Below are 281598 nucleotides of genomic sequence, written 5' to 3'. Positions count from 1 at the left end.
GAGGCCCAGGGGTCTCAGTATCGTCACCACCCACTGAGAACCCGGCGGCGCCCACCCAAGGGCATGTACCTGAGCCCCGAGGGCCTCACTGCAGTGTCGGGAAGCCCAGACCTTGCCAACCTCACCCTTCGAGGCCTTGACTCCCAGCTCATCTCCCTCAAGCGCCAGGTGGGGGCCTGAGAAAAGAAGGGGCCATGCAGACGGAGCAGTTGGCAACTGGGAATTATGACTTAGGGCAGCTGAGGTGTAAGGGAGAGGTGCAGGTGCCAAGCCTGCCTCTGCCCCTGCCCTGCCTTCTGGGTAACTTGGCAGTCTTTTCTGGGCCTTTAAAAAAACTGGTCTGTGAAAAGGAGTGAAGCACAGCACCTCCCCTACTGAGTGGTTGTGGAGGCGGAATGAGCTAGGTGGTGGGTAGCAAAGAGCTTTGCTGGAAAGTGGCACTGGTGTCTGCAGAAGTAGAGCCCAGGTGAGGGCTGGGATTGACAGCCTCCCTGGCATGAAGTTTGATATTCCTTCATTTCCTGGCCTTCCAGGTGCAAAGCATGAAGCAGACCAATAGCAGCCTCCGGCAAGCCCTGGAGGGCGGCATTGATCCCCTCCGTCCCCCTGAGGTGAGGCTGCTCTTCTTGTTGGGCTGCAGGAAGGGGTTCTCTCTGGAGGCAGAGCAGAAAGGGGCATTCTGCTTGGAGAGCAGGGCCTCTGTTTATGTTTTCGAGTGTAAGGGGTATATTCCTTGCTCTCCAGGCCAACACCAAGTTCAACTCCCGCTGGACTACAGACGAACAGCTTCTGGCTGTACAAGGTGGGTTAGGCTATGAGGAGAACAGAGGGCCCCAGGAATCTCCCCCCTCCAAGGAGCTGGGCAGAGAGGCAGGCTCAGGAAGCTGCTGGTTCTGTGGTGTTCACACTGTGCTGCCCTCTGACTCTTGCAGCTATCCGTAGGTATGGCAAAGACTTCGGGGCTATTGCAGAGGTGATTGGGAACAAGACTCTGACCCAGGTGAAGACCTTCTTTGTGAGTTACCGGCGCCGCTTCAATCTGGAGGAGGTGCTGCAGGAATGGGAGGCTGAGCAGGATGGGACCCCTGGAGCCCCGGTCCCCATGGAGGAGGCCAGGAGAGGGGCTCCCTTGCCAGCCCCTGCCCTAGAGGAAGATGATGAGGTGAGAGGGGGAGAGAGGAACCCTTTAGAGAGGAGAGGAACTGCTCACATCCCTGGGCTGGGCTGGGGGCATGGCGGAGCCTGGTTTCTCACTCTTCTTTTTTCCTCTCAGGTCCAGATTACATCCGTCTCAACATCTGTGCCCCGATCCGTGCCCCCTGCGCCACCCCCCCCTCCACCCCCCACATCGCTATCCCAGCCACCCCCACTGCTGAGGCCACCTTTGCCCACAGCTCCTACCCTGCTCCGCCAGCCACCCCCATTACAGCAGGGCCGCTTCCTCCAGCCCCGGCTGGCCCCCAACCAGCCCCCACCACCTCTTATCCGCCCTGCCCTGGCTGCCTCCCGCCACAGTGCCCGCCCTGGCCCTCAGCCCCCACCCACCTTGATTGGAGCCCCCCTGGAGCCTCCAGCACCCTCACTCTGAGTCCTGAGGCCCTCCACCAACCAGAGGCTCCAGAATATCTTTGCTGGATGTGTTTGGATACCTCTGGCTTCACTGAGGACAGAAGGGACTAGAGCTCTTGCCAGGTCTTTCAAAGACCCTGAGCTGCTGACCATCTTGGGCAGAAGACTGACACAGCTCTGACCTGTTTCTGGCAGCTGAGCCCATCCCTTCCACCACCCCAGCCCTGGCTGGGATTCAGGGCCTTCTGAGCTGGCCTGAGGGCACTCTCTTCCTGGATGGGACTGGAATGGCTGCGTCCTAGTCTGCTGTGCTGGGGTTTGGCCTTTTGGCCCTACCCTTTGTGTAGAGAGGGTCATGATCGTAGCTTGGGGGGTGGGGGAGAGGACATTTTGGCCTGTTGGCTGTTCTTCCTCTTTCCCTTCTTTTAGCAATAAGTCTGGGGTGAGGTAGGGAGGGGGCTGTAAGGGGGAGGGGGGCAGAGAGGTCCCCTGGGGCCTGACAGCAGCCAAGGCTTAAGGGGAAGCTCTCCTGTCTTCTGGCCATGTGGGAAGTGCCAAGAAGCTCTGAGGGTGCCCACTATGCTCCCCGCCCAAAAGCTTAGAGAAAGGAACATATGCAGACATGGGTTTATTTTTCAATGTTTTTAAAAAATAAATAAAACCTTCCAAGCTCACTCAGTCCTCTTTCCCTTTTGGTGTAAGGACCCTGGGCTTTGCTTTCTGACAGCCATGAGGGTGGGAGGGCGTGCCGCCGGCCCCAGACAGGAATCCATTCTGCAAGGAAGGCGGCTGGGCTACATCTTGCCCACAGGGACTGGGTCCCTGCCCAGCTGCGAGAAGAAAGAGGAGGAGGTAGCTCAGATTCCAAACATTCTCTTTATTACGTGTTTGATCCAGAGGAGAAACTAAGTGCAGGAGTGGGGACTGGGTGGGGAGGGGCCACCTTGCCTGGGAGCCCCCTGGCCACCACCACCCCCTTTGGGAGCCAAGCCATGCCCTCCCAGCCCCTCGGAGCACCAGGGCTGTTCCATAGGGCAGGAGGGAGGGAGGGGGAAAGGAGGGGGAGCCCTTGGTTGGAGCTGAGCCCCGAAGTTGGGCTTGGGGGCAGGAGGACTGAGGTTGGCAAGGCCCCTTCCTGGGACCCAAGGGCTTTACTTGCCATGGAGCCTGGCCTGGGAGTGGGGGTGATGAGTAGGGGTGGAGTCATCATAAATCAAAAAAATAAAATAAAATAATAAAATAAAAAATAAAACCCATCACAAAAAAATGTACAACTTAGGTGAGGGTAGGGGCAGCCTCTGTGCAGGACCCCTTCCCCCAATTTCTCAAGAACAGAAACAGCAGAGAAATAAATTAAGGGATGCAGCGGCCGCCACCAGCCAAGCGCCCATAACCAGCCACTCCCACACTGGCCATGGAGGTTAGCAAGTTGGGAGTCACTTGGCCTATCTGTCCCCCCACCCAGTGGAGGGCAGAGGCTCCCGGCCCTGCTGCCCTATCCAGCCTCCTGCCAGGTGGCCTAGGAAGCTCTGGGCAGTGTCTCCTGAGAGGAGGGGCGACAGTGTCAGGAAAAAAAAGGCAAGGCCCAGAGATGAGTGGTGAGGGAAGTCACTGCTATGGAACTAGCTGGTGCCCAGATTAATGCCAATGACGGGAGCAGTGGGGAGGGAAGAGGAACGGGAGCGGGGCTGTGCTTTCAGACAAAAGGCTCTCCCAGAATGGAGAATGCCCAGCGTCCCTGTTTGAAGACTAGCAGCCCAGGCGGCCCCCTGGGAGCCCAGGGGCCCATCTGCCCTGCAGTCCCCTCCCCTCTCAGCCCTAGGGTCAGCCCCGCCTTCTATCAGGGAGGGGGTGGACAAGATGGCACAGACTTTTGAGGGAGGGGGGGACAAAAGTCCCCACAGCAGCTTGTGGAAGGAAATGCCCAGCTCTGGGGAAGGGGGGCAGAGGATACAGTATGGAGGGAGGCCAGAGCCCCGCGCCTCGCTGCCAGCCCACCCACCTCAGGGCTGTGCAGCACCCCCACCCCAGCCCCTAGCCCCCCAGGCTCCAGCCTAGGGGCCTGAGGTCAGGGGAAGGCCACCTCTGGTGGTTTGCTTGGAGGGGAAGGGGGGGAGGAGAGGGGAGAAGCCCAAAGTGGGCCTGGCGGAGGGCCTGACAGGGAACTCCACCACTCTTGCCTGAGAGTGTTCCAGCCCTGAGCCACCCTCCCGGGAAACCCCACAGATCCAGTCTCGACTGTCCCAATGGGGCAGGGAGGAAAGGTGGCCGCTGGGATTTTTTTTTTCTTTTTTCTTTTTGGTAATAAAAAATTTCTTGGTTTAGGCGAAATACTCTGTGCAACCGCAGTACCGAGGGGGAGCCCTGCCCCCCTACCCCTCCTCCCTTCCTTTACCTCCTGTGGGAGAGAGGGGGAAGGGGAATATCTGGGCAGGGGTAAACGTGGGGGGCAAGAACCATCTCCCATCCCCACAAACATGGAAGAAAAAACTGAGCAGGGCGGGGAGGGAGAAGTGCCAGCAGGGGGAGACACGCCAATCTGTCTCTGCAGTCTCGCCCAGGTGGGCTGGAGTGGTGGCCCAGCAGCTAAGTCCAGCGGGCCACCTCCGTCACCCCCCACTCCTGGCAGCCTGTTAAAGCTTCAGCTCATTGGCTATTTTGGAGGCAATGTTTTTGAAGGCCATCGAGGTGCCTGATATCCGCTTAAACCGCACCCCGTTGAGAGACAGCCGTGGCAGTTTGCACACCTCCATCTCCCACTGCACGAAGTTCTCGTGGCCCGGCGTGCCGTGCATGCACAGCAGCATGTACTTCTCGTGCAGCTCGTTCTGGCAGCTGTTTGCGTCCAGCACCTTGCGGATCTCCCGCATCATCTCATTGGGCTCCATGGAGCTCGTGGTCTTCATGCTCCACGTGAAGCGAAGTGAGCGTGGCTTGGCCTCCCGGAACTCCTCCTTTTCTTTATCATTGCCTCCGCCGCCCACCACGTGAGGTCTGCGGAGAGGGCAGAGGCGGCGTCAGCGGGGGCTGAGGCATCCCACCCAATGGGGCAGCCACCCTGGCACACAGACCCTGAGACCAGACAGGAGAGCAGAGGGCGGGCAAGAGGAATGGGCAGTCCTGCTCCTCCTTGGGCCCTGGTGGGGCAGGGGTAACAGTTCCGTGCTTTCCTTTGAAGAGGGGAGGGTCAGGGAAGAAAGGGGAGCTTGTGCTCAATAGCTCTGAGCGGTTCAGACTGGACAGAGGAAGCGCTGAAGCAGACAGGTGACCAGGGCTCCTCCTTTCAGAATACACTAGGATCTGAGAAGGGCCCACACCTGAGCTGGGGTGTGGAGATTCTCTGAGGAAAAGGGAGGCCTCAAGAGGGTGGCAACAGGGTTGGCAGAAGGAGAGGAGCAGGAGGTGCATAGCAAGCCCGGTGGCCCGGGGCAGGGCCGGTGCTGGCTCCAGCCCTCTCACCTGAGCGTCTCCACTCGTTCTTTGCATTCAGGTTCATTCAGGTTCCTCAAAAAACAGAGCGAGGGAGAGTTTAGTGCTGGGACCTCTCGCTCCTTCCACCGCCGCAGACCCAGGTGAGGGCAGTCCAGGGAGGTGCCACCGGACCCAAGCCCAAAGGCCACTTTCCCATCACCTGGCAGGCCAACATGGCTCTGTGGCACCTCTTACTGGCAGTGCCACTGTCCCTTTCCAACAGGGAGCCCTGTCCCTCCCCACACGCCCAGAGATGTGTGCTGGGGAGGAGCCTCTGCTCCCAGGTAGGGGAGGGTGTGGAAGTGCAGGCGCACATATGGAGCAGTCAGCACGAGGCAAGGTCGCCAACGGCCAGGGCTCCTGCTGTACTGGGTCTTCTGTGCACTGTACAGGTCCCAGAACCGTAGTCCTCTTGGAGGGAAGGGGCTGGGGGTAAACAGAGGCCTCTCTCAGGAGGCTCAAAGGGTCAAGCTCTGGAACTGCTTTCGTATGCCTGGGGATGGGTGCAGAGGAGAAGGCCCCAGACAAGCCCACCTCCCCCATTCTTTGATAGCTCCCCTGCCTGCCAGGCTGCCAGGCCAACCAATTATACAGAAGAGAGGGTGAAGGGCAGGGCAGACACCTTGGGGGTGGAGGGTGGGGTGGAAGGGAAGAGGTTCTGGCCCCGCTGAGCGGCTTCTCCAGCTCCTGGCTGGAAAACGGGTGCCCGGAGCTGGGAAATTGGGGATTGCAGAGGGCAGGGGTGTGAGGAGAGAGAGATAGAGAGCAGCAGCAGCACATGTAAAAGGAACACAAAGACATCACAGACACACAAATGCAGACAAGCGCACTGCGAGCTGGGAGCCTGGGCTGCATAAGGGAAGGAACCTGGCTGCTCTCTCCAGCCCCACCTGGCTCTTGCCCTGTGGGTGGAGGCACCCTGCAGGGCAGGCCCCCACTGGGGCCCCATGAGTCAACAGCCAGCCATGCAGTGAAGAGCTGGGTGGGGTTCGGTAGGTGGAAGGGGGAAAGCCTGAAGACCCTGTCTTGGCTGTTTTTCTGTCAGCTGGGACACAAAAGTGCCTGTCAGGTGTCCCAGCACAGGGCCTGGGCTGATAACCTTGGGAAACCAGGGCTCTCAACCTGGCCCACGGTCTTCAGCTTGGTGTTTGGCACACCCTGGCCTCCAGAGAGAATGAGGAGAGGACCAAGTGTGGTAGCAGAGCCAGGATCCTGCACAGGAAGGGAGAAGCCTGAGGGGAGCTCTCCCATTGTTTTGCCAGGGCCCTAGAACATCCCAGCTCCTGGCTCTTTGGAAGCCACAGGCCAGATCTGGAAAAAACAGCCCAGAGGGGAGGTAGCTTGGTTCATCCAGATACTGCTGGAGGCAGATATGCTGGGGTGGGGGGTGGGCCTAGTTCTGCAAGAGCTGCCAGAAGGGGGTGCTGTGCCCCACTCGTGAGGCAAAGGCTCCTTGGGCCTGGAGGCAGCAGACTGAAGCCCTGGGACCCCAGTGTCCCTGTAGTATCTCTGAAGTCCTGCCATCCCATAGGATAGGGGCAAGAGTTCACAGAGCCCTGAAGTTTCAGGGACTACAGAAGGGGAAGCCAGGAGACCCAGAGTGAGATACCATCCCAGATGCACTTTTGACCTCGGCAGGGAGAACCTCTTCAGAGCGCATGCACAGACAGGGGAAAGGGCCAGAAAAGAAACCCAATGTTTGTGACCAAAGACCAAGACCCAGAGGTGAGGGGTTGGGGGGAGGGGAGGAGGGGGAGAAGACAATCTTAAAGGGAGAATTCCCTGAGAAGATCCCCCTTGTCTGGGGACAGGCCCATCATCTTCAACGCCATTTGCCCTGAGTGGGCAAATGTGGCCTCATGTGACTGCTCAGTCAGAGCAGTCTTCATCCCTTTAAGATGGCAGAGAGGGCCACACAGACGTGGTTAGCAGATGGAGGAGGGAGCAAGAGCGAGAAAAGGGGGGTTAGTGACAGAGACAGGACACAGGACACAGACACACACACACACAGCGGGCTCAACGCCTACCTTCTGGCAAACCTGAAAGACAGATTTCTAAAAAAACAAACAAAAAAAGACAAAATAAAAAAAGAAATAAAAAAAAACAACACAAAAACCAACAAGACGGTATGTGGATAAGCAGGTAGGGAGTGGGCTTTACAGGTTCAAGGGTCACCCTGTTTGTGGAAGAGCCGCTCAGCGAGACTAGAGTCCCAGGCGTGGGATCTGCTCCCGCCCACCCTGCAGCCCTGCATCAGCATTCCAGGGCTGGAAAGGGGCAAGGCTTTTGTCTACTCCAGCTGAGCGGGCTGAAGTGCAGGAGGAAGGGCAGGCACGCCTGCTGTCTCCAAGCCTCCTGCGGCTTCCTGAGCACTACTAAGGTGGGAGAGGAAGGGGTGGAATAGAGACAGAGTATCCAGATTGCTGGATGCACCTCAAGAATCAAAACTGTCCCTTTAGGGTGGTGGGTAGCCAGGTATGAGAAACCTCATGAAAAGAATCCCCAACCTGATTCCCACACAAGAAATCAGTGCATTAGGCTGCAAGGGAGGCCGCCGCCCTGGGCCCCCCATCAGCTGTTGCATTTATGGCCTTCATCCTGGCAAGCCTGGGCTGAAGAACATGGCTGTGGCACAGGGGAGTGGCTGCAGCCAGACTTAACCAACTGGGTTGGGGGAAAGGAGGTCAGAGAGGGCAAGACAAAAGACCAGGAAAAACTCTCCTTGCTGGCCCAGCCTGGCTCAGGCCTCATGACTTTGCAGCTGCGTCACCAAATATAAGTTTCCATGGGAACCCAGGAGAAGAGGGGGCTTTTATTTTAGCATCTGAGTTCACACTCTCCTAGAGAGGAGGCGGCATCAGCATCGGCCATCTGCTTGGGCCAGAGAATGAAGGGTGTGTATAAGGAGTTGGGGAGACCTAAGAGGGACTAGAAGGGTCTGGGCACCTCAGCTGTTGACAAAGATCCAATTTCTTAGGCTTCCAGAAGCCTCTTCTAACCCCAGGACCCAAGCCCAGTTCCAGGTATCCCCATCCCCACTCCCAGGTGGGTAGGAAGGCCTGGTCTCACACTCTGTCACCCTAATACCCCCACTTACCTTCGTACAAACTTGGAGGTGAATTTGCTGAAAATGCTCCCCGAGGCCCCCCGCCGTCCCTGGCTGTTACCAGAGGGAGAGGCTGGGGTTACACCGTAGGGCAAATTCTGCTGGTCCCGCACCTGCCGGAGCTGCCCAGCATGAAAGGTGCTTCGACTGGATACACCCCGAGGGAAATTAGTTCGGTCTGGGGCTCCACCACTGCTGCTGATGTTGTGGGCGGAGGGGGAGGCGACAGGGACACGCTGGGGGGCTGTGCTGTGGGAAAAGAGGTGGGGGTGGGGAAAATGCATCAGGAAATGAGAAAGCCATCACCACCAAGCACCTGGAGCCCTGGGGTGGGAACAGGGAAGGAAGATGCTAGGGCAGAGGCAGCCATCACAAAGGACACAGAAGGAAGGGTGTGACCACTGAGGACACTGGTAAGGAGGACATCTGGGTGAGGCAGAAGGAGATGGTTTGGGGGAGGGAGGGAGGCAAGGAGGGATACGTGTGTGGAGAGCAGTACAGGCTGGAGAGAAGTGGCTCCTTGGGAGCTAGGCAGACTGGAACCTCAAGGGGACAATGTTGACCAACCCTTAAGGATTGAGTCCCTGTGATGCTGACTGTCCCTGGGGTCCTAAGGAAGTCCAGGAAGGCTCAGAACAAAAAGGCTTCCTTCTGGAGCCTCAGGACGGCTTCTGGCATATCTGTTCTGAGGGAAGAACTGGAGGAAAAGAGGGGCATTAAGCTGTTTTTTGTTCCTTCCACTTCCTGGCTGCAGGGGACAAAGCCATTTCTTGTGGCTAAGATGACAAGAACAGAGCAGGGCCCAGGTGGGAAGAAATTGTTGGGGGCAGGGGGTGGGACAGGTGGAGGGCAGCAGGTGCACCAGCTGCCCCAGCACACTTGCCTGGGCCGCGGCACCTCACAGTTACTGTCCGTGGGGGGCAGCCCAGTGGCCTTGTTGGGGTGCACGGAGGCCGACATGGATTTCTGGTGCTGGCGGGGTCGGGCCGCAGAGACTGCGGCAGAAGCAGAAGCCGTGGAGGCCCGGGACCCTGGCATGGTTAGGCTAGGAGACAAAAGCAGCGGAGAGGCCTGGGTTAGGGGGGGTGGGGGCAGGAGGCTAGGGTTAGGAAGCAAGGGCAGGGTGGGAAGGGCCAGAGCTGGGAGCTCGGCAGGATGCAGGTCAGCCCTAGGGAGGAGCAGGAGCAGCAGCAGCAGCAGGAGCAGCAGTAGTAGCAGCAGCAGCAGCAGCAGCAGCGGGGACACCAGTCAGAGCTGAGGAAGGCCGAGCTGGGGAGTGGAGGACAGGGTGAGGAAGGCGAGGTAGGCCAGAGCCTGGGGGAGGAAACCAAAAGTGCAGGAAAGCCAACAGGAGGCAACTGCCTCCAGGCTGCACTGGTCTCCTAGGAATTCTAAGAACAAGGATGTTTCCTTGCCAGAAAGAGCAGAGTGTTGCTAAGGGGACTTTTCTTTAAGCTCAGAAGAGGCAGAGCCAGGAACACAATACAATAAGAGATGCTAATGGTCAAGGATCTTGGAGCTCTGCTATCATGGGCACAGCTAGTTACCCTCAGTGTGCAGACCCCTCAGGTGGGCATCTCAGTTCTGCCTTGCCCAGGAATTGAGGGGTGCCAGAATGATGCCTCAGTACTGACGCCTAGAGGAGCACGGTTGCCATGCCCTGGATGCAGTCAAGAAGCGAGAAGGCAGCCACGATGACCAGGGATTCACACGTGGTACAATGCAAGGAGCGGTGGTAGGAGCAAGGGGAAAGGAGATAGAGTGGGGTGGGGTGGGGTGGGGTGGGGGAGTGGAGGGCAGGGAGGAGGTCTAGTGTGTGGAAAGCTGGACTGGACAGCGCCAGGACAGAACTCCAGGGAGCAGGGAGGGGAAGTGGAGCTGCTGAGAGATGTCACTGCCATGAGAAGTGGCTCCTGGGGAGCATGGCAGGCAGGGCCCAGGCCTGCTCACCTGTCTTTGCCATTTTGGATGGAGGCCTGGCCAAGGCTGGCCCTCTCCAAAAGTGGGGAATTCCTGCTTCGATTTGTGCTGGTGGAGAGGACGCTGTTCTGTGGGGAACAGAGAAGAAGGTTGTGTCACAGAAAACCAGAATTTTACCGGCAGGTCACAGTACCTGCTTTCCCTCCACCAAGAGCAGGCACGGGTAGGGAAAAAATGGTTTTGCTTTTACTTTAGGGGCTGCGCTTTCTACAGTCTGCAAAAGTGGTCCCAGAGGAAAGGTCAGGTAGGCAGCCAAAGGGAGTGGGTCTGGACTAAGAGCTGCCTGGAGAGGACAGGCAGGAGGGGGGATGGGGAGGAGGAAGGAGGGGACAAGTGGCTCACCGTGGAGGGGGTGGGGGTGGTCTTCTTCCTCTCTAGGCCAGGCAAGGGGCTGGCAGGCACTTTGGCTGTGCTGCTGGCCTTCCGCCCTGACTCCCGATCCTCTTCAGGCCGCTTATTTTCTGCGTTGTTACTCTGAGTCTTCTTAGAGTAGGAATTTGAGGTGGGAATGGCAGGACCAGCTGCTGGGCCAGAGTGACAGTGGGAATGGGTAAGGAGGGGGACCCATGGAGTGCCCACCCTACGTGCGGTGCTGTCCAGTCTCACCAGCACCACTTCACAGAGGCTGAGGGAAGGGAACTGCCCAAGACCATGCTTCTAATAAGTGGCTGAATGGGGAGTAAAACTCAGCTGTGTCATCTAAAACCCCCAGAACTTGTGACTTCTCAGCAGAGGGGTGAGTTCCCACCTGCAACTCCCAAAAGCACTCACCCTGGTCGCTGAAGCGCCGCTGCTTGGGGTTGGCTGAGACGCTGCGCTGTACCTTGTGGGAGGGGGAAGGAGCACTACTATTGGTCATATCAGCTGAAGGCCGGGGCTTCAAGGTGATGGCATCGCCCTCCAGCTACAAGAACAGAAAAGGGAGGGCAGAAGTTAGGCAGAGATCCACAAATCTGTTCCAGGGCTCCTATGACCAGGCCCTGCAAGACCAATGTGCAACTGAACACTTGTGGAAACATGTACCTGACACAGATCCTGAGAGACACAGACAGAAACACCACCTCCCACAAAGACCCCCACCCTCAGAGAGGGATGCACACGCCACAGGAACACAGATCCAGACACAGAGACCTCTTGCATACCTCCTGGGCAGGCTAAGGTGAGAACCAAGAGAGGGAGCCAACCACCAGGGGAAGAGCAGGATGGAGAGGCCATGAGTGTACGTGGGGACACAGATGGAGATCAAGGTGCCCATCCACAGACACCCATAGACTCAGAATAAGACATGATGACCCAGATGGACAGAACATTACTCATGAAGCCTCCAAATACACAGATGAGAGACTGGACATACATGCACACAGTTACACATACCCAGACACAAGTACCAGCCAGAAGCAACACACAGACTTGAGACTCTTATAAGAAAAACACAGGGACCCATGCACCCAGAGACCCAGAGATGCACACTTCTAAAAACAGAGAGACAAACATGGAAATATTTCCAGATAAACACAGAACTGACCCAGACAGACTGACTTAGACCCAGTCTAACCAACACAGACCGAGCCAGATCTACTCACCCATATGGAAACCCAGACCCAGGACCAGACCCCACCAGCTTCCCTATTCATTCACTGATGAAGATCAGTGAAAGCAAAGACCAGAGGACCTTGGCCACCAGAGCTCAGGCTTAAAATTCATCAGCAGAAACAGCACACCTACTCAGAGATGAGCTTCTGCCCTCAATGGGGTATAGAAGCATGGGGGTGCCACTGCCAGCAGGGCTGGCCAGACTGGGGAATGGAGCAGGGGCACACACCTCGGAGCTCTTGTAGCCGAGAAGCAGATAGGTGGCCATCACCTCGTTGTACCTCTGGCCCACCAGTGAGTCCTGGATCTCTTCTCGTGTGTAACCCATGGACACCATCAATTCTGCACGGGAGGGACATATAGTTAAGGCTGGTCTGGAATCCTAAGCAGGCTCAACCTCACAGCCCAGCTCAGCCTCACCTGTCCGCCGGGGGTCCTTGTAGTCAGGAAGTGGCTCCACATAAGGCTTTAATTCATCATCTTCGTGACCCACATTCATCCATCGATCTTTCATGATTTGCTGGGGAGCAAAGTGAAGGGGAAGGGCAGAGAGGAAGGAGACTCAGAGTGAAGGTTTCCTTGGGAACCCGGGACCTTCTGGCCAGCTGGGCTCTCAACTGCTCACCTCTAAAGTGCCTCTTTTGCTGGGATTGAGAATGAGAAATTTCTTAAGCAGGTTTTCACAGTCCGTGGACATGTAGAATGGAATACGGTATTTTCCCCTCAGTACCCGCTCCCGCAGTTCCTGCAGGAAGGAAACTGAAATCACTCCAAAGCCAAGGTTAAGAAACCCAATATCCAGGCTCCTGAGAAACCTAATACAGTAGGAGGCAGAGAGCTAGGGACATGGCCCCTTCCCAGAGAGGCGGTGAAGTCAAATATCCTGAGTCCTCTGGTCTGACCAGCCTAAGGCCTGCAGTCCTGAGTGCCTTGGGGGGATGAATGGACACAGAGCTGATCCCATCCCTCGAAAAGAGAAATGAAGTTATTACACTGGATGCAGAAGACCTTTAACTGTTACTTTTTGCAAGCCCTTCTCTGAAGCTCTGGTGTGGGAGAAATGTAGAGAGGTGGCAAAGGTGAGAGGTCAAGGGTAAGACCAGAGGCTGAGGGAGGAAATGAGAAGTAATAAAAATAATCTCAGCCTGCGCTTCACTCCACCTTGAGGTTCTGTCCATCAAAAGGCAGAGATCCGCTGACAAGTGTGTACAGGATGACTCCCAGGCTCCACACATCCACCTCGGGTCCATCATACTTTTTGCCCTGGAAGAGCTCTGGGGCAGCATAAGGGGGACTGCCACAGAAAGTATCCAACTTGTTCCCAAAGGTGAACTCGTTGCTGAAGCCAAAGTCTGCAATCTTGATGTTCATATCAGCATCCAAGAGCAGGTTTTCTGCCTGGGAGGTAAGACGGAAAATGTCAGGGAACCAAGTAGACCACACGAAGGCACTGGACAGGAAGGAGCTGAGGGGAATGGAAAAACAAACAGGAAGTCATCTCCAGTCTTAGGACTTTTTCCACCAACTCCAGGGCAGCCCTTCAATCAGTGTGAACAGGCTGGGCTGGAGGAGGGCAGCGCAGGCCACTCCTCACACAGGCAGCCATGTGAGAGCTAGGATCTGAAGGCTCAGAGACGCTCTGAGCTGCAAAACCTTCTGTGCCAGGCCCAGGTTAATCACGGTCATGTCTGTGAGGACTTGGCCAGGAGACCCATAGGCAGTCTCACATTCTAACATCTCAGTGTGCACATACGTCTGCAAGCAGCTGTGCCGCAGGCGTGAGAACAGTCAGCGTTCTTCCCGCAGTCAGCCGCCAGGCTGTCTGAAGGACCAGCAAAGGCTGGAGTGCTCCTTCCGCCTGGCAGCACTATAAGGTGATGGCCCAGGGGGGAAATGGCTGAGAGCCTCTGCCCGCTGGCTGGATCAGGATCCTAAGCCCAGTCGTAAGGCCTACATTAGAAGCAACCCCAGGGGCTTCCTTATTTCCAAAGTATTAAAGGCCGGTGCTTCCTTGAATGCTCAGACCTGATGGTTATGTCATGGTGAATGGAGGGGCACAATGAACCATCGGGCCCCGACTCAAAGGTGCAAGAGGGAGAGCATGCCTACCTTTAAGTCTCTATGAACAATAAACTTCTGGTGGCAGTACTGCACAGCAGACACTATCTGAAAGGAAGGAAGAAGCGTTAGCCCAGAGCTGCAGAGTAGGCCATAGGGGCCAGCAGAGCCGGGACCCTAGGACCTCATGCCAAGCTGTCACATAGATAACAAAGCCCAAAGGACCCTTCAAAGGCCACTTACAGACAGGAAGCCCCTCCCTGTATGCCAGACCTCAAAAGGCCAAGGTCGGACCCATACTCCAGGGAAGGAGTCACACCCACCTGGCGGAATTTGGCTCGAGCCTCTTTTTCTTTCATCCTGCCATGAGCCACTAGGTAATCAAACACCTCTCCTATAAGAGACAGGCACAGGCCTAGGTCAGAGCTGGTTGGGGCTGGGGCAGTGGGTGCACAGCAGGAAGAGGCAGGTCCATACCTACCTCCACTGGCGTACTCCATGACAAGGTAGAGAGTTTTTTCAGTCTCAATCACTTCAAATAATTTAACTACAAGAGAAAAAGCCAAGCCATATGTCAAAAAAGTAGGAGGGGCCACACATAGAGGCCCAACATGTACAGGGGCATTCTAGGGATGAAAGGTCCCCCTTTCGCACCCCCCTTCCCGAGGACAAGTTCCTCTCAGAGCAGCCACACTCAGGGCAGCCCCACGTGCCCAGGCAGAGCTGCATTTTGAGCTGGGCTTCCCCAGAGGCGCCCTTGAAGACGGCGGCCTCAGAAGGCGAGGGCCTGGGGGAGAAGGATCCATGCTGGGAAAGGGGCCCTGATGTAGGAGAAAAGGGCGGAATGACAACTGGTTCTCACCTATGTTGGGATGATTCAAAACCTTCATTATTCTTACTTCCCGGAATAGCTGAAAAATAAGATAACGGGGGTCATGCTTGCTCAACTTGCTTTCCTCAGGTCCCCTCCAAAAGAGTCACTGCTAGGATTCTTTTTCCAAAAAAGAAAATGGGCAAGGAACAGAAACAGGGCAGCTGCCTGCATCATCCACATCCACGCCCGCCTCTGAGGGCTGAGAAGTCAGGAGGAGGGAGAGCAGGAGGGTCAGCGGGAGGGAAGCTGGGCTCCTGCTGCCTGTACCCTGAAGCTCAGCACCCGGGTAAGCCAGGCTCACCCTCTGCTGCAGTCTACCCAAATCCTGCCCCCGCACGGCAGACAGATTTTGGTTGGGTGCCTCTGAAGGAAGGATTGTGAACCCATGTTCAGAATATTCAGAACTAAAGTTCAGTGACAGAGAATCCAGCTTGGTCTGTGTGAGGGGTGGGGGAGTGCTGAAGGGGGACCCTGTCACCTGATTTACAGAAGTCAGAGGGCTCTGCACTAGTGGGCAGGCCTTCCTCTCCTGGGCCCCTGGGATGGGGACAGAAGTCACTCCTATATATAGCTGATGCCAATTTTAATCAAATCCACCTCCACACACTCACGCTCTCTTTGTGAAACAAAATCAGGGACTCCGAACCATACATTTCCATAAAGGTGACAGGAATGAACTCCATCCCCTCTGCGGAGGCCAGAGAACGGGAGGTGGGGTTTTTGTAACTTCCAGGCCTCACTACTTGCACAAAGAGCAAAACTAGTTTTCTTGGGGTGGAGGGTGGGTGAGGTCTGGAGTATAGTTTATGAAATGAAGTGAACATTTTTTTCTTTAATGAAATCCCAGCAATTTCATGAGCTGGAAAAGAGAAGCCGAGACAGGCTTTCCATTCTTCAGGAACCTGATTCTGACCTTGGCTCCCTTTCTTTCTTTTTTTTGTTAATCTTCACCCGAGGATATTTTTCCCATTGATTTTTTTAGAAAGAGTGGAAGGGAGGAAGGGGGGTTGGAGAGAAACATCGATGTGAGACACATTGATTGGTTGCCTCCTGCAAGCACCCTGACTGGGGCTGGGGAGCAAACCCAAGACCCTTTGGTCCGCAGGCTGACGCTCTAACCACTGAGTCAAACTGGCCAGGCTTCTCTCGTTTTCTCCCCCTTGGTAGTCGTCTTGAATGAAGCAAAAAAAATCCTGGACCCCACCTCAGGGGCACTGATGGGAAGCAGCACTGAAATGGGGCCCCGAGACAGCTGCCAGGGTTCTTTCCCGGAGGGTGTCCACATGACCTGGAAGGGCGTTCTCTTGGGAAAGTGTGGATGGAGTTTTCTGGGCTTGTCTAGAACCCTGAGGGGGCTCTATTCTTCAATGTCTGTCCTTTAGGGATCATTGCTGGGATAAAATTTAGACAGTCATTTGGCCAGAATCAGATTGGCTTTGGTAACAGAGGGTGTTAAAAGACAAATGGCTACATCTGTCTGGTACTGGTGCCTTCCAGCCAGTCAGGAAGAGGCAGGGAGGAAAAAGGAGGTGGGCCTGGCATCGGCGGTTGAGCATCGACTTAGGATCCAGGAGATCGCAGTTCGATTCCCTGGGCACACGCCCAGGTTGTGCGCTCAATCACCAGTCGGGGTATGCAGGAGGCAGCTGATCAATGCCTCTCTCATCATTGATGTTTCTATCTCTCTCTCTCCCTCTCCCTTCCTCTCTCTGAAATCAATAAAGATATATTTTAAAATAGGGGGGAGGGGTGGAAAATCAGATGGCCTAGCTGACTCTGGCAATCATAGTGATGGCAGGCTGGACTGCTCCAAAGACCAAGTGGCCCACACCAAGCTGGCTTTTACTGTGTAGGGTCTGAGCCAACATGTCAAGAGTAGCCCCCTTTCCCTTTCTTCTGAAAAGCTCCAAGCAGGGAAGCCCTACTGATGACAGCAATGTTTCCTTTGAACCAAGAACCTTGAGGGGATCCCACGGGTAACAAAAAATAGAAAACACTTCGGTTTTGGCTGTCAGCATGTCAGGGCACCTCAACCCACACACTCTCAATTCCGAGAGCGTCTCTCTCAATAACAGCCCCCAATTCCTCGTCCCAAGCTTCCCAGTGTCACTGTGCACACAATGTGCTCATGAAAAAAAAAATTCAATCTGCCATGAGATGAAAAGTACTAGGTTAATTCAGGTCAGAAACTGGAACTAGGGTCAGCTGGAGTATGAGGACACAAAGGAAATATGACTTGACCTGAGTAAGGGTAGCTTTCTGGGAGCCAAATGGGAGAGTTCCTCCTCCTACCTGCCAGGGCCCAGGATGGAAGGAGAGGACACAGAGGTTCCAGTCCTACAACTGGTTACTAGCAAGCTGTCCCCCTTCAGCAAACGAAAGTCTCCTTTTCTGGCCCCTACCTACTTTTCATAGTTTCATGAGCAAGGAGGTATGTGTTCCCACCTGGAGGGTTTCCCCAGCCAGCTAAGTGAGACCTTAGTTTCCCACTGTAAGTCAAGAAGGGCAGGAGAAGTCCAACCTCATCACACTAAGACTACATGCACATGGCCCTGTGACTTTTAGCCAAGAGGAGCCTAGAGGTGAGAAGAAAAACTGGGAGTGCCTGTACTTAGTCTGCACTCACTGTCACAGGTGTGAAACAAGTTTAGCTTCTAAAACCCGTCTTCAATACCCATTCTCTAAAACACAGCTGGCACAGAACCCAGTGGCTGGTTCCTGTCTCCCCTTCTCCCTGTGCTTCCAGAGTGACCCACCTTCCATCATTCCGGATCTTGGAATGTGTTTCTAGTAATGGCTACAAACATGTGTTTTTGCATAGGGCTGGCCAAAAGCCAAAAGATAACAAGGTGCAGAAGTAGGTCAGATAGGTAGGCCAAGTGGCTGGGAAGGGCCAGAAAGCGTTCTACAGAGCCAGTGCCTGTGGCCAAGAAGCCCAATCAGGAGGAGCCAACACAGATGATCCAGCAAAAGCACTACAGGTAGCAAAACCATGGAGAGGGATAGTGGGGACAGTGAAATGACCAGAGAGTTTAAACTAGGGATTTAAGAGAAGACTCAAATGGGGTCAGTAGGTCACTGACCCCTTAAGAGAGGGTTTGAAAAGGAGATGCTGTCTGCTTACTTTCTGGAGGCTGGAGGAGTTCAGTTGAGTCTTGTCAATGATCTTCACAGCTACCTGAACATGAGACAGAAAGCCCAAGATTACCCCTTTGACCAAGCTAAACCCAGGACTCAAATCTACCTCCTCCCTTCTATTCTACCTCCTTTTTGTCCCATCCCTCTAGGCACTCCCATTTGTTCAGATCACATTTCCATCTGGTAAACAAGAGATTGGCTGTGGTAGCAGTCCCACCACTACCTACAGGGCTCCTAACAGTTGGGAGGTGCTACCATGTTCCCCACCCCAGCGCTTACCTCTTTCCCAGTCAGGATGTGCCGAGCCAACTTCACCTTGGCAAAGTTACCCTTGCCAATAGTCTTGAGGAGTCGATAATTGCCAATATGGGGCTGCTCGTCAGCAGAGGTGGCTGAGTTGCGGCCCCGCAGCATGTTGGACTTACTGCTGGGTTTGGAGTCGAGGTGTCCCAAGGTGGGCTGCAGGGAAGAAACATGTGCATCTGTAAGTATGCTGCCCTTCTAGTTCCCCACATTCGTCCTCTTGCCTGTTCACACCGTGGGAAGGCTGCATCTCAAAGGCAGGAGCAACACCATCAGAATGACTTTGACGCACTCACTGCCACCCAACACTTTACATTTACCTTTACTATTTCTCACTTGGCATTGATCTGTTGTCTATCCCAGTGGAATGGAAGTTTGAGAAGACTCATTTACTCACTGTTACATCCCAGCAACTAAGCAGATTGTGTTATGGCAGCTGCTCAATGAATTCTTGTGCAATGAATGAACTGAATGACAGGGTCTGAGCAAGGCAATAGTCTGCCCTTCTTAGACACCCCACCGCTCAAATAAGGGTGTGAGGAAGCAGAAATAACGACAATGGCACTGAACAGGTATATAAACATAACACAAAAAGGGTATGGTCCAGGTGAAAACATACGAAGATTTGTACATTCCTCAAAGGGCTAACTAAACACAGAATTACTGCAACCCAGCAATTCCACTCCTAAGTACATACCCAAGAGAAATGGAAATGTACGTCCACACATGTATATGCATGTTCATTCAAAATATCCCATATTCATATAATAGCCAGAAAGTGGAAATGACACAAATGTCCATCAACTGGACAACAGATAAACTGTGGAATATCCACATAGTGCCCTATTTGTTGGCAATTAAACATGATGCTAAGTGAATGCAGCCGGTCACAAAGGCCCACATATTGTATGATTCCATTCTTATGAAATGTCCAGAATAGGCAAATTCATAGAGACAGATAAGAGATTCGTGGAGGTCTAAGGAGGGCGGAGAAGGGTGAGGAGATTGTGGTGATAGATACACAGCTCTGTGAATTTATTAAAAGACATTTATTTGTACATTTTCAATGTGTGAACTGTATGGTATGTGAATTATATTTTGGTATAACTGTTAAAAAGTCTGGTCTGAGTCTTGTCCAGAGCCCTGATTTATCTCTCAAAGAACACCTGACGCCATCACTCCAGCACACTGGGACAGAGCTACTGCCAGAGCCTCATCTCAGAAACATCCACAGCTGCCTTGGAAAATTCAAGGAGACTATTTGGAGGGGAGCAGGGTGACCAGAGGAGTGTGAGTCAAAGTTCTTCCTTTCACAGCCCCTTCCGGCTGTAAGTGAACCAAGTCCACAAAAACCACAGAAGAAAAGAATGACTTGGTAGCACCCAGGAACTGTCCAGGGTTCCTGAGCTTCCCCAACCAGATGCTTTTTGGGCAGAAAAACACCACCACAAAGTAAGTATCTGCCACTGACGTTTCCCCTTCTTCATTGTGTCGGTGGAGGGCCTTTCTTTCTCTCTGCTTAGTAGCTGCTGGCTGGTTTGGGGTGAGCTGCTTGACTGAGATCCCAGAAGCACATGGGGTTGAACCTTCAAGGAGAAAAGATCTCATGTGTACAATAGATTCTGAAAGGAGAGGGTCCTGACATCTCAGCAAAGTCCCTTTCAACCTCCTTGGCCTCTCAGGGAGAGTTCTCTCTTCTGCACGTGGAAGTCCCCAAAGCCTTTGCTGTCTGTACACTCCAGCCTATAGAGCTCTCTTGCCCTCTGGTGTCCAGATAGCCCATAGCTCACCTAAGCCTGTTTGGTCCTCAAACAGCATTTGCTAGACCTGTAGATTTTCAATTATTTGCTTTTTCCCCTATAAAAGGAACTCTAGGGTTCATTCCCCTTGGAGAGAAGAACATTTCTAGGCCCCACTAGTACTTGCTCTGTCTACCAAAGGGCACTATGAGTCACATCCATCAGGGTCCTGAAGGTCTACTTCTCATTCTCAGCTCCATCTCCCTGCAGGTGCTGCTAGATGCCTACCAGGGCCCTTCCTTCTGTCCCAACTCCCAAGAAAGGAAGATGGGTGGAAAAGTTTCCTTGGTAACCTCTAAATCACCTCTGGAGTTTCTTGTCACTCCCACCTTTCCTGAGGATATGATTTGGCAGTTTTGAAGCCCTCAAAATTTGGAATAGGGATTTAGCATCTACCTGAGGATTTGGGCCATCTGCCCCTCCGAAGCCAAATATTAAGAAAGCCTATTGCCTGTCATGCACTCTGCTCTGCCCATGGTGTTTCTGACCCCAGGGGCTGGTCTGTGTGGCATAGGACAGCATTCCCTGCCAGGCTCAGCTGCATGCTGGACTTCAAGGAATGACCACAAGAGGGGTTTAAGAGTAGGTGCCAGAGACAAACTGCCAGGTTTCAAATCCTAAATCTGCGATTTACTCAGCACGTTAGCTTTATTATTATCAACACCGTCCTTAAGAGGGAGAAGAGATTATTACAAAGGGGGAAGGAGACCATCCAAAAGATGAAGATGTGGGGTGATCCCACATATCTGTGCCAGGAGATGGTCTAGTGGACGTCGAAGAGCTTTGTTCAATACAGCTCACCACCTGCCACCTACTACATTGCTTCCTTATCTATAAAGTGGCAATAAACTATTCCCTACTTCACAGGGGGCAGGTGAGAGAATACATATAAAATGCTTTACACAACAATCAGTAAAGAGCAACTATTACTGCTATTATTTTTAGTTCCCAAATACTACTGCCTGAAAAGCCAGAAGTCTTCTTGTCAACAAGACTTCGCATCCAAGTTGAGTCCTCCAGAGCCAGCTGCAGCCCAGATGGAGACTGACAAGAGATGCTATGGCCCTCCCGCTGGAGAGAGGTCCAGACTGAGAGTTGGCCGCCCTCCCCTCCGGCTCCTGTTGCTGGCCTACATCAGCACTCCTACACTTCACAGGAGGGGACTGGACAGGGCAGCTGGGAAGGACTGGTTCCAAGCTGGGTATCCAGGATAGTAAAAGAGTGAAGATTCTGCTTGTCTAGGACCCAGAGAAGCAGAGCGCAATAGCGTGCTTGTTGATCCCCTGCCCCAAAAGTCACCCATCCCTTTCAAGACTGAACCACCCAACTCTCAGGACTCAAAGTGTGTAGCTCATCTCTTATCCCCTTGGCCTCTTCTAAGTTGTAGTATGTTTCCCACAGCAGGGATGTGGAACAGGGTGAGGAGAGTCCGCAGGGAGAAAGTACAGAAATGAGAAAAGTCTCAGTAGAAAACGTTTCTTGGACACAGGCCCCACATGAGGAGGCTTCGGAAGGCCCAAGAGGAGGTAAGAGAGTCCCTTCCATGATTCTGACTAGGCCCATTCAGCCTGGACCCGGATCTTACCAACAGGGCAGAGGGCTGAGGACTAGCTGCCCTTGCAGGCGAACTAAACAGGATCTGGCCAAAGCCACACTCTCCCTTCTACCTCTAGCCTCCTTGCTTACATTAGTTTAAGACATGGGCCACCAGACAGTCCTAAAGCTTTGGCTGACACAACACCCCAGACAGGCCCCAATGTCTGAGGCAACCGTCTGTTGCAAGCAGACCCCATGGCTCTCAGGCAGCCTTCAGAAAGAGCACAGGGGTCGTCCTTCAGGGCAGTGCTTAGAACCAAACAGCAGACCACACAGGTCACTAAGCGGGCCTAGTTCAGAAGTAGGGCCCAAACAGCTTCGGGGTCCTCGATAAAGAGAACACAGGACGTGGGGATAAAAGGAAAGAGCCTTCCATCCAGTGGGCCCTTCAACCCGGAATCTCAGAACTTGGCCTAGGCGCCTGCCAGGCTTGCCCGGAAGACAGCCTCCACCCCGAGAGGCCCGGCGCTGACTCAGGTAAGCAGGGGCCCTTCCCTAATGCTGGAGGCACCTACTGCCAGCTCTCCCAAGAAAAGCTCCGCTTTGGGGCTCTGCAGTCGAGTATCCTGAGGCCTCCCCACGGCTGGGAAGGGGCCAAACTGGGAGGGGTGACAAGCAGGCACTCCCTGGCTGGGGCAGGGGCAGAGTAAGCCCCAGCATTGTGGAGTGGAGGGAGAAAAGTGCCCCTTGGGCACCAGCCCTGGGCGATCGCCCCAGATCCCCGTCTCCTCTCACTGTAGTACCAGAGAGCCCTCCCTGGGCCTCTGCCTATCACCACCCCCTTCCTCTCACTCTGTTGAGTCTGCTGACTCGATCTAAGGGAGGCTCTTCTGTTGGTGGCTGCTCTTCCTTTCCTGGTCAATGCCTCTTCACCCTTCCCATGAATTTTACTAGCCTGTGCTAGTGCCTGTCTCCGTTCACCAATTCTTTAAAGATCTTGTGTTTGGGTGTGAGGGGAAAAGGAGGAAAGGGCAATCCCAGAGCAAAAAAAGAGGAAAACATACCCGGCTGGAGAAAGGGACAAGGACTACCAGCAACTTCCATTCAGCAGAGCCACAGCAGAACCTGTCAGGCAGCGAGGGCAAAGTACAGAGGCCGGGAAGAACCAGGCCCAGGGCGGGGGCTGCGGCTCCAGCAGCCACCCTTACTCAGCCATAGCAGGCGACACCTTCCACCACCTCCTCAGTGAAAAGTAGCGAAGCAGCCAGGCCCAGCGGCTCCTGCCTGGGAACCTGGACTGTGTCGCAACCGAAACCACCACTAGCAGAGAGAGACGGGGCTTGGCAAGGAGAGCAACGAGGACAAAGCCCGCGGCTGCTTGCGGGCCAGGCCCTGGTAGCCAGGAAATGCATGCAGTTCAGGACACTACACCAGGAGCAAGGTGGGAGGAAAGGGGCAGGAGGGGAACAGGAAGGGAGGGAGTCTGAGAGAGAAAGAGGCGGGTTTAGACCAACTTCCTTCTCCCTTCCCCTCCCCCTCCCCGGAAGTGGGCTGCCCCACCCTCCCCAAGGTGCTTTGCTGGGTAACAGCTGGGAGAGGGCGAGGAGGAGACTCTCACCAGCCAGGGCTGTCATAAAGTCCTTATCTCACCTGCAGCAGGTGGGACCTGAGAAAGGGCTAAAATCAGCAGCAGGGAGAAGGTTATGAATCAGACATGCTGACCTGGAGAGGGGCAAAACCAGCAAACCATCCAACAAGAACAAGAGTGGGGGACAGGCAGGCAGGAACTAGCCATCCAACAGTGGCAGATGGACCCACTACTCCACAAAAAGCAGTGTTTAACCTCAGAAAAATACATACCCAACTCATACACAAAATATTTTAGACATAATTTCAGGGAGTCTGGAGATCCAGTGAAGCCCCTTAGAGGTCTATGGGTTCTAGATTAAGAACCTTTGCCACTGATAGTGAGATGTTTAATCCTAAATTTTACCCAAAGGCTGGAGAACAAATGAAATGTCCCCCCAAGTCCCCTCCATCCCTGATTCTGGGAGTCTATCCCTAGGTTCCCAACCACCTCCAGTATCCATCACCCCCTACTTCCTCACAACAATGCTGCTCTCTTTATAAGCTCTGAAGGCCTAGGGGCAACAGGGGCAGCCATTCCTCACACTTTCCTCTTGCAAAGCTCCTGCTCACCTTATCTGTGCTCTGTGTTCTGGTCCTTTCTCCTAGTTCCCTGATATACTTCCCATTCATTCCACTACTCTAGGTTAGGATCTTTCTCATGAAGCAACTCTTTAAAGATCCCATGCTGATAGGCCATAATCTTCTCTAAGGAAGGGCAAAGCCTCCTCTGTGCACCCCCCCCCAGCACCTGAGCACAGACACCTGGAGATCATACAACTTCAATGTTTGCCTTACATATGAGATTAGGCATTTCTGATACCACTGATGGCCAGCATGTACTGCCTGTGTTCTCCACACCAGAGGCCAATGGGGTAGGTAGGACCCTCATTTTACAGATGAGAAACTGAAGCACAGAAATGAAGAGACGTGCCCAAGGTCCCACAGCCTCCCATGCCAAGCTGGGAACAGAGCCCAGGGCTTTTGTGGTCACGTAAGTACTCTGCTGACCCTTTACCAAAAGAAGGTAAGTCCCTGGCTCTTCCTCTAGACTAGAAGACGGGTAAAGATATGAAGAGGCAGGAAAGGTGCCTGGGACCACAGGAATGCCAATGTCCGGTTAAGGTCAGTAGTGGACAGCTGTTTGAAAGGCCTACCCAGGTGGTCCCATAGCAACCCTTCCTCTTATTCCTTCCCAAAGTGGGCCTTGATCTCAGTGGAAGAGTTCTGGGTTTATTCTGGACCCTGGGCTCAGGCTGGCCTGGGACCACCTGCCCCTCTACTCAGAAGCCAGAGCAGGACCAAAGGACTTTATTTTTCTAAGGCTTTGAGAAGTGTGACTGAAAGATTGTTTCCTCAATCCTATTTGTGGGAGGCAGTAAGGGGTTTTCTATACTGAGGAAGTACCAAGCACTGACCTCAAAGAGAGGCTGAGAAAGATGGGGTAGGACTGAGCTGCAAGTCACATGGCCCTGGCAAGCCAGTAGTTCTTTAACCCTTCCTCCTCTACCGCATCCAAGAGCTTTCTTTGCATCTTTTGATCCTGAGTTACTGTCATTCTCAACTGCCAAGAGGCAATAAACCAGTGGAGAATTCTGAGTAGGAGAGACCTTATAAAGCTGTGGTAAGCACTGACCAGTGGAGAGGCTGGATGCAACCCCCACACCCCTAAAATTAACTGTGATGGCTCCACCTGGATGCCTCCCTGACAAAGGAGACAAGCAGAGCCTGAAACTGAAGCACAGAGTGAAAAGCAAGGGCAGGGTCTTTGCCCTTTAGCTCTCTGGGCTGCAAGCCTCATCCCAAGGCAGGGTGACAAGCACTGCAGCCTGGGCCATGAGGGGAGCAGACTGCCAGCCTCAAAGCAGCCACGGCTGAAGCCAGGGCCTGCCTGGGAAGACCAGCAGGCAAGAGCTGACCTGGCATGAGATCAGAACTGAGCCACCTCCAGCTCACTCCCCTTAGTTCATGAAGCCACAATACAATGAGCAGCCCTCAACCTCCTGTCGTCAGAGTCACTTGAAATGCTGGGCTCCTTTTTAAACATGGTAGACCCTATGGAGCAACCAGGGCTTCAGAGGCTTTTAGCACTTCACCCCTGAGAATTTGCTCACTGCGGTCTGGTGTCTATCTCATTCCCCAGCTATTGTTGTCGACTTAGCAAACCTTTGTTGAGTGCCTACCTCTGGAGCCAGCCGTTTTGCAAAGTTCAGAGAGATCTGGTTCTGGCCTTCTAGAAACTCAGCGGAGGGGAACTGTACATGAGACTCACTATAGTGTCTCTGCTCGCTGTACTAGGGGTGGAAGGGCTCTGGAGCAGATGGACATCAGTGGGAGTTCTGCCTTTGCTCCTTACTAGCTGACTTAGCAAGATTACTTCTCTAAGTCTCAGTTTCCTCACCTGGGACATGAGGACATTAGCTGAACACACTTCACAGGATTAGCGTGACTATGACATGAGGAAATCCACGCAGTGTTGACTTGACCACAGTGCGTGGCGCAAGGTAAAGTCTCGACAATGTTGCCTATGATTTCACTTTCAGGTAGGAATCTTTTTTCTCATCTCAAGGGGTTCTCTGAGCCCTAAGAAGAGCTATAATCTCTAAGATCTTGACAACAAGGATCAGAGTAGCAAAGCTGGCATTCCTTCTAGAATCAAGAAGTCATAATTCTACTATGGCTGGGCTATCACATAAAAAAGACCCTTTCCTAACATGAAACCACTCCTGCCAAGGGAAGCAGGTGAGCGAGTGAGAAGCTGGCCCCGCCTCTGCCCTGAGTACCCAGAGGACCAAGTGTGCCTGTTCTTCCCTCCTCCCGTTCCTTAACTCCTTCCTCCCAGCAAAGGCCCAAGGAACAGCTGGCAAACCCGTACCACATGGTGCCAAGGACTGAGGGAAGCTCACACTGCCAGCCTCACACTCCATTCAGCTCCTCCCGTACCAGTGGGTTACTGTAACCATGGAGACCAACAAGTTCCTCCATATCACAGGAGAGCCAGCCTGCTAGCAGCCCAGGGCTCTGGGGGAGGCAGAAGGCAGCCTGCAGCAGAAAGGTTTGGCTCATTTTACAGAGGATTGTTGGGAGCTAATGGAGACTAACCAGTGCAGCTGAGGTTCCTGGGCCTCCCTCTAACTTCCTTTTCTGTGAAAATAATTTGTTTTTAGCATACTGTCTGGTGGTATCTGGTGTGGTAGTGAAGGGCGTCCTTTGGAGTTAAACAGACCTGCAGGGGGACCCCAGCTCCACCACTCTGGGGCAGTGTAGAAAAGGGATCAGAACTGTGAGATGAAGAGCTACAACAGATACATGCTAAAAGCAAAGCACCAGCTATCATGTGATGCCTTCTTTTCAATGGTCCAGGTAAACAAACCCTCTCATCCCTTTTGTTCAAAGAATCACCCAGACACCTTCTTAGTTGAGAGTGATCTCTCCCTGTTCTGGACTCTCACACCCTCCTATCTGCACCCATTCGTTGCTTCTGACTTTGTGTTTCCATGAGCTCTGAGCGATCAGAGACAGTGGCTCGCTCACTCTTAGTGCCTAACAGTGCCTGCGCCTAGCTGGTCCATGTTAATATACTTACAGAATCAAAGAGGTACAACTTTTTGGTCCTTAAAGTCACCCTACCCCTGTATCCAACCAGGAGATAAGACAAGAGTAGAGGAAGGAACATCAAAACCTCCTGCCACAAGACCCCTTTCCCTCTTTCAAGATATTTGTTGCCCTCTGAAGTTGGTTGGTTATTGTCTGCCCGTCCCACTGTCTTATTCATGGCCCATAATAATGCCTAAGCACACAGCAGAAGTATTCAATAAGGTACTGAACAAAAAAATGTGTTCAAGTGAACAAGTGAGGAAATGTGTTAGGGCGTCACTGGTATACTCTGCAGACAACTTCCAAGGGGCAGTGGCTGCGAGATCCCCTCTCCCATGGACAGATGACATCTATGGAGCATTAGTTCCACTAGCAAGTTTTCTCAGGTGGGAATAAAACCTTGGTGTTCTCTCCTGACACAAAGCTCAAGGCAAAGGTGGTGACCAAGGTAAACTAGAGACAGATTCAGATACAGGCACAACCCAGGACAAGCACGCCCCCCTCTACACACATCGTCATTTCTGCCCCCTCAATCAAGCCCAAGCACTCCTTTCATCACAGAGGGGGAACACTCTCCTCCAAACTTCCAGCTGCCCAACCACCAGGCTCTCCCACTTCAGACAGTTTTCTCTGCTTCTCTAATTCAATTCTTTCACTGCTTTGCTATCAAAACCGCTGTGTCTTGCTGTGACAAGGCAATGCTGCTGGAAGCCATTCTAAGAGGTACTGATTTGGGAAAGCAACAGTGACTTACAGACATGTAGGAAACATTTATTTACTGTTTGTCACATTGAGAGCTCTGCTTTAATATTTCTTCCTTGAATCAATGTACTGATCATAAGGCCCTAGATCTAGGGGCAAAAAATGTCACCCATACACACCTGCCTCCTGTCATGCTGCATAAATCAGCAATCCCCCCCGACCCCTCCCCCAAACTGCCTCCTGGTACAGAAAAGCAAAGGAACTAAAAACAGCAGTTGGGGAGCTCAGTTGACTCACCCAGCATAATCATCTCCTCCCAGAATCTCCCATCTTCTCCTAGGGTTTTTGCCAACACAAAATAAAAAAGAAGCACGACATCTTAAAAAACCACACACAAAAACCACACACACACACACAACCAAAAAATACCTCTCAGCGTTTATGCAACAGTCTTTCTACCTGGGTGCAGATTTAACCCTTTGTCTCTGCCCTTTCCAATGTGGTTTCCTAAACCATCTTCATGCTGAGCTGCAGAGCAGACCCAGCTCTGCACTGGGACAAGGGCCTTTGGGGTTCTACCCAGTCAGCTCCACACACCGGGAGGTGCTGAATAAGGCAGGTGCCTCTTTCTACTGCATCTTCCTCTGGAAGTGGAAAAAATATTGCTGTTCCACTCCTCCAGTTTCAAAGAGGGAGTTGAAGGAGGAGGAAATGTCAGAAAAAACACTGGGACAAAGTTTGCTGCCCCAGAAGTCACCATGGCCAAAGGTCAGAGCTCAAGCAGAAGAAAAGACACTACCTAAGGCCATCACTGCCACTCTCCCCTCAGAACTGTTCCCTCCTAGCTGGACTGCAATGTGGCTGCTCCATTTAAGTGACCATTAAAAATCCAACTGGGCTGCTCCTGGTCATGGGCAGTGCTATCTTCCTCCCCCAGCAGATCGTTAAAAAACCGAGTAGGTGAGGGCACCTCTTTGAGTGCTACCTGACGATGGGTCAAATCAGCCAAAACTGAGAGGTCAGTCTCACCTGTCCCTCGGAAGTCACAGGAGATGTGTGCAGCTCTTTGGCAACCTTTTTGGGTAGGAAGTGGTGTGTGTTTCTTTTGGTCATTGTCATTTGCATATAGGACAACTTTTGTGATAGTTGGTGCTATGACTACAAAGTAATGAGGACACTTCCACAAGCACATGCAAATCTTTTGCAGTGTATAAGAAATCTCCAACTCACCAACAATTCTGCTCCAAGAAGGAGCTATTTATCCACAGAAACATGTTACAAATGGAGGTGGTGTTCTCAGGTCAGCCCATGAGGGCCCGCCATTGTATCTGAGGTAGTATGTTAACCATAGTCCAGAACAGGGGAAAGAATTCAGTGTTTCCACATGGAACCTAGGAACATATTTTTGTTCTGCAAGCAGCGTGGGCAGCAGAAACGGGGGTTCCCTAACCTTCAACCTGGGATGAGGGCTTGAAACAAGAGGACTTGAGGTGAGAGAGGGTTACTTCAGAGTATTTGGGGTGGCTGAGTAGGACAAAAGGTCTAAGGAGATACAAACCCCGGCGGAGATGAGGAATGAAGCAAGAAAAGGAACCGTGAGTGGGTACTGCCTCACAGCAGAAAAGGGCTAAGAAAGGCCAGGCAGAACTTCCAGCTAGAGAGAGAACAAAAGGGAGCCTGGGGCAGTCCCCTGGGTATCAGAGCAAATCCTCTTTAGAACAGTCTTCCCTGCTTGGCAACTGAAGCCCTGAAGCCGGGGAAAGGCCTCATACCCACCTCACGGGGTCTGTCGCTGCCACTGCAGTCTCGACCCTGGGCCGAGGGCAGAGACTGCCAGATCCTGTTACGAAGTGGCCATGACAAGGGCAGGTGCCTTGGCTAGCTTGCCAGATAAATGGAGGAGGGCTCATTGGTCAGAAGTTAGGTGGGGAAGATTGAAAAGCACAAGCTTCCCAGTAAGACTGAGTACATGTCGGCTTCTGGCTTTAGGCCTAGGCTGCCCTGAAGCCATACACTGTTCATTTTCTGGTGGCAATGACAGTTCTACTCCAGGGTGCCCTAGTTGTCTGTGCACTTGGCCTAGGAGTAGAATATGGTAAATGAGATGACGACCATTTTCCATTACAAGTGTCTTCTTAAAAAGCACTTTTTATAGTTAATGCATCTTTGCAGATAGTGTCCTAGGAAGAGAGTCTCTAAGAGAAGGGAGTGGTCCATAAAAGGCCAGCTTAGCCAAAGCAGCAGGGAGACATGGGTTGGAGGTTTGAGCATTCTGACCTCTGTGATACGAAGCTGGGAGCAGGGCTCTTTGGTACAAATCCAGCTCATGTGCTGGTGGAAGCCCTCAGGAACTAGGACCACAAATTAACAGGTGGGGTTGGGGAGGAAGCAGGCGACTTTGGGGCATTGTTAGATGTACTACTGCAGACAAGAGAGTGCTGGTTATTTTGAAGGACGCAAGCAGCCAAGTCTGCAGCTCTTCACCTCCAAGGGCAGGGAAGAAAGGGTGGCTACAAAAGGAATACAGATCCTCCCAACAAATCCTGAAGGGCAGCTCTACTTGCCAGTAGGCATGGTGGCTTAAATAAAGACCTGGAGAGAAAAAGACCACCCAGGATACCTCCGGTAAGAAGAATCTAGCTGGGCAGCAGGAAGCCACTGCTACACATTCTGTTGTTCTGTCTAGTCCGTACAACCACCAAGGACAAAGACCCCATAGGCATAAAGGGGTCTCTATCAAGAGAAAACAAGATTTTATAAAGTCAGAAATTACTGTATCTCCAACACCATCCAAAACACTTAGAACAATGCCTAGCATATATACTAAATGCCCACAATATGCTATTATTATAATAATTCCATATGCTTCCCTAACTTACTCTGTAGGTTGCCAGTGGAGGATTAAAGAAATGGCTTTGGGCTTTAACTTATTTACCCAACGATCACCGCAAACGCTCTATCTATAAAAAGAGATGGATCTTTTCTAACTGGCCTAGAAGAGCTCTAGAGTAAAAGGCCAAGCTCTGACGACCTATTCTCATGGCTCATACTTGAACCTGGGTTTCTTGCAGAACCAGAAAAGTATCCAGCAGCTCAAATGTTTTATCCCCTTCATAAAAGTCCACTCTATTCTCCCCTGATAAAAAGCACTTTAAACATACATATCCCTCCCTAGGAAAATCCAGAGTATACAAGACGGCTCTTGATATATACAATGCTGGCAATTGTGCCAAGATTTTCTAGGTACACAAACCTGGAAACTTTGCAAATCAATAGTCACAATGGGAAATGTGACTAGCATTTAAGAAACACACACACACACACACACACACAGAGTGTGGCTAGAGTCCCCAATTGCTATGCACTAAAGAGGGCTGCCTCTTCAGTTGTGAGATGAGGAGAACCTGGGCGAGGCGGGGGGGCGGCGGGACGGGACTGAGCTGTACTTCCAGCTCCAGAGTGTCTCTGGCTGGAGACTCAGCAGCCTTCAGTGGCGGCCAGGCTCCCACCACCAGCTGTCCTTCATACAGCACAAGATCACCATTTGGGAAGATGGGATTTTTGGTATTGGGTTTTGTATCCCATGAACTGGCATGCATCTGTCTCAGGGGCAGTTTCCTGAAACAGCTGCCATGTCCCAGACCCCTACAGACAGGATGTCAGAGACAGGAGAAAGATAAATGAGATGCCAGAAGTAGAAATGCAGGGATAAAAGGCAACAAGGAATGAAACTGTCTTCTCACTCCTGTCAATGGCAGCTGACTTTTCCTACCTGGTCCTCACTAAGGATCACATTCACTCGCATTTACCTTCCATGGCAGACCCAGGCTTCCTCCTGGAGTCTCCATTTGACCCTGACAGCTCTACCAAATCAAGTGACTATGGTATCCAAAGTTGATGTTGGTTACCCTAGAAGAGATAACCAAGGTCATGTGAGCTGGCTTGACACATTCTGCTGTACTTGTTTATAGGCAAGAAGATTAAAACAACCTGTCAGAGAGAAGGGGGCAAACCCTGTACACAGGGCAAGCACTGGGAACACGGCACAGAGGCCTCCCGCCAAGAAATCTTTTGCTCAAATATAAAGCAGAAATCTCTCACCAAACACCAAACCAGCTAACTATGCCAAATGCCACTTATGATCCAGTGACCTTGGAGCACTGTTCAATTTTTCCAATGTTCTCTGTAAGAAAGGTTTGGGTTTGTTAGGGGGTGGGGAGAATACAGGGATGAGCAACACAGGACCCCACAAAGAGCCCCAAATTAAATTAATATCCAAGCAAAGCCTCCCTGGCCCACAAAGAAATGTGGTGGAGAGCTTAAAAAAAGGGAGTTTTCAAGGGTACATTTGGAATAAAGTAAGCACTCAGTTCCCAGATGCCTAAATGTCCAGCCACAAGTCCAACTAACAAAACAACTTCCTACGACCATTCCTTGCCCTACTCAAAGTCAGAACTGGGAGGCAAATTAGGTACAGTTCCAGGGCAGAGGGGCTCAGGCGGCACGGAATCCACAAAGCAGGTCAGAGTGTCCTCTCTAACCAGAGGGTCAACCATATAATGACAGCACTAGCCACAAGACACAGGAAGAGGGGGAAGGTAGTCAGCACCTGAGTTGTGGCTCCAGGCAGTCTAGGCTCTCCACAGCAATGCTGCAGATGCTGGCCCCTGGTTCTGCAAAATTAGGTTCTTTCTCCCCTGCAAAATCGTTTCTCACAGCCCCTAAGTAGCCAATCCTCCACTCTCAGCAAGAGGATGTTTCCATGTGGGTGTTCCCAAGGCTGGCTGAAGAGGTCAGCAGAAGAGGGTGAGGGTGGTGTCCCTTCTCTAGCCAGCCAGAGAGGGGACATGATGTATCTGCTGGCCACTTGTGCTCCCCTCTCCAACATCTCCTTTCTAGCAATGGAACAGCTGCCACTTTCCTAACCTTCCTAAGAAAACTGAAGGTAGTAAATCCAGCTTAGGAACTAAAGCAACTAGCTTAGGAAAAAAATGGATATTGTGTTGCAGGAGATTCCAAGAATAAACTCCCCCACCACGCACCAAGCTCTTCTGAAAAGCAGGGGTATTTAGAAGCGCTTTCCATTTCTCCAAGCCTTAGAGAACAAGGTGGCCTTAGACAGACACACACACACCTGGCTGGGTCACCATCTCCTCCAAAGAGCCCTGGTCTCCCTACCACCAGAATAAGCCCACACCCGCCACAGAAGAGCAGGCCGAGCTGGCAATGTGCTCCAGAGTTCACATACTCACACGCCCATTAATCTTCCTCCAGATCGCTGTTGTCATGCAGAGCAGTGAGGTGGGCTGTCTCTGAGTCCAGCTCCAAAGCCAGTCACTCCAGTTTGCTTGGCAGTGTTGGGGGGGTGGGGAGGAGGAGGAGGAGGAGGGAGGGAGATTATCATTCTCTATTTTCAAACCCCGCCCCTAAAAACAGGGAGGGAAGCAGCTGGGTTCCCGTTCCAGGAGAGCTCCAATCTGGGCACTACAGAGCCAACCAGCTGCATAAGAACTCTGGGGGACATGCACATCAAACACGCTGGGGAAAGGAGGGGAAACAACCAGGGCAGAAGTGGGTTGGTCTCCTGCCAAGAACTTTCAATGGTACTCCTATCAGAACTAGAACATAACAGGAGGTGGGCAGGTTAATGGTCTCTGGGGACAGGCAGGAGGGGAAACAGTAAAAGCTGGGCTAGCATGGGAACAAAACTCGCTCCCTGGCAGGAGAGGGGACAGCCCAGCTGTCTACCGCACAACATCCGTATACAGTCAAAAGTGAAATCCTGTCCCACCATGCCCCAGGCATGCTTTGCTGCTGTGCCCTGAACCCTGCAGTAATTTCTACAACCCTCTAGTTAAGGTCTGCCTCTCAAGCTCGTGCCCTACGGCCAATGAGAGGAGGGAAGGGGGACTCTCACTGGCTGTGTTGTGCAATCTAGTCTGTGACCAAGGGCAGAGCAGCAGTCACAGATGACTGGCCCCTCCCACTGGGAGAAAGCACCTCCTTTGTCAGAGCAGAGTCCGAGGCTGCCACAGAGAGGTGCTGTTTAGTGAGAGAAATGTCCGTCAGGAGTGGCAGGTACTTCCTTTTTATCACCTATTGTTACCATCGGCCTCTACCGGCTGCCTCTGAAAAGCCTGCAGAACCCCCGGTGGTGGCAACGGGTTGTGAGTCACTCCCCTCACCAGAAGAGGGAAATTGGTGCAGACTCCTGGGCCAGAAGAAGCCCCACAGTGTCCTCAGCCAGTCCTGCTCCAAAACTAAAACCAGTCCTCCTGTCAGGACAGACACCTAGAACAGCCAACTCTCCACCCAATCCACATCCAATCCCTCTTACTCTACAACATGGTTTGGGGGTGGGGGGAAGACACCAACAGTCATCTCAGCAGGATACCCAGCACTGGAAACAGAAAGTGATGGCTCCATATTCAAAGAACCACTTAAACGTGCACACACACACACGATTTACATATCTATGTATATGTGTACACATATGTATGTATGTGCCTATGCATGTATAGTGACATGTAAAACTAATTTTCAGACCCACATAGCTCCCTTTCTCTGCCTGCAGCTCCAGCCTCACCCTTGTTGCTTCCCAGAGTCTTCAAATGTAAAAGGTTCTCTCAGATCTCCAGGCCTTTGCTACAGCCTCCTACTACCTGGAACACTGTCCTTCCCCCATCCTCTCACACTCTTTTTCCTGGTTAGCCTCAGTCAGATATCACTTCCTGCAGGAAGTTTTCCCTGCTCCACTGCTCTGATTTCCCAGGGCCCCTGACATGTCTCCCCAGGTATCTGCAGGTCAGCCCTTCTTGCACTAGGTAGGACTTCACTGCTTGCTGAATGGCCTGTCTCCTTCACAGCTCTTGGTGACTGTCTTGTTCACCATTACACACCACTGTGAGCAGGCTAAGAGAAATTTCTAGAACTTAAGTCATCTCTGTGTCCTCAGTACCTGGTACCTAACAGGCTCTGAAGAAAGGCTTTCCTAATGCATGAGGGAAAGTCAGGGTCAGGGTCTTCCTGCTTTTTTCGGAGTGAATTCTCACCTAATAGCTCTTAGCACAACTCTGCTCCATGTGACCCCTCCAATCTGGGTCAGATAGAATGCAGTGCCTACTGCTTTAAGTCCATTCCCTAGGGCCTTTTGGCAAGGGCAGGATTTCAGAACTCATCTCCAGTGTGTGGAGCTGGGGCCTGCTGCCCTTCCTCTTGTCCCTTCCCAGCCTCCCTCAGCCATGAGGTCTGCAGGTAACCCTCCCATAGGCCTTCTAAGTAACAGGAATGCCTTTGAAGTGGAAGCAATTGGGGTATAGTGCCAAGTCCCCAAGAGAGTGCAACTCTAGACCCAGCTCCGCCCAAACAAGTTACATAACCTTGAGCAAGTCATTCCCCGTCTTGGGACCTGCGCTTCTCCACCTGTAAAACAAGGGTCTGCCCTGTGTGGATGTGAGGGCTCTCAGTGCCTCTGTACTCACAAGCCTTCCAGCCATTCACTGAGACCAGAACAGGAAGTAGGCATAGTCTGCATGTCCTAAAGACCACATCCTGACCTTGGTTTATATTGGGTCAACCTGCCAAAAAGTCTGGCCCTATACATAAACCTCATCTAACATGCCTTGGACACCAGGCTCACACACTGGAAAATTTCTCCTGCCTAGGGCTAAAAATTAAAATTAACCTACGAGACAACCCCAGACTTAGCAATATTACAATCCTGAACCTAAGGAAGGATCCTTTCCCTCCCTAGACTTCATTTACCCACAATTTACAAGCTCCTCACCCTTCCCAGCTCTCTGCATACCATGAGTGTGGCCACAAGGCTCAGGGAAAGGCACCATGACATAGAGTCTATATTTCCAGCAGGCCCTAAGGCTGCTCTGCAGCCTCAGTCTGAGCTGCTCCGAGTAGGCGCAGCACCGCTAGGGTATGTGGCGCACTTAGCACCTGCCCCACCCACAGCGTGACTCCCCAGCAGCCAGGCTCCTCCCAGGGCTCCTGGGTGGGGAGCTGGGCCTGCCCACCATGGGTAGGTGATCCAGGAGAAACTGACTTGGCAAAGCCTAGCAGCAGCAGTTTCAGTCTCCCTACCCAGAGTGGGGGGCAGGGGAGGCGGGTCTCAGCAGACCAGTCCAACAGGTCCTTTTTCCACCACCCTACACAGCTGGTGCCTCCTGCACAGGTTCCAAAACAGGAGATTCAAAAGTCAGGTAGAGCTTTCACACCCTGAGTCACAAAGACCAGGGAATCAGGAAGAAAATAGTTATCCGTCTCACTCTTGCCCCACCCACACACATGGTCCCTGATCTCTTCACAGAAAAGCAAATGATCTCCAGAGATGCTCAGACAAATCTGGGTCTCCACCATCAGCAGGCGCTGGGTGTTGTGAACTCAGTTTTTCCTGTCTCGTGCTCCTGAGCTTTTCTCTCGCTAGAGACAACTCCAGCCTTTTGATTCACCACATGATCTCTCCAACTCCAGATAAAATTCCCACCACTCAGTGTACCTCCAATTCACCCTTTGTAAAAAAAGGAAGGATGAGGCCAATTTAACCAGAAGCCAGAGGTGCTATGGGTGAGGGCAAGGACAGAACTCAGCAAAACCAGGTGGGCTTGGCTTTCTGGCTCTGGTCCCTACTTCGAAAAGCCAGAGGGTTTCCTCAGCAGTGCATTTTCCCCCTGTGCTTTCTTCTCTGAGTTCTTAAAATAATCCAGTAACAGTGTAAACCTTCTGCCTCATCCTCTCATCCTGAAAAAGATGTTATTTTTAGTCATTAATGTACCTATTAAGATGCTTGTGACTTATATGGCCAAAAAACTGGATCTATGTCTGATTTATAAATCAATACGGACACACTTCCCTAGGGTGGTTACAAGTGCAGAATAATGCCCGTTACAATTCTTCTTACTTCACAAGTAGTTGGAAGGTGACCACACACAAAGCACTCTGAAGACTCTGGGGGAGGAAGGGGTACAGAGGGTAAAGCCCAGCCCAGCCTTCAAGAACTCATTATGTAGTAGGAGACATATGCACAAATCACACGGTCTGATACAGGACTAAATCCAGGAACTCAAGTTACAGTCTACCCATCCCCCCTCATTTGCTAGAAGTCCGTGGCTTTTGTTATTTTTTCAGAAGAACCATGCATGGGCTGAAAGATCTGCAAATCCCAGGTCTCTCTTCTAGCTAGGACCATGAGTGCTGCCAGCTGTCTCAACCCTGGGGCTTCAATGAATGGGGATGCCCATCCACTGAGTTAACCATGGTGAGTCGTGCCCTGGTGGCTAACCCAAGGAGACACATTGAAGAATCAATCATTTAGTCTTCCTCATCTCACCCCATTCTGGAAACTAGGGACAAGCCCAATATACGAGCAAAGATGACACGGGAAGAGTGTAAACACAGTAAAAAAAGTTGCTCAGGACTTATGTCATGGAGATGAAGTCAGAAAAGGCCCCTCACAATAGAAAAGGAGGGGAAGAGTGGGAACCACCATAGCTCAGTGCTGGCTGTGACTAGGAGGCACCTTTATATAGTTTTCCTTTTACTTCCGAATTGCTGGTTGTCAACTCTGGTCTCCTTCCTTAACCCCTATTCAATCAGTGTTATAGCTCACTGCACCAGGCTTTAAACTGGGCCCTTACCCATCAGGCTACCAGCAATGTCAAAGCTCTTCTGGAAGGTAACAGGGAGGAACAAAGACTCATCCCTGAAAGTACTTGGAAAGACATAAAATTCCCTAGACAAAGAGAAGATGCTATGCCATCTTATAAGAAAAAAAGTCAGTTAATTCAGAGCCCAGGGATAAAGATTAAGGTCCAAGTCCTCCTCCGTTGGGAGAAACAATTCTGGAGCTAGACCTATCTTAAACGTGGGGAAGGCTGGTGAGAGGTTTGGTCCAAATATCACCTCAAAAGGAAACCACTTCCTGAAATTAAAAAAAATAAATAAATAAAAAATAGTGGGTGAGGGGGAATGGGAATTGGTAAGTTTAAAATCTTTCCTGTGCAGTCGACAGCAGATTAGCTTCCCAAGACTCTTCTGTAACAGTTTCCCATGAAGAATTTCATAATGTAAGCATCCTGAATGTGAAACTGGGAGCTCGGCACCTCAACATTTATTATTGAGAAAAATCCTCACACCCCAATCATAATGAAGCTTTAGCATCAGTGTCTGACATTTTGTCATTGAGGACTGGTTTTAACACTAGATTTGGCAGCTTGCCCTATCGGCTGTTTCACAAGCAGTTTCTGTGGTTTTAAGAAAGGCAGGGTGTTTGCTTTTAAACCCTCTCTGAAAAATATATTTCAGAGTAGGGCTCAGCCACTCCACGACAGACAGGAGAAGGGAATGAAAACCAAACCAAATAAAGGGATCTGGCGCTACCGAATGAAGAGAAAGGAAGCAAGCCGGAGGTGCCAGGGAGGGAATAGTGCCCAGTATTCATCACCGGTACCAAAATGGCCAGAAAAGCTGAGTGCTTCTTACCACCAAGTTAGAAAACAAAGACAGAAATCCTTATACAGATCTTCATCTCCCCAAAATAAATCTACCTGGCTCAAATCGTTTTATTTACAAACAAAACCACCCCAACAGTTCCACACCAATGCAAAGGACTGTCATCTAATCAATTAGCAGCCACACCTCTCCGACAGCGTGATGTAGTAATTAAGGTAGAGATTTTCCTCCCTGGGAATACAAGTACAGAAGGGCAGAGCCCCTATGGACCTAACCTATTATGACAGCCTTTTCATTAGCAAGAAAACGCTGCCATGCACTCTCCAAGGAAGCAGTGGCCCGCATCACTGAAGAATACCTGTGTGAACAGCAGCTACCTCTGTTGAGATAAAAATGTGCCAAGATGGGAAGAGGGGAGGGGGAGGATCACTCACGAGAAAGCTGTGCTTGTCAAAGTAATTTATGTGGACCTTGGTTTTTCCACTGTAACAAAGAGATGGGTTCTAAAGTAATTTAGAAACGGCATATAACCATGATCTTGGAGAAATGAATCAGGTTTGAACATAAATACAATCATACAGTCAAAATCCCTCTCTCTGCTAGGGCAGCAGAGGGGCATACGTGGATAAATGATGCTTAAATCAAGGGCAGCAGCTCACACCTTTATCTCTCACCCCACCCTAGTATCTTAAAATGGGCTCGAAACTTTAGGACTTTGCAAATTAAAATGAAAACTTCTAACAGGATAAAAGAAAAGGCACCACTGCCAGGATGAGACAAGCAAGTAAATCAAACTATAAACTCATAAACTCAAGTTAACTGGAATTCCAGAGATACACACAGCAATCACTCTAAGAAACAGCTACAGATGTCTAGGAGGACCACATGCTTCGTTATGGGGACTAGCTTCAGGAGAGAGAAGTAAACCAAAAGAAAGACCAAACAAATGCAAACAGGAACCAGTGGCATGTTACACAAGCAATGGTATAAAGAGTCACAGCAAGATGGCCAGAGTTCAGCTCTGAGGATTGAACTGGCAGGCCCCAAATGCACAGAGAGGCCTGGCACTACCAGCTTTCGTGCTCAGTGCCCTTGGCAGTCAAGGCTACAAGCAAGTAGCCCTGGGCCCCTGCATGTGTAAGTGGCACATAGAGGGTTGTAAAGAGAGGACCTTAGTTTCATAAGGATAAAACATCTACAGTTAAAATCCACACACAAAAAAGCTTTCTCCTTTTTTCCTTTTTTGTGGGAGGCAGGGGGAGTGCTTATAAAAAAAGAGGTGCAGAATCCCAACGTTTCATGGGCACTACAGTGCACGACAGTCAAATCCGGGAATCCAAGCTGCCCTATACTGTGGGGGTACTCACCTTTTGGTTATCAATTTTAGGATTCAGGCCTCTGGGTTTTCTAAAGGGGTTCCTGAAATTCCAGAAGACGAGAACAGATAAAGGGGAGAACAAAAACCAGGATTAAATAAGGTTTTTTAGCTTCCCACTGCTCTTGTACGGCGCAGTCAAGACCAGGGAGGGACGCCAAAGAGGAGCATCTGCTCATCTCCACCACCTGTGCCCTTTGACAATAGGTCACCGAGGGCAGAAAGAAACAGACAGAGGAGTCCCCGCCCAACTCTAAAGCCAACTTGGGAGACACGTTTTACCAGACACTAACTGGATCTAATCCTAAAGGATAGATCTGTGTTCTACTGTCTGGACACAACTGAAGCCAGGGCCAAAGGGCTCGCCACAGTCAAGAAAGTTTGGTTCTGACACCAACATACATGCCAGACCACTTAGGTTTATTACCTTAAACGAGTTACTCAACATTTCTGGGCCCTGTTTCTTATCTATAAAGTGGGGGAAATAATAAGACCTACAATCTCACAAAGATTAAATGAGTTAATGAATGTAAAACAGCTAAACAAGTACCTGGGACAAAGTAAGTGCTCAATAAACGTTGGCTATTATGTTTATAGCTAAACACACACAAGCCTCAAGGCACACCATGCCCGTGAGAGACGATGGGTTGGGGCACTGTCTACCTTTCAAATACTCAGTCCATTCCCTTTTAAGTGTTTCCCAACCACTTAGGGAATGCAGGGGCAACCAGGAAGCACCATTACTGAGTCACTGCCTTAGCTAATAGGGTGAACAAATCCCCTTTGAAAGCAAAAGTCTGTCTTCCATACAGACCAGCGGCCGAAGAGAGAAAAAAGCACATCAACATCAACTTCAATTCTGGAATTGAAATGAAAGCCACATGTGAATCCAAAAAGAAATATGCTTTGTGTAAAAAATACAGGATTATGAGACTTGCTGAGTGACAGGAAATAGAGCTATAATCCTGCAAGTCTATATGGAGACTCAAATTGATATAAGTTAAGCATTTTGATTAAACAGGTTTTTAAATGACACCGATGAGAAGTGGTTCTGAGCAAATGAGATCAGTTTTAAAATATCTGCTTAAAGCTAGTCCAAGTGACTATTAGAAAAGGCGCAAAGGTCTCCTATTAACAGTATTGAGAGCTTTCACAAGTTAGAGGTGCTACAGAAATCCAAGGATGAGTATAAGCAAAAGGATAAGGTTGAGAATGACAAGGTAGTTTGGAGCTATACCCAGAGCAGCTTCACCTGCTCCTTAAAGATTGATCACACAGACAAAGCTCCCGCACTGTCACACCCCCCAAACCTGCTCACCCTTCACAGGAGAAAATAACGTTTTCCTACAGAAGGGTGGGATTTGGCAGGCATTAAGATACAGAGCCAACAAAGAGTTAAGTACAGAAGAAACAGGAACAGTGTGTCAGCCCTACAGCCACCCAGGGAACAGACTGTTGGGTGTTCTGGCCTTGGTGAGTGGCTGGAGCCTATCAGCCTTCAGCTAATGTAGGCACCAAGGTTCTTCAAGGTTAGAGGCTAAGCAAGCTTTGCAGTTTTCAAATTTGGAATTGACCAATAGCCAACTTATAAGCTTTAAAAAAATCTACTGTCATAATGAAATCCAAGTAAGCCAAATGATCTTTTTAATGGAAAAAAAAAAAGGCCAATGCTCTGTATTGGAGGAAGCAAGCCAACTCTGGTCAAAGTCCCTCAGGTCACTGAGAACCAGCTTCCTCAGCTAGAACAACTGCAAACCAAAGCAGCAAGCGCCTTCCAGTAGCCCAGCCAGGACTCTGGGAATTGCCAAACAAAGACTCTTTATGAGGTCATAGAAAGTGACCAACCAATCAAGGCCAGGGATGCCAACCCCATACTTGTCTACAGAAGCAGCTCTTACACTTCTGTCTGGAAACCCTTTACACTCTTAATTACAAGGACCTCAAATAGCTTGTTTATGTGGATTATAACTACTGTATTATAATTAAAACTGAGAAAATGTTCAACTATTAATTCATTTAAAATAACATTACTAAACCCATTACAACTCTACATCTTAATATTTTCCAACATATCAACTTAATTTATATCATCATCATAAAACCTAGTTCACTTTCTTTTTTTAATCCTCACCCTAGGTCATGCTTAGAGAGAGGAAGGGGTCTGGGGGCAGAGAGGCATCAGTGTTAGACAGAAACATCAATCGACTGCCTTCTGTACACCCCACAACCGAGGTTTGTGTCCTAATGGGAATCGAACCAGCAACCTTTCTCAGTGAGGTACTCTGGCCGGGCAAATCCAAGTTAACTTTTAAAATGGAATTAAAGCTACAACATGGATGAGCCTTGAAAACAGTATGCTACGTGAATTGAGCCCGACACAAAACAACAAATATTGTATGATTCCACTTACATGAGGTATCTAGAATAGGAAAATTTATACAGAAAGTACAACAGAGGCTCCCAGAGGCTGGGGGCAGGAGAGATGGGGAGTTATTGTTTAAATGATACAGAGTTTCTGTTTAGAATGATGAAAAAGTTCTAGAAATAGTGGCAATGGTTAATAACATTATGAATGTACTTAATGCCACTGGACCAGACACTTAAAAAATTAAAATGTAAATTGTTATGTTATATGTATTTTACCACAATGGGGGGGGGGGGGAAGGAATTAAAGCACAAGGCCATGAGAAAATTTCAGATTACCATAACTGAGGAGCGTTCTAGAAAATAACTGGCCAGCATTCTTCAAAACTGTCAGCATCATGAGAGACATGGAAGATTAAGAAATGGTCACAGATTTGAGGCGACTATGAAGACATGACAACTAAATGCAATGCGGGGTCCTGGACTGGACCTTGGAACAGAAAAAGCACATCAGTGGGAAAACTGATGAAATCTAAACGAGTTCCGTACTTTGGTTAATAGTAGTTTACCAAAGTTAATTCTTAGTTTTGATACATGCTCTATGATTACGTAAGATGTTAACATAGGAAGAAACTGGGTGAAGAATGTACAAGAATTCTTTGGACTATTTTTACAACTCTTCTAAGTTTAAAATTATCTCAAAATTTAAAAAATAAAATTTAACTGTTAAAAAGGAACTCACAAGACCAATGCTATATATTCAAAGGAAGAAATGAGCCAAGTTTGGTCAAAGTTCCTTGGATCACTGAGAAGCAGCTTCCTCAGCTACAATGGGGACAAACCAAGGCAGCAAGTGGCTTCCTGAGGCCCAGACGGGACTAAACAAGGGCTGGGAATTGAAAAATGGTTTTTTAAGAAACCACCAAGAAATTGACCAAGCAAAGCCAGGGAGAATTAACTCAAGGTTTGTCTACAACCATGCTTCTCACACTTTTTGGTTTCAGAAACCCTTTGTACTATTAAAAATTACTGAGTCCCCCAAAAGCTTTTGCTTATATGGATTATATCTATTAATCATTTAATACATTAGAAATTAATGATAAAATATTTAAATATGTATCCATTAATTTAAAAGAACATTAATAAACCCACTGCATGTAAACCTAAGTTACTTATTCTTAATGAAAAAATACAAACCACAACTTCACACATACCAAAGGAAGTCTACCTGAGGACTGATCTTATAATGCAATCAAAACCACAATGTCAGACCAAAAAAATAAAAATAAAATATTAACAAACTAAAGAAACCAAAAAGAAAAGGACAGAAAAATGGGAACTTGAACAAAAAAATTAGAAAAATTAAAAATAAAAGAATAAAGAGAGCCTTAGCTGGTTTTGCTCAGTGGTTAGAACGTCGGCCCACAGACTGAAGTTCCTAAGTTTGACTGGGGCCAAGGACACGTGCCTCGGTCTCAGGCTCGAATCCCAGCCCCAGCAGGGCATATATGGGAGGCAACCAATTGATGTTTCTCTCTCACATCGATGTTTCTCTCTCTCTCTCCCCCCGCCCCTCCACTCTCTCTGAAAAGGGAAAAAATATCCTCAGGTGAGGATTAAAAAAAAATAACTAACTAACTAGAGAGAAAATAAGAAAAAGGGGGGAAAAAATTCAGGAATAAAGAAAAACGAGAGAGGAGGCCTGGCTGGATAGCTCAGTTGGTTAGAGCATGGTCTGGATACATCAAGGTCAAAGGTTCAATCCCCGGTCAGGGCACAGACAAGAATTAATCAATGAATGCATAAATAGGTGGAACAACAAACTGATGTTTCTCCCTCTCTCTCCCTCCCTTCCTCTCTCTCTCAAAACTCAATAAAGTTTTTTAAAAGGGGGAAAAGAGACAAACCACAGAAAAGCAACAAAAACAAATACTTCACAAGGCCAATGTTATATGTATTAAAAGAAGGAAATTAATTTGGGTCAATGTCTCAGGCTTAAGCAGAGATTACACAGGGGCTGGGAATTGCAAACTAGAGCTCTTTATAAAGTCATGGGAAGAAACCACCCCAAGAGGGACCATCAACTCAAGTTTTGTCTACAACAGGGGTTTTCTCTTTTTGGTCTCAAGAACTCTTTACACTCTTAAAAAAGATTATTTAGGACTACAAAGATCTTTTGTTTATGTAGAGTTAGCTTATTACAAATTGTTACTGATATTTTAAAAAATCCTTATTCATTCAAAATAATAAACTTATTACATGTTTACACAAATAACCTATTCTTAATGAAGAAACTATATTATACAAAACAAAATGAAATTCACAAGAGCTGCATCATTTTACTTTCTTGCATATCTCTTTAATGTCTGGATTAATAGAAGAGCACTGACTTTCCACATCTGCTTCTGCATTTAATGTGTTTCGATATGTTGCTTTGATTCAAAGATATAAAGAAAATCTCACTTCACACAGACCTGTAGTCAGAAAATGGAGTTTAATAGCCATTTGGACACTGTGGATTTTCTTCTTTGGTATTAGACCAAAACTCAACAAGTGGTAGCTTTGGTTTTTTTTAATCCTCACCTGACGATATGTTTATTGATTTTAGACAGAGAAGAAAGGAAAAAGAGAAAGAGAAAGAAACATGGATTGGTTGCTTCCCGTATGATCCCTGACCAGGAATTGAACCCACAGCCTTTTTGGTATATGGGATGACGCTATAATCAACGAAGCCAACCGGCCAGGGCAACAAGTGGTAGGTTTTTTTTTAAAAAATATGTATGTATGTATGTATGTATTTATCCTCACCCAAGGATATTTTTTCCATTGATTTTTAGAGAGGGTGGGAAGGAGGGAGGAGAGGGAGAGAAACATCAATCGACTGCCTCCTGCATGCCCCCTCCTGGGGATCAAGTCATAACCCAGGCATGTGCCCTGACAGGAATTGAACCAGCAACCTCCTGGTGCACTGGACGATGCTCAGCCAACTAAGCCGCACTGGCCAGGGCAACAAGTGGTAGTTTTTAAAGGCTAGTTGCAATGTGTAATCTGAAATTTTATCAGTGATCCTTTTGTGTATTTTTACATTAAAATCCATTGGTCATCTTGCACTCTGAATGGCTCTTTTATCCACTGGCAATGTGGAAAATATTCCTTCATTGACTCATGCAGAATTTCCAAATATTGGCATTTCACACAACATCAAAAAGTCATGTTCCATTAATTTTACTGAGCTCATCAAAAAAGTCTTTGACAAATACAGATTTTCCAAAATTCTGATTTTTGCTTGAAAACTTGAATTTTATCACTGGCAATGGTGACAGACTCACTTTGTTCAATTTCAAGAAAATGTCCATGAAATATTCAAGTATGAATAACTATAGTTTGTCCATCAGTTGTTCTTTCAAGTAAAAATGATGATCCACGCAGCTGGTTCAGTTCCAACACACAAATGCCTTTTCTCAAGCCAGTCACTGTACTATGGTACACAGCAGCAGTGCTTCATGGATACTTTGCATTTCTCATTCCGAATATTAAAGAAATCTTTGCTAGAGGGCTGAGATGTCATAAAAATGAATATTTTTTAGTGCTTTATCCAGGGCATTAAGTGAAAATGGATTTTTTTTTTTTTAAACCACAAGTGTGTAGCAGGAACAAAGTCCATGACTCCGACCACCAGGAGAGTTTGGTGTCGCTGCCTTGACATGTTATGTGCCAGCAGTCTTCTCTGGCATCCCTGCTGCACCGATAGAGCAAATGGAAAGGAAGTTGTTCCGGCATAAACTATCAGAGTCAAAAAAATTATTCAACCTTTGGTGTATTTATCACCACTTGTGTCTGCTGCTGAACATTTATATAAAAATGTTTTTTGAAGTGTAGTTGGTGCTGAAAGAACAAGTTCAGCCATGTCTATAAATGTGCTCATTTGTAAGGTGAAAGTTAAATTTTGTAAATAAAATATTAATTCAGTCTTCATGTTTGCAGCCAAATCTTTAATCTGACGAGTCACGGTAACATATGAAATGGCACTGCCCTGAATTTTACTAACTTTTCATCCAGTAGGCATTCAGGAATGTCAGCTGTTCAAGACTTCATTGGTCTCTCAGCTACTGGGTGCAGTTTCCCAGCCAAAGCAATGTGATAACTTATCCTATAAGAGGCTTCAGTGACTTTTTCATTTCTAGGTTGAAAAGCTGAAACAAATTTTGGCTTTGAAAGAGTTCGTGGTGTGTACAGTTAAAATATTCAATTCCTTTTTCTTTAAACTCTGAATGATGGGTCTTGAAGTAAAGCTGCAGCTTAACTGGCACTATAATATTACACAAGAAAGTTCTGTTGTGTAAGGCACAATAAGGTACATTATTAATATCTATAAAGCTGAGAAGAAGAAAACTTTCATGTGATATCATTTCTTTTTTAATTATTTTTTTCCCCATTTCTTATTTACAGTTTTGCCCATTCTCTTTGGAGTAGATTCCTCCCTTTCACTTGCTGATGTGTCCATTTCATTAAATAGTGGTTGCGACTATGTGTTGAGAAAGCAAGTCTTCTAATCTCCCTTTTTTAAGCCAACAGCCCATCCTTAAATATCAGAGGAATATTATAAATTGTCTTCTATTTCATAATAAAATAGAATTAAGTGCTAAAATAAATTATAAATAAAATTTTAAAAATCAGAAGTTTTCCCAAAAGTTTTTACAAGTAAATTTTATGAGTTGTACTTACTTCTTGTTGTGTTTCCTCGAAGGTGCTGGGGAAATGCTGGGATTTCAAAATAATAATTTACTGAACAATGATGAGGTTTACAGAGATTATAGCAGATACAACTAAAAGCTAGTAAGGGCACAGAAGTACTAAGAACAAACTGAGTTAATCATTGAAAATTCCCATATTTATACCTTAAAGCATTACCTTAAAATTTCTAGAAAACACAAGAGTACAGAAACACACATTTCATTAGCCTAGAGTGATGATGTCTACACACACCATTCAACCTCTGAAAAACTCCACTGTATACTGGTGAGAGAGTAAGAATGAAAAAAATTGCAAAGGCTGCATCGTTGTAATGAAAATATTTTTTCTTCATGTACCACCCTGGGGTTCCCAAGACCACACCTTGAGAACCAAGTTCAGTATTGCGCTACCAAAAATTAACAAGTGCTTCCTCAGATTTCTCCAGGGTCTAGAGTTATGGCATTCCTGATAGGCCAGAGGAAACAGCTTAGACCCTGTCACCAGGGAAACCCGGGTGCCGTCCCTAATAAGTTGTCAGGTTGCCAAGCCTGGCTTTACTGAGGAAGGCATACTCCAGAGACAAAAAAGAAAATGTTTTCTAAAGCAGTGAATCCTTAACTTTACAGAAATCAGAGGAATAGGAGGAAGAAAGGACTGGGTAGTTCTGGGATTCTATACATCAAGGAGATCTCAGACTATCAAAATTCCTCTCCTGAGCCATGCCACAAAAGAGGCATAGAAACAGGTAAGGCAGAGTGGGACGCGGAGATGAAAACCTGAGATGGATAGTGATAATGAAGGAACGGAGTTGAAAGAAACCAAACAGGAAAAAAAGAAGGAAGTGAGACAAGTCAGCAGAGGGGTCAAAAGGAAGAGGAAAATACAGTGAAAGAAATATTCCCTGATGAGCTGAGGTGACACGGTTACCTTTCTCCCTGGCCACAGTTGCAATGTGAAACAACAAAGCAACTTACTTGCTGTTTTGACAAGGCATTCAGGCTCCAGAACTGGGAGGATGAAGATAAACAAGGAACTGAGACCAAAATCTCAGCCCCAGATTCAAAGTCCACAGCTTCACAGGAGCAGCAGGGAGGCTTTCTTCTCACTTTAGGGGAGCCAACAGAGGTACAAGAACATGCCCTTGATGGCCCTCTGCTAGTGAAGGAACCTAAAATCATCAGCTAAGTTCCCATGTGGGTCTTTAAGAGAAACAGGAAGCCTTTGCCTTTTGCCAAAGGGAAAATACTGCACTTGAAGAAAGGAGCATGATGAAGGGAACCCCCGCACCTGGTGGGGCTTCCTCTAACACTCGGAAAAGCCCATGCTCTGGTGACTTTGGATGTGGCTTTTCAGCCATTGATGAGGCTGCACATCCACCACCACCAACACTCACAACACAGAAATATAGGCAGGTGGATGGTAGTGTTTTTTTTCCTTTTAATCAATAAAATTGCCTAATATTGATACTTGAAATTATATAAACTTTTTTAAAAAAGTGCTCTTAAAAGAACATAAACCTTTCCAATAGCATTCTATTTCTTTCAAATAGCTGATTGGTAAAAACAATAATAATACAAAAATAAACGAATTAACAAAAACCCAGAAATGCTAGAAAAAGCACCTTTAGGAACTCAATGGCTAGAAGAGGCCAAATTCTTTCAATCGACTGCAGAGAAATTCCAATGTATACCCTCCCTTACACTGACCTGGAGTTAGTCGAGTGGTAGTCAGAGAAAATCTACTAAGTTGCTCATCTAAACAGTGATGATGATGATGACATCCTGTCAAGCACTATTCTAAGTGCTTTATATTCATTGACTCTTTTAATATCCACAACAACGATACATATAAGATAGGTACTATTATTACTCCTTTTTTACAGAGGAGCAGACAGTGCCATTAAGCAAGTGCAAGGTCACAGTAGGGGCTGAACCAAGATTCCAATACAGGGAATCAAGCTGCAGAGCCTGCTCTAACCACAACAAAACCACTGATTGAAGTCCAAAAGTGTTGGGATCTCTTTTCAACTATGCCACAAGCTCAACTCAATCAGAAGCTATGCTAGACCAAGAGGGCCTCAGGGGCCCCACTTCCTGTGACTGGAGAACCAGTAATTCAAACGCTTGTGAGCAAGAACAAAGCAACAACCACAAGTACTTCCAACAGTACAAGCAAAAACAGTCAAATGGTGGCCATGTGTGGAGGGGAGGTGGGGAAATAATAGGGTAAAGAAAGGCCAGCCGACCAGCAAATCTAAAGATGAGGGGAAATGGGGGCCACCCTGCATAAAGGATTATCAGTAACCAAAACAAAAACCTCAGCAAACTGCTGCTTGGGAGAAGCAATGAGTAGATCCTTGTAGTGGCAACAGGAGCAGCCTGCCCTCAAGGACAAGGGCACAGGATGGAGCTGTTTGCAGGCAGCATCACTCATTCATTACCAGGCTTTCAGACTTGGGCATTTTCTGCTTAGCTGGGAGCCTGGGAAAACCTGCTACATTAGCAGTACTGATGGTCACAGGAGCCTCAGAATCCTGCTATGCCCTTTCCCTACTGCTGTTCAAGAAGTGCCAACATGTGGTGACTGATGGCTCTCACCTTCCCACAGGTACCTTGATCAGGGACAAGCTCAAACTGTTCCACTCCCTGAAGTACCTGCTGCCAAATACCAAAAACTGTTCTCTCCTTTTTCCTTCCCAGCAGGGCTGGCAGTCCCACTGCACCGAGCCAACAGGTCTGGGGTCTCATTGGCTTTAGCAGCCAGATCACGACAGCCAGGAGTCAGAAGTCCACATTTCCTTCCAGATCTACAAATGAGGAGCCAATCACAGACCCAGTCCCTCCCTCATAGCCAGGCTGAGGGCCTTCTGCCAAGCTATGAATTGCAAAAGGGGCCCAAGAAAAGGAACTGTATCTTCGAACTTCCTGTGACAACGTTGCCTTGAGTTGGATGGGGCGTAGAGAAAGCCCACTCCTGTGGAGAGTTCCAACTCAGAGACCCATTCAGTATTAGGGGGGAGAAGGGTGTTTACAGACACAAACTCACGCCTCAATGAGCAGAGCCCCAGAGGAGACAGACCTTTGTATTGCAACTTCCCAAAGAACAGAGAGGAAAATAGGCCGGGGCAGCTCAAAACCAGCTTGACTGGTTCTACAGAGAAGCTCTGGTCTGCTCCGCCTTCCTCATGTTAAAAAGAAAAAGATGGCCTGGAGCCAGCCATTGAGGCCTCCTCTTCTCCTTTCCCCACCCCCACTGTCCCACAGGATTCACCTAGCCACCAATATCAGTGTTCATTTCAGTCTCTTGCCTTCCAAACCTTGTGATTACATAGTTTTTAAAGTCTAAAATTAATCATTTGGTTCAGAAAAATAAATACATTGGAAGTAGGGGGAAATGAGTGTCAACCCAAAGACAAACATCTGTGGAAGAAATTCCCCACAGGGACCAAGAAACTTCAAACACTATGGACAAAAACAGACAATTCAGATGCAGGGGGCTAGCCTATCTATTCCCCCAAAAGGAGGAGCAGGTCTAGTGAGTAACAGAAGGAAATGGGATCCCTCCTCCGAGAGAGAGAACTGGAACCCAAGAGGCCCGATTCTCTCTTGTTGTTTCAGAATCAGATGTGCCATCTGAAAGTCTACAAGACAGCAATGACATTCAGCAGGTGTGGTGGGGAATGACATTCGTCGGAGAGCTAGAGCTTGCAGAGCCAACATGAGGATAGATAGCCTCTTCCCATGCCATAAGTGGGACATGGGTGGTTCCCTTCCCCACAAGGTTTGTAAAGGCTTACTCTTCCCTTTGCTGAGACAGAAGGGGAAAATGCATAGGTAACACTTCAGTGACTCACTCGTGTTTGATGAAGGCAGGGAGAAAGCCTGGAGAATCCAAGCTTCAAGCGCAAAATGTACAAATGCTGGAATCTCCCACCAAGAAAAGAAAACTCAGCCACCTAACTGGTCTGTCATTTTGCTGAACTTCCCCTGAAGGAAGAAGGGCCATGTTTAAACTCCACCTACCCTGTCCACATCCCTCTCAATTTCTATTTTGACAGAAAAGTGGCAAACCTGGTAGCACCACCACAGCTAAGAGATAATGAAACCCTTTCCACACCTCCTCTCAAAGCAGAGGCCTACCAGCCAGAGTCTACAGCTTAACCAAGCAGAGGGACTTGGAGCTGGACCTGATTACTACAGGAAAGCCTCATCAGGCAGTCTCAGGAAAGGAAGGACAACCACCCTCCTAGCCTTTTCCATCTGCTGAGGTTACTTCATCCCAATCCATTAATGGGCTTCAAAGTGCTGCTAGGGGGAGTCCATTTAGCAGAGACACAATCATCAGGCCAAAGGTGGCGCCCAGTCCCCATTCTGCTTGTCAATAATGGGCCACAAAGTCTGAGGCTTGGCTGCACTCTAGGCATAAAATATTCATTCGAGACGACATAATATGTATGTAGGAAAGTCATGGAAGCTCCTGGGAGGAGAGAAATGCCAGCCAGGTGGCTAAGTGCTCAATGGGAAAGAGTTCATGAAGGCATGGGTTAGTCCTGGTCAAATGCCTACTGAGAATTGGGTTGTTCTGTCCAAAGGGGAAGCAGTCTAGTCTGACTGCTTTTGATTCTCAAGAGATCTAACCATGCAAATCTCTCAGGCAAACAAATTCTCAATCTCTTCCTACCTCATAGGCATCAACTCTACTTAAGACATTTACCCTGAAAAAAATTGTGGGCCAAATCTTTGATCACCGTTGGAAAGATTCAGTTATCCCTTTGCAAGCTTGATTTTAATCTGAAGCAGGCCAAGTTGCAATGATTGCCTTGTATACATCTGTTTAGCTACTTCCCCAAATCCACAGATCAGACTGAAATCATTAGAATTTACTAGTAGTTACCTTTACTGGGTTCAAAGGTTATGGTATGGCAAGTCTATGAACTCCAGGGACTCCTAAAGCCCTTGCTCTAAGAACACCTCTTTCCTGATTTCTAGGGCCAAGCAGAAAATGAGAATCTATGGTCTGACATTTACTCACATCCCTAGAAAGTAGTGCCATCAAGGAGCCCCTGGGCAGAGTAAATGGGCAGAGGTTAGAGCCAGCACCCAGAGCACAGTGCTACACAACTTGCAGGGCATAGAGTGAAATGAGATCTAACTGAGCTCTCTACTAGATGACACTAGAACCAAATTATTCACTGCAACATTCCGCCAGAACCAACCCCGGGATCCAAAGGATATGTGTGTTTAAAGTGGCTCAGCTGTTCTTTACAGGATTCTGTAAGTTAGATTTGCTCTCTTCACCCAGACTTCCAAACTCCTCTTCCCAGAACTACCTGAGAGAATGAACAGTGTCACTCATTCTCTAGAAGAATGACAGCATCATCCTCCCTTGCCCACTGCAGCAGAAGTGGGGTGGGTAGTGAAAGGCTCCTGTTTTCTCAGAAGTCCTCTCATGGCTCCTTAGGCCCAGAGGTGAAGCAAGCCTGCAGCCATGTAGCCCCTCTACCAGGTGTTACAGAAAGCTCTAGCCAGCTGCAGGTGAACTCTGGAAGTTGGACCCCTCTCCACACTTGCCTATTACTGCTGCTGCTGGCTGGAAGACAAACAGTCATCTTGCTGATTGCTTTCACCACTGCCAAGCCTCCAGGCCAGAAGAGCCATTTGGAAAAGTGAACAGAAAGCTCAGCTCACAGACTAAGAATCCCCCAAACTACCAGCCCCAGGTCACAACCCTCCTGCAAAAGGAAGACTCTATGACTGTGAAAAAGCACATCAGAAATCAGATGTCACAACAATCATGTTTAAAGACAGGGCTTGACTTTTATCTCCTACTTTCACTGTTAAAAGCAGAGTTGACAGCAAACAGGCAATCTCCCTGCAACACAAGGTTTACTTTTATGCTCCAACATCTTCTCTCTGTTGTGTGTTTATGTGTGTTTAATTCAGATGTGATCAAAGAGCTCCTGGAACCAGCTTCCCATCAGCCACATGTTTTAAAGATGGGGGAGGGGGGGGCAAGAAGAGGTTGGAGCTTGAAGACAACCAGTGCAGTCTGTTTACCTATTTCCTGGTGAAACCAGTTTAAATCACTTAAATCTAAATAAGGTGATAGAGGACTTTGGGGGGAAGGAATCAGCCCAACCAAATCCCTCACTTTTTGCTGTTTCACAGCATTAAGGCTTATTGCAATGACTGAGCTTCTATGACTACTTTAGCTAGAATTGCAACAGGACCAGAAGAATTTTCTTGCTCTCACCTGGTGGCATGATCTCTTCTAAAGGAGGCGAATTCTTTCGCATCTCTGGTCTCATGACCTAAGGAGTTGCCACTTGTCTTTTTTCTTGTTTTAAAAAATATAGGTACCTGCCTGTAATAGGTGTATCCAAGGTTTTCCAAAGTCCGTGCTTTTACTACGATGAGACTTAATATTGAGTTAATAGTGAGACTGGCTATCATGAGACCAGCAGAAACTATGAAATGGTTCAGGAGAACCTCAGGCCATAAAGAATACACATGGGATGAGTAAGTCATAATCTGGAACAGGATGGCAACGTGTGCAGTCACTGCTCTGGACAAAGTTACCAAAGAGCAGCTTACATTCCCAAATGGCTCACTGATTACTGCTATCATGAAAATCAATGGGTGTGCACCGAGTTCCTACTATGCGCTCAGCACCATGCTAAGAATGTAGGGAAGAGAGAAATCGACACACACATCACAAGAAAAAGACCGTGGCAAGAATACATTGACATTTAGTAAACAGCACAAAAAAACCACACTGAGGCAGCCAGTTACTCTACTTTGCTGGACACAATGCCCCCCACAGCCTCCCTAAGAGTAGGCACTCCACTGCCACTCCTCAAAATGCCTGAGGGTGCCAGTCAGTCACTTAGCCTCCTCCTACCAGCTCATAATCAACAGCCTGGGAAAGTTCTCTGGTTAAACAGGGTTTACCTGCTAAAACAAGGGTTGCGATAAGAAAAGGAATGGAATAGGCAACTTCAAGAGGGCCTAGAGAAAGTGGTTCCCAGTAAGGAGAAAAATAGCAAGCAAGGGAGGGAGACTGTGACATGAAGACCATGCTCCTGTTCCTAAAGACCTCAGCCCCATGCAGAATCAGCTGCCAAACCCGGAGATGAAATGGAAATCAACCACCCATTCCTCTCAACCCCTGCTTCACCCCCAGAAGCACCAATCTATCAGTAATAAAAGGGTCAACCACTACACAGAAAAACTCAGTCCAGAACTCTTCTTGAGTTCCTGATTGGCCAGGTGACAGAAAGTGTAAGGGTAACAAAAAAAAATTTAGGAACGATGAGAAAAAGGAAGATTTTCCAGAGAAAGATGTTAACATGCAAGAGAATATATAGCAAGGGTCCCATTGGGCTACAAAGGAAGAAGGGAACAAGAGGAAAACATGAAGGATGTAATGAGGCAAAAGGATGCAAAAAGCACTGCGGCCCCGGGAGAGAAGGGCTCCTTTTTCTAGTCCAGTATTTCTGGCCTAGTAAAGTTCTCCACCAAGAAGGTGTGACAGGCAGGGAACACTTCACAGAGCAGTCAGCAAGAGACACTGGAGACGGTGAAAGAAAGGGGAGGGGTGGAAAGTGGACGCCTCTCAGCTCAGAGGTGAGATGACACAGAAAAGGCTAAGGCTTGGGTGATAAATCACAGCAGTGATTGTCAGGACGATGGGGATAGAGCAGCTCAAGAAACTAGTATGCAAAATGCCTGGACAGGAAGTTACAAAGATTAGTCAATAGGAAAGGAAAGGACAGAAGCATATGTGGGGAAAATAAATATGTGAAGGCAGGAGACAAATATGGCGATGAAAGGCAATCCTGATTCAGAGTAAGGAAGGTGGGGTGAGAGTAGAGACACTGGAAGGCAACAAGCAAGGAGAAAGATACTATGAAAAGTGACAGACCCAGGAGTGAAGAGACAGGCATGCATCATGGTCTGTGCTGCAGTGTAAGACAGAAAAGCAAAAGCAGTGATGTAGCAAGGCCGGGGAAAGAACGGAGCAACAGGTTGTTAATGGAGTGGGATGAGATAGCAGCAACTTTCCCTTGGTAGTAAGAGCCCAAGGGGGCTGGCAAAGTACTCACAGTGAGAAACAGGGGGCCTAGAGATTTAAAAGCCAAACCCCAGGGGAAGAGGACATGAGGGCTCCGAAGACTGAAGGGAGTGATGACTGGAACTCCAAAGACAACCTGTGGGAAAACTATGCGCATGACAGCTGAATGGGAAATACGGAAGCAACAAATGCCAGCGCGAGGCACCAAGGAGCTCCTGGAGAAAAGGGAAAGTGATGAGCAAAGAGTAGGCGAACGATTTGGAAAGGTGATGAGGGTGGAGCTGGTGGGTTGCACGCAAGAGGGAGAGCACAATTTGGAGAAGCGGTAGGGTAAAAAAGCTGGGGAACTGGAAGGAAAAAGGGATGGAGAGCACATTCCGGGGCAAGGACCCTGAGGGTGACAACCAGGGACTGGGAGAACCGGCGCGGGCGGCGGGGAAACACGGCTAGAGAGACGGAGAAAGAGGTGGATCACGATCTGGAGCAAATCGCTGGGTGCTATTCGATGAACAGAGGAGGGTGGCTGCTGTGAGCGTGGGTGGAGGAAGACCAGAAAGGCCCCTGAGAAAAAAAGGGAAGAGAAGGGGAAGCTGGGGAGGTCACACGGAAGAGCGCAGCAGGGCAGAGAGGGGACAAGGGGGGTCAGCAGAAAGACAAGTGTGCAGCTTGGAGTCAGAATGAGGTGGGTCCCACGACAGGACTCGGAGGGGGATGTGCGGGGCCGAAAGACAGACGACAGGGCAGCTGAGGCTTGCAGAATGGCAGCAGGGGCACGAGAGCAGAGGAGGGAGAAGTCTCTGCAAGGTGCAGGGGCCCAGCCAGAGAATTCCAGGAGTCCTCGGAGCTCCTTACCTGCTCCGTGTCCCTCTCGTTCAGCGTGGGTAGGGGGGTCCGGGCGCTGGACATGGCGCCGGTATCTCAAGGGAGGGAACCGAGAAGCTTGAAGGGAGGGGAAGGCGCGCAGCCCAGCCGGGCGGGGCTTCTCACAGCAGGGGCACCCGCCGCATGGGCCCCGGCCGGGGGTGCGGGGAGGCCGGGCAGCCGTTCACGCCAGCCCGGGGATGCGCCGCTCGGGCTAGGCCGCGCCGGCTCCGAGCGGCTCCGGACCGCACCCCCCCGACCCCCGGCTGGGCTGTGCCGCCTTTCGGCCCGGCCGCGCCGCTCCGCCTACTCTGCCGCCACAGCCGGCCGCCCGCCTCGCTCCTCCCCTGCCCTCAGCGGCACTGCTCCGCGCCCGGCACACAGGCAGCCGCCGATGGACCTGCTGCTCCCAACATGGCCGCCACCACCGCCGGCCCTCGGCTCTTTCCGCCGGCAGCAGCCGGAAACATCCGAGGCGGCCAGGAACGGGAGGGCGGCTCGCCTCCTTCTCGGGGCCACCGACTACGGGTGAATTCCGGAAACACCCGAAGAGGGTAACCCCCGGGGACGAGAGCGCCTCCTCGATCCCGAAGACCAAGCTTCGGCTCTGTTTTCGGAAATTCACGAAGCGACGCTAGGTACTCTAGCCACGCCCACAGGCCTTCCCCCGCCCACTTCAGCTGTCTCTCGGCAGTTTCCGGAAACACCCGAAGCCGTTCCGCGTGCGGAGAACCGGCCACGCCCACGCCCCGCCCCGCAGCCGACGGTGGTCGTCGGCCATTTCCGGCAACACCCGAGGCCCTGCGAGCGTCGGGTCATTCCCTCGGGTGGTACCGAGTCTAACTCTTGGCTTCTTTCCGTCAGTTTTCGGATATTTTCAAACCTTGAACAGGAAACGTGGATCTCCTGTGCTTGTGCTATTTGACTAAATAGAAAATAAGGCCGTTAGGTATTCCTGCGATTCCAAAGCAACTTCCCATCTGCGTGTCCGTTCATTTGTCGGTCCGCTCATAAAATCCATCTCGATTATCATCCAACCTATCAACATGTCTATCACCTGTCAAATACAGCATTATTCTGTTACCTGTCTGCCGACCATTTATCACCTGCCATCGTCTATCTTGACTTCTCGTCAGGGTCCCAGACAAGCACCAGGTCTGCGTCTTTGGCTCCCAAGCTGTGAAGGGCTGCAGAGGTCGCCCCAGCCCCGCATTCCAGCCCCAGCTTTGTGGAGTCAAAATGCTGGGTGATCTTGGAAAAATCACATATCTGAGTTTACGTAAACGTATCTGAGTTTAGCGTCCCTATATTTTAAAAAATCACATTCTAAATAACATCTTTGAATTACCTTCCCCCTCCAAAAAAAGTCTTTAAATTATTCAAAATAGCACAAAACAACATTACACTGTAAGTAATATTGTCATGACAGTTACTTTTTAAATACTCCTGCAAAGTAAGGAGAGACATTCTCATCTCAATTCACATTTCAGTCATCCCTTCTAAGACAAAGAAACTCAAGGGAAAGAAAAGAGAAACTGGTTGAAAATAAGAATTCCTCAGGATAGCACAAAGAATGGACACCTGGAGAAGTTCCTTTCCTTCCTTGGGCCTCAGTTTCCCCATCAATAGAGCGAGATCAGTGGAGTCATGAGCTCTGAGGTCCCTCTCATCTTCGGAGGGCCCCTGGCGCTAACTGGAAGTCTGTGTGGCAGCCTGGGTCCCCTCTTCGCTTTCCCCTAGGCTGCCTACCCGGGAGAGGCAGCGGGCTGGCCCAGTCCTCGCGCTCTAAGCTGCCCCCACCCAGAGTACTCCAGGCACGTTAGAACTTGCCCCTCTACACCCCTCCCCTGGGCTCAAGAGCAGCTTAAGATGGACAGAAGCCAGGATCCTCACAGGGGCCAGAGACCAAGTTCAACCAACAAGTTCCCAAAGGAACAGGAGGCATTGCCTGCCCAGGGATTGTGGGGAAAAGCGCTGGTTGGACCTCTGACACTTAACTTCCAAGTCCCAGCTACAGGAGCTGAGCAGAGCCTTTCGCCAAGTCAGCCAGAGAATCAGGCAGCCGGGCAGATGCAATGGGAGGAGAGTATGAAAGTACTTCCTGAGGCAACAGTTACCATCTGCAATCAGAGTAAATGCACCAGACTCCAGGACACTTCCCCATGCTGCACCCCAGCTCCATTCAGGCACCCGGCCACTGAGGAAGAAGTTGGTGAAGAAATGCAGAAGGGGTTGAGGAAGAAAGAAAGGAAGAGGTGAGGACTGAGGCTATTCCACTCCCCCCACCCCAAATTCATCCTGAAAATCCATGAGAATGATCTGCCCTCTGGTGGCCAAAGGGAGAGGCACTGTGCCAGAGCTTAGAGCTCACTTCAAAGGCTTGGGTCTGGAAAGAAGGGAGAGGCAGGTGCACTCAGGAGCCTTCTTGGGCCCATGCTGTTGTCTAAGTAAACTCTACTTCTTCCATGCTTCTACTCACTCAAGTTCTTATCCCTGCCCCCTGTCCCCTAGACCCCCCTAACGCATCCCACCTGTCCCGTCTTCTTCCTCACTCTCTCTCCACACAGGCTGCTTACTTGGTCTCCCTGCCTAGACTCCCTCCAGCCTACCCCACCAGACAAGCCAGAATAATCTTCCTAAAGTCCAGCTCTAATTACACCTCTGTCCTGCTGGAGCCTCTCACCAGGTCCCTCATGGGACAGGCAGGATGGCTTCACGGGCCTATGACCTTTGTAGTCACACAAAGCCCAGCTCTGAGAAGGGCTTTGAGCTTGATTTAATACTCTGCAGTCATTCTCCTGAAATTTTTACCAAGGGGCCCTGCGTTTTCATTGTGCACTGTGCCCCACAAATTTTGTAACCGGTCCTGGCAGTAGGAAAAGCCTTTAGCCTGCATCTAAAACTTTGTACAGTCTGGCCTCAACTTACCTTGCTAATATCCTCTCCAACTAGTTATCACTGGTAGACATCTCCGCCCAGCTCCTGCCCTGCCACCAAGCTCTCCCACCTCCATGCTTTTGTTCAGGTTGATCAATTGCCAGGTGTACCTCAGCTTCCGTGTGTACTTCAAGATCCTGTTCAGGTATTACCTTCTCAAATCTCTAAACCCACTTACTTCTCCTTAAAGGTTAATTATACATTGCCACACATTTACCCCTCTCTAATCTGCAAATTCATTCATCCACAAATCTATTGAGCCCCTACTGGGTGCAAGGCATCATCCTAGGCTCTTCAGTTATTTTAGTGAACAAAATAAATAAAGACCTCTGTTATCAGGAACTTACATCTCAATTGGGAGGAGACAGACAACAAATGTAATAATAAGAATTAAATGCCATGGGGGAAAAATAGAGGTAGCTATAAGGGGGATCAGAATTGCAGAGTGAGGGGTGGAAAATGAGTTGTAGTACTCAGGTGGTCAGTGTAGGCCTCACTGAGACGGTCACACTTGAGGAAAGACTTGAAAGAGGTAAGGGAGTGAGATCTGCAGATATTGCTCTTCTTTCTGAAGAGCATTCAGAAAGAGGGTACAGCCAGTGCAAAGGCACTGAGGCAGGAGCAGGCCTGGATATTAAAAGAATAAGGAGGCCAGCACTGGCTGGTGTGGCTCAGTAGTTGAGCGTTGTTTCATGCACTGAGAGGTCACTAGTTCGATTCCCAGTCAGGGTACATGCCAGGGTTGTGGACTTGATCCCCAGTAGGGGGTGTGCAGGAGGCAGCCAATTGATGTTTCTCTCTTTCTCCCTCTCCCTTCTTCTCTCTCTAAAAAAAAAAAAAAAAATCAATAAAAACATATTTAAAAAATAAATAAATAAGGAGGCCAATGAGATTGGAGCAGAGTGAGTGAGAGGGAGAGTGGTAGAAAAGGGCAGAGAGGCAGTGCGGAGCCAGGCCTGTGGGCCACTGCTTTGGCTCTCCCTGGGAGAGAGATGGGGTGTCGCTGCAGTGACACGATCTGACTGGCGGCTGGGTTGAGACTAGAGCGACGGGGCAGGAGGCCAGGACGGAGGCTTTCATGATCATTCAAGTGAGAGATGACAGTGGCGTAGAGAGATCAGCAGCAGAGGAAGCAGTCGGATTTGAGATATACAGGGGTGGGCACAAGTAGGTTTACAGTTATGAGTACTCAAAACAGAGTTTATTCTTGTGTTATTATTTATTAATTATTGTATTATTTCCCATACGAAAACATAGGGCCAGTGCTCCAGGGCAGCTGTGATGCCCACCGGAACTGGGGAAGGCAAGGGTATGGGCTTCCCGGCTCTGGCAGGCACAGGAGGCCTCTGAGTAGCAATCCCTCTGTGTCCGGCAGGGAGGAAAGAAGTCAGGGGAGGCAAGGGTGCTGGAGTGGAAGCCACCCTTATTCTCACCCCTCTGGAATGGTGCTGCTCTTCTCAATCCCCCCAGCCAGTGGAGCCAGAGGGCATGCTCATTCTGGGCAGGCCATCTGGGGGCAGGGGAGTGGTCCAGAAACTGATCCGGGAGTAGCAAGACCCACTCCTGCCCTCTCACTCCTCAGAGTCCCTCTCATCCTGCAGAGTTTTACCCTATTTTTCTTGGTGTCTCTGAATTTCCATCATGTGCTTTGTAACTATTGCCACATACCATATTGAATTTGGAACATTTTAGAGTGTGAAAAAAATGTGCATCTTAGAATTGATGGATTAGAATGTTTATTATCAGTGCCTTCTGTCCAACCTCCACCAGGACGTGAGCTACACAAGGACAGGAACTGCCAGTCTCAGCCCCCTTTCCTGGTTTTGCTAACATGCACTGAGAGCTGTGTACTGTGTGGACATTAGTGCAGTTACAATAATCAGGAGGTGCTGTTACTAGCCAGCTACTAATAAGTAAATCAAAGCGTAGAGAAGTTTGCTTGGTCCCTTGCTAGGGGAGTGGCGATAGGAGAATCAGCCCATGAGAGGTATAGTGTGGACTGTACAGCCAGGCAGCTTCTTAGTAGCTATTGATCTTAGGCAAGCCTCCTAACCTCTTTCTACCTTAATTTTTCCATCCTTTAAATAGGGATAATAAAAGTACCTGCTCCCATCTGGCTGGTGTGGCTCAGTGGTTGAGCATCAACCCATGAGCCAGGAGGTCATGGTTCAATTCCCACTCAGGGCACATGTCTCGGTTTGGGACTCGATCTCCAGTAGGGGGCACACAGGAGGCAGCCGATCAATGACTCATCATTGATGTTTCTCTCTCTCTCCCCCTCTCCCTTCCTCTCCCTGAAATAAAAAAACACACACACACATTTTTTAAAAAAAAGTACCTGCCCCATGGGGTTGATCTACGAGAATGTAATGAGCTAATACATTAAACATGCTTAGACGGAGATGGGGATGGCCAGCACTTTGTGTGGGCTGCCATTATTATTAGCTTACTCTAGCAAGCCTCCTGGAGTCTCAAGTCTCTCTGTTGTCTTCCTGACTTCCCAGAAGAACAATAGTGGATCAGAAGGAAAAGAGCCCATTCTGCTGGTCCCAGCTCTGTCACTAATGGATCATGTGAGCCATTAGGTAACTCTCTTTCCCCCTCGGGGTCTCAGGCTCCTTGTTTGTACAATGAGGGGGAGCTGGACTCTTTGCTCTCTATGGGGTCTTCTAGAATGCTATAGATAGAATGTGTGACCCCTCCCCAAGATTCATATGTTGAAATCCTAACCCCCCTGGTGATGGGATTAAAAGGTGGGGTCTTTGGGAGGTGATTAGGCCATAAGACTCCATATGACCTAATGGGCATAATGGGATCAGTGCCCTTAGAAAAGCAATTCACAGAGCTCTCTTGCTCCTTCCAACATGTGAGGACACAGTGAGAAGACTGCCTTCTATATACCAGGAAGAGGGCCCTCGCCAGACACTGAATGTACCAGAGCTTTGATCTTGGACTTCCCAGCCTCCAGAAAAGTGAGAAATAAATTTATGCTGCTTATAGGCCATGAGTCTATGGTATTTTGTGACAGTAGCCTGAATGGACTAAGATACTCTCCCAAACCCTAACCCAGCAACGACACTTGTCTTGCCCTTCCTCGCCTATGACCTGGCCGCATGTCTGGAATGGAGGGGACAATACCCCTGCCAGCCTTGCTCACATGTTTCCTGCAGTAGAAAGGTCCAGCTCACAGAGGCCGCTGAACACCAAGCTGGGGGAAGGGGGAGGGGAAGGGGCACCAGGAAGGGAGGGCACCCTCACAGTCTGTTTTCCTAGGAGAAGGTGCCCTTTGGACCAACCCACACTCCCACAGGGTTACTGTGTACAGCAGGGCTCTGTCACCTCCATTGCTGAGAAGGTTAAATATCCTGGATGGAGAGCCAGGCTGATGTTGGCCAAGGCCCTATGAGAAACAAAGGAGAAAGCACAAGTGGACAGTTTTTAATGGGGCCCAGAGGGAAGACCCATAGCAAACGATCTAGGGCTTGTGGGAACATGGGAACTGGCTGGAGCAGCAAGGAAAGCTTCTTAGAGGAGGAGACACTGAATCCGATCCCAAGGATATGCAAAGGCCTGCAAGCAAGGGCTGGCAGGAATGGAAGCAGCCCATGGAAGCATGAAAGAGAGCAGCCCTCGGGGAGTTCCCATCTGGGGGAGGGTGTCAGACAAGCCAACAGCAGCCTCAGACTTGGAGTTGGCGCAGGAGAGTTGGTACCAGCTGGTGTCCAGGGCTCTAACTGGCTTCCTGGAGGAGGTAGGGGCAGGCCGGGCAATGACTCACCCGTGTGCCAAGATGATTTCCCCACGTACCCAAAGCTGTACAGTAGCTCCTGGAGCCAGCAGGCAGGGTGTCTGTGGGGGGGACATTCCTGCTTTCCTCCCCTGTAGAACAGCGCCTGAGGTCTCCAGCCCCAAGGTGTCCTTGGTGCCTCAAACGGTGTTTGACACAGCAGGCTGCCTGTGAATCCCCAGGGAATGAAAGCGACAGGGTTTTGGCCCTCCCTGTCCCCTCTGCCCGAACTCCCTTCCCCTACTGAGCTGCGTGGCTCTCTGCAGGCTTAGAGGTCTCCTTCTGTGGAAGCCCCCTGCAGCCCCCACCTCGACATCGCGTCCCTCCACGGGGATGCGACCAGCCAAATCCAGAACGGAGGAAATTCTGTCTCCAGAACACGCCACTGTTCTTAAACAAGGGAAAAGAAAAAAACAGAAAAACAGAGCAAAGAAAGTGTGGTGCAGGTTGAAGCAGCAACCCGATGCAATGTGCGGACCCTGCGTAGATCCGGATTCGAGGAGCTCTGGAGACCGGCTGCACAGCGCGTGTGCTTGCTGCTGACGGTGCACTTGAGTGGTTACGATGGAAAATGTTGTGTGTATTTCACCACAATCAAACTTTTTAAAGATATTCAGGGACCAATTGAGGAATGTGAATACTGAGTATTTATTAGATGACATTAAGGGATTATTAATTTTTCAAGTGTGATAATGGTATGAACAGTGTTAATCTCTTAGAGATACAAGCAGACCTATTTACAGATGAAATGAGATAATGTCTGGGATTTGCTTTAAAACAATCCAGAAGGAGGGGAGATGTGGGGAGATAAAGATACACCAAATTGGCCATATTTGTTGAAGCTGGGGACATGGGTGTTCTTTATGCCATTCTCTCTTCTTTTGGGTGTTTTGAAAATGTCCGTGATCAAAAAAAGAACAAAAGGACAAAAAAACCTGCCCCTCCCTCCATGATGGCTGGTTTTTCTTTGTGGCCCCCATCCCTGCAGGACATACCGAGAACCTTGTTTGCTGTGTCTCCCCCGCAGCAGGGGCGCCGGGGAGCGGGCTGTCCCTCTTGGTCATGGCTGTGTGTTCACAGCTGGATTCCCAGCACCTGCAGCAGCACGTACATGTCACCCAGCTCACAGCTGTGGGCCTGGGTCTGCATGGCCTCTGGAGCCTGAGCTTGGAACCACTGTCTGCATATAGCTGTCTCCAGCAGTTCTGACCTCGGAGGGCATGAGTGAGTCTCTCAGAGGCAAACTGCTCACCCACGAAGATGTGGGTGCCATGGTGGGCTAGAGGACTCAACTTGCTCCAGGTCAGGGAGAGTAAGTGAGGGGACAGGGCAGTGTCTGGATTGCAGATGCACCCTGTCACCCCAATGCCCTGCCCCCTAGGGTGGCCCAAGCCCATGTGGACATCATTGCAGCAGTCACTGCTTTTGTAGCCTCCGAATACCAAGCCCGGCTTGAGCCAGGGCGCCAGGTCGCTGAGTGAGGCGAGGGCCAGCAGGCAGGGCCTACCCAGGGGCCCAGGAGCCCACTTCTGCAGAAAAGTGGCAGGTGAGGAACAGGTCTGCCTCCACCCTCAAAGCCCTCAGTTTTGTTCCCCGCCATTGTCACCTGGGACAGGTGACCCTTCCACATCTGCAGTGAGCCTCTCCAGTGGGCACTGCCAGGCACAGGGCATGATCCCAGCAGGTGCCAGGTCCTGGGGGAATCTGGGAATTGGGATGATGAGAGCACTGGGCACCATCATCAGAATGCTGGAATGGGGAATGGGGGGGCCAGGTGCTGCTGAGCATTTGTCACTGCGTATGCCCTCCTGTCTCCTACCTGGGCTCTCACGGGAAGATGTCACCGTCTTCCTAAAGCAGAAACAGGCAGTATAGTGGAGAAGACAACAGCTCTGGGGCTAGACTTGGGCTCGGCCCAGCTCTGCTCCTTTACCAGCTCTGGCTTGTCATGCAAGTCACCTGGTTCACCTTGCAGTGCCTCAGTTTCCTCACTCACATAACAGGCACAATGTGGGGTGACCCACAGTGGAGACTAGGGTGGGTGTCCTGTCTGGACTCCGCAGGTCCTGCCCACTGGATCTTCATTTGCGTTTGTGGAATCTGAGCCCACAGGATGGTCGCCCCCAACCCCCTTGCTGCTCCTGCTTCTTGGGCCTCCAGGGTGTGGGGCCCAAGGAGACCTGAGGCAGTGACATTGGTTGGGGAGCCCCAAGGCCTGATGTTCTTCCTTCTCTGGAGGCTGGTGTATTCTGTGTGAGGAACAATGCTATTCCCTCTGAGTGGGGGGAGGGACTGACCAGATTCAAGGTGAAGGCTCTGGGCTGAGGCACCTAGTTCTAAGGAGCTGGGAAAACAGACACACTAGGTGCAGCAGAGCCACCTTACCTGTCACCATGCCTGCAGGCAGCAGCCCCTCCCTGTGTGTGCTGCCTTGGGGAGGTCCCTTCCCAGCAGGTCCAGTGGGGGACAGACACAGAGAGGCTACAATCCCATCAGAGATGCTCTCCTGTCCCAGCCTCCCAGAGCCAGGACTTTGGTTTACAAAGGGCCCAGAATGCCATCTCATTTGAGCCACACAGCAGCTCAGCCGCGTGGGGGTGGGGTGGGGAGGTGATTACTGCCTTCTATGCAGAAGAGGGAGGTCAAACTGGAGGAGCCGTAGAGCCTGGGCCAGACCAGTGATGCAACTGGGGCGCTGCACAGGGCCCAGCTGGTCCCCCTTCCCAACTACACCCTCACACACTAGTTTCTCTTCAAGGAGGGAAGGGGCTGCTTCTTCCCTTGTCTCAGACTGGCTTTGCACACAGGCTATTACTGGCATCCAAAAAGATCTCCTTGATCTAGGAGGGCAACTGGGAGGGGCAGGAGGTGGCCAGCTTCAGGCTGCAAAGGAGTATTGGGGACTAAGGGCATGGGTGTCAGGAGTCAGGGGCAGTAGCACCCTCTTCCACAACCCTTCACTCCAAGTCATGGTTGGTTCTCATCACACCAGCCCTGGGGGGCATTATTTGTGTGAGAGGCTTTGTGTTCCAGGTGGGCGACCCTGAGCAGTCAGTCACCTCCGTTCAGAAATTTCCCTCTGTACTCCCAGTGGAGTCATGCCTGTGGCTCCATGCTCTCCATCTTTCCCTAGAAGCCCAGAGGTGCCCAGTGGCAGCTCCCAGCCTCACATACTCATGTAGTCCCTACGGTGCTGGCCGGGGAATACCCCTGCCAGTTGGGATATGGGGCTGAAGTCACAAAATGCCTGCAGCCACCCTATGCAAGGAACTGTACTCCAGGGACCAGCTTACACTGAAAAAAAGCCACATACAAATACACAAGAGGGCACTTGACAAACATTTATTGAGCACCTACTATATGCCAGGCCTGCGTAGGGCTCCGGGAAAACAAAGTCACCGCAACCTAGTCCTGGCCCGGAAGGAGCTCACAGTCTAGTGGGCCAACCATCAATCATAGTAACAGCGGCGAAGGTGCATTTAGCGTCACGATTTTACAATGAGCTTGTATACACGTTTTCTCAATTGTGAACATCCAGCAACACAGCCACGTTGTTTAAAAGCACACTGGCATAAATGTAAACACACTCACACGATTGAAAGGGTGAAGAGTAACCAACTGCAATAATTCACATTCCTGTTTCAGAGCCAGAGTTTCACCATCATTTATTCCCTCCTGCTAGGGAGGGTACAAGTTTTGCCAATCTGCACAAATGGTGGCAGACACAGGAGAGTCCCATGGCCCATCAGACATCACACACAATTGGTTCTGAATCTTTGCCCGCTGCCTTCTCTCCACTACCTAGCACTAGTCTTCTAATCTCCCCTGGACAAGGGTCCCACACATCCTTGGGCTCCAGGTAAGTCAGGTGGGGAGAAAAGACCATGTCCCATGAGTCAACCACACTGTGAAATTCCTCACACCTAGTTTGGCTTATGCTGGCCCAAGGGTGACACCAGCTCAGGTAAGGATAGCGCCCTTAGGCCCAGATCCTTCTAACTCAGATCCTTCCTGATTTAGAGATTGGCTTTCTGGATGGTCTCAAAACCCAGCTGAATCAGTGTCACATGGGAGTCCTAGCTGTGCCTCCCTCCCTGAACACGCAGTATTTATCAGGAGCAAACAGAATGATCTTATTTGTCCCACCTGCCCCTGCGTTCTAAACAGGTCAGTGCTGTGTGGGGTCAGAGGAAGCTACCATGCCCTTCAGAGCTCCCTATCACCAAAGCGGAAAAACAAACCCTCACAATGATCTGGCCTGTGATGGTAGTTTAGGAGGGAAATAAATCTGGTGAAGAGATGCAAGGTGGGCCATCTCCTGGTCTGGGGAGCAGGAAACCAGGCAAAGGCCCGGGTTCAATTAAACCAAGGAGTAGGACAAAGTGTTCGGCTGAGCACACAGAGCTGAAATGTTGAAGGCAGGGCTACATTTAGGACCCACATCCCCACCACAAGCTGGCCACCACGATTTCAAAGGTCAGCTCCTAGGGTGTGAGTGTTCCTGGGCACCCAATTCTGTGGCCTCTGAGACGGTGGCCTGTCAAGTGAGTCAGAAAATACATGTCCAGGGCAGGCGTAGGGGGAAGGGGTGAGGTGCTTCTCTGTGACTGACACAAGTCAGCCCCAGGTCCTGTTCCAACCTCTGGGGTGGGGGGCTTTCTGGCTCCTACCCAGGACAACCTTTCAGCCCTCCTGCCCCTCAAGTTCACTCCAGGAGGCCAGATATCCTGCTAGCAAGCCCCTTCCCCCAATGATGGCCCAGACGGAACTCTCTTAATAAAAAAAAATAATTTATTGTCAACAAAGGAGATATATACAACAGGAAAACAGGAGAAAAGGAGTGGGAGTGAATGAAGCCCCCAAGTGGGCTGCCTGGGCCTCCTGCAGGGATGGAGCTGGAGCGGGAAGAGGTAATGGAGGTCTCCTGCTTTAGGAGCCTGAACAGGTGGGGGAGGAGAGGTGTCCCCTGAGGTAGTGGGATCAGCTCAAACCCCGTGGTGACCACCTCTTTCGTGTGTAAGGCACTGTGCCAAGGGAGAATGGGGAGGGGCTAAGACAGGGTGGGAGGAGCTTGGGGGACAGAGAGGTCTGGATCAGCAAAAGGATCGGGGTGGGTGTTCTCCACTGCCCAGTGCCCTACCACAACACAGCCGCGGCCACCCTCGCCGGGTAGACACTTTTCTGTGCCCCCCCTTAACAGCAGCTGCTGCCCCCCTCCTCTCCTCCATCCTGCCTTGGCACTCTTCATCAAGTAGCAGAGTAGGCAGCTCTGAGTGAGAAGCCAAAAGGGACACTGCCTCTTCCACCCCTTCCCCGGGAGAGCAAGAACCTATACACCACTCCCTGCCTCTTGCCACCCCCCCAGCGGTGCTGATTCCAACAAAACTGCAGGCCAATCTGAGGTGTCACCTGCTCCCACACCCTTGGTGCCCTGGGGATGCTTGGACCAGTCTTGCAGTAGGCTGACTGCCGGGGGCTCCTCCATCCATGCGGATAACCTGGAGATCCAGTGTCCCGCGAAGCCCCGGAGGGGGAGCTGGGCAGGAATGGGAGCAGAGAGCAGAGTCAGGGCCCTCCAGACACCCCACTATGAGGGTGTTCCTGAAGGTCTCTGCAAACCACACCCGTTTCCAGAGTCCAGTGCCTAAGCCCAATGAGCAGATTCTGCTTTGTCCTCACAGAAGCCGGTCTGTCTCCCCGATAAGCTATAAGGTCCTTGAGGGCAGGCTGAGTCCCACTCATTCAGTCCTTAACTCAACAGTAACTTACTGGGCTACCACACCGTGCCCAGCACTCTTCCAGCTGCTAGGGGTGCAGCAGTGCATGGTGCACAGCAAGAGGCTTTCTTGGAATTTACGGTCCAGTAGTGAGAGCCAATCAGCAAGAATAAACAAAAGACGCGATATGACACACAGGGAGAGAAGCAAAGGAAAAAAATACACCAGGGAAAGGGCTAGAGAGGCTCTCACAAAGCTGACATGAGCAAAGATGGACAGGAAGTGAACAGTCAGCTCTGCAGAGCTGGGGGAACAGCATTCCAGGTGAAGGAAGGACAGTGCAGGTGCCAGTGCAGAGCGCACCCACTGCTGTAGGAACAGCAAGGCCAGGGCCTGCAGAGGGGGTGGGCGGACAGGTAAAGACCCTGGGGTGAGGATCACACCACCACGAGGACTCGTGCTTTTATCTGGAGAGTGATGGAACAGCCAGAAGGACTTTGAGCAGAGCAGGGACAGGATAAGATGGGTTCTCAATAGGGACACTGGCTGCTCTGAGACCAGACCACATCGGGCAAAGATAAGAAGCCAGAGGCCAGCTGGAAGGCTGTTACAGGAACCAGGGAAGACACAGCTTGGATGAGGGTAGCCGCATGGAGGTGGTGACAGGACGGTGAATTCTGAACACACTGGAGGCAGGGTTAAGACTTGCTGATGGTTGGTGTAGGGTCTGAGAAACAAGAGGATGACCGCAGGTTTAAGCCAAGCAAACTGAAGAACGAGGTGGCCAGTCTCCTCCAAAGACAAGGCCGGGGAAGAGTAGACTGGCGGGGAGGGGCGGCTGCGGGTCCCACTCCGAAATGCCGAGCATGAGGGAATGTTTAGACCACCAAGAAGAGATGTCACATGGGCAACTGGAAGAGCGGTTGGGACCAAGGGGAGAGGTCTGGGCTGGAGGGTCAAGGAAGGAGCTGTGAGTAGAAGAATGGTATTTAAAGCTGTGATTCTGGGCAGGGTCACCCAGGGAGTAAGGACAGAACCTGACCCATGGTTGGGGCATTTATTCTTTCGTTCACCAAATATGCAGGTAAGCAGCAGCTGCTGGGCACTGGGGATACCACAGTAAATAAAATAGGCAAACATCCTGACCTGCAGGAACTTACTTTCCAGAAAGGGGAGGAAAGGTTTACGGACAAATGGGACAGTGGCCAGGGAGGGATGAGGGGTCAAGAAGGAAGAAATAACAGCTTTGTGTAGGCTGAGATCTGGGAAAGATTTAGAAGGAAAACTGATGGGTGTGACAGAGAACTGTGAGATGGGGAGAGGAGATGGGTCCTAGCGATGAGCTAGCCTTTACAGGAGCAGTTCAGTTACAGTGGCAGGCGAGAAGGCAGAGGATATGGCCTGGATGCTGGAGGGAGTGTGGGAGCAGGTGGATGTTCTCCTTGGCCCTGTGGGCAGGGTGTCTGTGTGGGCACAGTGGACATGCACATAGGCTGCGGCTTACTAGGCGAGGGGCCCTGAGCAAGGTGCCTTACCTCCTGAGGCTCAGGGTCCTCTTCTGTAAAAAGGGAATCAGGGCCTTCCAGACATCCCACCATGAGGATGTTCCCTGAAGGTCTCTGCAAACTGCACCCCCATATGATGGTTGTGTGGACTTAATGCCACTGTTTTGAGGAGTCCCTAGCTTAGTGAGCTCCTACTTGTACTGGACTCTTTAAGTGCCAATTCTTCCTGGTAGTAAGGAGGTCAACGGGGTGGGGGTGGGGGTAGGGGTAGGGAGGAGTATCAGGAGAGCGAGGCCTGAGATATGACGGAGAGGTCCTTTCGGAAAATGAGTCAGGGCCCCAGGGCCATAAAAGAGCAAACCAGGAGGACTTATCAGTCAAGCTGAGCCCCTTCAGCACCAAACCCCAGAACTGCCCCCCTTCTTCCACATCTGTACATGTGTGTACATGTGCACACTTTCTCCAGAGGGAAGGGCCTGGGTGCATTTCCCTTCTCATCAAGGCTTTTCTCTTGAGTAGCGACTCTAGAAATGTTACCACCAGAATGATAGGTGACATCCACTTGCCTGTCAATAAATCTTTACTAAGGGCTTTCTTTGTGCCAGGCTCTGTACTGAGCTGAGATCACAGCAGTGAACAAAGACCCTGCCCCTCATGAAGTTTGCACTCTCTCTCACACACGCGTACACATACACACTCACCCTACTTTCCCTTTGGTCAGCCTGGGAGCACACTGGGTCTGACCAAGGAATCCTAAGCCAGATCTCTAGGTCCCACTCAAACTAATCACCAACAAGACGAAGAGGCTCTTTTGCCCACTATTTGTGAGGAGGCCCTCAGGACCACCTTATCTTCTGGCCCAGGCGCCCTCCCCACCTTCATTCTGCAGGGCCCTTGGCAAGTCCCAGAAAGTGTTGACCGCTTCACACTCACATCCATCAGCTCAGCTGACCTGACCAGAGCACTTTTCTAACTTCTAAATCCTTGATTTTTAAACTTTTAAAAGTGGTGGTGTCTTTATTCAAATAAAACCTTCAGAGAACTTTAATATATAAAACAACTCAAAGTGGAGACATTCCGGATGAAGCCTCACAGGTCTCTGAGAAATCCGCCCAAGCTTTGAGATCCTGAAACAGCTGGAAACCACTGGTCCGAAGCCTTCGCTCTGCACAGGACAAGCGTACATAGGAACAGGACCAGCGCGGGCGCTCAACTATCCTCAATCTGCTTCACTGCCTCGGACCTGTATTCCAGACAGACTATGAGCTTCTTGGGGACAAAGGCTGCCTCACTCATGTCATTTTCCAGAGCACTTTGCTTGGGGCTGGGCTGCAGGAAAACTTGCTGTTGAATGTCTTCTGCGGCTTCCGGGCCATGTCCAACCTCCACAGATCCTGCCACTGTTGAGAACACCTGCCAGCCCCTTCATCCCTCCCACATCATTCAGTTTGTTGAACCCTAAAGTCTCAGGCTTTCCCCACTCACCCCAGAGGGACTTGAGGCCTCAGGAATTCCCTTCTCAGCTACTCACCACTCCAGATGGGTGGAGTTTGGGCACAGGGTACCCCAGGGCTCAAAATGAAGGCTCTTTTCGATAATGAAAGCAGAACCCACTGAATAGTGGAAGAGGTCAGCCATTTAGAGCAGCGATCCACCGCAGTGAGGAGACTCGGAAACGTTCAAGTCCAAGCAGAGCCACAGACTCGGGGAGGCAGGACTGGAATGTGACTCAAGCTGAAACTTGAGACAGTGAGAACTGTGATCTACACGAAGGGGTGAGGCCTGCCTCAAGATCAGCAAGAAAGTGCACATGTAAGCGTTCTGCACGCACAGCTCCGGGAAGGGTCTAAGGCTACAAAGCAAACTATTAAGAGTGGTCCCTGCTGGTGAGTGATGTGGGCTGGAGAAGTGGCACATTTGCTTTTCCTTTCGCGTGCCACCTTCCTCAGGCTCTAATTCCAAATGCACATTTCAGACAGGCTGGGTCAAGGCACTCCCTGCGTTACTCATTCGCGCCTTCAAGAACCATTTCCTGAGCCTGAGATGCTGCGAGCAGTGCCTGGCATGGCGAGATGAAGAGAGGAACCAGGCTAAGCCTCCACCCTACTGAAGAGTGTTCTAGTCTCATCTGAACCCTGCCACTGCCTGGTTACGTGACTATGGTATAGGCAGAACACCTGTCCCCAAAGAAGTCCACGTCTAATGCCCAGGACCTGTGAATGTGATATGTTCCATGGCATGGGAGGATTAAGGCTACAGATGGAATTCATGGTGCCAGTCAGCTGACTTTAAAATAGATCTGGGTAGGCTCAGTGCAGTCAAAAGGGTCCCTAAGTGGGGAAGAGGAAGGCAAAAGAGTCAGGCCAAAGATGGCATCCTGAGCAAGGCTCTGCTGGCCACTGGTGGGCTTTGAAAATGGAACACAAGTGTGAAGCAAGGAATGTGGACGGAGTCTAGAAGCCGGGGGGGGGGGGGAGATAAGGGGCTTCCCCCTAGAGCCTCCAAAAGAAACACAGCCCTGTCAACATCTTGATTTTTTAGCCAAGCAAGACCTGACCTCCAGAAATGAAAACACATTTGTGTTGGTGTAAGCCACTAAGTTTGTGGTAACTTGTTATAGCAGCCACAGGAAACTAATACAGGCACCACTGGGGAGAAGGAACTATCTCTGAGAATCTCCTCCGGAAAAGATACTTTTATAAGAACCAAATGAACTGCATACAAAAGTTTCTTAAAGTAGGCAGGACATGCTACAAAAGCACACGCTTACTGCTATCATTCGGCAACTCATTGAGCTGCTCTCCCCAGAGGTGTCTGCTGAGTGTGCACCACTGGTCTAGTCTCCTGTTAATGGTCCCATGTGGGCCCCTGCTCCACCAGGGCAAGGTGGGCACCTCTCAGGCTCCCGTTGGAATCAAACTTTGGATGTCAAACTTGGGGGAGTACTAGACTAGTCCAACCTAATGACCAATTCCCGGACACACCCAAGGACTGTCAGAAACGCCCAGCCCACAGCCAGGCTCTATCCTTCAAATGTGCCTGCCCCAGGCCCCATCTTCTGGAGATCCAAGCACCAGCCACCTCAAGGTGGCCAGAGCCCAGGGGTACAGCCTGTCCTACCCCCTTGTCACCCCTCCCAGGAGCTCACCTGGAGAGGGGCTTTCCGGCTGGGGAAGGCCACCTCCGGCCACTCCCCCCTCTTTGGGTGCATCCTTGCTGTCTGAGGGCCTTAGCTGGGTGTGGGAAAAGAGCTGTAGGACGAAGCCGGGAGGGAAGCTGCCATCGGTGAAGTGCCGGACCTCGGTGGGAGCTGTGAAAGTCTCGGTGGGCGAGTCAGGTGACGGGGGGTCTAGAAGGGAGGGCAGAGAGGCGGTATGAGTCCAGGAGGCTGGGCAGCCTCACCCCACTGAGGCTGGAGTGCCACTCAGGTGAGGTGCAGGGGCCCTCGGCCTGGGCCCTGCCCACCCTCACTGGCTCAGCTTTCCTCCTGGAGCACCGCAGCCAGAGCCCCAATGGGGCCCCATTCTGGGCTCCCCCTTCACCTGAGTCAGAGTCTGAGTCTGGGTCCAGGTCCAGGTTTTTGGTCACAGATTTGCCTCTTTTCTTTCTGACCGGTTCTTCCTCAGGGGGCTCCTTCCATCTCTGACCACGGGGCTTCTTATTTACTGGCTCTGTGGCAGGGGCAGCTGCAAAAAAGAAGAGGCCTCAAACCTTTTTAAGGGAACATGCCTGAACCTCACAACCTCAGGGCTGCTGAAGCTATTATCCAGCAGCCACTCTTCCCCCAGAACATAGGCCTGTGCCCCCCCACCCAAGCTCAGCCTTGCTGGCTCCCCATGGCTGACCTGGAAGCTCAAGGGGACGGAGTCCCCTGGGCCGGGTCCTTCTAGGGAGGGCTGTGCTGTCCTCAGAGTCAAGGAGAACCACAATCTCTGCTGGCATTGTGGCAGCGTCTGGAGTGGAGTCAGGGTCTGCACTGACATCCTGGGCTGAGTCTGAAGGGGGCAAACGCCCCGTGAGCTCCACAAGTGTGTTCCCACAGGTCCGCTTTTCTCCCACCCCCACCCCAGGCCCAACTACCTGAGTTGGGTGGGGATGGCTGCTCAGCTCTGACATCTTGCAAAAGGGCCACCCCCTCGCTCCAGGCCTCCAGGATGTTGCTCTTCTCAGAAGGGCTCAGGTCCAGGGTGTGAGGATGCTGCTCTAGGATGTGTGTGCGCGCCGTGTCCGCTGAGGGGAACAGGATCTCGGCCCCACAGACCATGCACAGCGCCCGCCCGCTGCCTCCCGGGCTGTTCCCCACCAGGAACTCTTGCTCCCAAGACATCTGCTGCTTGGGCTCCTCACAGCTATCGCCACCTGCCTCCAGCAGGCTAGGCCTAGGCAGTAGGGTCTTCTCCTGTTGAGTCACTATGGAGGTAGAGGAGGGGGTGGTGTTATCAGCAAAGGTGTCCATGGCCAATATTAGTTAGGACACAAATCCCCAAACTTGGTGGTGTGGTGTAAGGGAAGCATTTCCACTGTAGAAAAATGAATAAATGGAGCCAGAGCTGCTGTCCCAGAGGAACTGCCTTGCATGTCTTATGCCTCAAACCTTTGGGATTTTAAAAGGGCAAATAACCTTTGGACTGGGCCTAAAACAACAGTGTGTTCTGAAGAATTGTTTGCAAGGAGAACAAGAAAGCAGAAAGGATGACTACCAGACTGATGACCACCGAGCTGAAAATTACTTTCTTTAGAATTAGCATCACTACTTAGGTTTCTGCACCAACAGAAATGCCTTCCATCTATTGATGTAATTGTTCCCCTTCCCCTTCTCATAAACACCCCTTGCCTTTGTCTCCTATCAAACACTATAGGGGTGGGTGAATGTAGGTTAATAGTAATAAATAATATAATGATAATACAAGAATAAGCTGGGTTTTTAAAAAAAACAAATAATATAAGAACATTACAATAATACAAGAATAAACTGTTTCACATACTCGCATCTGTAAACCTGCTTTTGCCATCCCTGTTATTTGGGTTTCTGCCTAAATCAGTGATTTCCTGAATTTATTTATTTTTTTAAAATCCTCACTGAGGATATGTTTTTCATTGATTCTAAGACAGAAAGGGAGAGAGAAAGAAACATCGATGTGATTGGGTACCTCCCATCTGCACCCTGATCAGGGATTGAACACAAGATCCTTCAGTGTATGGATGACCCTGTGACCAACTGAGCCACACCAACCAGGGGCCAAATACTTTTTTTTTTAAAGGAAAAGTTGATTTCTTAAAAAAAATATATCTTTATTGATTTCAGAGAGAGGAAGGGAGAGAGAAACATCAATGAGATTATCATTGATTGGCTGCCTCCTGCACGCCCCCACCAGGGATTGAGCCCACAACCCGGGCACATGCCCCAATGGGGAGCTGAACCATGATCTCCTGGATCACAGTTCGATGCTCAACCACTGAGCCACGCTGGCCAGGCAATACCTATTCTTTTTGATCTTAAAAAAAAAATGCTTGTTGCCTCTCACTTAGGCCTTTTATTTTTAGCTTAACACCACTCAGTCTTTTTCTACCTTTCCTTATGATCCCTGAGATGCTAGTAACATTAAACAGCCTGCATGCCTTGGTATCTGCCAGAGCGCCTCCATACTTCCTTTCAATCTAGTCCCAGACCACAGGTCCACGTGTGTGTTTTTCCAACAGACTGTGATGTTCCTGTAGTCTTGGCACATCCATCCAGATTCCCCAGTCTGGCAAATTCCTAAACTTCCTTAATGGACCTGCTAAAATTCTCACGCCTGGGAAGCATTCCTGACCTCCCACCCCTGGCAGCTGATTACATCCATGTCTGACTTCCAGGCCGCAGGGCACACTTTCTTGAGGACAAAGACGGTAAATTTTATCATCTTATTGTCCCTACAGGGCCTGGCATATAGGAGAGGAGATGATCAATGAGCCTTTGGTCAGTGAATGACTTTTCCACCTACTGAGGCCCCTTCAGAAGGTTCCTCAGCCCATAAAACTAGCCTCTCCTTACACAGTGCTCCCAGGGCATGTGCAGCTGTAACCTCATCCCCACTGGTGTGCCTGGCACCTGCCCTTTGTGCACATGAACCATAAGCTGCCAGAGCAGGAGCTCTTGGTAGCTCAGCAAAGGCAGGCAGCCCAGGGCTGTGTGGAGTGCCTACAATCCCTCATGGATACATCTCTTTCCTACCTAAGAGGATGGGATGAAATACAAATATGGGAGGCCCTGACACCTGGGGACTGCATGGAAGAGGTGGCATTTGAAATGGATATGAAAATTGGCTTGGACTCAGAAGATCCAGGTCCAAAGCTGGGTTACACCTATCTCCCATGTGAACATGGATAGGAGCTTGACCCTGGATAGAAACCTTGACCCTGAGATGCAATCAGGCTTTCTTTCCCACTGCTTGTCCAAAAACAGCTCCCATCAAGGTCACCAATGCTAAGTGCAGCAGTCAGTTCTTAAACCTCATCTTCTGACTGATCACTTCTACCACCTTGATTTCTGACAGTCAGCTTCCAGGTACCACCTTCTGCTGGTTCTTCGTAGCTCCCTGGGGCCTTTTCAGTCATCTGTGCCAACTCCTCATTTCATTTCCCTCCCTCATCATCTCTTCTCAGGTACTTGCATGGCTCCCTCACCTCTCCCAGATCTTGCCAAAGAACCACATTCCCACCATGGCCTTCCCGCCACTCTGTAGCAAGCTGCCATCCATCCTGCCTGAGCACTTCATTCCCCTTCACGTTTTCATTGCCTCCACAGCACACATCACCACCTGGCAGAGTACGTGCTGCATTTGTTCCCTGTGTCTCCCCAGTACACTCTAGGCTCCATGACAGCAAGGACTTTCGATCCTTCATGCCTGTATCTCCAGCATCAAGAATAGTGCCCGGCATGTAGTGGCACTCCAAAGTGTCTGGTGAGGGACTGACTCCATCTCCAACCCGGAATCACGACTCATGCCATGACGCTGTTCTTGGACCACTCTGATGTCTACCCCCTTCCTCTCACGGTCTTGTCGCATTGCCTGCCTGCTGACAATTCCTGTATTTATACCTCCAGCCAAACTCTCCCGTGAAACCTAGACTGGTGTGTCTAACTTCCCATCTGACCTTTCCACTTGAACGTGTCACAGGCACCTCGAACTAACCATGTTCTAACCTGAACTCCCAGCCTTCCAGTCGCTCAGACCCAAAACCTTGAGTTCACCCTCTTTTTCTCTCCCATCACAAACCTTTCAAAGCTTTGTACTTGCGATTCTTTCTGCCTAAGATGCTTCTCCTCCACTTATCTACAAGGTTCACTCCCGCACTTCCTCTGGGTCTGTGCTCAAGTTTCACCTCATCAGAGAAGCCTTTCCTGACCACTCGCTATTGCAAACAAAACACTCACCCCAGTCTTCCCTCCTTACTTTGCTTTAGTGTTCTCCGTACCACTTATCGCCAACCGACATACTACACTCCACGTTTATTTACGTTTGTCCGCCTTTGGTCCTTAGTGTGTGTGTGCGCGTGCGTATGTTCCAGAAGGGCAGTTTCATCTTTGTTCACAGCCATTAGCATGCTCAGTCTAAAATAGTGCGGGGCACATAGTGAGCATCCCATTATTAGCTTCTCTGCATTTCCAGTTCTTGATGGAACAGTGGTAAGAAGGCTGTTGAGAGGACTGGGGCGGCCTCGCGTGGAGGGCTCAATACCAGCAGAAGGGGGGAAGAATCTGTCTGGACTGAAAGCTTTGAGGGGAGCGTCTCTATTTCCCCCACTCATTTTCTAACCCTCCCGGTTCCAAAAGGCTGAGGCAGTGCAGGCAGACACTATGTTCCCTGAGGTAAAAATGAATGGCTTCCCTCCCTCTCAACCTCTTCTGGGTCCTTTCCCACCAAAAAAAAAAAACCAAAACACAAAGAGAGAGGTATCTGGGAAAGAAAGGATATTTGCATTTCTATGATCAGTGCTTCTTCCATTAAGGTGGCCTTTTGTTTCCCTAAGGTCCTCAAGGTCCCGAGGGCTGAAGAAATTGGTGAAAGGGGAAGGAGAGCGAGTTCCAGACCTTCCTCAAATCCCCTCCCAAGGCCAGTCTCCTTCTAGGGCGGCTCAGGGCGCCCCCAGTAAGCACTTCTCCGAAAGCGGGTGCTGTAAGCAGTCCCGCTCGCCCCTCAGCTCTAGCGTCTGACACCTGTGGCTTGTGCGAGTGGAAGGCCTAGGTATGGAAGCGGGGGACCGCAGAGCCCCAGGGCCCTCAGAATCCTCTTGGCGGGAGGCAGCGGCGCCCCTCCATCCTCCGAACCTCTCCGGGCACCGGGCTGCCGCGCCCTGTCTCGGGCCTGGAGGCCTCGCCGCCCCTCGGCCTACAGCGCAGCCTGGCCCCAGGGCCGGCCGCCGCCTCCGCGGGGCGGGAGACCACGGCCGCAGGCACCCGGCGCCCCCGGGGTCCCGCAGCCGGCGCGGGGCTCGGGAGAGGGGGCGCCGGGGCACCGGAACATCCGGAGCGCGGCGGGCGCGGATCGAAGGCTCCAGACCCCGGACGGGGGAGGGGGACTTCGGGGAGGCCTGAGATTCCAAACCCGGGTGGGGGCGGAGCAAGACCGCGCTCCGGCCCAAACCGAAGGGGGAGGGGGGCCGCGCCCGAGACCCGAAAGGGGCAGGGGGCGCCCGGGCCCAGACGGGGCGGGGGGTGAGCCCGAGCTCCGGACCGTGACGCGGAAGTGGGGTCCCCTCCCATCCTCACCTCTGAGCATCGGCTCGGGCCGCGGAATTACGGCCACCACCACGGCCTCCTCCTCGTCCTCCCCCTCCTCGCATTTGAGCGTCACCTCAAAGCAGTCAAGTGCGGCGCCTTCGGCCTTCAGGGCCATGGTGCGGCCGCGGATTTCGCGCTGACTGGACGCGGGAGGACCGGCGCGCAGGCCTGAGCGCTCGGCCGGCGGCCGCCTCCCGCCGCGCCGCCCCTCCCCCTCCCCGCCGCCCCCTCCCCGCCGCCCGCCGGGCCAGCGACCGGCGCGTCCGGGCCTCCCCGCGACCTGGAGCGTCGGGACCCCTGGCGGGGAGGGCTCAATCCGGGGCCCCAGCCCCCCGCCGCTCCCTTTTATGGAGCCTCATTGTCGGCGCCCTCCGGGCCGGCCCGCTGCGGGCCCGCCCCCGAACCCGGCGCGGCCAATAGCACGCGGCTCCGCCCCGCGCACGCGGCTCCGTTAGAATCCCAGGACCCGCTGGGCGGCGGGAAGGGCCGCGCGCTCTCGGCGGCCCTCAGGGCCGAGGCGGCGGTCGGCGCGGGCCGGGGGGCGCCCTGCGGCTCTCCCCGGAGGGTCGTCCGGAGCCGGCCCGCCGGGCGTCCTGGGCGGCCCTCCGCTGAGACGGTAATCGGGCGCATTTTGCCGGCGTGAAGGGCTTTCGGTCGGGGTCGCTTTTGCCCGGCCCTGACTAAGCCTCCTCCGCTAGAAGATGCCCACGGCGGGAAAAGAACCCGTGGGCGAGTGGAAAGGGCCTTGGCGTGGGAAGAGTGGAGACAGAATTACTTCCGATCTGCCTGCTATGTGATCTTGGTCATGCTATCTGTTTCCTTAGACACTTCATACTTTCTTAGAGAAAACATCGTGGAGCCTTCTGGACAAGGGCATGCAAAGAGGAAAAGCCAAGTGGAGTGTGGGCGTATGCAAGCATCCCTAAGGTTTATGATTTCACAGACTTGATTATTTTTTTGAATTTTTGTAATAGTTTATTTGAGCCAGAGGATACACCTGGAAGCAAGATCGCAGGAGACTCAGATAAACACTTGCTATGATTTCCAGTTTTTAAACGTGAGTCCAGGGATTGCGACCCTCCCCAAGGTCGCACAGAAATCCTTGCGAGCCCCAAGACCAGACTCCAGTTGCCATGACACTGCAGCATTACAATCCTGTGGCTGACCTTTTACCTCTGTGACATCGATGGGCATCTCCCTGTGCTGTAAAAGCCTTCCTGAGATTTTGGTGGAGAAAATGCCCGATACTGAAAATCCATTTTTAAAATGCCACTGTAACAGACCAAACACAGGAGTAATTCAGAATAATGTACAGACTTGCCTGCTTAGGACAGTGCTCCCGTGAGATTATAACGGGGCTGAAAAGTTCCTGTGGCCTACTGACCTCATAGTGGGAGAGCTTTCTTAAAAGAGTGACACCTCCTCAAGAGGAGCCTCAGGCAGGTCCTTTAGGAAATTTTCCGGAGGAGGTATAGTTGGCAGCTCCTTGCCTGTTACTGCCCTTGAAGAACTACCAGTGGAAACACATGTGGAAGACAGTGCTGTGTAGGTCTAGGCTAATATGTGTGTTTGTGTCCTAGGTTTTCCCCCCCCTCTCTTCATTCATTCTAGAGAGAGGAAGGGGGCGAGAGAGAGAGAGGGAGAGAGAGAGAGAGAGAGAATTGATCGGCTGCCTCCTATACATGCCCCAACCAGGGATCAAACCTGTAACCCTGGCATGTGCCCTGACTGGAAATTGAACCTGCCACCTTTCATTGTGCCGGACAACGCTCCAACCAACCAAGCCACACTAGCCAGGGATGTCCTAGGTTTTTTGGGTTTTTGTGTGTGTGTGTCCTAGTTTTGAACCAAAAAGTTTAAAAATTATAAGAACTTAAATAGAGCCCTAGCCAATCTGGCTCAGTGGTTAAAATGTTGGCCTGCGGACTGAAGGGTCTTGGATTCAATTCCTGTCAAGGACACATACTTTTGTTGCAGGTTCGATCCCCGATCCCCAGTCCAGGTGCCTGTGGGAGGCAACCAATCAATGTGTTTCTCTCACATCTCCCCCCCGCCCCACCTTCCACTCTCTCTGAAAAGCAATGGGAAAAATATCCTTGAGTGAGAATTTTTTAAAAAATTTAAATAGAGAAAAAGCTTATAGGATATAAAGAAAAATCTTTTTGTGTAGCTGTACAATGTGTTTGTGTTTTAAACTAAGTGTTATTACAAAAGAGTAGAAAAGTTAAAATTTTTACGAAGTTTATAAAGTAAAAAAGTAAGCTAAGGTTAATTTACTATTAAAGAAAGAACAATGTTTCTTTATAAATTTAGTGTAGCCTAAGTGTACAGTGTTTATGAAGTCTACAGTAGTGGACAATAAGGTCCTCAGCCTTCATATCCGCTCACCCTCACTCACTGACACACCCAGTGCATCTCAGAGTGCACTTGCACAAACCTAGATGGGCTAGCCTACGGCACACCTTGGCTCTATGGGCTAGCCTATTGCTGTTGGTACAGCTTCCATGTGGGGGAACCAGAGCGCTTCCACATGCCACGGCGCAGGGCCCAGGCTCCACGAGGACAGAGCTCCTTTGTTTAGGACCTCCTCCTGTGTATCTTTTCATCTGGCTGTTGGTGTGTACCCTTTAATATTCTTCGTAATAAATCGGTAATCTAGTGAGTAAACAGATTTTTCTGAGTTTTGCAAGTCATTCTAGCAAAGTAGTTGGACCCAAGGAGGGGGTCATGGAAACCTCTGATTTATAGCCAGTCCGTCAGAAGTACAGGTAACAACCTGGACTTGCAGTTCGCATCCTGAGCGGGAGGGGTTGTTGGAACCTCCAGTTTGTAGCCCAACTGGCATCTGAAGTAGAGGCGGTCTTCTGGGACTGGGCCCTTTACCTGTGGATTCTGATTCTGTTTCTGGGTAGTGTTATAATTGAGTTGAATTCTCGGACACCCTGCTGGGGTAGGAGAATTGCTTGTTGGTGTATGGGAGCCAACACACGCACACAGTGGAGTTGGGTCTGGGAGGGATCCCATTCAGACAGTGATGTGACCAGCAGGATACAAACCATGCTTAGAATGAGATATAGAAAGGCCACTTCATGACCACAAAAGTAACTTCACCTTTTTCTGAGTGGTTGCTGCTGCTTTACCAAAGATCCCTCTAGCCCTGCTTGAATCCTCCTGCCTCCTGGGCAAACATTATAAAGATACCCAGTCTCTGAATTGCTCCTATTTCTTGACAGCGTTCAGTCCAGAACTGGTCCCCACTTCCCTAATCCCTCCCAGAACCATGGAATATAAGCCCAGACTTAAGCAGACACATGAGGGTTTCCCTAGGTGCATCCTTCTTTACTGCAGCAAGTTAATAAACCTGTTTGTGGTTACAACTGTGTTTCTAGTGGTCTTTGGTCAGTGAACTTTGAAAATCTTAACCAATTTATTTTGCTTACATTTTCATTTTTATGTATAAGAGGGATGTGTAATGAAAATCTATGTGAAAACATCAGCAAGTCTAACAGAGCTCTTCTAATAACTATCAAATACAATTTCAAGAGAGAAGAAATCATTGAGTCCAGCCGGTGTGGCTCACTGGTTGAGTGTTGACCTATGAACCAGGAGGTCACCATTTGATTCCAGGTCTGGGCACATGCCCAGGTTGCAACTTGATCCCCAATAGGAAGCGTGCAGGAGGCAGCCTGTCGGTGTTTCTTGCTCATTGATGTTTCTCTCTCTCCCTCTCCATTCCTCTCTCTCTAAAAATCAATATATATATATATATATATTTTACAGTGTAAGATTCTTATATTTAGAATTAGCCAGCTGGACTGTTTAGATGATCCCAATTTTGTTGGCGACACCCAAAGCATCATAGTCAGGAGCCAGTCAAACATATGCCTTCTTCTGTCCACTGGGCCTGCTCAGGGTGTTTCCTTGGCCACATCAGTGTCGTAGAGCTTCTCCACAGCCTGTTAGATCTGGTGCTTGTTGGCTCGACATCCACAATGAACACAAGTGTATTGTTGTCTTCTGTCTTCATGGCTGACTCGGTAGTCAAGGGGAATTTGATGATGGCATAGTGGTCAAGCTTGTTTCTCCTGGGTGTGCTTTTCTGAGGATATTTAGGCTGCCTTTGGAGCCTCAGTGTCTTCGGCCGTCGGAAGGTGGGTGGCATGCGGATCTTCTTTTTCTTTTTTTTTTTTTTTGATGCCTTTCAGCACTGCTTTCTTTGCCTTCAAAGCCTTTGCTTTGGCTTTGGCTTTGGGAGGGCCAGGGGCTTCCTTCTTTGCTTTCAGTGCCATCTTCGTAAAAAGCAATAAAAATATATTATTAAAAAAAGAGAAATAATTGAGTTGGAATTTGGCAGTGTTTATTTCTTAGGGGTACATAAAATAATTGTTCACCTTGTGTACTGCTGGTGGGAATGCAGGCTGGTGCAGCCACTGTGGGAAACAGTTGGAGTGTCCTCAAAAAATTAAAAATGGAACTGCCATTTGACCCAGTGATCCCACTTCTGGAATATATCCTAAGGATCCTGAAACACCGAGCAGAAAGAATATATGTTCGTAGCAGCATGATTTACAATAGCTGAGATCTGGAAACAGTCCAAGTGCCATCAGTAGATGAGGGGATAAAACAGCTGTGGGACATTCACACCATGGAAGACGACGCAGCTGTAAAGAAGAGGGATCTCTTGCCCTTTGCCACAGCACGGAGGGACCCGGAGAGCGTTCTGCTGAGCGGAATAAGCCAGGCAGAGAAACACAAGTATCACATCTCACTCATACGTGGAATCTAATGAACAGAATAAACTGACCAACAAATAGGTCCAGAGACATGGAGGCATGGAACAGACTGACGGGGTCAGAGGGGAGGGGAGTGGAGGGGACGGGAAGAGATTAACCAAAGAACACAGAGGCATAGCCCACGGACACGGGCAATAGTGCGGCGAAGGCCTGGGGTGGGGCGGGGGCTGGGTGGAGGGGGCAAAGGGAGGGAAAATGGGGGGATATCTGTAATACTGTCAACAATTTTTTTGAAAAAGGTTCATCCTGCAGTCTGTGATGTCCTAAATTTAATGAAATGAGGTTAGTTGCACAAGCAGGACTCGTCTCCGATTCTGTCTGTCCCCTGTCCTTGCTCTTTCCACTATAGTACCACACTGCCCTGTGAGATTTAAGTAGTTGTTAAGTGAGTGAAAGGGTAGATACCAGCTCCAATATATACACAAAGAAACTGAATATGAGAGAAATAAGTCATTTGAAATCAAAGAACTTGCAAGACATAGAGCAATACTGTCCCACTTCGAGACGGGGCTCTTTTCTGTCACACCTGCCGCTGAGTGAGCCGTGTCTGTGCCAAGCACCTGAGGGGAACTCCAGACTGTCTTAGGTGGGCTGCGTTCCCGTCCACTGGGTACATAGTCAATGCTAAATGCATTGTGGGAGGAACTGGAATCTTAGTTGTTGAGACAGCCCCGTGTGGAGGAGAGGGGTACAGAGTGGCCTAGGGATGTGATCCCTAAGACAGGAAGGCTGGACTGGAGACAGGACGGGTGGGAACGCATTGCCTCTGTTCCAGCAGTAAGTTACTGGAGGCCACTCTCCTTAATGTCCCCTGGGCTGGAGTCCCCAGCAGCGATGAAACATCTTCTTTTGGCACAGCTTCTACTATTGCTGGCATTTTAGGGCCTCAGTGATGAAACAGGGCAGGGAGTAGGCTGCTGCAGGAAGTGTCTAGACAAAGCTCTAGATGGGGAGAGGGCTGCTGGAAGGCAAAGAATGAGGGTGTCTGGCTTCACTCCTAACCTACTTGGCATTTTGCAGCAGTCTACAAAAGCCACAATAAATATATGTCTATGCTCTTTTAGCTCAGTAATCCTGTTACCAAGAGTTACCCTAATATCTCCCAAAGGACAAAAAAATGGCCTAACAAAGATGTCGTAGTGGTGCCACTGCTTGAACTGAGTGTATTCCCACTGGTAGGGGACGTTTCACTCATTGCACCGAGTCAGGGCTCCCCTTCTCTTGCATTAGCTGGAACACCTCTGCTATGAAACGTGGCACAGCATACTATAATTATTTGTTTGCATATCCCAGTCCCTCCTAGTCCGTGGGCTCCTGCAGGGCAGCTCCATTTCTAGTGCATTTTTCTAGCTCCAGCACTGGCCCAGAAGCTGTGGTGTCAGCACCAGCTCAGTACCTACATTTCAGGGCTCTTATTCAAACAAAATAGGTTTGTTGGCTCATGGACTCCAAGGAAGGGCTGACGGCCCAACTGTGCGAGGGGCAGGGATCCAGGCCAGCTTTAGGAGCAAGTGGCCCAGGGTGCTCATACCACAGGGTGTTCCTTCCATCCTGGGCCCTGCCTCTTTCTGTACACCAACCTTATCTCTCCCTGGAGATGGGCTTTTCCCATAGAGCAAGAGGTGTGACCACTGTTTCCTGTAGACTAGCGTTTAGCTCTGTAAATTTTAAACCTTGTTTCTCCCCCACTGCCCACATGTGTCTCCAGGGTGGGCACTGTAGGACACATATCATCAAATGACTGCTGGCCCTGCACTTTGGTGTCACAATCAACTTAGTGGGCAACAGAATTTCCTGAAGCTCATGCCCACTCATGCCAGCTATCAATAATTGTATGGGGGAGTGGCTACGAACTATATAAACCTGTACCAGCAAACTACTACAACTACTAAACTACCACTGAGCTCGACAGTTGGAAAATGCCAGCGGCCATCCCACCTCCATTTGACATGAGGGGAAGAATGGTGGGAAAAAGGCAGAAAAAATTCAGCCAATCCAGTGCAGTAAAAGTTTTTGGAACGAATTGTTATACTAGGAAAATACTAGAAATAACACAAAGTCCCAACAACAGGAATTGGCTAATTAAATGATGTGTTAGCACCAAAAAAAAAATAGCTATCTGGATTGTAACAACATGGACAAGCATTTATGAAATCATGTTGTGTGCAAGCCCGCAAACATACACTGAGGAAACGTATGTTGAAGTGAAACATTGAATAATATAGGTCAGAAGTAAACATGAGAAATGGAAATAAATCTGTTATGATGGCAGAAATATTGGTGAGAAAATATTTGTAAACATGTTCAAAATGTAAGTACCGTACAATTTATTCAAGCATTAAAAATAACAATGATCGCCCGGCCGGGCGTGGCTCAGCGGTTGAGCGTCGACCTGGGATCCAGGCGATCAGGGTTCGATTCCCGGTCAGGGCACATGCCCGGGTTGTGGGCTCAATCAATGACTCTCTCATCATTGATGTTTCTCTCTCTCTCCCTCTCCTTTCCTCTTTCTGAAATCAATAAAGATATATTAAAAAACAAAAAAAAAAATGATCTATATTTTTATACAGAGAAGTGTTCATGGAATTTTAACTGACAATAGAGATTATAAAACAGCATATACAATCCTGGTTGTGTTAAAAATAATATCAATTTGATTACATATACAAGAAATTTTAAAAGAATAAATACCTAGCTGTTAACATCAGTTAACCCTGAATTATAGCTAACTTTTACATTTTTAAGTTTTCTGTGTTGTCTGCTGTTTTTACTTTTATAATTAGAATTAAAATATAAGAATTTCTATTAAAGAACCAAGATCTCAATGCAGCAGACGTTAGACAGATGCCTCATAGAGCAGGAATGGCCCGGGAGTTGTGGTCCATAGGCTTATTTGCAACTACAGATGCTCCTTGACTTCCAGTGGGGTTACTTTCCAATAAACCCATTGTAAGTTGAAAATGGATTTAATACACCTAACCTCCTGAACATCAGAGCTTAGCTTAGACTACCTTAAATGTGTTCAGGACACACATCAGCCTACAGGTGGGCAGTGACCTTGAGTTTCATTTCAAGAGTCAGTGCCTTGCCTGGCCAGCCTGGCTCAGCGGTTGAGCACCAACCTAGGATCCAGGAGATCGCGGTTCGATTCCCAGTCAGGGCACATGCCCGGGTTGTGGGCTTGATCCCCAGTCGGGGGTGTGCAGGAGGCAGCCAAGCAATGACTCTATCATTGATGTTTCTATCTGTCTCCCCCTCTCCCTTCTCTCTGAAATAAATAAAGACATATTTAAATTAAAAAAAAAGGCAATGCCTTCTTCTCAGAAGCTGGAGACACAGATGGGCATTCGTAGACATCATGGGCTGTGAAAACACGGAACACAATAGCCAAAAAACACAGTGCACTGTAGAGAATGGCCTGTTTATCCTCAGGTCGCGTGGCTGACTGGGAGCCGTGACTCATGCCGTGTCCAGCCTCAAGAGAGTATCGTACTGAGCATCTCTAGCCTGAGAAAAGATCAAAATTCAAAGCAAGGTTTCCACTGAAAGCGTTTCGCTTTCACACCATCATAAAGTCAAATCATCCTAAGTTGGGGATGGCTGTGTCCACTGCCCGCTCTAATAAGATTACATGCCCAGCCCATTACCTTGAGGCTTTTCAGCGCCTCTCATTAGGCACTGAGTGTTTTCCCATCCCTCTGGCTTTGGGCCTGCGACGCGACTCACTGGCCAATAGAGTGTGAACAGCTCTGAAGTAAGCGACAGCGTAGCTGAGGCTTTATGCATACTTGCATAGTGTGGTTTGGCTTCTTTTGCTTGTGCCGTCGGTGTGAGGAAAGCATGACCCTGATTCTTCAGCCTCAGTCCTAGAATGAGAGACACCCAAGGCCAGCTGACCCCAGCTGGCTCACTAGAGGCACAGTTGACCCACAGACCTGTGAGCAAGAAATAAATGTTTGCTTTTATAAATGACTGTGTTTCAGGGCTGTTTGTTACACAGCATTGCCGCAGCGAAAAGCTTACAAAGAGCTAGGTCAGTGTGGCTCACTGGTTGAGCACTGACCCATGAACCAGGAGGTCACAGTTCAATTCCCAGTAAGGGCACATGCCCAAGTTTCGGGCTGGATCCCCAATAGGGGCGTGTGCAGGAGGCAGGAGATCAATGATTCTCTCTCATCCTTGCTGTTTCTCTCTCTCTCCCTCTCCCTTCCTCTCTCTGAAATCAATAAAAACATTAAAAAAAAAAAAAAAAAGCTGGCTAACACTCCAGATCCTGCATTCCACCCCAACCTTCTTTGAAAATAATTTTATATGGGTGAGGGTGGCATTAGGGAGATCGACCCTCCTGGTTTGCCCTAGTAATTGAGGGGTTTCCTGGGACATGAGACTTTCAGGTGTTCAAAAATAAGTTTATTGAGGTATAATTTACATTCCAGATAATCCACTCAGTTAAAGTGTACAATTCTAAGGTTTCTAGTATATTTGTAGATTTGCACAACCATCACTACAATCTAATTAGAACATTTTCACCCTTCCTAAAAGAAACTCCATACCCATTAGCAGTCACACCCCATTGTCCCTACCCCCTCCCATAGCAACCACTAATCCACTTTCTGACTATAAATTTGCATATTCTGGACATCTCATATAAATGGCATCAGCCCTGGCCAGTGTGGCTCAGTGGTTAGAGTATCAGCCCGTGCATCAAATGGCCCAGGGTTTGATTCCCAGTCAAGGGCACATGCCTGGGTTGCAGGTTCGATCCCCAGCTCCAGTCCAGGAGCATGCAGGAGGCAAACAATCGATGTTCTTTCCTCTCTCTCTTCCCCCCTCTCTCCCTGCCTTCCACTCTCAAAAAAAAAAAAAAAAAATCAATGGAAAAAATATCCTTAGGTGAGGATTAACAAAAGTAAATAAATAAATGGAATCACACAGTCCAGCCTTTTGTGACTGGCTTCTCTTAATTAGCACAATGTTTTCCAGGTTCATCCTTATTATAACAGGTATAAGTACTTCATTTCTCTTTTTCTTTTCTTAATCTTCATCTGAGGATATGTCTTCATTGATTGAGAGATGAGAGCAACATTGATGTGAGAGAGAAACATTGACTGGTTGCCTCCTGTCTGGGGATCCAACCCACAACCCAGGTATGTGACCTGACTGGGAATGGAACGTGAAATCTTCTGGTGCGTGGGATGACACTCCAGGCACTGAGCAGCCAGCCAGGGCCTTCATTTCTTTCGATTGCTGGACAGAATTCAGTTGTGCGTATGTGCCGCGTTCTATTTATTCATTCATCAGTGATGGACACGTGGGCTGTTTCCACCTTTTGGCTACTCTGAGTAGTGACGCTATGAACATTTATGTACACGTCTTTGTTTGGACATCTGTTTCCCATTATTTTGGGTACGTGCCTGAGAGTGGAATTGCTGAGTGATACCGTAACTCTATGTTTAACTGATTGAGGAACTGCCAAACCGTTTTCTGCAGCTGCTGCACTGTACACTCCCACCAGTGTAAGAGGCGTCCGATTTCCCCACATCCTGCCAACACTTGCTATTGTCCATCTTTTATATTACAGCCATCCTAGCGGCTGCACAGTGGTTTCTCATAGTGGTTTTGATTTGCATTTTCCTAATGACTACTAATGTTGGACACCTCTTCATGTGGTCTTTCGCCATTTGTAGATCTTTGGAAAAGCATCTATTCAATCTTTGCTCATTTTAAAATTAGGTTATTATTCTTTGTATTGTTGAGTTGTAGGAGTTCATTATATATTGCAGACACTAGACTCTTGCCCCGTATATGATTTATATTTTCTCCTATTTTGTGGGTTGCCTCTTTACTCTCTTAAAGGTGTCATCTGCAGCTCAAAAGTTTTATATTTTGAATATAGTCCAATTTATCTCTTTTTCTTTGGTCACCTACGCTTTCCGTGACGTGTACCTGCCAGCTCCCTTGTCGAGGGCAGACATCTGTAAGCGGCTGTGGCATTCTTTCTCCCTGAACCTTGATGCCACCTACTTTGAAACGTTCCTCAGCACCGCCATAGGCACTGTGGTTGTTAAAAAGCTCGAGCTCCGGAGGCAAACTGTATGGGTTCAAATGCGCATCAGCGCTACCGCTGAGTGGTGGCGTTTCCTTTACCTCAGGGTCACTTACCAGGTGAGCAAAATGTTGGGCGTAGGTGAGAGAAATGGCGAAGGGGACAGAAGAGAAGCGTGCATTTTCCGTGAATCGCCTTGGGATGGATTGGACTTGCCAGGGGGCCTGCGCAGGTCCCAGAGCTCGGGCAGAGGCCTGCGCGCCCCTCAGCCCGCCGCCTGCGGGGCCCCGCGGCCGCAGCGCACGCAGCTCCCCAAGGGGGCGCCGGCTGAGCGCAGCCCGTTGTCCGAGGGGCGCCGGCTGTGTGGGCGCCCGGCACCCCTGCTTCTGGCCCGCGGCTTCTCCCTCACCTGGGCACAGGACGCCTGCGGGGCCCACTCGGCACCAAGGCGTGTGCATCCCGGAGTGCGCGGGACTGGAGCCCGTGGCGCCATCACCGGCCGTGGGGGCCGGAGCTCATGAGTAAGCGCCTATGCGTTTTGTCTTCCATCCTGTTTCCCGTGAGGGCACCAAAGGAAGGGGCGAAGCGCGCGGGCCAGGTGTCCACCACAGCTGGCAACTTCTGCGAAATCAGCACCTGTGCAATTCCAGGAATATATATATATTTTAGTATATCTTTACTGGTTTCAGAGCGAGGAAGGGAGAGGGAGAGAGAGAAACATCAGCGATGAGAGTCATCCTTTGGCCGCCTCCTGCAGGCCCCCTGTCGGGGATGGAGCCTGCAGCGGGCATGTGCCCTGACCCGGAGCCCAACCGCCACCTCCTGGGTCCTGGATCCATGCTCAGCCGCTGAGCCCGCCCCGCAGGGCCAGGAGTCTATGTTTGTAACAAGTTCTGTAGGTTATTTCTATGCACACTAAAAAGTCTGCAAAATGCCGAGTTAGGGCATCTTCAGAAGGCATTTCCATGATAAGAGGAGCAGAGATTACAATTCTGGCCCACTCGAGCGGCCCTTCCTATCACACAGAAAAGCACTGTGTGACTTCTCTCCACCCTCGCCACGCGCCCCCTCTTCTGCCTGGGCTCTCTGGTCCTCAGGTTCACCCTGCTCACCTCCATGAACTTCCTTCTTAGTCTCTAAGTGAGACAATGTCTCTCTTAAGGAAGATTCCACCCCTTTCCACAAGAGGAGGTCGTGCTTCTGGGTTCCTTCCTGCATCCTGTTATCTAAGGCTGGGTCCCGGGCTCCAGCGGGAAGCGCAGCGACCTTCGCTTCCTGCCAGGCCAGCGGCTCTGGGCGCCCATCAGCCTCGAGAGTTGAGCGCGCTGGACCCACCAATTTCAACTCAGTCGGAGGAGTGAAAGCTGCGGGACCTGCTTGTTCCCTTATTAGGTTTCTTTTTAAGTAAGCACGGCTTTCAAAAACCACAGAAAAGTTTCTGGAAGTAATAAGTGCAATGTGTGTCTAAAAGGACATTTCCGTCATTTGCTTGGCCTTCGACTCATCTTTTCAGACAGTGCTCTTCCCTTGGGCAGGGCCCGGGCCTCGGGGGCCTCATAACTGCTCACCTTCTTTCAATGGCTGCTTGGCTTAGGACCCAGGAAGTAGTACTAGTTTTCATTAAATTCTTTGGAGTTAGAGTCCCTTCTGATTCAGTTGATAGTTGTGGGGTTGAGGGATTTGGTAATTCTTCCTGCTTTAAACAGTTTAACATGTGTTAGATCAGGGCAGAGGGACGGACGGCTCTCCTGTTTCTACCATGTCACATGTATCTGGGCATGTCTTCCCCTGATTTAAAACTCACCCAAGGTCCCAGTTACCCCAGGATGAAGTCCAAGCTTATTAGCCTCACACTGAAGCCTTTCATGATCTAGTCCCTGCTTGACTCTCGTATTGTTTAGGGCTCTTCGATTGCAGATGATAGAACCAAATACAAAGGAAGTAAGTGAAAAAGAGGAAATATTGGCCATGTGTCCGAAAAGCCCTGAGCTACACCGGCTTCAGGCACAGCTGTATTCAGGAGCACACGTGGCATTTTCTCCCATCTCCAGGCTCTGTCTTCTGCCTGGACTTCATTTTCAGGCACAATCCACAGCATGGCGGCAAGGTGACCACCACAGCGACTTCAGGTTTGTTATCCGGTAGCATGGCAAGCTCAGCACAGTGACTGCCACGTGTCCAGTCAATTCCAGAGAAGTTCAGAGGCTGCCTCTTATAAGTGAGGCTAGGTCATGGGCCCGTCCTTGAAACATCATTGTGACTCTCACTGTCCACTCCTGATGCTTGGCAGGTGGGGTCACCCCGTTTGAACTACTTTTTTGAGAGTGATGTACAGAAGTTTCCAAAGGATACCTGGGATGACAGAAGGATGTGGCTATCAGATAGCTGTGTCGCTTTTCTTCTTTGCTAACAGAGTTCAGGTTTTGCATGGCAGCAACGTGCTCAGGGAAGGAGAGCCCCTCGCTCAGCTCCAGGGAATGAATTGTAATGGGTCCAACCAGAGCACCAGAATCCCGCTCCTTTTGTGGGTTTGGTTTCTGGGCCTGCATGGGGCCTGGCTCTAGCCAATGAGAATCTAAAGGGCTGCCTGCTGAAGGGCTCCTGGGAAAGGTTTTCCTCCAGGAGAAAATGAGGGAGACCCTCAAGGAAAAGCCTCTTCCCACCTCTTTGATTTTTTTGGATATTGTCATGTGAGGATGAGAAGCTTGGAGCGTGGCGGCTATCGTGAACCCTTGAAAGGAAAACATCGTGAACACATCTCTCGGGCTTATGAATGTATTTTTGTTGAGCATCTACCCATTAGTGGGCTGTCTAAACATGTTCCCTAAGTGGCTGTTCTAATCTACACTCTCCCCAGCAGTGTAAGGGGGCTCAGGTTGTCCGCATCCTCAAGGACACTTTATTGTCACTGGTTTTAATTTAAGCCATTCCGGTGAGTGTGTGGTATCTGGTTGTGCTTTTATTTCCATTTCTCTGATGACTAATGATTCTGAGCACAATTAAAAACAATTTCTTGGCCATTTGAATATCCTTTTTGGGGGGATGAACTTGTTTAAGCCTTTTGCCCATTCCCAGTGGGCTGTCTTCTCAGCGAGCACTCGCATGGAGCAGGTATCTTTACGAGCTGTGCCGCTGCAGAGGGGTCCATCCACCTAGTTCTCTCCCAGATCTCCTTGCTCCCAATTTTCCAACCATGTTTTTCCCAAGTCCCCGACCAGCCAAGCCATTATTAACTCTTCATGAGCCAGTGTAGATCTGTACCTCTGGCTATCTCTCTTTTTCCAGAAAAAAATGAGCCACCACGTGTACTTTTGGAGGTCTGCCTCCTGGGAGCATTTCCTTTCCTCCTTGTCTTTCAGGCCAACCCTGAGTGGGACTGTAGCGTATGGCTGTGCATATTCAGACAGCGCCAAAACGGGGGGGGGGGGGGGGCAAAAGCAGGTTTAGGGAAGGGGTGTGGTGGTCACACACAAAAAAAGCAGGCTTACAATTGTGATCAAGTAAATAATACAATAATTAATAAATAATAATGCATGGATAAACTCTGTGTTTCACATACAACTGCAAACCTATTTTTTTAACTTTAAATATATATATATATCTTTATTGATTTCCAAGAGAGAAAGAGAGAGAGAGAGAGAGAGAGAGATAGAAACATCAATGATGAGAGAGTCACTGACCGGCTGCCTCCTGCACGCCCCCTGCCGGGGATGGAGCCCGCAACCCTGGGCAAGTGCCCTGACCGGGAATCAAACCGTGATCTCCTGGTTCATAGGTCGATGTTCAACTGCTGAACCACTCCTGGCTGGGCTATTTTATTTTTTTACTTTTTATTTAATTTATTGAGGTGACATTGGTTAATAAAACTATATAAGTTTCAGGTGTATGAGTCTATAATACATCATCTGTACATTGTATTGTGTGTTCATCACTCCAAGTCGTCTCCTTCCATCACCTTTTATTCCCCCCATGCCCTCTTCTTCCTCTGTAAACCTACTTTTGTCTGCCCTTTGAATTTGGTTAGAAACCCCCACTGTGGAAATATCCTCTTTACTCTGAGGAATTTGCTGTTTTATGAAAGTGGGATTTAATGCAGATAAGGTGGCTCCAGGGTCCACCAACACTGTACAGGATTCTCCATTCATTTTTATCTTAGTTCCCCCTTGCTCATTTAGAGGTATCATGGGGAGCAATTTATCGGAGGGCTCCTTGGAGCCCCATCAATGCTTATTATTTTTTCAGTAATCAAATGTTTTAAGGCTTCCCTGGTGGAAAACAGTCTGGATTAATAGGTGGAGGTCCATTAAAGGATGGGTTCAGCAGTGGCATTCCTTCTTCCAGTGCCCTGGCTGTTCACAATGAAGGCATACATTTGGGGTACAACAGTCCTGAGTGGAGGACCTCTAGGCTCTGGCTTGAAATATGTACCTGGACGTCCCCTTGGCCCTTGGAGGTGTTGTAACAGCAGGGCCACAAGTATATTGGCTACTTGAATTTTCTCTCACTCCAAAATTTTTTCAAAATGCTCAGCAGGAGGGAAGGCTTCCCAGCCCTGCTTGTGCCTCTTTGTTAGGCTACTGAGTTCAGGCTGGAGTCTGCTAAAGAATAAGACTGTCAGGGCATTTTCTATGCTTGTGTTCAATCTGGAAAGCCCAGACTGTTTCACAAAAAGGGTTTCCAATCGTGTCTCACAACCTGAGATTGGTTCTTTTCTTTTCTTTTTTTCGTTTGCAAGATTGAATGATAGGCCAATTAGTCTTCTGAGGAAATACCTTATCGATACTTTCAAGTAGGCCTTGGCTATCTTTCTAGTGCATTTTGGGCCATCCCTAGCAGAGCAATGAGTGGGCAGGTCTTTAGTATCACTTTCGGGACCTTCCCCCGTGGCTCCAGCCATCCATTTTTGGGAGTCACCAGGCCGTAATGTTGTATGAATAAATTAGTAGAGATGGAGTGTCCCAGATCATAAGTTCCAATTAGAATTTTAAATTCCTCATAAAATTTTTGAGGATTCTCTCTAGGTTTTGGAAAATCTTTGATGATGGTCTTAAGCTCAGCCTTTGACCAAGAAGAAGAGATGCTTACATCTGGTATTCCAGGCTCAGCAGAGAGCCTCATTTTAAAAGGCATTTGTTTAACCTCTAGTTCATCTTCAGAGTGAAAAGGCAATTAAGTAAAGGGATTGGTAGGTTCAGAGTATTTAGGGGGAGGAGGGGAAAGGAAAGGAGCAGTTGGAGCAGTCAGGGTCAAGGTAGCCAGTGTACATATTTTAGATTCACCATCAGCTTATTGTTTAAGCTTTTCATTTGTCTTTTGTAAAGAATCTTTTAAAGATGCAATTTTTTATTCATTTAGTATCTCAGAAGCTTCTGTGTACCAATAAAAAAAAAAATGCATCCTATTGTTTTGGGGAAAATTCAGGACCTTTTTTTCCCTCTAGAGTACCTCATAAATAAAGAAGTTTGTCTCGGTTAAAAGTTCCCCACTGTGGCCACTGTAATTTATAATTATTTTTGGTAAGGTTAACTCACTGGTTCAGAAAAACACAGATTCTGGATCCATAATTTTTATACATAAAGTTAGTTGGGGTTCCAGAAGGGGGAGCCCTAGCTTATTTGGCCTGAGAGGAGCCCATTTTTTCTTTTCCCCAACCTTATTACCTGAGGCATCACACCAGTCCAGTTTCTTGTAAGTCGCTGACCAAAGACCCAGTCCAAAGAAAGAAATGCTCAAATAAATTTGGAGAGTTCATTTAAATGCAAAATCTGCAGAGCTTAGATTCAAGAGGAACTTACCTGTGATCTTCAGATGCAGGGAGGAAGCAGTGAGCTTAAGGGGCCCAGCATTGACTAGTTGCATGCTGCTCCTGGGGGCTTCTGCGGGGGTGGGGTGTCCTCCTCTGGATCCCACTTCTGACACCAAAACTGTTCAAAGAAAAGTTGAGGCACATTAAAATTTTAGGAGTTTATTTGAGCAAAAATCCATTGGAATCAGGCAGTGCCAAACCAAAAGTGGTTTGAAGTGCCCCATTGATGGGAGCTGGGGAAAACTTTTTATAGAGAAAAGTTGGGAGCAAAGCACAGTAGCCTCCCCCTTATCCACAGTTACACTTCGTGTGGTTTCAGCTATCTGCGGTCAATTGTGGTCCAAAATTATTAAATTAAAAATTCCAGAAATCAATAATTTATGAGTTTTAAATTGCATGTTTTTCTGAGTAGTGTGATGCAATCTTGCACTAACTCCACCCTGCCTGGATTTGGATCATCCCTTTCATCCAGTGCATTCATGCTGTGCATACAGTGCAGTAGGACAGTTTCAGAGAGAGGCTGCCTTCACAAAGCTTTTATTACAATATATTGTTATAATTTTTTTTCTGTTTTGTTAATCCTCACCTGAGGATATCTTTCCCATTGCTTTTCAGAGAGAGTGGAAGGGAGGGACAGAAAGAGAGAGAAACACCAGTGTGAGAGAGACACATCAATTGGTGTCCTCCCACACACAACTGGATGGGGGTGGGGAACCTGCATCCAAGGTACGTGCCCTTGGCTGGAATCAAACCCGGGACCCTTCAGTCTGTGGGCCAAAGCTCTAACCCTGAGCCAAACAGACCAGGGCTGTTCTATTTTATTATTAATTATTGTTAATCTTTTAAAAAAATACCTATCTTTATTGATTTCAGAGAGAGGAAAGGAGAGGGAGAGAGAAACATCAATGATGAGAGAGTCATTGATCGGCTGCCTCCTGCACGCCCCCCACTGGGGATCGAGCCCGCAACCCGGGCATGTGCCCTGACCGGGAATCGAACCGCGATCTGCTGGATCCTAGGTCGATGCTCAACAGCTGAGCCACACCTGACCAGGCTATTGTTAATTTCTTAATGTGCCTAATTTATAAACTAAACTTTATCGTAGATGTCTATGTACAAGAAAAACAAAATATATATAGGGTTCAGTACTATCTGAGGTTTCAGGCATCTGCTGGCATCTTGGGACATATCCCCTGTGGATAAGGGGGGACTACTATAAGGAAATGATTGATTGGCTAAGCTGAAGCCAGAGTTGGCTCACTGTGATTGGTATCACCTTGAGGTATCTATAAGCTTAGATTTTGGTTTGCTTAGTAGGTGCCTCGGCATTAAAGCCACTTCAGTCTTGTGGCCTCCTCAATTAATTTAACAAGTGATAGCATTTATTTAAAACTTAGAAATATGAAGGTCATTGAATTATTTTTTTAAAAATTCATTGATCTATGTTGTTTATGGATACGCAGAAAGCAAAAGTATCAGAACTTGATGGGATTGATAAGCACCAGCTTCAGGAAGGGTTCACTTCGTGGGGAGCAGGGAGAACGGAGCCAAAAGGCTTGTGTAGGAGCTTCCACTGTCAAAATGTTTAGAGTTGTTAAAACAGAGCTTTGAGTATATATGCATACATATATAATAGGTTTCTTTCTGTATGTTTGAAATATTTTATAATTTAACAGTGTTTTTAAGTGTCAAGGATTGGGAAATAGGTAGGCTGGGGGTTAAGTCTTTGTTTCACCAATTACTAGCTGTATTTTTTTACAAATAGCTTCTTTTTCCATCTGTGACTATGCCTCCTAGGATGTCACACACTATTCACCTGCTCTGAACACTCGACTAAATTAACGCTGGGAACAGCTTGCCAGTTTTCTCTTTTCTAAAAACAAATATCACCTCAACCAACTCAACCACTCAGTTGGTTGAGCAGTCCCAGGTACTGAGAAGTCGCCAGCTCTATTCCTGGTCAGGGCACATGCTCGGCCTCTGGTAGAAGGTGTGCAGGAGTGAGCCGATAGCTTTTTCTCTCTCACCGATGTTTCTCTCTCTCTCCCTTTCCCTTTCTCTATCTCTAAAATCAACAAAAATATATTTAAAAACATATGATGCTGGCTGCTTTACTTTCAAATTTGAGTAACCGAGGTTGAAATTTCCCCCCAACACATGTACACAAAGTTTGGCGATAATCGAGGTTTGGGATTCCTCTGGAATTTTACAAGGGATGATTTAATTTGCAATCCACATACACAGTTCCTTTGACATTCACAGGCTCTGTGGCTACCTGACTTCTGTTCTTTGAAAGAGTTTAGGTCTGCCCTCTGGAGAACACTGGAAGCTACTTTTCAGAACCAGCTGCATAGTTCTGAGACATACTGAAAAGTTGAATCCGGAATTTGTGGCATATTTGGGTCTAGTGAGGTTTTTGTACACTGCCCTAAAAACTTCCTTTAGGGACACTATTCACAGTTCCTCTATTCCAGACATCAGCAAGGCCCTTCCTTTAATGGGACTGCCCCAGGAGCCACCAAAGCACTGGGAAAGGGCTCTGATTCCACCCGGAGGGACTCTGGCCCTTGCAGGGTGGGAACAGCCCACGTGCTGGAGGCACCACACAGTGGACTAAGAGTCTGAGTCAGAGAATGGGGGGGAAGAGGCGAGGTGCGAAAATGAGAATTTCTGGGTTGCATACAGGCTCCAAGGCTTCCAGCTTGTGACCTCATTCTGTCTCCACCCCCAAGTGTATTTTTCTTTTTACACCCCTGTCCTTCCATTCCAGACAATCTGAGACTTAGCCTGGCCTTCCTCTGATCACCATATTCAATCAGGTGCCACACCCTGTAGATTCTACCCTCTTAACGTGGCTCAATATAGGACCACAGCGAGCTCTCAAGGGCCTTTGTTAGATAAAAGGGTCCCCTCTGTGCTAATTACAAAAAGATGCTCCCTCTGGGTAGAAGCAGCTTTCAGGTACAAGTTTAGCTAACGAATAGCTCGTTGGTGAGGTGTCCTTTCCTTCTGGCAGACGCCAGAGTGCCGGGCTCAGCGGGGGGCACAGGTGGCATTTCCCCCCCCCCAGTTGCCCTCTCTAGCGCCCCTTGTGTGCGCTGGTCAAATCTTTGGCTTCCTCTCCAGGGGCCCTGCTGCTGCTGCCTTAAAATTGTTCTTGATGGTGTGGGCTGCTCCAACAGTGTCCACAGTCTTTCCCCCTTCCTCCCTGTGTTCTCAGGGCTGCCTGCTGAATACTCTGAACGCTGGCTCCAGGCACTCCCCATGCCTCCAGGACAAACACTCTCAGCACAGCACCCAAGGCTCTTGCCTTGGCCTGAAAAGCCCTTGCTCCTTTCTCCTCCTGGCAACACCTCCTGGTCTTTTAAGACTTTGCTTAAGCAATACCTTCCCAGGTTGGGTGGCCCGGCCCTTAGCACTTATCACCATGTATTGCAATCAAGGCCAGCTAATCACTGGGTACCAGGGCACAGTGCCTTCAGCCGACGATACTTGATACTTTTAGGGGTTCATGAAAACATTTGAACTTATTTTGAAATCAGAAGACAAAAGTAAACTTTAAGGGTCAAAGATGATGTGTTATTTTTCTCACATCAGAAAAAATAAAGAATTTTGTAGGGCCCTCAAAAATTTGTTAAGTCACTTTTTTTTTTATAGAGGACGATGCCCATGGAACGAAAGTACCCAGGGTCCATGAAAATCATGATGTGGCCCCGACTACCACGGTTTCCCCCCTTCCCACAGCAGACCCAGTAGATGGAGAGCTCCTAGGAAGTGGGGGGATGAACCCCCTCAGGGCGATTATGTTTTTTTAAACCTCTGCATCTCCAGCCCAGTGCTAGGCACTCAGGACTGACTCAGTCAATGCTTTCTGAAGAATTGGACAAGGAAATGAATGAACGAATGGCTTTGGGTGGGACTCTTGACTCTGAGTCTCCCGTTCCTCATCTGCAAAGCAGAGCTTCATCTTCACAGGGTGGCTGCAAAGATCAGATGGTGAGTGGGAAATGCTTCGGAACTGTGGGTCTTGGAGCCGGTCCTGAAGCTCTGCAGGATGTGGGCAAAGAGAGGAGTGCCAGAGGTTGTTAAAAATGGCTCCAGGTGGCTTTGATAGCTTTCTTTTGGTAATGAATAACATCATCCTATTTATACACATAGAAACTGGAAGGACATTTACCAAAGTGGTTCACGGTGGCCAGCCCCAAGGGTGTGTTACCTTTGTAATTAAAAAACAAAAACCCAAAACTTAGGATCCTGTGAAGGCCAGGTCTATGTCTTACTTTCCCTTTGTGTCCCTGGGCCTGGTGCAAAGGGAAAGTGAAGGACATAAATGAGTGAAGGAATCCCCCGTCTCATCGCACCATCAGTACCTGGGACTCTGCTCGGAAGTCATCGAGAGGAAGTACAGCTCCACCCTGACAGCAAGGCCAGCAGCAGGGGGCACAGCTGCGGGAGACTCAGTTTACCCAAGTGATGTCTTATAAATAAACATGGGGAGTGAGGCAGAAATGGGACACTTCCAGTGGTGACAGGCACCTTTAGGAACTTAAGAAAATTTAAGCATGCCCTGGCTGGGTGGCTCGGTTGGTTGGAGCTTTGTCCCAGGCACCGAAGGGGTTCATTGTCCTGGTTGGGGAGCACAAGGGAGGCAACCAATGAATGTTTCTCTCTCACATGGATGTTTCTCTCTCTCTCCCTCAAAAAAAAAAAAAAAAAAAAAAAAAAAAATCAATGGAAGAGCATGTCCTCGGGTTAGGATTAAAGAAAAAAAAAGAAGAAATTTTAAGCCCGTCGCCTCTACACAAGCTCTTAGGCCACAGACTTCCTGTGTTCCAAGTCATTTACTGTTTCCCATGGCTCCGGGGGGCTGGGGCTGCTCCCTGTGAACCTGGTAGGCCGCGGATACCAGGCTGGTCTGCCTCGCCCACTGCTGTATGCCCAGTGCCCACGAGCCCGGGACACACAGTAGGTGCTGGGTGAGCGAACCAATCTGTCAAGGGCGAATTTAACGGATTGCTGGGACCTCCCTAGCGGAGAGAATGACCCACTTCTGGATAATAAGATCCTGCATGGCCTCCCGCACCCTGTCATTTGGACTTCTAGGAATTGCCTTTGTTGTGGGCGACCAACCACAAGCAAACCGAGCACCTGCTACTCCAGCAGCTCCTCGAGGAAGGACCCCAGCCCCCCCGCCCCCCCGCCTCTATGAGTCCCTCCTCTCCGCTTCCAGAGAGCTAGGGGCCCGAGGCACCCCGAGGCTCAGAGACAGAGTTCGCCCCAGCACTTCTCAGCCTTGGTGGCGCGTCCCCAGGTACCGGACACCCCGCCCAGGGTCAGCGTTCTTCGCCTCCCCCGGCTGGGTGAAGGGTCTGCGGCAGCGTCGAGGGCCGCATCTAGCACCCCAGGCCTCCGGGGGAAGGAGCCTGAGTCCTCGGCGCACGCCCTCTCCTCCCGGCTTCCATCCGGGGGTCCCCTCCGCCCGGCGGGGTAGAGCCCGGGTACAGCCAGCTCTTCCCGGGTCTCCTGCACGCCCCAGTTCCCGGCGCGAGTCTCCGAGGCCGCGGTCCCCGCCCCCGTCGGCCCCGGAGGAGCTTCGTCCGTCCGCCCCTCCAATGGAGGAGCCAGCGCTCCAGCGCTCCCGGGCGGCTCCCGCGGGAGGGGGCGCGGCCGCCCCCGCGGCTCCACCCTCTCCGCGGGGCCGCAGCCATCTGGGGCCCCTGCCAGTCGCGTCGGCTCTGGGGCCCGCGCCGAGCTTGCGCGGGAGAAGGCAGTCTCACCGGGCGACCCCCTGCCGGCGCCCGTGCGCCGAGATGCCCCGAGGGTGCAGCGGCTGCGAGCCGAGCCCGGGTGGAAGCGCGTCGCAGCGGACGCGGCGCCCCTTGCCAACTCGGTGACCCTTCAGGAGCTGGGACCGGAGCCCCCGAGGCGACGGTGGGGACCCGCGCCGGTGGCGAGGTCCGTCCTCCTAACGTCCGGGTTGGGCACCGGCTGTGGAGACTCGGCCCTGCTCGTCGCCTCCCGCCTCTCCCCCCCAGCCCCCCGCGAGCTGGCAGAAGGAAATAGCGCGCGGCCCCTTTAAATTTACCCAGGAGCCCTTAAAGGAGCCCCAGGGGCCCCCAGACAGGAATCCCCACCCCGGTCCAGCCCGCGCCGCCGAGCGAGCAGCCAGCCGTCCGTGCGGCCGGCTGCCCCGTGCATGCGCCCCGCGCCCCGGGGCCCGGCGCACCGAGCGCCCCGCGCGGGCCGCCACCGGCTCCGCGGCCCCGCGCCCCGCCGCCCCGGGGCCCCGCTCCACAGCGCAGCGCATGGAGCCCAGCGGGGACCACCGGAGCCGGAGCGGCGGCGGCAGGGGCGGCCCCGGGCCAGCAGCGGCCTCGGCACGGGGCCGACGGCTGCCGCCCGCGGGATCGAGCGGCGGCGCGGAGCCCGAGGAGGACGACGGCGGTAAGGACTGGGGCCAGCGACTCGGGTGGGGGCCCCGGCATGGGGGAGGGGAGGGCTGCGGCTCCGGGCTCCGGGCCCCTCTCCGCCGCCGAACAAAGGGGGGGACACGGGCAGGGCGGCCGGGGGCGCCACCTGGCGGGCGCGGATCGCGGCTGCAGGGCCAGCGGGGGAGCCCCCCGCCCAGTTCCCGGGGTCGGCCCACGGGGCTCGGGCGGATCCCCTCCCCCTTAAAGGGACCCGCGGCCCCGGCCTTGGAGGCCCGGCCCCAGGGGCCCCAATGACCTGGCCGGGCGCGGCTGGTCACGCGCTCTAGGCTGTTGGACTTGCGGCCCCCGCCCCTTTCTCTTTCAGACTCCCAGGTGGTCTCCCTTATCCGGCTGTCTCTTAAAAGTCTGCACGGACTGTAGGTCCCTTTTGGGGACTTCCCCCGAGACGAGCGGAGCCGGGAACTCCGCTGTGTTCAGTCGAGCTGCCCCTGTCCTTTTGCTTAGGGATAGGAATCCTTTTCCTAACCCCCCCCCCCCACGTTGTCCCTAGGAAAGAGCATAGCTTGAGCCTCCGGGGGCGCGCCCCTACCTTCCCCACCGCGGGCCGTTTTAAAGGGATGGGCTCCCCTACAAAGGCTGACACCCCCTCCTGTCCGCGTGTTATCTCCCGTCTTTTCAGAAAATTTTGCCACAATTTGTCAGCAGTAGTGGGATCAGCCAGTCCTCCCCATTCGCTCTCAAAGGAGACAGTTTCTTCATTCCCAGCAGCAGGGTCAGCGCCGTAAGACCCGTGAAGGTCCGTCAGGGCTAGGGAGACTGCCCTGAGCTCGGAGCTCCCCTCCCAGAAACTCTCCCCATCCCCTTTTGTTTTTAAAGAATCTCGGCTCCTCCTCTTTTTTCGGCTCTTAAAGGGCCAGTCCACTTTAGACTCGCGTAGATCCAGCGCTGGAAGGATGCTTAGAGACCAGCTAGCTATCCAGTGCCTTTGCAGACAAAGAGCATAGGCCCAGAGAGCGACATGACCTATCAGAGGTCACAGAGCAAGGTACCGGTGAAGTCGATTGGAACCCAGGTCTCTAACTCTGAAGCCTGTTTTTTCTTTGGAGCTATTGAAACAAAAAAACAGTGGTGACCGGAGCCCTCTCTGATCCTGTCTTTTGTTTCCTGAGTCTTGAGATTCTCCACTTGGATAGTGATCACACCTATCTATTCAGCTTAAATAAAATTGGTTCCAAACTGTAGGTAGGGTGGGGGACTGCTCTGGATCTCTGGCAAAAAGGAACATCTTTGGGTTAGTGGGCTCTGTCCTGGCTGCTCTGGTGCCCACCCCCTGATTGCTGGGCAGTCGCCAGCTCCCTAGCAGAGCAAAAAACAAATCCCCTGAAAGACTTAATGGGCTCCCATGGGTGGGGGCCACTCCGTGCCACAGAATTTTCAGTAGCCACTCTGGTGGCCCTTCTGCTGTCCCCTTTCAGAGTCTCTAGGGAGGCCAGGGTCCTAAAAAATGCCTTTCCCTGGTGGTGTTGACAGCTTTGTCCTGGGGATCCCTGCTATGGCTGCCTACATTTGGGGAACTGACAATGCTTAGTGCCCCTCAAATGGGACTCTCAGGAGGCTGTACTGGAAAAAGGAAGAAGCTCTTTGGGTGGGGCCCTCCTGGCCCAGGCCTCAGGCGGGTGGGTCCTGTGTGCAGCCCTGGATGCAGACAGATGCCCCCTTTGTTCTCGCCCCGCTGCCCGCTCTGCTCCAGCTGTAACCGCCCCAGCTTGCCGCTCTCCTGGCTTTACCCCGACAGCTCTTGTCCAAAAAGGGTGCCTTACAGAGCCGGCTCCCTCCTTGGTCTTCACCTTATTTTTTAAAAAGTCGGAGCTAGTCCCGCACAGTGCCCTGCATCCTTTTGTTCTTGGTCCTCTCTTAAAGGGTCCTCGCTCTCTGTAAAGGGCCACTGCTTCGACTCCCTGCTCTCCCACATCCCTTTTATTGCTGTTGCCATCCCTTTCCTGCCCCGGAATGACCCCTCCCTCCTCCCTTTCTCGGGCTGCAAAAATCAAAGCCCTGGGTTCTTTCCTTGGAAATCGGAGATTGAAAAACTGTCTCCCTTTCCCCCTCTTCAGGGCAAGATCTTCATCTGGAAGGGGGTGCCTTGGGGTCCTGGGGGAGTGCCCCCCTGCCCTCCTCCAGGGCCAGGGGACCAGCATCTTCAGGCAGGAAATACTCAGACCACTGTGAGGCCCGGGCCTCCAGGCCTGGAAAGAGCCGAATCCCGGGCCGAGACCACCGGCGATACTACCATGACCACTGGCGGCTGGAGTACCTGATGGACTTCAACCCTGCCCGGCACGGCATGGTGTGCATGGTGTGCGGCAGCTCCCTGGCCACGCTCAAGCTCAGCACCATCAAGCGGCACATCCGCCAGAAGCACCCCTACTCCCTGCATTGGAGTCCACGGGAGAAGGAAGTCATCAGCAACAGCTGGGACGCCCACTTGGGGCTGGGGGCCTGTGGAGAGGCTGAGGGCCTGGGGGCCCAGGGGGCTGAGGAGGAGGAGGAGGAAGAAGAAGAAGAGGAGGAGGAGGGGGCTAACCTCCAAGCTTGCCCACCCAAGGGCCCAGGTAATGTAGGCCATGGAGAGGCAGGAGCCTGGGTGGCAGGGGGGCCAAATGGGGACAACCCTGGCTTCTCAGTCAACTAGCTGACTTCCCCTGGGTGGGGTCTGCTTACTGCCCTTATTGTACAGCAGTGGGAGAGGGACAGCGGGACGAGGGAGTCTCCAGCATCCCAGACAGCTGTGATGTTCTGTGGCTTTACAAGGATCAAGGAGAGTCGAGACTGGAGGGGCAGGCAGGAGGCAGGGTGCTGGACAGTGAGGTCCAGAGGTGCTGGAGTCTGGGTCTGGGGGAGGAGTGGGTGGGCCTTAGGGTTTGTGTGTAGGAGCGTCAGGAGATGGAGAACTGAAGACTTGAGGGGAGAGGAACAGGACGGCAGCTAGGCCAGGGGCTGAGGCAGTGAGGGAGAGGCTTGCGGAGGACCTGGCTGTGGTGGTGGTGGGGGCTCCCCCCCAGAGGGCCAGCATCTCAGTTCCTTCCCTCCCTCCAACCCTTTCAGGCAAAGCCCCAGCTGGCGGGGCCGGCAGGCGCCAGCGACGTGGGGGCCCAGTGGCACCCCGGGCTCGGCGTCAGCGCCTCTCAGCCTCCCGGAGGGCCAGGGGCAGCAGGGGGCTTGGGGCTCGGCGCCTGGAACGGAGGCTGAAGGACTCCCTGCAGAACTGGTTCCGGGCAGAGTGTCTCATGGACTATGACCCTCGGGGGAACCGGCTGGTGTGCATGGCCTGTGGCAGGGCACTGCCCAGCCTGCACCTGGACGACATCCGTGCCCACGTGCTGGAGGTGCACCCCAGCTCCCTGGGGCTCAGCGGCCCCCAGCGCAGTGCCCTGCTGCAGGCCTGGGGTGGCCAGCCTGAAACACTGTCTGAGCTCACTCAGTCCCCACCAGGTGCGAGGTCCCAGGCGAGACCCTCCCTCACATAAGGGCTGCAAAGTGGGCTCTGGCTAAAACCGGGAGGGAGTCACTCGCCCTCCCTTCCCACACACACATTGGCTCCGCCCTCTAGCTTGGGGCTGGGGTGAGGAACGAGGGACCCCCCCTCTGCGTGGGTAAGGGCAACCCAGCCAGCCGGCTGAGCCCCTCTCCCTCACCCCTTCCCCAACAGACGATGACCTCGTCCCCCAGGACCTGACCAGAAAAAGCCGGGACTCGGCCCCTGCTGCTGGAGCCCCCTCCTCTCAGGATCTCAGCCCCCCCGACGTAAAGGAAGAGGCTGGCTGTGTCCCTGAGAGGCCCGGGCCGGCAGACAAGGAGGAGGAGCTGGAGGAGGGCGAGAGGGTGGGGGGCCCAGGCCGGTGGCCGCGCGGCCGCGACCACCGCCGCCACTACCAGGAGCGCTGGCGACTGGAGTACCTCATGGAGCTGGACGGCGGCCGGCGCGGGCTGGTGTGCATGGTGTGCGGGGGCTCGCTGGCCTCGCTCAAGATGAGCACCATCAAGCGGCACATCCGCCAGCGCCACCCGGGCTCCACGCGCCTCAGCGGGCCCATCAAGGCCCTCATCGCCCAGGAGTGGAGCGAGAAGGCCGCCCACCTGCTGGCCCTGGGGCTGCCCTGCCCCGAGTCCCCCAAGGACCCAGCCGCCCCCAGCACAGCCTCAGCCTCCGAGGAGGGGGGAGGGGACGAGGAGGAGCCAGAGGAGGAGGAGTGGTGGGGTGAGCTGGTGGAGCGCCAGGGCAGGTGGCGAGGGAGAGGGGCCAGGGCCCCGCGGCAGAGAGGACGGGTCGGGAGCGCCTGGGTAGGAGGGGGCAGTGAGCGGAAGGCTGGAGAGGACACGGGAGGATGGGACAGGAGGGCAAAGGGGGTGGGGGTCCCGACGCTGAGACGCGGGGCGGCGGCTGCTTTCGCCCACCCGCCCCAACGCGCTCCTTTGTCCCTTCCTAGGCGATGCCCCGCTTTCTCCCGGGGAGCCGTCAGAGCGGCCTGCCGAGGAAGAGGAAGACGACGAGGATGGCCAAGAGCCCGGGGGCCTCGCCTTCCCGCCCTTGCCCCCGCCGCCGCCGCCGCCGCCTCCCCCGCCGCCGCCGCCCCGCAGCCGAGAGCAGCGGCGAAACTACCAGCCGCGCTGGCGGGGCGAGTACCTGATGGATTACGACGGCAGCCGGCGCGGCCTGGTGTGCATGGTGTGCGGGGGCGCGCTGGCCACGCTCAAGGTCAGCACCATCAAGCGGCACATCCTGCAGGTGCACCCCTTTTCCATGGACTTCACGCCCGAGGAGCGCCAGACCATCCTGGAGGCCTACGAGGAGGCGGCGCTGCGCTGCTACGGCCACGAGGGCTTCGGGCCGCCCGCCCCGGCGCCCCGAGACGGCGGCACGGACCTCAAGGCGGGCGCGGTGTGTCGGGCGTGACGGGCGCCGCGGACTCGCGGGCCGGGCGGGGGCGGCCCTTGGCCTGGGCGAGCGCTGCCGCTGCCCCCCGCTGGCCGGGCCGGGCGGAGACTGGGCATCGGTGGGGTGCCGTGGAGCCCCGGGAGCTAGTTGGACTTCGGGCCCTGGCCCTCCGCGCAGGGCCCCGCGTTTCCCGAGGAGCCACAGCGGCTTGCAGGCGTTTGCACCGAGAGCTTCCAGCCCCGGCCCGCGCCGGCCCCACCCGGCCAGGCGACCCGGTGCCCGTCCGGGATGCGGGCGCCGACAGTCAGTATTAGGACCCCGAGGCGGGGGGCGGGAGGGGCGGGGCGGCCGCGCCGGCTCCCGGCCTGGCCTGGGGCCCGGCTCAGCGGCGTTGCACGCCGGCGGGCGGGGCGCCGGGGTCGGGCGGCTGTCTCGGCCTTCCCGCTGTTCTCGCCGCCCCGAGGCCTGGATGCGGACGCGGGCCTGCGCGGGAGGCGGGGCCCGCGAGCCCTCGGGGCGGGGAAGGTGCGTCGGACCGCGGGCGGGCGGCGGCTCGGGGCGGGGCGGAGCTGGGCTGGGGCCGGGGGAGCTGCGCCCCCCTCTTTGGGGACACTACGCCCGTTCGGCAGCCCGGGATCTTGGAAAGGGATTAGCACTTTGTCCTTTGCTCCTCTTCTGCTCCGAGGCCTCCGTGCACCCCTGCGCCAGGCGCCGCTGCTTCACTGAGGCGCCTCGGTGGGTCTGAGCCCGGGGCGCTGGAGGTCCCGGCGTCGGCGGTGCGTTCCCGTCCCCTCCCAGTTCCCCTCGAAGCTGTGGATGCGCCACCCGTTCTCAGTCCCCAGGGCCTGGGGCCGGGCCTCGGCCCTCCTTTCTCTTCCCCGCGGCGGGGCCGGGAAGGGGCCCCGCCATCTCCCAGGCAGGTCCGAGAGGGATGTGCAGATTCATTCTCCTGTGGAGAACAGGTGGCCCCGAGATCAGGCCCTTTTTGCTCTTTGTATTTTATTTTGAAACTGTATTTAATGCTTTTATATGAAAGGGGAGGGGCGGGGAGAGATCTGTCCCAGTCACCTTTACGTGCAAATGTCTTATTTATTATGCGTGTATCAGAGATAAGCTGTGAGGTGGTGGAGGAAGGACTTAGAGGAAGGAGTGAGGACAGGGGATGAGAGGATGCCGAAAACCCCATGCTGTGACTCTCCAGGCCCCGCGCCTGCTCTTCACATGGCCAGGCTAGTTCTTTGGGTCTTAAGGCCTGAGAGAGGGGAGGTCAGCGGGTGGGGCTTGAGGGCTAAGCCTGGATGTTGAGGGGCCCTGGCACCTGGGGCCAGGGGTTGCCTCTACAGGTAGGAAAGCAGACAGCGAAGAGGAAGCCCTTTCATCCCAGCCCCACCAGGCCAGAGCCCAAGGTTCAAGTGCCTCAGGCCCACTCCCCTTGACTCTTCCTGACTTGGGAATTGGATTTTATACCACGGATTTTATAGCATTTTTATATAATTCAAGATTGTCAGAGTTGGAAAGATCTTGGAGATCAACTAGTATCTGCCTTCACCCCATTCACAGATAGGTAAAATGAAGCTCAGAAACTGAAATTATCACACAGCCAGCTAGGAACCGTACAAAAACTAGCATAAAAAACCTTCCAATTCAGTTTCTTTGCACTACATGACACTGCCTCCCAATCTCTGGTAAGTTATAAAAACTTCCCATCTGGCCTGCCAAAGGATGGCACGTGCTGGGTGCTGCAGGCAATCCCAGCGCAGTTAGTTGTGACCTGGGGATGGCAAAGAACTGCACACCTCCCTGGAATGAGTACAAGGCAGGTCTTGCCACCAGAGGCTCCAGCTGGAAGGTGTGGGCAGCAGCCTTCTCCATCAGAACCTAAGTGGGTTTGACTGCTGCCTGGCCCAAGGCCTCCCAGTTGTCCGGGAAGGGCAAGGGCTCTGGCATTGTCCCCGTTGGTGTTGATGCCTCCAGGGAGTCGGGAAATACTGCATGGGCCCTCTGTTGACTGAAAAGTAACTAGTGTGTTTGAACCTCCAGGGTTTTTGAGACAGTATTACAAGCTTGAGACCAGGGATTATGGATGGCACCAGGCTAGGCACTGCCATTCTTTTATTTTCCTTCACACAGTTGTTTTCAAACCCAGAATGAGTATTCTACCACTTTTGTTACTCTGCCTGTTCAAAAATGGTAGGCACATCGGGGCAACCTGTTATATTCACCCAAGCCCACTGCCAAAGTTCAGGTGAGCCAGGGCAGAGAGCAGGTTAGGAGCGGTATTTCCTCTTGATATGGAGGGAGGGACCTTAGGACAGGGGTTGATGGCTTCATGGCAGCCCCAAGCACTCCAGTGGTTCTCAAAGTGGCCATCAGACCAGCATTGTATTAGGAACTTAACAGGAACGGAAATTATTGGGCCCCACCTCACTGAATCAGAAGTTGGGGTGGGGCCCAGCCATCTGTTTTGATAAGCACTTCAATGCCCACCGAGGCTCACTTCAGTGCTGAGCACCAGTGATTTAGGAAGTGCCACTGGAGCGGCTCCTGCTTAGGGGTCAGGGGGTCCTCATCTCTAGGTGTATACCTCTCCTTGCCTTGGGAGTCTGACATGAACAGGTGGTTTCTTCATGAACTTTTTGTTAATGGTATGCTTGCTATTACGGCCAATATGTAAATGTTACTCTGAATACATATTTATGTACCATGTTAGTGACATTATTCAAACATTTGTATACATATTTGTGAAGTTTGCATCAGTTATTTTTTTAATTTCAGCTTAATTTTCCTAAGGTATGTTGAATAAATTTTTTAAATCCAGCTTAAGGGGCATGGCAGCCTTAGTTTTGGAGGAGAGCAAGTCCCAGGTGGCAAGTTGTTTCAGCAAAGACCTGATGTATTTAGTTTCCATTTTCCATGGTGACTGACTCTCAAGTGCATTGTGGCCATGTGTGATTTGGAGGCTGCTTCATATGCTGAAGGTGGGGAACCCTCCCCTCCTAGGTTGGTGTGAGACTGAACTGGGACAGTGGATCCCACTGGCCCCTTCCATTCCTAACCTTTCTCCTAAGCTCACCTCTTAGAGGGGCTCTCATTTTCTTTCAGAAACCAAATGCACATCCTTGCTCTACTATGGAAATTATACAATCTTGGGCACCAATACCGATATCAACTGTTGGTTGCTTTTTAAAGCCTCAAAAGCAGAGTGGGGATGGGGGCCAGTGGAAGCCTTGTTTGGTTCTTACTTTATCCAAACTGTGTATAAAGAATAAAGTTAGCAGAATGACACCGCAGACTTTTTAAAATTTTTATTAATACATCAATTTGCAGTTTTACAGGAACCAAGATTCAAGCTCTTTAGGTGCTACTGTATTTTTATGTTGCACGCACACACACGCATAGTTTCATTAGTAATTTTTCATCTATAGGTTTTTCTTAAAAAAAAAAATTTCCTGTGTGGCACAAAGATCTGTCCAATTATCTAAACACAGCACTAACAAAACAAAAGAGCTAAGTGTGGGGGCTTCCAGTGCAGACAAAGGTCCTTTGGAGGGGAAGCCCAAAAAGATCATCAGTGCAGTGACTTCCTGGGAGGGCAAAGGATGGGGCTGGAGAATGCATTTTCTATACTATGACATGAAATCAGTTAACAATTTCAACAGGAAAGGGGGCTAAGAAAGTAAGAGAATTGAGTAAGGCAAGGATACCTTTTACTCATCTAAATTCCTAAGTAATTTTCCCCAAAACACAGAAACTTCCCTTCTGCTACCTTCTAAAGAGTTGCAGTCCTTGGGACTGTCAAAGAGCGCAGCCCTTACTTTAAAGTCACCAGCGCATATTCCTTCTGGGTTACCGTGAGTTACAAGAACTCCCAGGTGGCTTTCCAGTTTACTGAATTTTCATGTTGGAAGGGGAGGAAGCCATGTATCAGTCTCAAACGGGAATCCAAGATTCCCCATTGCCCTCCATCTGATGTCAGTGTGAGCTGTTCTATCGTCTTTTAATTGTGCACAGAGCCCGTCAACACCATCTGACACTGCCTGGTCACCCTTACCTGAAGCTTCCTGGAAAACACTCTCAAAAGGAGCACCCTGGGCCATGGCAAAGGTGCTAGGACATTTTATGTGCCTGAAAAATGAAAGAAGCCCTCAAAACATGACACACACCCAGAAGCTAGCCTCAAAATTAAAACTCCCTATGAACCCCAAAATCACTTCCCTACACTAACTTGTGGTCTCAACTACAGGCACACACCACCTCCTCCCAAGCCAGCTCAGCTGTGGTCCTCATGGTAAAAAGATGCGCACAGGTTAGAGGTGCAGCCTGTGCAGGAGAAGCTGTAGGGAAAAGATAAAAGGGGAAAGCCTTTGTGTTTCTTCTCTTGAGAATGTGCCCCCCCCCCCCCCGGACTGATACAGGATCACAACTCAACAACTGGAGCCCACATGCAGGTTATTTTTTTTCTCTAACAAGTTTACAGCAGTTACAGACATTTATTTCATAATAAGAAAAGTACAACTGTATTTATTAAACTTGAGGTGAGGTGGGTAGGGAAGAGAGAGGAAAGCACATTCAGGAATGAGTTCTCAAACTAAAGCTCAGAACTGGTGTCCAAAATGACCCAGACACCATCTTCCCAATGGTGGAGCCTCCCCTTTCCTCGGGACGAGTGGCAGGGAGCAGTGCTCACGGCAGTGCTCCTGTTGACGCCCTCTCCAGTGCCACTTTCTGGTTCCGTTCTTGGCTATCAGATGGCATTCTGGTAACCAGGAGTTATTCCTATCACCTATAAGTTATTCCGAGGGTTGAAAGGTGCATCTATAAGCGAAGAGGAACACGAGGAGTAAGATGCTCACATTGTGGGGCAGGAAGATGGGATCGAGGGCTGCAAAACCCCCCAAACCTGCGGGAAGGAATTCCCCTGTCCCCAGACAACTTAACCATTATTCCTTAACTTGCAGATAAGGGCAAAATCATGACAGGACGCAGTGTAAGGAAATTACATAGCTTTGAAATTAAATAGAAGAGCCCGGGAGGGTGTTTTATCTTTTTCACTTTTCCCCTCCAATCTTTCCCCTTTCAAGCTACATGTAAAGGCTCCACCACCATTAAGGTATTGCTTTATCCTACTCAACGGATTCTGTCTTTATTCTCTTGGGTTCTAAGATATCAGTTCATTTTTCAGTCCAACAATTCTTGTGCTTGATACTGCAGGTAAAGGGAAAGGAGGGGAAAACACCAAATTAAAAAAAAAAAAGCTTGGAATGCAGGCTCAAGCTGACACTGAGCACTTTCCTTCATAGTACAAGTCACCAGTTATAACTATTAATGGGGTTTTAGTGACTGCATTTCTGGTTTCCTTATTCTGCCTTTTTCTTTGCGATTCCAGGTAGTTTTGCTTGGATCCTATTGAGGGGGAAACAAAGGTAAAAGCAAACATTAGTTTTAGGTTTTTATTCTCACAGTGATGCTAGAGGACAGTCCTGGACTTGCTGGAGCAGCGTGAAAACATCCTCCCATTTCCAGAGAGCTTACCCTGGATGAAGAGAGTCTGGCATGGGGTAAGGTGAGGGGGCCGCCAAGATCCATGCCCTGTCCTTGCCACCAAGCCTGCTGCCTGCCCCTTCACTGCCAGAACCTCATGGGTCCTTCACTGGGGGTTCCAGGGAGAAAAGGGTATCTGGGCATGTCTGCTGACTGCGCTCTACGCGCTGGCAGTGGAAGAACCCATTTCTCTGGAAATGCCAGGTCACCCACTGGTGCCATAAAAGGAACCAGAAGTCAGCGGTTCCAGGAGTCAAGGAGACTAGTAAAAAACTGTAGGAGCTGGCAATAGTTCCCAGCTCCCTATAGGATACCAAACACTTTATTTTGTTTGTTAAGGTTCCCTATGACTAAGGTCATTCACACCCCTCAGCTAATGTGAAAGCTACTCCTCACAGTGTTATACCCCACAGCAGGGGGCCAAGTCAGCCAGCGCTGCTAGGCAAGACATTAGGTTCAAAGCCAAGTAAGCTATGACCATATTTCAAAATCAGGTATGATCAGCAACTAGATATATATTTTGTGTTAACCGTCCTTGCCTGGTTTTAGCTCCAATGTACACCCAAAAAGAGCTGATAAAGACCATAGCATCAAGCCACAGCTGTCTGGACATAGTCACAGTTTCCTCTTATTAAAGTGAGAAAAAGCACTAAAATCTGGCGTGTGAAAGGGACTGATACACATGGTAGATTTAACTGATGTTTTGTTTCCTTTTTATTATTATTAAAAAAAATATTTTTACTGATTTTGAGAGAGGAAAGGAGAGGGAAAGAGAGAAATATCTATGCAAGAGGATCAGCTGCCTCCCCCACCCCCCCCACTGGGGATCAAGGCAGCATCCAGGGCATGTGCTGACAGGGCAGGGCTGATGTTTTGTTTCTTAAAGAATATCTGAAGAGCCTAGCCGGAGAGTGGCTAAGTTGGTTGAGCACTGTGGGTTGTCCTGTGCACTGAAAGGTTGCCAACCAACTGATGTTTCTTTCCCCCCTCCCCCCCATTTCCCTTCCTCTCGATAAAAAAAAAATCAATAAAACATCCTCGGATGAAGATTATTTAAAAGAGATGAAATAATTTCTTGTAAAATCAAACTATTAACCAAGGTTTTTATTCAGGGTGAAAACTTGGCATCAGCATTTTACACAGGGGACTAAAAATCACTGGGGTAAAAGCACACAATATGATGAAATGTGGAACCTGAGCATACTTACTTTTCAACAATCGACTTGGTCTGATCACGGACGATGCCAACGTAGTGATCAATCTGGGTCTTTAAAGGAAGGAAAGTGACTCAGTTGTGGCAACACACAGATTAACAATTTTCCTGAAAGCAATGTTCTTTTGTCAACTGTAATTATTTTTTAAAAAACACTACTGAATATTCTGGAAAATGAAAAATAATGCCCAGCTTTTTTTTACAGGTGTTAAAACTCCAGATTTCAGCCTGGCCGGGCGTGGCTCAGCAGTTGAGCATCGACCTTGGATCCAGGAGATCGAGGTTCGATTCCCAGTCAGGGCACATGCCCAGGTTGCGGGCTCCATCCCCAGCAGGGGGGAGTGCAGGAGGCAGCCGATCAATGACTCTCTAATCATTGATGTTTCTCTCTTCCCCTTCCTCTCTCTGAAATCAATAAAGATATAAAAAAAAAACACTCCAGATTTCAGACTTCAAATTATGCTACAAGCACCCCATACTCAGTTGCAGTAAAACTCACTAATTTCTTCTGCAGAGGTATAAGTCTAACTTGCTAGGTGCTTCCTTTAGAGACACCAGACTTATAATAGCATTTTCTGAATACTAGATAATGCGTGTCTCATCTGTTTTCTGTAATCATAAATGTATTTTGGCTCCTGGGTAAGACTAATTCATTTAATACCAAAAAAACATAAAGTCTGTTGATGGATGACTTAATCCGTAAAGAATAACCTCATAAATCTAGTATATTCTGTATATACCATTCCACAGTGCAAACACCTGTTCACACCAATGGATTCCCATACTAGCCTTAGTTTCTTTTTAGACATGAGCTTTTATTTACTTAAACATTTTTTTGAACAGATAATGCAGCCATGTGATAAAAACACAAAAGGGACACAACAAAATGTAAAAAGTAAGTCTCCCTACCCTTATCTCTCCTAGACAGTTTCTCTACTTAGAGGAAACCACTGTTACCAGTTTCTTATAGGTACTTGGCTTATAAAATCTGACTGTAGAAATAGTTAGGAGAGATTGCTCTGAATTTTTCACACCTAAAAAATGAACTAAAACTAATCACACATCAACTGGCATATCTAATTTGAAACAGGCCAAAGCTTACCTTGTACTTCTCATAGACAATTGGAACACTGAAAACGAGCAGTTCAGCTGTAAGAGAACCATGGGACATGGCAAGTGTAAGTGTGAGACAGTTACAAAGTCTCAGGACTCAAGTAACACATAGATATCCCGCCCCCCATGAAATACAGGGAAACACAGATCTTCAATATGAGAAATTCTGGCTAGATCTCTCAATTAAGGAGTTAGATACAGGTACAATGGCTACCACAGATAATTTCCAAATTATGAAAATGACTTCTACAAAAAGATCCCCATATTTAAATCAAATCTAGACTTTCCTTTGCTTCTAGCTGTTTTGATATTATTTTTTAAAATTAGGACTATTTAATAAACCTATGGCCACACACACAGGTTCCTTCAATATCTAGTTCCAGGTCTCTCTGGATGTTAAAGGCTGGGCCATACAGAAGGAGTGGAGCCATGCTGGGCATTCTCTTGGCTCTTACTCTTACCAATTACTTCTAAGAGCATGGAGACGTTTTCCTTGCCACCTTACCAAGAATCAGAAGGGTGATTCCATTGAAAACGGCACCAACATAGGTCATCAGCCACATGAAGACAGCCAGCTGTGAAGGCCAACATCAGGGGGTTAAGCAGGAATAATTATAACAAATTTCAGGTTAACCGATGCCATTTTCCTCTAGCTAATTAAGTCTCCATAAATTCAGTGATGTATGCCATAAGTTATTTCAAATGAAGGTTATCCCATTTGCACAAGACATTTGAGAGTGCATAAGAGAGTTCTGTAGTTCTCTTAGGCCCATTCCTGTCAATTACATTACTCCTGTCCTAATGTCAGTTCTCCAGGCGCAGGAGATGCGGCCTCCACTGACTCCTATCCCCATTTCACAGGCTGAGGGAGATAAGCATATAATTTTTTTTATCTGATGAAACCCTATTTATTGTTTTTCCTCTGAATTATTACCTAGTCTCTGGTTTTCCTCAGCCTCACCACCAAAACTGTAGCAGAACTAACCTTCAAGGAGTCAACCAGATCTTCTACCAGAAAGAGACGAATAAGGAGTTTCAGGGCCCTGTTGACGTGCACCATGGCAGCATTCACGTAATTATGGAAAGCTTCTGAGGACAGAGTGATGTCTACATCCAGGTAGGCTCTTCCAGAAGAAGAAACAACAGTCAGGCATTTGACATGGAAGGAAAAGACCTTTTTGTTAGCACAGCAGTTCTTTAGAGTGTGAAATTCCCCGAAGGGTGCATTTAAGAAATCTCTAGGGGCATTTTTTGCTGTCACGGGGCAGGGGTGGGCGCACCACTGCCATTTAGTGGCAGAGGCAAAGATGTCAGATGTTTACAAAGTGTGGGATAGTCCACAAAGTGTGGGACATTTTTCCCTACAGTTTTAACATATCCTCAATTTCTAAAATTGTATTTTGTTTATGCTAAACTTTACTAAGATTACCCCCACCATCATATTAAAAAATCATTACTGGAGATTACACACGTAGGTGCAAGTATCTGATGTTTTATTATGGTTTTTGTTTTTGGTGTAGTCATTTCCAAGCAATTATATGTTGACTAGAATACATACTATTTTATTATACATGGCTATTTTATCATTCCTTTATATTACAATTATGATTTTTAAAATTTTGTTTATAGATATATTACTTATTTCATTTCAAAATGATATAGGAGGCATTATAAAATATTTGTTAAACAAAAAGGGGGGGTCAACAATAAAGATAAATTTAAAAAATTAAATACTTGGTTTTGATATAAAATAGTAATAATAATAATAATAATAATAATACAAAACAAAAAGGAGGGGAGCTATTGAGTTTGACAGGACTGAAGCTACAGGAAAAGACAGACCTGGGTCTATTCCCAGAGGCCCTACATACTCAAGATGCAACCATTTGTTCGTACGCTGTTCATTCACTCAGTGCTTTGAGCACCTTCTGAGAACCACTCTGCAAGGTGCTGGGATATTAGGAAAGATAAGACTGCTTCTGCCTTACAGAGTCTACAGTCTTGTGGAAAAAACAGTGACAGGCATGTTTTTCTTTCCTATTTAGTAAAAAAATATTTACTACCAAATACAAAAGTTATAAAAATTAGTTGTTGTAATTAATACAACTTAGCAAAACACATTTTACAAACCCACAACAGTGTCATTCAAAAGGGGGAAAAACCCCAAGACATCCGAGCTTGTGGCAAAATAATAAAATTTATTCACTCATTCATTCAACAACTATTAATTTGTTAAAGCTAATCTGTAATAACTTTTCAAATGCCACATATAGTTTTAAATTAGTCCTATTTTCACCAAGAGAAAACACAAGGACCAGAGCTACAGCCAGACACCTATTCTGTCACAGTTCTGAGAGGTCACAACACGGTTTCTTTCTCTATGAGAAACAGGTTTATAAAAAACTGTCATTGCCAATGTTAACCCTTTTTATGGTTTAAGATTTTCAGATGAAAAATGTGAGGAATACAATTGTTAAAGTTACAGCACAGTCAGAAAAGTTGGAAACTGGATTCCAGAAATGCATGACCTACATTCATTAAGACTTGCCCCTGGTGTTAAGAAAACTAAAGGAGAGATAAAAAGGAAATCAGTAATAAAACCAAGGGAAAACACATCGAGTTCTGATATTACGAAGAAAGCAGCCTCAGTACCAAGATTTGAAAGTCGTTTTAAGATTTAACTATGTGGGGCTTAAACGTGTTTGGGGCCCCATCTAGCTGAGTGCTGTCCTGGATGCTGTGTTCCCTACCCTGCTCAGGAATTTAGACAGTCAGCTTTGCTCTTAAAGTGTGAGACTAGCTTGTCAAAAAGATCTTCGCTCCTAACTGGTCACTTCTTAAGGTGGTGCCATGGTTTCCAGTTGTTATTTCATGCCACTAACCAGCTGCATTAGACACTATATTCTTGATTTTTTCATCAGGTCTGACTTTTACACCTGCCCAGTGTCAGTGAACCCCATCACTAAACTGTAAAATGTTACTTGTGATCCTTCAACTCACTTGAATGGGTGGCCTTCTTCTGACTTCTGTACAGCTTGGATGACAGACCTGTAGACCCTGAAGCTGATGGTAACAGAGAGAAGAGCCAGGATGAGGTAAGAAACCACACTGATGACACTGAAAGCTGCCAGGGAAAGCAGCACGATCAGCGTGGTGCCGAAGACAAACCCAGTCTTCTTCACATCTCGCCAGAAAATCAGATCGTGCACTGTCAAAAGAAAAGGGGACATAAGTTACACAAACACCCAGGAGCCACTGGCCAGGACTGCTCTCTGGCTGCGTCCTGCACACCCGAGAAGCAGGACGCTAGCATGCAATTACAGGTGGTCCCTGCTTCAGAGAATCTGAGAGGTGAAAGTCACATTATTTCAGGGGGGTAATTCATACTGCAGAAGGTTCCTCTGGTTTCTGGACAGGTTTATAAAAACATAGGAACTTATTTTTTAGGGGTAGCTTCCTGATGTATAAGGGGGTAAAGTATCATTTACTTCAAACGTTTTAGCCAAAAGGATGGTAGAGCAAGTGTGGTAAAATCTTGATAACTGTTAACCAAGCAAACTATGAATATAGGTCAGCTGGGTCGACAAGCTATAAAACCAAAGCTGAACTGAAATGTATGAACGGGACTGGGAGCAGAGAGAGTGATGAATAAAAATAAATCAAGCTCTATTAGTGTTAGTCACAATGAAACACCAGTGTCCGCTGGTGGGTAACACTGAAGGTACTCAGGATTATGAATAGGGGGCCACTATTAAACCACCACACTTTTGAAAATAAGTGGGGATACTATTAATAATTATTAGGAAATAGGTGTAATAAATCAAGACTGTCCCGGCAACTGGGTCTTGCTGTTAGGGACATCTAAACTGTAAAAACCTAAGTTCTTCTATCTGAAGAGACCTCTAAAACTCTGGGTGTAAACTGCTAGCAATTACCTCCAATCTAGCAATGATAGTACATTTGATTTTCAATCTGTGAAGGCTGACTTCAACACTAATAACTCTATTCCAAGTTTCTTCTGTGCTATTCTTTGCTTATATAAAAAAGAACAAGGGCTGGAGAAACATGAGTTTGAGTCCTGGTAATTTTTAGCCATATTACCTTTAATATGGACACATGCCAGGGCTACGGGCTCGATCACCAGCAGGGGTGTGCAGGAGGCAGCCAATCAATGACTCTCTCATCATTGATATTTCTCTCTCTCTCTCTCCCTTCCTCTCAGAAATCAATAAAAACATTTTAAAAACCACCTTTCTGTTTCCTCATTTATAAAATGAAGAAAGTGACATCTATTTCCTGGAGTTGTTTTAAGGAATATATAAGGCTAATGCATGTAGAAAGCTTAGCTTTGTAAATGACACACAGTAACCACACAAATTTGAACTATAATCAACATGCAGCTGGCTTGGAAGACCAACTGAAGGTAAAATGAACTTGAATCTGACTCCAGCTGACCCACTGCCACCTAGTTTCTTTCCTATATTCAGCTTCAATACCCTTCTCTGAAGCCTCAACTTGCTAGAGCCAAGGGAACCTAACTTGAAACTAAGAAAACACTAAAGATATACTTCATTGTATAGAATAATCACTGGGTTCAAGATTCAGCTAGGGGATGTAACTACTAGGAGAAAGCAGTGGGTATTAGGATCACTAAGGGGAAGTCGAGAGTCCGACAGTGAGGTTGCAAAGGAGAGAGAGAAATGGGAGGCAACTCAGGCTCACCTGACTGAACAGGAACACTGAACAGAATACTATCTACTTACGAGGGCAATTCCCATAGACAGAGTCCAAGTAAAGGTATGTCACCATTCATATAACTACAGAACAGTTTCAACACAGAATGCTCAGTGATGGAACACACCGATACCATGTGCCTCCTGATGTAATGTGCTGAGGAGGACACAACATCACTTCTATGGCATTCTTGCAAAAAACATAACACCTGAACCTAATGAGAAAACACCGAACACAGACTGAGAAATAGTCTACAAAACAACCGGACTGTATTCTTAAAAAATATCAATAGTGTGAAAGGAGACTTGACAACACATATGCAGTGTGATCACAGACTGGACACTGGATACGGGGATAAAATAGCTATAAAGAACATCCTGGGGAAAACTGACAAAATTTGAATGTGGACTATGTAATTGATAAAAATACGGTATCAGTGTTAAATTTCCTAAATTTGATAAAAATTTAAGTGTACTATAAAACAAAACAAAAATATTCTTGTTCAAAAAAACACATTCCAAAGTATTTAGGGGTAAAAGGGTAAGATCTTTGCAAACAGCTCTTGAGCGGTTTGGGGGAAAACCTCTATCTATAGAGAAGAGGGAAGGAGTGATAAAGCAAAAGTGACCAACTGTTCACAACTGGTGAACTAGGCCAACGTATATGGGAGTTTTTTGTACTATGCTTGCTATTTAAATCTGAAATGTTTGAAAGAAAGAACAAGAAAGAAATGCTTAGAGGATAAGGCTGTGATCCAGAGAATAGAAGAACATGCTGTATCAGAGAAGGGAAAAGGGACAGATGCTAAATGCAAGTAAATCTACCTTCCAGCAAATCAGAAAAACCACCCTGTCCTCATGAACTTTACTGCCATCTGCTGGAAACTGTCCCAAGGAATACTCAAACCTACACTGGTTAGCACATATGAATGGTGCCCCCAGAGGGGTGCGGTACGCAACCTGCGTAACAGGTCAGAAGGCCAGCTGGAGCTGCATCTGTAGTGAGAGAAGGGGAGAGTGGCATGAGATGAGGCTGGAGCCGCGGGAGAGGCTGGGCTGGCTCGTGGGGCTCTTTCACAGAGCAAGGGAAGGAGCTTGCATTTACTTCAGCTGAATGCGAAGTCACTAGAGAATGTCAAGCAGAAGAACAAGACATGTTTTAAGGAGAGAAACTTTTTACTGCGGCAGACAGCAAATGGACTGGGAGGGGGCAAGAGTGAGGACAGAGAGGCTCCCCAGGAGGCTAATATGGGGGTTCAAGTGAGAGCTGATGGTTACTTAGATTAGGATGGGGGCAGGCAGGATGGAGATGAGTGGGACAATATGAGTTATATTTTTGAGGCAGAACAGGCAGAACTTGATGGACTGGATGTGGAAGGTGATGAAATATGAATGACACCTAAGTGTGGGGCCTGAGCAAAAGCAGTGTAATTTGCGGAGGTGAGGAAGAGCAGAGTACACAGTGTTAATTTTGGGATGCATGTTTAGAGATATCCATTACTAAAGTGGCGGGCAGATCCACCAGTGTGGAGCACACAGGGCAAGCCTGACCTGGAGACACGAAATGGATGAGGTTACCTGGTACTGACAGGGGAGGCGGCCCAGGTCCTACCTCTGAGGCGCTCCAACATTTAGCAGTTCACTCAAGAAGAGGCACTGGTGAAAGGAAACGGAGGAAATAACCAGAGAGGTGGGGGCTAACTAGGAGAGTGCGGTACCACAGAGTTGAGTGGAGTGCTCTGAGGAGGAGGGTGTGGAAACTGGCTAATCTGGCTGTGGTTGAATGAAGAAAAGTGACCCTGAATTTGGAACATGGAGATGGTGATCTGATCAAAGCTGTTCAGGGGAGTGATGGGAACACGAGCATCTGGAGGGAGCTGAAGAGGAATCAGTGAGACATGGAGGCAATGAGAGAAAATGCCTAAGAACTTGAGCTCTGAAGGGGAGCAGAGACATCTGGAGCCAAGGGATCATTTTTTAAAGATGGAAAAACACTTTAAAGCATGATTATATGCAGAAACAAATAGGAAGAGACAAGGTGGGGGCAGAAGCAGTGAAGACCAGAATGGAGGGATGAAGATCCAGAGCCCAGCTGAAAGGCTGACCCTGTAACACAGTGAACAGGATTAAGAGACACAGGCCTACCCACAGACCTGAAGATTGGAAGAAGAGGGGCTTCTTTCTGAATGCTTCTATTTTCTCAACAAAAAGGAGCTGAGATCACTAGCTGGGTGGGGTCAGGGGTCAAAGAAGGTTTACGGAGAGAGATTAAGATATAAAATGGTTATTTCAGAAAAGTGAGAAAGTGTCTTAGAGCTCTTAGAAGAAAACACTATTTATCTTTGTGACCTTAGGCAATGGCTTCTCAGATATGATACCAAAAGCACAAGTGACAAAAGAGAAAAGAAAAAAAAAAGATAAATTGGATTATATCAAAATTAAAAACCTCTGTGCTGTAAATGATACCAAGAAAGTGACAAGATACTCAAAAAATAACAGTATATTTGCAAAGTATGTATCTGGTAAAGTATCTGTGTCCAGCTATATAAAGAATTATATATAACTCAATAAAAAGAAAATTAGCCCAACTGAAAAATGAACAAAGGATCTGAAATTTCTCCAAAGATATACAAATGGCCAATAAGCACATTAAAAGATGCTCAGCATCACTAGTCATCAGGGAAATGCAAATCAAAACCACAATGAACCTACTAGGATGGCTCTAGTAAGTACAATAACAAATATTGGTAAGAATGCGAAGAAACTGGAGCCTACCTTCCTGTGGGAATGAAAAATGGTGCAGCTGCTTCAGAGAACAATCTGACAGCTCATCCAAAAGTTAAATGTGGTTATTATATGACCCAGCAAATGCCCAAGAGAAATAAAATAAAAACATATGTCAACACAAGAAACTGTGCACACCAACGTTCATAGAAGCATTATTCATAACAGCCACAAAGTGGAAACAATTTGAACATCTATCAACTGATGAATGAATGCACAAATAAAGAGTAGTATATCCATACAATGGGATTACTCAGCAATGAAAAGGAATGAATTTGGCTTGACATACTACAACATGAATAAAGCTTGAAAACATTAAGGCTAAATCAAAAAGCCAATTACAAAAGACCACATGCTATATGATTTCATTTATATAAAACATCAGGAATAAACAAATCTATAGAGACAGAAAGTAAATTATAGTTGTTTAGGGTTGTTGTAATGGTGGAAAATGAGGAGTGGCTGCTAACAGGTATGGAGTTTCTTTGTGGTGGGGGCACTAAAATGTTCTAAAATTGGACGGTGTTAATGATTTAAAAAAACACACCAAAAAACACCATTTAGCTGTACACTTTAAACAGATGAATTTCACAGTATGTGAACTATATTTCAATAAAGGTTTTTTTTTAAAAAAAAGAAAAATATGCAATTATAGTCAGGTGTTTTAACACCCTCTCTCAATAATTAGTAGAAAGAGTAGCCAAAAAAATCAAAAAGGATATAGAAGACTTGAACACTCCACACAACAACAGAACATACATTCTTTTCATTGGAACATTTACCAAGATAAAACAAATCCTGGGCCATGAAACAGGCCCAATAAATTTGAAAGGATTCAAGTCCCTTCTATGTTTTCTGACTACAAGGTAATTACAGAAAGAACAATAACAGAAAAGTCTTGGGGAAACACCTAATATTTGTAAATTAAACAATATACTTTCTAAACAACCCATGAATCAAAAAAGAAAAATCAGTAGAAAAATCAGAAAGTATTTTAAACTGAGTAAAAAAATCAAAATTTGTGGGATCCAGTTAAAACAGTACATAGTATAAAGGTGCCTATATTAGAAAAGAAGAAAGATGACAAATCAGCAATCTCAGCTTCAACCTTAGAAAGCTAGAAAAAGAACAACCTGAACCAAGTAAATAGAAGAAAGGAAATAATAAAAATCAGAGCAGAAATCAATAAAACCGGTAACAGAAAAACAACAGAGAAAAATCAATGAGGCCCTAGCTAGGTAGCTCAGTTGGTTAGAGCATTGTCCTGATATGCCAAGGTTGTTGTATCAGAACAACCAGCTAGTCAGGGCACATACAAGAATCAACCAATAAATGCATAAATAAGTGGAAGAACAAATTGATCTTTCTCAAATAAATAAAAAACAAAGTCAATAAAACCAAAGTTGGTTCTTTGAGAATAACAACAAAATAGATAAAACTCTAGCTAGACTGATCAAGAAAAAGTGAAATACACAAATTGTCAATATTAAGAATGAGAGAAATAATATCCCTATAGATTCTACAGACATTACAAAAATAAGAGAATATTATCAACAATATTAATAAATTAGACAATTTTAGACGAAGCAGACAAATTCCTTCGAAGACACAAACTACCAAAGCTCACTCAAGAAATAGATAAACTGGGCCCTGGCCAGTGTGGCTCAGTTGGTTGGTGTGTTGTCCCATACCATAAAGAGGCAACTGATCGATGTTTCTCTCTCACATCAGTGTTTCTCTCTCTCTCCCCTTCTGTCTAAAATCAATTAAAAAAATACACATATTCTCAATTAAGGGAAAAAAATTTTTTAAAAATGAAGATTGGTTTAACATTCATAAACCATTCAATATAACTCATCATATCAACAAACTAAAAAGAATAACTATATGGTCATTTAAAAAGATACAGAAAAGGTATTTAACAAAAATCCAATACCCCTTCAAGATAAAACCTCTCCGCAAACTAGGTTATAGAAAAAGTGTCCTCAATTTTTAAAAAAAAATATCTTTATTGATTTCACAGAGAGGAAGGGAGAGGGAAAGAGAGAGATAGAAACATCAATGATGAGAGAGTCATTGATCAGCCACCTTCTGCACGTCCCCAGTGGGGATTGAGCCCGCAACCTGGGCATGTGCCCCAGCCGGGAATTGAACCCCAATCTCCTGGATCCTAGGTTGATGCTCAACCACTGAGCCACTCCTGGCGGGGCTGTTCTCAATTTGATAAAGGGAACCTAGAGCTAACATATTTAATAAAAGACAAGGATGTTCTCTCCTATTAAACACTGTATTAGAGTCTCTAGTCTGTATAATAAGTCAGGAAAAATAAAAGACATCCAAACTGGAAAGGAAGAAGTAAAGCTGTCATTTTTCACTGATGGAATAACTGCCTATGCAGAAAATCTGATGGAATCCAGTAAGAACTAAAAAGTGAGTATAGCAAGACTGCAGACTATAAGGTCAAAATACAAAATCAATTATATTTCCACATATTAGTATTAACCACTCAGAAACTGAGTTAAAAATACCATTTAAAATAGCATGAAGAATACGAAAACACTTGGGCATAAGTCTAGCCAAAGTTGTGTAAGACATGTATACTTAAATCTATAAAACACTGTTGAGAAACTAATGAAGTCCAAAGTTAACAGAATACTAGACTGCTTTCATGGTTAAAAGACTAAAAATTGCTAAGATGTTAACTGTCCCCAAATTTATCTATAATTCTATGTAATTCCAATCACAATTTTTTTAGGTATTTTTTTATTGTAAAAATAGACAGTGATTCTAAAATTCCTATGAAAATGCAAAAAACCTACTGTTGTGTCTCAATATGTTTCAAGTCTTGTGCTGTACTAATTATGCCTTTTATTTCTTAGAATCCATTTCATTACATAACACACACTTTTTATAACTTTATGTAAGCAAAAGCAGTAATTTCACAGTTATCTTATTTTGCTAATGACAGATGAAGCATCAAAGAATGTCTGTATTCACCAAGAGTATTTATACTGCTGGTACAATTATGAGTGATTCCTTCCTATTATTTTTCAAATCTTCTATAATGTGACCTTATTCCTTTTATTTTAAAAACTTTAAAGGATGTCTACCTCTTGCCCATAATAAAAGATGCCAGCTGCAGTACCCTTCTTACACCAAAAGGGGGCACTAACACATCCAATTGTAATCTCAAGGTTAAGGAGAAATACTGGTCCCTGCCATTTTAAGAGAAAACAGCAGGGAACCTTGTTGATTCTCTCTACCCACTGATTTTTATCGCTGAATTTTGGGGAAGCCCTTGATTTAACTCCAACTTCAGCCATTCCCAAAGGTGAGTTGTCTTGAATCTACTCTCTCAAGCAGAAAGGCTATTCAAATGCTTATTTTGAAACCGAGTAAGTGTGCAAGAAAATGTCTAGTTTAATAGTCAATCAGCTTTTAACTTCATTTTTAAGAATAAATCTCCACCTAAAGGATCAGTGCAACATATTCTATCTTCCGTGCACTAGGTTTTTCCAAATTTGTAAATATATGGTACATGTCAAAGAGAATTTAAATGTGGCTGAAAGAACTTAAAAAAACACACACACAAGGATTTATGGCCACAAAAGGAAAATTGTTCATTAATAAAGGGGAAACAGATAGTTAACTTTTTATATGAACCATTATTTATGTAAATATACAGACATTTTCACACAGATTATTTTTCTTTGGTTACTTTTATATGAATAGTTCAAAGTAAATGATGCCATTTTTGAGTTGCAAGACACATTGGATGTGTTCACAAACTCAGATCCAAATTTTGTGGCTGCTACAGATTTATCCTTAACTAAAGATATGGCACAGAAGAATCAAGACAGAATACAAAGCTATCACTGTCAAAGACAGCCACGAATGCACCTGGCCAGCAGGTCAAAGAAATTTGTAGGAACCCCTTTCCAACTAGCATTCCTGTCAGGAAAAAAAGTTTTTCATTCATTAAAATAACCTATCATCCCCTTTGCCCTCAATTTCAGATTTATAAAGCACAGAAAACAAAATGGCATTGACTGCCCTTACCCAACAGAAAAGCCAGGTGGATGTGAAAGTGCAAACTTTTGAACCAAGTTAATAAAGAATACGATTAAAGATACCAAATGCAGTGCCGAAATCCTAATGGAATGGGTAAAGGCATAAAACTCTCGCTAAATTTGTTATTTCTGGATTCTGTTTCCTTGATCTCTCTGTTGGCTCTTTTGCAAGTACCACACTGTCTTTATTACTGAAGTTTTATAATGTCATTTTTTCCCCCTTTTAAAATAATGTCTTGATGTGAATATTCCAAGTCCTCCAATTTTGTTATTTTTCAAGATGGCTTCGTATTTGCTAGGTTCTACATATTTCCATAGACATTTCAGAATGAGCTTGTCAATTTCTAAAGAAAAATTCTTCTGTATTGTATTGAATCTATAGATGAATTTGAGTAGGACTGAGATGTTAACAATATTGAGGCTTCCATCTCATGAACACAGCATAGCTCTACTCCTAGCGACAGTTCTTTGGCTTCTCTCTGCAGTTTTGTAGTTTTTAGTATAGAGGTCTTGCACATTTTGGGGGGTTAAGTTTATTCCTATTTTATGATTTTGATGCCACTGTAAATGAAACTTTAAAAAATTCATTTCTGATTATTTGTTGCTAGTATATAACAAATAAAACTGAGTTTTGTGTATTAACCTAATATCCTGTAACCTTGCTAAATTCACTTATTACTCCTACTAGTTGCTTTGCAAATTTGTTAGAGTTTTCTATGCACACAATCATGTCACCTGAAAACTGAGACAGTTTAACACCTTCTTTTCCAGTTTTTGTTTTTTAAAAAAAAGTCTTCATTGATTTCAGAGAGGAAAGGAGGAGTGATACAGAAACATCAATGATGAGAGAGAGTCATTGATCGGCTGCCTCCTGCCGCCCCACTGAGGATCAAGCCTGCAACCCAGGCACGTGCCCTGACCAGGAATCAAAGACGCGATCTCCTGGATCCTAGGTCGATGCTCCACCGCTTAGCCACACCCGGCCGGGCTCTCTTTTTTCCTTGATTAATCAAGAAATCAAATTTTGTTGATCTTTTCCAAAAACAAAATTTTGGCATTGTTAATTTTTTTATTCCATTGATTTCTGCTTTTACCTTTATAATTCCCTTCCTTCTACTTACTTTGGGTGTACTTTGGTCTTCTTTTTCTAGCTTCTTAAGTTAAAACCTTAGATCATTGGATTTAGATACTTTTCTCTTCTAACCTAAGTATTTAGAGCTGTAAGTTTCCCTTTCAGCACTGTGTTCCCCAAATTTGACATACTGTATTGTATTTTCATTGTCATTCAGTTTAAAACATTTACATTTTTTCTTGTGATTTCATTAAGCTATAGATTATGTAAAAGTGCATTTGCTTAATTTCTAAATATTTGGGAATTTTCCTAGTTTTTGATCTTATTTTCCTTGTTTTAAAATTTCATTTCATTATGGTCTTAGAACATATTTTGTATTATCATAATCCTTTAAATTTCCTGAGTTGTCTTATGGCCTAACATATTGTCTATATTAGTGAATGTACATCTTCTACACTTGGAAAAGAACTAAAGACTGATACATCTTACTGAAGTAGTTTATATTTTAAAAGATTTATTTAAAAAGTATGATAATTTTAAAAGGTTTTCAATTCTGAAACCCACAAAGAAAGACCTGTCATCTTCTTGGTCTAATTATACTGGTCTTCCTTAATTATCATCTAAAAATATCTACTAATCATAGAATTTGGTCAGTGACAAATATCTTAAATTTCCACAGCCCTTTTTACTTCTCACACTAAATAACTCAGTTGAGAATTACTAATTAATATGTACATAGAACTTTATTTACTACAACGCTATAAAGCAGGGCAAAATAATTATCACCATATTAACAAGGTAGATGCTGAACCTGTTAGGCCAGTTGTCCAAAGTCACACTAAGCAGGAACTTGCGAGAATTAGACACTGGAGGTCTGGTATCCTAATTTCTATTTGCCTCATCACTCAAAAGAACTACTGTAAGAATGGTAACAACTCATGAAGAAACCTAAGATACACCAGAGTCAGAGAATCATATTATTGAAATGATATTAGAGATCATCTACTTTGCCTGGCAGGGGTGTCTCAGTGGTTGAGTCTGAGACCAGAAACCATGAGGTTACCCAGTAGATTCCCAGTAAGGGAACATGCCTGAGTTTCAGGGTTGATCTCCAGTAGGGAGCAGCTGATCGATGATGTTTCTCTCTTATCGATGTTTCTATCTCTATCCCTCTCCCTTCTCTCTCTCTAAAAGTCAATAAAAACATATTTAAAAAATAAAGATCATCTACTTCAACATCCTCATTTTACAGATAAGGAAAATGAAGCCCCAAAAGGTGATGTAACTTAATTGTTCAATGTCACACTTCTAGACACAGTAAAATAACAATGAGAATTTAGCATTTCTAAACCCAAGTTCAATAATCTTCAATTAACAGAAAATAACAGCTATCCTTTACCGCCATTTCAAAATTTTCAGTTTATAATAAAGCCTCCATGTTTTCATTGATAATTAACAATTCATTCACTTAATTAACAAATAATTATCCAGCCAGGCCCTATACTTGATGCTAAATGAACATCTACTGTCCTAAGCACTGTGTTACTTGTATTTTCACATTTCACCCTCACAATACTATTATAAATTATTACCTCTATTTTAAGGATTAACATTTAGGAAGATCAAGTTATCTGCCCATAGTCTTTAGTCAGGAAATGCCTTTATAAAAGGTAAATGGTACCCTTCTGCCACAGCAGCCATGGCTCTGCAGTACCCTATGGACATGGGCCTCAACAATGGCCACAAAGTGACCAAAAATGTCAGGAAGCAGAGGCACAGCCAGGGTCTCGGACACCTCACCAAGCACATCAAGTTAGTGCAAGTGGTCAGGGACAAGATCTGAGAGGTGTGTGATTCACTCCTTATGAGGGGCACCCCCATGGGAGGAGCTGAGCAGTGTTCTGGCTGCAAGAGAAGAGGAAACCAGTTGCTAAGGACTGAGGCCCCTCCCCACTCTGTGCATAATAAAACCTTACAGAAAAAAGGGCAAGTGGTAAACACATAAGTTTATACTAACAATCTCATTTTTGTTTTAAATATTGTAACTCCCTGTATGATTTCACTTGAAAAAAGGGATCTATTGTCAAAAGTCTGAAAAACCATAGATGCCCACATAGCACCTAACACTGACCATAAAGTACAGAAGTTGGTATCATTTTGAGGATGACGGTCCTTTTGGAGGGCCTTATATATCCTTTTTTTCTTACACTTTCCAAGACCCCAGAACAGATAGCATTTGAAGTAATTTAACTGAAGGCAACTGCTAGGAAAGTAATCATTCAAATAAAAAGAAGATAAGGGGAAGGGCTTCCAGTATCATATAATGAGTTTGGCCTGAAGAATATTAAATAAGGTCCAAAGTAGAAGAATTCATGAGTTGTCTTAAGTATTACTCACAAAATAGTACTAAAATACAGGTTACCTACTTTCAGAGCATAAAATCTCTATGGTATAAGATGAAATTAATTAAAAATTTCATTTACTGTCTATCCCAGCAGGGATTCCTTTATCTTTGATTGCCAAATAGATTTCTCAAGGCCCAAAGCCAAAAACCCAAGTGCTAAGTAGTGCTATTATTATGGAGATTTAAAATAAGCTTTGTAAATAAGTTAGAGCATAAAGATATTCTTAAAAAGTGTTCACCCTAGGGTCAACCAATAAGGAAAGGAAAACCTAGAAAAAACTGGAGTAAAAAAAATTTTATTTTAGAATATTAATTTTAACAAGTAGTCTACTGCTTTGGGAAATATTTGTATAAGAAAACCAAATCCAGCAACCATTAAAAAAAAAAAAAAATCTACCTTTCCCCAAATTTACAGTGTGTTTTTATCCTAGCCATAATTTTGGTGATACAAATCAGAGACTAAGAAAAATGGCACTCTGATAAATAATCAATCATAGCAGAATTAACCACATGCAGTATTTCTAATGTAAATGGTTACCTGAGAAGTCTGTCAGAAGTCTTGCTAGGACATGCTTGTTTACCAGTTCAGTCTTGCTAAGGCTGGAAAGAAAACCTACACTAGTAGCTTCTTTGATAACAGTGGGCTTTTTGGAAATCCCAATATCAGATCCAGTCTTGACATCTGTGGATTCTAGGACATCATGTGATCCCTGTGGATGAGAAGATTCTGGAGCAAATGTGAAAGTCTGTTTGAGTATTTCTTCAGAAGGAGATTCTACTTTATCCTGTGTGGGAGCAGACTTCTCAACCTGCCTTTCATTCAGTTCTTTAAGGGCTTTGATTGTGAGCTGTTCCTGTTCGAAGTCAAGAGATGCTACTGAAGTACCTTGGATGGGGAAAACATCCAGAAGCTCGTTTCCACTTGGTTTTTTGTTTTGTTGAGAGTATTTGCTTTTTATGTCTTTAATTTCAGAACCTCCTGACTCACTTTCATGCAAGACTTCTACAGGAGTTGTTGTTTTGAAGTCTGTTGTCTTCTTTGATGTTGCTTCAAATGCATTTCCTTCACTTTTATCTACTATTCCTTTCTCCCTGGTTTCTGTAAAAGCTACTATCAGGTCCTCTGGGGAAGAATCATCTATATCTTTAATACTTTTTCCATGTAATGACTCCAAATAGGCAGAGGCTGTCACATTTAGTGAAAATCCTGTCTCATTAAAAACATTTGAAGATGTTCCTGAAGGAAGTTTTTGGTCCTCAGTTTCAACAAACTTTTCAGGAATAATTTCACTCATTCTGTCTGACTGTTTCACATCTCCTGACATGATGTTCATATCGCGTACTTGGGAACATGCCACCATACCAGCTGGACTCCTTTTAAGAATATCAGGCTGAACTTTTGGCTCAGAGTCATTGATCGACCCTTCAAAGTTTTCAGATGTTTTGGTTTCCCTATTATAATTAAGAATCTCTTTGATTTCTCTTTCATCTGCTTTTACAATAGCACTAGAAATGGAAATACGTTTTTCAGCCTGAATTTTGTTACTTTCAAATGAAGTATCGGCTGTGATGTCCTCTATTACTGTGTCATCAGACTCACCAGAACTATCGGCCTCTGTCCCTTCTCCCAACACAGAGCTCTGCCAGTTCATTTCACCTTTCAGGTGGCCATCAGGTAAAACCACATTCACTGTGGCCACTCCAGAACCCAAAGAGACACATTTCTCAAATGGAGACCCAGGTAACTCTGAAAGTGTGTCATCTTGTTTCTGCATATTGCCTCGAACACCTCTGATATTGGCGTCTGTTATGGAATTGAAACAGTCTGGTATAGGTTTTTCAATGACAGCATTTTCTTGTGGGAGAGATGATTCTGCCCAGTCATCTGTTGACTTAGTGGTGGGAGTGCTCCCAGTAATAGAACATACAGGAATTTTCTGATGAGTGTTAGTTTTAAGATTTACAACTGGAATTTTTGAATTATATTCACTCATGTCAAGTCCTGTAGCTTTTGTGATATAGTCAGATTTATCGCTCTGCTGTTTCACTTGGGGAACCAAATCCCAAGTCAGTATCTCATTAGTAAAGTTATGCATATCACTCACACATCTAGACACCTCTTCCAGCGCTGCAGTTGTGTGTGAAAACTGTCTAGTAAGCAATGCAGAGGTTGGGTAACGCCCTGCCTCTTTATTTCTTAGTGGAAATACTTTGTCATTAGACTCTGAAATGTCTGCAGATGATTCTCTATCAGTGTGCATTGCCCAGCTACCAAAATCATTTGCGTTCTCCTTATATGTATCTTTAAATTCTTTGTCAAATGCTGCTTTGTCAATAATTACTTCAAACGGTGACTCAGGGGAATCCTTTTCGGCGATCCCAGCTCCCGGAACTGTGCATGGGGACAAGGAGCGTGCGCAAATGCCTCCTGCCTGGGACGGCTCAGTGTGTGGTTTCTGGGCAGTGAGCACAGTGAACTTGTCATCAGCATCCAAGGCAGTTTTGTCATCCCTACTTGGTATCTCATGTGGGTTCTTGGACTCTTGATCTTTATTTATTTGCTCCTCCATTTGAACAACTTCCTTTGAGAGAAAAGCAAGACGATCTGGGAAACCAGCTGGAATGGAAGGATGGTTACCGTGACCTCCTTCTGCAACAGAAACTGGGGAGTTGGCTCCGTCTTTACTGGTCCCCTGAGGCTTTTCCATCTCTTTCACATCTAGCAGAGCCAAGCAGTCTTTCCCTTTTCCTTCTTTGGCTAAAGCAGGCTGGCTGCCTAACTCTTTGCTTTGTTCTCCATGTAGTACTGCAAGGTCAGTGTTACATGTTTCAGAAGATGAAAGAAAGGAGGAAGTTCTAATTTCTGAAGGTGGCTCATTAGAGCAAAGAGAGCTCAATCCCTCTATGGTTAGAATTTGAAAGAAAAAAATTGTTTACCAACTACAATTACACATTAGCTAGTGAGGCCAAGCAGCATGCTTTTTATTTTTAAAATTACATATATATACACAGGATGTATATATACACACACACAAATATTTAACAGCACAATGCCAACAGTTATCCTATAGGACATGCATAAAATTGTCATAGGAGAAACAGAAAAGCCACATCATGCTACAGACTGCAAATAACAACAACAAAAAATTCACGACAAATGCTTTTCAGTCTGCTTTTTCCACTGTAAAGGGAAAGCATAAAGAAGAAATGAGACTGAGAAATCTGGGGAAGTTTTCCCACCTTTGTTTGGTAGAGCTATTTAACAGAAACAAAGCAACCCATATAAAACAATATGATATTATGAAGTACTAATATTCTCTTATCTGTAAACTGAACAATTCAGAACACACCACTTCTACAAAATCCACTGTTACAGTTTGAGAATCTGAGGGGGGGGAAAAGTGAACAGTTTTTTTTTTATTTTCAGGAGATACAGTGAACCCCCTTCTGAGCCTAAAAATCAGACTAGAATTATTCTGTTCTGCCCATTGGGAAGACTGGTCTCAGGTAGAGATGGCCTCAACATTTTAAACTAAAGGTACTGAAAAAGTTGGCCTGTTCCAAAATCTCTTGCACCAACTTGCCAATTTAACCAAAACAGAACTGTACAAATTGGCTTCCTAAGAAGAGTTAACTTCAGAAATCCTTTTAAAACAGAAAATGTCCTTCTAGCTTGGCTGGTGTGGCTCAGTGGTTGAGTGTAGACCCATGAACCAACCAGGAGGTCATGGCTCGATTCCCACTCAGGGCACATGCCTGGGTTTAGGCCCAATCTCCAGTAGGGGGTGTGCAGAAGGCAGCTGATCGACGATTCTCACCACTGATGTTTCTATCTCTTTCCCTTTCCGTTCCTCTCTCTGAAATCAATGAAAAAAAACACCCAACCATATTTTAAAAAGAAAACAAAAATGTCCTTCTAAAAAGTACACATCAATTAAGGTGTATCAGTTATTAATATCACAGTAGCCACTGACGGACCAACCTCCCAATCTAGCAAGTGTCTACTGAGGAGAAAGATCAAAACCACCGCTCCAAGGGCAGGCGCTATTGTGGTGCATCCTGCACACTGTTGTATCTTTGGAGTTGGGACAAAGCAGGTCTTAAATCATTCCATACGAATGAATCAAAGATGCAGGTTGAACAGGGGAGACCTAAGAAGACTAGAGACAGCAATGCCTTGAGTGTGAGTAACTGGGAAGATGTGAAAGAGAAAAACCTTTGGGATTACCCTTATTCAGCTTATATTCTTGTTCATGTGAGAAGCTAACTAATAATTAGACAAAAGAAAAATTACTTTAATAAAAATAATTTTATAAACATGAAAATAAAAATAAAGTATCTTACTGTAATGAATAAAATTCCACTATTATAAAAATGTTCCAAGTGCCAGATAACGCTCCTCTATTTCAAGACATCACTGAAATTTGATGTTATAGGGACTGGACCTTTAGAACAGTATGACTGTAATCTGGGTAAGAGGTCTTTGTTTTATAAACAGGGGAAAAAGTTTGGTGGTACTGACTGCACTAGTGGGACAGAAAATTAAGCTGTAACTCATATTTAGTTCTCGTGTAGTAAACATGGTCACATCTATCATTACATAGTATGGATATTCAGCAAGACTGGATTAAGGATATAAATGAAGCTCAACATTGTAGGTTAAAAGGTTCAAAAACCTGAAATTTAGAGAACTATAGGCTATATTTAAATCAGAAATATTCCACAATCTGAGCTATGTATTGTTATTAAATTTACTAGTTACTGTTTCTACCAGGAAACATTCAATGGACTAAATCTGGATTAAGGTAAAACTGTTTGGGAACCCCCTCCCTTCAAACAGGAATAAAACTTTGAGGTATGTAAAACTGACTCCACCTCAGAGAATGCTCAGTTTACATGTTTTATAGAGAATGAGATTTCAGACGATTCAGACCTGTCACCTTACAGGCCAAAGTGGGCAAAATGAATTACTAATAATTCAACAAAAATTTATTGAGTGCCAACCATGTGCCAGACACCGGTGATTTTAGAAACGAGGTTAAAGGCAGAGGAACAAAACAGAAAATGTCCTTCCTTCTGTGGCGCTTACAGTACAGAACGGGAGACAGACAATAAGCAAAGCTGGGAAGTAAAATGAGCATGACTTGGCCGTGGGCTTGATGAAATGAAAAGGCACGCAACCCACGCTGACTGCTAATCAGAGCATACACAGCGCCCACGGTGGGGGTCACGGGGAACATGGCAGAAACATTCTATGCTTTGTCAGGACACAAACCTGTCAGTTTCCCAAGCCCTGCTCCTCTCCTATCTTTCTTGAACTCTTAACACTCCAAAAGCATTTTAATTAAAGATTCTGTAATATGAAAAGATGTTTCCTTGGCTAGTTAAAACCCTAACAAACTTGGACAGAACTGAGTTGCACCAAGACAATGAGAAAAAATGGAATGGAAATAAAGAGTTTATAAAGAAATGAAAATAGCCCAGGCGGCATGGCTCTGTGGTTGAGCATCAAGCCATGAGCCAGGAGGTTACAGTTCGATTCCGTTAGGGCACATGCCCAGGTTTAGGGCTTGATCCCCAGTAGGGGGCGTGCAGGAGGCAGCTGATCAATGACTCTCTTATCATTGATGTTTCTATCGCTCTCTCTCTTCCTCTCCCTCTAAAATAAAAAGAAATGAAAGCATTAAATAGAACAAAGACCAGAATCTAATAAGCCTTTTAGAACAGCTCCCATAAGCAAAGACTCTTCCAATAAGTCAGTACGGCACTTAATAAGTCACTGGTATTGTCCAAGTCTGTATCTGGTAAAATGGCAGAAAACTCCAGGGAGTTTGAAGATTGCTTGTTTTTAAAATACTATATATACACTGTAAATCTCCCTGATGAAATAACTCCAGATTATCTTACATCTCAGAAAATGTTCAATACCCTCTGCTCTTTCAAAAGAAAGCCCTTCACATGCAATAAAAGAGACTTTTAACATCACTCAAATGTCTCTCAAAAAATTCCCTCATCATGGATATTTTCTAGTTATTTGCTGTAACAGGATTCAATGTGCACATTCATTTTCAAGAATTCTAATCACTTAAAAATATGGCATTATTCTATTAACAATGGCCACACATCTACTACTAGAAGGGACTCAATACATGGTGAGAGAAAAACGTCTTAACCTACGACCACAGAACATCCCCAATGACCCAGCACTGAGCTCTTTGTTTACCCTTATCTTCTTAAGCTCTAAATTCTGAAAAAATATTAGAAAATTAAGTTGGCAGTCATTCTAAATTTCTAGACCATGCCCAAGCCAAAAATTCCAATTAAAAGATGCAAGATCCTTTCACTACACTTACCAATCACATGGCCTGGGCAGATTGTTAATCTCACCTAAAAATGGGAATACTAAATCATCTAACCTGAGAATTGCTGTCAGGATTAAACTGAATTAATACGTGTGAAGTGCTCAGAACAGTATTTGGCACTTAGCAAATTCTCAATAAATGTTCCCAAGCAGCACATTCTAAAAAATAAAAATAAAAATAAATCTCTCCTGACATAGAGACTCCAGACCATCTGCCTTTTTATTAGGGAAGAGAAAAAAGACATATTGTCAAATCATAACCACCTCCCCTGGTATATAATACAGAAAATCTTCATTCAGAGTTTTAGACACTTTCCCTCCTACCATTCACAGGTAAAAGAGGAATTTAAAGAGCTTTTATCCACTTCAAATTTTGGGTGATGCAACTTCTAAATCAGTTAGTACAAACCAAATGCCTATGATATTCCAAAAACTGTGCTAGGTTCTATGTGGATAAAGACATTTAAGGCAGCCCAATATAAAAAAATTGTAAGCCAATGCTGAAAGATAAGTTTCCTGAACGAAATGTTTTAGCAAATGATCTTTATCACCACCAAGGTCAAAGTATATGTTAGTTCAATGTCCCACTAGCTGAATGATTTAATAACCTAGCACAAAAATAGCCTTTGGCACCATCGTTTACAGTCCCTTTCAAACTTTACAGCAACCACTGGTACTTCACTAGTACTTCACAGGCTTTATCTCTGACTTACTGACTCAGAATTTCCAGAGGAAGATAAAGCTCAGGAATCTGCATGATAAGTTTCCCAGGTAATGAACCTGGTTTGAGAACCATACCTTTACTGTATTTTATTAGTTCTAGAAGAGCAGAAAAATTGAGCTGTATTTCAGAACTCTAGTCCTGTAAAAATCCCACAGATGACACTGACACTGTCACTCCTCACCAGACTGTCCCAGAGCACAACGTCTAGGTTAGTAGGGGATGGGGCTGGAGTTATCCTTGTGCCTGCTTTAAATACATCTATACACTAATTGTAAAGTACACTAACTTGAAATTTTGATTGGAATAAGGAAAAGTTCCATTCAGCTAGAAAATACGGTAAGGAAACTGAGGTAGAATTTTCCCTCTTCTATGCCAAGTATTTTATTTTACAGGACACAATGGGAGTTAAAAATGACATGATGAAAAAACTTCCAAGTGAATGCTCTGTACACATCAAGTAAATATAGTCAAACTAAAAAAACCCACAATTTACTCTATGCTTCAAAATATCTTTCTTATTCCCTAAACTGTCCTTTAGTTCTTCCGAAAATGAGTGAATAGCTTAGAAATCTGGTATGGTTGCCATTTGGCTACTGGTTACTCCCCCTACCCCTCACGCATTCATTACTTGTAATGAAAGGAAATCTGTAACTTGGAAAAGCCACACATATCTGTGAAGACCGACTGGCAGCCTGTAAGGAGCCACTAAGTCACTTCCTCACATACCTACTATGCCAATTCATACAAGGGAGGTGTGAAATATTCAGGTATAGGTTTCCCTAGACTTGAATTTTCTCATGTTCACAAAACAAGGAAGACAAATTTTCGTGCAAAACAACATCAGCAACTTTCAGCCACAGCAGCATCAAAATAGGAAGTTAGCCAGCAGACACTTTGCAGCCAAGCTAGATCCTAAACAAAAAGTCTCTTTTGTACAAAGAAAAATGTTTTGCTTTTGTTTAAAAAAAAAGGCTGTAACTGGCAAGTTTTTCCCCCACCACGCTTGCCCCAAAGTTCAGTGTTTAACTTCCTATTCCAGATGCCTACTGCAGGACTCAAACTGAATGCAAATGTTGATTACTGCAAATGCAACTCTAATTCTGGAGATCCTCCCCAATCTTATTTTTACCTACTTTCCTTCCAATGTTTTCTAAAGAAAATCACAGTATTTTCCAGCTTACATTTTTATCAAAGGTTTCAAAAGTAGAAACCAAATTTCAGTTTGACTTTGTGTTTGATGGAAGGACTATATCCTCTAAATGATACTAAATTGCATAACTAAAAGCAGTAATATGGTGAAAATAGTAATTTCTGCCTCTTCTGCTCTTGTAATTTTAATATTAACCTCAAAATGACATCTCAAAAAATATCTGTAAACCCTAAAATACAACTAATATACTTTATCTTTACATTAGGTAGTGGTTACAGGCATGGGCTTTGAAGGTGTAGGTCTGTCACAGTGTGACACTGAGCAAGGTATTTCACCATTTTAAACCCTGGTTTCTTCAACTAGTAAATAGTATCTTTCCTCCATAAAATTGGCTATGGAGATTAAATGAGATAATTCATATAAAGTACTGCATCCTGGCCTGATAGTTAAGTTGGTTAGCGTGTCGCCCTGATACACGAAGGTTGCAGGTTCACTTCCCCGTCAGGGTACATACAAGAATCAACCAGTGAATGCATAAATAAGGAACAACAAAATCAATGTCTGTTTGTGTCTCTCCCGTCCTCTCCCTAAAATCAATCAATAAGTTTCTTCTTCTTTTTTTAAAAAATATATCTTTACTGATTTCAGAGAGAGGAAAGGAGAGGGAGAGAGAGAGAGAGAAACATCAATGATGAGAGAGTCATTGTTCGAGCCCGCAACCCGGGCATGTGCCCTGACCGGGAAACGAACCCCGATCGCCTGGATCCTAGGTTGACGCTCAACCGCTGAGCCACGCCTGGCCAGGCAATCAATAAGTTTAAAAAATAATAATAAAGTACTGAGCATCATATAAGCTCAATAAAAATTAGCGACATACTATATCTATACCCCTGTCAATATCTTTATTTTACAATACAGGAAAACATTATTAAAATTTACTTCCCTATTTTGAAATGCTGAGGGATTAGGCTGAAATTTAACTCTTTAATGAGAAAATGGAATCAATAAGCAAAAGACCTACTCAGGAGTAAAACTGATTATTCCACTGACATTCTCACCACATATCTATTCATTAGCTTTCAAAAACCTTAATCTGCTAGCTAAGTAGCTGTATACCTTAAAGTAGTACAACTTAATAAATATTACATAATTTCTTTTTGAAACATTAAACTGCCTTTCTTTACTCGGTCCAAATTATTAACAGTTTTTGGTATATGCATCTCACTGAAGCCCATATAATGATAAGCATATATTTTAGGACTAAAAATGTCATTTTTTAATATGAAAATGTCTCATTTAATTACTGTTACATATTGCTCGATATGGTTTAGATATACATAAAAGTGAGGCACAATTATCCAAGGCATCATGCTAAGGGATATGGAAGCCAGAGACAAGTTAGTTAGCTGGGTCAGTGCCAGTGATGGACTCAAGGTGCCTGTTGGGGGCAGTAGTTACTATGAAAGGCCTGCGGTGGGCAGAACTGGTCTCAGCTAATCTCTGCAGGTAGAATACCAACATCTTCTCTTCCCTTATTTTTAAATTTTATTTTTATTTATTTTATTTGGGGGGTGGGGTGGGGAGAAAGAAGCATCGATTTTGTTGTTCCACTTATTTATGCATTCACTGGTTATTCTTGAATGTGCTCTGACCGGGAACTGAACCTGCAATCTTGGCGTATCCGGACAACACTAACTAACTGAACTACCCAGCCAGGTCTTCCCTTATTTTTATCAAGGCAGAGTAGAAGCACCAGTCTTGGCTACCCTAGAACACACCTAATCACTTGCCAAAGTGTTACCTCAAACAACTGAACAGGCTGATCTTTAGACCTACCAATGCAGTAGAGCACCAACTGGGTTATTTTTCCATTATGTGTTCGCATGTATGTGCGTGCGTGGTTGTTTGCTTTCCAAAAGAAAATGCCACAAAAAAGGCTGGATTAGAACACCTTCATGGATATGACAATACTCTTTTAGCAATAACACTATCCTGAACCTGCACTGGTCAAAATAACTTTTTTTTTTTAAATCCTCACCTGAGGACATGCTTATTGATTTCAAATTAGCTCTCTATAAGCTAAAAGAATGGCAAATCTACTCTCTTTTACAAACTCTCATACTCACTGTGAAACTGAAGCCTACTTAAACATTAGTTTTTAATTTAAAAAATCCTTTTTATTTGCCTCCCTTCTACTTGAGTGTATGCGTACTTTTTCCTAACAACAATTAAAATAATTTTTAAAGCTATGATAGTTATCTTCTCAACATTCCATACACTAGGTATGTTGTGCTTGTGTTGCACTGTTACACTACTTAGGACATCAATTATTCCCTCTATATTAAAAAAGTGGTAACTACAAAGAATGTATTTTAAAAGATATGAAACACTTACAGTAGAAAAATGTAATTATTTGTTCTATTTACATTGTATTTTTACTGGTTTATTTTCCAGAGTAGAATAAATGTAGTACCTGTTCAACTAAATTATTAAATTTCCAATGAGGGCGGGGAAAAACCCTTAAAAATATCATTCTGGTAGGGTTCCAAATGTCAAGAATCACTTTATAGGTTTGAGTTACTTTCTAACATTCATATCTCTTCATGTAAACACTTTAATTTCAAAGGTCATGATTTGACCCGCAAGATATCAAAACAGTGAGGCACATTATAAAGGGTTTGGGGGCTCTAATGTTAGCAGCATTTAAAAGCAACAAATTATCACCTAAAAGCAACAAGTTATCTATCATATTTCCTAAGAAGCAGATTAAACCCTGAAAAAATTTTGCTGTGTTTATTTTACCTTATTACGTTTTTATTCTTATATGATCAGCCTTCCTAACAAGCCAGCATCCAGACTTTGCATCTAGGGAATTCAGTGGGGACAATAAACTGTTTGCACAGGGTTCTTAGATCTATCTAGTGAGCTTAATTACCTTTTTAAAAATAAGGGTTTTCCTTTGACCTATATTTGATGTCAAGTACAACAGCACAAACAAAACAGCGCTTCCTTATTAGTGCAAATGAACAAAGCACACAGCACTCTCTCTTCCAGCTTCTTGGCAGTGTTACTACCTCCACAAACCTATAGCCATCTCACTCAGATTCCATTCCTCATTGGTTGGCAGAGATTAAAAAACAAAGTCAGAGCTTAATCTGTAAGAAAACAAGCCTCGCTTGCCAAGAAGTCAACTGATTTGTTCAATGTTCCTAGGCAATTTGGAGCTAGCCTAGCTCTTGGGACAAAGCTCAGAGAAGTTCACACTGAAAAACTCTAGTTAAGATAGTATACTAGTTCAGCGGAAGCACACCTTTATACTGTTTTTCCACACCCAATACCTCTCCAAAGCAGTAAGTTAAATGCATTCTGGGGGTGGGTTGTTTTCTGAGCCACAATTTTATCTGTTCCAAATTCTGTGGGCGAGTTTTTAATTTTTAAGAAATACTCAAAACCACACCTCAAGCTTATGATGTGTTAAAGGGTCCACCTAGCCTAATTCTACTTTAACCTTTACAGGAAATGCACTGGAAACTGCTAAATAGTATAAAGAACTGGCTTGTAGTTTTTATTTTAAGGGATGTGGGGGCAATAGAAAACTTCTGCCAAACATCCCCAGTTACAGCCTCTTTCTCAACATTTTTCTTTTATTAATGCACATAAAAAAATGACAGACTTGCCTTGTGAGGTCGAAAATAGAGATACAGGCTGAGAGGAAGAGGAAGAAACAAAGGAATCTGAAAGAAAATATACAGCGTGAGAATCTGACAACCTCACACAGGAATTTTAACTTTTATTTTATTTTGGCCAAGCATCATAATTTTATTGGGTTTAAGCAAGAGGAAAAACCCAAGTCTTCATTTCCAATTACTGTTTTCACTCACCTGGCAGCAAAACCTTATTTCGTTTTCAGATGCATTTCTAAAAGTTAATCCATTTTAGGAAGGGTGTGTGTCAAATAGTCTCACCTCCAAAGGAAGAAAAGAGGGACTCCTAGCTTTGTTAAACAAGTACAGCCTCGAGAAAGATAATGTTCCCCTGCAACTCTTTGTGGGAAAGGAAAAAAAGGTATCTGATTATTAATTGATATTTACTTTTAACCATTTTAAACTGCACTTTGTGGAGTTAGTCACTAATATATGAGCATTTAAACATGCATAGCTGGCAAGTATGCAAAGTTGACCCTGAATACTTAAAAAATATATAACACAATTCACAAAAATATATAACAAAATAAGACTACATGAGAAATCTTCATCTTCTAAAATTATACTCCTCTAAATTTGGCAACATATATAAAAATTTTAAAGGCACATACCTCCCCCCCCACACACATTCTTTAACGTGGTAGTTACACTTTGGGAATTTAACCTATAGATATATTTGCATATATGTACAAACACATGTGTATGAGGATATTTATAAGAGCGCTGGTTATAAGTACTAGAAATTATCTAAATGATTAATAGAAGACTAAACATTTCATCCAAACAATGGAATACTTGCTGATATGAAAAAGAATGAGCTTCAAGTATAGCTGCTGATATAAATATGTTGATACATTAAATTAAAAGGCAAAGTGCCGAAGTGCCTACAGTGTGCCCCCATCTGTTAACTGGCAACAAAAAGGACTAGCAAAGGGGACTTTGAGGTCTGGGATGGGAGGAAGATTTGCTTTTCATTACAACCTTTGGCCCTTAAAAAAAAAAAAAATCAAACAAACCAAGAATATAAATTACCTTTTCAGTAAAAATGGAAAAAAACTAATGAGCACAGCATGTGACAAACAAAACCCTCTAAATGTGCCACTGAATATACTAATTTTACTTGTTAACTCCTTTTTTTCTTGCAGTTATACAATGTTTTCACAAGTATTAGAAATATTTAAGTGAGGAGATTGCTTTAAAGGACTGGACCATAGCTATACCTGCAACAATTTAAGAAAACTATTTAGTTGCTCGGCTGGTGTGACTCAGTGGTTGAGTGTCAACCCATTAACCAAGAGGTCACCAGTTCGATTCCCGGTCAGGGCACATGGCCAGGTTTGTGGGTTCGATCCCCAGGAGGGAGCTACAGGAGGCGGCCAATGGATGTTTCTCCCTCATCCATGTTTCTATCTATCTCTCTCCTTTCCTCTCTCTCTAAAATCAGTAAAAACATATTAAAAAAGGGAAAGAAAACTATTTAGTCAATAAATATTGAGCATATTAACACCAAGGCAGAATTTAGTGGACAACAGGCAGTAAATAACTCAAGACCAGAATTTGAAAACCCACTTGCTTTTTAATTATCTTAAAATGTATTATCACATTTACTCCTACAAATGAAAAATAGTTCTTCCCTTTTTTAAAGCAAGCATTCCTATCTATTTCTTTAATGTTTCCAGATGGGTTCATTTCTATTTGCATTTACCTTCAACATTAAATCAGAATAAACTTGAAAACCAAATGCTAAGCCCAATGCCAAAAGAGATCCTGTGAACTTGCTTTCTCACCTCCACCTAACACCTCCTCCTAATGGAAAATTTCAACATACAAATTTTTATGCATAGCATCTATTCTGATACAGAACATCGATAACGAGTAATAGTTTGCAACAATACGGCTTGAGGCTTCTAACTTACAAAACCACTCTGTACTCACACGCCTCATTTATGCTCCAGGAAACCAAGCCCAAGAATGGTAAAATGGTGATCTTAATTCTCAAATGCTATTAATTAAACCAAACATTATCTTAAAGTAGGCAGGTCCAGGCACTGTATTACCATAGAGTGGTGACAAGTAACTGAAATATTCAAACCAGTAAAACTTCATGAGTTGTGGGAATGCAGCGGAGGCAGTCACTAGGGTCAATAGCAGAAGAGATGGTAAACTTGGTCATAAAGGTGAACAAGGAAGGGGAAGGCATTCTGGAGAGAAGGAACACTGGCCAGATTCCAAGTGGCTTTAAAAGTCATGTAATGAAATTTGGATTACAGCCTATGTGAAATGAGGACTCAGAAAGTTTGGGAGTGACAATATCACATGTATTTTTAAAAGAACTGTGGCAGCAGTGTAGAGCACAGACCTAATTGAAAAGCTACTGCATAATCTTGGCAAGACACATGAGGGCTTGAACCAAGGTGGTGAGGATGGGAATGAGGGGATAGGTTTGATGAGACAGAATAGACAGAACTTGGAATCATTTGGATGTTGAAGACTGGAGAGGTCAAAGGACTGAAGGAATAAATAAAATGCCGCTGATTGGGGTATGGAACAAAGAAGGAATTCCTTATATTAACTTTGCCTAAAAAAATAACTTGTCTAAGGCATATCTAAGTGGAAATTGTTTATCACTATGGACAGGTTCAGGAGAGGGGTAAGGGCTATAGATTAATACCTGGGAGTTAACATTTGGGTGATAATTGACACCACAGGAGTGAATGAATGTGCCCAGGGAGAACTAGAGAGGTTTTACACTGGAATCCTGAGATATACCAATACAAAGAGGTGCAAGAAAGAAGAATGGTGAAGAAAACAAAAAGGGGCCAATACAGGGAGAAATGGTGTCACTTAGAGAAAGAACACTTTAGAGAATGATTGAGAGAGTGAGGGGGAAATCAGCAATACTTTCAACAATAAAGATAAACAAACACAAAACCAATGAGTGGTTAAGATTTTAAAATGGGTCACTGAAATTAAGTAATAAAGTAATTCAGCACTGATGACTATATGGTTAGGGTGGTGGGGAGGGGGCCAGACACTGAAGACTGAGGAATGAATGGAACTTTTATTTTTAATCATTACCCAAGGATATTTTTTCCACTGCTTTTCAGAGAGAGTGGAAGGGAGCCAGCAGGGAACGAGCGAAAGAGACACATCGATCGGTTGCTTCCCGCACACGTCCCAATCAGGGCCAGGGATTGAGCCTGCAACTGAGGTACATGCCCTTGGCCAGAAATGAACCTGGGACCCTTCAGTCCATGGACCAATGCTCTAACCACTGAGCCAACCGGCTAGGGCATGAATAATCTTCTTAGTCTTTACACAGCTGGATTTTCAATCCTCCTAATACTTTAAGCTGCAACAAACTGTCAAAACTACAGGGAGAGAAAAAAATCCAACCCTGGCAGAGTAGCTCGGTTAGAGTGCCATCCCAATATGCCAAGGTTACGGATTCAATCCTCAGTCAGGGCACATACAAGAATCAACCAATGATGCATAAAATGGGTGAAACAGCAAATCGCGCTCTCTCTCAAATCAATTAAAAAAAATTTTTTTTTAATCTAGTGTTAAACTGTTTCACTTGTGAAAACTAATGAACTAATATTGATACATTATTATTAATAACCCCATACTGATTTGGATTTCACTAATTTTCCCCTAATGTCCTTTTTCTGTTCCCAAATCCTATCCAGGATACATTACATTTTGTCGTCTAGTCTTCTTAGACTCCTGTGGACTATATCAATTTCTCATCTTACATGCTTTTGATGATGTTGAGTTTTTTAATCCTCACCGGAGGATATGATTTTATTTTTAGAGAGGGAGAGAGGAAGGGAAGGAGAGAGAGGGAAACATCCATGTGAGGGAGAAACATCAACTGATTGCCTCCCAATTGGTTGCCTCCCATACACACCCTGATCAGGGATCAAACCCGCAACCTACCAGCATATGGAACCACTCTCCAACTGAGCCACTAGGCCACTGGAAAAATATTTTACAGAATGTCCCTCTATTTGGGTTTGTCTGATGTTTTTCCCCTGGAGATAGACTGGAGATATGGGTTTTGGGGAAGAATACTACTTAGGTGAAGGGCCATCCTTGTTGTATCAGGTAAAAAGTACATGCTATCAATATGACTTATCACTGATGATATTAATCTTAATCCCCTGGCTGACGTAGTTTGCCAGGTTTCTCCACGGTGGCACTGCTCCCCACCCTTCCATATTGTACTCACTGGAAGCAAGTCACTAAGCATTTCCCACACTACATAAACTGGCAGGCTGATTTTTATTTATGTATTTAGAGCTACTATAAAAATAGACCAATTGTAATAATGTTTTGGTCCTCTGGAACCAATAAACCTAGATAAGATGTAATATCTAGTTTAAGAAATTCAATTTATTTCCTGTTGGAAATAACTTCCAACCTGACTGGAAGTACCTTAAAGTTCAGAAACATCTTACCTAAGGCACAGAATATGATGCCAGCACATAGAGGGCACTGAACACAGAGGCCTAAACATCAGAGGCTTAGTAAATGCTTGGTGAAAACCACACTGTAAGAGATTTTTAAATTATTTCAAAAATAGACTCTGAGTAGTAACTAGACATTAGTCCTATTAATGCAGTAGCTAGTAGTTCTCTCCAGTTTAAGTCAAAATGGTGTTCACGATGAAGATGCTCATTCTTTGGTTACACTAGTTGGAGAGCTTCCTTCCTTCCTTTACGGAGTAAAGGTAAATGCCATCCAAGACGAAGAACAAGCAGAACTCCTGTTGCAAATAAACAAGATGAGAAAGTCTAATAGAAAAAAAAAATGGAACATGTAAATAGGAAATTGATCACAAATATTTTAATAACCCAACTTTAAAACACACTACAGTTACTTTTAGGAATGTCTTTTCCTTCTCCAAATAATGTGCAAAATGTATTAAATCAAAATCTCAGAATTTGTTAGGTGTAAGATTGAAATTAAAATTAAAATAAGTTTATTTTAACATATTTTAAAATTCTGACACATCAGACTAGCCTACCATTGGGTCCTTATTAGAAGTGAGTCTTTCTAACAGACCAAAATGTGGCATTCAAGTGGTTAAAACAAGCAGAACTCCTGTTGCAAAAGAAACAAAATGAGAAAATCTAACAAAGAAAAAATGGAATGAGTAAATTTTCTGGAGTAATGTCATTAGTGGAAAACAGGCTAGAGTCCACAAGTAATGATAATAGTGAAAGAAGCCAACCTTAAACATAAGATATATTTATTACAGAGTTTTATGGGCTTACATGAAAACTCTCTCCTCAGTACCTAAATGGATATATCAATTTTCTTATGAGTTTTTGCAAAGCTTCTAATACGATTTTCAAAAACCAAATGTTCTTAACCTGAGGTTTAAGAATGGAGTTCACAGTAGTTCATGAACCCTGTGAAAGTTTATGCAATACTTGATTTATATGCATGCTTTTCTGGGAGTAGAGTTTCTTCATCCATTCATTTATTCCACAACAATTTCATGAATACCTATTATGAGATGACTAGTTTTAGTTGTGAAACAAAAATGGTCAGGTTTCTGCTCTTATTCAAAAATATCCAAGGGCCTCCGCTTTGTTCCAGGTTCCGTTCAGGCATTAGGGACAGAACAGTGAACAAAACAGCAAAAACCTCCGCTCTGATGGGACTTAAATTCTGGTGTGGAAGACAGACAGATAAAATAAACAGGTCAAATACATAGTAAGAGAGATGATGACAAATGGTAAGAAAAATAAAGCTGGGGAGGCCTATAAGGTATTTTTTTCCTTTCCTTTTTCTCTTGTGACATTTAAGTAAGTTGGCCAGCCAAAGGCCTAAAGAAGGTGAGGGAGAGTGAAGAGCTGTGAGGATATGTGGGAGAAGAGCACCCTAGGCAGAGTGAACAGCAAGCAAGACTCTAAGGCAGAGGGTATTTTTGCTGTGAAAAATAGCAAGGAGGTCAGCAGGACTGAAATGGGATGATCGAGGAGGAGGGGCCAGACAACACGGGGCTTCATAAACCCTCTAAGGACTTTGGCATTTACTCTGTGATGGGAAGCCAACGAAACATGTACCCATGAGTGACATGATCCAACTTAAATTTTTTACAGATTTACACCAGCTGCTGTGCAGAGAATAGACTGAAGAGAGGCAAGGGAGAACGTGTGGAGATGTTAGGAGGCAACTGGAATAATCCAGGAGAGCTATACTAGTAGCCTGGCAAGCAGTGCTGGGTGGTAGCAATGGAGACTGAGAAAACTGGCCAGACACTGGATGTACTTTGAAGGTAGAATCAGCAGGATTTGCTGATCATTGTATGAAGGAAAAAAAGACCAGGATGACTCCAAGCTTTTTGATTTGGGCAAAAAAGACCAATGGACATTTACTGAGATGGAGAAGACTGTGAGAGAAACAGATTTAAAAGGAAAGATCAGGAGTTCAGTTTACACATGGTAAGCTTGAGATGCCTATTTGACATGGAGGCTGAAGATAAAAGATTTGGAAGTCATCAATGGTACTTCAAACCACAAGATGGATGTCATAAATAAGACCAATGAAAACAGAAAAAAGTTCTAAGAAGTGAGTCCTAGAGCACTCTGAATTTTAGATGTTGGGAAAATAAATTAATGATGGTTGCACAACAATACTAAAAACCACTTTTAAATGTGCTTTTTATGTTACGTGAATTATGTATCAAAAAAAAAAAACTAGCAAAGGAGACACTGGAGGAGCAGCTAGTTAGAGTGTGTGTGGTATCATGAATGACAAATTGAAAAAGGTATTTCAAAGATTTTATCAAAAGCTGTTGAAAGAACATTTAAGATGAGGGCTGAGAAGTGACCACTGGATTTAACAATGTGGAAAATAACTGGTGAACCTGACGAGAAGTTTCTGTAGAACAGTGGAATAAAAAACACACCTGGCTTAGAAACCATGGGACCAGAAATTAACTCAAAGTTAAAACTGATAACTTAATTCAAGAGGGTGAGTGAACCACTTCTATCACATTTCAAATTTTAAAGAGAAGTGTGTATATTTGAAAGAGAACTGCACTGGGCCCTCAATCTCTTAGTTTTATCCTATCCTCAATTTCACAGCCACCAACCTTTGGTCATATCACTTAATCTCTGAGTCTGATTTCTCATCTGTAAAATGAGGTTTATATCATTACCTGACTACCTCACAAATAACATAATACAAGTCTTTCTACTATTGAAGATAGCCTTTAGAGAGATATGTTTTATTTACTTTCTTATCTCCCACTGCAACTAACAAAGAGCTTAAATGTTTGCTTGAATATTTGTTAAATTAAGCTAATGTATGGGCACAACTTAAACCATAAAGCAATACACAAGTGTAAGATATAAAAATTAAATATCTCTACTTCCTATATAAAATGAAGACAATGTTCACCGTTGAAATGCTTTCCAGTAACAGGACAAAAAGAGCCCTGTATTGGTTTACCCTTCCATATACCCTGAAGGGCAAGCTGCCAGTGAGAAACATGTCAAAAGGCTCACATGTCCTCTTTTGGTTAGGTCATGATGATGTGCATACAGGGAGAAAAAAAAAGTTAATTTTTACAGGGAGAACACAGATTAAGAATATTTCTTTGCAATTTAAAAAGACCACAAGAGTGGGCTACCTGACAGTGGCCCCTCCCAATAATGTAAAATACAAATGCAAATCCTATCCAGTATTTAAAGGGATTCTCTGTGAAACTGCAATATCACAGAGTAACATGTCTTACATAAGTCACAGACATGTAGTAAAAGACTTCAATGATGCAATCACAAGCAATACTGATTATGGTTAAACTTATTTAGCATATACACCTTTTCTAAAACATCTATAACACCCAATGATCCAAAATAATTCTAGAATTAGTAGCTATTATAAACAAGAAAAGGTAAATCAGTTTCCTGAATTGGTTTTAATTATATGAACATAGTATCAACTTGGTAATTTTTATTTAAAAGGTTTTACTATGAATTTTACATATCTGTCACAAGTCGGTACAGTTTAGGCAATTATAAATTCATCATTAACAATTAATTATAAGCTAACTATAAGTTTGAACACAAACTATAAGCTAAGTACACACAATAAATATGCATAGTTAATCAATTCTAGGATTATGGCTAGTCTAAAAAGAAGTGCCTTTCTACAGAATACCTCGACTCAAACAAAACTGGAAACCCTAACTTTCCCTTTTCCTTCAATGACATGTCACCAGTCATGTCACCAGTTCTTTTGCTACCAAACTTCATTTACAAGTTCATGAAATACACAGGATTAAATAGGTGACTCCTGTATCAGGAAGAATATATCATTTCCTCACCACAGAATACAATAAAAGCAATTATATTAGTTTTATTTTGTTTCCAGATCATCTCTAAAATAAAACACTGATGCTCTGGATTTCAATTTTGGGTTAAGTTATGCCTGTTAAATATATATAGACTGGTTTGTTTATCAAAGTGGTTAAATTACTTGTGAATTTGACCCTAAGAGAAAACAGCATTATAAGAAACCTTTTATTCCTAGGGAATAAAAACCATCCAAATCAACAGGTATTTTGCAAACTATATTGACCTGGCCATTCTTGCTGTCTCCTATACTCTTGCTTCACTGATAGGAGTTTAATAATATATCATAACTACACTTATTAAGGTCAGAATGCTGTAAATAATATTTAAGCATATAGATGCCATGCCAAACCATCTACAAAACATCTTGGCTTTCCCTGCCCACAACCACCACTTCTTTAACAGACCAGCTGAGTGAAAGGGGTAGCAGCTTTAAGACATTAATGTGAGGGGTCAAAAGCTGAAAAAAACTCATTTTTAAAAAGAAAAAGGTATTAAGATCTTTATTATGAGAAAGACTATGATTTCTCACTTGTAATTCAATTGCTGTTCTGTATCTACGTGCAAAAGTTTGTAATCCGCAAAGAGATGTATAAAATATTAGATATTGTAATTCAATAAAAATTAGGATTTAAGGGTGCAAGGCAAATTTGTCTAGGGCACATTGCTGAAGCTTAGGTCATACAATTGCACTAGGTCATACAATTAATAAGAGAACTAAAATCTAGATGTCTCTGGGACTCAAGTCTGTGTTTATCACCATATTACAGTGCCACTGATAATTTGATATGACTATAATACACATAATGTTAGTGTTGAACAAGTAGAGTCCTTTTCATTTAAGGGTTAAGATGGAAAATACAAATTATATACCACATTTGATTGACTTGTTAGAACAAAGTGTGAAAATGATGCCATAAAAAAATACACAGAACAACTAAGTTTCATGAGTGAGGAAAGATTTAAAGCATAAATTAAAAAAAAAAAAAATTGTCCAAGCTGTTTTTGCTTTGAGCTAATTTCCTAGGACAGATAGAAGAAAAGCCACTTTATTTTGGCATCATGATTTTCATAGCAATCATACAACTCACCCTGAAAAGAACCCTAAATATGTACATCTCTTTTACCTCAACTTCAAGTTTCTGCCTTGAAATCTTCAGTTTCCTTCAAAGGCAGAAATCTGGGAAGGCAATCCTGGCCCCTGGCCCCTGACTCCCTCCTCCAAGCACACTACATTGCAGGTTGCACTAGCACCTACGGCACCGACCAGAGAGTGCCATCACTCACTCTCTACATTTAGGTAGAAACAAGAATTTCTAAAATCGTTACTCAACAGGTCAGGCAAGACAAAACTATTTCCTAAAGGACACCAAGTCCTTTACTCTTCTTTTACTTTTTCAAAGTCCCTAAAACCAAGAGGAGGTTGGTGAAATAACGTGAAGCTGAAGGTTGACATCAACACACGTAGATTTTTAAACTATCAAGGTAGATTTTTCTCATTACCCTTTTTAAATGAGTTAAACTTTGGAATAACAAAGTCCATCTTATTTTCATGGTGCAGAAGCTTATGACATTTCCTTTGAGAGATGGAGAAAACATTCTGCAATGAAATGATGACTATACATGACATTATCTCTTAAGCTAAACTCTTCACGTAGTGTCTTGACAAATGAGGATCTTACATTGGGCCCACCAAAACCGTATTAATGATTTTTACATTATTAATACACATTTTCAGTGGATAAGAGTTTAAGACAGGGAATCTATCGAGTTTATTTTTTAGGTGAATAAAAAATTTTAAATCAAGAAAAATCAAAAGATATGCACAAAAGGGCCAGTAACGGAAACAGTAAGCAATGACAAGTTATTAGCCAAAACACCAAGTTGCTAAGTTATAGGAAAGCTGCTGTTCACCTGGACCTTTTCCGAGAACACAAAAATTGGGAGGAGAAACGCTGGTGGTTTAAAGAAAACAAGGGTTCTAAATTTGCTGCCTCATTACTGTATCTGGACAGCTAATCTTGACCTTGCAGAAGCTTCCTCTTCTGTTAATACTGAAGTGGTCATAACCACACTGAAAAATCCAACAGGGTACCAAAACTCTTATGCTCAAAAAACACGTAAAGAATATACTTAAAGCTAGGATCAGATATGTTAAGTTCTTTATAATGATCAACACAAGATTCTGGCAAAGGAGACAATGAAGCATTTAAAAATCTCTCAAAATCCTTTAAGGTAACTAAATAGTTATTATCTGTACTCTTCCAAGCTTATGGCCCTTCCTTTGACAAAAATCTTTTTTTTCCTTCGAAGGCTGAGGTCCTTTAAAACCTACCACCTGCTCAGGGTACATTTTTTTCTCCTCGAGAAGGCATCTGCACTGCAGATCTCGGCCGTAGGGGAGCTTGCCAGCCAGCTCCCACCAACAGGCAGGCGCGTATACAATGGAAACTAAAGCGGCCTGCAGTTTCCCTCCTCGTCTTTCACAGAGATGCAAGAAGGGGGTTCCACCAGCCCCTGCTTTGTCTGAATATCTCCCCCTCCCCCTTTTCTGCGGTAAACACACCCTTTTGTTATAATGCGATCAACAGCAGCCCACAGAAAGCATGAAATCAAAATACGATGGCTGGGCCTGACTCTATTTATTATCTTCTAGAATATAAGCGATTGACTGAACGTCCCCACCCCCACGCCGCGCAGGGAAGAGCAGGCGGTGTTGCAGAAGCAGCCACGGATCCATCTTGGACCATCAGCAGCTCCCTCCCAAATCTTCCCTGAGCTATTCTCATCACGCCTCCCTCTACCTCGGAGCCTGAGAAAAATCGGGCATTTGGGGAGTCTAGCTACAGAAAATTAAAGGCAGATAAAAACGGTATAGAACACGGCTTCAATGTTTCCACTAAACTTCCTCGTCCTCCGCATCGGCAACCAAAAAAAAAATTTTTGGACGACTACCATGAATGTCTGATTATGTCAACACCTGTCTGCGAACTTGCAATGCAACCCTTCCACAACCATCCCCTTAAAATCCTATCATTTCTCCGGCGACCAACCTGCCCCAATCCTCTGCACCTCCTCCTCCTCTAAATCGCCCGGTTCCGTGGGCTGCTCCGGGATCTGGTGTTTTTCCCCACCTGGTCTTGGCGTTAACGCCCACTCTCTAGAATATCTCCCCGCCCCCGACCTGTTTTCCTCACACCCCGTTATTTCCACACCACCGGCACGACCTTACGCTCCCCTCCCCCTTAGCCCATTTCCAGACGCCCGTCCCCGGGGGCCGCAGCCTCCAGCGGGGAGGGTGATCTGCCTTCCCCTAGACCCCCACCCCCCACCCCCCCGAGGGCGGGGTTCCCCGACGCGCCTCACCGGCACAGGAGGAGCCGCAGCTCTTCGCCCCTAGGGCGGGGCAGGCACCGGGGCTCCCGGCGCCGCCGGGCGCGGAGGGCTCGGTCCCGGAGGACGACGAGGAGACTGACGGGGACTGAGTGGCCGCCGACAGGTCCGCCATGGCTGCGCAAGGACGAGAGAGGGGTGAAGAGAGATGTGGGGCGGGAGAAAGGGAGGGGAAAGAAAATAATAGGACAAGGGGCTCTTCGAAATCTCTTCGCTCCTCCTGCTCCGAGGACAGACTCCGACGGACTGACTGACTCCGCCGAGCACAGCGAGAGGGCGGGAGTGCGAGTGCGCAGACGCACAAAGGGCCGTGGGGCGGGAGGCGGGGGTGGGCGGTGGCCGCGTCGGGGCGCCCAGCGACGCAGGACGCAGGCGCGGGAACGGTCCCTCCGCGTTCCCCACGCCCCGCCCCTGGGGGGGGAAACAGGCGCAAGGGGCGTGGCCAAGTAACAGGTTCTGTCAGCTGCTGCGGCCGAAGTGGTCGCGGTCTGCGAATTAGTGATCCTTCATAGCGATGAGTATTTTCGGGCCAGCAGATTACGTGTTTTAGACGTCTCTTTTTGCTTTCATTAGATGGAATCTCTTTCCCATCAATTCCAGAGCCGTTGTCTTCTGTCCGATGCGTTCCCATCTGTGAGTCCAATGAAATAAAGTGAAAACCAGGGTGGAGTAGGCCCACTCTGCAAGGCGCTTTATGAATTTTTCTGGATGTGTCATAATATGTTAAGACCATGAGGCAGAGAGGGCATGGACTCCCATTTGGTAAGTGGAGAAAGATGCAGTAGAGAATGAAAAATTATTACTCCAATCACATTGAAATGCAGCTGCAGAACCTGCTTCAAATGCTTATCTCCTTACTGTTCCCAAAGAGGGGTCTGTCGCCTTGGGTCTTAAGGTCGTCCTTTCCCGCAAATAGTGTTATCAGGTAGAGAAGGCAAATTTTGAAGGATAAAAACCTGAGCTACTGAGAAGAGCCAGGAGATAACATCCTGGCTGAAGTTAGGAGGGATGGTAAAACCAGGTACTAAAAATTGAGAATATGGCAGAAAACACACAATTGAATTTTATTCATAGCCTAAAAGGACTCCTTAGCAGAAAATGTATTTGAAACCAGATATCTCACTTATACTAGATTTTGTTCATTGTTTTTGGCTTCACTTCCGGTGGTTTGCAAAATTAAAAGCCTTCTCCCTATATGTGGTCAAAATACTTGAAATGTGCATAATTCTTTTACAAAGGGGAACGTAGACTGGAAGTAATAAAAATCAAGACAGTAGGTTTTGTTATTGCAAAAGCAGAAATTGATGACCAGAAGGGCAATTGCAGAATCAGCAGATCCTGTAAAGATGCTGCCTCATGAAGGGTGAGGTACTCAGCCAGGTGGCCACTGAAAGGAAAAGCAATCTGACCAGAAACACTCTAGAATAGTGGACTACATCTGCCCTTGACAGTTTTTAAGGTCAGGTAAAGCCCAGACAGGAGAAAAATTCCTGGCTATTGCAACACTCTGAAAAAAGGCACAGAAGGATATTTCCCAAAATAACTTTGTGGCAAATATCTTACTTTGGCACTCACAGCATCAGTTGATAATGCAGCAATCTGTCCTTTAGATGGCAAGGGGAAATACAAGCCAATTGGATGACCAAGCCCATTCTGACAAATGGATACATTTTAAAAATTTACTTTAGTAGGTGCTGGATAAGGAAATGGATGATCCCGGTCCTTAACTCTGACAGCAATTGCTAGAATCTGGAGACCTTGGCTGGAAAGGAAACCCATTTCCATGATATGTAGAACCAGAGAAAAAGAAGCTAAAAATCAAGACATTGATCTGGTCTCTTCAGACCCTTGAATTTTTTTATATGAGACCTTTACATTTACATTAGGTCCAATTCTTTTTTTTTTAATATATCTTTATTGATTTCAGAGAGAGGAAAGGAGTGGGAGAGAGAGATAGGAACATCAGTGATGAGAATCATCAATCAGCTGCCTCCTGCACGCCCCCTATTGGGGATCAAGCCTCACACCTGGGCATATGCCCTGACCAGGAAGGGAACTGTGACTTCCTAGTTCATAGAATGATGCTCAACCACTGAGCCACACTGGTCCGGCAGGTCCAATTCTTGAAGCTACCTTTCCCTCCTGATCTTTCTTGCTTTACCAATAAACTTGCCAGTAAGCAAGACTGACTCTTGCTTGGGATGTTATTTGTATATATAATTTATTCCACAGATGTTTACTGATCACCTGCTGTGTGTGTGCTACTAATCTGGGAAATCTGGAGGGCTCCAGAAAATGTTTATCTTGTCTTCAGTAAGCTTACAAGCTAGTTGGGGCTTAGGACATACATAAAATTTAAAACTACAAATTAAATAGCAACCAAAACCAATCCCAAACAACACAAAACTATAATGCTATGATCAGATGACATGTGAATTGTATGAATTTAAGAGGGTAAGGAATCACTATGGAGTTACAGTGGCTGGGGGAGAAGAAGCCGAAAGTCAGGAGTTTGGAGTGGTAAAGAAGTCACTGAAGGCAGGGGGAGAATGGTGTGAAGAAAATACACAGTAAGACCTCCTTCTGAGCAGACCAATCACAAAAACGAACCCCCTCCTCCCAGCCCACCCCAGCCCATGATGTACTTCAGTGCTGGCTTGTCTTTCAGAAGCAGCCCGGATTTGATCCCTTCTTGCCCCTCCCCTCCGCAGCCTGCCTTAGTGCAACACCTGGGTCATCTGTGGCTGCTGGAGGCTCGGAAGTGTGTCTGTGCATAAGGTGTTTGGCTGTGGTTAACCCAGGTTGGCTAGAGCCAAGGGCTTGAACTGGGCAAGAGGGAGATAAAATGGGGAAGATGCATTGGGGCCAGAGTGTGGAGAAGCAGTAATATAGAACTAAAGAACTGAGGCTTTGTCTTAGACTAATGGGGATTCAGTAAAAACTTTCAGGCAAGGAAGGGCCCCTGTGGGATTTTTAAAGGGCTCGCTGTAGTGTAGCCATTTCTCAGGACTTCTGTTGAGCAATTTTTAGTGCTGAGGCACTGAGCTGGGCCTCTTCTTCCTTGGCCCTGTCCTTATGGGACTGGTATTTACACAGTTAATTTTCCACCTCAGCTTCTACACCATCTCATTACCTCATTTTTTTCTTGACTTTTAGGGAAAAAAAGTATTTTAATTAAATATTTTAAATATATTCACTGTCATATATATGTTCATACACAAACACATATATTTTTCAAAAGCATACACAGTATATTGTAAAGTTTCTTCTATACCAACCCCTCTCCACTCACCAGTCTCCCCCTGAACATGCACAGAGGTAACTACTGTTAGGAGCTTTTTGTGGCAAATGCAAAGGTCAATAAAGCAAATCTGTATCTTCATCCACCCTTTTAATACAAATGATAGCATGCTGTACACAGGTATTTTGCTTCCTTTCCTGAAGAGTCAATTCTAGTGTTCTTTCCTAGTGTCTTTCTGAAGCGTTAGACAGCTGTGCTGTTGAATGAAATAATAAGGAAGCAGCTGACAGGTCTTGAGCTTTTACTGTCTTACCATGTTGAGGGCCTGATGTTCAGCTTTATTAACACCCTGTGCGTTGGGGTTGACTATCTTCTTTTTATAAACTAGGACACCAAGCCATTACCTCATTTTTAACATTAGTGAAGTAAGGTACAAATATGTAAATGACACCAAGGGATGCCATTAGTACAGTCTTTTCCTTCTGAGTGCCCATACTGTTGCTTAAACATGGATTTTTCAAGTGTGTGGTAGGAGGAAAGCTGAACTGTGTCCCAGCACAGTCACAGCGAGTGATTATTTACGTAGCTATTTACTCCGCAAGACTATGAGTCTCTGGAAGACAGGAATGTGTCTTATGCATCACTGCAGCATTACTGCCTAGCGCTGTGCCTGGCACGTAACAAATACCCTATTTTTGAAAGCTTTGGAACCTGAGTCACAGTGGACATAATTGCAGAAAACAACTTTGCTATTTTTGTGCTTCATAAATATACTTGAGTAACCTGAATATTTATGACTTTGTTTTGCTTTTCCAGAATGATGATTACCAATTTTTGAGTGCTAACTATGCATCAGTGATAACTGCCAAACACATCTAATTTAACTTATAATTCTATGAGCTGGGTAGTCAAATCATTTGACAGACAATGATGAAACCAGTTCAAAGAAGTTAAGTAACTCACTCAAGTTTGCACAGTTAGTGAGCATCAGAGTCAGAAATCAAAGCCAGGTTAGTTTGACCCAAAGCCAGTGGCCTTAACCATTCAGATGTGTCTACATGTCACCTACTTATGGAAAACCACAAAAGAAGCTCAGCCTTTGGTCATACCACATGACTCAAATCAGAGTGAGCTGGCTGAAGGCAGGCTGTGATCAGTATCACCAATATTTAGCATTTTGAATGTCCACTGTTTTGGTGATCCTGGATAATTGAGAAGGAAATATCAACAATAACAACAAAATATGTTTCTCATTAAAGTCTCCCTGTAATTTGTACTGAGTTGTTCCAAATGCCCAAAACTTCTAAAAGGTATGGGGAAGATTGACATTGCTAATGCTGACCTTGGTAATGTTATGTTGAGATAGATTAACATCAGTATTTGCTGGTCACTTCCTGACAGGATAGATTTCAGTGGATCTGTGTTGGTAGCCCTTAAAATAGAATAGGGTATTTTGTTCAAATGCAAAAGTAGATACTTAATATTAAAGGAACAAAGAAGCAGAGTGAGTGGTGTCAGATGTAACATATACCTTCTTTATTCATCCATTCAGTAAGTATTTGAGTTTTTACTATCTACCTGGCACTGTTGAGGCACTGAGGATATAACACTGAACAAAAACAGACAAAAACTCCTATCTGTTTGGAACTTACATTCTAGTGGGAAGAGATAAACAAAAAGAAAAGGAAAACAAATCAGATGGTAAGGATATCGAGACAGACAGGGAAAGAGAATAGAAAATGCTGGGATGTGTGTGCAATTTTAAATTCTTACACTATGTGCTAGAATTGTGACATCATTGGCCTTTAACCCTTCTCTCTTTCTGAACCTGCCAAATGCTGCCCTAGATTTGTGTCACATCCTGTAGGTCCTGCTTTCTGCACCCAGTGTGAAACCCCAGTAACCACTTGCCCTGCTGTTCATGTCTAGTTTCTTGCTGGTCCCAGTTGGTCTACATCTAATCTTGATTCTTAAATCTAAAGCCTGGAGGAAGATATTCAAATAATCTTGAGAGTTTGGGGAGACTCAGAGGGGGTAGAGGAAAATAAATCAAAAGGAGACCTCTTTAGGTAAGATTAGGAAGAATTATCTTTACCTCTTCACCTTTGACCTAATCACTAGCTGTTCAAAACAGCTTAAGGGCTTAACAGGGCGTAGAAGTAGCTGGAAGAAGGTGTTAAGTAGGTTATATTAGTTCATGTAGAGGCAGAAGGAAAAAAGTAATTTTTCAAATGAATGAGGCAGTGGTGATGCCAAGAGATGGTGGTGGTGGTGTGATGGATGCTTTAGCCTCCCATAAGCTCCACCAGCTACTTAACCCCAAGAAAACTGCCCCTACCTCAATAAATCCAAAATAACAATACAACTTCTTCAGTTGTGGCAACTGACAGTTTCTCAATCATATGTGAAGTGTGATATAAAGCATTTTCGGAGATTCTTGTATTGCTCTACCATACAGTTTAAGAATGTGTTTGCAAAAGCAGCTTCAAAAAAGCCCCTGTAAACCCGAGGTTAACGAAAGATGGCCATGGCTTAGGCTGGACAAAGCCGGCGGAAGCGGTTTCACGGATTACGTTAGCTTTCGAGCGCTGATGGTGCACCTTCAGGCGTGGCCAGGGGCGGGAACATGGAGCGAAGCTGTAACTGCGGTAACGAAGTCCAGGTCTATTCTCCTTGTGAAGTCAAAATCGTTAAATAACCGGCGCGGCTCACGTCACCCGGGGTTGAGGCCTGCCTTCGGTCCTTAGAGCAGAGTGCCACCCACCTATGGCCCCGGCCAGCGTTAAAGGCCAAAACCGTTTTAAACGCGGCCGGTAGGGCTTCGAACATGGGTTCCAAGCCGGTTTTTCCAAAGGCTCGGTGCCGGGCCTGGTGTCAAGACTAGGCTCCCAGCAGGACCCGCAGGCGGGCTCCGGGCCGACCCTCGCCTCCCCGCAAGGCCTGCTGGGAGTTGTAGTTCAGTTGTCGAAGAGCCCCGAGAAGCCCATCCTCCTGCTTCCTCCCCGCCGAGGATGAGTGCGCAGAATCGGGAGAGCAGGCCAGGACCCAGAGAGCTTTAGGACTACAATTCCCAACGGACCGTCGTTTCCCAAGGGCGCAGTCCCAGGTAGGCGGAGGCGCTCTTCCCTCTCCTGCGCATGCACACCTGTAGGGCGGTGGCGGGATTAGGCCGCGTGCGTTTTCCCGCTCCAGCTCCTCCAGGGTTCGCCCCGCCTCGGGCCTCGGGTCCGGCCTCGCCCCCCCCCGCCCTGTGCGCGCTCACTCGCAGCTCCGCGCGCCCCTCCTCCCTAGTTTCTTCCAGAGCCCGGGCCCCGCCCGTTTCCCGCCTCCAGGGCCAAGTTCGTTCCCGCCCAAGCCCTTCCCTCTCTGAGCCCCTGCTGCTTCTGCTGAAGGCGGAGGCTCCATGTTGTCTCCTCAGCGAGCGGTAGCGGCTGCCTCGGGAGGAGCAGGTGAGGCGCCTAATTTCCCCGAGGCCCGCTTTATGGCCGCCCCCCGCTGCCCTTCCTGCTAGACCTCGAAGGAGGCCGCCCGTCCGTGCCGCCGTTCCTCCTTGTCGCGGGGCTGGAACCGCACGCCCCTCGCCGGGGCCCCTCGCCCGCAAATTCGGGGCCGAGGGCTGCTCGCAGCGCCCGGTCGGTCGGGCGCGGGCGGCGCCTTACTCGGCCCCCGGCTGGGAGCGGCCGCCTTCGGGGGTCAGGCCCAGCGCCCGGGGGAGGCCGCTAGTGCTCTTCTGGGCTGTTGCTGCGGGTGTTCCGTCCCCGCGGCCCCTGGGCGGTGTCCAGAGGCGTCAGCCCGCTCTGGGCAGAGCCCGGCGCTTCGCACGCTTGGGGGCCGGGAACCCTGGGCCGGGAGCTCCGGCCTTGTTAACTGGCCGAGGGAGCGAGAAGGCAGATGCTTTATTATTGTTCAGCCTTTAAGAAGACTTTGGGGGACTGCGACGTGTCCTCGAGTTGGACGCTTTATCTTTACCCTGCCGACCTTGAGACACAAGAAGTATTAAGAAAGTCGATTTTCAAACCACACTTTATCTCCATAAAGGAGATTTAAAAATGTGGCATAAGTTATTTTTTAGGAAGTTCTTTTAGTACGTTTGGTACTGCACGTTGTTCCTTTGCTTTCCTGAAGACCAAAAAAAAGAAGTTTTAAATAAAAACCAAATAGAGAGTCACCGTAAATTCACGGGTACGACTTCATTTACCTGGCTTTATTGTTTAATGTGTATGCTGTTGAAATTGCCAGAAGTTTCCCTTGCGAAATCTAAAGGCAAGAGAAGAAAATAACATTGAAGAATCATTTAGTAAATAAATCCTGGTTCTCAAATTTGAATGTGGAGTTGGGTGGAATGTTTCGCGAAAGGGAGTAAAGAACTAACGGACCAAGAACGTGATTTCACATCTTGACTTGCTTTTGGAGAAGGGAAACCTGCGTAGTTTTAATCCGCGGCAAGTATTGGACATTGCAATGTACTGAAATTCTAAAATTAGTACTTTTTTCAACCCCCATAGAAACTAGCTGGTATGTAGTCCAGAAATCCCTGTTGTTGCTGCTTTAACCACTTACAAGTGAAAGACTAGAATGAAACGTTCTCTACATAATGAAGCTTTACACTAGTACAGCACATTGTTTTATTAGCAACGGCTTATCTTATTGAAGTAAACATGAAATTAAGAAAGTTAACCATAGAGGATAAATATGATGAGGTGTACTAGCATACTTTTCCTAGTTTTAACTAAATAGGACTTGTTTAGAGTAGGCTTTTTAAAAAATTGGTATAGCACATGCATTTTTCATTTTTATGATTTCTAAGTCATGGAATAAAGGATATAGTCACTATTTAAAATAAAATAATAGAATTGAAAGAAGTAAGAAATATAAAGTTTATTCTACCTCTCCAGTTCCCCAGTGGTCATTATTAACAGTTTGGCCACATATTTATTTTGGGTGGGTCACATATTTTAAGATTCCTATGAAGTACCTTAGGGAACCCTAGGTTGTATGAACTTGTTTGAAAACTGGTTTAGTATTTACCTATAATGACTAGGTGTGCCTGTTAAAGTTTCTAAGTAAGGCCTTGTGTTTCATATTGAGAAATTGTTCAAATAACACAACTAGATTTTAAAGTTAGTATCAATTTAAAAACATTTTCCCCAAGTTACCTTTGACATTTTAAAGTATATTATCTAAAAAATATCAAGGGGGAAAAGTGAGGGGAAAGCTTTTATTTAAGAGAAAAATCTTTTAGTTGCTATAGCGTTGCAGTTCTCAGCACTGCTGCACATTAGAATAACTTGGGGTTTCTAAAACCTGCTGATGCTTGGTTCCTACCCACAGATTCTGACTTAATTCATTGAGGGGTCAAGCAACAGTTAAAAAAAAAAAATCCAAATCTAATTTGCATACTAATTTATAATCAAATTTCCCAGTAGGTAGTTGCTCAAGTTTAAATTTGTTACTACATAGGAAGTATAATTTGTAATGTCAGTATATATTTGTATTAGAAGTTGATGTTCTTCATTGCAAATTTCTAAAACAGGTGCTTTTTATTGGCATGTATTTTGATTGATAGAACATGTTAGATATATTTCACAGCTAGAGTATTTCATATCAGGAAAGAGGCTTTACTGGTATAGCAGGCAAATAAGCAAAGGATTAACTCTTCTTATGCCTTGAAATGATAAGGAATCTCAGGCAAATAAATATTGCCAATTAAGAAAGCCTCATTAAATTGGAACACAATTAAAACCTTCAGGTAGTGAGAATAATTTTGGTGGTGGTCTTATTTTTAGGGAAAAGTCAAATAAGATGAATATTAAAGTCATTCTCTAGTAAAAAGATCCCCCCCCAGTACATATAGCCTGACATCATTTTTAGATTCAGCTGAGCCTCTGCATTTCTGTATATTCAATACTGCATAGTCATAATTGATCATAAATCACGAAGCACACAAATGGTTTTGTTCAGCATTCTGTGCTCAAGTGCAAAGAGTTTTTACAACAGATGAACTGAGAAAAAGCTTCCTTTAAAATCCTTTAATTAATTAGGATGTAAAATTTCCCCTGATATTCTGTTTAGTTGGGTTTAAGTAGTATTGTCACTGAAACAGCCTTAACAATTTATGTGTATCTACCATCATACTCCGACCTTAAGAGAAAGTAGAGTATATAAAAGTATTTTCTTGCCATCACCAAAAAGGAACCACACCCAGCAGTTCTAGAGTTGGCTGAGCGCTTAGTGTACTTTCTCATAAGATGTTTTCTCTGGCCTGGTGTGTGAATTAGGAGCTGTAAGGACTGTCAGCAAGAACAAGGCATGAAAATGGTATGCTTTTGTTTCTGAGTGTGCTGCTTTTCACTTACAGAGAATGGATTTCAAAAGGAGAGTGGAAAACTCGGTCATAACTTTAGCCTGAGTCATGCACTCTACATGGAAATGTTTCTGACTGTAGTTAATTTGCTTTTCAGATCTCATTGGACAGTAAGGATGAGCACTGAGGCTGGCTCCACCCCAGTGGGTCTGGCTGATTTTGTAGAGAAAATCGAGACACAGAAAATAAAGTGATTTACTCAGGCTGATACTTTCAGTGCTCAACTGGGCCCCAAACTGTGGTCTTTCCTAATTGGGAAGGCCTTTCTTCTATATGTATTGCCTCACTAGAATAACAACCTTTGTCAAAGCAGGGCCTTAAATCATGGAAGGGAGAAGTGATAGGATTTGATGGTATATTGCATATAGGAAAATAGGGAAGATGTGGAGTCTGAACTATGGAGATTCGAGAGAAGTGGGTTAACAGGATTCATTTTGATGATACTAAATGTAGATTTCTAAAATGTTAGTACTGGAAGGGTTGCTAGAGGTTAAATACTGACTCATTTTTCTGTTGAGACAGACTAGACATGCCCAGAATCACAGGTTGTTTGTGGTAGAACTGGAACGGGATCTCGTCTCCTGACTCTTATGCCCATATATTTCTACATATTACTCATGAGAGTGAGGTGATGGTGAAATATCCAGTTGAATCTGTCCCTTAGGTAGTTGTACATTTGGACCTGAATGCAGGTTAGAAATTAATGAAGTGGTATCACCAACATAGGGGGTGTAGTGAAATAAGAATACAGAGCTCATTGAGGGAGTGAATGAGAACTTTGCATAAGCTCAAAGCAGAGCCTTGGTGTATATCATAGGAGGCCGAGAAGAAGTGAAAGATGATAAGGAGGCTGGATGAGAAGTAGGAGTGTGCACTGTCACAGAGTCGGTAGGCTTTATGAAGTTTTAGAAGTGGGGGGCAGTTATGTTTTGTCACAGAGAGAGGATTGAATGAGAATCAGGGCCTTCACATTTGGCAAGAGAGGCCATAAATAAGGAGAGCCTGAGAGGAAAGGCAGGAGGGGCTAAGGAGAATGGCTCCATGGGTGGGCGAAGACATGCCTTCAAGGAATTTGACAATAAAAGAAAGGAGACTGGGAAGGGGAAGGGAAGAAACTGACCTTTGTTTTTAAATCCTCACCTGAGGATATTTTTTCCATTGTTTTTCAGGGAGAGTGGAAGGGAGGGAGAGAGAGAGAAAAACATTGATGTGACAGAGACACATTGACTGGTAGCCTCCCACACTCAACTCGACTGGGGGCCAGGAGTGAACTTGCAACCCCTGTCTGTGCCCTTGACTGGGACTCAAGCCCAGGACCCTTTGGTGCACTAAGCACTGTGCAGCACTGGCCAGGGCAAAACTGATCTTTATTGAGGTGTACTATGGAGTTTAGTGTTCACAACACTAGGAAACTATTATTTTTCCTATGTTAGGTACTGAGGCTGAATGCCTCCTAGTTTCTCTACTCCCCCGGAGTTTGAAGTGTGGGTGGTAAAAGTCATAATTACAATATAATAGTTGTAATGAGTAGAATAAATTTATGTACTAGGTTTTAATGGAAATAGGAACGTGGGTCCACTTTATTGAGTCCCTAAAATGTGTCAGACACTAGGCTTTGAGATGGGTATTAGATTTATAAATGAGCTACAAGTGGTTAGAAATTTATCCATAGTCACATTGTGACTAAGCGGTGGAGTTTGTTTGTTTATTCCACAGGTATTTATTGGATGCCTACTATGTGTGGACACTGTTCCAGGGTCTTGGGGGATATAGCACTGAACAAGATACAAAAATTCTTGCCCTCATGTAGAGGGGAGAAAGGATTCAAGCCCTGTCCTGTCTTGATACCAGAGCCTGTTTTCTTTTTAGTGTACCATGTAAGTGACATAGCCTCTGAGAGGATAGGCTGGGAAGGATCAGGACAAAGGGAGGGTGAAGATGAGTGTTGGAAGGAAGAGCAAGTGTATGTGTGGTCAAGGGGGAAGAAGCACTTCAGGAGGTGAGCACAAATGGTTGAGTAGGTTGTACACTTGAGATTTAGGAATTAGGACAGAACCTGAATCCTAACTTTCTCCCAGTATAAAGACCTATGAAAATAAATGTGCCTGGGAGAATGAGGAGAATAAGAAATTAGAGGAATAGGCAATGGAGGGGTGGTGGTGGTGGTGAAAGGCTTTGACTTAACGGGATGGAGATTTTAGCTTTGAGTTGTCCATAAAATATTTTTGATAGCCTTTATGTAGTTGCTGTCATGATATGTTGAAGATATAATGGAGTTGGGCCCTAAAGGACTTGAGATGACATCATCAAAGAAACACTTGGGAATGGTGACTTGGATGATCAACCTAATAGGCAAGAAAGGTTGGAAGATGGCATAGCCTAAGGGAATGGACCCTAAGATTTGGATTAAAGGATCTAAGGGATTTGGGGAGTCTGAGTTGTGAGGATAAGTCAGCAAAGGACATTTACATGACATCTGGGAAGAGGTGAGTAGAAGTAAAGTTTTTACTTGGATGATCAGTGATACAGTTCCATTCTCCTAGAAAGTGAGATCTAAAGATGGTGTGCTGAAAAGTGAGCAGCTCTCTTTGTTTACATTGGATTTTGGTGTACAGTTCACACCAAAAGAACAAGATCTTTTTTTAATCCGGTATGCTCACTGGACTGTTGTGAAGAGAGCTGCAGGATCATCCAACTAAACATAGCCTGCTTTTCCTTTTCACTGTGCTGTAGGCAGGAAGACGTGAGTAAAGGCTTTATTGCCTTTGTTTTAAAATGGTCCTCAGTGGTCTCCAACTTCTCTTGAAGTGCAACTCATTGTGCACAACTGCATACATTTTTGTCATTAGATTATTCCATCCTGTCTGTAGCCTATGTAACCTTATCTTCCACGCCCGTTGCTCTAACAGCACCACCTGCATCCTTAGGGTTGAAGCCTTCAACTATATTATAGCACGCATTCGTTCTTTTTTACAACTTATTGTTTGTCTGCTTTGTACCAGTACATTCACACTGCTCAGTAAACTTTAATAGTGAAAAAGATGAAATTAAAGAACCAGTATCATGAACTTAATTGTGAAGTCCTAGGGGACTATTGTATGGGTTTCTAGGTTTGGCCATGTTTGATTGAACCTCCAGATAGTGATTTAAACAAGGTAGATTTTAACTCCCACCCCCCCACCCCCCATAATAGTGAGCCAGCGTGGCAGTTCTGTAACATGAAGTCCTAGGTCCTACCTCTCTTGTTGCTCCAATATTCCTAGGGTGTTTCCCTTGTGTACCTGGTCCAGGATGACTCACTCTCACTTTTACATCTGGTCAGCAGGAAAGGGGAAAATGCATGACCTGGAAGTTGCTGTATCATTTCCAGTCAGAATTTATTGACATGATGACACCCTAGCTGCAAGGTTGGGTTGGAAATGTGTTTCTTTTAGGCAGTTAATATGCCCAGGTAAAAATCTATTACTGTAGTAGGAGGGGAAAACAAATATTGGGTGAGCAACCAGCTATATCAGGGACTTCAGTACAGCTTTGAGTGGTTTATTCATAAGGTCTGAATAAATTGTTCTCAATAGTTCTTTTACACGAAAGATTGAAGGTCTTTAAGTGTTGGATTCACCTGCTGTTGTGGCAATGAGAAGAACTTTTAAGGAGATTATTCACAGAAATGTTTCTTATCCACCAATAATGGTAAAGAAAAGTATTAGTATACTTTTATTACAACGATAGCATTACATTTAATATATATTTGTTTTCTAATAGTCTGTAAAAAACTAAAAAGTGGCAAGAACCCTTTTGTTGCTCTCTGATAAAGTTTAAAAAGTGAGCAGCAATTCCATAGCTTAAAGGGTAGACTCTGGCAGTTAAGCTTTGTTGACCATATTTATGATTTTTTTTTTCTTTTTTTGGTTTCAGAAAGAGGAAGGGAGAGGGAGAGAGATAGAAACATCAATGATGGGAGAGTCATTGATCAGCTGCCTCCTGCATGCCCCACTGGGGATCGAGCCCAAAACCTGGGCATGTGCCCTGACTGGGAATTGAACCCTGACCTCCTGGTTCATAGGACGACGCTTAACCACTGAGCCATGAATAAACCATATTTATGATTTTTGACCACATCTGCCTAACCTGTATATGCTTTACTTAATGTTTGTCCTTCAGTTTACTTTAAATTGATTCATTCTTTAAACTTAGCCTCCTTCTAAGCCATGATCCATTAAAACGTGATTTTGTTTTCTAATAGACATTAAAATGCATAACTGTTAAAATAAAATATCCTTTTAACCACCTAAAACATCTTTTTTAATACCAATGGTATGTACTCACATTTAGGGAAATTAGTGCTTTGCTTCAGTTCCAAGGCCTGCTACTTCTTTGTAAATTTTTTATATATCCATAGCTACTAAGAGGCTCTGAATTTCAGAGAATTATCTTTCTGCTTTCAACTCTGGTAGGGAAACTACTAGTTAGTGCTTAATTTAGAGCTAAGAATTAATTGCCCCTGAAATCGTCACAGGATTCTTAAGAGTGATCTGTAAAACAGCCACCTAAAGACCTTTTCAAGATTCTTCTCCAGGAACTGTTGGGCAAGATGCTTAACTTTTTTTGTAGGCCTTAGTTTTCTTATAATTAATGGGACAGTGTTATTTACCCCATAGGGTTCTTTTGAGCATTAAATAATATATGCAAAACGTATAGCAGTGGCAGATACCATTTCTGTTAATGGACATTTGGGTTATTTCCAGTTTTGTACTATTTTGATATACCTAGGAGTGGAATTAGTGGATCCTAGGTATGTTTAGTTTCTATAAATACCGCCAAACAGTTTTTCAAAGTGGTTATATTCCCATCAGAATGTATGAGAAATTCACTTGTACCACATCCTCTGCCACAGTTGATATTGACCTTCTTTTAAATTTTAGCCATTCTGGTGGGCAGGAAGTGGATCTCATTATGGTTTTACTTTACATTTCTTTGATAAATAATGGTATGGAAGCACTTTTGCATATGATCATTGACTATTTAGATATCCTTTTTTAATGAATTGCCTGTTCCCAGTCTTTTGCTCATTACTATTTTAAAAAAATGTTATATTTGTCATTTTTTTTAAAAAAAAAAGTTTTTTATTGCTTTTAAAGAGAGAGGAAGGGGAAGAGAGAGGAGCATCAATGATCAGCTGCCTCCTGCACATCCCAGTAGGGGATTGAGCCTGAAATGGGGGGGGAGGGGGGGGCATGTCACCTGACCAGGAATTGAACTTTCCAGTCCTCAGTGCACAGGATGACGCTCAACCAACTGAGCCACACCAGCCAAGGCTGGTATATTTCTCTTTTTCTTACAGATTTCTTTATTGATTCTGGATATGAGTCCTTTGGATATGGGTATTGTGGTATTTCCTTCTATCCTCTGGTTTGCATTTTTACTCTCTTAATGGTATCTTTTAATGAACAAAAATTCTTAATGAAGTCTAACTTGTCATTTTTTTCTTTTTATGGTTAGTGCTTTTGTGCCTTAAATTTTTGCTGTTTCCATGTTCAAAAATACATATTTTAAAAATATGTGAAACTAATGTTTTTTTCTATAACAACATAGGTGATGCCATGGAGAGTGGAAAGCCTGGTCCAGTGCAAGTTGTTTTGGTTCAGAAAGACCAGCATTCCTTTGAGCTGGAGGAGAAAGCCTTGGCCAGCATCCTCTTGCAGGACCACATTCGCGACCTTGATGTGGTCGTGGTGTCGGTTGCTGGAGCCTTCCGAAAGGGCAAGTCCTTCTTTCTGGACTTCATGCTCCGATACTTATATTTCCAGGTGAGACAAAATTATTTCATTGCAATTAGAAAGTGAGCATTTATGTTCATAAGAGCAAAATAAGCTCATGCGTTACTCTTCTTAAAAAAATAAAACACATATTTATAGATTTCAGAGAGAGGAAAGGAGAGGGAGAGAGAAACATCAGTGATGAGAGAGTCATTGATCGGCTGCCTCCTGCAGGCCCCCGACTGGGCATCAAGCCTGAAACCTGGGCCTGTGCCCTGTCCAGGAATTGAACCGTGATCTGCTGGATCCTAGGTCCATGCTCAACCACTGAGCCACACCCAGCTGGGCAGCTCGTGTGTTAGTCTTTTTTTTTTTTTTTTTAAATATATCTTTATTGATTTCAGAGAGAGGAAGGGAGAGGGAGAGAGAGAGATAGAAACATCAATGATGAGAGAGTCATTGATGGCTGCAGCCCACAACCCAGGCATGTGCCCTGACCGGGAATCGAACCCCAATCTCCTGGATCCTAGATCGATGCTCAACTGCTGAGCCACGCCCGGCTGGGCTCGTGTGTTATTCTTGATGTTTAAAATTACTCAAAATTTAAGATATAATGGAAATGTTTTATTTCTCTTGTAGAAAGAAGGTGGCCATTCAAATTGGTTAGGTGATTCAGAAGAACCATTAACAGGATTTTCATGGAGAGGGGGCTCTGACCCAGAAACTACTGGGATTCAGATCTGGAATGAAGTTTTCACTGTGGAGAAGCCAGGTGGAAAGAAGGTAAGGAAGAAAAATACTTACAAATGAACAAAAACAACAGAAGAACTTTAACGTGTACTTTGATAATCTAATTAAAAAATGATTTCTATGAAAATGATATGTCTGTGGTTTAAAAATAACGCATGAATATAGTTTAAAAGGTCAAATAGTAATATAAAGCTTCTAACAAAAAATAGTAAGCTACAGTTACACAGCCTATCCCCAAATTTCTTTGTAAGGGTCAGGAGGGGAAGTTGTGTGTGTGTGTGACTCTTTTTAAATCCTCACTGGTGGGGATATGTTTATTGAATTTAGAGGGAGGAAGCTGGTGGGGGCGGGGAGGAAGGGAGGGAAACATAATTGGATGCTTCCTGTACCCACCTTGAACTGGGATCAAACCCGAAACCTCGGGCATGTGCCCTGATCAGGAATCGAACCTGTGACCTGGTGAACCGGGCGTCACTCCAACCAGCTGCGCCAGGATGCCCAGGTTTCAGGTTTTCTGCTCAAAACAAGGCACCTAAGTAATTATACTTTTCTGATGGAACCTATAAGCAGGTGCTTAAGCCTCATTTAAATGTTACCTGTACTTTTCGATTTCTCTGTTATATTTTCCCCCTTCTCACATTAATGTATTTTGTGTTTTCCTTTTTTTTAGGTTGCAGTTGTACTGATGGATACCCAGGGGGCATTTGACAGCCAGTCCACTGTGAAGGATTGTGCTACCATCTTTGCTCTAAGCACCATGACTAGTTCTGTCCAGGTAAAACCACTTGACTAGGAAAACAAGTTTGTAGAGGAAATAACATAAAGGGGCTGTATCTAGTTTTAGTTACTGTCCTGTGTCTGAATTCCTATGGTGATATGTAAATGTTTTTTGTAGACTACAGATATAAGCTAACCTCTTACAGGCTCAAGAAGGAGCCTAAACTATTTTTACACTTTGGTCTAAACTTATGTAAAAATTTTTAATGAAAGTGTGAAAGTGGAAATTGAAATTACACCATATAAGAAATGTAGATTTGGTAAGAACTTCAGAAAACTGTATTTTAAACTGTAAAGAAAGAATTATGTTATTTCAATCATGTAAGTATAGTTTTCTAAAGGAATGATGGTATTACTATTTGAACACACTTTATGTTATATGCAAACCTTTAAATGTACAAAGCAATGCTTTAGGCTTATTTGGGCTTTGTTTGAAGTAAGCTAAAGTAGTATCAATTTGGATGTTTGTTTTCTAGATATATAATTTGTCTCAGAACATTCAGGAAGATGATCTTCAACAGCTACAGGTATATATTCCTCATTAAAACATCATAGTATATTTTTTAAAAGTTTTAAGACAGAAAAATTTTACTTGAGTAGTTTTAGCAAAAGATTGAAACATGGAGGAAAGTTTATGTTCATAGTAATCTCACACTCTGTGTACCTATTGCTGAAGTGGTCAGAAAGGCCTTAATGAGTTGAGTGGGGAACTAAAGAAAGTGGCCAAGTAAGTCCTGCAGACATATCTGGGGGATAGTGGTATAGGAGAGGGAGCAGCAAGAAGAAAGACCGTGAGGTGGAGGGGGCTGGCAGGATCAAGAATTAGCAATATAATATTTCTTTAAAAAAAAGAAAACAATTCCTAAACTTTGGCCCTTAATGTTACTACTAGGAATTACTCATACTTTATAATTGATAGTTCTACACCAGCGCCATGATGCAGTGGTTGAGAGCTGTTGTTCTGTAATACATTTCCATCAGAACTGGAATTTGACACCTTTTCACCTGAAACTGGTTCCTCCCTATTTTTGTTGTTAGTCCTCACCCAAGGATATTTTTTCCATTGCTGTTCAGAGAGAGAGGGAGAGGGAGAGAGAGACAGAGAGAGAGAGAAACATTGATGTGAGAGAGACACATCGTGTCCACTGGTTGCCCCCTGCCTGCATCCCCACCAGGGCAGGGAAAACCTGCAACCCAGGTACATGCCCTGGACTGAGAATCAAACCTGCAACCCTTCCATCCACAGGCCGATTCTCTAACCACTGAGCCAAACCGGCCAGGGCTTGCTTTTTTCTTTTTTAAAAATATGTTTTTATTGATTTCAGAGAGAGAAAGGGGGAGAGAGAGAGAGAAACATCAATGATGAGAGTCATTGATCTGCTGCCTTCTGCATGCCCCCTACTGGGGATCGAGCCTGCAGGCTGGGGTATGTGCCCTGACCAGGAGTTGAACCATGATTGCCTGGTTCATGGGTTGACACTCAACCACTGAGCCACACTGGTCAGACTTTTTTTTTAAAAATATGTTTCTATTGATTTTAGAGAGAGGAAGTGAGAGGGAGAGAGATATAGAAACATCAATGAGAAAGAAAGATCAACATCAATTGGCTATCTCCTGCACACCCCTTACTGGGGAGCAACCCTGACAGGGAATTGAACTGGTGACCTCTTGGTGCATTGGTTGACGGTCAACCACTGAGCAACACCGTCCAGGGCCAAACATGATTCTTTATGGATTTTGTGCTCCAGTCAATGAGACAGATACATAAATAAATAGGTATGGGTGCTGTAACAGAGCACCACAGGCAGGGTGGATGAAAACAATAGAAATATATTATCTCGGTTCTGGAGGTTAGAAGTCAGAAATCAGGTAAACAGGGCCATGTTCTCTGACGCCTGTGGGGGAGAAGCCTTACCTCTTCCTAGCTTCTAGTGGTTTGCTGGCAGTCCTTGGCATACGTTGGCTTACAGCTGTAGCACTTCAGTCTCGGCCTCTGTTTTCATAAGGCTGTCTTTCCTTTGTGTCCATGTGTCTTGTGTCTTCACATTGCACTCTCCTCTGTTCTTTCTTCCTGTTAGGACAGCAGTTATATTGGATTAGGGCCCACGCTAAATCATCTTAATTTAATTACATCTGTGAAGAGCATATTTCCAATAAAGTCACACTCGTAAGTATCAGGGATTAGGACTTAAAAATATTTTTGGAGGGAGAAACAATTCAACTCATAACAGGTGGGAAGGAAAATATGATGCAGTTATGAAATTCTCCTTTGATGCTATTCTCAAGAGCCCCCCTACCTCCTGATTTCTCAAACCCAAGATATATTTAAGTATGTCTTTCCCATAAGCATTTTAACATCAAGTGTTCCTGATTCCTTTCATTATGTCTTGTAGGAGAGGAAACATATCTTTCCTCATCTTAGACTTTTGGCTGAGGCAGAAATTGAATGGAGGATGGCTGCTTTGGTGAAGACTGGGACAGGTGTCGGAGTTCTTGGTACATGGGAGGGAATGGGCACGTGGTCAGTAGGTGGACAGCAGTAAAAAACGGGGAGGGGAGTGCTATAGAATAGCGTGAATCTCAGCAGAGTAGGGCTCTTGACGAGAAGACAGTAATGATTTTTTTCTTCAGAACTGAAGCATTGCTTCATTGTGTCCAGCTCGCGGTGGTGAAGTCCCACACCATGACTCCTGCTCTCTTGTATGTACCTCTTTGTTTCTCTTTGAGGCTTTTCAGATCTTATTCTTGGCATGAATTTTCATGGTAATGTAGCTTAGTTTGGGCTTTTTCTTCATTTTTTGTAAATTCATATAATCTCAGATAAGATATTGAAATTGTTACAACCAAGAAATAACAACAGGATGCTGTTAAAAAGCAACATTCCGAAAACAAAAAAGAGCTCCTGGAAATTAAAACTGTGACAGCAAAAATGGAAAATTCAGTAGAGGAGGAGTTAGAAGATACTCTCCCTGGCGGATGCAAAGCGAAGAAATGGTGGGGGGAAGGAAGTGAAGCGAAGATAAGATAAGGGAGAGAGGGGAAGGGGGAGGGGGAGGCAGAACAGTAGGGCACAGAAGAAAAGGAAAATCTGGCAATCAATTCAGGTGAGGGTTAACATGTTAAAAATAGGTATTCTAGCTCTAGCCGTTTTGACTCAGTGGTTAGAGTGTCGACCTGCGGGTCCCAGATTTGATTCCAGCCAAGGGCACGTACCTTGGTTGCAGGTTCGATCCCCAGCGCTGGTTGGGGGGCATGGGGGAGGCAACCAATAGGTGTGTGTCTCTCACATCCATGTCTCTCTCTCTCTCTTCCTCCCCTTTCCACTCTGAAAAGCAATGGAAAAAATATCCTTGGGTGAGGATTAACAAAAAATAATAAAATAATAGATATTTTAGTAAAAGAAAACAGAACATGGAGGGAAAGAAATTATAAAAAGAGTAATATAAGATGATGCTCTAGAATTGAAGGACATGAATTTTGTCTTTTCTGCTAGGAGCTTTTTTCAAAGGTCTGGTGGTCCTTGACTCTCTAGTTAACAGTGCGCCACTAAAATCTGACTGGGAGCTTTGGTAAGAGGTGAGCCTTGTTTACTGTTTTGAATCACAGAGAGGTGATTGGGAAAGATGATTTAGCTATTTCATTGCAACTTTTATTTCATTGCCTGTATTTGTAGACTGTCGTTTTTGGGCTGTCGAATTCCCCAGGGAAGAATTCTTTCAACCCCTGCCTGGATTGGGTGGGTAGAAGCTTGCTGAGGCTCCAGCAGGGTGTGAGGCTAAAGAGTTTCTCTGTTCAGTATGTGTGTAGGCTTTGATTTAGGTACCCGTTTTCAGTAAGGTAGGGAACTTCTTACTCAACTGAGTTTGGTACCAACGGCTATATTCTTTCTGGGTTACCCTCTCCAGATAGTGGTCTTCCCATCTTCTGTGGGAACCAGAAGAGCACTGAAGCTAGGGGAGGAAGCAGGATCTGGGAGTGTTAGGTGCTTTCTCCAAAGACTTTCAACCATTTTTTTTTAATATATCTTAATTGATTTCAGAGAGAAGAAGGGAGAGAGAGAGAGAGAGAGAGAAACATCAATGTGAATCATTGTTGGCTTCCTCCTGCATGTCCCCTACTGGGGATCGAGCCCGCAACTCAGGCATATGCCCTGACTGGGAATCGAACCTCGATCTGGGTCATAGGTCGATGCTCAACTGATGAGCCACGCCTGGGTGGGCTCAACCATTTCTTTAATTATCATTCTCACCCCTTCCTTCAAGGTAACTGATGATTCTAATTTCTGAGCCTTTCAGGGATTCTGCTGAGAGAATCTGCTTATTTCTGGATGGCCCCCTGCCTCTTGCAGATGTCCTAGGGCAGAGAAAGCCAAAACACAAGACAGTTCTCCTTTGTCTGTTTTCCTTCCAGTGTTTTTGACAACTCTTGTCTGCTGTTATATTATTTCTCATTATCTTTGTCCTGTAAGTTTATAACTTTTAAACTTTTTTGCTACACTTTTAGTGAGGCTTCATGAAGAAATAGAGGTAAATGTATGTGTAAACACTAACCTTAAAAGAATTTGTTCACTCTGTTATTTGAATGGCATACATACTGTGGGCCCAGTACTCTTTTTGCTGCTGAAGGTACAGTAGTGTACAAAGCAAACATTCCTGCTCTTGCGGAGTTTCAGTGCTAGTAGTAAAGACACACTAATCAAGATAAGTGAAGATATAGTATGTTAGATAGTGGAACATGTTAAAGAGAAAAATTAAAAAGACATGGGGTAGGAAATATTGTGTGGAAAACTGTAATCTTTTTAGGTAGATGGTGATGGAAGGCTTCATTGAGAAGGAGCCATTTGATTAAAGACTAAGAAATGAGGGACCCACCCTGGCCCATGTGGCTCAGTGGTTAGAGCGTTGGCCGGTGCACCAAAGGGTTATGGGTTCGATTCTTGGTCTAGGGCACATTTCTGGGTTGCAGGTTCCATCCCTAGCCTAGGTCAGGGATCATTCGGGAGGCAACCAATTGATGTGTTTCTCTCACTACCTTTCACTTGCTCTAAAAATCAATAGAAAAAAATATACTCCGGTGAGGATCAACAACAACAACAAAAATTAAGAAATGAGGGACCTGATTTCACAGATATTTAGTCAAAGAACATTATAGGCAGCAAGAGGAGTCAAAACAAAGGCCCTAAAGCAGCAGTGTGCCCAGCATGTTTGAGGAACAGCAAGGAGGGCCAGCGTGGTGGGATCACACTGTAAGGACTGGCTTTTTATACTGAATGTGGTTGAGGGTTTTGAGCAGAGGCAGGATGTGATCTAACTAACCTTACTGATAACAGAGCCATGGTGGCTGCTATATTGAGAATGGGGGTGAGGAGGGGCAGGCAGACCAGGTAGGAAGCTATTGCAATATTCCAAGCCACATGAAATTTGTGAGTGGTTGGATTCTGGATTTGCTAATGAATTGGGATATGGAATGTGAGACAGATCCAAGATTATTTTAAGGTGCATGGTTCCTGTGGGCTTTTGAAACTGTAGAACTTTGGTTTCATATAAGTAGTAGTCAGGTCTGTTAAATGAATATTTTGATAAAGAATAGCCAAAGAAGGTGCTCTCCCTTCCATGTCTGCGCCTTTCCCTTCCCCCTCTTCTTCTCCCACAGGCTTGCATCTCCTAAACTCTAAGGGACCCCACGAGACTTGCAACCAGGCCATTAACTCTTTTTTTTTTTTTTTTTTAAAGCTCTTCACAGAATATGGTCGTCTGGCAATGGATGAAATTTTCCAAAAACCCTTCCAGGTAGAATGTTAACTATAAATGTCAAAATATCTTTATTTTGGTTCAGAGATCAGCAAACTACAGCTCACAGGCCAGTTCTGGCCAGCTCTCTATTTTTATGTGACCTATGAGTTAGGAATGGTTTTTACATTTTTAAATGGTTGAAAGAAATCAAAAGAGAAATATTATTTTATGACATGTAAATTATCTGAAATTTAAATATCAGTGTCTACAGCTGAAGTTTTATTAGAACACAGCCATATTTATTTGTATTGTCCAAGGCTGCTTCATGCTGCAGCAGCCTGAAATATTTATTCTCTGGCCATTTACAGAAAAAGTTTACTGACCCCTGTTTTAGCTAATTATTTAATGAGGATGGGAATGCACAGTACCCTCAGTAAGATTAGAGGAGCTTTAAGTATTATTTAGTTTTCCTTTCCTTTCTAATGTTGAAAGTACATTTGAGGTATGAGTAGCTAGTTCCACATTGTTTTCTCTCTTGTCATTTATTACATTCGCCTTGCCTTTAGTCTAGATATTTTTTAGGTTTCTAAGACTTTACATAATAGATCAATCCTTCGGCATATTTCCTTGTTTCCCTTGAAGAAGCTGGCATTGTGCAAAGAAGTATTTCAGTTGTTATTTTGAAAATGCATTTATGCAACATTATAATATGTACTACTTTTTTCTTAAATAGACACTGATGTTTTTGGTTCGAGACTGGAGTTTCCCTTATGAATACAGCTATGGACTACAGGGAGGAATGTCATTTTTGGATAAGCGTCTACAGGTAAGTAGAAATATTATATGAGGAATTACCTAAAAGCAGTGATAACTTTCTCATTTGCCTTAGCTATTGTATTTCAAGCAGATTACGGAAAATTATACTAAATGTGTTAAATACTTATGTGTATTAACATACACTAATATTATCTGTGTTTTAGATTAAAGAACCTGGGTATACAGTGCCCAGGGATTGTAGAGAACTCTTGGCAAAAGCCCAAGCTTTGATTGTAATTTCCATTTCACATTTTATATCAGGTTCTATATGTGCCTTTAGAATGTTCAGAACTTTGGTCTGATGTTTTTATTCAAAATTCTGTTTGTTTTAGGATGAATATATACAGACTTAGTTAGCCTTTTCTCCAGAATTAAAACATAGGAGTCCTTTGTCTATCATTAGTATCTGGTTAGATCTTCCTTCATGCCCATGAACCTGTTGTTCTTCCTAAGTATTGGGCAATACTTTTTTAAAAGAAACTCTTTAGTACCTATTCTTTGGTAGCTGTAGGACCCAAGCTATGGTTAATCAAATGTATGCATTTATTGCTTCTTAGGGTTCTGTGTCTTTTTACTGGGAAAAATGTAGGCCACTATGACCCATCAGAATTGGGAAATCTTTTTTCCTTTGTCCTATACTAGTCCTAGCAAAGAGAAACAAATGGTCTTTTGTAAATTGTTGGTCTTCATTGGTAGGTGAAAGAACATCAGCATGAAGAAATTCAGAATGTCCGGAATCACATTCACTCATGTTTCTCCAGTGTCACCTGTTTTCTTCTGCCACATCCAGGACTCCAGGTGGCCACAAGTCCTGACTTTGATGGGAAATTAAAAGGTGTGTTACAGATGGTGTTATTTTAAACATGTAATTTGATCTTTGGCATTAAATAGTGACCAGAAAACGTCAATTAAGAATCTAGTGAATGCTGAAGAGAAACAGTGTGTTCTCTTAAGAAAGAGTAATATTTAGAGTCTGGTTCAGGTTTTGCTCCTGCCTTACTGTGACTGTCAGAATTAGAATTAGCTCACCTTAGTTTCTCCACCTGAAATGGTGGTGGCCATATCCATTAATGATCTTTCTAACAGACATGTTATGGTTATTGGTTTATAAAAGGTGAAAGTGCTAAGTAAAAGAAAATTAAACCTTAGCTGATGTTTATCAAGTAAAATAAACTTTGTAAAGAAAGGTAACATGATGCACGTCATGGCTGTTGTTTTCATCTTATTTGTAGATGAAATAACAAGACCTGATGCTGAGTCATTTGTTAGTTTCAGGAAGTGCTAACAAAGTGGGAGCTTAGAGAAACCAGAGGTGGGACTCGTGGGTTCCATTATCTTATTTTTGTTCCTTATTCATCGAGACATTGAGTCATTTAATGGCTAGCCCTCAGTTTACCCATGTGTTAAACTTAGCAGTTTTGTTTATAAACTTATATGAGCTTCTCAGGTTCCTAGGAAAGTAGATGTCCAGTTGTGTTCCCAACTGTCTTAGTCTGTTTGGGCTGCTGTAACAAAATACCGTAGACTGGGTAGCTTATGAACAACAGAAACTTATTTCTTGTCGTTCTAGAGGCTGGAAATCCAAGATCAGTGTGTTAGCATGGTGGGTTAAGGGTTATCTTCCAGGTCTCAGAGTTTTGGTGGAAGGGGCTAGGGAGTTCTGTGGGATCTCTTTTATAAGGGCACTAATCCCATTCATGAGGGCTCCACCTTCATGACCTAATCACCCCCCAAAGGCCCTGCCTACTAATAACATCCATCTCTTAGGTCCTCTGTGCAAACTTTGTAGAAGCTGCAAAAAAGCTGTCACCTTTCCAAGACAGCAGTCTTTCCCCCCAGAGGGCCTCTCTGAGGAGATGCTAGAAAATAGGTATCATGAAGTACAGGTGCTTCTATTTATTTTACCATTAAAAAATGAACAAAAATAAAGAAATGGATGAATAGTGATTCTAATGGGTTTAAGGGGAGCATGAAGGTATGGTAAGGGCCTGGTCTGAGAGAACTTGAGGGGTTGATAATTGATTTTTTTAAGACCTTGTTAATTAAATTCTTTAAAAAGTGAAATTTCTTGAAAGGCTCGGGATTAGACCTGAACCTCCCAGAATGAAAACCAGGGTAAGGATATTCCGCATATTCTTTTCTGGACTAGGAAGGACTTAATACTGCAGAAGCGAAGGAGACAATCAAAGTACATAAGAACAGATCTATCTGTTCTGGTCATAGCCAGAAAGTGTCAGACACGCAGTCTGGGACTCCTGCTCTCCACTTAGAGCTAGCATATGTTAAAATAATTAGCCCGGCTGGTGTGACTCAGGGATTGAGCATCAACCTAGGATCCAGGAGATTGTGGTTTGATTCTTGGTCAGGGCACATGCCTGGGTTGGGTGCTCGATCCTGAGTAGGGGGCGTGCAGGAGGCAGCTGATCAATGACTCTCTCATCGATGTTTCTATCTCTCCCTCCCTGTCCCTTCCTCTCTCTGAAATCAATAAAGACATTTTTAAAAAACAAGAAAACAATTACACAGACCTGAAGATTGTGTTTTGTGCTCACCTTGGTTGTATAGTCTGTTTGGCTTATTGTTTCCTTTCATGGTTCTGTGAACAGATATTGCCAGTGAATTCAAAGAGCAGTTACAGATACTGATACCATATATATTAAACCCAGCGAACTTAATGGAAAAGGAGATCAATGGCTCAAAAGTCACCTGTCGGGGGCTGTTGGAGTATTTTAAGGTAATTATGGGTTTTAATTATGAAAATGTTTGGCTTTCAGTAAAACTGGTCTAGGTTTAAACTAACTTGAATTTCAATATTTTAAAGCTTAGGAAAAAGTTTGAAGGGGGATATGGTGAGAGGCATTTTCAGACCTCACTGCCTTCCCGGAGTGGACCACTGGGTGGCAGTATCAGTCTAAGAACCAAATGGATGTTCTTTGCACTCTCTTAGCGGAGGAGTGGTTACTGTGGCAAAGGAAGAGTGTTCCTCAAGGAAGATGGTGTGGACAGCAGGTGGTTAGGAAGTTGCTGTGAGTAGGAGGAGCCAGCACCTAGATGTGACATGACTACCTCAAGGCGGATGGGCACTCTGCCCACAGGTAGTGTGAGGCCAGTGTGCATGGCGAGGCTGGCGGGGATTTTAGCCTTGGTAGGCTCGTGCTGCTTGAGAACCTTTTTAGTTAACTAAAAATGCTAACATGCACTCAAAGGTGTGTCGTGTTTTTGCTAATTCCTGGGTGTTGATCTAGGGCTTTAGGAAAATTCAGTTGTTTGGTTACTGTTTCTACAATTGAAAGTATGGTTAATTATGACAGAATAACACTTTTGGTGATCCTTTTTATGTTTACATTTTAAGGCATATATTAAAATTTACCAAGGAGAAGATCTGCCTCACCCCAAATCCATGCTTCAGGTACGCAGTTCTTGGATAGCCTGAGTGTAGCCTGCGATTGTGTGAGTTGATCGGATGCAGTAGGCAGAGTCCTTTAAGAGGACAGTGCTGTGGCTCTCCTTTCCCCTTATGCTGAGCTCTGTTAATTTCCATCACATTTCCCAACCGGCTTCCTTGCATCTATATTCTTGGTGCTTCAGATTAAACAGACCAGCCTCTCACTGGGCCTGATCTTCCCACCAAACATACTGTGAAAACACTGTTTTATTATTCTCAGGTAAAGCATCCCCAGTTATGTGAGACAGGTCACTTTTCTGTTATCTGTTGTCTGTTTCACTAGAATGTGTCCTGATGTGTCTGTTTACTATTGACTCATTAGGTTTTTAAATTTCCAGTTAGTTTTATTTTCAACATTTTGGTATTTTCAAAGTGTTGTTTTGTTAAAACATGATTCTGACTTTCATGTACTGAACATAAGGCTATTTATTGCCAAATGTTTATTCTTTCTCTCAGGAAGCTAGAATTTGGGATTGACATTGCAAAGATAATTTGCTTCCCTTCTTTTTTGACTTACATCTATTTTTTAACATTTAAAATTGAAGTAAAGGGCCCTGGCCAGGTAGCTCAGTTGGTTAGAGCATTGTCCTGATACACCAAAGTTGTGGGTTTGATCAACAGTCAGAGCACATGCAAGAATCAACCAATGAGCCTGGCTGGTGTGGCTCAGCGGTTGAGCATCAACCTAGGATCCAGGAGATAGAGGTTCGATTCCTGGTCAGGGCACATGCCCAGGTTGCAGGCTCGATCCCCAGTAGAGGGCGTGCAGGAGGCAGCCGATCAATGACTCTCATCATTGATGTTTCTGTCTCTCTCCCTCTCCCTTCCTCTCTGAAATCAATAAGGTATGCTTAAAAAAAAAAGAATGAACCAGTGAATGCATGAATAAGTGGAACAACACGTTGATGTTTCTCTCTCCCCCCTTCTCCCCCTTTCTCTCTCTAAAATCAGTAAGTAAAAATCGAAGCAAAGGAAATGATTTTGGGGAGGTTTAATTTATTATAAAGATTCTTAAGTATGTGAACATTTTTGGCGGAAAAGGTGTATTTTATTTAATAAATTGGGCTATATGGAAACTTTAAAATAGCAGAAGGATAATAAGAAAGAATGGTGAATAAAGTGAGGGGGAAATGTCACGTGGCTATTTGTAGAGGAATCTTAGGAGAGGAAGGACTTACAGCTATGCTTTCCTTTCTTAAAAGGCCACTGCTGAAGCCAACAATTTAGCAGCTGCAGCCTCTGCCAAGGACATTTATTACAGCAACATGGAGGAGGTATGTTTGGTATATATCTTATTCTGAAATATCTATAATCTGGACATTGTTGCTGACTTTAAAAGCCCAAACTTGATCCTTTTACAGTGTCTTCAGATGAGGAGGCAACACAGCTCAGGTCACCTGGCAATTAGGGCCTTCTGACTGTTAAGCTTCTAACCAGTGCTCTCTTGCAGTGTCACTGCTCTGGAATTTAATTGTTCTTTCAGAGACAGCAAACCAAGACTTCATTGGTCTTGATCATCATTTAAACTTAATTTCTAATATCTTAAAATATTCTAAGTTCTTCAGTGTTTTCACTTTTTAAATTTTATTTGGCACTTGTTTTTGAAGGCATCTTCAACACATTGCATCTTCATTCTTTTTAGGTGTGTGGGGGAGAGAAACCTTATTTGTCTCCAGACATTCTAGAGGAGAAGCACTGTGAATTCAGACAACGTGCTCTTGACCATTTTAAGAAGACCAAGAAGATGGGTGGGAAGGATTTTAGCCTTCGTTACCAGCAGGAGCTGGAGGAGGAAATCAAGGAACTCTATGAGAACTTCTGCAAGCACAATGGTAGCAAGAACATCTTCAGCACCTTCCGAACCCCTGCAGTGCTCTTCACGGGCATCGTGGCTTTGTACATAGCCTCGGGCCTCACTGGCTTTATTGGTCTGGAGGTTGTGGCCCAGCTGTTCAACTGTATAGTTGGACTGCTGTTAATAGCACTTCTCACTTGGGGGTACATCAGGTATTCTGGTCAGTACCGTGAGCTGGGCGGAGCTATCGATTCTGGAGCAGCATATGTATTGGAGCAGGTAAGTGTGCCAGCTGTGGAGCCTGAGGGTTGACAGTGGACAGATATTTGTGTTTCTATTATAAAATATCTCCATTTGGAAGAGCTTTGTAGTGAAAGAAGGCAAGAGAAGCTCTCCCTGGCTATTTTTTTCTGATTAGCATTGCTTTATTACCCTTCTTTAGGATATTAGTCAGTTTTAATATTTTGTTTTACTAAGGATTACCCTTCAGTGCAAAAAGTGTTTCAACTTAGGCATATTTTGTTCCTCATGAGAAACTTCTAACTATATGTCTTTCAGATACAATTCCTATGTGATTCTTTCCCTTATCCAAGATTAATTTGCTTTACTAAAAATCAAGAACTTTGAAAAATATGAATTTAACAAAATTTTTTGTTTTGATTCCTATTAATGGTTGGCATTTCTTTAACTTAAAATCTTCCAAAAAGTCAATGGCTTTTGACATTGACATGATCTCTAGGTTTATAGATCCTCGAGACTCTGGTTTCTTTTTCTGAGTAGCATGAACAGATCAGTTAAGTTAGAAGCTTGTAGTGAAGCCGGGAAAGCTGCCCACTCCACCCCAACAACAGAGCAAAGGGTCAGCTAACTCTCTTGGGAGGTAGGTGCTGCCACAGGCTCTCCTCCTTCACATTTTCATTCCCCTATTTTCTGTAATATACTGATGATGTAGATAGAAATTTTTGAAAATTTATCTCCAAGGATTTATTCTCTTGACGCGGGGCTGTATTTTCTTAACTTACATTTTGACTCATGGACTTTTGCAGGCTACTTCTCATATTGGTAATTCCACTCAGGCTGCCATGAGGGATGCAGTTGTTGGGAGACACCCTGTGGATAAAAAAGCTCAATAGCATCTTAACAAGAGGATCCAACAACAACCCAATCAGCCCCTACTGATTTCTGCGTTTCTGCTGCAGCCACAGGTGTAGTTCCAGAGGAATGTAGATCTGGGACCCTCCAGGAAGAACTGAAACATGGCACCAATAAATGAACAGGCCTTCCCTGTGGTTTCAAACTCTTAAACACACTTCCATTTCTGTTGGAGGCATTTCTTTTCCTTGCTGACGATGTAGATCTAAGCCTGTGTCTCTTTTCTTATTACTCTCTGCTTTGTGCACTTTATGGGGGGAAAGCTAAAGGACAAAATGGAAATGCAGTTTTAAGTCCTTTATGTGCCACTTAGTGCCTTTTAAAATTGAATCCGTGCTTTTGCGGGCATGATAGGGAGGGACTGAGGACAGCCTCATGAAAGATGCTGTTTGAGGTGAAACTTGTCAGTTCTTTTATACCTTACTCTATTGAAAAGGATTCCTGTTTTAAAAGTTTACAAAACTTGCTAAAGCTTCAGAACTAAAGACTGAAAATGATGCCATTACACTTCTAAAGTCTTATAATATTAGAGAATCCTGTCTGCCACATAGTGTGGAAAAATCATATCATGTTTAACTCTACCATTCACTGAAATTTAAGGTCTTTTACATGACAGGCTGTTAGTTCTGTTGCAACATATCCTTTCTTTTGCATTTATTCCTGTACCTTCTTTCTAGAAAAGAGCAAACATGCCTTGAAAAGCCAGAGAGGCTCATAATAAAAGGCATGAACTTGATAATTAAGAAAACTAGAGTTTAAATGAACCGTGTGACCTCTGATAAGCCACTTTAACTTGTGCCTTGGTGAGATTCACTGTTTGTAGGTTTACTTTCGTATATGTATTATACACTACTCTCACACAGCTGTCATTTGAGAGGTTTTACTTTTGTGAGTTCTGCATAAGAACAGAACTTTATTACGAATTAGAGAGAAGACCTTACCAAACATTACAGCCTTGAAGTGATGTCCTATTGCATGTGGCTTAGCAGTAAATCAGGTCTTTATTCAAAACATTTATTTGTATTCTATGCACTAATATTTTTAATAATGGAGCTAAAACTGTTAGTTTTATTTAGTGAGTCTTCCTTTATTTAACTTGACCTGTCTGGTAGCTTTAAAATAGCTTTGGCTTAGTAAGGACCAAAGCTCCACCCAAATTTGACATACCTAGAAGTATCTAAGAATTCTTTTTTATTTACCTTGATTGTATGATAAAATTTTTTTACCTATAGTTGCCTTTTCCTTTGGTTTATAATGGTGAATTATTGTGGATTTTAAAATTCTAAAATTTGCCTGCAAAATATTTATATAAACATTCAGGTATATGAGCCTTAATTCTTAAGATAATTTAATTTTTGTGGGAGGGAGGTGGGACAGCTTAGGCAAAATCTGAGTAAATTCTATATATATGAAGTATGAATGGAAGGTGGAAAAAAGTCCCTTTTAGCATATAATCTATTAATGAATTTTTTTGACTACTTTAACACTTAACCATTCAAGTATTTTTCTAAGTCCTGAATTAATTCCAAGCATTTTATATTTTTTTCATATTTACATACCATCTTGCCCTGAAGTTCTTGCTATTTTATTCACTTGCTGCTAAATTTTAGTAAAATTCCAGTTCTAAAAATTGTTGACTTGAGTGTCAGTGATGCTTAGCTTTGACTGTTAAATTGGAAGCAGAGTTTTAGAAATTTAATGCATTTTCAGGTGGCCCCTCCTCTTCCTGAAGGTTCATACTTATTAGCTAAAGGCCTTACATATATTAATTAAAAACAAACCTACAAAATCACTAGAGTGCAAATTGAAAGCATCAATGTAATGGATGATGTTTCACTAGAACTAAATTACTGATACTGGGTTTAATAAACCTGTTTGCATGTTTTTCTTTTCGTTAAAAACCCAAAAAACAAAACTTACGGGTGCATTTTCTGAGCATTTCAGAACAGTGGTCTGAGTTGGTCCTTTTAATGGTGAAAAAAGGGCAATGTGTCTGAAACTTAATTCCATACTAAAGTATTAGATTTTTAAAGTAATAACACGGTAATGTATGATATAATGAAACCTTAGGATTGATTTACTGTTTAAGTTTGCCATTTTTGTTTTGATCTTAAAGGAATAACTTGTTTTAATTACCTGGGGGAAGTCTTATATTTTTGTTCTTTATTAGTTTACATATTCTGTCTCTGAAAAGTGTTTTATAAAGTTTTCTCAGTGAGGATTCTTAGGAGTTTTCTTTGACCTCTTAATAGTGAAATGATGATTTTATATCAGCTTTTTCAATAAAAGAAGCATTCTCATTGCTGGCTAAATAGTCCTGGGCACATTTATAACCAGGTTGAGAAGAATGTCTTACCTCATAGCTCCCCTCAGCCTTCGACTTGTGGGTCAGGGACATGAGGAGTTCAGACTCCTTGCTTAGTGTTTGCTGCTTTGCTCCTCCTGGCTGGCCTTCTCACAATGCATTTTTTATTTGTACATTCCTAACAGCATAGGGGCACGCTCCTATTAACATAAAAGGTTTTCAAAATTTTCTCTTACAGGAACTCATTTCAGGAGAGGTTAAGGTCTGTTTAAATGTTAAGGTCTGTTTTGTTGTTGTTGTTGTTTTTTTAAATGCTTCCAGTTAGCTTAGAGTAAAAATAATAGAATAAAATTTTTGATCCTTCCACTGAGAAATCTTTCTATGTTGGATTGTAGACAAAATGAGGGCAAACTATCATGTTATCATGTGTGATGATAAAACATCTTCCGGCTCATTCCTTATTAGCAGTATCCTGAGAAATTTGTTCCATACTTGGAAATATTGCTTGTGAATATTGTTTTTGCTTTACCTGTTATTTCTCTTTTTTCTCTTACACGAAGTAAAATGCTTTAGGGAAACAAACAAGCTACCTTGTGCTGGCAGCATGTTTCTTTAGCAGTCATACCCAGTGTTCTTGTTATAAAAATGGTGTCCTGGATAGGGTAAGTTTGGATGAGTATGTATGTATGTATGTATGAATTACAGAGAAATTGAGTAAATTGATTTAAGTTCAGGCAAAAATGATAAAAACATTTTATATTTTTCCTAGTGTTGTTTTTTTTTAAATAATTTACATGGACGTCTTCATGGAACTTTTTTTTTAAAATCCTCACCCGAGGATATGTTTATTGATTATTTTAGAGCGAGAGAAGGGGAAGAGAGAGTGAGAGAAACATCAATCGGTTACCTCCCATATGCACCCCAACTGGGGATTGAATCTGCAACCTGGGTACATGCCCTGAAGGGAATTGAACCCACAACCTTTTTGGTGTACAGGATGATGCTCCAACCAATTGAGCCACCCTGTGCGGGCTTCATGGATTTTTTTTTTTTTTTACCCCATAGAACTATTGAAATTTAATTTAGGATGATTTAGGATAGCTACCACTAAAGTAGCCAACACGGGCTACATCATTCCGGCTTACGTTAAGATCCAACAAAATTTTAGTCAAGTGATAAGGGCATAATGAAGACAAGCATCACTTATGAAAGTAGAAACTACTCGTGTTAGTGGTTTTTTAAAGTGACATTAAGGTCCCCATTGTAAAAGACCATTTTCAATTGGGTAGTTTTCCTTGTTAAATCACACTGTAGCTGTGTTTAGGTAGTGGTTCTTAACTACCCTGGAGTACATACGACTTATTGGGACTCTTCATTAAAAATTTCTAATTACCAGCTTTATATCCAGGGGTTGCCTCAGCTGGTCTGGCTGTGGCTCCAGAATCACCACTTCTAGAAACAGTATTGCAGGTGGTTTGGAGACAGCAGTGAGAGACTGCGCTGTGCGGTGGGAAAGTGCAATTCAGGACGGTCGGGGGGCAAGTGGGCGGCTTTTACTGGCCTTTCAGATGAGGTGGCCTGCCAGGTACAGTCACGGAGTTCAGTGTTCAGAGCAGTAAGGATGCCTGTAATCGGGAGGATTAAGCTCCTTAAAGCTGTTTCTCAAAGTTTGGATGTCATAGTGCCTTCTCGAAAATGAATGTACAAGTATCCTATTTAGTAGCAGGTGTAATTAGGATTAAAAAAAGAACTTTTGAAAGTTGTTTCTTTTCCTTTAATCCTCACCCAAGGACATGTTTCTATTGATTTTTAGAGAGGGGGAAACATTGATGTAAGAGAGCAGCATCAATTGGTTGCCTCCTGCACGTGCCCCGACCGGGGATTGAACCCGCAGCCGTTTGGTGTACGGCATGACATGCCAACCAACTGAGCCACCCGGCCAAAGTAAAAGTTATGTTTCTTTTTAAAAAGCAAAATTCAGCACTGATTTGAACCTCTAAGTCATGCACAGAAAACCTTAAGCCATCAATAAAAATAATGAACAAAAAGGCGGGATAGGATCATAACTTTGAAAATTAGCAACAAAAGTAACCCATATCAGGAACTTTTCAAAATCTAGGGGCAGAAAGATTGAAAATTTTTTCTTCCTTGGGAAGGAATTTCATGTGCCAGAGCTAAGATTTAAAGGTAGCATTCTTCTGACCAAGGGAAGGTTGACTGACTCCCAAAGCTTTCCAGTTTGGATGAGTAAATGCTGTCATGGACTAAAGCAGGGATGGGAAACCTTTTTTCTGCTAAGGGCCTTGGATATTTATAACATCATTTGTGGGCCATACAAAATTATCAAGTGAAAATTAGCCTGCTGTATTTGATAAAATATTAACTTACTAAATTTCATGTCCCACCTGTAGTTGCCTTGACAAGGCCTGACCAAATGATTTCTTGGGCCCTATGTAGCCCTCAGGCCTGATATTTCCCACCCCTGTTAAAGCCTTTAAAGGATAATGTTAATCTTGAACATACACAATTTTTCTTCTCAGATTTCTTTAAAAATGATTTGTTTAAAGTGCTTTTCTCCTATACCCTTTAAAATGGCTTTAAAATTTAATACACTTCTTTAAAAAATGCAATAGGATGAGATTATGCTATTCCTATATTAAAAGCATGTTTCTGTTTCTTTCTTGTAAGGTCATTTAATGGAATAAAGATCACAACATCGTGTCTTTTTTTCCCCCTCTCCTTTTTTCTTTAATATGGGAAGATCTGTGAAATAGGTTTGGGTGTGGTAAAGCAAATAGGATCTCTAAGAAGATGGATAACTTGGTGTCAAATGTAGGGATAATGTGGTTTGAATCAGCTTTTTCTGTCCTACAAAACAATACCGAACTAGTTAGTATCTTACTAGCATAGTGCTGGAGAAGGCTATGCTGTTGGTGGTGTTGCTTATAATCGAATACAAGTTTTATTTATAGTAACATGGACTTCTGAGGACCCTTGAACTTGTGGCACTTTCATTTGGTTGTTCCATCTGGATCCAACTGGTTAAATGGTTCTTTTTGGGGTGGGGTGAGGCCAGGTTCTACTGAAAGCTTTCCCTTTCATTGGCCACCTTGGAGGCAGTGGGGAGGTTGCATTGGACATCTCATATATTGCCTAATCACTAGATATGCCCTACTTTGCTCTACAGTAAAGGTTTCCCCAGTTTGAAACACTGGGTAGGGTCAGTAGCCTTCTTCCCTCCCTCCCTCCCTGGTGGTGGTCATATGTCAGGCGTCATGCTAGGGGTTCTACTGAGCTCACCACAGTTTAGTGGGGAAGGGGCAGCCCCCCAAGTTGGTATGATTCGAAGGGTATGGGGAAAACGCGGGTACTCCCATCAGTGTCAATGCTGCGTCACTGTAAGCTGGGGGAAACATCAAGGTGGGGAAGAGGCCATGTGCGGATGGGGAGGAAAGCTAACTGGCTTGTTCTGGCACATTGACACGCTTGCCTTTGATCAGCATATATCGGCTTGCCAAAGATAAATCCAACTTGAATTAGATTTTTTAAAAAGGAATGGTAACTGGGAAAAATGATGTGTAGAGTAAAACTGACTTCAGGTACTGGAAGAAATCAAATGCCAGCAGGTTATTTTTTTAAGTCTGCAGTGGCCAAATTATCTGCTCTTGCAGGATTTCCATCCTGCTTCAGGGGAGGGCAGGCACAAATGGTTCCCGGCTTACATCATCCTATTTTTATATCCCCAGAGGAAAGAGACTTTTTTTTTTTTTTTTTTTTACCCACTGCTTATTTAAAGGATGTGTGTGTATATATATATAGCTCCAGCCTAGAGAAAGCTGCTTATTGGTCTGACTTGGGGCATATGCTCCTTCCAGGGCCAATCACTAGTCTGGCGGCTAGGGCACAATAACCAGCCAGACTTAGGTCACATGTGTCTCTAGTCTGGGTGATAGGGTACTGTGATTGGCAGCCCCAACAGAACCCCACAGTCACCAAGTTAGAGAATGCTGGCCAGACAAAAATGAGTGTCCACAGCAGTTACCAGTTCCCCGGCCTGGCCATTTAACACACAGTGGAATGAGTGCCTGGAACATTTCAGGATAGTCCCTTCAGGGGAGTAGAGGTGGTTGTGCTGCACACAATACAGTGGAAGCTCTTCAGGGTCTCTCAGTGGGGATCTGTTCTTGCCTCTTAATAGGACTTGAGGGGTTTCAAAGCTGGGGGTTCAGGGGAAGTTATACTTCACCTTTCAGAATATCTGATTTTTTTGTTTAGAGCAAACTGTCAACATTGGTGTGTTCACAAAGCCTCACCAGAGTAGCCTGGGTCCGTGTACAGAGTAGGGACAGGTGGCAGATGGAGCACTTTCCCTGAGACGCTCCTATTTTGAGAGTTGCTGTTAAGCGACAGAAACCCTGATGTTATCACGAAATGCTCCCATGGTTCTGCTCTCATGTAAAGAAGCATTGCAAACAGCCTCCTGTAAATGCCGTTGCCTGCCCACTTTCCCCCAGCCCCCTTTCCTCAGCTCTGGCCTTGCTTCCACTCCTACCCACCTGCTCAGAATCCCCACATGGGGCACCTTGACCACCGACGTGCTCTCCAGACTGAGGAAGAGCTGGGAACTCCGGGGCCAGGTAGGCCGCAGCCACTGCCGCATCGGCAAGCACAGGAAGCACCCGGAGGCTGAGGTAATGCTGGGGGCTTGCATCATCCATCACAGGATTGACTTTGACAGATATCACCCAGGTTCCTTTGGGAAAGTTGGTGTGAGGCATGATCACTTAAAGAGGAACCAGAGCTCCTGCCCAACTGTCTGCCTTGGTCACTGAGCAGACATGTAAATGCTGCCAAAAACAGGACGAGCTGCTCCTATCATTGACGTGCGACCTGGTTACTATAGAGTTCTGGGGAAGGGAGCAGTCCCACAGCAGTCATGGTGAAGGCCAAGTTCTCAGCAGAAGAGCTGAGGAGAAGATGAAGGGTGTTGGTGAGGCCTGAGTCCCAGAAGCTTGAAGCCACATGGAAGGAAGTTCATTAGATGCTCACAAGTGCAAAAAAAACCCCCCCAAAGAATCTCCACACAGCAGGATTCCATAGCTATGGTTGCAGAAAACACCAGAGCCTTTGGAGGCATGTGACAGATTCTGGTGTGGCTGTCCACCTGTACAGTGGTGACAATGCAGAATGGGTTGAGGACAATCCTGTTGACAGTGCTGGCATCAAGTGGTAGCTTCTCAGGCCTGGGGCCTTCCTCACACAGCTCCTCCTTTAGAGCAGCTTGAAAGGTAACAATATAGAACCCTGACATCCCTGCCCCTCTTGATGCTTTTTGGTTTTTTTTGGCACAGCAATATGACAGGAAAAAACACACACATAAGGGATGTGACATTTGAGCAATTCTGGAAACAGAGTAGGGAGGGGCAGAAAGTCTGGTTTCCTTAAAAGCAGACTTGGCCATCCTAGGTTTGGACTGCCTTACAGCTGGTCACTCGCTCCACGTGCACAGCACTTTGTGGGGTGAGTAGTAATGCACAGAAAGCTCTGGTGTTTACTTACGGGGCCTCTGACTCTCCTTGTTGGGAAGCTGGTGAATAACACCTGCAGCCTTGCTCATGTTAATAACATGATTTACCACGTGCCTCACATGGGGCTCAGCACTTTATAAGTACCATTCCATTTGTTGTTCTCCCTTTGGGGAATGTAGTTTTATGTATTATCTCACATGTTGTACAGTATCATCACTCCATTTTACAGGCGAACAAACTGAAGCTCAGAGAGGGAAGGGTGCCTGGATCCTATAGCTAGCAAGTGACAGGGCCAGGGTTTGGCGCAAGCATCCTGATTCCAAGGCCCAGCACTGGCTGGGAGTGGGGGAAACATGGAGATGGACTGGAGCTGGTTCTACTCTTCTGGAGTCACAGCCCAGTGTAAGGAAGGGCCTGTGTTTGGTCATTCAATTTATTCATCCATTCATGGGATGCCTACTGTGTGCCAGGTTTAGGGGCGTATCTGATGGCATAAGACCCAATAGTTAAAAGTACTTTATCCCAGCCTGGCGTGGCTCAGCGGTTGAGCATGGACCTAAGATCCAGAAGATCCTGGTTCGAATCCCGGTTGGAATTCCCGCCAGGGCACATGCGGGGGTTGCTGGCTGGATCCCTAGTTGGGGGCGTTCAGGAGGCAGCCTATCAATGCGGACTCTCATCATTGATGTTTCTATCCCTTCCTCTCTCTGAAATCAATAAAGATATTAAAAAAAACAAAACAAAACAAAAAGTACTCTCTGCTAGACCCTTGTCTTCTAATGCCTTTATTTAATATAGTTTAAAACTATAAGCCCGCTCTAGTGGAGGAGATGAACTGCTTACACTCGTGTGACGTGTGTGCAGGGACCGAGCATAAAGCGGAGGCCGGGTGGGGGCCTCCCCGGAGGAGGCGCGCGGAGGGAGGCGCCGGGTGAGTGGGCGGCAGCGGGTCCGGTCAGTCCGAGGCTGGAGTGGGCGGTCCCTGCCTCGGGCCTGAAGCTCCGCGAAGCTCTTGTTGTCCTGTCCCCGGGGAGGGGCCGGGTGACCTCACGCTGGGCGGGACTCCGTGGCCTCTAAACCCGGTCCCTCTGCCTCTGCGGCCGCGCCGCCTCTCAGCCCGCGCGGTAGGCGGAGCGGTTCTCGCGGTTCTCCCCGGGACTCGAGGCAGGGTGAGGAGCTGGGGCGGCCCCCGGGGCCCCTGCGGGCTGCGCGGGGACGGAAAGTCGGGGGAGGCGGCAGCCAGCAAGTCAGCGAGCAGCTGCCGCCTCCGAGCTCCGCGGGCCGGGTGGCGCTGCTGCGCGTCCCTGGCGCGCTCCCCGCAGCGGCGCCCCCGCCTCGCGGGTCGCTGGGGAAGCTCCCGCGCCCCCATCGGGGGGCTCGTCCTCTCACAGCCTCGCGCAGGGCTGGGGGGCGAGCGAGGGACTCCTAGGGAGGGGGCCGGTTGTTGCCCGAAGGATCGGAGACCAGCTGCACGGTCTCCCTGCTAGAAGTCACCGTCCCCTGGGATCTTGGGGACGCCGCTACCTGTTAATGACATAACGAACCCCTGCTCCCCCTGCCTCAGGCATTTACGCAGCCGATAAAGCAAACTCCAGCCTGAGATTGAGGGTCCACCGCAGGAAAGAAGATGCTGGCGCCCATTGTAAGTTTGGAGCCGACGTGGGCTGCGGGCGGGGCCGAGTTTTAGTGGTGACTCGTCCTGGAGCCAGAGTTATCACTTCAGAGAGGCCGCACCTCTACCCGCCCTGGGCGTCAGGTGTCGCTTGGGGGCAGCAGGCACCTGCTGCAGTTGTCTCAGGACTTGAACTTCCACGGGCAGGTTTAAAACCAGGCCCCCAGGAAGGCAGAACCCGCAGGACGAGGGAGGCAGTGAGGGGCGCCTTGCTCCCCGAGGTCCCGAGCTGCCTTCCTGAGACACACCAGTCCCTGGGCCGGCTCCGCGGGGTTAAAGGTCAGGGCTGGACTGCTGCCCCAGGCCCCTCTTGGGTCTGATCACAGTGGCTTTTTCTGGTCTCAGCTGAGGGCCTCATGACCCCCTCTGTCAGCAGTTGCCCAGCTTTCACTTTTCCTTTTTCAAACCTGCGATGTGGTTCAGAAATTATAAAAGGGCTTAGCAAATGCCCCCTTTCGATTTCCCACCGCTGGCTGCAGAGAGGGGCGGAGTGCAGCCTTGGAGGCAGACCCACCTGGCACCTGTTCTCCCCTGCGCCCCCTCGGGCGCCTAGCTGTGGAACTTGGGTCAAGTTTCAAATTCATTGTTTCCCCCCAGTGAAGATTTCACGACTTAATACTTAGAAAGTGCTCAGAACAGTGCTTTGCACACGTACGAAGTGCTCAGCCATAATTCACTATGATGATGATGATTCAGTTCAGTCCAGGTAAACAGCTCCCCAAGTGCCTGGCCTCAGGGTGTACCCAGCACATTTGATACCTGGAGTGGTCATTTTTAAATACTCCTCTCCTTCATCTGACATTATTTTCAGTAATAATAATGAGATGAATAATGATAATGTCCAGAAAAGAAACAGTAAACATTTTTATTGAGCTCTTTATATGAACTCATGCCAGTGGAAAAATAAAAAAGTGAAAAATAAAGTATAGAGAAAAATAGAGAAAAGTAATGGGTTAATAGTTTTTAATTGATTTAATGTATTTTTGAAAAAAAGTTATCCTTACATATAGGTTGGTCACAGAAGGGAATTAACATCACAGTTTCTGTTTTGGAAATTTAACTTCTGAAAAGTTGTCTATGACAAAGTTGATCTTTAAAAAAAATAATAAAAAAAATCTATCGTTGCATATTAATGTTCAAAATTTGGTAGAGCTAGATTTGTCAAGCCATCATTGCTCACAGTTGATTGAAGAACACTTTTTATTAATTTTAATTTCAAAAGCTTCTCTCATATGAAACAAGATATACAAATAGGAAAAGCCTTAAACATTAGGATAAGTTTGTCAGAGAGTCATTAAAAACCCCATTTCATAATACAGTCCAGAAATTGCAATACTGCCTATATCTTTTAAAAAATCAATTCTGATGATGTTTCAATATCTCCACATTTGAAACATTTTTACTAAAACATCTTCACCAGAAAAGTCATCATAAGTTTTTATCTTATTTGGCAAAGTTCTCCCCCGTTTTTCTTCTGCAAAAATCAGAGAAAATGGCCGAGTGATGGAGATTCTTGTTTAATCCACTGCTTTTGAATGAGAGTCTAGTTCTCTGTGAAAATGACTCAGGCTTTCAAACACTTCAGTTTTGGTTTCTTTTGGCACTGGAAGGGCAGACTCTTTTGTCTTCTGTTTCAACACAGGAAAATGTAGGGCCGCAGGATTTGACACAAAGCCTGTCAAAAGTGAGCTCAGACCATGCTAAGCTATTTGGGAAATTTCCACTGAAACAGACACTGTAGCTGAATGTGTCTGGGGGGCTGACTAACTGGGTGCTCTTGGATTGAACTTCCATGTAGAAGACAAAGGCTTTTAAAGAAAAAGAAATGAAAACAGGCTACTTTGAGGCTCACATATATTTTATTTAATCTCAGAAATAGAACTTAAATCTGCAGAAATAAAACTCAGAGCAATGAAATAGCTCTGGGGAGAGTTGTATTTTACCGCTGATGGTCTTTAAAATTGTCAGCACGTGGAGAGAATAAACAGGAGACTGACTTTTGGTGTGTCTTATCGTTGTTTTAAAATTCTCTATGGACAACTCCTATTTGTACCCAGGGAATACGGCTGCCGCCTCCCCACTCTGGGTGTGTCACTGCCCGACGCTGAGGGCTTGACAAGAGTTAACTTGTTATAGCAGCTCCCTGGATGTCCCTGAGATGGAGAGGCTGCGAGTCTACCATGGGGCCCACGTTTCTCTGAGCCCTTTAACCAGCCTGGGTCACCTCCTGGTCAGTGCCAGTGCAGTGCTGGTGTGTCCCTGTTTCCCAAATGTGCTTAGAGTGAGTAGGCCTGAGCCTTTGCGCCCCCTCCTCCCACCTGTTTTTAATCTGTCTTGTTGAGCAGCTGCTGCTGGGGACGTGAAACCGAGTCCATAATGAGGAAATTGATGGGCCTGCTCTGATTTCTGACTTTTTAGACTCTCTTCTGGGCTTCTCCCTGACCCTCTGATGTTCTGACAGAGCTCTGTGGAGCCAGTTACGGTGCAGAGAGGAGCAGGGAGAAGAAGACCCTCCTCCAAAGAGCAGGGGTTCCTGCTTTTGGAGGGGCTGCAGGCTGGGAGGGCCACAGCCTCTGCTGGGCACGTTGTGTGTGCCAGGCTGGCTGCTCAGGCTGGCTGGCGGGCTGGGCGAGGAACGTGATCACTCCTTCCCATGGGCTCAGCCCAGTTCTAGTCACTGGGCAACAGGGCTGCAGCCTTGGAGGCAACAGCAACACTCTGTGCTGGGGCATCGGGGAGCGCCGGAGGGGGTGGAGACCTTGAACCTGTCTCGAGGGTCGAGGAGGAGTTTGCCAGTGAACAGCCAAGAGAATTTCAGGCCTAGAGTGCAGCGATGTAGAGGCACCGTGTTCCATGCGGTTGTCATCGGATGCCAGAACCTTCATGTGAATTACTTGGTTTTGTGGAAAAGAACTTGGCCTTGGAACCTGGCACTGCTTCTTGGAGAGCTCTGAGACCTTGGGCAAGTTACTTCCCATCTCTGAGCCGTTTCCTGGTCTGTAAAATGGACCGCTGTACGGATGCTAGACATGTGAAAACCCCTAGTAGTGCCTGATGGTTTCCAGATGAGTGGGGGCAGTCCTGATTCACATGGGGTGGGATTGGACACATAGAACAGGCCTGGGGCCTGGAGGGCAAGAGCCTGGGAGGGTGGATGAGCACCCCCCCCAAATACCCATGACCTTTGGGCTGCTGGGGCTGGGACTGGGCCTGGTGCCTGCTGGAACCAACATTGTCCCTTTCCCAGCAGCTGACGAGAGCAGAGGTAATGTGTTAGCTCAACCCCTCCTCCATCTTCCCTCTGGGCCTGAAGCTGGGGAGGCTGGGCAGTCAGGCCTCCTCCTCATACGCCTCAACCCTCTCCTGGGCAGAAGTGGTTTTACAGCTTCCCCTGTTACCTTATTTATTTCTCACACAGACCCTCCCCGTTGGGTCTTAATAGCCTGTTTTACCAAAGAAGTTCAGAGAGGTTAAGTGATGCCTAAAGGTCACACAGCAATATTGCAGAGAGGGGCTCAGTCTCGGTGGGGCTCTGAAAGGCAGCCTCAAGGTAGACAGGATTGATGGCCAGCTCCTCAGGGCTTTCTTCTCTTCCTAAAATGTCATGGGAACTCCCCTCTCCCAGCTGGCAAGTCCCTTCTCAGCATCCACATGGGACTCTGGTCCTTTTTTTTTATCACAAGCTTCATCACAGCAGGGAGAGAACTTGCTTCCATGCTGGGTTTCACAACCTCCAGTGTCTCCACCTAGACCCAGAGCTGTCTGCGGCCTTTCCACATCAAAACTAGAACAGTGGCAGCAAAAACCGTCCTCTATGTCCTGGCCAGGTAGGGTAGCTCAGTTGGTTAGAGTGTTGTCCAGATATGCCAAGGTTGTGGGTTCAGTCCCTGGCCAGGGCACAGACAAGAATCGACCAAAGAGTGCATAAGTAAGTGAAACAACAAATTAATGTTTCTCTCTCTCTAAAAATCAATCAATAAACAATTTTTAAAAAAACCCTTTATGAGCCGGATGGTATTTGCTGAGGGTTTCATAGGTATGAACTTATTTAATCCTCAGGAGACCTCCACGAATCAGGTGCTATAATTACCCCCATTTTACAGCTAAGGACACTGAGACTGGGTGAAATTGAGTAACTTGCCCCAGGCTATCCAGTTAGTAAGTAGCAGAGCTGGGACTTGAACCCAGGCTGTCTGGCTCTGGAGCCCCAAGGCTGTAATCAGTCTGCTGTTTCTGAAAACTAAATCCATCTTGACTGAAACCCGGGGCGGTTGTGCTCAGCCTACTTTCTGCATTTTGTATACGCCTGAAATATTTCACTCAAAAACCAAAATAGCAGATGCCTGATGCGGCTAGAGGGGGCTGAGTGTGGGTGGGTTGGAATATACTTCCTTAGTGGCCTCCAAGGAAAAACATGCTTTTTGTTGTGTTTCAACCCTTGGGTTGAAAATCCTTCTGAAAGTGGCCAGGCTTTCCTCTCCAGTCCTGCCCAGCACCATGGCCCTCTGGCGCCGGGTCACCGCGGGCCGGCTGGAGGCTGTTTCCCTGTCCTTGTGGTGGGCCATTTCAGGCTGACGCTGGGCGGGTGACCTCATCTCAGCCTCAGTTTCCCTCCTGAAAAATGAGGCATGGCTGCCCGCCTCAGACTCACCTTTCAGTCTTACCCCTCGCCCCCTTCAGACACCCTCTCCTGTGCTTCTCGCTCTGGGCTGCACAGTAGAATCACCTGGAATCTTTAAAAAAAGCCAGCCTCCCGCTTCATTTCGGGGACCCTGCTGCTGGCCAAATCCCAAAGCACCCTGAGGCCCCCACCCCGTGTACCTGCCCCCCTCCATGCCCTTCAGGTCACTCCCTCCCTTGGCCTTCTCCCGTGGCAGGGGGCGTGAGGGGGTGTGAGGGGGTGTAGGATGGGGTTCAGTTCTCTGCCACACGTCGGGTCCCTCTCACCTTTCAGGCCTCCGCAGAAATCTCAGGTGCCGCCTGTTCTGGCATCACCTCCAGTTCCTCTCCTCTGGTGCTCTCAGCCAGGCTTGTGCTCCCAGTAGAAGCTGTTTTCCCAGATGGCGCCAGTGACCCTCACCCCAGGCCACTCTCCTGACCTCCCGACCTGCGTTCACCGCCTCCCGAGCCTCTGCGTTTGGCTCCCGCTGCCCGGTTGGCCTTCGCGTTGCTCTGGTAGAAGCCTCGGGGGTCCTTGTTGGCTCCTCTTTCCTTCACACCCCGCCTCATTAATATTTTTAGGGTTAGCGAGACAAGTTATAATTTGACTTACATCCCCAGCAGCAGTGGATGAGAGTGCCTGTTTGCCTGCATCTTTTCCTGTATTTAGTATTCATGTTTAATTCCTCTCAAACTAGTTTTTAATTTGAATTTATTTCATTAGTAGTGAGATAGAATATGTTGTATTAATGATAATACATATTGCTCCTTTTAAAATTATCATGCCCTTTGTCCAGTTTTTTCTATTTTGGTGTTGAAATCTTTTTTATTATTATTATTGATCTATAAAAACTCTTTATATATTAAAGATATTAACCGTTTTTCTGTCATGTTCTTCGAGTTGGTCAAGATAGTTTGTTTGGGGTATTTTTTCCATGCACAGGATGTTCTGCCTTCGCTCTTTTGGTTTTAAGGAATAAGCCACCCACTTAAGCTAGTTCAAGTAAAGAAGGTTTAGTTTAAGGACACACGTGGAGACGTAAGGGGATTCTGTGAAAATCAGAGAACAGGAGCTGTAATAAGGCCGGGCCTGCCAGGGCCTAGAGCTGGGAGGCAGTTCAGGATCAAGGTGGTTGCAGGCATCCCAGCCCCTGGAGTCTGCATCTTCACTCCCGTGCTCTGCCGTCCGCAGTGGTGGGACTCAGCTCGCTTTCTTGATATGCCTGCTCCCTTCTCTCCCGCTGTCAACAAGGGCTTCTGCTTGGTCCGAGTTGGCATGCTCTCCTCCCACCACTGGTTTGGTCCATGCTCCACTGGGGTCTTTCTTCTTCCTCTACATCATGACTTTTCAGTTTTAGCCTCTACTGCCAAAAAGCTATTGTTTTTTCATTTCTTGGTTCAGATTTTTGAACCACATACACAGAGAGGGAGGGAGGGAGGGAGGGAGGGAGGGAGGGAGGGAGGGAGGGAGGGAGGGAGGGAGGGAGGGAGGGAGGGAGGGAAGGGGAGCATTTGGTTAGGCCAGCTCTGCTTCTCGAGGTGGTCATAGGACGCTGACCTGCTTGGGGGCCGTGCCTTCTGGTCCAGCCGGCTGAGGCTGGTCCCATCCCGTGGTACAGAACACAGCTGCCTGGGCGCCTGGGATTGTGGGGATCGTTTTCCCTTAAAAGGGAATATGAACATAACAGGCACTAATAGAAACTTTCAATAATAAGAACTTTAACATTTAAAAAGTTGTAAAACCTTTTATTATTTATTTATTTATTAATCCTCACCTGAGGATATTTTTTTCATTGCTTTCCAGAGAGAATAGAAGGAAGAGAGAGAAACATTGATGTGAGAGACACACATCAGTTGGTTGCCTCCAGCACGTGCCCACGGGCCGAGCCTGTAACCGAGGTACGTGCCTTTGACTGCAATAAACCTGGGACCCTTCAGTCTGAGGGCCGACGCTCTAACCACTGAGCCAAATCGGCCAGGGCTAAAATTTATAAAACCTTTTAATCTTTTACTTTATGCCTTTTTCTTTGGCCTTTATCCTTAGAGTGTCTTTCCTAATTCCAAGATCTGATACGCATCCCACTGTCTTATTTTAAAAATTATTTTGTGGTTTTATGTTACAGTGAAGTATTACTTACTTTTAAGCAGCATTAACATGGTCATAGTGGCAGGTTCCACAAGGGAGCTGGTTTCAAGGTGACAGACAATGTCTACCTTTTCCAGTTAAAGAACCACAAGTTCATCAACATGAGGGATTTTTGCCCACCTAAAAAAATCTTAATTTTTTTTATTATGGAAGTAATTCATACTGGTAAAAAACCAATTAAATCATATAACATAAAATGTGAAAGTCCCTGAGTCCCAACCTCCCACAGTACATAATATACAAGTTAGTTGTCATTTCCTCAGATCATACATAGTATATAATACATTTTGCTTTATAAATGTATAAAAATGTATTTTAAGCAAAAATGGGGATAGTAATGTTTTTCAACATATCTTTTCCGATTATTTCCACGTCTGCTATGTCATTCTTAATTTCCTTCATAGTTTCCATATCTTTTCTCATGCTGTTGAGCATCCTTTAATCAGTATTCTGAACTCTATATCTGATGGATTGCTTATCTCCATTTCATTTAGCTCTTTTTCTGGAGACTTCTCTTGTTCTTTCATTTGGTGCTTTTTTTTGTCTCTCTATTTTGGCTGCCTATTTGGATTTGTTTCTATGTATTAGGCGTGCAAGGACTCTCAATCTTTTTGGAGGGTCTCTGGTGCAGGCCAGTGTCAGACGCAGTTTGTTACTGGCCCTGAGTACCCTGTTTGGAGCTATCAACAACCCTCAGCTTGAGGTCCCCTCTCCTGGTGCTGGGTGCGGTTGGACAGGACCAAGATGCACACCAAAGTCTGCTTTTCCAAGGCCCAGGTCCAGAAGCAGATCAGGCAAAGACTCAAAGCACTCTGAGGTCTGCCTCTGCCTACAGGCTGATTAATCTGATTCTCTTAATGAGCCTCAGGCTGTAGACACTCCTCTGGGTAGGGCAGAGGTTTTCCAGCAGGGTGGGGCAATTGCTTCCACCCCCAGGCAAAAGCTGCAAATTGTCTGCCTGAGAAAGATGTCCTCTGCAGTATGGGGGAACGATTCAGCACAGGAATCCAGAGGGGTGCCCTGTGAGCTCTATCTCCAGAGCCTGCAACCCCAGACTCTCCTCACACAGCTCCAGTCCACTCTGCCCTCCCTCTGCTGGAGCCCAAGGTGAGTGGCTGCATACAAAACTGTGAGTTGGCTCTTTAAGAGGGTGCCTGCATTTCCAGCCATCTCTCCCTGGCAGACAGAAACCCGATGCTTTTCAGGGCCAGATGTTATGTGGGCACCTGTCTCAGTTCTGGTGCTCTGGGCTGGGGAGCCCAGCCTGGGGTTTAGGCCCCAGAGTCCTCAGTGGGAACCCCCAAAGCTGAAATCTCCCTCCGGACCTTCAGTGCTGACTGTGGGGGCCCAGCCAGCCCTCTCACGCCTCCGCAGTTCCCGCCAGTCTCTATGTGGTCTCTGCTCTTCCTCCTTGGTTATGAGGGTGCTCTCCAGCTCGTCTGCAGTTGCAGTTAATTATTCAGGGTGGTTTTTCTATATTTTTAGTTGTCATTCCAGCTTGGTCCCGGGAGAGTGTCAGTGTAGCTTCCACTCAGTCCACCGCTGTCTTTAATCTCCTCTCAATTGGTTTTATTAATGGTTGTTTAGGTCGTTTTTCCAATGTGACGTTTGGAGGCCAGAAATTTCGCCTCAATTTGCTTGCTAAGGAAAATGGTTGCTGCACAGCCCTTTGTGACCCTGCTTTTGCGGGAGGATAAGGGCTCTTTGTTCTGTAGTCCCGTGGGCGCAGAGTCTCAGCTTCGCCGCTGTCACCCGGTGTGCCCTGTGTCCTGTACTGCCTGGGGGCCCAGCCCTGCCCTGGAGAGGCAGCTCTTCCTGGCGCCTCCTGCTGGTGTCCATGGTTCCTGGGGAAGAAGCGCCTGGCAACAGGGGACCCTGATTCCCATGCCTGGGGATCAAGTGGAGGGAGGGAGGCGGCGCTGCTGATCCCTTTATCTAAGGAGTTGGCAAACTTTCTGTAAAGGCCCCTAGTGAAGACTGTAGGTCTTGGAGGCCATATGTCTCCACCGCAGCCACTCAACTCCGCTGTGTAGCAAGCAGCCCGCTGTGTAGCAGGTAAATGCGAGTGCCCGGTGCGGCCGTGGGCCAGGACACCTGTATAGACACTGAAGTTTGAATTTCTTGTGTCACCAAATAGTATTCTTTTGACTTTTCCTCCAACCGTTGAGCAAGTGTAAAAACCAGTGTTAGCTTGCGCGCAAAAATAAGCAGAGGCACAAATTTGGCCTGTGGATTATAGACTTTGTACTTCTAAGTTTACAACGGGGTTTCTCGCGTTCTTAGTTTTGATTCAGCCGAGTTGGCTTATGTATATCGTGAAGTCATTGTTCCTCTAGTTAGATTTTAGTGCTAGAAGGTGAATCATACCCTTAGTTCATGGCAGCCTGTCCCCGCTGCGGGCCCCCTTCTCTTATGGGTTGGGTTCTTTGGGGTTTTTGGTTCCTTTTTGCCATCACCCCTGACTCCGTCTTCCCAGTGGCCAGCATCCTAGAGTGTTCAATGTGCCGTTCTTTAGTTTGCATGATTCCATTTTAGTTGTTGCTTTTTTAAATTTATTTTTTCAGGGATGGTTCTCATAAGACATGTGCTGCTGGGTTCTGTGTGGACATCTTTAATTTACGTAAGGGGTGTTGTATTGCAGCGCTCATTCTCACTTTTCCACTCAGCGCCGCGTCTAGAAGATCTCCGTGCCATGGAACCGCGGGCCCTTGCTTCTAACTAGCGCGCAGGGCTCTGTGGGCAAGTCCACTTCCGTCCACCTCATTTTAAAAAGAAGTTTCCTGCCCTGGCCGGTTTGGCCCAGTGGTTAGAGCGTCAGCCCTCTGACTGAAGGGTCCCGGGTTCAATTCCGACCAAGGGCACGTACCTGGGTTGCAGGCTCGATCCCTAGCCCCGGTTGGGGCGCGTGCCGGAGGCAACGAATCGATATGTCTCTCACATCGATGTTTCTCTCTCTCTCTCTCCCTTCCACTTTCTCTGAAAAGGCAATTGAAAAAATATCCTCATGTGCGGATTAAAAAAAAAAGAGGTCTGGAGGTTGAGTCAATCACTGATGGCCAGTGATTTAATCAATTGTGCCTACATACTGTAGCCTCCATAACAAACCCCAATCTAAGGGATTGGCGGACACGTGGAGGTGTTGGGAGAGGGTGTGGAGCTCTGTGCTCCTCCCCGCACACCTTGCCCGATGCGTCTCTTCCATCTGCTGTTCTTGAGTTGTATCCCTTTGTTATAAACTGGTGATCGAGTAAGCAAACTGGTTTCCTGAGTTCCGTGAGCTGCTCTAGGAAATGACTGAACCTGAGGAGGGGGCTGTGGGAACTCCCAATTTATGGCTGGTGGGTTAGAAGCACAGGGGACAACTTGGATGTGAGATTGGCACCCGAATTGCGGTGGGGGGGCAGTCTTGTGGGACCGAGCCTTTAACTTGTGGGGTCTGCGTTAACTCTGGGGTGTTAGAGTTCACTGAAGATTGGCTTGCTTGGTGTGGAAAACCCACACATGTTGATGTGGGTATAGCAGAGAGGAGGAATAGTTTTCCTTTACATACACACATACACCCTCCCTCTTATCATCAGGATGAGCAGCCAGGAGGACGTCACTGCCAGAGACTGCTACCAGTTCTTGGTCAGGTCCTCAGCCAGGTCTCAAAGTGTCTGTGGGACATGTATCTGATTTGACAGCTTCTGGCAGGGACCCCAGCCTTTGCCCCATGGTTCCAAGGTCTCGCTAGACCCGCCTCTAACAGTCCTGTTCTTGGTTTTGCAGCCAGAGCCCAATCCTGGAGACCTGATTGAGATTTTCCGCCCCCTCTACAGACACTGGGCCATCTACGTTGGTGATGGATATGTGGTCCACCTGGCCCCACCAAGTAAGGATGCCCAGGGTCTCCACTGTGCTGGGGCTGGGAGGAGAGGGAGATGGGGAGCTGTGGGCAAAGGTGACCCCAATGTTCTCTTTGCTCCCTAACTGGCAGTTGGTTCCTGAGTGCTATAAGAAGGCAATTTGGTCTGGTGCAATGGTTTTCAAACTCTGCTCCTCGGAACCCTAGGGGTTCTGCAGCCGGGCTGAGGTGGGCTCCCAAGGGGGCAGCTCTGCCTTTCAGGTTTTACATACTATGACTTTGAATAGGACACATTCAGCATTTAAGTGTAAGACTCCAAGAGCATGGGTATGGAGCAGCAAACTTGGCCGTGAATCCAGTTTCTACTCCCCAGCCTTGGTTTCCTTGTCTGTAAATGAGGCTAAGAACACTGAACTTGGAGAGTTGTCGTGAGAATTCCCCACCCCTTTCTTAAGCTAGTTACTTAAATGGAGATATAACATAAATAAGCGCACAGATATAGTCCATGAATTTTAAAAAACGGTCTCCATCCCTGTGACAATGACCCGGATCAAGATCTTGAACATTCCCCTCCACACGCCTCGCCAGTGTCCCCTCACCCTCCCTAACGGCAGCCGCTGTTCCAGCTCCTCTTGCCAGACCAGCTTTGCCTCTTTCCTGGCCCCGTGAGAGTCACCGTGTTGTGAGTGGCAGCAGTTCTCACATTTTCGTTGCCCAGTCTTTTCCTTGATATGACTACACCACAGTCTGTTATCTATTCTGCTGCCGGACATCGGGTCTGTTCCAGTCCTGGGCTGCTGAGTGCGGCTGCCGGGGCCATTCTAGGACATGGCTTGCCCACCCCTTTACTGTGACTAATGGCCTCCCCCTGTACTTACAGAGAAATCACAAGTAACCAGAGCAGATGTCATCTTCCCCACCCCTGATTAACCAAACCACCATTATCTGCACCCACAGAATCTTTTCTTCTGTTAAAATGCAACAAGTGTCCATGCTCTTATTTAAAAAGCCAGTCCTGCCCGGCCGGGCGTGGCTCAGCAGTTGATCATCGACCTAGGATCCAGGAGATTGGGGTTCGATTCCCGGTCAGGGCACATGCCTGGGTTGTGGGCTAGGCAGCCGATCAATGACTCTCTCATCATTGATGTTTCTGTCTCTCTCTCTCCCTCTCCTTTCCTCTCTCTGAAATCAATAAAGATATGTTAAAAAAAAAAAAAAAGCCAGCCCTATGTTGGGTCCTGGACCCCCTCCTCTTACTTTCACAAGCTCTTTGTTCCTTAGGCTTCCCACCTTCTCTGTATTGTCATCTTTCCCCTTTCTACTGGGCTGTTCCTATTGGCATAGAAACCAATGTAAGATCTGTTGGTAAAACAAGCGCCCCTCGGCTTCACATGTCCCCTCTCTAACCCCCATAGAGCAAATCTCTTGTCTACTGTGGGGCCTGGTGTGGTCTGGCCTCTGCCCGCCTCTCTGACCCTCGTCTTCCTTGTACCTGGTGTGGTCCGGCCTCTGCCCGCCTCTCTGACCCTCGTCTTCCCTGTACCTGGTGTGGTCTGGCTTCTGCCCGCCTCTCTGACCCTCGTCTTCCCTGTACCTGGTGTGGTCCGGCCTCTGCCCGCCTCTCTGATCCTCCTCTTCCTCGGAGCCCCTCCTGAGTCTCTAGACTGCAGCCACCGTGGCCCCCTTGCATCTTGCACGGGCCACACTCTTTCCTTCCCGAGGTCTTTGCTCTTGTTGGCCCATCTGCGTGTGGTGCTCTTGCCTGGATCTCGGCACGGCTGCCTCCTGTTCATCACTCAAGTCTCAACTCAAATGCCCGTTCCCTGGTGGCCCCCCAGTCCAAGCTGGTGCCCCCTCCCCAGTCACCCTCTCCTGGATTACTTCGCCTGCCCTGATCCGTAGCGTTTTCAGTAGCTGAAAGTACCTTGTTTTGTCTGTGTGTTTGGAGTCAGTGTCCTCTCACTAGAATGTGAGCTACTTAGGGCAGGGGCTGTCTAGTTTATGCCATTATCTCCAGCACCTCGGGCAAGGCCTGGCACATAGCAGGGCCTCAGTATTGGTTATTGACTGCACTGAGTGGGTGGAACGGGTGGAGGGAGGCAGGGAAGGCGTGGTGGGGGTCTGGGCGCCCAGGGATGCCAAGGATCACTGGGTATGTGATGTTCCTAAAAGGGAAAAGGTGCCTCTACAGCAGCTTCTCATTCTAGCTTCCCAGGAACCTTGCAAGATAGGTCAGGACTGACCTCAGGCTACTGAGAAAATGGTAGGAATTAGAATTGGAAGGCAGCTGAGGGAACAACCCCAAGAATGACGGCAGCTAACATGTGCTGGGCACTCACCTCATGCCAGGCACCGGGGAAGGCACCTTATGTGGCCCGCTGCTTTCATCCTTGCAGCTCCTCGGCAGTGTGGTAGGGACAGGGAGGGACTGTTATTGTCCCTGTTCTACAGGGAATCTGGGACTCAGAGAAGGTAAGCAAATTGCCAAGGTCACATAGCACGGAAGTGGTGAAGGTGGGACTCGAACCCTGGCTGTCCCACTTTGGATTCTGTGCCTTTAACCACGATGTGCCTTTAATGATGCCCAGTCTGATGTTCCCCAAAGTTTAGCCATCAATCGTTTGCCATATCCACGTGCCCTTTCTACAATTGTTTATTTTCTTTAATAGACTAACTTTAAGAACTGAAATAAAATTTTAAAGTAACTTTAAATTACTATACTGATGTGTGTTCCTGTATCGATTGTAGTGTGTATTTGGGGATTACCCACAGCGTTGGCTTGACAAGGTTAAGTTACCGGTTAGGACCACCCAGTGATGGAGGTAGTATCAGAACCCAGAGCTTCTGACTGCCAGCCTGTGCACTATTGAACTACCCACCAGGTGGCGCCCAGGGTGCAGAGTTTAAGGAGGCCTCACTCTTAGGGATGACTTTATACTTGCCTGGTCTGAGAGTTGGTACCTCCTGAAATTTTATGCTCCAGACATTTTTAATTTTTAATTTTTTTAAAAAAGCTTTTATTTCAGAGAGAGGAAGGGAGAGGGAGACAGAGAGAAACATAAGTGATGAGTCATTGATTGGTCGCCTCCTGCACACCCCCACTGGGGATCGAGCCTGAAACCCAGGCATGTGCCCTGACTGGGAATGAAACCGAGATCTCCTGGATCACAGGGCGATGCTCAACCACTGAGCCACGCTGGCAGGGCTGCTTCAGGCATCTTACTTGCCTCACTCCAGCCCCAGCCCTGCCACCCACCCCACCAAAGGGCTGACTCTCTTCACACACTCTGGGTTTACACATGGCACCATCTCTTTTATTTACTCCCGTGAACCACTCAAGCATCTTCTGCCCTGTTGGTAGCAAGTGGAAAGTCCCCTGGTTTTCTTTCTTTTTAAAAAATATTTTTTATTATTTTTAAATATGACTTTTTAAAAATTTATTTTAGAGAGAGGAGAAGGTAGAGGGAGGAGGAGAAACATCAGTGAGAGAGAACTATCAATCAGCTGCCTCCTGCGTGCCCCCTACTGGGGATTGAGCCCTGCACCCGTTTGGTGCATGGAACAACTCTCAACCAACTGAGCCACACCGGCCAGGCTCCCCTGATTTTCTAAAATCTCAGGATCGTACACAGGGCAAACAGGTATAGTCCTGTTTGGAAAGCCAAGCAGAGGAGGACCTGGAATCTGATCGGCCCCTCTTGCCACTGCTTGCTGCTGTCATACGGTGTCACAGTGGAAGACGCCTGCCCAGCTTAACAGGGAGCCTCCCCTGCTAGGGAGAGCCGGGGGTCCGATCCCAGCAGGGCCACAGTGGCTCTCTGAGGGAGAGGGAGCCTCTTCTCTAGGCCCACCTGTTTGGTACCCACTGCCTTTTCAGTCATCATACGGGAGCGTGCCCTGCGCACAGTGCAGGTTGGCGGCCTTGGGAAGGGTGTCCGGGCTCTGTGCCGGCATCAGCTCTCCCTCCCCGCCAGCCTGGTCGTCATAGTGACCCCAGACTTCCTTTCTTTGAAGCAGTTTCACTATTGGAGCTATATTGCCCCTTCCAGCCCCTCAGCCTTGGCCAGGGCTATGCTGGTGAACCCACTGGGCCTCCCTGGTGTCACATCCCAGGGAGCAGCTATGGGGTTTTGGTCCCTTTGCTCCCAGAAGGGCAAATCCATCCACCTTTCCTGCAGTAGTCAGCCTTGTATATGCCAAGGAAGTGTAGCCCCGATAGAAGCACTGGAGGCTCACACCCTGTTCGCCCAGGGAGGTGGGTGTGCTCAGGGCCCACATCGAATGACCAAGAGGGCCACTGAGGCGGCACAGGGTGTAGAAAACCAGCCCTCTAGGTTAAAAATAATCACCACGAATCATGGAACTTCACTACTCCTGACTTCACATAAGGAAACCAGGGTCCAGAGACCACAAGCTCCTTCTCCAAAGCCACACAGCATGTGTCTGACCCTCCCCCCTTTCCCTTCCACATCAGCTCATCCTCTTATGGATGGTGCCGAGGGTGGGTGCCCGGCGCGAAGCCCGCCCTGAGCCCCGGGCCTGCCCAGGACCATCGCTCTGTGTCCTTTGTGAACCGCAGGTGAAATCGCGGGAGCTGGTGCGGCCAGCATCATGTCCGCCCTCGCTGACAAGGCCATAGTGAAGAAGGAGCTGCTCTGTTCTGTGGCCGGGAAGGACAAGTACCAAGTCAATAACAAACACGACAAGAAGTATGTGCCGCTGCCGCCCAGCAAAATCGTCCGGCGGGCGGAGGAGCTGGTGGGGCAGGAGATGCTCTACAAGCTGACGAGCGACAACTGTGAGCACTTCGTGAACGAGCTGCGCTATGGAGTCCCCCGCAGCGACCAGGTGCGTCCTCAGCCTGTGTCCCTGTCCCCGGGAGCCAGACCATTCATTCAGCTGACAGTGGCTGGACATCTGTGTGGGCCTGGCTGAGGCGGAGACAGAGACATGAACTAGACAAAATAGCAGGGACACAATCCCTCCCCTCGACGGAGTGACAGTCAGGGTAGGGATGCGGGTGGGGAGACGTGCCAGTCTACAGAGCAGACCCGTGCCATTAGGGGGTGATGTCACAGCCATGACAGTCACTGCCACTGCCAAGCCCTCCCTGGCTGCCTGGCCCTGAGATGGACCCTTCCCACAGGACAGAGACGGGTTTTATTATTCCCATTTTACAGATGGAGAAACCGAGGCTCACGGCACTTAAGTAACAACTCTGTGTTGAGTTTCCAGACCTGGTACTTGTGTTTTTCTGGGAATCTGCAACTGTGCTGCTAAGTAGCAGCAGTGGGATTTGAAGCCTAGGTCTTTGGACACAGCTTTTCATGCTTATGAAAAACATTGTCCTCAGCCCTGCTGCAACCCAAGGCTCAATCCAGGAGGCCCCAGGGGACGCAGTTTTGCTCATTTACTAAGTTTGATTTTGGCTATGGCCCCTCTTTTTTGAATCTTTTTTTCTCCTGGATAACTAACCAACCTCCTGTTCCCACTCCCTCCTCTCCCCTTCGTCACTTCAGTACCATTTGTGTGTGTGTGTGTGTGTGTGTGTGTGTGTGTGTGTGTGTGTGTGTGAACATTGGAAAAGTTCTTAGATGCTCGTTGATGCAAAAGTATGATTTTCCCCCCTAAAATTTTGCAGGCATTGCTTCATTGTCATCTAGCTAATGCTCTTGTCAAGAAGTCTGAAATGGCTCAGATTTTTGATCCTTTGTTTGTGATCTATTTCTTCTTTCCAGAAGCTATAGAATCTTTCTTTATCTGAAATTTCACTATGATACACCTGTGTGGATCTGTTTTTATGTATTGTGCTGGGCACTTGATGACTTCTTTCATTCTAGAAACCCCATTCCTTCAGTTCTGGGAAATTTTCCATTTTCTCTTCTCTCATTCTGGAACTCCAATTATTCGGTTGTTGGACCCCTAGACTGCTCCTCTGATTTTCTTCTCTGCTCTCCTTTCCATTTATTTATTTATTTATTTTTGATTAGAAAACTTAACATTTATTGATAGATTGGGTATAATAGAAGTTTTAAAAAAAGTAGCGGTGACAGTATCAGCATAAAAAAGAGAAACTTATGCTAAATAAATCTGTTTTCATTATTGATGATACTGCCTAACAGTTGAGGTCCTCATTCATATGTGGCGTCTACTTCAGGCAAGTCTCCATACTCCTATGCAGAAATAAACTTCAAGTAGAACTTAGTATAGAAACTTTAAAGCAGTAAGATACCCTATGAAATTTAGGGTGCTACACTAGGAAGATTTGGTAGATTTATAAAATATCTCCTAGTCATCTAATTTTTTATTATTCATTGATTATTAATAGACTAAAGAATAGACTCACAGGCCCTGGCTGGTGTGGCTTAGTGGTTAGAGTGTTGGCCCATGCATTGAAGGGTCTCGGGTTCAATTCCCCATCAAGGGCACATACCTGGGTTGCAGGTCCGATCCCCGTTCCTGGTTGGGGCTCATGCAGGAGATAGCCAGTTGATGTGTCTCTTTCACGTCAGTGTTTCTCTCTCTTTCCCCCTCCCTCCCTCCCTCCCTAAAAATCAATGGAAAAAATATCCTCGGGTAAGGATTAACAAACAAAACAAAACAAAACAAAAACAGACTCACAAGTTTATATAAATAATTATGTGTCAATACAAAATTGTTACATAATTTTGTAAATACCTATGTTGATAGGTGATAGGCACGAATACTATTTAAGAGCAGTTAAATACAATTCCAACTTTGAGATAGTGAGATAATTAAGAAATAGTTTCTGTCATTTACTCTTCATAGAAACAATAATTCAACTCTTCTTGCAAAATGAAACATGCAGATTGGACACATCACACTTTTCTTCCAATGGCTTTAGCCCTGCGCACCACCCACCCACTTGAAAGGGCGAAAACTGACACAACAATAAAGCAGCATAAACAATTCTCTCGGACCCTCCCAGGAAACAAAACCAGAATGTGTTACAAAACAAAAAGAGGTGCCACCTGTACTGTTTCCAAAGCCCCCCCCTTCCATTTCTTGGCCGAGGATGAGGGTCTGTCAGCTTCAGCAGTATTGACGTTTTGGGTCATTGACATTGGAGATCATTCGCTGTTAGGACGCCCTGGCACTGCAAGGTGGTTAGTGGCATCTGTGGCCTCTACACGCCAGCTGCCTGTAGCGCTCCCTGACCAGAATCAAATGTCTGCAGCTCTTGCCAGGTTCCCCTAGAGGGCAAATCCGTCCCCACGTGAGAACTGCTGGCCTAGGCAAGTAACGGTCAGGATACGTGGTGTGGCCATGCTAAAACGTTACCTCCGAATGCCTCCCGTCCCATGAGAGATGGTGGGCTTAGTAGATTTTGGAAATGTCTAGCAGTGTTTTCCTTTGTAAGTGCTGTCAAAGTGGCAACCCTCCTCTTTGTTGAACACATGAGGACATTTTTATGTGCCTTTAATAATCTGGTCAGTCATTACGGTTATTTGTGTTTTGCTCTTTGAAGCAGATTAGATTTTCCTTCAGCAGAATATTTATGACTCATTTAATTTACCGGTTAGAAAGGGCAGCAATGGATTTAGACTAAAATGTACTTTGTGCTCTATATGCTTAAGATTTTCTAAAAAATGATTCCCTGACTTTCCACCTACCTAAAAATACTCAGGCTCCCAAAAAAGGCATATTTAGTCGGCTTTTGTAAATAAGCCTTCATACTGAATAGTCCTTTTTTTTAAAAAATATGTCTATTGATTTCAGAGAGAGGAAGGAAGAGGGGGAGAGAGAGAGAGAAACATCAATGAAGAGAGAGTCATTGATCAGCTGCCTCCTGCACACCCCCGCTGGGGATCGAGCCCCAACCCGGGCATGTGCCCTGACCGGGAATCGAACCCCGGTCACCTGGTTCCCAGGTCGACGCTCAACCGCCGAGCCATGCCTGGCTGGGCCTGAATAGTACTTTTAATTTAATTTTTTCTTTCATTTTAAATCATTTAAAAATTTTCAATTATAGTTGACATACAATATTATATTAGTCTCAGGTGTTCCCCCCCAGTGATTAGACATTATATAATTTACTAAGTGATCATCCCAATAAATCTCGCACCCATCTGGCACCATACATAGTTATTAGAATATTCTTGACTATATTCCCTGGGCTGTATTTGACATCCTCGTGACTATTCTGTAACAACTAATTTGTACTTCTAAATCCCTTCACCTTTTTACCCATCCCCTCAACCCCCTCCCATCTGGCAGCAGTCAAATGTTCTCTGTATCTATGAGTCTGTTTCTGTTTTGCTTGTTTGCTTTTTAGATTCATTTGTCAATGGATATGTATTTATTGCCATTTTATTGTTCATGGTTTTCCTTTTCCCCCCCTCTTCTTCTTAAAGAAGACCCTTTAACATTTAATGTAGTACCGTTTGGGTGGTGATGAACTCCTTTAGCTTTTCCTTGTCTGGGAAGCTCTTTATCTGACCTTCGATTCTAAAGGACAGCTTTGCTGGGTAGTCTCGGTTGTAGGTCCTTGCTTTTCATCACATTGAACATTTCTCGCCAATCCATTTTGGCCTGCTGAATAGTACTTTTTAAAAAGCAACTAGGAGCACCCGGCCGGGCGTGGCTCAGCGGTTGAGCGTCGACCTAGGATCCAGGCCATCAGGGTTTGATTCCCGGTCAGGGCACATGCCCGGGTTGCGGGCTGCAGCCGATCAATGACTCTCATCATTGATGTTTCTGTCTCTCTCTCCATCTCCTTTCCTCTCTCTGAAGTCAATAAAGATATATTTAAAAAAATAAAAAGCAACTAGGAGCTACGCTCGTAGTGAAGTCTACTTTTTGTCAGATAAATAGAAACTGAAGATGTGGCCATTGGTAATGCATATGTTACATAAATCTGGATAAATTACAAGGGATTATTTTTATATTACTGTAAATATTAAAGCCAAATTTCTATACAAAGACTTTATACGCATTTTTATTTTGCAACATCTAATCGTCCAAATCCAATTCCTTTGAGAATAACACTGTTCTTTTACCCACTCAGAACGTTACTGAATTTGAAGAAAGCACATTAGAATGTTCTTTTTCCCCAGAAACAGTTCTGGGGCTTAACTCAGAGAAGCTGTGTAGTAGCGTAAACAGCTAATTTTCTGTATTCTGATAGTATTTCAGTTTGTCCACTTAAAAAAAAAAAAAAAAAAAGGTTTCTTAGCATTCCTGCATAGCATTCTGATTTAAGACCCATGACCCACACTGTGCAGCCAGTTTCATGATCGGAACTCAGGTGATGGCAGCCCCGTGGCTGGGCTGACCCAGCAGCCTTGCACCAGGAAACCACTGCTGGCATCTGAAGTAGCTCTGACTCTCGGGCCTGTCGTCTTCCCCATAAAATGTGCACCCCCAGGACTAACTATACCACTTTCTGGTGTTTCATTATACTCTAACTCTGCCCAAAGCATGACCGCCGACAACGGGGCTGCTGTTTTCCTTGACAAAGTAGCTTCTGTAGGAACCAGCTGCATCAGCATTTCTCCTCACACTCTGAGGTTCTGTGGAGAACCAGGGGCACATTGTGCCTCCTCCATCACCTGCAAACCGTTTCCCCCACCCTGACACGGAGCTGAGCCAGGAAAACGCGGGGTGCACTTGGACTGATGCAGGCTTCTAGCAGGTTAACCCAACAGAGCCGCGGCCGCCACGCAGCCGTGCCCCGTTGCCCTTAGAGGAAAGGTTAAAGACCGGGAAGCAGTCAAACCTCCCAGCAGCAGCGTCACCCAGTGTCGCCATCGTATGTCCTGGCTGCTGAGAGCACCAGTGCTGGTTGCCTTGTGCGGTTGGTTAGGCTGGTGTGTTTCCTGGCGCCTCACACAGCAGCGCTGGGTGCATTTAAGGGGCACACACATGCCCACAGCCATAGGAGACCTCCAAGTTCTCTACATTGGGCATGTAGGGGTTGTGGCAGCCACAACATACACAACCTGGGTGAGCTCTGTGGTTAGCCTAGCCAGGGCAGTGTTGACCGTGTCACGCCAGGGGGTGGGTTTTGGGTACCGAGCCTACATTTTCGTTCTCGGTCCTGGGACTTGTGGTACACTCTTCATTGGACTTCGTGGCATAAGTTGGTTGAGAATCTTTTCCTTTGCTGTTCTTGATTCTGCTTAAATGCCTGGCTTGGTTTTGGGGTGAGATTTCGTGATTTGTGTTCAGGACACTCTTTCAAGCCTTCAGTGGGGAAAAGTGCAGCTTTGCTGATTTGGACCGTGTGCCTTCACTGGGAACAGTTGCTATGAGCTGAAGAGGGAGCTTGCTCTCCCTTTGCATTGTCACAGGAATTGGTGTCGCTTGCGCCCGGCCAGGCACTGGGGCTACAGCCATGCACGTGAGGTCCTTGCTCTCGGGGAGGTCATAGCTCACTGAGTATTCAGTAGCAATTCCAGCTTCAAGGGCTCCCCATTGGCCAGCCAGGATCTCAACTATGTTCATTCTGTTTTTATCATAAGGCTTCATTTCCCTGTCCTTTCCACAGACACCCTCTGGGATTTATGTGCTTTAAATACCCGCAGTGCAAATCGAGTTTCCCTCTTCCTGTCCAGACAGATTCCTGGCCAGCTGGCTCCATCCCCCAACTCTTTCCCCATCCTGCCCTCTTCTCCCCATTTCCTTGCCAATATTTGTTGACTTCTGAGTTTGTTAAGGAGACCAAGGGGCATGTGCGGCTCTCTAAGGTGAATGTTCTCGTTGAATGTACAGCCTGTATGCAGATTCCTGACAGAGTCTGATCCACCCTCCTCTCTCTTGCAGGTCAGAGATGCCATCGTGGCAGTTGGCATCGCAGGTGTGGGCTTGGCAGCTGCCGGCCTCATTGGAGCCATGATCTCAAGAAACAAGCGACAAAAGCAATGAGTTGAAGGGACTGCCCTGATAGCATTTACTTTATACATTAAGGGGGTCTTGTTTTGCTAGAGGTTTTGAGGTTTGGTTTATGGATTTCATTCTGTTTTTATAATAAGGCTTATTTTCATAGAACTAAATAAAGCCCAATAAAAAGATTTTATTGGGGGAAATGCAGCAAGAACTGCCTGGTGTGAAGTCCGTTGAGGCCACGGCTGAGCTCTGTTCCTGGCGATGCCAGTTTGTGCCCTGGCCCTTTGGTGACTTTCTCTCACTTTCTCTGCGGGCTGCGTTCTTGGCCTCGCAGGAGACAGAGCCCGACGCCTGTTATCTCAGATAATGGGCTTTTCTGGTTGTGAGGATATATGGGGCAAGGGTGACAGACCTGATTGATATACAAGAACAGGATCCATGGGACAGGAAGGACCTTGGCCTGGAACTAGACCCAGGGGAGCTTCTAGACTCAGCCGCCAGAGTTCAAAGCAAACCAAAGCAAACCTTTGCCATAAAGAAACTCAGTATATGCTCTTACCAATCTTAAAACCAGCCTCATTACCTCTCTGCTCTTCACATCTTTCCTCCGCGTTGTTGCTTCCAGCCCCCCCAGCCCTGGCACTCCTGCTTCCTCACCACTGGGCTTGGGACAGTCCCCAAGTCTCTGATCCTGCATCCTGTTCTGTGGCCCCTTCCCTCCCCACCACCAGGTGCTCCCAGGTCAAGTTCCTGAGAGAGAATCTGATTGGCTCCGCTCACCACACCTAGCTCAGCCTGCTGATTGTCTGCCCTGGGGTCGGGTGACCCCACTAGGCCGACCAGGCTGCCCTGATGGGCCGGGTCACATGGTGCAAGGTTGCCCCGCACCTTAAGGGTTGGGGGTGTGGGGGCCGCCTGACCTCCCTGCTGCCCAGCCCTCCTGGAGGCCTTGAGGGAAGGAATGACCTCTTGTGGCTAGTGCCTTGCGGTGGGCTACTTCTCCCTGGGCTTGGCCCATGTTCAAAATGATCATCTCTCTAAAAGGGGCTTTTATGGGTTCCTCAGCAATGCTCTGCTGGTGCTGCGAATGTTTCCTTTGTCAGCCCTGGTTGTCAGGGGACCCTGTCTGGGAATCCTGGACAGGGCTGCCAAGGGAAAGAAAACAGACTCTCTGTAAATGTAAGAAAAGTTTTATTTAGGATTTATTGAGGGCTAGCCTTGAAACAGTGCTCTGACTTGGGGGGGTGAGAGGGACTTATGCAGGCAGAAAGGTAAGTGAAGGTACATTTGACACTAAAAGTTACAATCGGTACAATTGCTTCACTGGCTTCACATCAAATGGGAGGGACGCATAGAAGAGAGAAGGTTGGATTGCTGCTGAACCTCTCGGTGTGGAAACAGGATGGATTGTAATGGGCACAGATTCGGGTAACAACTGAAACTGTGCTCCAGAGAGAACAAGGAAAGGCAGAGTTTAGTTATAAAGGGCAAGACCATGAGAGCTGTTCTCATTAAGGTCCTCCATGAAAAGGAGAGATGTCGGCTAGGTCACTTGGGGTTGATTAGGCGTGCAAATTGGGGAACGCTGGTTGTGGAAATGGATGGTTCCTGTCAAGATGAAGAATTCAGATGGTCTGGTCACCACGAGGAAGTCAAGTCTCCGGAGCAGTCGCTCGTTGACCCAGGATGTTTGTTACTCGGTCTTGAGCTGGGTTTAGCAACAGGTCAGCAACTTAACAGTAGTTCCAGGAGCTGAGACACTGAAAATATAAGGACACAAAGATTGAAATGAAAAGGGTGGGCATTTTACTAATCGGCGTGGTGTTTTAAAAAGCTAATGTTATCAAAGAGAAAATGAAGGTGTGTGAAAACTGCCCTGGGTCGAAAAAGATGTTGGCGACAACAACTACATGTAAAGAAAACTATAAAAGCGAGTTAGGATAATTGGGAAAGTCTGAGTATGGGCTGGGTGTGGATGAAAAAGCGCCACGTACTAAACCTCACGAGCTCAGGGAAGGCCTGCGTGGCCTGACACACTCGGAGGCCTAACGTAACCACTTGGGATGGTCTGAAATTAAAAATTCCCAACTGAAAGTGGTTCATGGCAGGTAGTCATGTCCTAGGGCGGTAACTTTCCCTAACAAAGGTCGATCTTTGCCTTAACTGAGCCTGTTGTCTTCTTTTGCATCTATGATAACATACTTGACAACATACCTTTGGAATATCAGAGTAGTTTTCTCCCCGCTCCAAGCCCTCCAAGCACAACCACCACACCTGAGCAGAGACCACAGATCCCCTTTGTTGTTAACTGTCAGCTGTCAACTGTCCTATACCTGCCTGTGCAAAGGAAGCATGTGCTTGTTTTACTTTTTACCCAATTCCAGAGATTCATCCCCCCTTTGCTTTCTCCCTCCTCCATGATCTGTCACCAGTGGATTTCATGTAACCCTTTACGACTTCCCCTTTGATTCTGATGTATAAAATAAGTGGTAAAACTGCCATTTTCTGGAGCATTTTTTCCAATCTGTTGAGATTTTTGCTTCCCAGCAATTGTCATTGGTTTGGCTCAAATAAACTCATAAGAATTCTTACACGTTTGGATGGTTCTTACGTTGCCACACTGTACAGTGAAAACTAGAGACCCAAAATGGCATCACTGTGCTAAAAGCCCAGGATACCAAACCTAGATTTAATACTTGATTTCATTGTCGTCTCAACCTCTTTGGGAAACTGAATCTTAATCAACCAATCTGGAATTTAGCTCTCCGCCTCCATAGAAAGAAGAGGCAATTTGCATGACAAAAAACCTTGCAGTTCCCTGTCTTCCCCCCAAACCGGAGGTCCTAGTCTAAAAATAATCCTTCCTTTTCTTTTGTTAACAGCTCTCTTGCCCCATCCTTCTACCTATAAAAGACCTTCCATTTTGTATAACCCCTCAGAGTGCCCTTGTACTTGCTAGGTGAGATGTTGCACAATTCATAAATTGCTTAATAAAGCCAAGTAGACCTTCAAATTTTGTTTTTTAACAAATGCAAAGGGCAATGTATTAGGGTTCTCCAGAGAAAAAGGACCAGAAAAAGGACAGATACAGATGCAGGAATGAGATTTATTATAGGAACTGACTCACATCGTTATGGAGGCTGAGAAGCCTTACAATCCACCACCTGCAAGTAACGAACCAGGAAAGCCAATGGTACAATTAAAGGACCGAAAATAAGGTGGTGAAGGCCGTGGTGATAGGGGCACTTATAATGTCCAAAGATTGAGCACCTGAATTAATCTGAAATATAATTATAACTTATAAAATTGTAGAACACATATACTTATGTGAGCAGGGATTTAAGTTTTTTTCCCTTAAGCTTCTTTCTCCTGGGCCTTTGCACCCTGCACTCCCCTTGATCCCGGAATGAAGCAATTAAGGAGGTGGCGCAGCTGTGGACAGTGGGTTAAGATACCTCCTTTTTGAGACCAAGATGCATGGCCAGGCCGACCTAACAATGAGTCAAGATGTCTCCTTATCAAGACATCGACAGGCGACCAAAATCAAGAGTAACTTCCAGGACTGCATGTAGCTGCATCCCATTCCCAGCCTCAGTTTGCCCCCATGTAACCCTATCTCTCAGGCCACTCCTTAAGACAGGTTTTGGATGCTCGAATGCTCCGTCTTCTTGGTTGGCGGCCTTCTCAGTATGATTCAACCCTGTCTCCATTAATCGCATACAGCGACAGGCAGCCTGAGCCCCACCGGGGTTTCCTGGTAACAGTTGGTGTAAGCTCTGGAGTTCAAAGGCTTGAGAAACAGGAACTATGATGTCCAAGGGCAGGAGTAGATGGACAGCCCAGCTCAAGGAGAGAGTGTTGGTCCTTTCTCCGACCTTTTTGTTCTGTTTGGACCCTCAGTGGATTGGGTGATGCTGGCCCACACAGATGAGGCATCTTCTTTACTCAGTCTACTAATTCAAATGCTAATTTCTTCTGGAAAGCTCTCAGAGACATACCCAGAAATAATTTACCAGCCAGCTGAGCATCCCTTAGCCCAGGCAAGTTGGCATCACAGGCAAAAATACAAAATTGTTAGAAGGAAATACAGGAGAACATCTCTATGATCTTGCCATAGTTTATAAGCGTGTGCGCGCACACACACAGGTTAAAAAAAAGTAAAGCACAAAAAGATAAATTTGATTACATCAAATAAGAACATCTATTTATCTGTTTATCAAAACACACCATAAAGTAAAAGACCAACACTGGGAGAAGATATTTGTAGCACAAAAACTGACAAAAGATTACTATTCAGAATATATAAAGAACTGATAAGAAAAAAGACAACCCAAGAGATGTGGACAAATATATTGATAGGTCATTCATGGGAGTAAGTACAAATGTCCATTAAATATAGAAATGTGAAAAAATATCCCATGCTATCACTACCATGCTGACAAAATTTTTTTTTAAATCCTCACCTGAGGATATTTTTTCCATTGCTTTTCAGAGAGAGTAGAAGGGAGAGAGAGAGAGAAACATCGATGTGAGAGACACATCGATTGGTTGCCTCCTACATGCGCCCTGCTGACCAGGGCCAGGGATCAAGCCTGCAACCGAGGTTTGTGCCCTTGGCCAAATTGAACCCCGGACCCTTCAGTCAGAGGGCCGATGCCAAACCGGGTAGGGCCAGCAAACACTTTTTTTTTTTTTAAATATATCTTTATTGATTTCAGAGAGAGGAAAGGAGAGGGAGAGAGAGATAGAAACATCAATGATGACAGAGCCATTGATCGAGCCCTCAACCTGGGCATGTGCCCTGACCGGGAATCGAACCCTGATCGCCTGGATCCTAGGTCGATGCTCAACCGCAGAGCCACGCCCGGCCGGGCAGCAAACACTTTTTGAGCCTGTGTTAGCCACTGCCCAGGGCCCGATAAAGAAAAGAACTTTAAATTTTATTCTTCAGTTACAGTTTACCGCCAATATTATTTTGTATTAGTTTCAGGTGTACAACATAGTGGTCAGATAATCATATACTTTACAAAGTGTTCCCCCAATATTTCCAGTACCCACCTGGCACCATTATAATTATTTCTTACACCTCACACTTATGAATATTCTTCTACATAGATATGAGATTTAACAAAAATCATTAAAAAGTATATGTAGCCGGGCCAGGCGTTGCTCAGCGGTTGAGCATTGACCTCGGATCCAGGAGATCGGGTTTGATTCCCGGTCAGGGCACATGCGGGGTTGTGGGCTGGATCCCCAGTAGGGGGCGTGCAGCAGGCAGTCGACCAATGACACTCATCATTGATGTCTCTCTCTCTCTCCCTTCCTCTCTCTGAAATCAATAAATATATATATATTTAAAAAGTATATGTAGTCTCTGACATTCCTAGGAGGATACCAAGAAACTGATAAGGTTGCCTCTATGGCTGGGTGCTAGGGGTGGGGAGTATGGAGGCTTATCCTACCTCTTATAGCTCTTCGCATAATTGAAAATCGCATACATGTGCACACATAAGACCAAAGACGTCCATACTCCCGGCCATGGTCCTAGCCTGCCAGCAGGCCGGGTGTGCGGCTTTCCCTGCCCCACCCTGTGCCCCGCTGGGACCACTTAGGCCCTTTCCCGCCCAGCCTTTCGGAGACACAGAATCCCCAGCCCACCAGCCTGGAGGACTCTTTCCAGGTGGCTCTTGGGTCCGATCTTCTGAACAGGCTGGATGAGGTAAAAAGCCACAAGAGCCAGAATGGGGCAGTGCCCTTCCTTCCCGCTCTACCAGCGCCGTTGAGCCCGTCACTGCGCCGGCCCCACAGGGCTGGGATGTCCCAAGGGAATGGCACTGATTGGACAAACTGAGATCACCTGACTCGAGGCCAGCTACTCAGAAGGTGTCTAGCGTCAAGAGGGGGCGGGCCCCAAGGGCTCTGGCCAATGGGGCAGGAGGGAGTTAGCCAAGTCAACCCCACGATCTCCCTCCAAAATGGAGGGTGGGAGACCCCCCAGCGGGTGCTGCTGGCGCCGGAGGAAGCTGGAGGGGGCCGGAGAGGGCCCGCAGGGAGCCGCGGGGGGCCGGAGTGGCGACGCCCAAGGAGTCTCACGGGCCGTGGGCCGGGCGGCGCGCTGCCGCCTCGGGAGGCCCCGCGCGCGCGGTCGGGCTGGGTCTCCGTTGGGCCTGGAGCGCGTTTCTGAGCTGGGCCGTGGCGGGAGGGGCGGTCTCGGCGCGCTCCTGGTCGGTGGGCAGGCGTGGGGAGCGCGCCCCTGATGGCGCGTCCTGTCTCTTCCGTCGGCTTTGAGGTTGCTGGAGATGTCGGTGTGTTCTGGTCATGGTCAGCCCCCGTTTTGGGGTCTCCTTGGAGCTCCTTCCCCCTTCTGCAGACTCTTCTACTTTGGCTTCTGTGTCTCCATCCCACCCCCACTGGACTCTGCTCGTCTTTGCTCTTCTGGCCGCCCTGAGACTTGGTGACTTCCGGCCTGGGCGCCGAGCTCGGCCGCCACCCAACCCTCGGGAATCTACATCTCCACCTTGATTACTCTGGCAGATGTCCAGGCCTCGTAGTCTACCCGGCCTGTACCTTGACCCTGCTTTGAACAAGGAGCAGATTTTATGGGACCTTTGATTAGCATTTTTATTTCTTAAATTTTACTTAATATTTTTATTATTTGGTAATGCATACCAAATCTAAATGTAAAGAGCACGAACCTCCTCCTACTGAATGATGACCTCTCAGGTCACCTGGACAAATGTCTTACCGAGGAGCAGGTCACGTGATTTGGGGCTTTATATACAGGCATTGTGTTCTGGGCAGGGCCAGTGGGAAAACAAAACTTTTTTAATACATCTTTATTGATTTCAGAGAGAGGAAGGGAGACGGGGAGAGAGAGAAACATCAACGATGAGAGAGTTGTCACTGATCGGCTGCCTCCTGCAGGCCCCCGACTGGGGATGGAGCCCACCACCTGCGCATGTGCCCTGGCCAGGAATGGAACCAATCCATCCCCTGGAACCTAGGACAAAGCTCAGCTGCTGAGCCACTCCCTGCTGGAAGAAAACGAAACTGAAAATTACAAAAGGCTGGGCACAGAGGCAGCAACACACAGAGACCATCGGCACAGAAGAATGGCTTTGGTAAGTCCCCAGAAAACTTTTATTTTAAAACACCGTAACCCTGTTAGTGGTGATTGTGTGGGTTTCTTGTTGGTCTGCAGCTCTGGCACCTGGGTGTGCCTGCTGAGGCCTGAGGGTCTGCTATCTGGGGGTGGGAGGTGGGAGGTGGGGAATGGACAGGGGGTGGGGGGGGGACATGGACAGGGGGTGGGAGGGCTCCCCAGGGCCTTCCTGAGGGGGCAGGAATGGTGGGCTCTGCCCAGTCCCACCTCCTCAGTCACACTGTTCTGGGTGGGTGAAATGAGCCGGGAAGGGAGGGACCATGAAAATGGTTCACAGCGGCGTGGGGCCGAGGTAGGGGCTGCCAGGAAGGTGCTCATGGCCACCCCTCATCTCCAAACAGCTTATCTTTTTTCCCTCTACTTTTCTCTCCATCCTGCTCTTCCCCTTCCATATGTTGCTGCTTCTTTCTGGCTCCGTAACAGTCACATTTCCTGAATGCTCACTGCATCTCAACACCATGCAAAAGGCTTTTATTTAATCTTTGCAACAACCCTGTGACTTGACAGATGAGAGCACTGAACTCTGGTAAAGTGACTTACCCAAGAGACAGAGAGGGGATTTGAACCTGGGTGAGTCTGATTCCAAAACCTTTACATTAAAATAAAAATTGATTTCTTTAATTCCATAAGAAATATGCAAACACATTTTCCTTGTTAAACACAACCCTCCCCCCCAAACCAGTGTGGAAACAAAACTGTTAACATTAAGGCTAAAGTTCCCTTGAACCACCTCCCTGTCACAGATCACAATTGGTCCTTCCTCTGTAGGGCTTGGTGTGTGTCCTGCCAGGTATTTCTACTCATTTGAATACATAAGCACAGCCACCTTTTAAGTGTTGTTTTGTGGCTTTGGGTTTTGTTGTCATTCTTAATTTGGTTCCCTGAGTATAATTCATTTTGTAAATGCTTAAATCTCTTCCTTTATTTACCAATTTTTGAAATAATACAGTGATTCTTTTGCATCCTCCAAAGGTAACTAATGCATTAAATATTATGAACACATTGATAACATTATTCATGGAGCATCTTTTTGATGCTCAAGTTGTTCCATTTTCGGTTAGGTTGATGCTTGACTCCTGTAGTCAGAAGCTTTTCTCCCCAGCAGACTTGCAGTTGGCAGCCATCCTCACTGCACCCAGCAGCAGCCCACCCACCCTGGTCAGGGTAGTCCGGCCCCATGTGACCTGGCTCCACTGAGTCAGGGGAGGAGAGGAGTGGCTGACCTCAGAGTGATCCTAAAATAGAACTTCTGTGATAAGGGCTTATCTCACATTCCTAGTGTGATCAGGGCAACATACTTCTTGCTCAAGCAAACTCCAGAAGGGTGCTGCCCTGCCACCTACTCCAATCACACCCTGTTACCCAGCTGGTCTTGGCCTAGAGCCCAGACTTCAGCCTGCTTGGGATGCTCTGGGATTGTAAGGGGTGAAACTTTGGAAACATGCAGACCTAGGTTTCAATCTTGCTGTTCTCACAAGGTGAGGATCTTTGTAAAGTTACCTAACCTTCCCCAGACTCAGTCTTCTCATCTGTCAAGTGGGGTAATGATAGTTCTTAGTCAAAGGAGTGATGGATATCAAACGTAGGTCATGGTGAGCACCATGCCTGGGCTGTGCTAGTTGGAGCTCTACAACTCACAGAATCCCTCAGGCCTGGCACAAGGCATTTTAGACTTCCTGGGAACCATATACTCACTCGCTGACACAAATATGCCCCGTGCATAAAATGTGCTCACACCCACTAGTGCACACCTCTCTGCCACACCCCCATGCTGCACAGCTGCCCACACTGCCCTCCGGACACCCTGTCCATCTCTTCTTTGTCTCCTGAAGAGCTCATTTCCAGCCCAGCAGCCCCAGTGAAAGAGGGACTTTCCACCTGTGTGAGGAGAGCTCCCTCTTCCATTTCCTGAAGGAGATGATCAGAGGGAGTCTGCAGGCTGGGCTGGGGCTCCTTACAGGTCAGGTTCTAGACTGTTCCCTGCCAGGACTAACCTCAGCCTGTGTCTTTTTTTTCAGCCACAGGTCAACCCAAGACCTGGGGACCTGATTGAGATTTTCCGCTTTGGCTACGCTCACTGGGCCCTCTATGTGGGAAACGGCTACGTGGTCCATCTGGCTCCTCCAAGTAAGGATGGGTTCTCTGTGTAAGTGCAAGAGACGAGGGGGAGTGCGAACAGTTGCACACTTGTGTGCTTGCTCTCACCTCAGTACCCGGCATAGTGGGCACTCAGTGGCCATTGGCTGAATGATACTCCCTGGTAGGTATCCTTCCTTAGCAGCAAGTTTGTGGAGAGACTGTTGACCTTTATTGCAGGAGAGAGTGGGGTTCAGGTGCACCCACCCCACTGTCCTAGGGAAGCACCCCTTCTTGTGTACTCGATGTTCTAGAGGGGCAAATGAGTAGGAAACAGTTCACAGCTGGCTGCACAGGGCAATGGAAGGAGTGTGGGCCTCCCAACTAGGCAGAACCTGTTTGGAATCCTGGGGCCTCTGCTTACCGACTTGTGACTTCACCCCCTGAGTTGCAGCTTCACCCTTTACAGCTGCACCCTCTGTAAAGCAGATGAAATTCCCCCTGCTCCTGGTTGTGCAGGGATGAAATGAAGGACTGCGGGAGAGCACTGGTGCGGGGGGCCCTGGTGGGTGCTGAGCCAGCCTCCCTTCCCTTCCAGAGCATCATGGTGTTAAAGAAAATGCCAAAACCTTGGAAACCACTCAACAGCATGGAGTTGGCCAAATAAAATAGACACCTGTGTTTAATGGCAAACTATGCAACCATTAGAAGCATCTGGACAGCAGGTGTGTGTATACACATATGTGTATATGCATATATAAATGTTTTCCAAATACAGGCTTTAAAAATTAGGCTTATTGAGGAATAGTTTTTAATAGTAAGATATACTCATTTTAGATACAGTTCTATGAGTTTTGACAAATGCATATAATCATGTAACCATCTGCATAATACAGATGTAGAAGACTTCCCTCCCCCTAAGTTCCTCTATGCCCCTTTGTTGTCAACCCCTGCAGCCCCAGCCCCCACACCCTCAGCTCCTGGCAACCTGATCTTTTTTCTGTCCATATAGTTTTGCCTTTTCCAGCATGTGATGTAAATGGAATCATATGGAATGTTGCCTGTCTGTCTAGTTTCTCTAACTTGGCATAACGCATTTGAGGTTCACTTACATTGTAGCACATGATAGCACGTGGCTCCTTTTTATTGCTGGGCATCCCATTGTACAGATGGGCCACCCTTTGTTTATTCACCAGCTGAAGGACATTTGGGTGGTTCTTAATTTTTGACAGAAATTATTAGAGTCACTATAAATATTCCCATACAAGTTTGCTTTGTACGTGTGAACATAAATTTTCATTTTTTTGGGTGAACATCTAGGCATCCTATGGTAAATTGCCAGAATGTCTAAGTAGCTCACAGCAATTTAGAGAGGGCGCCCTCTACTGGGGAAAAGAAGAAACTCATGGCAGATGGGGAAGCTGAGGGCAGGGATGGGGGGAGAGGGGAAAGATGGGGGGATTTGGGGACACTGAAGAAGAGAGAGGTATGTGTGTGGGGGTAGAGAAAGATAGGACGACTAAGGGGCAGAAAAAGAAAACTGAGAAGCCAAGAAGGAGATACTCAGGGTTGGAGGGTAGATAATGTGTATTCCTCATGAAAAAGAGCAAATTCTCGGTGACATATTTTTATAGCTGTATTAATCTTGTTTCCTCTACCTCTCCTTCTCTTTGGGATCTGCAGCCCAGGCCAAGCTGGGTGCTGTCCCTTCTGGTTTTTCCCTGTAGTTGGTCTCTCTGCCCCCATCCTTCCTCATGCAGTGGGAGAGAGCTGGGGCAGAGACATTTTGTAAAATGCCCTTTTGTTTATTTTTACTTATTTATTTTAAATATATCTGTATTGATTTCAGAGAGAGGAAGGGAGAGAGAGAGATAGAAACATCAATGACGAGTCATTGATCAGCTGCCTCTTGCAGGCCCCCGACTGGGGATCGAGCCCACAACCCAGGCATGTACCCTGACTGGGAATTGAACCGTGATCTCCTGGATCCTAAGTCAATGCTCAACCACTGAGCCACGCTCAGCCAGGCTTATTTTTATTTTTTAAAATTTATTTGAGAGAGAGAAACATTAATGTGAAAGAAACATCGATTGGTTGCATCTCACATGCACCTCGAACTGGGATTGAACCCACAACCTCCGTATATGCCCTGACCTGGAATCAACCTGCCACTCTTCTGTGTATAGGATGATGCTCCAACCAACTGAGCCACACCAGCCAGGGTGAAATACCCTTTTACAAAGGAAATAAGAACTGGTGAACTAAAGTGTAAATACATACACACATACACACGCTCACACAAAGGAATGAATTTAGAAGCTGGTCATTAGATGTATTGGCTGTTCAGAGATTGATGTTATACCAACAGGCTTTCTGTGAGCCCAGCTTCATCCAACAGGTCCATTGGCCCCTCCCTGAGGGCTCCAGAGGCAATCACTTTGCTTTATCCCAGCTTCTCCAGGAGGAGAAGCTGGGTGAGGCAGGAGGCTGAGGTCCCCTTTAGAGGCAAATCAGAGAAGTCAGCTGGGAGAGTGTAGTCACCACCTAACCCAGTCCCTTCCATTTGCAAATGATAAAAGCCCTGGGAATAGAGAAAGGACTTGCTTGAGGCCACGCGGTGGGGTGGGGGGTGGAGGGGTTGGGTTTGCAGGTCAGGCCTCCTCTTGCTCAGTAGCTTCCTTTCCTACTATTTAAAAAATGTCACCCTAGCCTGCTGAGTTCCCCTGCTCTGGCTCAGGGAGGAGCAGTGACAGTGTCTAGGCTACCAGCTAGTGAGGAGAAGCTGGGACTAAGACCTGGGTGTCTTTGCCCTGCACCACTCTGCCCCATCCTGAATCTTTCAGGAACATCTGAACTCAGACAGTCCTTTAGAAGAATTCACATCCTTTGCTTTAGAAATAAGAAGGTCAGAGCCCAGGGACATCCTGTGACTTCTCCAAAGTCACCCAAGCTTGGGTCTGCCCTGTTTTTGAGTTTGAAGCCATGCAGGATGGCCAGGCTCTTCCATAGCTCATCCTTAATGATGGTGCCAAGGGCAGTGGGGCAGCCTGCTTGCCCCCAGGGGCCTGCCCAGGACCATCGCTCTGTGTCCTTTGTGAACCACAGGTGAAATCGCAGGAGCTGGTGCGGCCAGCATCATGTCCGCCCTCGCTGACAAGGCCATAGTGAAGAAGGAGCTGCTCTGTTCTGTGGCCGGGAAGGACAAGTACCAAGTCAATAACAAACACGACAAGAAGTATGCGCCGCTGCCGCCCAGCAAAATCGTCCGGCGGGCAGAGGAGCTGGTGGGGCAGGAGATGGTCTATAAGCTGACGAGCGACAACTGTGAGCACTTCGTGAACGAGCTGCGCTATGGAGTCTCCCGCAGTGACCAGGTGCGTCCTCAGCCTGTGTCCCTGTCCCCGGGAGCCAGACCATTCATTCAGCTGACAGTGGCTGGACAACCATGTGGGCCTGGCTGAGGTGGAGGCAGAGACATGAACTAGACAAAATAGCAGGGACACAATCCCTGCCCTGGAAGGTACATTGCATACATATCTATTTTCTTCATGTCCTTGGAGTTGCTCGTTTAGCTCATTCAGTGAATGAAAGATGTCTGCCCTGTAATTTAAATAATCAGGCCGCCAGGCATTACTGTCAAACCAATTAGCCAAAGCAGACTCAATTTCTTTTAGAGAAAAAAAGCTGCAACTTGAATAAATATGTTAAAGCATGTTTCCATGGCAACTTCTCATGGGAATTCCAATCTGCCACAGTAGGTGGCTGTGGAGGGAGCTCGTGGAGGTGGGTTGGGGTCATGCTTTCCTCCCGGAAGGCCTGTCTGTGGGAGCAGTGCATTCCCCGCCCTCCCTGGCTTTCCCAAGTGCTTACACTCAGGCCAGGCCTGGAGGTTCCGGGTGGTCAAGGATTAGGCTCCTCTTTTGTGAGGAGGAGAAGGGCTATGGTGAAAGGGAAGGTGGGCCAGGGGAACCACACCCTCTGGATGGCGCCCAGGTGGTTCTGGGTCCTACTGGGACCTGCTCTGTGGTGCCTGGCAGTCGCCGTGCTGGTGGGGTCTCACTGCTTTGCGCTGAGGTTGGGAGGCGTGGCGGGCTGGGGGAGGGGGGCTGCCTTATTGTGCATCTGTGCTGAAACCCGGAGAGCCAGTCTGGGAGACCCCAACTTTTCAGGAGTGGTTGGCCCTCTGCTGTGCCTTCCAGGGACTGGGACGAGGTCTACTCCCCTGCACAGTTTCTCTCTTACCTCCTTCCGCAGCAGGTAACTTGTGGCCTTTCCTGTCTGTCTCCCTCTTGCTCCTTCCTTTTCTGACTCTGTGTCTACACAGACTCCCTGCATCTCTCTGTAAGAGAGTGGGCTGGTGAGAATGCCAGAGCTCCTGGCACAGAACGAATCCATGCAGACTTCTGCACTAGGAGACACCAAACTCTAGCAGGGCTTCTGTCTGGAGGTCGTGTCCCCAGGATGACCCAGGCCCCCTGAAATGCCTGCCTGAAAAAGCTCAACGCTGCCAGGAGAATTGACCGTTTGTTCCAGCCCATCTCTGAGATAGGCCCTGACCTCCCTTTCTTAGAGCATTTACTGAAAAGGGCATGTAATTGTGAAGCCTTGCTCTGCCCCATGAGATGTATATGCATCTCCTGCAACTCAAGAGTGTCTCTTTCAAGGACCTGGGACCTCTGGCTGGTGTCACTCAGTTGGCTAAGCATCGTCCTGTGCACCAGGAGGCTGCGGGTTTGATTCCTGGTCAAAGGCATGTGCCCGGGTTTTGGGTTCTATCCCTGCTGTGGGGCGTGCAAGAGGCAGCTGATCAATGTACCCTCTCATCAGTGTTTTTCTCTCTCTTCCTCTTCTCTTCCTTTCTCTCTAAAAATCAGTAAACTATTCTTTTTTGAAAAAAGAAAAAAAGAAATGCAGTCCTCAGGAAGGCCGGGCCTCTGCCTCCACTCCTGTGTGAGGGTGGGCGACTGGCTTCCATCTCATCCAGCTGGCCAACAACTGGCGCTGACCAACCCTTTGCAATTTCTCATTTCGTGGACTCTCCTGAGCCCCAGCTTGTCCGAGTCCCTTACGCACCCTTTAAAACACCCAGTCACCTCTGTGCAAATCAGAATGGAGCTGATTTGCTCCACCACTTTTCACCACTTTAACATCCCTGTTGTTTATCTCTGATGTGGAAAGTTCTAGAAAGTTTCCGAGTGTTTCTGCATGAAGTACACAGTGCGCTTTTTTTCTTTTCCCCAGCCTCTCACGTGGCTCCAGGTTATGATATTCTAGAGAAATCTGCCATTTGGTCTCTGTTTCAAGTATTTTTTCTTCTGGGTGTGGAGGGCTTGAGCATACTTGCTAGGACGTCAGGCAGCCCTGGGCCTTTGTCCAGAACCCTTCTGCTATCAGCGCAGGAACCTGGTGACCTTACTCCGTAAAGCACTATGCAGTCCTGACGTTTGTACAGTGGGTCAATCATGAGTGCCTACTCTGTGTCTGGAGGTGGGCTGAGCTCCTGGGCCACCCAGATCCATCCCGGCCTGAAGCCCTAGGTAGTGAGAGTTCACAGGGGTGGTTTCCCTGACTCCACGCTTGCTTCGGGGCTCCCAGTCGGCCAGCCTTGACCTAGAATGTCCGGGCTCTGCCCGTCTGTCCTTTGCATGGCCACCTCCTGTGGCCTTACTATACCTTAAGGACCTATAGAGGGCTATTGTTTCCCTCACACCACAGCTCCGTCTTCTACTTATCTTTCCCCACCGGACACCTCTCTGCTTTCCTGGGTGGCCTGCCCTCTTGGGACCCCCATCCCTGCCAACAATTGTTCCTTCTGTGGTTCCCTCGAAGACGAGAAGGGCCAGATGGGTGGTTCCCGACTGAAGATTCTTGGTGCATGTATCTGTGGTTGGCCCCGGATGTTGAGGGTGACGCCCCTTCTCTTCTGCTGCAGGTCACAGATGCGGTGGTGGCAGTAGGCATTTCAGCAGGCATCATAGGGGTGGGCCTGGTCATCGCAGGCCTCATTGGATCGCTGCTGGACAGAGGCAAGCAGGAAAAGCAGTAAGACCAAGGAATCATCCTAGCGGCAAGCAGTTAGTACGGAGAAAACTTCGTTAGCCAGCAGGTGTGGGGTTTGGTTTATTGATTTCACTCTGTTTTATAATCATTTCAGCTGATTTTCATGGAACTAAATAAAAGCACAGGAATATTTGATTTGGGGAAATACAGCCTAGTGTGAATTTTATTAAAGAAACAGTAGGGCTCTGTCATGGACTGAATGTTTGTGTCTCCCCTCCCCCCAATTCATGTTGAAGCCCTAACCCTAAATGTGATAGTATTTGGAGGTGGCCTTTGGGAGGTAATTAGGTTGAGAGGAGGTCAGGAGGTGGTGGTAAGGGCCAGGGGGTGGGCATGATGGGGTTCGTGCCCTTATGAGAAGAAGAGAGACCAGAGCTCCCTCACTTGCTCTCTTCCAGGTGAGGACATAGGGGGAAGATAGCCATCTGCAGGCCAGGAAGAGGGTTTCACCAGGAGCTGCATCTGCCAGCACCTTCGTCTTGAACTTATCAGCTTCCAGGACTGTGAAAAATAAATGTCTGTCATCGAAGCCCCCAGTCTGTGGTGTCTTGTTACGGCAGCCCAAGCTGACTGACACAGGCCCTTCCCAGCTGCACTGAGGTGTGTCCTGGCCATTCTCTGCTCTTCTCAGGTTTCCCCTGGGAGGGCTGTGTTCTTTTTGTGGTGTGAGGATGCATGAGTGGCAGGGGAGACACACCTGTGATGGACAAGAACGGGAACCATTGGCCTGCCAGGGCCTGGCACCTCAGCGGCTGGAATTGTGTTGAAGATTCTCCGCCATGAATGTGACCCAGGCACCAGTGGCTGAGGCTCCCCGTGCCCCATTTCTCTCTGCTCCTCTTGGTTCCAGGAACAGTTAGTATCTTCATCTCCCCACCTCTCTGGTCCCCTCCCACCCCAGGGCTTTTCTTTCTGCATCAGCTCAGCAGCATCTCCTCAATGCCTGCAGCACCATTGCTCCCAGTTCAAGTTCCTGAGAGAGAATCTGATTGGCTCAGCTCACCACACTGGCTCAGCCTGCTGATTGGCTGCTGTTGGGGCAGGTGACCCCACTGGGCCAATCAGCTTTGGCGTGGGGCCAGTCACATGGTTGAAACCTGACGCGAGGGGCAGAGGCAGTTTCGCTCGGAGGGGATGGTGGGTAAGCCGCGCTCCATGCCTTGGGACTCCTGGTACAGCGCCCCCAGGGGAGGGGGCAGAGCTGGCACTAACCTTTGGTGCCTCCAGAGCTGCTGGGAGCCTGGGTATTGTCCCAGGGGAGATTTATTGCCCAGGATTAGAGGCTGGAGCTCACATCTCATAAGATCTGATTCCCCAGCCTCCCACTACCATTTGGTGAGCTTTAGACGGGAAGAAGTGAGAAAGCCTCCCCGTCTCTTAGCCTTCCAGTTATTGGGCCTCATAGAGCAGCTGGGCCCTCTGACCCAGAGGCAGAGGCTGACATTTCAGCCAGGGAACCTGAGCAAGGCCCTCTTTGGTAGCAGCAGTACAAAGTTATTCTCTTTGTTCGCCAACCTTCTGATAGCCCTGAGCTTCCAGAGAGTCCTGTGAATTGTTCCGGCTTGGTTTCTACTGCACCGAGGGGATCAAGGGTCCCACCAGCTTCCTCATGCTTGGGAAGGTACAGCCCAGGAGAGGGTGCCATCCCAAATCTCAAGCAGAGTGTTAGTGGCTGTGGTGACCACCATAGAGGACCGCCAGGTGGAGTGGCCATTCAGTAGGGTCACAGGTGGCAGAGGCCGGGTGAGGAAGGAAAGAACATGGGGACCAGACACTTTTGCGACCACACGCAGGCACACTAGTTAGTAGCGGAGGGATATTCTGCGGCGGTTAATTTTTTTAAAGACAATTTATTTTTCAGAGAAATTTTAGATTTCTAGAGAAATTGAGAGGAAGGTACAGAGATTTCCCACATGCCCCCGGCCCCCACTCACATGTAGTCTTCCTGTTAACATCCCTCTCCAGGGGCATACTTTTGTTACAACTGATGAACCTACATTGACACATCATAATAACCCAAAGACCTTAGTTTCGCTCAAGATTCACTCTTGCTGTTTTACATTCTGTGAATCTGGACAGATTATAATGACATGTGTCCATCATTACAGTGTCATACAGAGTAGATTCACGGCCCTTAAAGTGAAGGTGGCTCACTTTCAGCATTCAACCAGGGGCAGCTTGAGCCATGGTGAGTTGGTGGAAACATAATTCCACCTGGTAGTCACAGGTGGGTGAGGACTTGACCTTTGAGTTAAAAAGGAAAAACAAAATTTTCTAAAAAGGAGGGCTGACTGAAGGAGGTCGCTGGGAAGGTGCTGGGAGATGTTTATGCCTTGTCAGGCTTCAAGTACCAGGGGATGGGACTGCGTGGGGAGGTAATTGATTGATTTTCTTGAGAGTAAAATGAGTCTACATAGAACAACGGAGATAATCCATTGAGCACCTGCTACAGACCAGACAAGTGCAGAGGTCTTCCATCCATCATCTTATCTGATCCTCACGATGTCACCGTAAAGTGGATCACTGTCCCCATGTCAGAGAAGAAGGAACTGAGGCTCTGCGAGTCAAGAACTTTCCCCAAGGTCACACAGAAAGTGCTGAGTTTCTTCCTTTCTGATTTAGAAGTCTACAGAAACAGTGGACTTCCTTCTTGAAGGGATAGATAGATACATTTCTTAATTTTCATTCTTGGCACAATTAGTCCATCCTTCAACCAATGAGAGAGGGAAAGTGAGAGAACTACAGGTTGCATGAGAGCTAGGGTCAGGGAGACAGGACCTGTGCAAGGTCTTTTCCACAGCTGCTTCTAACACAGGATTTTGTGGCTCCTTCAGGCTGTCACTAGTTTTGGAGTAGCTTCATGAGAGAGCTTCCAGCAACAACCAGGCCTCCAACCACAGGCATAGTTCTCATCAGGAAGTTCTCTGCCTGAAAGTGAGCAGCCCAGGTTCAGAGTCCACAGCAAATGCAGGCAGGTTCTCCCTCCCTCCAAAGGGGCTGAAGGCCACACTCACTATCTTGCCCTCCCCAGGGGCCTGGCCGCTCTGCTCCCCTCCTGGCTGGCCAGCCCAGAGTCCTCTCTTGGAGGATGCTGGCCATGTCCCAGCAGCCTCATTCTTTGAGAAACAGAAGTTGTGACCACTTTTTAGTGGTGGGCTTGTCTGGATTTCTCCTGACAACTGGCAGGATGGGGTGATGAAATCCTTTTGTGTGACCTTCCTGAGTGGGGCCATTTGTTCCTAACTTGGGATGGATAGGGAGGAGGCTTTGTGCCTGCGCTCCTGGGGCCAGAGCCCTGGGGGTAAAAGTGGGAATGACTGTGTGGTCTGGGTCCTACCTGGGCTCCACCTCTGCAGAGGGAGAGTTGTGGCAGAAGCTGAGGGGAGACTGGGAAACTATGGCCAGAGGATCACTGTGCTCTGTGTACTGTTCCCAAGTGCAGCCTGGAAACTTCTATTTCCAGCCCCACCTCAGCCCTGAACTCCAGACTCACACGTCCAACTGCAACTCAACACGTCCACCTGGATGTCTAACTGATCTCCTCAAACCCCCTCCTGGGCATCAAATCCTTCATTTCCCTCCCCAACCTGCTCCCCCTGCCCTCACCCTCCTCTCTTCCAGGGCCGCCATCACCCAATCACAGATGCCGAGAGCCCTGGAGGTGCAGTGGGTCAGCAGAAAAGAACAGGGACCACTGGGGTTTGAATCCTGCTTCTGCCTCTTACTAGCTATGTGTTTGAGGACAAAAAACTCAGAAGAGGGGAAGGCGGAGGGGGTTAAAGCTGTGCCCATGCTCTGCCGGCGTGGCTCAGCAGTTGAGCATCGACCTATGGTCCAGGAGATGGCTGTTCAATTCCTGGTCAGGGCACATGCCCGGGTTGCAGGCTCGATCCTGGGTGGGGGTCATGCAGGGGGCAGTCGATCAATGACTCTCTCAACATTGATGTTTCTCTCTCTCTCCCCCTCCTTTCCTCTCTCTGAGATCAATAAAGATATATTAAAAAAAAAAAAAAAAAAAAGCTGTGCCCTGATCTTACATAACAATGTTCTGGAGTTCTTACATAGGCCCACAGACCTTGAGCATCTCTTGCCTGAGTGCTCTCTGGGGACTTAGGAGACCTGCCATGGTCCAAGGTTGGCCCAGACTTTCCTGACAACACACTGGGGTATCCAGAGCTGCCTTTAGGGTGGATCTTAGAGGCAAAGGATCCTAAAGGAGCTGGCCAGAGCCCCAGAGGTCGTCCAAACATCCCCTCCTTCAGCACATGAGGAAACTGAGGCCCAGAGAGGAAGGGACCTGTCCAGAGACCCTGAGTAGATTAGCAGCAGATGGGAGATTTGCTTTCAGACGTCCTGGCTCCCAGCCTGTGGGACCTGAAAGCCCAGTTTTAATCATTCAGAGTAATTGTTCCTTCTGGGTGCACAGCTCTGTCACCCCCATCCCAAGCAGACCTCCAGCAGGGAGAGGGAGCCTCTCAGGGAGGGCCTTACCTGCAGGCTGCGGGCCTTGCCGTATCTCAGGTCGGTGACAAAGTGCTCACAGTTCCATCGCAGAACACTGTACCTCATCTCCTTACCAATCATCTCCTTTGCAGAACTGAGAATCTTGTTCACAGGCTGTGGCTTGTACTTGTGGTCCAAGTGGTTGTTGACCTGATAGCGGTAGCCTCCCGCCACATCCTTCAGTAGCTCCCTTTTCACCACCCCTCCGTTGCTCAGAACAGAGATGCTCGAGGAGCCAGCCCCAGCATATTCATCTGGAATCAGATACAGCAGTATCAGGAACTGCAGGGGAAGGCGAGGCGGCGAGCGAGAAGACCAGGACAGGGAAGAAGGGTGAAGGGATTACGTTGTTGAGCTTTGGTGTCTGTCCCTTCACCAGTGAGACTGGAGGATTCACAGATTGTGCTTTTCGCAGCTCTTAAGCTGTGAATACCTTTTAAAGTTAGTGGGTGTTGCGATGGCCAGTGGCTGCCGTTGTTTCCACCATGTGAATGGACATCATCTTGCCAACCAATCCCTTGTTAGCCATTGTGAACAATGATAGTAAATGGTATTTGTTATTTGTTCATCTTTGACACTTGTGAATTTCAGAAAGAGATCAAAGTTCGTTTAGTTCCCACTGTGTTTCAGACACTCTGCTGTGCAAATTTCATATATTACATCATGTATTCTCCTTTCCAATGTCATAGTAAATACTATCATCTCTATTTTACAACGGTTATGGGACCCTGAGACATTAGCACACTTTTCTGGCACGGCTCTGGCCACATGGAGAGTCTCCACCGCTTCCAGCTGATGGAGTCCAAATTCCATTATAAATCGAATCCAGGTTTTATTTTCTAAGAGGAAGAGTAACTAACGAGCACCCTAATTAAGCTGCTCATTTTGTTCTTGGAGTCTAAGGGCTGATGTTTGCAGTTAGAGCTCCCCCTTTAAGAAAAATGATCTGCACACTCAGACAACAACAGGACCCGGGTCCTCATAGTCTCTCTTTCTGTTCCAAGCCTCCCTAATTGTCGTTGGGATTTGGAGGGTTATATTTAATATTTACCATAAATTCAGACATTTTTACAGCTCTGGCAAGGTAGATGATAGCTTATAGAAATCTGAGTAGACACAAGAAGATTATTCCGATCTTGATGATGATTTCTGCCCAGTGAGAATGCAAACGCTTGGTGTCCAAGGTTATGGTGCCATTGCTCTGCAGGACACCAGCCACTGTGCAGCCCAGGTCGCAGTCTTACCCCAGCGCTTTTCTTTCATTAACGATACATATCCGTGTGCTGCCTCCGTTTAACTGGCTGTGTCATCCTGCTTCTCCTGCTATCAATGAGCTAAAGGTCCTAGGTACTCTTATGTGTTTGTATGAGAATTTTCTTTGTGATGGGTAACCTGGGAGAGCTACTTCTGTTAAGGGGTCTGAAGTAAAGACTCTCAGGACACCTTGTTCTGTGACATCATGTGAACACACCGGACAAGCCCTGAAAAACATTCTCTTTCTGAGGCCGCAGATATTCAGAGACATTGCTAATTCAAGTGAAGCCAGTCTCTGCAGGCCCAGCTAAATGCACGGAGCTGGAGAGCTCCGAATGCTGACACAGCCCCCTTTGCTGGTGCCCACAGACCACTTTCCCTGCTTTGCCAGCACCTGAGTGACCACTGAGATTACTCAAAGGGATACGGGTGTACGGTGAGCTCCAGCACTGCTCAGGGAGAAACCAACGCGGATTTCCCATGGTGGCATTTGGCTTTGAATTGCTCTCATTAAGTTAACAAATCTTAGGGAAATTATACTTTCAATAGGCCTTACCTGGAGGAGCCAGGTGGATCACATAACCGTCTCCCACATAGAGGGCCCAGTGGGAGTAGCCAGTGCGGAAAATCTCGATCAGATCCCCAGGCTTGGGTTCTTCATGAAGCTGCAAGACAGAAAGCCAGGAAGCTGTGGACAGACTTCAGGCAGCAGCAAAGGCCCTGGCTGGGGAGCTGCAGCTCGGCCTGGGGACCCCATGCTGATGTTCATCCCCTGGTGAGTGTGTGAGGGAGGCTCTTGGCCCCTGGGAGGTCCTCAGCCTCCTATAGCTTCTAGAGGTTGCCCTTGGGCAACCGGAAGCCTGGAATCGGGTTGCCCTGAGGCCTGGAAGCCTGACAAAATGACCTTGTGTCCGATGTGCATGTTATGCATGCTTGTGGGTGTGTATGTTGTGTGTCTGTGTGCACTGTGCATATGTATGTTGTATGTGTTGTGTGTACATGCACACACACTAGGATGCCGGTGTACTGTGAGCGTGTTGACACAACAGCCTGCATGAAAACCCCTTCCCTGAGGCTGGGGCCCCAGGTCCATCCTCAGCAGTCAGTCAGGTGAGTTTGAGCTTCTCTGCCCTTTACACACTGACCCTCATGCCTCTATCATGCCTTTTGCCCTGGCTGTGCACAACCACAACAGGCACCTCCTCACTCTCTGCCTCCTCCAGCCCCGAGACACCTACCCAGAGATGCTGACCTGAGAGACAGGAGCTGACAGCCTCCGAAAGGGACCCGAGGTTTCAAAGGGGCGCTAGTGGGGCTGCCCAGCTTCCTGCATGCGGAGGGGCTGACACATTCACGCAGCGGGCTCTGCTGGCACCCTTCCTACCATAATGCAACCGTCCCACAGCCCAGGGGAAGGACGCAGCACCCATTTGCTCGGGAGAAACTGAGGATCAGAGAGGTGATGGTACTTGCCCAAGAACTCTCAGCTGGAAGCTGCTGCCCCGAGCATCTCCTCCGCGTCTCTTGCTGGTCCTGTTTCCTCCCTCCCTCTCCTTGCGCAACCTTTTCCCTGGTCATCAGTGTCCCCACCCAGGGCACTGCAGCTTTGTGATTTGGGAATTTTTCAGTTTTTCTTTGTCTTTGTGCCTGACCTCAGCAAGTGACAAACCTCCTGCAACCTCACCCCAAGCCACCCATCTGAGACCAGGGGTCAGCTTCCCTTTGCCCTCAGTCCATGTCAATATCCAACAGCGACAATGACCCTGGAAGTTTCTCCTGAATTCACTTTCTTGTCCATCTCCCCCCATGACTGGGTTCAGGGCAGCCCAGTTCCTGATTATGTGACCCCCCACAGTTTCCTGAGCAACCCCCAGCCTCCTGTCCCTACACTTCACATCCAGTGTCCCTAAAGTCCCCATCTGGCCAGGACCATCCTGGCCTTAGGGCACAGGCATGCCCTTGGGCAGCTTGCAGGCCCCTCCTGCCAACCCTTCCTCGCCCTCCCCCCCCCCCGCCCCCCAGGCTGACTGAAGGACTTGCCCTTTCCCTCACCACACAGCTCACTCCGCCTCTGCTCCCCGGCCCAGCCCCTTCTCTGCCCCCCTTCCCCACACCCACTCCTCCCCTCCCCCATCAGACAGACACCCCTCCTCTGAGAAGCTGCCCTGAAGGCCCCAGCCTGGCTCAGCTGCCACTCTCTGGGCCCGGGCCCCCGGCCCTCCACCTCTCCCCACATGGACCATGTTCTGCTGCGGTTCCCTGGCCTGCCTGCACCCCGTCAGGCTTTGAGCTCCAGTCAGGGGGGTCCCGCGTGCTCGGCCTCCCTCCCTGCATCCCCAGGATCCTGCCATGGGCCTGGCTTGGAATAGGAGCGAAGGCACTGTGCGGGGGAAGAGCTGGAGGACCAGGGGGGCCAGGACTCAGGCCAGGGCAGGCCCAGAGGGGTTCTCCTGCCGGGGAGGGGGGGCTTTCCGCCCTGAAACTAAATGTGGGCCTGAGTCAAGGCCTGGGCTGTCCTGCAGCGGGGGAGGGGGGGGAGCTTGGGCCCGCCTGGGTGAGGAACCGGTTCCCAGGGCAGGGGTGCAGGTGGATGGCGCTCTGGCATCCACCTGGCGCTTTTGGCGGCCAGCACAGAGCTGCACCGCCCCCAGAAACGGGTGGGGGTCGGGTGAGGGCCCGCAGCAGGGAGCTGTTTGCGGGAGCCCCTGCGGTGCCACAGCGCCCTGGGGGAGAGAGGGGGCTGAGGGGGCACCGAGCCCCACAGCGGCTGAGGCAGAGGCAGCAGGCCCGGCCCCCTTCGGTCCACACCCCAGCTTCTTCCCCGGCTCAGGCAGGCAGGCAGCCCAGACACCCACACCCCCCGCAGGGCCCCCGGCCCGCGGTGCCAGGTGCACAGAGGAGGCTCGCTCTGCGGGGACGCCCGCGTCCTGGGGAAGAGAGGCTTCTGGCCAACAGCCGGCTCCCACCAGAGCCATGGAGGCGGCTCTGGCCTTAGCAAGGTCAGGAGCGCAGCCTGGCGGCTGCATTCATAACAGGGCCACTGCCCCATGCTGTAGAGCCGGTTCTGGAAAGTTCTGGGGGACTTACCGAAGCCATTGCAAGCCGGGGAAGGATGCTGGTGATGTGCACCTGGTGGAACAGGTTTTATACCCCAGTTGACAATTTTACTTTCTCTTTCCTTTAGTAAGGAAATGACCGAATTCAAAATATTATTTTAAAGGGAGGCTCAATAGTTCCTTAAATGGACAGGCCAATGATTACCAACCTCAAAACATGGAATCGCTGGTATTCAAAGCTGCCTGGAAGCAGTCAGAGTAGGAAGGAAGCCTTATAATGTGCCCCTGTCCTGGACAAGTGTTCCCACTCCTGGAAGGGACGGCACGAGAGCCTCAGAGCTGTCAGCCCCCGGTGCCCACATCAGCCCTTGTCTTGTTCCAACTCCTTGGAGCACATGAGCCACGGGGCAGGCCAGCCAGGCGCTGTCCTCCACGGGAAAGCTTTCAGAAGGAGGGTGCCTTGGATCTTGGGGATCCCAGGAGCTCGTTGCTCTTAGGATGCATGTGGCTGTGAGAAGCGGACTTTATCTAACAGGGACTCCAACAGTCTGGACGCCCACTGTCCCTAGAACAGGAGGATGGGAGGCAGGTGACCCAGGTTCAGTTCAGCAGGTCACCAAGGCCCCCAACGACCCAGGCTCTACCATCATGTTGGTCCTGTGTCTGCTCTGATGGTCGCTATGGGCACTGCAGCCTCAAGGGGCACATTATTTCAAAGCAGTAAAGAAAGACGCTTTTCTTTTTTTTTCTCTTTTTTGCAGGGAGAACATCTTTGCTGCGATCCTCTAGCTGTCTTGTTTCCACCCTCCCCTGTCTAGAACTGGGTTCCATTTCCACTGCAAACCGATCATAGGCAAAGGGGAAGGGGCTTCCCTGGCAGGCTCAGGCCACTCCCGGTGACTCAGTGGGATCTGTGGAGGGACTGCTGCTGCCCAAGGAAGAGCAGGCTCTGTGCTCCTGGGAGAAGGTGAGCGACAGGGGTGCGTGTGGCAGTGGGGCGTGGGTGGGGGGAGATGGCTATTGACTAAGCAGCCAGCACATAAGAAGCACTCACCTGCTTCCATCCACTGTCACACAGCTTTACTGGGAGACTACAGAGAGGCTGGGACCAGTTCTCAGACAATCAGTCTGGCTCCCTGTAGGATCTGGCAGGAAAATGGGGTGAGAGCCCCACTGGAGTCTGGAAGGGAGTGCAGCAAGCTTGAGAGTGTGGGCAGAGCCCCCCATCCTTCCATCAGAAAGGGCTATGTGCAAGGGATGCAGGAAGGGCACTGCCTCTCCCTACATTACCCCCTGGCTCCCAGTTTCCTTGACTAGACAGCTCCACACAGTGGCCCAACGACCACTGGCTCCTCTGGCCAGAGTGGCTGGGTGGCCTTCTGGGCAGCATCCGCTCTGTTTCAGAGTGAGCTTTATTCCTGAAAGGAGTATAAGAGTCACTGACCATTCACCTCCCTGCATTAAGGTCATGTTCAAAACGGAAAAAGAAAATAGTGAGCTGCAAGGTCTTGTCTCTTTCAAGGAGCGTCACTTGGAGATGACACATTGCCTGCCATCCCCTGGTCTTAGTTACCTCCTGTTTAAGAGTGAGGGCTTCACCTTACTCAGCCGAGAGGCAGTGAGTGTGTGGACCCTGAGCTCCCCAAGGGGTTGTGACTCAGTCATCACAGGCCCAGCTGGAGCCGCTGTTACTGGGCTGCAGTTTCTGAGGCCCGGCTTCAGGTTAAACGTTGTCAGGTGGGGTCTGCAGCCCAGCTCTTTGCCTCTCCCCTCAGCTGCTCCCCTTGTGGCGTGGCATGTGGGCCATGGCCCTTGCACACCTTCCTGACTTATTTCCCCCTCAAGGCTCTGCTGTTGGGTTTGATCAGCACTTGAGCAGTCCTTTGCGTACATGCACCCTGAAAAGAGGTAAGGATTCTGTTTCTTATTGAGTTGTGTACCCTGTGCTTTTTCAAGTTATGGTCCCTTTCATCCAAGATGCCAAGTTTATGTAACATTATTCACAGTATTCCCTGTAATCTTTTTTTAAAATCCTCACCTGAGGATATTTTTTCCATTGCTTTTCAGAGAGAGTGGAAGGGGCAGAGAGAGAGAAACATCGATGTGAGAGAGATACATTGACTGGTTGCCTCCTGTACTTTCCCCAACCGAAGCTGGGGACCGGGGATGGAACCTGCAACCCAGGTATGTGCCCTTGACTGGGAATCGAATCCGAGACCCTTTGGTGCGGGAACTGACGCTGTCAGCAGTGGACGAGGGGGTCTCTGGCTGGGAATAACCTTTGGCCAGAGAGAGTACTCTGCGCCCCCACTTCTTGCCTTGCTTGTAGGAATGAATTCCAACAAGAGACAACCAATAAGAGCAAAAGCAAATGAGGGTTTATTTGTAGGAAAGAAATACACGCAGCCAGGAGCTGAGCAGGCAGCTTAGCTAGCTGAGATGGAACCCCTGCCCCGATATTTGGGAGTTTAGAGGATTTATACCCCTAGGCTGGACCGCCCCGAGGCAAAGAGCAAGTTACCCCCTCCCCAATGTCTCAAAAAATGTATGTTTAAGTTGCAAGGCTCCTTCATCGAGGTGCTATGCCACCGGTGAGACCACATCCTGGGGGCTCTGAATCTCTCCTGCTCAGGTAGGAAAGATCTCCCGCCACCTCCATTGCCTGTTTTCAGTTTGTCCCATCTTGCACTTATTTCCTCCAAGCCGCAGCTGCCTCTCGAAGCCTCTCCCAGCTCACCTCTATCCGCTACTCTAACATAGCCATTGAGCCGCACCAGCCAGCGCCCCTGGAATCCTTGATGCCCGCAGGTTCTGTAGTAATATTGCCTGTTTCATCCCCAGTACTAGGAATTTGTGTCTTATCTATTTTCCTTTGTTAGCTTTTCAAAAGTTTGTCGACTTAATTGAACTTTTCAAAGATCTAGCTTTTGTTGGTTCGATTTTCTCTCCCTTTTCGTGTTTTCAAGTTCGTCGGCTTCTGCGCTCTACCATTTCCTTCCTTGCGCTTGCTTTGGTTTATTTCCCCCCCTCTTTCCAGGTCCTTGGGGGGGGAGCTGGATTGATAGCGGGATGCTTCCCCTCCCCAATGTGCATACTGATGCTACGCATTTCCCGCTCACTGCCGCTCTCCCTGCATCCCATGAATGTTGATCTATTGTATATTTATTTCTGTATGTTTATTTGTATTTGGCTCAATTAAACAATTTCTTTTAGGGCTTCCTCTGGCCCATGGATTATTTAGAAATATGTTGCTTGGTCTCTAAGCATTTGAAGATTTCCCTGTTACCTGTTTTGGTTTGTACTTTTACTCCATTGCTGTCAGAGGACACACTATATAATTTCCATTTAAAAAAACTTATCGTGATTTGTGTTTTTGGCCCAGAATGTGGTCTGTCTCCGAGAGTATTCCATGGGTGTTTGAAAAGAGTGTGAATTCTGCTCTTGTTGGGTAAAGTGTTTTTAAAAGGTCCATTAGATCAAGTTGTTTGATGGTGTTTTAGGTTCTCCTACACCCCTGCTGATTTGGTGACTAGTAGCTTTATTACTTGTTTAGAGATGTGCTATCAAAGTCTCCAATTACTTGTGAATCTGCTCCTTTCTCCTTTCTCTTCTATCAGTTTTTTACTTCATGTGCTTCATGTATTTTGAAAGCCTGGTCTTGCTTGCACACGCACTTGAGGTTGTTATTTTTTCTTGGGAGATTGACTTTTGTATCATTATGGAATGTCCCCCTCTCTCCTGGTCGTTTTTTTCCCTCCGAGGTTGACAGGATCTTATATTCATATAGTCACCTTGCTCTTCTTTTGGGTCATGTTTGTGTGGGGCATTTTAAAAATCCTTTTATTTTTCACTTACAAGTATAATTAATGGTGAATATTAATGGTGAATGGTGACTGTCTTGTAGACAGTCATGTTTATCTCTTTTGTCAATCTCTTTTAAAATTGGTTTATTTAGCCAATTGTATGTGGGAAAGGCCAGCAAACAACAAACAAACGCTGAAGGGGTTGGGTAGCAAGCTTCCCCAGAATCGCAGAAATCCCCTTGAAAACGAAAGAAACCTTTCTGCCAGGAACTGAAAACAGGTCCTTATCTTTCTGGGAAGCTCGCCCGCAGGAGGGTTATGGCCTTGAGGAGAAATGCGAAGCATCAGCCCAGAACAAAGGCACTTGTTCCTGCGCGTTTGACAGTCTCTACTGATCACTGTCTCTCACACCTGCCTTTCCGTGGCTCAGATAAAAGCGGCTGGGTGGGGAGCAGGGTGGTGGCAGGGCCCCCAGAGCCTCAGCCCTCTGCCTCTCCACCTAAACCCTACATTCTCCGGGTCTCGAGTTTTCTTCGCGTCCCGCGAGCACGACAGTTGGCGCAGCGAGCAGGGTCCACAGCGAAGGTCTCGGTGGGTAAGTCACCGGGAACCCGAGAGGAAGACGTGCGCTAGAGGAAAGCGAGGCTCCCGGGAAAGAGGAGGCAGAGTCCTGGGGAACCCCCCATCCGCCGAGACACAGTCCACGAGATTGTTACCGAGCTTGCTGGCCAGCTCGGGGGTAAAAGTGAAAGAGAAACAGTTTAAAGAGTTACTCATGGCGGTAAAAAGACAGTGTTATCGGTTTCAACCGAAAGGTAAACACAATTAAATCTGAAAGTATGAAGACAAGTTATGCGGGCTGTTAGGAGAGCACAGCAGTTAGGGGACCCTGCTCCTATGGGGGTACGGTCATTATGCAATTTCATCTCCACAGCAATTGCCCGCTTTCAGTTGACTCTGAACACAATACAGATTATGAGAGGCCTGTTTTTGAAACGGATAAACAAGGGAATGTTCTATTGGGAAACTACAGATCGGGCCCCAAAGCCCGGGGCCCAGGGGAAAACAACGTGGCCTTTCACCGATGCCAACCTCAGGGGGAGTCAGTTACCCTCCAGGCCCGCGCCAGTGTTTCAGAACCAATGCCTGCTGCCCAGGGGCGCGCTGCCCTGGGCCTTCCTAGTGCACACGTCACACTAGTCCCGGGTGCAGGGGTTCAGAAGTTGCAGACTAATGTGTTTGGGCCTATTCCTAAAAATACTGTAGGACTATTGTTAGGTAGAAGGAGTTTGACAACACGGAATTTTAGTGCACACTGGAATTAATGATTCAGACTATTTAGGTGAAATCTTGGTCATGATTAGTGTATCTAAAACTACCAATATTAATGCAGGGCAAAGGACTGCACAATGCTTATATTGCCATATATTAAAGGGAAAGCTGGGCCACTCCAAAAACAAGGAGGGTTTGGAAGCACAGGCAAACAGATCTCTGGCATACTGTAATTAATTAAATTGAGGGTAAATAACAGGGAATTTGAAGGACTGTTGGACATAGGAGCAGATGTGTCTATTACAGCTTATCAGAATTGGCCGGAAGAATGGCCTTTGCAAACGGTTAGGGCTCAATTTACTGGAATCGGCACAGTAACCAATGTATAGCAAAGTACTAAAGAATTACAGTGTGTCGGGCCAGAGGGACAGATAGGACATTGTCAATTTTATGTGGCTGAGATTCCTTTAGATTTGTGGGGAAGAGATTTGTTGGCTCAATGGGGAGCCACTTTAGAGATTCCTATTATATCTAAGTCTGAAAGACAGCTCATGCTCAATTGTCATAGTTCTGCAGCCGGAATAGCTTTTCCAAATTTAGAGTAGGGGCCCCTGTACAGCGCTTCGCTTTACAACTCAAATGGAAAACGGAAAAACCCGTCTGGGTGGAACAGTGGCCCCTTCGTCAAGAGGAATTAGGAGCGCTGCATGACTTAGCACGGGAACAATTACAAGCTGAAGATATCGAACCTTCCTCTAGTCCTTGGAATTCTCCTGTGTTTGTGATAAAAAAGAAATCTGGAAAATGGAGAATGCTGACTGATCTTAGAAAAGTTAATGAGTGTATTCAACCCATGGGTCCTTTACAGCCAGGCACACCTTCACCAGCTTTAATTCCACAAAAATGGAGTATCATTATTGTAGATCTAAAAGATTGTTTCTTTACAATTCCCTTGCATCCCAAAGATAGAGAAAAATTTGCCTTTACCGTCCCTACACTTAATAACGGGATGCCTAATGAGAGATATCAATGGAGGGTTTTGCCTCAAGGCATGTTAAATAGCCCTACAATTTGCGCACCAGCCCCTACAAAAAAATCAGAAAAGCTTATCCTGATAGTTTAATCTATCATTATATGGATGATATTTTGTTTGCTCATCCAGAAATGCCTGTTTTACAACAGATCTTTAACATGGCTCAGCTCCTGCTGAGCCAGAATATGGGTTAATTGACAGAATATGGGTTAATGATAGCTCCTGAAAAGGTTCAAACTACAACACCCTTTAAATATTTGGGTTAATTAATTGAGTCTACTACTATCACACCTCAAAAGGTGACCATTAGAAGAGATAGCCTAAAAACGCTCAATGATTACCAAAAATTATTAGGAGATATCAATTGGCTACGACCAGCCTTAGGGATCCCTACATATGCATTGACTCATCTCTTTCAAACTTTAGAAGTCCCACCAGAACTAGATAGTCCACGGGAATTAACCCATGAAGCAGAAAGGGAATTAAAGTAGATCGAACAGCATGTTCAAAGAGCTCAGATACATCGTATAGAGTCAATGAAAAATTTCCAGTTGCTAATATTTCACACCCCACGTTCTCCTACAGGATTGCTACTACAAGCTATGAATATTATTGAATGGGTATTTCTGCCACATCGTAGTCAGAAGAAAATGGAAGAGTATATTTCAAAAATATGTTATATAATTATCCAGGGTCGCAATCGTTTTAAGAAATTTAACTGGGAGGGACCCTGACGTAATTATTGTGTCATTCATTAACGCACAAATTCTAACATTGTGGCAATTACATGAAGATTGGCAAATTGCCTTGTCTGATTTTCTTGGAAAAATTTCTAATCACTATCCCAAAGATAAATTATTTCAATTTCTAAAGAAAACACAATGGATATTATCTACTAGAGTTCAAAAAGAACCCGTTAAGGAACCTACATTTTATACCGATGCTAATAAGCCTGGAATGATTGGGTATTCTGGGGAAAATATTTCCCGAGTAGTAAAAACCTCTCTAACCTCTGTCCAGCAGGCGGAGGTATCAGCCATTATCCTATTACTGCAAGAGCAAAAACAAACAATATAGTTACTGACTCTCAGTATGCTGAACTCGCAGCTAAACATATAGAAACAGTCACTATTACTGAGGATTCCTCACCAATTAATTTGTTATTTTTGCAACTACAGCAGTTAGTTCGTGCACGTAAATGCCCACTCTATACAACCCATATAAGGGACACACACGACTCCCTGGACCGGTGGCAGCAGGTAATCATGAAATAGATCAGAAATGGATTGGCTCAGTTTTAAAGGCCACAAAGGCTCATGCCTTACACCACCAGAATGCAAGGGCCTTAAAAGATGATTATTATATTTCCTGGAGGCAGGCTCGTCATATTCTGCGTCATTGCCCTATCTGTACACAAATCCAAGGGCCGCGAATGCCAGAAGGCGTAAATCCTCGAGGTGTTGCTAGTAATGATTTGTGGCAAATGGACGTAACACATTTGTCTGACTTTGGAAAGTTGCAATATATACATCATACTATAGACACTTATTCTGGATTAACTTGGGCGACCCCCTTGCCTAATGAAAGAGCTGATGCTGTTATAACACATTTTCTTGAGGCTTTTGCAGTGATGGGTCTTCCTAAAGCCATTAAGACAGACAACGGACCTGCATACCTGGCAGGCAAAACGCAACATTTCTTTTCTAAGGATCATATACAACATGTTGCAGGCATTCCTTATAATCCACAGGGGCAGGCAATTATTGAACAAGCTAATAGAACCCTCAAGGAGATGCTGCGAAAACAAAAAGGGGGAATAGGGACTCAGTCACCTAGACAGAGAATTGCAAGAGCTCTCTTTACTATCAATTTTTTGAATAAACACACTCAGGGTGCTACCGCAGCTGAAAAACATCGGACTCGCGAGAGTTCTCCGGAAGTACATCAACCCGTATTTGTAAGAGATGGTTTAACAAATACCTGGATCCCCACTGAAGTTTTGCGGTGGGGCCGTGGTTATGCTTATGTTTCCACAGGTCAACAGAAGTATTGGACGCCCGTAAGGGAAATCAGGATTAGACATGAGCAAGCGAAGGAGGAGTGAATTTAACAACTTAACTCGAAGCATGCAGAAGTTAGATCTTCATGCACAAACCATCACTGTCCCTTTGCCTCAAACACAAAGGGCTACGGTTCCTACTTGGGGCCAACCAAAGAAGATGAATCAGAAAGCTGAACAAGTGTTGCAAGAGGCCGGACAGCCAGTGAATGCAACGGCCCTTTTCCTTGCCGTGCTTGCTGTTATTTCCACACAGGTAACGCCTATCCAAGCAGAAAACCCCACTTATTGGGCATACGCCCCTAATCCACCCCTAAACGGGGGAGTAGGGTGGTGGGATTCTACTGTTCCTATTTATACTAATGAAACATCATGGATGCCAAGACCTTTTGATACTCGAGGCCCAATAGCTTCTCATGAAGAGGGGATGATTATTCCCTTTTATGAAGTAGGAGTAGAGGGTCTACCATATGCATAGGAGTTTCTGAGCATTACTTAAAAGTACAGACTGCTGCCTAGGTGTCTATAGTCCGAAATTCTACTTGATTTTTCTAAGACGAAAAATCGAGGAAATTCTTTTTACTCCAGGGAAAAACCTTTAGTGGCAACATCAGCAGCAGCGGCCTGCCCTCTCCTGAATGGCCACCATGCCGGACCACTACGGCAACATCTTGGAGCGATTGGGTACATTGGGAACAATGTAGAGGTGAAGTAGCTCGGGTTCTTATTAATACTTCCTATGGGAGTGTCATTGATTGGAGCCCTCATGGTTCTGCCCGAGCAAAGGGTCAAAGTTCAGACTTACGGTGGCCTTCTGATGGTCAGGGTAATATATCTACGCGTGCCAATGGCACCATCCAATGGCATGGGGGGGCATGTCTGCGAGTGCTCCACATCTAATCGGTGGGCCCTCTCAGTCCCACCTATGGAAGCTGATGAATGCATTAAACCGTGTGTGTGCTTGGAATGGGAACATATGGCGAAACATTACAACTAATCGAACTCAGTTACAATTTACAAGGAACTAGACGCGTTGGACACAGGCTTGTGTCTGATTGCCATGTCTTATAATGATTGGGCAGGTATTATGGAATTCTATTAATTATACTCTAACTTGTCATAATTGTTTTTTATACATGTGTGAATTTCTCCACCCCCTTTAATAGTTCTTTACAGGACATTTATCTGCTGAAAGCACGCTCTGGGATATGGATACCGGTCCAACTGTCCCGTCCTTGGCAAGATTCTCCAACCATGATGTTGTTTCAACAATTGGTAGAATATATGAAAAGAGGCAAAAGAACGATTGGCATGATCATTGCCCTGGTCATGGGGCTTATAGCTCTCACTGCCACGGTGGCCACGGCCGGAGTAGCCTTGCACCAAAGCGTGCAAACTGCACATTATATACAACAGTGGCTACTGACTCTGAGCAGTTACGGACGTCTCAGAGGCGGACTGACTCAGAAATTAATGCTCGACTAGGGTTTAGAACAAGCTGTAGTTATGTTAGGAGATCAAATAGTTAGTTTACAACGTCAGCTGCACCTTAAATGTGTTTGGAACACGTCTACCTTTTGTGTCACTCCTATTCCTTGGACTCAAACACACTCTCCTTGGTCTATAGTACGAAAACACTTGATATACCACTCACATAACATGACTGAAGAAATTGGGGAATTACAAAAACATATTTCTACTACTTTTCAAAATCAACTACAACTAGCTTCTGGGACCGATTTAATACAAGGGCTGCAGGAAGGTTTACAAAAATTAAATCCTCTCAATAGTCTTAAAGCAGTGGGAGGAGGTGTGGCTGGAATTTCCATTCGCTGTTTTGCTTTTTGTTTCCTATACACAGTCCGGAGAGGAGCTCGCCAATCGCAAAACGTAATCACCAAAGGACAGCAGAAAGCAGCTGCCTTCTCTATCCTGCTTCATCAAATTCGGCAAAAACAAAAAGGGGGAAATGTAGGAAAGGCCAGCAAACAACAAACAGACTCTGAAGGGGTTGGGTAGCAAGCTTCCTCAGAATCGCAGAAATCCCCTTGAAAACGAAAGAAACCTTTCTGCCAGGAACTGAAAACAGGTCCTTATCTTTCTGGGAAGCTCGCCCGCAGGAGGGTTATGGCCTTGAGGAGAAATGCGAAGCATCAGCCCAGAACAAAGGCACTTGTTCCTGCGCGTTTGACAGTCTCTACTGATCACTGTCTCTCACACCTGCCTTTCCGTGGCTCAGATAAAAGCGGCTGGGTGGGGAGCAGGGTGGTGGCAGACAGGCCAGGGAACCGCAGCAGAACATGGTCCATGTGGGGAGAGGTGGAGGGCCGGGGCCCGGGCCCAGAGAGTGGCAGCTGAGCCAGGCTGGGGCCTTCAGGGCAGCTTCTCAGAGGAGGGGTGTCTGTCTGATGGGGGAGGGGAGGAGTGGGTGTGGGGAAGGGGGGCAGAGAAGGGGCTGGGCCGAGGAGCAGAGGCGGAGTGAGCTGTGTGGTGAGGGAAAGGGCAAGTCCTTCAGTCAGCCTGGGGAGCGGGGGGGGGGGGGGGGGGGGGGGCGAGGAAGGGTTGGCAGGAGGGGCCTGCGAGCTGCCCAGGGGCATGCCTGTGCCCTAAGACCAGGATGGTCCTGGCCAGATGGGGGCTTTGGGAAGGCCACCGTGGGTCTTGGGGAGACTGGACATGGAGTGGTAGGGACAGGAGGCAGGGGGCTGGTCAGGAAACCGTGGGGGCCACTGAGGCAGGGAGATGGACAAGGAAGTGAATTCAGAAGAAACTTCTAGAGTCAGCAGTGAGTGGACTTTGTGGTTGGATGCAGGTGGTGAGGGCAGCGGGGAAGTTGAGGAGGAAAGTAGGGGCGTGTGAGAGGTGGGTGACTTAGGATGGCCCTGTTGGGGACTGGGAAACCTGCATGAGGTGTTGGAACGGGGGCTGTCATTCCTCAGATCAGGAACATAGAAGGTAGAGGAAGAGAAAACGCATTAATTTAAAAAAAACACAACATTTTTATTGATTTCAGAGAGAGAGGAAGGGAGAGGGAGAGAGAGATAGAAACATCAATGATGAGTCATTGATCGGAGGCCTCCTGGACGTCCCCTGCTGGGGATGGAGCCCGCAGCCGGGGCATGTGCCCTGACCGGGAATGGAACTGCGATCTCCTGGATCAACCACTGAGCCACACCGGCCGGACAAAAAAAGCATTAATTCTTGCATCTGCAGTGAAACAGTGACAACGAGGAGTGGGGTGCAGAAGGGAGAGGCAGGGCCATGGGGTGCTTAGTGGGAGGTGTGGGCAGAGAAAAGACTCAGCTCAGACTTCGCACAAGTGGCAAGATGTGCAAGTCATCTCCCTCTGGGAACTCTGGCTCCTGCACCTGAACAAGGGGCTACTGTGCCTCCTCCTCAGGTTGTTGTATTGGCTAAAGGGCTGATGGCAGGTGACCACCCCACTGCTTACAGCTGTGTCACCCCACAAGGCCCTCGTCCCTGGCCGAGCTGCCTGTTGGTCACAGTAAGATCCCTTCAATCTCATCTCTCAGGACATCAGCTATGCGGCATCCCAGGCCAGAAGGGGCTCCAAGGAGGGGGCCCAACGTGGCCATGGGCACCATGGTCAGGGGCGTGCTGGGTCAAGGGTCAGTCTGCAACCAGAGAAGGGGCACAAGACTGACTTTCCAGTGTTGCCCTGAATGGATCCGGTGCTTCTACATTGGAAACATGCTGGCACATACGGTCTCATGAGAACATAGATGCAAACACATGCACACAGGCATGTGCTTGAATGAACGTGTACTCAGCAGACACATCCCCAGACGCTCCCCATTTCCCATGCCTTCTGAGGGTGGCGCCTCTTTCCCTGGTTCCAGCCTCCAGTGCCCACGCACGGGGTTCTGTGAGGGTGAGCTGCTGTCCTCGTGCAACAAGTGCTGGCATCTTGGGTTTCCCATGAGGTGATGAAGCTGCAGCATTGCTCCTTCCCCCAAAGAAGCCACTGTCTGGGGGGTGGAGGGGCTCAAGTTCATGTACATTTGGTTGTTCTAATGCAGGCAGGCTGAGCACCCCACCTGGAGACCTGGTTGATAATTATAGACGTGGCTGTGGGCAGTGGGCCGTCTACACAGGAGAGGAGATGTGGTCCTTCTGGGCCTGGCAAGTAGGGAGGGTTTTCTGTTCAAGTATCAGCCCTAGAGTTTAGAAGCACGAACGTGTGCGTGCTGAACTGTAATGTGTTCTTTGCTATGGGGCAGCTTAAATTCTTTGGAAAGAAAGACTCTGGACCTTTATTCTCTATCGGACTGAATTTGTTGTACAGTAATTGAGTTGCACTTTTTTGGGGGACAGGGGGTAAACCCCCTCTCTCATGTGTCCCAAACGGAACTCATTTGCAAAAGGTCCACACAGTGTCAGCCTGGCTCCACGGACTGAGGAGTCCTGGCTCCAGTCCACGTCCCAGCCGAGACTTGGATGCGCTGCTCACCCTGCCGGAGGCTCAGGCGACAGCCTTCTGAAGGGGTGAAAGGAGATGACGTGTCAAACACCAGGGGCCTGGCACAGAGGAGGGAGCTAAGAACCGCTGTGTCCTGAGTGACCTAATGGGTGGAGCAGAGGGCACCGAGTCACTGCATAGCACACACAGTGACTGGCAGCGGGAGAGAAACAGAAGGCAGGGCCCTGACCGGAGACGGGCCAGCCGCACAGCCTGCTCTTCCTCCCCCTGCGCTGCACCCGCCGCCCTCCCCCTCGAGGTGAGTCTGCAGTCTGGGTTCGCAGGGAAGGTCTTAAGCAACCCGGGCAACAGACCCCAGACTAGGATCCAGACCCCGGGCTGCGGTGAGAGCATCAGTTCTGCCAAGAAGGTTGTCGAACGGGTGGAGTAGACCCATGAACGTCGGTGAGCACGCTGCCACTGATCTCTGACACTCTCCCCACCGGTGAGATGCCTTTGGTGCATCTTACCGGTGGGGACAGTATCAGATCAGTTCTGCTTGTGTTGGGGGGAGGGGCGTTGGCAACATCAATGGGGCCAACAGATCATTTCTCACAATACCCGTAAGAGCCACCATTTATTGAGTTCCATCTCGGTACTAGGCACTTTAAGCAATTTCAACTCATAGATTCTCACAGCCACCGGCTAGGCCGATGTCATTTCCCATGCCTTTCCGCATGCGCACACTGGGTTTGCCCAAACCCAAGGCCCCTAAGCCTGTGAAAGTGTCAGGAGCTGAACCCAGGTTGATGTTTCTCCTCCCGGGACAGCTCTGTGCGCCCTGGGAGCTGCACTTCCAGGACCGTCAGGGGAGAACCCTGAGCACCTGTACTGACCAGGGGACAGAGAGCTGCTTCTGACTCCGGTGCCCACAGGCCAGCTCTGTGACATCTGACAAGTCTGCCGCGCCTCATCTGCCATCCCGTCTACGTCGCCGGGTTCTTACAAGAATGAAATGTGTGGGAAAGTGCCGGGAAGCGGAGACACACAGACCACGCTGATGGCCTGCTGGGCGGGGGTGGCGGTGATGACAGGGACAACCCTGAAGGTCCGTGGGGCACAGAGCTGCCTCCGGTCTGGACCATTTTCTCCAGTTCTGTCAGATGGGAATGACATGAACATCTAACTTCTCCGAGCCAGTGTTTTGAGTTCTTTTTGAGTGTCCTTGTCGAGGCCCTGGAGGAAGACAGAGGCCAGTCTTGGCGCCTGGTACCGGGAGGCCCGGAGTTGGAGGAGCCTTCACACTCTTGTGCCTTCCCTGTGCTGCAGGGCCCAGAGCTCCTGGGGACTCAGGGTCATAGCTCCAGAAGTGAGCCAGGCCTGGAGTGGTGGTGACAGGTGGGCACTGTAAGGGGGGCAGACCGTGGGGCCCTGGTGTGGGCCTCTCCTCTTCTCTGGGTCCCTCCTCAGTAGTGCACGCAGTACAGCTGGATGGTGCCGCTGATCCGCAGTTCCCGCAGCCGCTCCAGGGCCTGCTGCTTCAGGCTGGTGGCCCCCAGGCCCTGCCCATTGAGTGCCAGCTTCAGCTCTCCTTCCTGGCACAGGAGCAGAACCTGGCAACGGACGGCGTGAAGCCTGTAGGCTTCCTGATGGACCCTCCGCCCCTGCCCAATGCCCTACCCAGGGAGCCCTATTCCCTTCACACTGGGCCGGTGGAGCACCCAGTTCTGCAACCGAACAGACTAGGGCCCAGCTGGTCACCAGCCCTTCCACGAGGATCTTCTCGGCTCTGGGCCTCAGTTTCACCATCTGTAACAGAGGCTGCTTCCTTGGAGGAGAGGTTCTCAACCCTGACTGGAATCTTTAGGGGGGCTTTCTGGTAACCCTGGTGCCAGGGCCCACACCCGATCGATTAAACCTGGGTTTCTGGGCATGGGACACCTGGCACCAGTGTAGAGGGTTGAGAACCCTGGTATGGAGGTTCTCCCTGGAACACTCTCCCCCCTTCAGTGTCCCAGATGGAAATGCTTGGCTCTGACCCACCTCGAAGAACCGCTGTGGGTAGAATAGAAAGGGGGCCAGGATCAGCTTCTTCCGTCCCCAGGGTGAGACCCAAGCCAGCGTTCTGTCTGCGAAGGAGGCCCTGAGTGTCACAGGAACACGAGCAGCCTCATCCAGGAGGCTCAGCGTGAAACTGTGGGAAGGGGCCGAAGAAGGGGCTCAGCTTCCGGAGCCCCCAGGCCATGGCGCCCCGACTCCTCCGGGCTGTGGCTGCTGGACTCCGAGGGGAGGGATGGAAGCTGGAAGATTGGGCAGATTCCCCCCCAGAAACCAGCTCTTGGACACCTGGCAGCTCAGAGTGGAAATAGCTGCTTGAGCCTCACACCTGAGACTGAATCCCCACATCGCCACTCACTGGCTACAGGATCATGGGGGAGCAAATGACCACCCCCGAGCCTCAGTTTCTCCTCTTCAAAATGGGCATAATTATGGTATTAGTGATAGCTAACATTTACTGAGCATATGTGCCCGGTGTTGTAAGTGTTTTGCAAACAGCACAGGGGTTAGAGTGAGGCTGTTCGGATTCAATCCTGGCTCTGCCACTTTCTAGTCCTGTGACCCTGGGCAAGTCAATGTCTCCGTGCCTCAGTTTCCTCATCTGTAATGTGGGAATAACAGTGCTGCATCTGCCTGTGGGGTTGTGATGAGAATTAAATGAGTTTACACATTTAACTCAAAATGCTTAGAAAAGCAGCCACTGTACAATAGCACTCAAATCATACCTATTGTTTAAAAAATACTACTATAAAATAATTTTAAAAATACTATAGCCCTAGCTGGTTTTGCTCAGTGGTTAGAGCATCGGCCCGTGGACCAAAGGGTCATGGGTTAGATTCCTGGTCAAGGGCACACACCTTGGTTGCAGGCTTGATCCCTGGCCCAGTTAGGGTGCATGTGGGAGGCAACCAATCGATGTGTCTCTCTCACATCGATGTTTCTCCCTCTCTTTCTTCCTCCCACTCTCTCTAAAAAGTCAACGGAAAAAAATATCCTCCAGTGAGGATTAACAACAACAAAAATACTATAAAATACTTCTCAGGGCCATTGAGAGGAACAAAGGCTATGATGTTTGTGAAGTTTAGCAAGTACCTGGCATGCAGTAGGTGTCTTATAGTACCTAGCATGCAGTAGGTGCATCATTAGCTTTTCTGGACTCCTCACAGAAATCCTGTGCCTGAGGCCCATCAGCTCATTTAAGGGAGGGGACAAGAAATTAAAGGACTCCGTTACTCGTAAAAGCTGTGGGGCTTCAGGTTGAGATGTGAACCAGGATTCAGGACTCCAGGCAAGGGGGCCTTTCTGCTGCCTGGCAGCCTCCTCTCAGGCAGGGCAGCCAGATTCTGTGTCATGTCTGGGGGCTTCCAGAGCCACTTCTTTGAAACAACAGCCCTGAAGCTGCTGACTGTGCCCTTGACCAGGAATCGAACCCGTGACCCTTTGGTGTGCGGAACAACACTCTAACCACTGCACTGCCCGGCCAAGGCAGAGGGGAAGGTGCTCCTTATCACCAGGAACCATTTTGTTTTCCCCATAGGGCTGGGATTTTGTTTCTCCTTGTTTTTTTCTGATGGGGAAACTCAGGACTCCTGACTCAGAGAGGAGCAGTGACTTGCACAAGACCACACAGTTTATAAGAGGGAAAATCAGAAATCCAGCCCAGTTGGGCCTGGCTTTGGAGGTGCATGCTATCCAGGGTTGTGCTTGCCACAGAATTCAGGATCATGCAGGGCAGGGGTTTAGTGAGGTCAGTGACTTCAAACTCAGAAACAGAACAGGGGAGAAAGAGCTGGGAACAGAGCACGCCCCTGACTCCCGGCTCCCTGCCCCTTCACCCCTTCACCCCTTCACCAAGAGAAATCTGATACCACCCAGGTGTGGAACACTGGCTGCTGGCACACTTATGCGCATTTACACCACCTCTGAGGGCAGCGCTATCATTATCCCTTATAGACAAAGAAACTGAGGCACAGAAAGGAAAAGCAATGCCTGCAAGTTGCACAGGTAGTAAGTGTCCTCAGCAAGTCAAACTCAGGCAGGCAGTATGGCCCAGAAGTCAGGAAATCCAATGCAATTCCAGAAAAGGAAAAAAGGAAGGAGGGAGGGAGGGAGGAAAATAAAAAGAAACAAAGAAAGAAAGAGAAGACCCTTTTTTAATTGCCTTTGAACCTGCAGGTTTGGCGAATGGAGCGGGAGCGCCCCCTGGGGGATAAGTCAGGCAGCATCTACTTGATTACCGAGTCCCTGCAAGTCCTCACTTCCCGCGCCAGGCCTCCCTGGGGCCGCCTAGCTGCATTTCCTAAACCATGCACTATGTCACCGTTGGTCGCATCCTCTCTCTGATCCTCTGCTGGAGCCTCTCAAGGGCCCTTCCTGAGGCTCCAGGGAGGACCTGCGATGAGAGGCTGTTGGCCTCACCACATTTACAGGCAGGGAAGATACTCCCAGAGCTGGGGCTGCGGGGGCCATGAAGGCAGCCTGAGCCCTGGTCCCAGTCCCAGCCTGCCTTTTGCAAGTTCCGCAACCCTGAACAGCTTACTTCTCCTCTGCTCCTCTGTCTGCTTACCTGCGAAATGGGGATTAAATGGGGGCTTTGGAGACTAGAGAGGCAATGTGTATAAAGCTCATGCCTGGCTCGGGGACGCTTCTCCCTCCCTTCATCTGCATACTTACTCCTTTGGCTCTGGCAGGACCAGCCCTCGCAGCACGATGACCTGTCCTGGCCAGAGACCCCGGGGAAGGGGACGTGAGCAGGGTACCTCCTGAAGGAACAGGGGAGATAACTGAGAAGGGGACTCACAGAGATGCTCAGTGAGGACTGCCGCCCCCCAGGAGCAGCTTTGAGGGCCACCCTCAGGGGCTGGGGGCCCTGAGCAGGTAAGTCTCTGCTTCTGGGCCTGCAGCCAGAAGGGGACTCAGCTCTGCTCATTTATTAGACACCTACTGCAAGCCTGGCCTCCTGCACTCTGCTCCCCCTGGCCTTTCGAGGCTGAGCTTGGTGTCCCTCTGTGCTGTGAGCACCACGTATGCCCCTATCCTGCACCGGAACTGTAATGGGCTATTCATTGGTCTGCCTCCCCACCAGCCCGTAAGCAGCTAGAGGCCTGGGGACTGGCTTGTCCCTCTCTCCTAGAGCCTGGCACTGAGCCTGGCACCAAAGATATCAAATAATTGTGTGCAGAATAGATGTAGACAAGGTCAAATGGAGCTGCAGCTTCGGCCTGAAGGGGCCACCGGCCCACAGCCTGCACTTTTCTATGAAGGGAGGGAAAACCCTGATGCCAAGGGTTTTCCAGGTGGGGGTGCCCTCCTACCCCTGGCGAGGCAGGTGGGGGGCTCTGCCTCCACCAGAATGGGGAGGGAGCTGACTCACCAGTCTGGGGCTCTCCAGCAGGAAAGGCTGTCAAGGAAAGAAGAGGGGATGCAGAGGTCATGCACGTTTGCTCAGTGAAAGGGAAGCTCTTGATGTTATTATTAACAATTGGGGATCTTTGGGGTTTGTCTCTCAGAGACAATACAGGTGGATGATTGGCGCCCCAGTGGGATCCTCCTGAATTCAGACAGACACCAGCTCTGGAAAACTGGATGGAGGAAGAACTGGGTGGAGGGCCTGTCACTCACTCACCACGTCGCCCTGGGCAAGTACCTGAGCCTCATGTCCCCCTCTGCCCCGCAGGCCAGCCCAGCTACCTCGTGGGCTTACTCTGGGAATTGAAAGCTCCAATCTAAAGGGATCTTCTGATATAAATACCTGGCCCTGCCCCTTCAGGGGAAATCCCTGCCCACCCCCACCTCACCCCCACCCCCGCCCACCATTCATCTTCCCAAGCTGGCCCTGGAGATGAGCTGGGAGAGGCAAATTCAGGTTCTCCAGGGACCAAGGCAGAGCTAGCCGTATCCATGGCAACGGTGCAAGGGAAGGGGCAGCTGGGCCTGTGCAAGGGGAGCAGCAGCCTGGCGGGCGAGGGGCAGGTCACGGTGGGGGGGGGGAGAACCGGGGGCTCAGCTTGTGTGTCTGGCAAGGGCCCACCTTGCTCCCAAGAGACTCACATAGCCAACTGGATACTCGCTGCCGCCCTCTGAAAATGGCTGTTCGGAAAGAGAAAAGGCAACAACGGGATTCAGGGTCACTGCAAGTCCCAGGGGCCATTCCCCTGGCCCGGCCGGCCTGCTGGCCCAGGCACTGGCACAGGCCCCTTGGGCCTTCAGAGCTCCTCGTTCTCATGGCCTCCTCGCGGCTCTCAGAGCTGGCCCTGTGAACATGCAGATTCCTAGGCCCTGTCTCAGGCACATGGAATCAGACTCTGGTGGCCGCCCAGATATCTGCATTTTTAATAAGCTCCTCGGGTGGGAGTGACAGCCAGCTGCTATGTCTGGGCCCCACAGCGCCAAGTCTCTAAGTGACTCACCTCCTGGCCATTGCTCCTCCGCACTGACCAACCCCACACCCAGGACAGACTTCTGTCCAGGGTTCTCTGGCCCCTTCGCTAGTCAGCTTCTCTTCCCTCACCCCACTCATGTCTGACACCTCGATGGAACTTGGCCATAACTTCAGTGACAGGGCTTGTCTGGGGCAGGAGGGGGTCCCGGGCCTGTCCAGGGGTCAGAGGAAGTCAGAGGCCAGTGCCACCCAGGCCTTGGCCCCATGGAAACTTACGTTGATGTTCAGGAATCCAACAGCCTTGACCAGGATGTCACCAAATATGCCCAGGGTGTCCACACGAGACAGCGGGAGGCGGTAGCGGTAGCGGAGGAAGTGTTTTCCGTTCACACTCACCTGGAGACGCAGGGGCTGCCTCAGCGCAGCTCGTGGTCGCTGAGCTCCTGCCAGGCACCTGTGAGCACTCCTGCCTGGAAATGTCCCCATTCGCCTCCATCCCAACTCTATGGAGCAGGTACATTTTGCAGACGGGTGCCCGAGGCCTGGAGAACCCATGTGCCCTTCCTGAGGTGGCAGAGCTGGCAGATGGCAGAACTGGCCTTGGACCCAAGGCACCTTCCAACGCCCCCCTCTGGCCCTGACACAGCGCTTCCCCATGTGGTCCCTCTCTGCAGACCTGCCAGAAGCCGGCCATCACCACAACCGGTCCATGGGGGAGGAAACCGAGGCCCAGGAGGCTGTGTGGATCCCTCTCCCATGGCCTCTCCCTCCACTGCCAACCCCCCCCCTTGTCCTTCTGGCAGGAGGTCCCATCAGCAGGGAAAGCCTTGGGGTCACGTCCTCTCTCCCTGCCCCCTGCCCCTGCCCCCTCAGCTGTGGGGTGGGGAAAACGAAGCACCTTCCTCATGGGCTGTTCGGAGGATTCCATGAGCTGAAATTTAGGGGCTTAGAACAGTGCCGGGCACATAGCGGGCACTCTAGACATACTGTGACCGCGGTGGTGGCACCCTCCCCAGGGCCAGGCGCCAGAGAGCTGTCTTGCTGCCAGGTATATCAGGCCTCTCGGGCCCAGGGCGACGTGGAACTGGGCTTGGCAGCTCCTCAGTCCTCTCTGCACTTGACCCCTCCCCCATTCCCTTTCACACAGTGACATGGGGACTCAACAGAAGGAAGGAGGGGCGGAAGGACCAAGTTCTAGAGGCCCGGATAGCCATTCGCTCACCTTCATCTCCTCATTTCCAAAGAGAAAGAGGGTGAGGAAGCTGGCTCCCCTCTGCAGGGCCAGGCGGGGCCACCGGGCCTCGGCCTGCCAGCGCCCCTGGTGCAGGGTGTTGCAGATGACGTGGGGCTGGGTGGTGTGGAAGCGCGGGTTGAAGTGGATGGCGATGTCTGGCCGGGGGTGCAGGCTGCAGCCGCACTGGAAGTCCACCTGGAACCTGGGGGAGGGGAGGCTCTGAAGGGCACCTCTGTCAGAGGCCCCCAGAGGCCCCGCAGGCAGAGGGGAGCCCCCAGCTGGAGCCGCTGGGGCTGAGCCCAGCACCCCCGGAGCATTGCCCTCACCTGCGCGCGTGGAGCGGGACCACTCCCTGCAGCATGACCATCTTCCCTGCGCGTAAGCCACCAAAAATTGTTGTGACATAAGGAACCACCTGGACAAGGGGAGAAACCCATCCTTACATGGCTGGAGGAAAGGCCAAGGGACCCCTATGTCAGAGGGGTGGGGAGGGAAGGAGAGCAAGAAAACTCGATTCTCCCGCCCCAAACAGAAAATGTCCTGTGGGGAAAATTCGTTTTCTCTGAAATGTGGTCTTCTACCTATTCCCCTTTCTTGGACCCTCACATGTCAAAGCCACATTGCCCTGGGGAAGCCAAATTCAGTTCTGCCACCTGCTGGAGCCCAGCCCAGCCCCTCTCCCCAGCTCCTAGGGCACAGTAGTGTCCCCAGTGAGGCTCGCTGCCCCCTGGATGCCACCCTGGCTTCCAGAAGCCTGTTTTCGAGGCTTCCTGAGGACTGGTGACTGGCCAGGGCCTGGGAACTGGGATACAGAAGGATGGACAAGTTGGGACCTGAGCGCGGACCCTGATGTGGAAGCTTGGAGAGATACTGACAATGGCCTAGAAGCTGCCTGGCATTCTTAAAACACAACGCACACTTTTACAGCTCGCTGCCTTCCCTGGGGCTGTTTCCTCCGCTATCCCTACACCCTGGGAAATCCAACTTGACTTTCGAGGCTCCTGACACCTTCTCCAACACCCACCAACAAAGTCTCAAGCACCATACCCCTTGGTGCCTGAATTGTTTCTCCCCTCCCCTTGCTCCAGAACACTTTGCTGGTCTGGCTGGCTTGGCCCTTGGCCGGCTGCCTTGCAGGGTGACACGTGGCTGGCTGTCTACACTGGGAGGCACAGCCCCTAAGAGCTGAAGCCCCACCCCGCCCTTCTATAGGCTCAGTGCCCAGCCTGGCACAGTGTGGGTTCTGAACAGGTGTTTGCAGAACAAACGTGAAGGTGCAGCAGGTAAACACTGGGCAGTGTCACTGGACCAGCCTTTACGTGGTCTTCTCCCACCCCCAGCAGACTTCAGAAGCCCAAGTCACCCAGAAAGAGCTGAGACCCCACAGCTCTGCCTTCCAGATGGGAGCTTCCAGCCTGAAAAGCAGGGAGGGGCTGTAACCTGGGCAGCCCCTTTACCCCCTTACTCAGGCACCGGGAGGTGTGGGAGATTCGGACAGCCAGAGCACCTGCAGCCCCCTGGGCTCAGCTCCTCAGGCCCTCACTTCCCAGGCTCCGGGCCTGGCCTGTAAGGAGCTGAGCTGCTGCAGCTCTGGTGAGAGAGGGCCAAGTAAAGAGAAAGCGATAATTAATGCTCCTCAGAGGGAGGGTGGAGTCCGCTGGGAGCTTAGCTTCTGTAAAGCATGGCCAGGTTTCAGCAAATTTGCATGGATACTGAGCAGGAGTAGAAAGCGAGGAAGCCCCCACCCCATCCCTGAATCGAAGGTTCCCACCTGACTCCCTGCTAGGTGCTCGGTGTCCCCCCAACAGACTACCCACTTCCCCCAGTCCCTCCTATTGTAGGGGCACAGCACTGTCTCCAGGCTCTACTACTTTTAAAATGCAAGGACCCTGTGAGCTCAGCAGACATTCACACCCAAGTGAGAATTAGCTGGTCAGCACTTTGCTAAACTCAGGAGGACCTTTTCAGAGCTCGGGGGCAGATACTGTGGAAGCCAGGCCCAAGACAGGGTCTTTCCATCCCACCATCTGGGAGCCTGGCCCCAGCTGGAACGGAGATGCCCTGAGCCCTGGGAGGTTCCAAATCTGAGTGGCTGCTCACCGGGTGGAAGACTGGTGGCTGCAGGATGAAGGTGTCTGGAAGAGGGTCCAGTTTTTCTCCTGGTGACATGGGGGTGGGGCGCCTCCAACTCCAGCTGCTGATCCTGATTCCAGGAGCCCTGCTCACACTGGTGACTCACCTTTCCCAGCTGGGATCCTAAGTGCCTGGGGCAGCTTTTGCAGCTGTTAATACTAATGCTGCTTGGAGCCGGCCTGGGGGGGGGGGGGGCAGCAGTCCACCCCTGGTGCCACACTCCAGCTCTAGTCCCACCGCCTGGACTGGGGCTATTAGCAGAAATCCGTGTCCAAGGGTAGGAAACTTGCACTAACTAACCAACCAACTAACTGCCCCTCTGGGTCTGAAGCACAGGGCCAGCTGTCACAGAGAGGGGTGCAGAGGCTGGCTCCTTGGGGCCAGGGAAGGTCTGTGGTTTCCAGGGCTGCCTGCCCTCTGAGGCCTCCCTGGTCAGAGGCAGGGGTGGTGGCCCCGCCCCCAGCTTCCTGGACACCTTTGACTGGCTTCCAGTTCCCTCCTCCCCTCCTGCCCCCCCCCCCGCAAAAAGTTTTCATCTCTCCCTCATTTCTTTTCCCTTTTCCCCACTCTTTTCAATTTTGTAAGTTGTGAAGTTCCCTGGGGCTCTGTTTCAGCATCAGCTGGAAATGCCAGGGCCCAGCTGTTGCCCCAGGAAAGTGGGGTGGGGGCAGGTGAGAAAAGGGCAGGAGGAGGAGAGCCCCTTTAGGCTCAGGAAACGCAGCGTGGTACAGTGAGGGACACACAGCTGCACCCAAGGAGAGCTGGGCTCCTGCTCAGCTGCTCTAATGTGCTGAGTGCCCTGGGACACGTCACTTCTCCTCTCTGGGACTCCCTTTATTCATCTGTATATAGACAGGGTGGCCACAGCAGCGGGTGTTTCCAAGGGAGGCCTGTATCTGGGGGTGGGCCCAGATATCTGCATTTTTATCAAGCTCCTCCATGATCCTTTAGAATTTAGATAGAGGTGGTCCCGTTATGGTTTAAATTCCAGCAAGGCTTTCCCTTTAAAAAGCAGCACAACCGTTCAACTTTATCCTGAGTTGGGAGGTCCCGGGATCTGACCAGTGTCAGACTTGGCAGCAGGGAACTCATGGCAGGACCAGGCTGGGCAAAGGCTCAAGTGCAGGGGGTGCTGGGGAAGGGAAAGGGCTGCTTAGGAGAGGGGAGCTCATGGGTGTTGTGGGGGGGGAGGCTTCTTAGCTGCTACTCAAGGGCAGCCTCGGCACCACCTAAAAGCTTGTTAGAAATGCAAATGTTGGGTCCCCAACCCCAGACCTACTGAGGAGGGATCTCCAGGGTGAGGCCCAGGAATCTGCATTTAACACACTGTCCAGGTAATTCTGATGCACGTTAATGTTTGAGAAGCACTGGCTTACGTCCTTACTGGCAGGGCTGGGGGTACGGAGTCAAGAAGCTTGTTCAGATCTTTCTGGGCAGGTGGAGCTGGGCTGCTGAAGGTGCTTTGTGTGGGGAAATTTGATCAGAGGTGTGATCAGAGGTAGAAAAATCTATATACAGAGCAGGGTGGTGGTGGTGGGAACTAAAGGTGGAAAAACCAGCTGGGCAGGGACCTGGAGCCCCACCAGGGAGTCAGATCTGGGACCTGTTCCCAGCCTCCCAACCCCAACCTTGTGGCCTGAGGCAAATGCACCACCTTCCTCCTTCCCATCCCAGCCTCAGTGCCTGTCTGCGAATCAAAACAGGAGGACGTGTTAGTTTATGGGACTCTTATAGGCTGGGTGGCTTAAACAAGAGAAATTTCTCACAGTTCTGGAGGCTGAAAGCCCCAAATCAAGGTGTCAGCAGGATATTTTTTTGCTGAGGCCTCTCTCCTTGGATTGTAGATGGCTGCCCCTTGGTCTGTGTGTTCATGTCCTAACCTCTTCTTATAAGGAGACCAGTCACATTGGACTAGGGCCCACCCATAGGACCTCATCTCCCATTCAAAGTCCTTATCTCCAAATACAGTCACATTCTAGGTCCTGGGGATTAGGACTTCAAGCTGGGGTTCTGAAGGGGATACAATCAGGCTCGTCCCAGAGGAGTAGCTATAACTGTCCTCCTTCTGAAACCCAAGGCTAGTGCCACTGTCAGGCGTGGGGCTGGTGACAGCCTGCGGGGGGGGGGGGGCAGCCAAAGGAAGAGAGATGGCACCTTTCATTTCTCTTTTCAGGTGGCTCTGGCTTTTGTCAGCTTGGAGGGACTTGGAGGGGTTTAAAGCACCTCCAGAGGCTGGTGAATAGAAGGGGTTCCAGAAGGAGACGGCCTTAATGTCTGCTGGTCCGTCGGGCTGGGGGAGGGCAAATCCTTCCTGAGCCAGAGTGAGGGGGAGCTTGCTGGAGAGGTCCAGGAGGGGCGAGTGCGTGGGGCCGGGAGGCATCTCAGCTGCTACTCAAGGGCAGCATCAGCATCACCTAAAAGCTTGTTAGAAATGCAAATGTTGGGCTCACACCTGCCAGAACGGCTGTCCTCAATAAATCAACCAAAGGCAAGTGCTGCTGAGGGTGTGGAGAAAAGGGAACCCTAATGTGCTGCTGGTGGGAATGCAGGCTGGTGCAGCAACTACGGAAAACAGTGTGGAGTTTCCTCAGAATATTAAAAATGGAGCTGCCGTTTGACCCAGTGATCCCACTTCTGGGAATATATCCTAAGAAGCCAGAAACACCGAGCAGAAAGAATTTATTCACCCCTATGTTCATAGCAGCGCAATTTACAATAGCTAGATCTGGAACAGCCCAAGTGCCATCAGTAGATGAGGGGATAAAACAGCTGTGGGACATTCACACCATGGAAGACGACGCAGCTGTAAAGAAGAAAGAAATCTGACCCTTTGCCACAGCACGGAGGGAGCTGGAGAGTATTATGCTAAGTGAAATAAGCCAGGCAGAGAAAGACAAGTATCACATGATCTCACTTATACGTGGAATCTAATGAACAAAAATTGATGAACAAAATAGACCCAGAGACATTGAAGCATAGAACAGACTGACATATATCAGAGAGAAAGGGGTGGGGTGGGAAGAGATTAACCAAAGAACTTATATGCATATAGGCATAGCCCATGGACAGAAATAGTGCAGTGAAGGCCTGGGGAGGGGTTAGGAGGGGGGCAGAGGGGTCAATGGGGAACAAAAAGGTCCCATCTGTAATACTTTCAACAAAAAAGATAACTTTTTTTTTTAAAAGAAATGCAAATGTTGGGGCCCCAACCCCAGACCTACTGAGGAAGGATCTCTGGGGGTGGGGCCCAGGAATCTGCAAACAGTTGAAGACTGCAAGCACTCAGGGCGATGTGAGCCCTGATTGGCTATTTGACGGCACATGGAACTTCTAAAATGTTTTCAAATGTGCAAACAGTATTGTGGTCATTTTTAGTTTTGAAAGATTCCTTTTCTCTTAGAGATGTGTATGAAGTATTTACAGGTGGAATGATCTGGAATCTGGCCTGTGCTTCAAACTGCCCGGGTGCGGAGGAAGTGGGGGAGGATGCCGATGAAACAGGACGGGCCCTGCCCTGGAAATTGGAGAAGCTGGTGAAAGGTACACGGGGATCCATTATCCTGCTTCCTCTATTTTTATTTGTATGTGAAAATGTCAATAATAACAAGTAAAGAGCAACAACCAACGAAATAAAAACCCCCACCCCCAAAGCGCGCCTCGAGCGGCCTGCAGTTTTTGATCCCGTGCCCCATTGCTCTGGGAGAGATGCATGGCTTTGTGGCCTGGAGGGGGCACAGTCTGCTCCTCTGGGCACCCCCCTGCAGTACCCAGGAGTGGAAGGGGGCTGGGGCAGGGAGGAGCAGGGCTGACAGGCCCTGGGCCAGCCCGGGGCCACCATGGACTCCTTCTAGCTAGTGTGGTTCTAGCCCTAGTGGGGGCCTTTGCTACCGTGGTCTTGGTAGAGACTGTGCGCAGCACTCTGCCACTGAGGACTTTTCAGAGAGGCCCCTGGGCCCCCCTTTGGGTCCTCCCCCAGGCCTCTGGCCCAGCCAGGCAGCCTGAGCTCCCTCTCCTCTTCCCAGCTCCTCAGCTTCTTCCCAAGATACTCCAGAAACCTCTGAGGTCTCCTCTGAGCACGACAGCCAGGAGTTGACAGACGTTCCCTCCAGGACCTTCAAGGGCTAGAATTTAGGAAAAAGAAAGGTGACCTCAGAGGGAAGATTTGTGATGCAGAAAGGAAATAAGCAAAGGTGGTGACAAACATACAGGCAATCTAAACAAATGCCTGTATAATATAATAATGGTAATAATAATAATGTGAATTCTGAGTTCTAGAAAAGGGCAGAACTAAAAGAGCACGGGAGGGGAAGGTGGGAGTCAAAGTGTTCTAAGGTCCTCGAATTGTTTGAGAGGGTGTCTCGGATATTGCTGTTAGACTTTAAGCAAGCATGTTAAAATGTCAAGGGCAATAAATAAAAGAATAGAATGTAAACTTCTAAGTAGAGGGGAACATGTAATATACCTAAAATCAGATCTTTATGAAGATTATAAAACTTCATTGAAAGACATTAAAGAAGACCTAACAGACAGAGAAATACAGTATGTAATGGATTGGAAGGCTCAGTTTTGTAAAGATGTCAAAATTGCCAAGTTGGTTTATGGATTCAGTGTAATTTCAATCAAGATGTCAACAGAGTATTTTAAGCAACCGCAAGAGCTAATTCTGAAAGTTATGGAAGGGCCAAGGCCAAGGACAGTCAGGAAGCCCTGAGGGAGAATCGAGGAGGCCCCAAGACATCTGCACCCTACAGGCCACACAATCTCCTGCCGGCATACTCCCGGACACAACTGGGGCTGTTTTCAATAGTTTCTGATTTTAAATTAGAAAAAGAAAGCAAGTAGCTTTATCACCGGATCAGTCAGCGTTGGTATATTCGCCTATCGGGATGTTTTCCAGCAGGGGAAATGGTTTCAGATCTAGACAGTGATGCGTATTATAGAAACAACTTTGAAAGAAGCAACTTGTGGAAGACAGCAGGATACCATTTTTATAAAACTTCAGATAAGCACAATGAAGCAATGTACTAGGTATGCAGAAAAGCGATTTTTAAAAAAACCTTTTAAAAAGCAAGGGCAGCCTGGCCGGGGTGGCTCAGTGGTTGAGCGTGGACCTAGGATCCAGGGGATCAGGGTTCGATTCCCGGTCAGGGCACATGCCGGGGTTGCAGGCCCCATCCCCAGACGGGGCGTGCAGGAGGCAGCCGATCAATGACCCTCTCATCATTGATGTTTCTCTCTCTCTCCCTTCCTCTCTCTGAAATCAATAAAGATATATTTAAAAAAAAAAAAAGCAAGGGCATGATAGACACAAAGCGCAGGAGAGAGGTGAGGGCTGGAGGGCAGGCGGGGAGATGGGCTGGGGAAGAGCACGGGTAGGAGGAGCCCCTGCGCAGAGGACCAGCCGGTTATCACCCAGGTTGCTGTACCCATGGGTGGAAATTTTATTATCACGTTTCGTAACTACATGTATTCTTTTGTATATGTTACATGGCATAGATAAATTAAAAATGCATCATGAAATATACATGGGAAAAAATACGTATAAAACTCTGAATCCTCAGGATTTTAATTCCTGAGCGAGCCTCCCCAGGCCCCCCACCCAATCTGGCCTCAAGCGCTCTCTCCATATGTCGCTCCTCGGCTCCGTGACATTCAGCTTCTCAGCCACCCTGGATGCCACCTCCGAGCCTTTACGCAGCTGTTCTGAGCTACCCTGCACCCCTCGAGTGCCCCCCAGCCGCCCCTCCCTGCCTTTCCCCTCGGAGCCCTCCGCGCCCCTCCCGCGCCGTTGGCCCCGCCCGCGCGCCCGCCGTTTGCGCGCCCCGAGCTCCGCCTCCGCGGTTCTGCGGGCGCGGCGGCCCCGCACTGAACCCCGCGGCTCCCGGCGCCACGCCCACTGGGCACCGGCTGAGCGCGGAGCCCTCGGACCGCCCGGCCGCCGCGGGATGGGCCTGAGCGCCGTCGCAGAGATGAAGGGCCGGCTCTGTCCCTCCAGGTTCCTCCGATCCCGCCCCAAACGGGCCTCGAGGACGGCAGGTATGGGGCCAGATGACAGTCCACCTGCTCCGGGACATTCAGCTGAGCCCCCGTCGGGGTGCCGCAGGAATGGGGCCCCTCCCCGCCGAGCTGCTTGGGACCCGCCAGGACGTCTAGGTGGTCCTAGGGCTGTGGGATCCCCAGAAACCTCACCGTGTTTGTCTCATGAGCCCTTCCTGTAGACGTGTGTTGGTTGTGCGAAGTGCCTGTTAACCGAGACGAGTGAATATTTTTCAATGATCGTTTATTACTTTAATCAAAGTGAAGCAGCCCTCCCGTGACTCGGTATTTCAGGTGGAGGTGGCACGGAGGTGGCAGCTCCCAGGCAGTAGAGTGAAGACCCTCTGTTCAGCCCTCAGGCTTAGCCCCAAGGTTTCTGCGATCTGGAATAGAGACACGGCTGACTTTTTCCCCCCGCTCCCAGATTCTGTCCCCGGGAATTCCAAAGTCTCCCCTTCCCTCTCCAGCATCTTGTCCTACAATCCCCTTCATGCATCCAAAAATTAACCCAAGGCTGTCAGGTTCTAACTAGAGCTTGCAGCCCCCCTTCACTGGCAAGGTGGTCACTTAAAACCTTCTTTCATGGCTGTAACCCCCCCATGGAAGCAAATGTGGTTTAAATAGCTTTTTTTTTTTTCCCCTTCCCTTTTCTTGAAATAGAAGGATCCGTGGGATCGCAAGCTTTGGTCCAGCTCTCGCCCAAGCAGCCCAAGCAGGGTCCGTTAGAACAGGGCAGAAGCCTCCAGCAGGGGTAAGGTTCTTGGCTTGGAAGGACTGGGTCTTTGGTTGGCAGAGCCTTTGAAGAACAGGTTTTGCTGGCAGTTCTGTAAAAACAAATCTTGATGTGGATTCTGTGCAAATGGCCTACCACGAATGGGTACGCAGAAGGCGGGTATGGTCCTAGCAACAGGTTGTGACCACGCCTGGGACTTGCTGGAGGAGGTGTTTCTTGCAGTGATTTCTAGCCGCAGGCCTTCTCCAGAACCTTGAGAACAGAATTGCTTTGAAGGGCCCTTACAGTATTGCCAGTTGGCAATGATGCAACCAAGTTCCTCGATTCACTTAAAAACACAGTTTGCTCTTTTTTTAATATCCTGAGGGGTTGAGAATTTCCAGACCTGTATTGAAAATAACAGTGCCCTCCCCACCCCCACCATGCACTGTACTTCAGAGAAGAGTTAAAGCTGGGGAAACATAAAGAAAATGACCTTTTGGATTGATAATGTACCAGATAGACACATAGGCTTTCTCATTTAGCCCTCTGGACAACTCTGTGAGACAACTATTACTGTCTCTATTTTATAGTTAATCAAACTGATTTCAGACCGATTAATTTACTAGCTCAAGGTCGGACAACAAATATCAGAGCGAGGTTTCAAAGCCGGGTCTTTTTGCTCTAATATATTTCACTACACTACCCCCAAAGCGTGTTCTTGCTCTTAGTTTCAGCTCTCTTCTTCAACTTTGTCTCACGGGACAAAATACACCGATTTCTGCCACATTACTCGCAGTTACAGTGTTGTGACTCAACGAGATTTCTCAGAAATATGGAGCTAATCATTGGAAGAAACAGGACTTCAGGGGGCTGGCCTGCCTCTGGCAGTAGGCCCTGGAGTGACAAGGGAGGGAGCAGGGGCCTCTTGCATTTCATTATAAGCCATTCTGGGCTGTTGTCATTTTTTTTGAAGCTATCTGCAAGTATCACTTTGATAAACATTTAAAAAGTATTATTAGCAAATAAAAAAATTCTGAAAGCTACTCATTGCTATAATTAGCATTTTAACAGCTGTCTGAAAAGCAGTAAACAGCAATTATTTTGTATGACAGTTAATGGTGTCATCGAAGGAAGCTTCAGGGGAAATGTTTCTTAGAATCTCAAACTAGAAAGATATCTTAAAATCATGTAAATGTGAAGTAACACAGAATTTCCAATGATTGTGAAGAAGTGTTATTTGTTAACTATATGATCACAAAATTCGTTTAGAGAGAAGGCAGTAGTTAACTTGGAGACCATACCCAACCAGCAGAGAGCAGAGTCAGATTCACCCCTGAGCTCCGAGAGTGCGGACAAGTTCACAAAGCAAGCAGCTGAGGTGGGTGTCACGAGAATTCTTGATCAGTCCTGGTGACTTCTCTACAAACTGTATTTTATTATTTTATTTAGACTGTGTGACAGGTTGAACTGCATACTGATTTGGGATGTTGGCTATGCCTTTTTAATTTTTTAAAAACAGCTTTATTGAGCTGTTTGTTGAGCTTTATTGAGAGGTATAACTGGCATACAGTCAGCTGCACATATTAGAATATACAGTTGGATAGGTTTTTGACATGCTGTACGCACATGCCCATGAAGTCACCACCACAACCAAAACCTCCTGTTCCCCTTGGCAAACCCCTCCCTCTCCCCACCTCTCCCCATCCCCAGGCAGCAGCTGACCTGCTTTCTGTCACTATCAATTGGTTTGCATTTTTAAGAGATTTATATAAATAGAATCATATCATATGGGCCCATTTTTTTGTCTGTCTCCTTTCACATAATTTTACACGATTATGTTGAGTTATATCCACGTAGTGTCACGTTATCAGTAGTTCATTCCTTTTTATTACTGAGCAGTATTCCATTGTGTGGATATTTATCTTATTTATTTATTTGTTCCTTGGGTTGTTTCCAGCGTTTGGCTGTTACAAGTGAAGCTGTTAGGAACGGTTGCGTCCAAGGCTTGGTGGGGGCACGTTCTCTCGGGCGAATACCTGGGGACATAATGGCTGCACCGCGTGGGATGTATGTTCATCTCTTTTCCAAACGAAGGAGCTGTGCCATCTGCCCTCCTGCCAGCGGCGTGTGCGGCCCAGTCCCTCCGCAGCCGCCTGAGCCTCTGGCGTGGGCAGGCTCTTTAACTTTAGCTCTCCTGATGGACATGGAGGCATCTCACTGTGGCTTCCGTGTGCATTTCCCTCATGACTAACCCTGTCGAACATCTCTTCATGTATTTCTTTGCCACCCACATGTATCTTCGATGGTGAAGTATCCAAATCTTTTGCCCATTTTTTCTCTTGGTTTGTATGTTTGAGAGGCCTTCAGGAATTCTGTGGATAGTACATCATCATATACATGCTTTGCAATATTTTCTCTCAGCCTGTGGTTTGTGCTTTCATTCTCTTAACAAAAAGTTTTAATTTCGGTGAAGTCCAATCAATCAGCTTTTCTTTTATGAATTGTGCCTTTATTGTTGTATCTAAGAAATCATTGTCTAACCCAAGTACAAACTCTGTGAATTTGCTAAAAGTCATTGAACTGTATGCCTAAAGTGTGTGAATTTATGGGATGTCAATGATATCTCACTAAAGTGTTCAAAGAAACAGGTGAAAAGCCCTTTTTATTTCTTTGAATTCTTGCCCTGGCAAATGGTGGTCCTTGGCCAGAGAAATAAAGCTGGGAACTGGGAGGAGAGATACAACCTCGGGGAAACCAGACCAGTGGGAAATTGTTGCAAACTTGGGGGAAGCAACAAGGTTCTGGTCAAGTGGATGGGCGGCTGGGTGGGCGGTTCCCGTCTCTCTGCCTGGCTCTGCCTCCCAGCATCCTTCCTCTCGGGGGAATCAGTGAGCTGGCTTCTTCCCAGCACCCACTCCTGGGCAAACTGAGCCAGTTTGGGAGGATGAGGGGCCTGGGAGTCAGAACTTAGACTGCATTTGTATGGTGTTTGGTACATTACTGGAGTAGGAGGGACATAGGATATGAGCTCTCTTTTTTCTTTTTTAAGTTTGGGCAAAGCTTTGGGATTTCTTTTCTTTTGTCTTTTTTTAAATTATGGTAAGAGCACCTACCGTGAGATGTACCTACCCTCTTAACAAATGTCTCTTAGATGGACAGGCTCTCTCCCAGGCCTCTTTGAAGAGTATCAGCAGCCTGGGTCCAGGCAGGAGATAAAACCACACAGTAGGTTAAACAGGAGAAGTCTAACATGAAGAATTATTGAGATACAAGGAAACTCGGTATGGTCTCCCAGGCTGAGGACCAGGAGGGTACTCAAGGAAGGACAAACTTGGAAGGGGTTCGAACCTCATTGGAGAGAGATGGTCAACCCGCCGGACAGCAGGGAAGTTGGTTTGGCCAGGCTGGAGCTGGCCTCCAGTGGTGGGCAAATGCAACCCTCTGGAATGTAGGTGGCCAGCTGGCTCTCAGCAACTGGTGGTGTGGGCATGCAGGGAGGGGGGCGACCCTCTGGGCCACAGGAGGGCCATACTGGGGACCTGCAGAGGGAATCAGGAGGCCAGCAGGGGCAGGAGGCTTTGGGGCACTGATTTCTTTGTCAAGAGGTCCCCAGGCCAAAGCTGCAAAGTTATGGGGACGGAAGGATCTGGGCTCAGGCAGAGCTCCACCAGATGTCCTCACACCCGCTACTGACCATGGTCCGGCTCACCCCAAGCCAGGCGGTGTAGAAGAGCCCACCCCTCTGGCAAAGTCCTCTAGCGCCCTCTATTGAGAAAGCTTAATATGGTGCTCAGTTTCAAAGACGAAGGAGTCCCTTCTGTCACTCATTGCACAGCATGTAGGAGGGCACAGTACATAGATAACTGGCCCAGTCAGCCTCGCTGCCTTTAATGACTAGAGTGACAGCCGGGGGGGGGGGCACCTGCTCCTGGGTGTGGAGAGGCTTTCTCCAGCCTGGGTGAGGAAACGGGTGTCTTCAGGCTGAGCTGCAGCGAGCCCCGAGCAGGGCCTCAAGTTCCTTGGGCATGTGCATTGTCTTTATTGTTATGTTTTCCATCATAGGGCAGACCACAGCCTGGGGACCTGATTGAGATTTTTCGAATTGGCTACGAGCACTGGGCCATCTACGTGGAGGACGATCGTGTGGTCCACCTGGCTCCCCCGAGTAAGAGCCGCTGCGCTGAAAGGCTGATTCTAAGTCAGCAGAGTAGGAGGAGGCCGGTTAGCCACCCCCTCCTCCGCCAAGGCCTCCCGCAGTGCGACACCGAGGGGGGGCGCCTAATTTGGGGGCGCCTAATTTACTGTGTGACAGAGCTGCGCCTCTGCTACCAAACACCACTGCTCTGAAGGCTGAATTGCCTCCTGCCAGCTTTTGTGAAATCAGCAGATTTTCTTCAAATATGTAAGAAAAGAGCAAGGGAGATATATGACTTGCCCTCAAACAGCTTACAAGGGGGGTGGGGAGGGTACACACATTTGCAGAAAAACAGCCCTGGTTTTAAACCGCCCCCCACTGTGGGCAGGTCCTGGTCCTCTCTGAGCTGGATGTGATAATACGGCAGCTTGCAAACGTTTCTTCTTTCAAAGCTATGGAACCCTGGTTTCAAATAAACCCTTAATGAGGACCCCCATATTTGAGCAGAGAGAGAGGCAGAGTGGCTCTGGGTGGCAGCGGGTGGAGCAGGTCCCATCGGGAGCCCTGTCCGCGGTGGCTGCGGAGGAGCAGGCCGTGGGCCCAGGACAGGCCCACCCGGGGGCGGACACCTGCTCGCCGAGGCGCTGGGCACACGTGTGTGAAGGTTCCTGAAGTCTGGTTAGTGCGACACAGTGCAGCCTGCGGCCACACCGTAAGGCACTTTCAGAGTTTTATGAGAAAGGCGGCCTCGGGGGCAGAGCAAGGCCGAGGCCTCCTGGGCAAGCCGGTCCTTTAGCTCGTGGACTCCACCTCCCACCCCTGCCCCGTCTCGGGGTGGTGAGCTGAGGCCCGGAGGATGGCAGCTTACCCAGCACCCGCGTGAGCCAGGGCCCTGCCCCTGCTCTCCCACTTTTTGTTGTTGTTAACCCTCGCCCGAGGATATTTTTTCCATTTTTAGGGAGAGTGGGAGGGACTGGGGGGGGAGGGATGGAGAGAGAGAGAGAGAGAAACATTGATGTGAGAGAGACACATCAGTTGGTTGCCTCCCACGGGGGACTGGGGATCAAACCTGGAACCCACGCACGTGCCCTTGAACCAGCAACCCTTCGGTGCGCGGCCCGGCGCTCTGACCGCCGAGCTCGCCGGCCGGGGCAGCTCTCCAGCGTTGCCTCTGGCTTCCAGGTGAAGAGTTCGTGGCCGGCAGCATCACGTCCATCTTCAGCAACCGGGCCGTGGTGAAGTGCAGTCGGCTGGAGGACGTGCTGCACGGCTGCTCCTGGAAGGTTAACAACAAGCTGGATGGGACGTACCTGCCGCTGCCGGTGGACAAGATCATCCAGCGCACGAAGAACATGATCGACAGGATCGTGCAGTACAGCCTCATCGACGGCAACTGCGAGCACTTTGTCAACGACCTCAGATACGGCGTCCCCAGGAGCCAGCAGGTAGGCGCCGCCGGCCCGACCGCCTCCGTGGCGCCGTCCGGGCCCCTCGTCTCGGACCACAGTGGCCATCAGTGGTTTCATGTCTGCTGCACTGGAGGGCCCTTCCATTTCAACAGGACTCTACGGCTCTTTTCATGTCTATCGCCCCGTGGAGGAGTAGACAAGGCACATAGTAAGGCCACCAGTGCCGTCCAGCTTGGCCATCAGCTGGCCGGTCTCCTCGGTCAAGTCATTTTACCTCTGAGTCTGTCCCTTCCTTTACGAAACAGGGATAAACCAAGGCAGATGCTTCTCTGCTCAAGTCGCAAGCTACATGTTTTGCTTGAATGACTAGTATTTTTTTGAATTACTTGTCAACATTTAAAAATACAGAAATTTTATATAAGAAGATATGGATTCCCAGCCTCTCTGAACCACCAATTGATCGGGCCGTTGGGCCCATGTCCCTGCTTGCTGACACTGTGGGGCCCAGTCCTGGCTCCCCCTTTAGATGGGTGAAGGTAGGCGTGCCACCTACCAGCTTCACCCACATCACCTGCCTGGACCTACTGCATTTGGGTTTGTGACCCATCCCCGTAATATAGGACCGTGACACATTCAATGTGGCACAGTACACGCGGAAGAGCTTTGAAAGCTGAGGTCTCTGTGACAGTTTGAACTGCTCTTGTTAATATTTGCTCCCTATTAAAACCCCATGAGACTGGCAGAGGAAGTATTTATTATACATCCTGCCTCTGAGGTGTGTCCGGGGCCCTCCTGGCTTCTCTGGGTCTCTTGCAGCTCTAGGATCTTTGGAAACATAGAGCACAGGTTGCTTCCTGCTCTAGGAAAGGCTTCCTGGCAGGCGAGCTCCTGAAGGGAAGTGTCGCGGGCAGGGTCGGGCAGGGGACAAGCCTCGGATGGTCCCTGAGTGTCCTGTGAACTGATCTGCTTTGCAGGTGGAGCAGGCGCTGATGCAAGGAGCGAAGGCCGCCGGAGCCATGATTTCAGCGGTGGTGGAGAGCATGAGGCCCAAAGCAGTCACCGCCGGGAGGGGCTGAGCACACCAGGCAGACAAGAGCTGGTGACATCAGGGAGAATGTTCCTCCTTTGCTCCCCTCCTCTTCCTTGCTCGGTGGCCCCATGTAAGAAAATTGTGAGCTTCTGGAAGAATCTAGAATGTATTCAATTACCCCTTTAGAAATACATCCAATATATGTGATTAGACCCATGGGTGGGAAGAATCTAATGTTTATTCTGCAACTGCTAGGCACCAGGTAAATTTCATTCTACTCTCTTTGTACAAAGGGGTCTTGCTTGTTTCTTAGGCTGAACCTAGTATGTGACGCCTGAATACCGCCTGATACATCCCGGAAACCTCTGCAGGAATGTTCCCAGTAATGCTCTTTGCAGAAGTTCTTTTTGTTGAACTAAAATGTCTCTAGCTCTTCTGGATTGCTCTAGTCCTACCCTTGTTGACCCACAGTGCGGTTCAAGGGAGGAAGGTTAAGAAAACCTATAACTCACACGACTCAGGGCCTACTGTGCCTTAATCTAGGAACGCCTTTCCCAAGAGATATTTTCTTTTTAAAACTATATATATCAGCTTTATTCTTTATTGTTTAAAAGCCCTAACTTAAAGTATAATCAGTAAGACCATTTCTCTTGCTTTTCTAACTTATAAGTACCAGAACATTTGAAATTTCTATGTTCATTGATTTCAGATGAATATTTAGAATAAGCTAACCAGTGGACTTTAGACTGTGTGAATGAGGGCAGGGAAGGGGTGGTTATTGTGTTTGGGAGAATGTTGACACGACGGAAGATTTAAATTATGATTGGGGATCGTTAGTGCCCTTTGTGGGCTGAAGCCACCTAAGAAAGCTAGGGAATGTCTAGGAAACCTGCAGACTGTGGAGGGAGCAGTGTGGAACCCATAAAATCTGTTAGGGTCTCCCATGAGCCTTTCTCCCGTTTGGAGAAAGTAGACCTGCGATGACACGCATCAGTTTAAAAAAAAAATTTTTTTTATTGATTTTTAGAGAGTAGAAGGGGGAGAGAGAAACACATTGATCGGCTGCCCCAAGGATGGAACCTGAGTGACACGGGAGAGGAGTGGAGTCTCGTCTGCCACTCCCCTCTGTCCTGTGCTGGCATGTGCCCCAGCCAAAGCATTCTGCCAGCGTCTGTGACTGTCGCAGGTGCCTTTCTGGGATCCGGCCCCATGGTTCTATTTCCCAAAGGTGTAGTTCCATCAGTTTCCAGTGGGGCTCACCCTCCCCAAGACACTGAAACTCCTGCAAGACACGGGGTCTTAGCTTCAGCTGTTCTCTTGGCCTGGAGGGGGTGGGTCCCGCATCACCCCTTCCAGGCACTTAGCCACCTCCACCCGGTGTCGCCCCCCCTTCGAGGCAGGGGCGCATCTAGACTACAGTGATGTCAGTTGACCCCTGGGCGTGGCTCACTGGTTCTTCCTACTCTCTGGTCCCCAACTTTAGGGGGGCAAACCTAGCATATTTGTCACCTGGGATAGGTCATATTTTAAGCCCTTCACCCTCTATATGTCAAAATTCTTTTCCATAATAATCATGAAATGAAACAAATAATAATAATAGCCAGAAGAGAAAGAGAAAATTTTTTTATTAAACTTTATGTGTATATAACCACATAAGTAAAACAAGAGAAGATAAAAAAATATTACAAAGCACGACTATTTACTTAATAGTTTTCATTCTACCTTGTTGTTTGAACTTTGATCTTTTGGTTACAGCCTGATATAATATTTTACATAAATAAATGTCCAGTAAACAGTTTTTTTTAAAAAAGAAAAGAAACATCAGCAAAAGGTACAATCTCTTAAGTACCACTACATAGCATTTTGTTTTCTTAATTTTTCTTTAGTTTTAAAAGTTAATCACTTAAAACTCATAAATTTCCATTTAAAAATACTATTCAAATTCAGTAAAGTATTTCATATGCAAAACGAAACGTCCACTCACCAAACAAAAACTTGCCTCTCGCAGTTTGCATTTTGTTTCACTGCTTTAAATGTGAAACAGAAAGAACTCCAAGTGCTCACATAAAATGACATAATTGGCTAATTCAAGTTCCGGTTCTTTATCTTTTCCATCGATAGGCTTGCATTGTTTATTTTGAATCCATTCTCTAAAGGCAGGAATATGTTGTACCACAGACATGAGAGTCCAAAGCGAGCTGGTCTGGTTCTGAGTCCTTACAAACTTATTCTTAAGACAAAAGTATGTACCTGGGTCCACAGATGCCCGGGACCAACCGTGTGACTGGCAGTTCTCCAGTCCGATGCCCATAGAGAACCCAGTGTTCATTAAGTGATAAGTAACCAGAACGTGCCAATTTGAGGCCTACAGATACATTGTTGAACCTTAACCATAGTCACACGCATTGTTTAGAACATAGCCCAGCAAAATATTTTTTAGGGGATGGGTAGGAGGATTCTATGACTTATTTAAAATTGCTGGTGCACGTTGATAACAAAATGGACAGTGATTTTTAGTAAGTTTTATTGTTTTCAAGTTCTCCACATAAATGCCCCTCCTTCGACCCTTGGTTTCCTACCGAGCGTGAGAGCTCACTCTCTCTGTTGCTGATGACGGGCACACACTTGGCCACAGTTCTTTAGCAGCTCCTGCGTTCTTGTTTCTCCTGCCCCAGCTCAGGTCTTTAGCTAGACCTGGGGTTGCAGGGCTGGCATGGAGGACAGGACTAGCTAAATAAGATGCCTCCCTAAATCCTTCTTGCACTTGGACAGAGATTTTTGAACCCAAAGTAAAAAATTTGCTTGCTTCACCTTGACAGTTTCTCTCCTATGTATGACAGGGTGGCTCGTGCCTACTTGACCCAACAAGAAAGCCCTTAGGTAGGAAGCTCATAAAAACAAGAATGGGGCTCTTTCGGTGGGGAAAGGGGACACAGAGTAACTATGCCAATATAACAGATGTAAGTCGAGTCTATCCTGGGAAAACCAGTGAAGAAATTAAAGAAAGAGAGAGGTGTGTGTGTGTGTGTGCGCGCGCGCGCGATGTGTGTATTTGGGGCTGGAACAAACATAAAGCATATCAGTTATTACTTAAAAATATATTGTTACACATAAAATTTTAGCATATAACACTGCTAAATACCCCAGGCCTTTTAAATACATTTTTGATGATATAGTTCTAGCATTCCATGTATTATTTTAAATTATGTTCCTTCTCTTTGCAATAAACGCAGTCTCTGGCTTAAGCCACAGGAACACTTAATGGAAGCAAAAAAGGTTTCTAGTTTTCAAGAATGCCTGATGGTTTTCTCTTTCCCTCAGCTATAACTTTCTGAGACCCTTTGTTTCATTTTTGCTTTTTCACATTTTTGCATTTGCCACTTACTTTTATAAAATTATTTGCTGGCTTTCCCGGCGTTGCCTGGAAAAGTCATTAACTACCTTCCCATAAGCCAGTGCCTGATGTTACTGGGCCCAGGGCTCACCGCCAGGATTCGCCCCGTGAAAAGCAGCTGGACTTCCAGTTCCGACACGGGTGGCTCAGAGCGTTTGTCTTTGTGCCCTTCGACCTGAGGCTACACCTTAAGTGATACTGGAAATCACATTGTTTCCTTGTCTTTGGCTTCTTTTGGGGCTCCAGATCCTGCGGCTCTAGAAAATGACCGCGTGTGCCTTTGAGGCGCTTGGGCCTGCCCATGCTCTGCTCTAGGCGGAGACACCACCGGGCGCGGCAAGCAGCTCTCGCTGGGTCTGGCTGGGCCTGGCTGGGCCTGGCTGGGTCTAACTGGGTCTGGCTGGGTCTAACTGGGTCTAACTGGGTCTAACTGGGTCTGGCTGGGCCTGGCTGGGTCTAACTGGGTCTAACTGGGTCTAACTGGGTCTGGCTGGGTCTGGCTGGGCCTGGCTGGGCCTGGCTGGGTCTAACTGGGTCTGGCTGGGCCCGGCTGGGTCTGGCTGGGCCTGGCTGGGTCTAACTGGGTCTAACTGGGCCTGGCTGGGCCCAGCTGGGTCTGGCTGGGTGTGGCTGAGTCTGGCTGGGCCTGGCTGGGCCTGGCATCTGGTTGCGTTCCTGAGGCCACGCTTAGCCTCCACGAGCACTCAGTTATTGGCAGGGACAGACTTCAGTGGAGTCCAGTCTGGCCCTGCAAGTAACCGAAGGGAGAGGTGATGGAAGCTACTACCCCTGTGTGCTTCGGGCCCCCGGGATGGCAGAGCCTCTGCTGCCCACCGGGAGCGCGCTGTCCCTTCTGATTTACTATCCGGGGAGGGAGGGAGTAGGTTTCCAGTTTCCACTTGGCCTTCTCCACTGTGATAGCTCTTACCCCACAGGCCAAGCGACCAGCGTGGGGGGTCTACAGACTTCGAAGTATATCCAATCCCTTTCATTTTACATGCAGGGAATGGGAAATAATCATTTTGTGCGTGTGGACCCGTGGAGCTACTGTGAGTCAGGTTTTGTCAGTTATAAGGCAGAGGTCAAAACAGGTAGTCAAGTTTTCTACTGAAGATTATGGTTTATTTTTTCTAATTAGCTTTTTATTAAAGTAGAATATTTGGGGGGTTAGGGTATGAGGTCACATTATCGGTCATTTATTTTTAAATATTTAGTTGACACATAACCCTCTATTTTGCCCAGTGACTTGTGACACCAAAATTACATATTAAATGTTACATCTACTATGGTCTGTGTCTGGCTTCCTCTGATGTGTAGATAGATCTGCTGTCACTGTTTTGACTACTGCTGCTATAATAAAGTCTCGCACAAGCTACTCTAAACGCTAGCCAGCCCCCTCGCTCTATGACCCTCCTGTTTTGAATCACCTTATTATTAATGTCCAGATAAATTTGTAACTCTTTTTCAAATTCTCCCAAAAATATGGTGGCATTTCATTGTAATTAATTACTCCATCAACTACTCTACCAATTCATCGGAGCAGAATCAATGTTTTTAGTACCGTTCTATCTTCCTATCCAGGAACATGCTAGGGACTGACATTTATACACATATTTTATGATGATTTCTTTAGAAGTATGATGATTTCCCTCAAACTTCTTTTCATGATGAATCGTAAGTATTTTATACACAGTTACTTAGTACTGCAATTGTAAAAGGTATCCATTTTCTCATTAGAGCTTTTTATTTATTTCTTTCCCAAAGTTTGCCAATATCTAGGAGTGACCCCCGCCCCGCCCCGCCCCCGTCTGGCTCCCGGATCGGCCGTCAGCTCCTGGAATTCCTTAAAACCTGGTCACTTTCATGAAGGCGTCTTCCCGTCCTGCTTTCCTTGAGCCTTTTGTCCTGGAACAAACACAATGAAAACGGCCAACAAACACGGAAATTAAAAACATGGAAAAAACATGGATGTTGCGTATTCTTTAGAGCAAGCTAGTCCCCCGCCCACCAGTTCTGATGACGACCGCGGCCCCTACCCTGGGGATTTGCGCAAATGTTATGAAGAAAGAGACCAAGCTCCGGGGGGCCTGGGAAAGGCAGCTCTGATGGCTTCACCCTCGCCCTCGCCCCCCATGGCATAGGCCACGTGGGCTTGGAAAATGCAGGGGAAGGATACAGAAGTTTCCAAAACATCCCTTCCAACTCTCGGTCATCTGCAATACCAATATCGACCACTCTCTTTCCCCTGAGTGTCAGCACTCCTTCCCCTGAGACGTGCTGCCACCCTCGAGAGGGCCTCTGGGCCTGTCCCTCACCTCCCTCAGGTGCTTCAGTGACCAGGCCGCCCACCGACCTCCAGGAGCCAGCTGTCCCCGGGAGCCGACCGCACTCACGGGGCCGAGGCTGCGGGTCTGAGGATGAGGACCCGGCGCTCAGATCGGCGCGTGTTTGTGAAACGCCTTCAAGGTGGAGGGATGGGGGTCCCCCCAGGGCGCCTTCGCCACTAAGCCTCCTGGTGCAGGCCGGGCAGAGCTGGGCGGTGTGACCGGGAGCCTTGGGGAGTCTGAGGTCACTACGAGGAGGGGGGAGGCTGGAGCCAAAGCAAAGGCACTGACCTCCTGGGAGCTGTCCTGGTCTAAACCCGCCTCGAGGACGGTGGTCTCACTTGTGTTTCGCCTTCCTCGTGAGCTCACAGCTCCCCTAAGGGACAGCGGGGGGGTCACTCACTCCCTTTCCACATCCTGGATGGAGTCGGGCAGAGGCTGATTCCTGGTTTCAGGAAGGAGGAAGACCACAAAGCAGGGGATGAAGGAGGCGGCGGCGTAGATGAGCCAGGGCAGGTGGGCAGAGTACACCGTCAGGATCATCAAGAGGGGCGCCAGGGCCGCCCCAGCGTTGCCAGCCATTCCGATGATTGCCGAAGCTGTTGCCCTTGGGGGTAAAAACAACAATGCAAAAAACAAGCCGGTAAAAATCCTCCCGTGGAATTTGTGATGTATCATTTTGCCTTGATCGTGGGCCACAGCACAGCAGTGCTCAGATACCTGAAGGCTGGCAGGATGCTGCTACACCTCTTATTTGCTGGCAACTTTTTTCCAGTACACAGGAGCATTAAGACGTTTTCATTATTAAAAAATACTCTTACCCAGAGCATCTACCCTTTAGTGGTTCGGCAGGATATGTGAGGTGATACATTAAAGGACTTAACCCAGAGCCCGCCAAGAGGCAGCTGTAAATAAACTTCGCGTGTTGTTAAAATTGCTTGTTTTGATAACTAATCAGTCTTAGTTCACTCCCCGCTATAAACGTCAATTAGCCAGGAAAGGGGTGTCTTGACCCTGAGAGAGCTGCCAGGAGATTGCGCACCTGATTACGGTGGGGATTAGTTCATTCCCGTGGGCAAGAGAGCACATGATAGCGGCCGAAGAAAATCCGACTCCCAACGTTGACAGAGCCACACGCAGGGTCTGCATATCTGGGGAGGAAGACCAGTGAGGCTCGGGGAGTCTGAGCTGATGGAATCACTGCCCCCCACATCATCAGTGGGAGGGATGCTGTTGAAGATGTTTGCATGTGTCAGTCATGTTGTAGAGGAAGCACAGAGGCGGAGAACACAGGGACGAATAGCTGAGAAATATGACTAATCTAAACGTGACGTCTTAACTAGAGAATGAGAAAACCCTGAGTTCTTGCATCACCTCTCCCTACATGTCAGAAATTTGCCAAAGATGAGACGGGCAATGTGAGGCCAGCAAGAGCTGGCTTTCACTTATTCTGTCCAGAGTCGCCTTTTGTGTATAACGTAGGACTGTCATACGAGCAATTACTGAGGGAGGTAAGACTCAGCAGTGTCCTCAGAGAGTTTAAAACCCGGGGGCATACGCAACACTGGCTGGAGCGTCAATAGTGCTGGAATGGAAGATACTGAAAGGACGGGACGCGTGTTGGCAGATCAGCTGGAGAGCGGCTTGATCTAGGGTAACATCTGAAGGTGCGAGGAGAAAGATCTGTAGTGGGGGGAAGAAAGACTTAGACTTTGAAAGCCTCTGAAAGGACATTTTAGAGCCAGTTTTATACCCAATTAAAAAAAATCGCATCTCATGGGAGCGTTACAACATCGGGCAGCAAACCTGCATCATTGCTCACATTTGAGGAGAGTGAAGCCCGCAGCCTGGGATCCCATAAATCAGTCACTATGCTGGGAATTGGGGAAGCCCGGTGACCACCTGGGTGCCCCTCTTCATGACATCTGATCACTTAATTTAGTAAAAGTGATTCTCAGAGAGGCTTTAACTGCTGAGTGCCTCGTTCTTGGTTTACACTTCTCTGCTGGAAAACAAGGGCTTTTTATTTCCTCAAAGTCAAGAAGACTTCCAGGGTCGCAGACCTGGTGACCTAACTCAAGACTCACGAGTGGATGTTGAGAAACCAGGGAGTGGGCTGGAACCGAAGCTGTAGAGAGGGCAGGGCCCAGGCAGAGGGAGTGGGAGTGTTGTGTCGTCACGAGACCCAGTGATATACGGTGGACACAGTATTGTCGTTTACAGCTACACGTGTGACTGGCCAAAGGGCAAATGATCATTTGCTCCCTTAGAGAAACAGTCAGGAGCAAACGGCACCAGTTACCGGGTAATTCTCAGGTCCGATGAAGACAACCGTCTACCTGCACTGACTTCTCCTGACCTTTGGCTCTTTCCCAGCCACTCAATGGCAGAGTCTGCCCTAAATCCTCAGATTGGTTTCGGGAAGCATTAGCGCCAAGTTTCTCTTTCCGCCTGGCCTCAGACAGGCGTGAATGGTCCCCGAGGGAAAGGGGGCGACGGCTCCCGTCCTGTCCCTGCGCTCCTCGCTCACGGCCCTCACCTAGAGGCACAAACGTGACGGCCAGGATGGAGCTGCCCAGCAGGACCAGGAACAGCGCCTGGCTGGCCCTCCGGCCCAGGTGGTTCAGCGCCAGCAGCGCCACGTA

At 47.6% G+C, this 281598-nt stretch overlaps 12 protein-coding genes and 1 pseudogene across 18 annotated transcripts in view; 7 read left to right on the top strand and 6 right to left on the bottom strand.

Moving 5' to 3' along the window:
• Nucleotides 1-2243, top strand: part of RCOR2 (REST corepressor 2) — a 5174-nt gene extending 2931 nt beyond the window's left edge. The window contains exons 8-12 of one of the 2 annotated variants that reach the window (XM_016216333.2): nucleotides 1-168; nucleotides 534-611; nucleotides 745-802; nucleotides 933-1162; nucleotides 1274-1673. The exon at nucleotides 1-168 is cut by the window's left edge and continues 48 nt beyond it. In XM_016216333.2, coding sequence (XP_016071819.2) covers nucleotides 1-168; nucleotides 534-611; nucleotides 745-802; nucleotides 933-1162; nucleotides 1274-1588 — 849 coding nt within the window. In that variant the 3' untranslated portion in view covers nucleotides 1589-1673. Of the gene's footprint in view, nucleotides 169-533; nucleotides 612-744; nucleotides 803-932; nucleotides 1163-1273 lie in introns of both variants that reach the window. The other variant, XM_087821942.1, reaches the window with a different exon arrangement.
• A 183-nt stretch (nucleotides 2244-2426) lies between these two features.
• MARK2 (microtubule affinity regulating kinase 2) lies at nucleotides 2427-55369 on the bottom strand. 4 transcript variants are annotated; one of them, XM_016216359.2, is made up of 18 exons: nucleotides 55212-55369; nucleotides 18069-18248; nucleotides 17776-17829; nucleotides 14640-14688; nucleotides 14259-14324; nucleotides 14101-14171; nucleotides 13829-13885; nucleotides 12881-13117; nucleotides 12345-12464; nucleotides 12140-12239; nucleotides 11949-12061; nucleotides 10898-11030; nucleotides 10469-10647; nucleotides 10097-10194; nucleotides 9030-9191; nucleotides 8138-8395; nucleotides 5029-5073; nucleotides 2427-4563 (listed from the first exon to the last, which is right to left on the bottom strand). In XM_016216359.2, the coding sequence occupies exons 1-18, from the start codon at nucleotides 55263-55265 to the stop codon at nucleotides 4203-4205; spliced, it is 2337 nt and encodes a 778-aa protein (XP_016071845.1). In that variant the 5' UTR covers nucleotides 55266-55369; the 3' UTR covers nucleotides 2427-4202. The 4 variants fall into 4 exon arrangements, 3 of the variants coding, with proteins under 3 accessions (XP_016071845.1, XP_016071849.1, XP_087678067.1); XM_016216363.2 differs by lacking the exon at nucleotides 9030-9191 and having other exon boundaries at nucleotides 55212-55367; XR_015715296.1 differs by lacking the exon at nucleotides 9030-9191 and having other exon boundaries at nucleotides 4511-4563; nucleotides 5029-7094; nucleotides 55212-55363.
• Nucleotides 55370-67186: 11817 nt separating this feature from the next.
• SPINDOC (spindlin interactor and repressor of chromatin binding) lies at nucleotides 67187-78107 on the bottom strand. The gene is given in 7 exon segments (XM_087821940.1): nucleotides 67187-67430; nucleotides 67432-67480; nucleotides 72315-72515; nucleotides 72709-72852; nucleotides 73012-73161; nucleotides 73247-73576; nucleotides 77919-78107. Coding segments are annotated over 7 exon segments (1158 nt in total). The 5' UTR covers nucleotides 78046-78107; the 3' UTR covers nucleotides 67187-67273.
• Nucleotides 78108-100880: 22773 nt separating this feature from the next.
• Nucleotides 100881-106287, top strand: ZFTA (zinc finger translocation associated). Its single transcript, XM_087821939.1, has 5 exons — nucleotides 100881-101019; nucleotides 103121-103618; nucleotides 104112-104498; nucleotides 104716-105264; nucleotides 105494-106287. The coding sequence occupies exons 1-5, from the start codon at nucleotides 100881-100883 to the stop codon at nucleotides 105958-105960; spliced, it is 2040 nt and encodes a 679-aa protein (XP_087678065.1). The 3' UTR covers nucleotides 105961-106287.
• Nucleotides 106288-111055: 4768 nt separating this feature from the next.
• Nucleotides 111056-152765, bottom strand: RTN3 (reticulon 3). Of its 2 annotated transcripts, XM_087821938.1 has the most exons (8): nucleotides 152550-152765; nucleotides 129411-131489; nucleotides 116810-117017; nucleotides 114795-114933; nucleotides 114315-114384; nucleotides 113799-113845; nucleotides 112692-112750; nucleotides 111164-111345 (listed from the first exon to the last, which is right to left on the bottom strand). In XM_087821938.1, exons 1-8 carry the CDS (start codon nucleotides 152689-152691, stop codon nucleotides 111300-111302), a joined length of 2790 nt encoding a protein of 929 aa, XP_087678064.1. In that variant the 5' UTR covers nucleotides 152692-152765; the 3' UTR covers nucleotides 111164-111299. The 2 variants fall into 2 exon arrangements, with proteins under 2 accessions (XP_087678062.1, XP_087678064.1); XM_087821936.1 differs by lacking the exon at nucleotides 129411-131489 and having other exon boundaries at nucleotides 111056-111345; nucleotides 152550-152706.
• A 6084-nt stretch (nucleotides 152766-158849) lies between these two features.
• ATL3 (atlastin GTPase 3) lies at nucleotides 158850-187430 on the top strand. Of its 2 annotated transcripts, none has more exons than XM_016216368.2 (13): nucleotides 158850-158923; nucleotides 167774-167988; nucleotides 168577-168720; nucleotides 169358-169462; nucleotides 169941-169991; nucleotides 175197-175253; nucleotides 175930-176022; nucleotides 176709-176847; nucleotides 178619-178746; nucleotides 179365-179421; nucleotides 180660-180731; nucleotides 181100-181531; nucleotides 182299-187430. In XM_016216368.2, the coding sequence occupies exons 2-13, from the start codon at nucleotides 167782-167784 to the stop codon at nucleotides 182383-182385; spliced, it is 1572 nt and encodes a 523-aa protein (XP_016071854.1). In that variant the 5' UTR covers nucleotides 158850-158923; nucleotides 167774-167781; the 3' UTR covers nucleotides 182386-187430. The 2 variants fall into 2 exon arrangements, with proteins under 2 accessions (XP_016071854.1, XP_016071853.1); XM_016216367.2 differs by lacking the exon at nucleotides 158850-158923 and adding an exon at nucleotides 159191-159266.
• A 1718-nt stretch (nucleotides 187431-189148) lies between these two features.
• On the top strand, nucleotides 189149-189710 carry LOC148092103 (large ribosomal subunit protein uL15 pseudogene; annotated as a pseudogene).
• Nucleotides 189711-191726: 2016 nt separating this feature from the next.
• LOC107539806 (phospholipase A and acyltransferase 3) lies at nucleotides 191727-215226 on the top strand. Its single transcript, XM_016216396.2, has 4 exons — nucleotides 191727-191879; nucleotides 202483-202585; nucleotides 207138-207406; nucleotides 213344-215226. The coding sequence occupies exons 1-4, from the start codon at nucleotides 191865-191867 to the stop codon at nucleotides 213443-213445; spliced, it is 489 nt and encodes a 162-aa protein (XP_016071882.1). The 5' UTR covers nucleotides 191727-191864; the 3' UTR covers nucleotides 213446-215226.
• A 6407-nt stretch (nucleotides 215227-221633) lies between these two features.
• Nucleotides 221634-228690, top strand: LOC107539779 (phospholipase A and acyltransferase 3-like). The gene is made up of 4 exons (XM_087822301.1): nucleotides 221634-221726; nucleotides 222587-222695; nucleotides 225750-226018; nucleotides 228577-228690. The coding sequence occupies exons 1-4, from the start codon at nucleotides 221634-221636 to the stop codon at nucleotides 228688-228690; spliced, it is 585 nt and encodes a 194-aa protein (XP_087678427.1).
• Nucleotides 228691-229084: 394 nt separating this feature from the next.
• PLAAT4 (phospholipase A and acyltransferase 4) lies at nucleotides 229085-239410 on the bottom strand. Its single transcript, XM_087822300.1, has 5 exons — nucleotides 239389-239410; nucleotides 235018-235116; nucleotides 233157-233461; nucleotides 231448-231510; nucleotides 229085-229129 (listed from the first exon to the last, which is right to left on the bottom strand). The coding sequence occupies exons 1-5, from the start codon at nucleotides 239408-239410 to the stop codon at nucleotides 229085-229087; spliced, it is 534 nt and encodes a 177-aa protein (XP_087678426.1).
• A 12160-nt stretch (nucleotides 239411-251570) lies between these two features.
• On the bottom strand, nucleotides 251571-259946 carry LGALS12 (galectin 12). Its single transcript, XM_016216355.2, has 9 exons — nucleotides 259878-259946; nucleotides 258104-258192; nucleotides 257766-257979; nucleotides 256820-256939; nucleotides 256213-256251; nucleotides 255536-255562; nucleotides 254836-254924; nucleotides 252148-252298; nucleotides 251571-251717 (listed from the first exon to the last, which is right to left on the bottom strand). Exons 1-9 carry the CDS (start codon nucleotides 259944-259946, stop codon nucleotides 251571-251573), a joined length of 945 nt encoding a protein of 314 aa, XP_016071841.1.
• Nucleotides 259947-265855: 5909 nt separating this feature from the next.
• On the top strand, nucleotides 265856-273281 carry PLAAT5 (phospholipase A and acyltransferase 5). Its single transcript, XM_016216337.2, has 6 exons — nucleotides 265856-265946; nucleotides 266571-266697; nucleotides 267931-268039; nucleotides 270724-270826; nucleotides 271979-272241; nucleotides 273180-273281. The coding sequence occupies exons 1-6, from the start codon at nucleotides 265856-265858 to the stop codon at nucleotides 273279-273281; spliced, it is 795 nt and encodes a 264-aa protein (XP_016071823.2).
• A 5192-nt stretch (nucleotides 273282-278473) lies between these two features.
• LOC107539769 (organic anion transporter 7-like) overlaps nucleotides 278474-281598 on the bottom strand; it is a 10142-nt gene continuing 7017 nt past the window's right edge. The window contains exons 7-10 of the mRNA XM_016216338.2: nucleotides 281493-281598; nucleotides 279996-280104; nucleotides 279357-279560; nucleotides 278474-278534 (exon numbers count right to left, since the gene is read on the bottom strand). The exon at nucleotides 281493-281598 is cut by the window's right edge and continues 109 nt beyond it. Of these exons, the coding sequence (XP_016071824.2) occupies nucleotides 278474-278534; nucleotides 279357-279560; nucleotides 279996-280104; nucleotides 281493-281598 (480 nt within the window). The remainder of the gene's footprint in view (nucleotides 278535-279356; nucleotides 279561-279995; nucleotides 280105-281492) is intronic.

This window comes from Miniopterus natalensis, chromosome 11 (genome assembly GCF_054644295.1).
Source record: "Miniopterus natalensis isolate mMinNat1 chromosome 11, mMinNat1.hap1, whole genome shotgun sequence".
Taxonomy (NCBI): domain Eukaryota; kingdom Metazoa; phylum Chordata; class Mammalia; order Chiroptera; family Miniopteridae; genus Miniopterus; species Miniopterus natalensis.
Note: the sequence above shows the minus strand (reverse complement) of the source record. Positions and strands in the feature narration are given on the sequence as shown.

Bases quoted from the DNA above. Each gene is read 5' to 3' on its own strand.
- MARK2 (XM_016216359.2), bottom strand. From the start codon at position 55,265: ATGTCCAGCGCCCGGACCCCCCTACCCACGCTGAACGAGAGGGACACG. The intron at 17,830-18,068 runs GTAAGCGCTGGG...TCTCATGTTCAG, and splicing joins ACATCCTGACTGGGAAAGAG to GTAGCTGTGAAGATCATTGA. The intron at 12,465-12,880 runs GTGGAGTGAAGC...TCCTTCCTGCAG, and splicing joins TTGATGGACAGAACCTCAAG to GAACTGCGGGAGCGGGTACT.
- ZFTA (XM_087821939.1), top strand. From the start codon at position 100,881: ATGGAGCCCAGCGGGGACCACCGGAGCCGGAGCGGCGGCGGCAGGGGC. The intron at 103,619-104,111 runs GTAATGTAGGCC...CAACCCTTTCAG, and splicing joins TTGCCCACCCAAGGGCCCAG to GCAAAGCCCCAGCTGGCGGG. The intron at 104,499-104,715 runs GTGCGAGGTCCC...CTTCCCCAACAG, and splicing joins GCTCACTCAGTCCCCACCAG to ACGATGACCTCGTCCCCCAG.
- RTN3 (XM_087821938.1), bottom strand. From the start codon at position 152,691: ATGGCGGACCTGTCGGCGGCCACTCAGTCCCCGTCAGTCTCCTCGTCG. The intron at 114,934-116,809 runs GTGAGTTGAAGG...TTCTTCTGGAAG, and splicing joins GAAGAAGGCCACCCATTCAA to AGCCTACCTGGATGTAGACA. The intron at 113,846-114,314 runs GTAAGGTGGCAA...GTTCTCTTACAG, and splicing joins AATCACCCTTCTGATTCTTG to CTGAACTGCTCGTTTTCAGT.
- ATL3 (XM_016216367.2), top strand. From the start codon at position 159,221: ATGTTGTCTCCTCAGCGAGCGGTAGCGGCTGCCTCGGGAGGAGCAG. The intron at 169,992-175,196 runs GTATATATTCCT...TTTTTTTTAAAG, and splicing joins ATGATCTTCAACAGCTACAG to CTCTTCACAGAATATGGTCG. The intron at 181,532-182,298 runs GTAAGTGTGCCA...GGACTTTTGCAG, and splicing joins CAGCATATGTATTGGAGCAG to GCTACTTCTCATATTGGTAA.
- LOC107539806 (XM_016216396.2), top strand. The intron at 202,586-207,137 runs GTAAGGATGCCC...TGTGAACCGCAG, and splicing joins GGTCCACCTGGCCCCACCAA to GTGAAATCGCGGGAGCTGGT. The intron at 207,407-213,343 runs GTGCGTCCTCAG...TCTCTCTTGCAG, and splicing joins GAGTCCCCCGCAGCGACCAG to GTCAGAGATGCCATCGTGGC.
- LOC107539779 (XM_087822301.1), top strand. From the start codon at position 221,634: ATGCTTGACTCCTGTAGTCAGAAGCTTTTCTCCCCAGCAGACTTGCAG. The intron at 221,727-222,586 runs GTCAGGGTAGTC...CTTTTTTTTCAG, and splicing joins GCAGCAGCCCACCCACCCTG to CCACAGGTCAACCCAAGACC. The intron at 226,019-228,576 runs GTGCGTCCTCAG...CTTCTGCTGCAG, and splicing joins GAGTCTCCCGCAGTGACCAG to GTCACAGATGCGGTGGTGGC.
- PLAAT4 (XM_087822300.1), bottom strand. From the start codon at position 239,410: ATGTACGCAAAGGACTGCTCAA. The intron at 231,511-233,156 runs GTCTGCTTGGGA...ATCCTGTGTTAG, and splicing joins GCTCCCTCTCCCTGCTGGAG to AAGCAGCTGTGGAAAAGACC. The intron at 229,130-231,447 runs GTAGTTCTCTCA...CCTGGCCTGCAG, and splicing joins CCCTAGCTCTCATGCAACCT to ATGGCTATCTTCCCCCTATG.
- LGALS12 (XM_016216355.2), bottom strand. From the start codon at position 259,946: ATGTCACCAGGAGAAAAACTGGACCCTCTTCCAGACACCTTCATCCTG. The intron at 257,980-258,103 runs GTGAGGGCAATG...CCCCTCCCCCAG, and splicing joins GTCCCGCTCCACGCGCGCAG to GTTCCAGGTGGACTTCCAGT. The intron at 252,299-254,835 runs GTAAGTATGCAG...CCCTTCCCACAG, and splicing joins GTCCTGCCAGAGCCAAAGGA to TTTCACGCTGAGCCTCCTGG.
- PLAAT5 (XM_016216337.2), top strand. From the start codon at position 265,856: ATGGGCCTGAGCGCCGTCGCAGAGATGAAGGGCCGGCTCTGTCCCTCC. The intron at 266,698-267,930 runs GTAAGGTTCTTG...AAATTCGTTTAG, and splicing joins GGCAGAAGCCTCCAGCAGGG to AGAGAAGGCAGTAGTTAACT. The intron at 272,242-273,179 runs GTAGGCGCCGCC...TCTGCTTTGCAG, and splicing joins GCGTCCCCAGGAGCCAGCAG to GTGGAGCAGGCGCTGATGCA.